This window comes from Salminus brasiliensis, chromosome 18, assembly GCF_030463535.1.
Source record: "Salminus brasiliensis chromosome 18, fSalBra1.hap2, whole genome shotgun sequence".
In the NCBI taxonomy this organism is placed as follows: Eukaryota; Metazoa; Chordata; class Actinopteri; order Characiformes; family Bryconidae; genus Salminus; species Salminus brasiliensis.
In genome coordinates, this window is record NC_132895.1 from 35,817,172 (window position 1) to 36,105,529 (window position 288,358).

The window sequence follows — 288,358 nt, forward strand, 5'->3', positions numbered from 1 at the left end:
CCAGCTCCCATTTAACTATTTTCACTTCACTACCTTCTCGCTTAGTTCCCGCCTCATACTGCTTGATTTATTATATTTTATCATTTTTATACCACAGTTACACTTCACATCTGGTCAGGTCGTGTTCCATCTACAATCGCAAGTTATCCCACTTGTAAATTCGACCTCCCTCATAGATCGAATGTAATTTAAACTTCCTAAATACCGAAATATCCATTATTAAGAAGCCTATCAAAGTACAGTGACCAAACGGAGCGACAAAAGCTAACAAAAGACGCTATTTTTTTCCCAATTATTATTATTATGATTATTTTTACATATTACAATGTGTTTTACACCAAATATGAAACTGTAACTATTCCAGTAGCTTGGTATTGTGTGGTGTTTTGTTAAATATTTCTTGTTTTTCTTCTCCAGCTCCCATTTAACTATTTTCACTTCACTACCTTCTCGCTTAGTTCCCGCCTCATACTGCTTGATTTATTATATTTTATCATTTTTATACCACAGTTACACTTCACATCTGGTCAGGTCGTGTTCCATCTACAATCGCAAGTTATCCCACTTGTAAATTCGACCTCCCTCATAGATCGAATGTAATTTAAACTTCCTAAATACCGAAATATCCATTATTAAGAAGCCTATCAAAGTACGATGACCAAACGGAGCGACAAAAGCGTCTAAAAGACGTCATTGTTGTCCCAATTATTATTATTATTTTTTTAATATTCGAATGTGTTTTCCACCACATCTGAAACTTTAACTATTCCAGTAGCTTGGTTTTAGGTTGTTTTTGTTAATTACTCATTGTCCTTCTTCTCCAGGTCACTTTTAACTATTGACACTTCATTGCCTTCTCGTTGAGGTCCCGCCTCATTCTGCTTAATTTATTATATTTTCTCATGTTTATACCACAGTTACACTTCACATCTGGTCAAGTTGTGTTCCATCTACCATCCCAAGTATCCCCACTTATAAATTCGATCTCCCTGAGAGATCGAATGTAATTTAAACTTCCTAAATACCGACTTATCCATTATTAAGAAGCCTATCAAAGTACGATGACCAAACGGAGCGAAAAAGCATGTAAAAGATGCACTTTTTGTGCCAATTATTATTACTATTATTTTTTCATATTGCAATGTTTTTTACAACACATATGAAACTGTTTCTGTGCCAGTAGCTTGGTATTAGGTGGTGTTTTGTTAATTATTCCTTGTTTTTCTCCTCCAGTTCCCTTTTAACTATTTTCACTTCACTACCTTCTCGCTTAGTTCCCGCCTCATACTGCTTGATGTATGTATATTTTTTTCATTTTTATACCACAGTTACACTTCACATCTGGTCAAGTCCTGTTACATCTACATTCCCAAGTATCCCCACTTGTAAATATGACCCTCCTGACAGATCGAATGTAAATTAAACTTCGTTAATACCGAAATATCTATTATTTACAAGCTTATCAATGTACGATGACTAAACGGAGCGACAAAAGCGTATAAAAGACGCCATTTTTGGCACAGTTATTATTATAATTATTTTTTATTAATATTCGAATGTGTTATCCACCACATCTGAAACTGTAACTATTCCTGTAGCTTGGTTTTAGGTTGTGTTTTGTTAAATAATCCTTGTCTCTCTCCTCCAGGTCCCTTTCAACTATTTACACTTCACTACCTTCTTGCTGAGTTCCCGCCTCATTCTGCTTGATTTATTGTATTTTATCATTTTTATACCACAGTTACACTTCACATCTGATCAAGTCTTGTTCCATCTACATTCCCAAGTATCCCCACCTGTAAATATGACCTTTCTGACAGATCGAATGGAAATTAAACTTCCTAAATACCGAAATATCCATTATTAAGAAGCCTATCAAAGTACGATGACCAAACGGAGCGACAAAAGCATGTAAAAGACTCAATTTGTGTCCCAATTATTATTCTAATTATTTTATATTAATATGTGTTTTCCACCACATCTGAAACTGTAACTATTCCAGTAGCTTGGTTTTAGGTTGTGTTTTGTTTATTATGTCAGCCCTGCGGCGCCGCGCCCCCCCCCCAGGGGCGGCTCCGGGCCGCGGTCCACAGGCTCTTCGGAACTTTTCAGTCAATATTGGGTTAATTTCAATGTTCACGTACTTTCTGTTCCTCCCGTTGGTTTTCTCACTAAGGACTTTTATGTTGACAGCGGTCGCAGTAAGGCGCCATGTTTTCTGTTGACCAAACGGAGCGAAAAAGCATGTAAAAGACGCACTTTTTGTGGCTATTATTATTATTATTATTTTTTTTTTCATATTACAATGTGTTTTACACCACATATGAAACAGTAACTATTCCAGTAGCTTGGTATTAGGTTGTGTTTTGTTAATTACTCCTTGTCTTTTTTTCTCCAGGTCCCTTTTAACTATTTACACTTCTTTACCTTCTCGGTGAGTTCCCGCCTCATTCTGCTTGATGTATGTATATTTTTTTCATTTTTATACTACAGTTGCACTTCACATCTGGTCTAGTCTTGTTCCATCTACATTCCCAAGTATCCCCACTTGTAAATTCGATCTCCCTGAAAGATCGAATGTAATTTGAACTTCCTTATTAACGACAAATTCATTATTAGGAAGCCTATCAAAGTACGATGATCAATCGGAGCGACAAAAGCGTATAAAAGACGCCATTTTGTCCCAATTTTTATTATTATGATTACTTTTGCATATTACAATGTGTTTTACACCAAATATGAAACTGTAACTATTCCAGTAGCTTGGTATTAGGTGGTGGTTTGTTAATTACTCCTTGTCTTTCTACTCTAGTTCTCTTTTAACTATTTACACTTCTTTACCTTCTCGCTGGGGTCCCGCCTCATTCTGCTTGATTTATTATATTTTCTCATGTTTATACCACAGTTACACTTCACATCTGGTCAAGTCGTGTTCCATCTACATTCCCAAGTATCCCCACTTGTAAATACGACCCTACTGACAGATCGAATGTAAATTAAACTTCGTAAATACCGACATATCCATTATTAAGAAGCCTATCAAAGTACGATGACCAAACGGAGCGACAAAAGCGTATAAAAGATGCCATTCTTGTCCCAATTATTATTATTATAATTTTTTTTTTATTAACATTCGAATGTGTTTTCCACCACATCTGAAACTGTAACTATTCCAGTAGCTTGGTATTGGGTGGTGGTTTGTTAATTACTCCTTGTCTTTCTACTCTAGTTCCCTTTTAACTATTTACACTTCTTTACCTTCTCGCTGAGTTCCCGCCTCATTCTGCTTGATGTATGTATATTTTTTTCATTTTTATACTACAGTTACACTTCATATCTGGTTATGTCGTGTTCCATCTACTATCCCAAGTATCCCCACTTGTAAATATGACCCTACTGACAGATCTAATGTAAATTAAAATTCGTTAATATCGAAATGTCCATTATTAAGAAGCCTATCAAAGTACGATGACCAAACGGAGCGACAAAAGCGTGTAAAAGACGCCATTTTTATCCCTATTATTATTCTAATTATTTTTTATTAATATTCGAATGTGTTGTCCACCACATCTGAAACTGTAACTATGCCAGTAGCTTGGTTTTAGGTTGTGTTTTGTAAATTACTCCTTGTCTTTCTACTCCAGGTCGCTTTTAACTATTTACACTTCATTTCCTTCTCGCTGAGTTCCCGCCTCATTCTGTTTGATTTATTGTATTTTATCATTTTTATACCACAGTAACGCTTCACATCTGGTCAAGTCTTATTCCATCTACATTCCCAAGTATCCCCACTTGTAAATATGACCTTCCTGACAGATCGAATGTAAATTAAACTTCGTAAATAATGAAATATCCATTATTAAGAAGCCCATCAAAGTACGATGACCAATTGGAGCGACAAAAGCGTATAAAAGACGCCATTTTTTTATCCCAATTATTATTATAATTATTTTTTATTAATATTCAAATGTGTTTTCCACCACATCTGAAACTGTAACTATTCTTGTAGCTTGGTTTTATGTTCTGTTTTGTAAATTACTCCTTGTCTTTCTACTCCAGGTCGCTTTTAACTATTTACACTTCATTTCCTTCTCGCTGAGTTCCCGCCTCATTCTGCTTGATTTATTATATTTTATCATTTTAATACCACAGTTACACTTCACATCTGGTCAAGTCTTGTTACATCTACATTCCCAAGTATCCCCACTTGTAAATATGACCCTCCTGACAGATCGAATGTAAATTAAACTTCGTTAATACCGAAATATCCATTATTAACAAGCTTATCAATGTACGATGACTAAATGGAGCGACAAAAGCGTATAAAAGACGCACTTTTTGTCCCAATTATTATTATTATGATTATTTTTCATATTACAATGTGTTTTACACCAAATATGAAACTGTAACTGTTCCAGTAGCTTGGTATTAGGTGGTGTTTTGTTAAATATTCCTTGTTTTTCTTCTCCAGCTCCCATTTAACTATTTTCACTTCACTACCTTCTCGCTTAGTTCCCGCCTCATACTGCTTGATTTATTATATTTTATCATTTTTATACCACAGTTACACTTCACATCTGGTCAGGTCGTGTTCCATCTACAATCGCAAGTTATTCCACTTGTAAATTCGACCTCCCTCATAGATCGAATGTAATTTAAACTTCCTAAATACCGAAACATCCACTACTTAGAAGCCTATCAAAGTACGATGACCAAACGGAGCGACAAATTCTAATAAAAGACGCTGTTTTTTCCAAATTATTATTCGAATTATTTTTTTTATTAATATTCGAATGTGTTTTACACCACATCTGAAACTGTTACTATTCCAGTAGCTTGGTTTTAGGTTGTGTTTGTTTAGTACTACTTGTCTCTCTCCTTCAGGTCCCTTTTAACTATTTACACTTCACTACCTTCTCGCTCAGTTCTCGCTTCATTCTGCTTGATTTATTATATTTTCTCATTTTTATTCCACAGTTACACTTCACATCTGGTCAAGTCTTGTTCCATCTACATTCCCAAGTATCCCCACTTGTAAATATGACCTTCCTGACAGATCGAATGTAAATTAAACTTCGTAAATACCGAAATATCCATTATTAAGAAGCCTATCAACGTACGATGACCAAACGGAGCGACAAAATCATATAAAAGACGCCATTTTTGTCCCATTTATTATTATAATTATTTTTTATTAATATTCGAATGTGTTTTCCACCACATCTGAAACTGTAAATATTCCAGTAGCTTGGTATTAGGTGGTGTTTTGTTAAATATTCCTTGTTTTTCTTCTCCAGCTCCCATTTAACTATTTTCACTTCACTACCTTCTCGCTTAGTTCCCGTCTCATACTGCTTGATTTATTATATTTTATCATTTTTATACCACAGTTACACTTCACATCTGGTTAGGTCGTGTTCCATCTACAATCGCAAGTTATCCCTCTTGTAAATTCGACCTCCCTCATAGATCGAATGTAATTTTAACTTCCTAAATACCGAAATATCCATTATTAAGAAGCCTATCAAAGTACGATGACCAAACGGAGCGACAAAAGCTAACAAAAGACGCTATTTTTTTCCCCAATTATTATTATTATGATTATTTTTGCATATTACAATGTGTTTTACACCAAATATGAAACTGTAACTATTCCAGTAGCTTGGTATTGTGTGGTGTTTTGTTAAATATTCCTTGTTTTTCTTCTCCAGCTCCCATTTAACTATTTTCACTTCACTACCTTCTCGCTTAGTTCCCGCCTGATACTGCTTGATTTATTATATTTTATCATTTTTATACCACAGTTACACTTCACATCTGGTTAAGTCGTGTTACATCTACATTCCCAAGTATCCCCACTTGTAAATATGACCCTCCTGACAGATCGAATGTAAATTAAACTTCGTTAATACCGAAATATCCATTATTAACAAGCTTATCAATGTACGATGAATAAACGGAGCGACAAAAGCGTATAAAAGACGCACTTTTTGTCCCAATTATTATTATTATGATTATTTTTCATATTACAATATGTATTACACCAAATATGAAACTAACTATTCCAGTAGCTTGGTATTAGGTAGTGTTTTGTTAAATATTCCTTGTTTTTCTCCTCCAGTTCCCTTTTAACTATTTTCACTTCACTACCTTCTCGCTTAGTTCCCGCCTCATACTGCTTGATTTATTATATTTTATCATTTTTATACCACAGTTACACTTCACATCTGGTCAGGTCGTGTTCCATCTACAATCGCAAGTTTTCCCACTTGTAAATTCGACCTTTCTCATAGATCGAATGTAATTTAAACTTCTTAAATACCGAAACATCCACTATTTAGAAGCCTATCAAAGTACGATGACCAAACGGAGCGACAAATGCTAATAAAAGACGGTGTTTTTTCCAAATTATTATTCGAATTATTTTTTTATTAATATTCGAATGTGTTTTCCACCACATCTGAAACTGTTACTATTCCAGTAGCTTGGTTTTAGGTTGTGTTTGTTTAGTACTACTTGTCTCCCTCCTCCAGGTCCCTTTTAATTATTTACACTTCACTACCTTCTCGCTTAGTTCTCGCTTCATTCTGCTTGATTTATTATATTTTCTCATTTTTATTCCATAGTTACACTTTACATCTGGTCAAGTCTTGTTCCATCTACATTCCCAAGTATCCCCACTTGTAAATATGACCTTCCTGACAGATCTAATGTAAATTAAACTTCCTAAATACCGAAATATCCATTATTAAGAACCCTATCAACGTATGATGACCAAACGGAGCGACAAAAGCGTATAAAAGACGCCATTCTTGTCCCAATTATTGGGAGTATTGGGTTGTGTTTTTGTTAATTATTCCTTGTTTTAATTCTCCAGGTCCCTTTTAACTATTTACACTTCTTTACCTTCTCGGTGAGTTCCCGCCTCATTCTGCTTGATTTATTATATTTTATCATTTTTATACCACAGTTACACTTCACATCTGGTCAAGTCGTGTTCCATCTAAAATCGCAAGTTGTCCCACTTGTAAATTCGACCTCCCTGACAGATCGAGTGTAATTTGAACTTCCTAAATACAGACTTATCCATTTATAGGAAGCCTATCAAATTATTCTAATTATATTTTAGTAATATTCGAATGTGTTTTCCACCACATCTGAAACTGTAACTATTCCAGTAGCTTGGTTTTAGGTTGTGTTTTGTTAATTACTCCTTGTCTTTCTCCTCCAGGTCCCTTGCAAATATTTACACTTCAATACCTTCTTGTTGAAATCCCGCCTCATTCTGCTTGATGTATGTATATTTTTCTTTTGTTTTTATACCACCGTTACACTTCACATATGGTCAAGTCGTGTTCCATCTACAATCCCAAGTATCCCCACTTGCAAATTCGACCTCCCTGACAGATCGAATATAAATTAAACTTCCTAAATACCGAAATATCCATTATTAAGAAGCCTATCAAAGTACGATCACCAAGCGGAGCGACGAAATCGCATAAAAGACGCCATTTTTGTCCCAATTATTATTCTTATTATTTTTTTATTAATATTCGAATGTGTTTTCCAACACATCTGAAACTGTAACTATTCCTGTAGCTTGGTATTGGGTGGTGGTTTGTTAATTACTCCTTGTCTTTCTACTCTAGTTCCCTTTTAACTATTTACACTTCTTTACCTTCTCTCTGAGTTCCCGCCTCATTCTGCTTGATTTATTATATTTTCTCATGTTTATACCACAGTTACACTTCACATCTGGTCAAGTCGTGTTCCATCTACATTCCCAAGTATCCCCACTTGTAAATACGACCCTCCTGACAGATCGAATGTAAATTAAACTTCGTAAATACCGACATATCCATTATTAAGAAGCAAAGAACGATGACCAAACGGAGCGAAAAAGCATGTTAAAGATGCACTTTTTGTGCCAATTATTATTACTATTATTTTTTCATATTACAATGTTTTTTACAACACATATGAAACTGTTTCTGTGCCAGTAGCTTGGTATTAGGTGGTGTTTTGTTAATTATTCCTTGTTTTTCTCCTCCAGTTCCCTTTTAACTATTTTCACTTCAATACCTTCTTGCTGAAATCCCACCTCATTCTGCTTGATGTATGTATATTTTTTTCATTTTTATACCACAGTTACACTTCACATCTGGTCAAGTCGTGTTCCATCTACATTCCCAAGTATCCCCACTTGTAAATATGACCCTCCTGACAGATCGAATGTAAATTAAACTTCGTTAATACCGAAATATCTATTATTTACAAGCTTATCAATGTACGATGACTAAACGGTGCGACAAAAGCGCATAAAAGACGCCATTTTTGGCACAGTTATTATTATAATTATTTTTTATTAATATTCGAATGTGTTTTCCACCACATCTGAAACTGTAACTATTCCTGTAGCTTGGTTTTAGGTTGTGTTTGTTTAGTACTACTTGTCTCTCTCCTTCAGGTCCCTTTTAACTATTTACACTTCACTACCTTCTCGCTTAGTTCTCGCTTCATTCTGCTTGATTTATTATATTTTCTCATTTTTATTCCACAGTTACACTTCACATCTGATCAAGTCTTGTTCCATCTACATTCCCAATTATCCCCACCTGTAAATATGACCTTTCTGACAGATCGAATGGAAATTAAACTTCCTAAATACCGAAATATCCATTATTAAGAAGCCTATCAAAGTACGATGACCAAACGGAGCGACAAAAGCGTATAAAAGACGCCATTTGTGTCCCAATTATTATTATTATTTTTTATTAATATTCGAATGTGTTTTCCACCACATCTGAAACTGTAACTATTCCAGTAGCTTGGTTTTAGGTTGTGTTTTGTTAATTACTCCTTGTCTTTCTCCTCCAGGTCCCTTGCAAATATTTACACTTCAATACCTTCTTGTTGAAATCCCGCCTCATTCTGCTTGATGTATGTATATTTTTCTTTTGTTTTTATACCACCGTTACACTTCACATATGGTCAAGTCGTGTTCCATCTACAATCCCAAGTATCCCCACTTGCAAATTCGACCTCCCTGACGGATCGAATATAAATTAAACTTCCTAAATACCGAAATATCCATTATTAAGAAGCCTATCAAAGTACGATCACCAAGCGGAGCGACGAAATCGCATAAAAGACGCCATTTTTGTCCCAATTATTATTCTTATTATTTTTTTATTAATATTCGAATGTGTTTTCCAACACATCTGAAACTGTAACTATTCCTGTAGCTTGGTATTGGGTGGTGGTTTGTTAATTACTCCTTGTCTTTCTACTCTAGTTCCCTTTTAACTATTTACACTTCTTTACCTTCTCTCTGAGTTCCCGCCTCATTCTGCTTGATTTATTATATTTTCTCATGTTTATACCACAGTTACACTTCACATCTGGTCAAGTCGTGTTCCATCTACATTCCCAAGTATCCCCACTTGTAAATACGACCCTCCTGACAGATCGAATGTAAATTAAACTTCGTAAATACCGACATATCCATTATTAAGAAGCCTATCAAAGTACGATGACCAAACGGAGCGAAAAAGCATGTTAAAGATGCACTTTGTGCCAATTATTATTACTATTATTTTTTCATATTACAATGTTTTTTACAACACATATGAAACTGTTTCTGTGCCAGTAGCTTGGTATTAGGTGGTGTTTTGTTAATTATTCCTTGTTTTTCTCCTCCAGTTCCCTTTTAACTATTTTCACTTCAATACCTTCTTGCTGAAATCCCACCTCATTCTGCTTGATGTATGTATATTTTTTTCATTTTTATACCACAGTTACACTTCACATCTGGTCAAGTCGTGTTCCATCTACATTCCCAAGTATCCCCACTTGTAAATATGACCTTCCTGACAGATCGAATGTAAATTAAACTTCGTTAATACCGAAATATCTATTATTTACAAGCTTATCAATGTACGATGACTAAACGGTGCGACAAAAGCGCATAAAAGACGCCATTTTTGGCACAGTTATTATTATAATTATTTTTTATTAATATTCGAATGTGTTTTCCACCACATCTGAAACTGTAACTATTCCTGTAGCTTGGTTTTAGGTTGTGTTTTTTTAGTACTACTTGTCTCTCTCCTTCAGGTCCCTTTTAACTATTTACACTTCACTACCTTCTCGCTTAGTTCTCGCTTCATTCTGCTTGATTTATTATATTTTCTCATTTTTATTCCACAGTTACACTTCACATCTGATCAAGTCTTGTTCCATCTACATTCCCAAGTATCCCCACCTGTAAATATGACCTTTCTGACAGATCGAATGGAAATTAAACTTCCTAAATACCGAAATATCCATTATTAAGAAGCCTATCAAAGTACGATGACCAAACGGAGCGACAAAAGCGTATAAAAGACGCCATTTGTGTCCCAATTATTATTATTATTTTTTATTAATATTCGAATGTGTTTTCCACCACATCTGAAACTGTAACTATTCCAGTAGCTTGGTTTTAGGTTGTTTTTGTTAATTACTCATTGTCCTTCTTCTCCAGGTCACTTTTAACTATTGACACTTCATTGCCTTCTCTTTGAGGTCCCGCCTCATTCTGCTTGATTTTTTATAATTTCTCATGTTTATACCACAGTTACACTTCACATCTGGTCAAGTTGTGTTCCATCTACCATCCCAAGTATCCCCACTTATAAATTCGATCTCCCTGACAGATCGAATGTAATTTAAACTTCCTAAATACCGACTTATCCATTATTAAGAAGCCTATCAAAGTACGATGACCAAACGGAGCGAAAAAGCATGTAAAAGATGCACTTTTTGTGCCAATTATTATTACTATTATTTTTTCATATTACAATTTTTTATACAACACATATGAAATTGTTTCTGTGCAAGTAGCTTGGTATTAGGTGGTGTTTTGTTAATTATTCCTTGTTTTTCTCCTCCAGTTCCCTTTTAACTATTTACACTTCTTTATCTTCTCGGTGAGTTCCCGCCTCATTCTGCTTGATGTATGTATATTTTTTTCATTTTTATACTACAGTTGCACTTCACATCTGGTCTAGTCTTGTTCCATCTACATTCCCAAGTATCTCCACTTGTAAATTCGATCTCCCTGAAAGATCGAATGTAATTTGAACTTCCTTATTAACGACAAATTCATTATTAGGAAGCCTATCAAAGTACGATGACCAATCGGAGCGACAAAAGCGTATAAAAGACGCCATTTTTGTCCCAATTTTTATTATTATGATTACTTTTGCATATTACAATGTGTTTTACACCAAATATGAAACTGTAACTATTCCAGTCGCTTGGTATTGGGTGGTGGTTTGTTAATTACTCCTTGTCTTTCTGCTCCAGCTCCCTTTTAACTATTTACACTTCATTAAGTTCTCGCTGAGTTCCCGCCTCAATCTGCTTGAGTTATTATATATTATCATTTTTATACCACAGTTACACTTCACATCTGGTCAAGTTGTGTTCCATCTACAATCCCAAGTATCCCCACTTGTAAATTCGACCTCCCTGACAGATCGAATGTAATTTAAAATTTCTAAATGAAGACAAATCCATTATTAGGAAGCCTATCAAAGTACGATGACCAAACGGAGCGACAAAAGCGTGTAAAAGACGCACTTTTTGTGGCAATTATCATTATTATTATTATTTTCATATTACAATGTGTTTTACACCACATATGAAACAGTAACTATTCCAGTAGCTTGGTATTGGGTTGTGTTTTGTTAATTATTCCTTGTTTTTATTCTCCAGGTCCCTTTTAACTATTTACACTTCTTTATCTTCTCGGTGAGTTCCCGCCTCATTCTGCTTGATGTATGTATATTTTTTTCATTTTTATACTACAGTTGCACTTCACATCTGGTCAAGTCTTGTTCCATCTACATTCCCAAGTATCCCCACTTGTAAACATGACCTTCCTGACAGATCGAATGTAAATTCCGAAATATCCATTATTAAGAAGCCTATCAAAGTACGATGACCAAACGGAGCGACAAAAGCGTGTAAAAGACTCAATTTGTGTTCCAATTATTATTCTAATTATTTTATATTAATATGCGAATGTGTTTTCCACCACATTTGAAACTGTAACTATTCCAGTAGCTTGGTTTTAGGTTGTGTTTTGTTTATTATGTCAGCCCTGCGGCGCCGCGCCCCTCCCAGGGGCGGCTCCGGGCCGTGGTCCACAGGCTCTTCGGAACTTTTCAGTCAATGTTGGTTTAATTTCAATGTTCACGTACTTTTTGTTCCTCCCGTTGGTTTTCTCACTAAGGACTTTTATGTTGACAGCGGTCGCAGTAAGGCGCCATGTTTTCTGTTGACCAAACGGAGCGAAAAAGCATGTAAAAGTGCCAATTATTATTATTATTATTATTATTATTCTAATTTTTTTTTCACATTACAATGTGTTTTCCAACACATCTGAAACTGTAACTATTCCAGTAGCTTGTTATTAGGTGGTGTTTTTTTAATTTATCCTTGTTTTTATCCTCCAGCTCCCTTTTAACTATTTACACTTATTTATCTTCTTGCTGATTTTCCGCCTCATTCTGCTTGATTTCTTATATTTTATCATTTTTCTACCACAGTTACACTTCACGACTGGTCAAGTTGTGTTCCATCTACTATCCCAAGTATCCCCACTTGTAAATTCGACCTCCCTGACAGATCGAATGTAATTTAAATTTCCTAAATAAGACAAATCCATTATTAAGAAGCCTATCAAAGTGCGATGACCAAACGGAGCGAAAAAGCATGTAAAAGACGCACTTTTTGTGCAAATTATTAATATTATTATTATGATTATTTTTTTCATTTTACAATGTGTTTTACACCACATATGAAAATGTAAATATTCCAGTAGCTTGGTATTAGGTGGTGTTTTGTTAATTATTCCTTGTATTTGTTCTCCAATTCCCTTTTAACAATTTACACTTCACTACCTTCTTGCTGAAATCCCGCCTCATTCTGCTTGATTTATCATATTTGATCATTTTTATACCACAGTTACACTTCACATCTGGTCAAGTCGTGTTCCATCTACTATCCCAAGTATCCCGACTTGTAAATTCGACCTCCCTGACAGATCGAATATAAATTAAACTTCCTAAATACCGAAATATCCATTATTAAGAAGCCTATCAAAGTACGATCAACAAGCGGAGCGACGAAATCGCATAAAAGACGCCATTTTTGTCCCAATTATTATTATTATTATTTTTTAATTAATATTCGAATGTGTTTTCCAACACATCTGAAACTGTAACTATTTCAGTAGCTTGGTTCTAGGTTGTGTTTTGTAAATTCCTCCTTGTCTTTCTGCTCCAGGTCCCTTTTAACTATTTACACTTCATTACCTTCTCGCTGAGTTCCCGCCTCATTCTGCTTGATTTATTATATTTTCTCATGTTTATACCACAGTTACACTTCACATCTGGTCAAGTTGTGTTCCATCTCCCATCCCAAGTATCCCCACTTATAAATTCGTTCTCCCTGACAGATCGAATGTATTTTAAACTTCCTAAATACCGACTTATCCATTATTAAGAAGTCTATCAAAGTACTAAGACCAAACGGAGCGACAAAAGCGTTTTTTACTATTCCAGTAGCTTGGTTTTAGGTTGTGTTTGTTTAGTACTACTTGTCTCTCTTCTCCAGGTCCCTTTTAACTATTTACACTTCACTACCTTCTCGCTTAGTTCTCGCTTTATTCTGCTTGATTTATTATATTTTCTCATTTTTATTCCACAGTTACACTTCACATCTGGTCAAGTCTTGTTCCATCTACATTTCCAAGTATCCCCACTTGTAAAAATGACCTTCCTGGCAGACCTATTAAAGTACGATGACCAATCGGAGCGACAAAAGCGTGTAAAAGACTCAATTTGTGTCCCAATTATTATTCTAATTATTTTTTATTAATATTCGAATGTGTTTCCCACCACATCTGAAACTGTAACTATTCCAGTAGCTTGGTTTTAGGTTGTGTTTTTTGTTTATTATGTCAGCCCTGCGGCGCCGCGTCCCCCACAGGGGCGGCTCCGGGTCGTGGTCCACAGGCTCCTCGGAACTTTTCAGTCAATGTTGGGTTAATTTCAGTGTTCACGTACTTTCTGTTCCTCCCGTTGGTTTTCTCACTAAGGACTTTTATGTTGACAGCGGTCGCAGTAAGGCGCCATGTTTTCTGTTTACGTCTGATTTGTTTCACCTGTGTGCTGGGGTACAAAGGGAGCAAACGCAGATGCCTCGGCGCCAAGAATTACTCTTGTGATGCCAAGCTGTAAGGTTGGCTTCAGGTTCTGGAGACTTCTAGGGAGGTCTACAAGTTCAAGTAGTATATGCTCTATCGGAGCGGTTTCACATTCAGGAGTTCGCTGTTTGGTTCACCGGTTGGTTGCCAGGGTGATTTGGCGTCCGGTTCCCTTGCACCTGAGTCGAGTAAGTTCATCGGCGCCTGACGAGCGCGGTTTTGGGGTGAGGTTTTTGGTTGTTAGTTTCGTTGGTTCTGTTGCGTTCTAGCCTTCCTCCCCCCGTTTGATTTTTCCCCTTTCGCTTTGCTCCCGGACTGCTTTCCAGACTCAGGTGGTTTTCCAGGTTTATCCCCGTTTCAGTTGTCACCTGTTTGTTTTCTGTTTCTGTTTATTGGACCCTGTACTTTGCTGCCTCGTTTTGTTTGTGTTTGTTCATTTTGGTTTTGTCATTAAAGACTGTTTCTCTGCATTGCTCTGTCCCTGCGAGTGTTCCTTTGTCTCGCCTAGCCAGCATGACATATTACTCCTTGTCTTTTTTCTCCAGGTCCCTTTTAACTATTTACACTTAACTACCTTCTCGCTGAGTTCCCGCCTCATTCTGCTTGATTTATTATATTTTATCATATTTATACCACAGTTACACTCAAGTAGTGTTCCATCTACAATCCCAAGTATCCCCACTTGTAAATTCGATCTCCCTGAAAGATCGAATGTAATTTGAACTTCCTTATTAACGACAAATTCATTATTATGAAGCCTATCAAAGTACAGTGACCAATCGGAGCGACAAAAGCGTATAAAAGACGCCATTTTTGTCCCAATTTTTATTATTATGATTACTTTTGCATATTACAATGTGTTTTACACCAAATAGGAAACTGTAACTATTCCATTAGCTTGGTATTGGGTGGTTGTTTGTAAATTACTCCTTGTCTTTCTACTCTAGTTCCCTTTTAACTGTTTACACTTCTTTACCTTCTCGCTGAGGTCCCGCCTCATTCTGCTTGATTTATTATATTTTCTCATGTTTATACCACAGTTACACTTCACATCTGGTTAAGTCGTGTTCCATCTACATTCCCAAGTATCCCCACTTGTAAATACGACCCTCCTGACAGATCGAATGTAAATTAAACTTCGTAAATACCGACATATCCATTATTAAGAAGCCTATCAAAGTACGATGACCAAACGGAGCGACAGAAGCATGTAAAAGACGCACTTTTTGTGGCTATTATTATTATTATTATTATTTTTTTTTTTTATATTACAATGTGTTTTACACCACATATGAAACAGTAACTATTCCAGTAGCTTGGTATTGGATTGTGTTTTGTTAATTATTCCTTGTTTTAATTCTCCAGGTCCCTTTTAACTATTTACACTTCTTTACCTTCTCGGTGAGTTCCCGCTTCATTCTGTTTGATGTATGTATATATTTTTTTTAATTTTTATACCACAGTTACATTTCACGTCTGGTCAAGTCGTGTTCCATCTACATTCTTACGTATCCCCACTTGTAAATACGACCCTCCTGACAGATCGAATGTAAATTAAACTTCGTAAATACCGACATATCCATTATTAAGAAGCCTATCAAAGTACGATCACCAAACGGAGCGACAAAAGCGTATAAAAGACGCCATTTTTGTCCCAATTATTATTCGAATTATTTTTTTATTAATATTCGAATGTGTTTTCCACCACATCTGAAACTGTATCTATTCCAGTAGCTTGTTTTAGGTTATCTTTTGTAAATTACTCCTTGTCTTTCTGCTCCAGGTCCCTTTTAACTATTTAGACTTCATTACCTTCTCTCTGAGTTCCCGCCTCATTCTGCTTGATTTATTATATTTTATCATTTTTATACCACAGTTACACTTCACATCTTGTCAAGTCCCGTTGCATCTACAATCCCAAGTACTTGTAAATACGACCTTACTGACAGATCGAATGTAATTTAAACTTCCTAAAAACGCAATATCCATTATTAAGAAGCCTAGCAAAATGCGATGACCAACCAGAGCGAAAATGGCTCGTAAAACATGCCATTAACCTACCTACCTTCTTATTCTGCTTGATTTATGTAACTTTTTCTCTGTTTTCTACCACAGCAACTTCACATCTGGTCAAGTCGTGTTCCATCTACCATCCCAAGTATCCCCACTTGTAAGTACCATCTCACTGACAGATCGAATGTAATTCGACGATGAGTATCTGTCCCCATAGTAATAACCAACCATCAGAGTTAAACCTTGCTCTAAAATAGTCAGAGCTCTGAAGCTCATATGATCTCAGTCTGGGTTGGATCAATTTGATTTATTCTTTAGGCAGGGGAGATTCAGAAGAGAGACTTTCTGTACGGCATGACTTCTTCTTTTTCATCTGACAGAAAAAGAGTCTTGGGGCTTTCCCAAATGAACCAAACCTTGTTATCTGCCCAGCATGCGTAGGGCTGAGGGTCATATGTGGTTTACTGAGGGCACCAGGCCAAACGGAAAATGAATTGCTCAGAAAACCCACACCATCTGATCTTCTAGAATAAGGAATGGGAGAGCATGGATGATTAAGTGGAGGCTTTGCGTTAAGGGAAGAAGCTCAGATAAATGAGTCCTCACGCTGACCTTCCAGACTGGTCTCTTCAGTGCAGATGAAGATCCAGAAGCCCAGATCCAGCTGAAAACCAGGTTCCTGAAACTGCAGTGTTTGAAGATCTCAAACACCAAGCCATTATTCATGATCTTTGTGCTGTGATATATTGATGTAGAACATTTCAGCAGTTGTAGACACAATTCCCACTTTAGTCCAAATTTGGTTATTTATATAGCACTTTATTACTGTGAACTGAGACTTTGCTGGCTTTATAGAGAACCCCCCCCCCCAGTGGAAAAGTAGGGAGCTATCAAAGTAGGCTACATGAAGGGTTAGCGCTCCTGCTGGCAGTTCAGTTTTACATGCTAACAAACAGAAAAGTGTGCTGTAGCTTTGCCCATATCAAACTAATAAAATATATCAGCTAAGGGTAGCCTGTCTTAGTCTGAGGTAACAATATTAGTCGTATGAGAATCATATGAGCAATTTGATTGTGTGTGTGTGACATAAAACTGCTCATATGAGCAAACAACCACACACATTTATTAAAAAAAATAATAAAGTATAGCATAAGAATAATGGACATGAATAAACTTCTGGTGCAGTAGATCCATATTCCCGCATGGTTACATACTTTCAATAATGCTAATGAGCTACACTATATGGACAAAAATTATTTGGGCACCTGCACATTCATTATTTATTCTACAATCAAGGATATTGAAAAAGAGCATATCCTGCCTTTGTTGGAGTAACTGTTTCTACTGTCCAAGGAAGATGGCTTTTTGCTAGATTCTGGTGCAGGATGTTGGATTACCACCCCACCTCATCATCCTCAAATCCCCAACTCATCCGAAAAGTATTAGATGGAGAACCATCATTCCAGAGAACACAATTCCACTGTTCCACAGCTCAATGCTGGGGGGCTTTATACCCTTTGATGCCATTCCACAATGCTAGCATTAGATGTATAGGGTCTCCAGTTAGACAACTTATCCCAAAGCTACTTAATTGGATTAGCTATTGAGAAGTGGTGTCCACAAACTTTAAAACATATAGTGCAAATGTATCTTTAGTGTGTTTCCGGCAGTGTACAATTCCAAAAATTCTGGGTTGTTTTTTTTTTCTGATATTCCATATCTCAGACTCAGTGTATCTCAGTTACCGTCATTGTGAAAACTAGTCTCACAATGTACAGTCTTAACGTAATCAAGTCTAGACTAGTTAAATGTATGTTCTTGTTTTCTATCAAATAAGGATTGCTATTCTTAACACTGATGATAATTTTCTAAGAATTAGAAGCATCTACCATGAACTGAAAGATAAGCACTGAGCTACTTATAACTTCAGAAAGCAGCAAACCTGTGAATGTGTTTCTGGTTGTGTGATGTGGGTTGGGCTTTACACACAGAACTGACCCACATTTTAGTTATTGCTAGCTGTGATTAAAACACATGAAACAATGAGATAATTATCAGAGTAGAACAGGATGCCTACCTGTCCCTTTAGTGACAAACAGAGCTGACCGCCTTCCCCTCAATCTTAACCTGACTTTACGTTGATGGTAAGACAGATAATTAGCATATTTCCACCACACCCAATCTTTCAGGCTTTCTTTCTTCTCCCACACATAGGGGAGGTGCAGTTGGGCTGATCCAGAAAAAAAAAAAACTCCAAGCTCATTCTCTGTCCTTTTTGGGCAGGGTTTTTCTGGTCCTGTGTGGGTCAGAGAGAAAGAATGAGATGCTCCTAGAGTCAGGGGCACTACATGGTCTCTGGCTGAAAGGGCGACAAACACAAACCCCGCTCTATCAGATCTTTAGATAAAAGAAAAAAAATCTCCTTTTTCCGAAAGTTTTAAGCAGGTTTTATGTTCTGATGCTAAGACTTGGTTTGCTGCTCCAGTCTTCTCTATTGAGAACACCATTTACATCACGCACCTTTTAAAGACTCATCATAATTGCTATGTCCGATTGGCTGCTTGCTCATTAAACAGGAAAATATATTCCAAAAAGGTGGGAGAATGTGGATAAAGTAGTGAATGCTTTGCATTGTGGGAAGTAATCACAAAAGCACTGTGGGCTGACAGAAACTCAGATAAATGATCCTTCGGGCTGATCTTCTAGACTGGACTGTTTGGAGCAGATGAAGATCTCAGAGCCCATATCCAGCTGACAACCAGGTTACCAGAAAAGAAAAAAAACTGCAGTATTAGAATCATCAAAGCTGCTTGAAAGAATGAAGATGTCCATCATCAGACACTCTCCTTATGGATTTTGTGCTGGGATATATTTATCTAGGACTTTTCTTTAGTTCTAGACACAATACCAACTTGATTACTGAGATGCTGCTGTTCACTTACTGTCAGTCAGCAGATGAATGAGCTGAAGTCATTCTCTGAGTTATGTTGATGTTCCAGCATCAGCGAATAGGAAGAAACACAATCTGCAGAAAAGAATTAACTATTAACTAAGAATTGGCTCACTATTAATAGGCGTGTCATGTTGGAAAAGTTCATCACTAATTAAACACCTTTCGCTGCAAGACACAACGCTGAGTTTAAAGTCTAAAGACTAAAGCAGGACTTCCATGATTGCTGGTTAGCATGAGGTTTGGAAGGTGTTAGTGTTGAATGAGTTTGGAATCCAGAGTGGAGAAACACTGCAGGTAGAAGAGCTTTAGTTTTCATGGTTTGGTTAAAACTTTTAATTAATGAATCATAAATAAGGACATTGCTTGCAGTCAGGAAACATTAAAGCGTACACTGCTGAAATCATGCTGAAGATAAATTTGCACTATATGTTGAAAAGTTTTTACACACCCCTTTCTCAACCCCTTCCTAATGATTTCCCTCATGGGCCACTTTTTTTTTAAAAACACAGCCTTGTGCTTCCCCCTACTGGCCACTTTAGTAAACTTTTTTCCACATACAGGACTAAATGAAATGGGGAGGAAGCAGTCAGGATTGCCACACTTCACACTCCAATCTCCATTGGAGATCATTATTATGTTTTATATTATAATTATTATGTTTTTTTTTGTTAGTTTTTTTGTTTGTTTGTTTTTTTTCTGTTCTTCCAGACATCAGATTGTTTATCTTAGTAACCATCACTGTGAAAACTAGTCTTACGCTTATATCCTTAACATAATCTAGTTTGAAGAGGTTCATGTTCTTATTTTTCTCTCAAGTAAGCTTATTAGCTCTTAAGTGCTCCTTAATAAACACCATAGCTCTTGTTTTATAGAAGTTATCCATGTTTTAAAAAATTCCATCATATTTCCACCTCACCCAATCAGGTTAAAAAGAGCAAAAGTAACCATCAGTGTGAAACCCTGATTTAAAATAGTAACCGTTCGGAGTCTTATGAACAATATACATTTGAGTTGGCCCAGTTTGTCTTAACCTCCACTTAGTGTCAGTGTGTTCAAGTCCCACTCAAGATTGGGGTTGGCCTGCCTTTGTCTTCCACTCAGAAAAGCGGAGCAGTTGGGTTGGCCCAATCAATGCAATCTTGTTCTTAGCCCACTTTGGGTAAGGGCTCCTTGGTCCTCGGTGGATCGGAGAGTGCCCCAGGCCAAATGGAGAATAAAATGCTATAGGTGGAAGGAAAAAAAAAAACTCAGTTTTAAGCACCTTTTTTCATTCCAATGCTGAGACTTAGTCTACGGCTCCAGTCTTCTCAATCATGGTGGAACAATCTCAGATTTTGTACTTTTTCTTGTCTCCACCGCGATGGAGAACACCGGTCACATCACATGCCTTTTAAAGACTCATATTAATTGCAATTGGTTGTTTGCTCATTAAATATACTAATATAAAAAGCTCATGAAAGCTGCTGAAAAGAATGAAGCTCTCAAAATTTCCTCACAATCTTTGGGCTGGGAAATTTTTTTTTTTAGAATCTATCTAGAACATTTCAGTAGTTCTAGACGCAATTCCCCAATTGCTGTTCACTTACTGTCACTTATTGTCAAACTTACTGGGGTCTGCTCAGCTAACCTTCTTTTCAATTAAAAAGTGGGGTGGCCATCTTTGTTTACACTTTGTCTTAGAACATCCAGTGGAACAGCAGATGTACTGTAGTGTAATATGCTCAGTTTGAGGGTCTTGCAGTAACTGGAGGAAGAGGAGAATTTTGCTTGAAAAGCAGCATTATGAACAGAACACATAAAGATTGGCGTGCTGTAGGATGCCAAATAACTATCCAACACCTTCAATGACGAACATTAGTGAAGTCAGTATATGTTGGATGAGCACCACTCCACCTCATGCCAAAAGTTCTAGAGAAGACAGTTACACTGCTCCACAGCTCAATGCTCAAAGCTCTTTATATCCAGGTGACTCATGCCGGACACCGGAACACGCTCCCCCCCCCGATTCGCGTGTCAAACAGGTTTGCCCCGCTCAGCGAAACACCCGCTGAGGAGCCTGTTCAGAGAACTCTGGTAATAGGAGACTCTATTGTTCGACACGTGAAGATAACTAGTCCTTTAGGGGCTCCAGCAGTGACCGTTAGCTGTTTACCGGGAGCCAGAGCGCCGGACATTAGCGGCAACCTTAAGCGGCTAGCAAACAGGAGATATTCGAGGATAGTGATTCATGTAGGGGCCAATGATATTCGTCTGCGGCAGTCAGAAATAACTAAGGATAATATTAAAGAGGTGGTTAAACTGGCCCAGACGATGTCCGATGCCGTAATTTGCTCTGGTCCCATCCCAATGAGGCGCGGCGCTGAGTCCTACAGCCGACTCACAGCGCTGAACCGCTGGATGTCCAAGTGGTGTTCCGAAAATCATGTGGGCTTCATAGATAATTGGTTAAAGTTTGAGGGCAAGCCTGGTTTTTTAGGTAGGGATGGTGTCCACCCCACGCGGGAGGGTGCTGCCTTACTTTCGTGCAGCATAGCTCATAGTCTGCTAGTTAGTCGGCAGAGGAGTGTAAAGGACTGCTGACAATCCAGAGCCGAGACCAGGCCGCAGACAGACAGGCTAAACCGACCGTCTGCGAGCTGCTTTGAGGCGTCACCCAGGTTTCACCGTATTGAGACTGTGTCTGTGCCCCGAATTAAAGCCAAACAGAGAACATCTAGATCAGCTCGTTTTAATCATTTAATCAGTGTTAAAATCTCTCATTTCAACGATAACAGCAGCACCTCAGACCTAAAGCTCGGTCTACTTAACATTAGATCACTATCCTCAAAAGCAGTGATCGTAAATGAAATGATATGTGATCAGAAACTAGATGTTTTCTGCCTAACCGAAACCTGGATTAGACCTGATCAATATATAGGTCTAAATGAAGCCACCCCCGCAGGCTATAAATATGTACATAGCCCTAGATTATCAGGCAGAGGAGGTGGAGTATGTATATTCTATCAGAATACACTAGAGATTATTCAAAAACACTAACACCTTCACTTCTTTTGAGCTTATCTACATTAATATATCAAATCCGGCCACAAATAAAAATGTTTTCTCACTGATTAATATTTATAGGCCTCCAGGGCCCTACTCTGAATTTTTAAAAGAATTCAGTAATTTTTCTGCAGACTTGGCAGTGTGCAGCAACAAAGTTAATAGTAGGAGATTTTAATATTCACTTTGAAAAAGCAGACGATCCATTAACAAAGGCGTTTGTATCAACTTTAGATTCTGTTGGCATTATACAAAACATAACTGGACCCACACATTACTGTAATCATACCCTAGATTTAGTCCTGACCCTGGGTGTTAGCATTGATCAGCTAAATATTCTACCTCAAAGCTCAGTAATATCAGACCATTATCTAATCTCCTTTGAGCTACATCTAAGGCAAAATGTAAATTCTTCTCCCCAACACTGCCTAAAGCGCACAATAACACCAATGACAGCTGTACAGTTTACTAAAAATCTCCCACCCCTTTCGACCTTAGCTTACACTCCGTCAGACCAAACGGAGCTAGTTAAATAACAAACGATCTAGAGAATACCCTTCGATCAACCTTAGACAAAGTAGCACTGTTCAAAAATAAAATGATGAGGCAAAAAAGGCTCGCACCGTGGTACAGTGATCAAACTCGTACCTTAAAACAAACAGTGCGGAAACTAGAGCGTAAATGGCGGACGACCAAACTAGAGGTGTTCCACTCTGCGTGGAAGGACAGCCTTAGTCAATATAGAAAGGCACTCATTAAAGCTCGCTCAGTGTATCTGGCCTCGCTGATCGAGAAAAACAATCCCAGAATTCTTTTTAATGAGATCTCTAAACTTACTAAAAGCCAGGCAGATACTTAACCCCAGATCCCAACATCTTTAACCAGTCATGTTTTTATGGACTATTTTAATAATAAAATAGAAAATATTAGACAACAAATCCAACCCTGCTTATTAAATCAAACATGGCCGTCACCTGATGTAGTTGCTTTAGAACATAACTTGGTTGTAGAACAAAGGCTGGAAGCCTTCTACCCACTTCCACAGCCTGAACTAGAAAAAATTATATCCTCAGCTAATTGTACAACATGTACACTCGACCCGATTCCCTCTAAATTGCTAAATGAAATTCTCCCAATTATAATTGGACCTCTTTTAACAATTGTAAATTCATCCCTTAGCCTTGGGCATGTACCCCAAACCCTTAAAATAGCAGTTATAAAACCTTTAATCAAGAAACCAAATCTTGATCCTAGCGTATTATCTAATTATAGACCCATCTCAAACTTAACCTTCGTATCTAAGATATTAGAAAAAGCTGTGGCCCAACAACTCTGCTTATACCTGAGTAAAAATGACATGTATGAGAAATTCCAGTCTGGATTTAGACTCAATCACAGCACAGAGACAGCCCTAGTGAAGATTACGAATGATCTCCTTCTTGCCTCTGATCAAGGCTACGTATCTTTATTAGTCCTACTAGACCTTTGTGCAGCCTTTGATACAATAGATCATTCTATATTACTAGAAAGATTAGAGAAAATGGTTGGAATCACAGGGACAGCCCTATCATGGTTCCAATCATATCTAACTGGACGCTTCCAATTTGTAAAGATAAATGATTTATCTTCAAACTACGCAGAAGTAAGATATGGCAAGATATAAGCAAAATGCTGCAGCCAGGGTCCTTACTAAAACTAGAAAATTTGACCATATCAGTCCAGTTCTATCAGCACTTCATTGGCTCCCAGTTAAATTCCGTATTGAATACAAAATTCTTTTATTAACATATAAAGCCCTACATGGCCTCGCTCCTGAGTACCTGCAGGATCTTATAGTATATTATGAACCATCAAGACTACTTAGATCTCAGGGTGCTGGCCTCTTACGCGTTCCCAAAATTCAGAAAACCTCAGCAGGGGGAAGAGCCTTTTCCTATAAAGCCCCCCAGCTCTGGAATAACCTTCCAGATAATGTTCGGGACTCAGACACAGTCTCAATCTTTAAATCTAAGCTGAAAACTTATGTTTAGTTTAGCTTTTGGTAATTAATGTTTCTTAGATAAGGGCTGCAGGTCCAGGGGTTCGCGGACCCAGGGAATTGTAGTACACTGAGATGCTGGAGCTGTCGTCTCGCTGCTTACACGCGATCACTCAGGTTTGTTGAAGGTGGAGCAGATAGATGCTGGTGTTCTCAGGGTACACCCGTGTCCGTGTTACCTTCTGGCTCTCTACTTTTAATTATGCTGTGATAATCAGACCTGCCGGAGTCATCAGACATACCCAGATGCTGATTCTCAACATTCTCTGCACTCCATAAAATTCCTCTTAGAACTAACTTTTCTCTCTTTACCTTCTTCGAGTAAATGGCCACCCAGCCCGATCTGCTGGAAGATTGCCCGCTGAGGTCCCCTCTACCTGCATCTAACCAGCTGCCACCTACCGGTCCGGCCAGCGGGTCCCCCCAACCCGCCACCACCCATGGCTCACCCGCCTGCCGCTGCTGCCTGTTTGGTGGCCGTGCTGAAACCTAGATGGACTCGTGCCTGTCTGACACTATTAATATCACCACTATTAACTTTCTGTTGTATCTGCTTTGGTAATTTTTATCATTAATGTTTAAAACAGTCTGGCCAGAGGAGGATGGGTCCCCCTTGTGAGTCTTGGTTCCTCCCAAGGTTTCTTCCTCCAGCTCTGAGGGAGTTTTTCCTTGCCACTGTCGCCGTTGGCTTGCTCACGGGGGTCTTTGACGCTTCATGTTATTCCTTCTTTCTTCTCTGTCTCTGTTCTTTATTAAGTACTAATTATGTAAAGCTGTGACGACAACAGTTGTAAAAAGCGCTATACAAATAAATTTGACTTGACTTGACAATTTGTATTACGTTCGAACCTTAACGAGAGGAGCTCTGCGGAACGACGGAAAGACACACCTGCTAAACCCTTGATTCATCTATAATTTATAGATGTTATCCCCGTGTAAATACGACATCACTGACTGATGTAGTGTAATTTAACAATTCTTACAAAGGTACATTTCCCTTCATTGAACTGCCAAGCAACGTGCCATGACCCGATTGAGCGGAAAAGTGTATGAAAGGTGTGATTGTTGCCAGTTAATATTATGATGAATTTTATTATTATTATTATTACTATTATTAGAAAGTGTTTTCGGCCACAGGTGAAACTGTTAGTACTCCAACAGTTCGATTTTAGCTGTTTTTTTCTATTTACATCTTGTCCTTCTTGTCAGGTCCGCGTCGCCGTGCCCGCCCCGGGGGCGGTCCCGAACCGCGCTCCACAGGCTTCAAGTTCAAGGACTTTTATGTTCACAGCCATTTATGTACAACGCCATGTTTGTTCAAGTGTGTCATTAACGTTCATTTCATGTTTTGAGTTAGGTCACTTGAGAGCTGGGTTCTGAAGGGAGCTAACACGGACATTCTCGTTGCCGAGAATTGTACTTGTTACTCCAAGCTGTATGTTGGCTTCGCTGTTCCAGAGATTCTAGGTCTGTTTATGGTGTTCTCTAGTGTACGCTCTGTAAGAGCCGATTCACCTTCAGGAGGAGTTCGCTTCTTGGTTGACAGGTTGGTTGTCTGGAGGATTCGGCAACCGATTCCCTAGTGTTCGAGTCAAGTAAGTTTAGTTGCGCCTGACGAGCGCGGTGTCCCGTTTTAGTTTCACTGGTCCTGCCGGTGACGTTTGGGTCTAGCATTATCTTCCCTATCTCGCCTGGCTACCAACCAGCCTCGGGTGGCTTTCAAGTTTGCCCATGTTGCGTTGTCACGTTTATTCTGCTTAGTCAGTACCCCATGCGTTATTGCTGCACTCTTGTGTTTTCCCCTGTTTTGTTTGAATAAATCTTGCATCGCACCGTCCCTGCGAGTGTTCACCCGTCATTGTCTAGCCTAGCCAGCATGACACTTCTCCTCCAGCTTCCTGATTATTCTTTTATTCATTCTCGCATCATTCTGCTTCATGTATGCATATTTTCTCATTTTGATATCACAATTACACATTACATCTGGTAAAGTCGTGTTTCATCTTTAATCCAGGGTTTCCCGCTTGTTACTAGGACCTTATTGGTTGATCGAATATTATTTACAATTGATTTAAACGACATATTCGATCACCTTTTTAAACATCCTAGCTATGTCCCATGACCCAACGGAGCGGAAACAGCGTGTAAAAGGTGAGATTGTCTTCAGTTATTATTATGATTATTTTTATTATTATTAAAATGTGTTTTTGAACACAGGTTGAAATGAACCAACTGCAATAGCTCAATTTTAGGTATATTTATTTACATCTTGACCACCTCCTCCAGCTAACTCTTTAATATGTTATTCTTTGATGCCTTCTCTGAGTTTACCGCTAATTCTGCATGATATATGTGTGTGTGTGTGTATATATATATATATATATATATATATATATATATATATATATATATATATATATATATATATATATATATATATATATATATATATATATAAATTTTTATACCACAATTATACATTACATCAAAGATTTCGAGTTTCCCACTAGTACATACGACCTCACTCGCTGATCGAATGCAGTTTGTAATGGTCATTCTGCTTGATGTATGTATATTTTATCATTTTTATACCACAGTTACACTTCACATCTGGTCAATTTGTGTTCCATCTACATTCCCAAGTATCTCCACTTGTAAATATGACCCTACTGACAGATCTAATGTAAATTAAAATTCGTTAATATCGAAATATCCGTTATTAAGAAGCCTATCAAAGTACGATGACTAAACGGAGCGACAAAAGCGTATAAAAGACGCCATTTTTGGCCCAATTATTATTATAATTATTTTTTATTAATATTCGAATGTGTTTTCCACCACATCTGAAACTGTAACTATTCCTGTAGCTTGGTTTTAGGTTGTGTTTTGTTAAATACTCCTTGTCTCTCTCCTCCAGGTCCCTTTCAACTATTTACACTTCACTACCTTCTTGCTGAAATCCCGCCTCATTCTGCTTGATTTATCATATTTTATAATTTTTATACCAAAGTTACACTTCACATCTGGTCAAGTTGTGTTCCATCTACTATCCCAAGTATCCCCACTTATAAATTCGATCTCCCTGACAGATCGAATGTAATTTACACTTCCTAAATACCGACTTATCCATTATTAAGAAGCCTATCAAAGTACGATGACCAAACGGAGCGAAAAAGCATGTAAAAGACGCACTTTTTGTCCCAATTATTATTATTATGATTATTTTTGCATATTACAATGTGTTTTACACCAAATATGAAACTGTAACTATTCCAGTAGCTTGGTATTAGGTGGTGTTTTGTTAAATATTCTTTGTTTTTCTTTTCCAGCTCCCATTTAACTATTTTCACTTCACTACCTTCTTGCTTAGTTCCCGCCTCATACTGCTTGATTTATTATATTTTTTCATTTTTATACCACAGTTACACTTCACATCTGGTCAAGTAGTGTTCCATCTACAATCCCAAGTATCCCCACTTGTAAATTCGATCTCCCTGAAAGATCGAATGTAATTTGAACTTCCTTATTAACGACAAATTCATTATTAGGAAGCCTATCAAAGTACGATGACCAATCGGAGCGACAAAAGCGTATAAAAGACGCCATTTTTGTCCCAATTTTTATTATTATGATTACTTTTGCATATTACAATGTGTTTTACACCAAATATGAAACTGTAACTATTCCAGTAGCTTGGTATTGGGTGGTGGTTTGTTAATTACTCCTTTTCTTTCTACTCTAGTTCCCTTTTAACTATTTACAATTCTTTACCTTCTCGCTGAGTTCCCGTCTCATTCTGCTTGATTTATTATATTTTCTCATGTTTATACCACAGTTACACTTAACATCTGGTCAAGTCGTGTTCCATCTACATTCCCAAGTATCCCCACTTGTAAATACGACCCTCCTGACAGATCGAATGTAAATTAAACTTCGTAAATACCGACATATCCATTATTAAGAAGCCTATCAAAGTACGATGACCAAACGGAGCGACAAAAGCGTATAAAAGACGCCATTCTTGTCCCAATTATTATTATTATTATTATTATTATTATAATTATTTTTTATTAATATTCGAATGTGTTTTCCACCACATCTGAAACTGTAACTATTCCAGTAGCTTGGTTTTAGGTTTGTTTTTTGTAAATTATTCCTTGTTTTTATTCTCCAGGTCCCTTTTAACTATTTACACTTCTTTACCTTCTCGCTGACTTCCCGCCTCAATCTGCTTGATTTATTATATATTATCATTTTTATACCACAGTTACACTTCACATCTGGTCAAGTTGTGTTCCGTCTACAATCCCAAGTATCCCAACTTGTAAATTCGACCTCCCTGACAGATCGAATGTAATTTAAAATTTCTAAATTAAGACAAATCCATTATTAGGAAGCCTATCAAAGTACGATGACAAAACGGAGCGACAAAAGCCTATAAAAGACGCCATTTTCCCCCCAATTATTATTATTTTGATTATTTTTGCATATTACAATGTGTCTTACACCAAATATGAAACTGTATCTATTCCAGTAGCTTGGTATTAGGTTGTGTTTTGTTAATTATTCCTTGTTTTTATTCTCCAGGTCCCTTTTAACTATTTACACTTCTTTACCTTCTCGGTGAGTTCCCGCCTCATTCTGCTTGATGTATGTATATTTTTCATTTTTATACTACAGTTGCACTTCACATCTGGTCAAGTCTTGTTCCATCTACATTCCCAAGTATCCCCACTTGTAAACATGACCTTACTGACAGATCGAATGTAAATTAAACTTCGTAAATACCGAAATATCCATTATTAAGAAGCCTATCAAAGTACGATGACCAAACGGAGCGACAAAAGCGTCTAAAAGACGTCATTTTTGTCCCAATTATTATTATTATTTTTTTAATATTCGAATGTGTTTTCCACCACATCTGAAACTTTAACTATTCCAGTAGCTTGGTTTTAGGTTGTTTTTGTTAATTACTCATTGTCCTTCTTCTCCAGGTCACTTTTAACTATTGACACTTCATTGCCTTCTCGTTGAGGTCCCGCCTCATTCTGCTTAATTTATTATATTTTCTCATGTTTATACCACAGTTACACTTCACATCTGGTCAAGTTGTGTTCCATCTACCATCCCAAGTATCCCCACTTATAAATTCGATCTCCCTGACAGATCGAATGTAAATTAAACTTCGTTAATACCGAAATATCCATTATTAACAAGCTTATCAATGTACGGTGACTAAACGGAGCGACAAAAGCGTATAAAAGACGCACTTTTTGTCCCAATTATTATTATTATGATTATTTTTGCATATTACAATGTGTTTTACACCAAATATGAAACTGTAACTATTCCAGTAGCTTGGTATTAGGTGGTGTTTTGTTAAATATTCCTTGTTTTTCTTCTCCAGCTCCCATTTAACTATTTTCACTTCACTACCTTCTCGCTTAGTTCCCGCCTCATACTGCTTGATTTATTATATTTTATCATTTTTATACCACAGTTACACTTCACAACTGGTCAAGTCGTGTTCCATCTACATTCTCCAGTATCCCCACTTCTAAATATGACCCTCCTGACAGATCGAATGTAAATTAAATTTCCTAAATACCGAAATATCCATTATTAAGAAGCCTATCAAAGTAAGATGACCAAGCGGAGCGACAAAAACGTGTGAAAGACGCCATTTTTGTCCCAATTATTATTCTAATTTTTTTTTTTTTATTAATTTTCCAATGTGTTTTACACCACATCTGAAACTGTAGCTATTCCTGTAGCTTGGTTTTATGTTCTGTTTTGTAAATTCCTCCTTGTCTTTCTGCTCCAGGTCCCTTTCAACTATTTACACTTCACTACCTTCTTGCTGAAATCCCGCCTCATTCTGCTTGATTTATTATATTTTATAATTTTTATACCAAAGTTACACTTCACATCTGGTCAAGTCGTGTTCCATCTACATTCCCAAGTATCCCCACTTGTAAATACGACCCTCCTGACAGATCGAATGTAAATTAAACTTCGTAAATACCGACATATCCATTATTAAGAAGCCTATCAAAGTACGATGACCAAGCGGAGCGACAAATGGTAATAAAAGACGCTGTTTTTTCCAAATTATTATTCGAATTATTTTTTTATTAATATTCGAATGTGTTTTCCACCATATCTGAAACTGTTACTATTCCAGTAGCTTGGTTTTAGGTTGTGTTTGTTTAGTACTACTTGTCTCTCTCTTCCAGGTCCCTTTTAACTATTTACACTTCACTACCTTCTCGCTTAGTTCTCGCTTCATTCTGCTTGATTTAGTATATATTTTCTCATTTTTATTCCACAGTTACACTTCACATCTGGTCAAGTCTTGTTCCATCTACATTCCCAAGTATTCCCACTTGTAAATATGACCTTCCTGACAGATCGAATGTAAATTAAACTTCGTAAATACCGAAATATCCATTATTAAGAAGCATATCAACATACGATGAGCAAACGGAGCGAGAAAATCGTATATAAAAGACGCCAGTTTTGTCCCAGCTATTATTATAATTTTTTTTTATTAATATTCGAATGTGTTTTCCACCACATCTGAAACTGTAACTATTCCAGTAGCTTGGTTTTAGGTTGAGTTTTGTTTAGTACTCCTTGTCTTTTTTTCTCCAGGTCCGTTTTAACTATTTACACTTCAATACCTTCTCGCTGAGTTCCCGCCTCATTCTGCTTGATTTATTATATTTTATCATTTTTATACCACAGTTACACTTCATATCTGGTCAAGTAGTGTTCCATCTACAATCCCAAGTATCCCCACTTGTAAATTCGATCTCCCTGAAAGATCGAATGTAATTTGAACTTCCTTATTAACGACAAATTCATTATTAGGAAGCTTATCAAAGTACGATGACCAATCGGAGCGACAAAAGCGCATAAAAGACGCCATTTTTGTCACAATTTTTATTATTATGATTACTTTTGCATATTACAATGTGTTTTACACCAAATATGAAACTGTAACTATTCCATTAGCTTGGTATTGCGTGGTGGTTTGTTAATTACTCCTTGTCTTTCTACTCTAGTTCCCTTTTAACTGTTTAAACTTCTTTACCTTCTCTCTGAGTTCCCGCCTCATTCTGCTTGATTTATTATATTTTCTCATGTTTATACCACAGTTACACTTCACATCTGGTCAAGTCGTGTTCCATCTACATTCCCAAGTATCCCCACTTGTAAATACGACCCTCCTGACAGATCGAATGTAAATTAAACTTCGTAAATACCGACATATCCATTATTAAGAAGCCTATCAAAGTACGATGACCAAACGGAGCGACAAAAGCGTATAAAAGACGCCATTTTTGGCCCAATTATTATTATAATAATTTTTTATTAATATTCGAATGTGTTTTCCACCACATCTGAAACTTTAACTATTCCAGTAGCTTGGTTTTAGGTTGTTTTTGTTAATTACTCATTGTCCTTCTTCTCCAGGTCACTTTTAACTATTGACACTTCATTGCCTTCTCGTTGAGGTCCCGCCTCATTCTGCTTGATTTTTTATATTTTCTCATGTTTAAACCACAGTTACACTTCACATCTGGTCAAGTTGTGTTCCATCTACCATCCCAAGTATCCCCACTTATAAATTCGATCTCCCTGACAGATCGAATGTAATTTAAACTTCCTAAATACCGACTTATCCATTATTAAGAAGCCTATCAAAGTACGATGACCAAACGGAGCGAAAAAGCATGTAAAAGATGCACTTTTTGTGCCAATTATTATTACTATTATTTTTTCATATTACAATGTTTTTTACAACACATATGAAACTGTTTCTGTGCCAGTAGCTTGGTATTAGGTGGTGTTTTGTTAATTATTCCTTGTTTTTCTCCTCCAGTTCCCTTTTAACTATTTTCACTTCAATACCTTCTTGCTGAAATCCCACCTCATTCTGCTTGATGTATGTATATTTTTTTCATTTTTATACCACAGTTACACTTCACAACTGGTCAAGTAGTGTTCCATCTACATTCCCTAGTATCCCCACTTCTAAATATTACCCTCCTGACAGATCGAATGTAAATTAAATTTCCTAAATACCGAAATATCCATTATTAAGAAGCCTATCAAAGTACGATGACCAAGCGGAGCGACAAAAACGTGTGAAAGACGCCATTTTCGTCCCAATTATTATTATAATTATTTTTTATTAATATTCGAATGTGTTTTCCACCACATCTGAAACTGTAACTATTCCAGTAGCTTGGTTTTAGGTTGAGTTTTGTTTAGTACTCCTTGTCTTTTTTTCTCCAGGTCCCTTTTAACTATTTACACTTCAATACCTTCTCGCTGAGTTCCCGCCTCATTCTGCTTGATTTATTATATTTTATCATTTTTATACCACAGTTACACTTCATATCTGGTCAAGTAGTGTTCCATCTACAATCCCAAGTATCCCCACTTGTAAATTCGATCTCCCTGAAAGATCGAATGTAATTTGAACTTCCTTATTAACGACAAATTCATTATTAGGAAGCCTATCAAAGTACGATGACCAATCGGAGCGACAAAAGCGTATAAAAGACGCCATTTTTGTCCCAATTTTTATTATTATGATTACTTTTGCATATTACAATGTTTTACACCAAATATGAAACTGTAACTATTCCAGTAGCTTGGTATTGGGTGATGGTTTTTAAATTACTCCTTGTCTTTCTACTCTAGTTCCCTTTTAACTATTTACACTTCACTACCTTCTTGCTGAAATCCCGCCTCATTCTGCTTGATTTATCATATTTGATCATTTTTATACCACAGTTACACTTCACATCTGGTCATGTCGTGTTCCATCTACTATCCCAAGTATCCCGACTTGTAAATTATTCCTCCCTGACAGATCGAATATAAATTAAACTTCCTAAATACCGAAATATCCATTTTTAAGAAGCCTATCAAAGTACGATCAACAAGCGGAGCGACGAAATCGCATAAAAGAGGCCGTTTTTGTCCCAATTATTATTCTTATTATTTTTTAATTAATATTCGAATGTGTTTTCCAACACATCTGAAACTGTAACTATTTCAGTAGCTTGGTTCTAGGTTGTGTTTTGTAAATTCCTCCTTGTCTTTCTGCTCCAGGTCCCTTTTAACTATTTACACTTCATTACCTTCTCGCTGAGTTCCCGCCTCATTCTGCTTGATTTATTATATTTTCTCATGTTTATACCACAGTTACACTTCACATCTGGTCAAGTTGTGTTCCATCTACCATCCCAAGTATCCCCACTTATAAATTCGATCTCCCTTACAGATCGAATGTATTTTAAACTTCCTAAATACCGATTTATCCATTATTAAGAAGCCTATCAAAGTACGACGACCAAACGGAGCGAAAAAGCATGTAAAAGATGCACTTTTTGTGCCAATTATTATAACTATTATTTTTTCATATTACAATTTTTTTACAACACATATGAAACTGTTTCTGTGCCAGTGGCTTGGTATTAGGTGGTGTTTTGTTAATTATTCCTTGTTTTTCTCCTCCAGTTCCCTTTTAACTATTTTCACTTCAATACCTTCTTGCTGAAATCCCACCTCATTCTGCTTGATGTATGTATATTTTTTTCATTTTTATACCACAGTTACACTTCACAACTGGTCAAGTCGTGTTCCATCTACATTCCCAAGTATCCCCACTTGTAAATTCGACCTCCCTGACAGATCGAGTGTAATTTGAACTTCCTAAATACCGACTTATCCATTATTAGGAAGCCTATCAAATTATTCTAATTATATTTTATTAATATTCGAATGTGTTTTCCACCACATCTGAAACTGTAACTATTCCAGTAGCTTGGTTTTAGGTTGTGTTTTGTTAATTACTCCGTATCTTTCTTCTCCAGGTCCCTTTTACCTATTTACACTTCATTTCCTTCTCGCTGAGTTCCCGCCTCATTCTGCTTGATTTATTGTATTTTATCATTTTTATACCACAGTTACACTTCACATCTGGTCAGGTCGTGTTCCATCTACAATCACAAGTTATCCCACTTGTAAATTCGACCTCGCTCATAGATCGAATGTAATTTAAACTTCCTAAATACCGAAACATCCACTATTTAGAAGCCTATCAAAGTAGGATTACCAAACTGAGCGACAAATGCTAATAAAAGACGCTGTTTTTTCCAAATTATTATTCGAATTATTTTTTTATTAATATTCGTATGTTTTTTCCGCCACATCTGAAACTGTTACTATTCCAGTAGCTTGGTTTTAGGTTGTGTTTGTTTAGTACTACTTGTCTCTCTCCTCCAGGTCCCTTTTAACTATTTACACTTCACTACCTTCTCGCTTAGTTCTCGCTTCATTCTGCTTGATTTATTATATTTTCTCATTTTTATTCCACAGTTACACTTCACATCTGGTCAAGTCTTGTTCCATCTACATTCCCAAGTATCCCCACTTGTAAAAATGACCTTCCTGACAGATCGAATGTAAATTAAACTTCGTAAATACCGAAATATTCATTATTAAGAAGCCTATCAACGTACGATGACCAAACGGAGCGACAAAATCATATAAAAGACGCCATTTTTGTCCCAATTATTATTATTATTATTATTTTTTATTAATATTCGAATGTGTTTTCCACCACATCTGAAACTGTAAATATTCCAGTAGCTTGGTTTTAGGTTGTGTTTTGTAAATTCCTCCTTGTCTTTCTGCTCCAGGTCCCTTTCAACTATTTACACTTCAATACCTTCTTGCTGAAATCCCGCCTCATTCTGCTTGATGTATGTATATTTTTTTCATTTTTATACTACAGTTGCACTTCACATCTGGTCAAGTCTTGTTCCATCTACATTCCCAAGTATCCCCACTTGTAAATATGACCTTCCTGACAGATCGAATGTAAATGAAACTTCCTAAATTCCGAAATATCCATTATTAAGAAGCCTATCAAAGTACGATGACCAATCGGAGCGACAAAAGCGTGTAAAAGACTCAATTTGTGTCCCAATTATTATTCTAATTATTTTTTATTAATATTCGAATGTGTTTCCCACCACATCTGAAACTGTAACTATTCCAGTAGCTTGGTTTTAGGTTACATCTACATTCCCAAGTATCCCCACTTGTAAATACGACCCTCCTGACAGATCGAATGTAAATTAAACTTCGTAAATACCGACATATCCATTATTAAGAAGCCTATCAAAGTACGATGACCAAACGGAGCGACAAAAGCGTATAAAAGACGCCATTTGTGACCCAATTATTATTATTATTTTTTATTAATATTCGAATGTGTTTTCCACCACATCTGAAACTTTAACTATTCCAGTAGCTTGGTTTTAGGTTGTTTTTGTTAATTACTCATTGTCCTTCTTCTCCAGGTCACTTTTAACTATTTACACTTCATTGCCTTCTCGTTGAGGTCCCGCCTCATTCTGCTTGATTTTTTATATTTTCTCATGTTTATACCACAGTTACACTTCACATCTGGTCAAGTTGTGTTCCATCTACCATCCCAAGTATCCCCACTTATAAATTCGGTCTCCCTGACAGATCGAATGTAATTTAAACTTCCTAAATACCGACTTATCCATTTGTAAGAAGCCTATCAAAGTACGATGACCAAACGGAGCGACAAAGCATGTAAAAGATGCACTTTTTGTGCCAATTATTATTACTATTATTTTTTCATATTACAATGTTTTTTACAACACATATGAAACTGTTTCTGTGCCAGTAGCTTGGTATTAGGTGGTGTTTTGTTAATTATTCCTTGTTTTTCTCCTCCAGTTCCCTTTTAACTATTTTCACTTCAATACCTTCTTGCTGAAATCCCACCTCATTCTGCTTGATGTATGTATATTTTTTTTCATTTTTATACCACAGTTACACTTCACAACTGGTCAAGTCGTGTTCCATCTACATTCACAAGTATCCCCACTTCTAAATATGACCCTCCTGACAGATGGAATGTAAATTAAATTTCCTAAATACCGAAATATCCATTATTAAGAAGCCTATCAAAGTACGATGACCAAGCGGAGCGACAAAAACGTGTGAAAGACGCCATTTTTGTCCCAATTATTATTATAATTATTTTTTATTAATATTCGAATGTGTTTTCCACCACATCTGAAACTGTAACTATTCCAGTAGCTTGGTTTTAGGTTGAGTTTTGTTTAGTACTCCTTGTCTTTTTTTCTCCAGGTCCCTTTTAACTATTTACACTTCAATACCTTCTCGCTGAGTTCCCGCCTCATTCTGCTTGATTTATTATATTTTATCATTTTTATACCACAGTTACACTTCATATCTGGTCAAGAAATGTTCCATCTACAATCCCAAGTATCCCCACTTGTAAATTCGATCTCCCTGAAAGATCGAATGTAATTTGAACTTCCTTATTAACGACAAATTCATTATTAGGAAGCCTATCAAAGTACGATGACCAATCGGAGCGACAAAAGCGTATAAAAGACGCCATTTTTGTCCCAATTTTTATTATTATGATTACTTTTGCATATTACAATGTGTTTTACACCAAATATGAAACTGTAACTATTCCAGTAGCTTGGTATTGGGTGGTGGTTTGTAAATTACTCCTTGTCTTTCTACTCTAGTTCCCTTTTAACTATTTACACTTCTTTACCTTCTCGCTGAGGTCCCGCCTCATTCTGCTTGATTTATTATATTTTCTCATGTTTATACCACAGTTACACTTCAGATCTGGTCAAGTCGTGTTCCATCTACATTCCCAAGTATCCCCACTTGTAAATACGACCCTCCTGACAGATCGAATGTAAATTAAACTTCGTAAATACCGACATATCCATTATTAAGAAGCCTATCAAAGTACGATGACCAAACGGAGCGACAAAAGCGTATAAAAGACGCCATTCTTGTCCCAATTATTATTATTATTATTATAATTATTTTTTATTAATATTCGAATGTGTTTTCCACCACATCTGAAACTGTAACTATTCCAGTAGCTTGGTTTTAGGTTTGTTTTTTGTAAATTACTCCTTGTCTTTCTGCTCCAGCTCCCTTTTAACTATTTACACTTCATTAAGTTCTCGCTGAGTTCCCGCCTCAATCTGCTTGATTTATTATATATTATCATTTTCATACCACAGTTACACTTCACATCTGTTCAAGTTGTGTTCCATCTACAATCCCAAGTATCCCCACTTGTAAATTCGACCTCCCTGACAGATCGAATATAAATTAAACTTCCTAAATACCGAAATATCCATTATTAAGAAGCCTATCAAAGTACGATGACCAAGCGGAGCGACAAAAACGTGTGAAAGACGCCATTTTTGTCCCAATTATTATTATAATTATTTTTTATTAATATTCGAATGTGTTTTCCACCACATCTGAAACTGTAACTATTCCAGTAGCTTGGTTTTAGGTTGAGTTTTGTTTAGTACTCCTTGTCTTTTTTTCTCCAGGTCCCTTTTAACTATTTACACTTCAATACCTTCTCGCTGAGTTCCCGCCTCATTCTGCTTGATTTATTATATTTTATCATATTTATACCACAGTTACACTCAAGTAGTGTTCCATCTACAATCCCAAGTATCCCCACTTGTAAATTCGATCTCCCTGACAGATCGAATGTAAATTAAACTTCGTAAATACCGACATATCCATTATTAAGAAGCCTATCAAAGTACGATGACCAAACGGAGCGACAAAAGCTTATAAAAGACACCATTCTTGTCCCAATTATTATTATTATTTATTATTATTTTTTTTTATTAATATTCGAATGTGTTTTCCACCACATCTGAAACTGTAACTATTCCAGTAGCTTGGTTTTAGGTTTGTTTTTTGTAAATTACTCCTTGTCTTTCTGCTCCAGCTCCCTTTTAACTATTTACACTTCATTAAGTTCTCGCTGAGTTCCCGCCTCAATCTGCTTGATTTATTATATATTATCATTTTTATACCACAGTTACACTTCACATCTGGCCAAGTTGTGTTCCATCTACAATCCCAAGTATCCCCACTTGTAAATTCGACCTCCCTGACAGATCGGATATAAATTAAACTTCCTAAATACCGAAATATCCATTATTAAGAAGCCTATCAAAGTACGATGACCAAGCGGAGCGACAAAAACGTGTGAAAGACGTCATTTTTGTCCCAATTATTATTATTATTATTTTTTTAATATTCGAATGTGTTTTCCAGGTCACTTTTAACTATTGACACTTCATTGCCTTCTCGTTGAGGTCCCGCCTCATTCTGCTTAATTTATTATATTTTCTCATGTTTATACCACAGTTACACTTCACATCTGGTCAAGTTGTGTTACATCTACCATCCCAAGTATCCCCACTTATAAATTCGATCTCCCTGACAGATCGAATGTAATTTAAACTTCCTAAATACCGACTTATCCATTATTAAGAAGCCTATCAAAGTACGATGACCAAACGGAGCGAAAAAGCATGTAAAAGATGCACTTTTTGTGCCAATTATTATTACTATTATTTTTTCATATTACAATGTTTTTTACAACACATATGAAACTGTTTCTTTGCCAGTAGCTTGGTATTAGGTGGTGTTTTGTTAATTATTCCTTGTTTTTCTCCTCCAGTTCCCTTTTAACTATTTTCACTTCAATACCTTCTTGCTGAAATCCCACCTCATTCTGCTTGATGTATGTATATTTTTTTCATTTTTATACCACAGTTACACTTCACATCTGGTCAAGTTGTGTTCCATCTACAATCCCAAGTATCCCAACTTGTAAATTCGACCTCCCTGACAGATCGAATGTAATTTAAAATTTCTAAATTAAGACAAATACATTATTAGGAAGCCTATCAAAGTACGATGACCAAACGGAGCGACAAAAGCGTATAAAAGACGACATTTTTCCCCCATTTATTATTATTTTGATTATTTTTGCATATTACAATGTGTCTTACACCAAATATGAAACTGTATCTATTCCAGTAGTTTGGTATTAGGTTGTGTTTTGTTAATTATTCCTTGTTTTTATTCTCCAGGTCCCTTTTAACTATTTACACTTCTTTACCTTCTCGGTGAGTTCCCGCCTCATTCTGCTTGATGTATGTATATTTTTCATTTTAATACTACAGTTGCACTTCACATCTGGTAAAGTCTTGTTCCATCTACATCCCCAAGTATCCCCACTTCTAAATATGACCCTCCTGACAGATCGAATGTAAATTAAACTTTGTTAATACCGAAATATCCATTATTAACAAGCTTATCAATGTACGATGACTAAACGGAGCGACAAAAGCGTATAAAAGACGCACTTTTTGTCCCAATTATTATTATTATTATGATTATTTTTGCATATTACAATGTGTTTTACACCAAATATGAAACTGTAACTATTCCAGTAGCTTGGTATTAGGTGGTGTTTTGTTAAATATTCCTTGTTTTTCTTCTCCTGCTCCCATTTAACTATTTTCACTTCACTACCTTCTCGCTTAGTTCCCGCCTCATACTGCTTGATTTATTATATTTTATCATTTTTATACCACAGTTACACTTCACATCTGGTCAGGTCGTGTTCCATCTACAATCGCAAGTTATCCCACTTGTAAATTCGACCTCCCTCATAGATCGAATGTAATTTAAACTTCCTAAATACCGAAACATCCACTATTTAGAAGCCTATCAAAGTACGATGACCAAACGGAGCGACAAATGCTAATAAAAGACGCTGTTTTTTTCCAAATTATTATTCGAATTATTTTTTTATTAATATTCGAATGTGTTTTCCACCACATCTGAAACTGTTACTATTCCAGTAGCTTGATTTTAGGTTGTGTTTGTTTAGTACTACTTGTCTCTCTTCTCCAGGTCCCTTTTAACTATTTACACTTCACTACCTTCTCGCTTAGTTCTCGCTTCATTCTGCTTGATTTATTATATTTTCTCATTTTTATTCCACAGTTACACTTCACATCTGGTCAAGTCTTGTTCCATCTACATTCCCAAGTATCCCCACTTGTAAAAATGACCTTCCTGACAGATCGAATGTAAATTAAACTTCGTAAATACCGAAATATCCATTATTAAGAAGCCTATCAACGTACAATGACCAAACGGAGCGACAAAATCATATCAAAGACGCCATTTTGTCCAAATTATTATTATTATTATTATTTTTTATTAATTTTCGAATGTGTTTTCCACCACATCTGAAACTGTAAATATTCCAGTAGCTTGGTTTTAGGTTGTGTTTTGTAAATTCCTCCTTGTCTTTCTGCTCCAGGTCCCTTTCAACTATTTACACTTCAATACCTTCTTGCTAAAATCCCGCCTCATTCTGCTTGATGTATGTATATTTTTTTCATTTTTATACTAGAGTTGCACTTCACATCTGGTCAAGTCTTGTTCCATCTACATTCCCAAGTATCCCCACTTGTAAATATGACCTTCCTGACAGATCGAATGTAAATTAAACTTCCTAAATTCCGAAATATTCGTTATTAAGAAGCCTATTAAAGTACGATGACCAATCGGAGCGACAAAAGCGTGTAAAAGACTCAATTTGTGTCCCAATTATTATTCTAATTATTTTTTATTAATATTCGAATGTGTTTCCCACCACATCTGAAACTGTAACTATTCCAGTAGCTTGGTTTTAGGTTGTGTTTTATGTTTATTATGTCAGCCCTGCGGCGCCGCGTCCCCCACAGGGGCGGCTCCGGGTCGTGGTCCACAGGCTCCTCGGAACTTTTCAGTCAATGTTGGGTTAATTTCAGTGTTCACGTACTTTCTGTTCCTCCCGTTGGTTTTCTCACTAAGGACTTTTATGTTGACAGCGGTCGCAGTAAGGCGCCATGTTTTCTGTTTACGTCTGATTTGTTTCACCTGTGTGCTGGGGTACAAAGGGAGCAAACGCAGATGCCTCGGCGCCAAGAATTACTCTTGTGATGCCAAGCTGTAAGGTTGGCTTCAGGTTCTGGAGACTTCTAGGGAGGTCTACAAGTTCAAGTAGTATATGCTCTATCGGAGCGGTTTCACATTCAGGAGTTCGCTGTCTGGTTCACCGGTTGGTTGCCAGGGTGATTTGGCGTCCGGTTCCCTTGCACCTGAGTCGAGTAAGTTCATCGGCGCCTGACGAGCGCGGTTTTGGGGTGAGGTTTTTGGTTGTTAGTTTCGTTGGTTCTGTTGCGTTCTAGCCTTCCTCCCCCCGTTTGATTTTTCCCCTTTCGCTTTGCTCCCGGACTGCTTTCCAGACTCAGGTGGTTTTCCAGGTTTATCCCCGTTTCAGTTGTCACCTGTTTGTTTTCTGTTTCTGTTTATTGGACCCTGTACTTTGCTGCCTCGTTTTGTTTGTGTTTGTTCATTTTGGTTTTGTCATTAAAGACTGTTTCTCTGCATTGCTCTGTCCCTGCGAGTGTTCCCTTGTCTCGCCTAGCCAGCATGACATATTACTCCTTGTCTTTTTTCTCCAGGTCCCTTTTAACTATTTACACTTAACTACCTTCTCGCTGACTTCCCGCCTCATTCTGCTTGATTTATTTTATCAGTTTTATACCACAGTTACACTTCACATCTGGTCAATTTGAGTTACATCTACATTCCCAAGTATCCCCACTTGTACATATTATCTTCCTGACAGATCGAATGTAAGTTAAACTTCGTAAATACCGAAATATCCATTATTAAGAAGCCAATCAAAGTACGATGACCAAACGGAGCGACAAAAGCGTATAAAAGACTCCATTTGTGTCCCAATTATTATTCTAAATATTTTATATTAATATTCGAATGTATTTTCCACCACATCTGAAACTGTAACTATTCCAGTAGCTTGGTATTGGGTGGTGGTTTGTTAATTACTCCTTGTCTTTCTACTCCAGGTCGCTTTTAACTATTTACACTTCTTTACGTTCTCACTGAGTTCCCGCCTCATTCTGCTTGATTTTTTTTATGTTTTCTCATGTTTATACCACAGTTACACTTCACATCTGGTCAAGTTGTGTTCCATCTACAATCCCAAGTATCCCCACTTGTAAATTCGACATCCCTGACAGATCGAATGTAATTTAAAATTTCTAAATGAAGACAAATCCATTATTAGGAAGCCTATCAAAGTACGATGACCAAACGGAGCGATAAAAGCGTATAAAAGACGCCATTTTCCCCCCAATTATTATTATTTTGATTATTTTTGCATATTACAATGTGTCTTACACCAAATATGAAACTGTATCTATTCCAGTAGCTTGGCATTAGGTTGTGTTTTGTTAATTATTTCTTGTTTTTATTCTCCAGGTCCCTTTTAACTATTTACACTTCTTTGCCTTCTCGCTGAGGTCCCGCCTCATTTTGCTTGATTTATTATATTTTATCATTTTTATACCAGCGTTACACTTCACATATGGTCAAGTCGTGTTCCATCTGCAATCCCAAGTATCCCCACTTGTAAATTCGATCTCCCTGACAGATCGAATGTAATTTAAACTTCCTAAATACCCACTTATCCATTATTAAGAAGCCTATCAAAGTACGATGACCAAACGGAGCGAAAAAAGCGTGTAAAAGACGCACTTTTTGTGGCAATTATTATTATTATTATTATTATTATTATTTTCATATTACAATGTGTTTTACACCACATATGAAACAGTAACTATTCCAGTAGCTTGGTATTAGGTTGTGTTTTGTTAATTATTCCTTGTTTTTATTCTCCAGGTCCCGTTTAACTATTTACACTTCTTTACCTTCTCGTTGAGTTCCCGCCTCATTCTGCTTGATGTATGTATATTTTTTTCATTTTTATACTACAGTTGCACTTCACATCTGGTCAAGTCTTGTTCCATCTACATTCCCAAGTATCCCCACTTGTAAACATGACCTTCCTGACAGATCAAATGTAAATTCCGAAATATCCATTATTAAGAAGCCTATGAAAGTACGGTGACCAAACGGAGCGACAAAAGCGTGTAAAAGACTCAATTTGTGTCCCAATTATTATTCTAATTATTTTATATTAATATGCGAATGTGTTTTCCACCACATCTGAAACTGTAACTATTCCAGTAGCTTGGTTTTAGGTTGTGTTTTGTTAATTACTCCTTGTCTTTCTACTCCAGGTCGCTTTCAAGTATTTACACTTTAATAGCTTCTTGCTGAAATCCCGCCTCATTCTGCTTGATGTATGTATATTTTTTTCATTTTTATACTACAGTTACAATTCACATCTGGACAAGTCATGATCCATCTACGATGTCAAGTTATGCCACTTGTAAATTCGACCTCCCTGACAGATCGAATGTAATTTAAACTTCCTAAATACCGAAATATCCATTATTAGGAAGCCTATCAAAGTACGATGACCAATCGGAGCGACAAAAGCGTATAAAAGACCCCATTTTTGGCCCAATTATTATTATAATAATTTTTTATTAATATTCGAATGTGTTTTCCACCACATCTGAAACTATATCTATTCCTGTAGCTTGGTTTTAGGTTGTATTTTGTTAAATACTCCTTGTCTCTCTCCTCCAGGTCCCTTTCAACTATTTACACTTCACTACCTTCTTGCTGAGTTCCTGCCTCATTCTGCTTGATTTATTGTATTTTATCATTTTTCTACCACAGTTACACTTCACATCTGGTCAAGTCGTGTTCCATCTACATTCCCAAGTATCCCCACTTGTAAATACGACCCTCCTGACAGATCGAATGTAAATTAAACTTCGTAAATACCCACATATCCATTATTAAGAAGCCTATCAAAGTACGATGACCAAACGGAGCGACAAAAGCGTATAAAAGACGCCATTCTTGTCCCAATTATTATTATTATTATTATAATTATTTTTTATTAATATTCGAATGTGTTTTCCACCACATCTGAAACTGTAACTATTCCAGTAGCTTGGTTTTAGGCTTGTTTTTTGTAAATTACTCTCTTTCTGCTCCAGCTCCCTTTTAACTATTTACACTTCATTAAGTTCTCGCTGAGTTCCCGCCTCAATCTGCTTGATTTATTATATATTATCATTTTTATACCACAGTTACACTTCACATCTGGTCAAGTTGTGTTCCATCTACAATCCCAAGTATCCCCACTTGTAAATTCGACCTCCCTGACAGATCGAATATAAATTAATCTTCCTAAATACCGAAATATCCATTATTAAGAAGCCTATCAACATACGATGACCAAACGGAGCGAGAAAAGCGTAAATAAAAGACGCCATTTTTGTCCCAGCTATTATTATAAATATTTTATATTAATATTCGAATGTATTTTCCACCACATCTGAAACTGTAACTATTCCAGTAGCTTGGTATTAGGTGGTGGTTTGTTAATTACTCCTTGTCTTTCTACTCATGGTCACATTTAACTATTTACACTTCACTTCCTTCTCGGTGAGTTCCCGCCTCATTCTGCTTGATTTATTATATTTTCTCATGTTTATACCACAGTTACACTTCATATCTGGTAAAGTTGTGTTCCATCTACAATCCCAAGTATCCCCACTTTTAAGTTCGACCTCCCTGACAGATCGAATGTAATTTAAACTTTCTAAATGAAGACAAATCCACTATTAGGAAGCCTATTAAAGTCCGATGACCAAACGGAGCGACAAAAGCATGTAAAAGAAGCACTTTTTGTGGCTATTATTATTATTTTTTTTTTTTCATATTACAATGTTTTTTACACCACATATGAAACAGTAACTATTCCAGTAGCTTGGTATTGGGTTGTGTTTTGTTAATTATTCCTTGTTTTAATTCTCCAGGTCCCTTTTAACTATTTACACTTCTTTACCTTCTCGGTGAGTTCCCGCCTCATTCTGCTTGATTTATTATATTTTATCATTTTTATACCACAGTTACACTTCACATCTGGTCAAGTCGTGTTCCATCTAAAATCGCAAGTTGTCCCACTTGTAAATTCGACCTCCCTGACAGATCGAGTGTAATTTGAACTTCCTAAATACCGACTTATCCATTTATAGGAAGCCTATCAAATTATTCAAAGTATATTTTAGTAATATTCGAATGTGTTTTCCACCACATCTGAAACTGTTACTATTCCAGTAGCTTGGTTTTAGGTTGTGTTTTGTTAATTACTCCGTATCTTAATTCGCCAGGTCCCTTTTACCTACTTACACTTCATTTTCTTCTCGCTGAGTTCCCGCCTCATTCTGCTTGATTTATTTTATTATTTTTATACCACAGTTACACTTCACATCTGGTCAAGTTGAGTTCCATGTACATTCCCAAGTATCCCCACTTGTAAATTCGACCTCCCTCACAGATCGAATGTAATTTAAACATCCTAAATAACGACAAATTCATTATTAGGAAGCTTATCAAAGTACGATGAAAAAACGGAGCGAAAAAAGCGAAGAAAAGACGACATTTTTGTCCCAATTATTATTATAATTATTTTTTATTAATATTCGAATGTGTTTTCCACCACATCTGAAACTGTATCTATTCCAGTAGCTTGTTTTAGGTTATCTTTTGTAAATTACTCCTTGTCTTTCTGCTCCAGGTCCCTTTTAACTATTTAGACTTCATTTCCTTCTCTCTGAGTTCCCGCCTCATTCTGCTTGATTTATTATATTTTCTCATTTTTATTCCACCGTTACACTTCACATCTGGTCAAGTCTTGATCCATCTACATTCCCAATTATCCCCACTTGTAAATATGACCTTCGTGACAGATCGAATGTAAATTAAACTTGCTAAATACCGACTTATCCATTATTAAGAAGCCTATCAAAGTGCGATGACCAAACGGAGCGAAAAAGCATGTAAAAGACGCACTTTTTGTGCCAATTATTAATATTATTATTATGATTGATTTTTTCATTTTACAATGTGTTTTACACCACATATGAAAATGTAAATATTCCAGTAGCTTGGTATTAGGTGGTGTTTTGTTAATTATTCCTTGTATTTGTTCTCCAATTCCCTTTTAACAATTTACACTTCACTACCTTCTTGCTGAAATCCCGCCTCATTTTGCTTGATTTATCATATTTGATCATTTTTATACCACAGTTACACTTCACATCTGGTCATGTCGTGTTCCATCTACTATCCCAAGTATCCCGACTTGTAAATTCGACCTCCCTGACAGATCGAATATAAATTAAACTTCCTAAATTCCGAAATATCCATTATTAAGAAGCCTATCAAAGTAGGATCAACAAGCGGAGCGACGAAATCGCATAAAAGACGCCATTTTTGTCCCAATTATTATTCTTATTATTTTTTAATTAATATTAGAATGTGTTTTCCAACACATCTGAAACTGTAACTATTTCAGTAGCTTGGTTCTAGGTTGTGTTTTGTAAATTCCTCCTTTTCTTTCTGCTCCAGGTCCCTTTTAACTATTTACACTTCATTACCTTCTCGCTGAGTTCCCGCCTCATTCTGCTTGATTTATTATATTTTCTCATGTTTATACCACAGTTACACTTCACATCTGGTCAAGTCGTGTTACATCTACATTCCCAAGTATCCCCACTTGTAAATATGACCCTCCTGACAGATCGAATGTAAATTAAACTTCGTTAATACCGAAATATCCATTATTAACAAGCTTATCAATGTACGATGACTAAACGGAGCGCCAAAAGCGTATAAAAGACGCACTTTTTGTCCCAATTATGATTATTATGATTATTTTTGCATATTACAATGTGTTTTACACCAAATATTAAACTGTAACTATTCCAGTAGCTTGGTATTGTGTGGTGTTTTGTTAAATATTCCTTGTTTTTCTTCTCCAGCTCCCATTTAACTATTTTCACTTCACTACCTTCTCGCTTAGTTCCCGCCTCATACTGCTTGATTTATTATATTTTATCATTTTTATACCACAGTTACACTTCACATCTGGTCAGGTCGTGTTCCATCTACAATCGCAAGTTATCCCACTTGTAAATTCGACCTCCCTCATAGATCGAATGTAATTTAAACTTCCTAAATACCGAAACATCCACTATTTAGAAGCCTATCAAAGTACGATGACCAAACGGAGCGACAAATGCTAATAAAAGACGCTGTTTTTTTCCAAATTATTATTCGAATTATTTTTTTATTAATATTCGAATGTGTTTTCCACCACATCTGAAACTGTTACTATTCCAGTAGCTTGATTTTAGGTTGTGTTTTTTTAGTACTACTTGTCTCTCTTCTCCAGGTCCCTTTTAATTATTTACACTTCACTACCTTCTCGCTTAGTTCTCGCTTCATTCTGCTTGATTTATTATATTTTCTCATTTTTATTCCACAGTTACACTTCACATCTGGTCAAGTCTTGTTCCATCTACATTCCCAAGTATCCCCACTTGTAAAAATGACCTTCCTGACAGATCGAATGTAAATTAAACTTCGTAAATACCGAAATATCCATTATTAAGAAGCCTATCAACGTACAATGACCAAACGGAGCGACAAAATCATATAAAAGACGCCATTTTTGTCCCAATTATTATTATTATTATTATTTTTTATTAATTTTCGAATGTGTTTTCCACCACATCTGAAACTGTAAATATTCCAGTAGCTTGGTTTTAGGTTGTGTTTTGTAAATTCCTCCTTGTCTTTCTGCTCCAGGTCCCTTTCAACTATTTACACTTCAATACCTTCTTGCTAAAATCCCGCCTCATTCTGCTTGATGTATGTATATTTTTTTCATTTTTATACTAGAGTTGCACTTCACATCTGGTCAAGTCTTGTTCCATCTACATTCCCAAGTATCCCCACTTGTAAATATGACCTTCCTGACAGATCGAATGTAAATTAAACTTCCTAAATTCCGAAATATTCGTTATTAAGAAGCCTATTAAAGTACGATGACCAATCGGAGCGACAAAAGCGTGTAAAAGACTCAATTTGTGTCCCAATTATTATTCTAATTATTTTTTATTAATATTCGAATGTGTTTCCCACCACATCTGAAACTGTAACTATTCCAGTAGCTTGGTTTTAGGTTGTGTTTTTTGTTTATTATGTCAGCCCTGCGGCGCCGCGTCCCCCACAGGGGCGGCTCCGGGTCGTGGTCCACAGGCTCCTCGGAACTTTTCAGTCAATGTTGGGTTAATTTCAGTGTTCACGTACTTTTCTGTTCCTCCCGTTGGTTTTCTCACTAAGGACTTTTATGTTGACAGCGGTCGCAGTAAGGCGCCATGTTTTCTGTTTACGTCTGATTTGTTTCACCTGTGTGCTGGGGTACAAAGGGAGCAAACGCAGATGCCTCGGCGCCAAGAATTACTCTTGTGATGCCAAGCTGTAAGGTTGGCTTCAGGTTCTGGAGACTTCTAGGGAGGTCTACAAGTTCAAGTAGTATATGCTCTATCGGAGCGGTTTCACGTTCAGGAGTTCGCTGTCTGGTTCACCGGTTGGTTGCCAGGGTGATTTGGCGTCCGGTTCCCTTGCACCTGAGTCGAGTAAGTTCATCGGCGCCTGACGAGCGCGGTTTTGGGGTGAGGTTTTTGGTTGTTAGTTTCGTTGGTTCTGTTGCGTTCTAGCCTTCCTCCCCCCGTTTGATTTTTCCCCTTTCGCTTTGCTCCCGGACTGCTTTCCAGACTCAGGTGGTTTTCCAGGTTTATCCCCGTTTCAGTTGTCACCTGTTTGTTTTCTGTTTCTGTTTATTGGACCCTGTACTTTGCTGCCTCGTTTTGTTTGTGTTTGTTCATTTTGGTTTTGTCATTAAAGACTGTTTCTCTGCATTGCTCTGTCCCTGCGAGTGTTCCCTTGTCTCGCCTAGCCAGCATGACATATTACTCCTTGTCTTTTTTCTCCAGGTCCCTTTTAACTATTTACACTTAACTACCTTCTCGCTGACTTCCCGCCTCATTCTGCTTGATTTATTTTATCAGTTTTATACCACAGTTACACTTCACATCTGGTCAATTTGAGTTACATCTACATTCCCAAGTATCCCCACTTGTACATATAACCTTCCTGACAGATCGAATGTAAGTTAAACTTCGTAAATACCGAAATATCCATTATTAAGAAGCCAATCAAAGTACGATGACCAAACGGAGCGACAAAAGCGTATAAAAGACTCCATTTGTGTCCCAATTATTATTCTAAATATTTTATATTAATATTCGAATGTATTTTCCACCACATCTGAAACTGTAACTATTCCAGTAGCTTGGTATGGGGTGGTGGTTTGTTAATTACTCCTTGTCTTTCTACTCCAGGTCGCTTTTAACTATTTACACTTCTTTACGTTCTCACTGAGTTCCCGCCTCATTCTGCTTGATTTTTTTATGTTTTCTCATGTTTATACCACAGTTACACTTCACATCTGGTCAAGTTGTGTTCCATCTACAATCCCAAGTATCCCCACTTGTAAATTCGACATCCCTGACAGATCGAATGTAATTTAAAATTTCTAAATGAAGACAAATCCATTATTAGGAAGCCTATCAAAGTACGATGACCAAACGGAGCGATAAAAGCGTATAAAAGACGCCATTTTCCCCCCAATTATTATTATTTTGATTATTTTTGCATATTACAATGTGTCTTACACCAAATATGAAACTGTATCTATTCCAGTAGCTTGGCATTAGGTTGTGTTTTGTTAATTATTTCTTGTTTTTATTCTCCAGGTCCCTTTTAACTATTTACACTTCTTTGCCTTCTCGCTGAGGTCCCGCCTCATTTTGCTTGATTTATTATATTTTATCATTTTTATACCAGCGTTACACTTCACATATGGTCAAGTCGTGTTCCATCTGCAATCCCAAGTATCCCCACTTGTAAATTCTATCTCCCTGACAGATCGAATGTAATTTAAACTTCCTAAATACCCACTTATCCATTATTAAGAAGCCTATCAAAGTACGATGACCAAACGGAGCGAAAAAAGCGTGTAAAAGACGCACTTTTTGTGGCAATTATTATTATTATTATTATTATTATTATTATTATTTTCATATTACAATGTGTTTTACACCACATATGAAACAGTAACTATTCCAGTAGCTTGGTATTAGGTTGTGTTTTGTTAATTATTCCTTGTTTTTATTCTCCAGGTCCCGTTTAACTATTTACACTTCTTTACCTTCTCGTTGAGTTCCCGCCTCATTCTGCTTGATGTATGTATATTTTTTTCATTTTTATACTACAGTTGCACTTCACATCTGGTCAAGTCTTGTTCCATCTACATTCCCAAGTATCCCCACTTGTAAACATGACCTTCCTGACAGATCAAATGTAAATTCCGAAATATCCATTATTAAGAAGCCTATGAAAGTACGGTGACCAAACGGAGCGACAAAAGCGTGTAAAAGACTCAATTTGTGTCCCAATTATTATTCTAATTATTTTATATTAATATGCGAATGTGTTTTCCACCACATCTGAAACTGTAACTATTCCAGTAGCTTGGTTTTAGGTTGTGTTTTGTTAATTACTCCTTGTCTTTCTACTCCAGGTCGCTTTCAAGTATTTACACTTTAATAGCTTCTTGCTGAAATCCCGCCTCATTCTGCTTGATTTATGTATATTTTTTTCATTTTTATACTACAGTTACAATTCACATCTGGACAAGTCATGATCCATCTACGATGTCAAGTTATGCCACTTGTAAATTCGACCTCCCTGACAGATCGAATGTAATTTAAACTTCCTAAATACCGAAATATCCATTATTAGGAAGCCTATCAAAGTACGATGACCAATCGGAGCGACAAAAGCGTATAAAAGACCCCATTTTTGGCCCAATTATTATTATAATAATTTTTTATTAATATTCGAATGTGTTTTCCACCACATCTGAAACTATATCTATTCCTGTAGCTTGGTTTTAGGTTGTATTTTGTTAAATACTCCTTGTCTCTCTCCTCCAGGTCCCTTTCAACTATTTACACTTCACTACCTTCTTGCTGAGTTCCTGCCTCATTCTGCTTGATTTATTGTATTTTATCATTTTTCTACCACAGTTACACTTCACATCTGGTCAAGTCGTGTTCCATCTACATTCCCAAGTATCCCCACTTGTAAATACGACCCTCCTGACAGATCGAATGTAAATTAAACTTCGTAAATACCCACATATCCATTATTAAGAAGCCTATCAAAGTACGATGACCAAACGGAGCGACAAAAGCGTATAAAAGACGCCATTCTTGTCCCAATTATTATTATTATTATTATTATAATTATTTTTTATTAATATTCGAATGTGTTTTCCACCACATCTGAAACTGTAACTATTCCAGTAGCTTGGTTTTAGGCTTGTTTTTTGTAAATTACTCTCTTTCTGCTCCAGCTCCCTTTTAACTATTTACACTTCATTAAGTTCTCGCTGAGTTCCCGCCTCAATCTGCTTGATTTATTATATATTATCATTTTTATACCACAGTTACACTTCACATCTGGTCAAGTTGTGTTCCATCTACAATCCCAAGTATCCCCACTTGTAAATTCGACCTCCCTGACAGATCGAATATAAATTAATCTTCCTAAATACCGAAATATCCATTATTAAGAAGCCTATCAACATACGATGACCAAACGGAGCGAGAAAAGCGTAAATAAAAGACGCCATTTTTGTCCCAGCTATTATTATAAATATTTTATATTAATATTCGAATGTATTTTCCACCACATCTGAAACTGTAACTATTCCAGTAGCTTGGTATTAGGTGGTGGTTTGTTAATTACTCCTTGTCTTTCTACTCATGGTCACATTTAACTATTTACACTTCACTTCCTTCTCGGTGAGTTCCCGCCTCATTCTGCTTGATTTATTATATTTTCTCATGTTTATACCACAGTTACACTTCATATCTGGTAAAGTTGTGTTCCATCTACAATCCCAAGTATCCCCACTTTTAAGTTCGACCTCCCTGACAGATCGAATGTAATTTAAACTTTCTAAATGAAGACAAATCCACTATTAGGAAGCCTATTAAAGTCCGATGACCAAACGGAGCGACAAAAGCATGTAAAAGAAGCACTTTTTGTGGCTATTATTATTATTTTTTTTTTTTCATATTACAATGTTTTTTACACCACATATGAAACAGTAACTATTCCAGTAGCTTGGTATTGGGTTGTGTTTTGTTAATTATTCCTTGTTTTAATTCTCCAGGTCCCTTTTAACTATTTACACTTCTTTACCTTCTCGGTGAGTTCCCGCCTCATTCTGCTTGATTTATTATATTTTATCATTTTTATACCACAGTTACACTTCACATCTGGTCAAGTCGTGTTCCATCTAAAATCGCAAGTTGTCCCACTTGTAAATTCGACCTCCCTGACAGATCGAGTGTAATTTGAACTTCCTAAATACCGACTTATCCATTTATAGGAAGCCTATCAAATTATTCAAAGTATATTTTAGTAATATTCGAATGTGTTTTCCACCACATCTGAAACTGTTACTATTCCAGTAGCTTGGTTTTAGGTTGTGTTTTGTTAATTACTCCGTATCTTTCTTCGCCAGGTCCCTTTTACCTACTTACACTTCATTTTCTTCTCGCTGAGTTCCCGCCTCATTCTGCTTGATTTATTTTATTATTTTTATACCACAGTTACACTTCACATCTGGTCAAGTTGAGTTCCATGTACATTCCCAAGTATCCCCACTTGTAAATTCGACCTCCCTCACAGATCGAATGTAATTTAAACATCCTAAATAACGACAAATTCATTATTAGGAAGCTTATCAAAGTACGATGAAAAAACGGAGCGAAAAAAGCGAAGAAAAGACGACATTTTTGTCCCAATTATTATTATAATTATTTTTTATTAATATTCGAATGTGTTTTCCACCACATCTGAAACTGTATCTATTCCAGTAGCTTGTTTTAGGTTATCTTTTGTAAATTACTCCTTGTCTTTCTGCTCCAGGTCCCTTTTAACTATTTAGACTTCATTTCCTTCTCTCTGAGTTCCCGCCTCATTCTGCTTGATTTATTATATTTTCTCATTTTTATTCCACCGTTACACTTCACATCTGGTCAAGTCTTGATCCATCTACATTCCCAATTATCCCCACTTGTAAATATGACCTTCGTGACAGATCGAATGTAAATTAAACTTGCTAAATACCGACTTATCCATTATTAAGAAGCCTATCAAAGTGCGATGACCAAACGGAGCGAAAAAGCATGTAAAAGACGCACTTTTTGTGCCAATTATTAATATTATTATTATGATTATTTTTTTCATTTTACAATGTGTTTTACACCACATATGAAAATGTAAATATTCCAGTAGCTTGGTATTAGGTGGTGTTTTGTAAATTCCTCCTTTTCTTTCTGCTCCAGGTCCCTTTTAACTATTTACACTTCATTACCTTCTCGCTGAGTTCCCGCCTCATTCTGCTTGATTTATTATATTTTCTCATGTTTATACCACAGTTACACTTCACATCTGGTCAAGTCGTGTTACATCTACATTCCCAAGTATCCCCACTTGTAAATATGACCCTCCTGACAGATCGAATGTAAATTAAACTTCGTTAATACCGAAATATCCATTATTAACAAGCTTATCAATGTACGATGACTAAACGGAGCGCCAAAAGCGTATAAAAGACGAACTTTTTGTCCCAATTATGATTATTATGATTATTTTTGCATATTACAATGTGTTTTACACCAAATATTAAACTGTAACTATTCCAGTAGCTTGGTATTGTGTGGTGTTTTGTTAAATATTCCTTGTTTTTCTTCTCCAGCTCCCATTTAACTATTTTCACTTCACTACCTTCTCGCTTAGTTCCCGCCTCATACTGCTTGATTTATTGTATTTTATCATTTTTATACCACAGTTACACTTCACATCTGGTCAGGTCGTGTTCCATCTACAATCGCAAGTTATCCCACTTGTAAATTCGACCTCCCTCATAGATCGAATGTAATTTAAACTTCCTAAATACCGAAACATCCACTATTTAGAAGCCTATCAAAGTAGGATGACCAAACGGAGCGACAAATGCTAATAAAAGACGCTGTTTTTTTTCCAAATTATTATTCGAATTATTTTTTTATTAATATTCGAATGTGTTTTCCACCACATCTGAAACTGTAAATATTCCAGTAGCTTGGTTTTAGGTTGTGTTTTGTAAATTCCTCCTTGTCTTTCTCCTCCAGGTCCCTTTCAACTATTTACACTTCTTTACCTTCTCGCTGAGTTCCCGCCTCATTTTGCTTGATTTATTATATATTATCATTTTTATACCACAGTTACACTTCATATCTGGTCAAGTTGTGTTCCATCTACAATCCCAAGTATCCCCACTTGTAAGTTCGACCTCCCTGACAGATCGAATGTAATTTAAACTTTCTAAATGAAGACAAATCCATTATTAGGAAGCCTATCAAAGTACGATGACCAAACGGAGCGACAAAAGCGTATAAAAGACGCCATTTTCCCCCCAATTATTATTATTTTGATTATTTTTGCATATTACAATGTGTCTTACACCAAATATGAAACTGTATCTGTTCCAGTATTTTGTTATTAGGTTCTGTTTTATTAATTATTCCTTGTTTTTATTCTCCAGGTCCCTTTTAACTATTTACACTTCTTTGCCTTCTCGCTGAGTTCCCGCCTCATTTTGCTTGATTTATTATATTTTATCATTTTTATACCACCGTTACACTTCACATATGGTCAAGTCGTGTTCCATCTGCAATCCCAAGTATCCCCACTTGTAAATTCGATCTCCCTGACAGATCGAATGTAATTTAAACTTCCTAAATACCCACTTATCCATTATTAGGAAGCCTATCAAAGTACTGTGACAAAACGGAGCGAAAAAGTATGTAACAGTCCCACTTTTTGTGCCAATTATTATTATTCTGATTATTTTTTCAAATTACAATGTGTTTTACAACACATCTGAAACTGTAACTATTCCAGTAGCTTGGTATTAGGTTGTGTTTTGTTAATTACTCCTTGTCTTTCTCCTCCAGGTCCCTTTCAACTATTTAGACTTCACTTCCTTCTTGCTGAAATCCCGCCTCATTCTGCTTGATGTATGTATATATTTTTCATTTTTATACCACAGTTACACTTCACATCTAGTCAAGTCTTGTTACATCTACAATCGCAAGTATCCCCACTTGTAAATTCGACCTCACTGACAAATCGAATGTAATTTAAACTTCCTAAATACCAAAATATCCATTATTACGATGCCTATCAAATGTACGATGACCAAACGGAGCGACAAAAGCATGTTAAAGAGGCAATTTGTGTGCCAATATTATTATGGTTAAGTTTTTCCTATTACATTCTGTTTTACACCACATCTAAAACTGTAACTGTTTCAGTAGCTTGGTTTTGGGTGTTGCTTTGTTAAATATGTCTTGTCCTTCTCCTCCAGCTGCCTTTGAACTTTTTCACTGAACCAACTTCTCGCTGAGTTCCCGCCTCATTCTGCTTGATTCATAATATTTTCTCATTTTAAAACCACAGTTAGACATCACTTCTGGTTAAATCGTGTTCCATCTGCAATCCCAAGTATCCCCACTTGTAAATTCGACCTCCCTGACAGATCGAATGTAATTTAAACTTCTTAAATAACGACACATCCATTATTAAGAAGCCTATCAAAGTACGATGACCAATCGGAGCGACAAAAGCGTATAAAAGACGCCATTTTTGTCCCAATTTTTATTATTATGATTACTTTTGCATATTACAATGTGTTTTACACCAAATATGAAACTGTAACTATTCCAGTAGCTTGGTATTGGGTGGTGGTTTGTTAATTACTCCTTGTCTTTCTACTCTAGTTCCCTTTTAACTATTTACACTTCTTTACCTTCTCGCTGAGGTCCCGCCTCATTCTGCTTGATTTATTATATTTTCTCATGTTTATACCACAGTTACACTTCACATCTGGTCGAGTCGTGTTCCATCTACATTCCCAAGTATCCCCACTTGTAAATACGACCCTCCTGACAGATCGAATGTAAATTAAACTTCGAAAATACCGACATATCCATTATTAAGAAGCCTATCAAAGTACGATGACCAAACGGAGCGACAAAAGCGTATAAAAGACGCCATTCTTGTCCCAATTATTATTATTATTATTATTATTTTTTTTTTTTTTTTTTTTTTTATTAATATTCGAATGTGTTTTCCACCACATCTGAAACTGTTACTATTCCAGTAGCTTGGTTTTAGGTTGAGTTTTGTTTAGTACTCCTTGTCTTTTTTTCTCCAGGTCCCTTTTAACTATTTACACTTCAATACCTTCTCGCTGAGTTCCCGCCTCATTCTGCTTGATTTATTATATTTTATCATTTTTATACCACAGTTACACTCAAGTAGTGTTCCATCTACAATCCCAAGTATCCCCACTTGTAAATTCGATCTCCCTGAAAGATCGAATGTAATTTGAACTTCCTTATTAACGACAAATTCATTATTAAGAAGCCTATCAACATACGATGACCAAACGGAGCGAGAAAAGCGTAAATAAAAGACGCCATTTTTGTCCCAGCTATTATTATAAATATTTTATATTAATATTCGAATGTATTTTCCACCACATCTGAAACTGTAACTATTCCAGTAGCTTGGTATTAGGTGGTGGTTTGTTAATTACTCCTTGTCTTTCTACTCATGGTCGCATTTAACTATTTACACTTCACTTCCTTCTCGGTGAGTTCCCGCCTCATTCTGCTTGATTTATTATATTTTCTCATGTTTATACCACAGTTACACTTCATATTTGGTCAAGTTGTGTTCCATCTACAATCCCAAGTATCCCCACTTGTAAGTTCGACCTCCCTGACAGATCGAATGTAATTTAAACTTTCTAAATGAAGACAAATCCATTATTAGGAAGCCTATTTAAGTCCGATGACCAAACGGAGCGACAAAAGCATGTAAAAGATGCACTTTTTGTGGCTATTATTATTATTATTATTATTTTTTTCATATTACAATGTGTTTTACACCACATATGAAACAGTAACTATTCCAGTAGCTTGGTATTAGGTTGTGTTTTGTTAATTATTCCTTGTTTTAATTCTCCAGGTCCCTTTTAACTATTTACACTTCAATACCTTCTCGGTGAGTTCCCGCCTCATTCTGCTTGATTTATTATATTTTATCATTTTTATACCACAGTTACACTTCACATCTGGTCAAGTCGTGTTCCATCTAAAATCGCAAGTTGTCCCACTCGTAAATTCGACCTCCCTGACAGATCGAGTGTAATTTGAACTTCCTAAATACCGACTTATCCATTATTAGGAAGCCTATCAAATTATTCTAATTATATTTTAGTAATATTCGAATGTGTTTTCCACCACATCTGAAACTGTAACTATTCCAGTAGCTTGGTTTTAGGTTGTGTTTTGTTAATTACTCCGTATCTTTCTTCTCCAGGTCCCTTTTACCTATTTACACTTCATTTCCTTCTCGCTGAGTTCCCGCCTCATTCTGCTTGATTTATTTTATTATTTTTATACCACAGTTACACTTCACATCTGGTCAAGTTGAGTTCCATGTACATTCCCAAGTATCCCCACTTGTAAATTCGACCTCCCCCACAGATCGAATGTAATTTAAACATCCTGAATAACGACAAATTCATTATTAGGAAGCTTATCAAAGTACGATGAAAAAACGGAGCGAAAAAAGCGAAGAAAAGACGACATTTTTGTCCCAATTATTATTATAATTATTTTTTATTAATATTCGAATGTGTTTTCCACCACATCTGAAACTGTAACTATTCCAGTAGGTTGTGTTTTAGGTTGTGTTTTGTTAATTACTCCTTGTCTTTCTCCTCCAGGTCCCTTTCAACTATTTACACTTCAATACCTTCTTTCTGAAATCCCGCCTCATTCTGCTTGATGTATGTATATATTTTTTTTCATTTTTATACCACAGTTACATTTCACGTCTGGTCAAGTCGTGTTCCATCTACATTCTTAAGTATCCCCACTTGTAAATATGACCCTCCTGACAGATCGAATGTAAATTAAACTTCGTAAATACCGAAATATCCATTATTAAGAAGCCTATCAAAGTACGATCACCAAACGGAGCGACATAAGCGTATAAAAGACGCCATTTTTGTCCCAATTATTATTATTATTATTATTATTATTATTCTGATTTTTTTTTCATATTACAATGTGTTTTCCAACACATCTGAAACTGTAACTATTCCAGTAGCTTGGTATTAGGTGGTGTTTTTTTAATTATTCCTTGTTTTTATCCTCCAGCTCCCTTTTAACTATTTACACTTATTTATCTTCTTGCTGATTTTCCGCCTCATTCTGCTTGATTTCTTATATTTTATCATTTTTCTACCACAGTTACACTTCACGACTGGTCAAGTTGTGTTCCATCTACATTCCCAAGTATCCCAACTTGTAAATTCGACCTCACTGACAGATCGAATGTAATTTAAAATTTCTAAATTAAGACAAATCCATTATTAGGAAGCCTATCAAAGTACGATGACCAAACGGAGCGACAAAAGCGTATAAAATACGCCATTTTCCCCCCAATTATTATTATTTTGATTATTTTTGCATATTACAATGTGTCTTACACCAAATATGAAACTGTATCTATTCCAGTAGCTTGGTATTAGGTTGTGTTTTGTTAATTATTCCTTGTTTTTATTCTCCAGGTCCCATTTAACTATTTTCACTTCACTACCTTCTCGCTTAGTTCCCGCCTCATACTGCTTGATTTATTATATTTTATCATTTTTATACCACCGTTACACTTCACATATGGTCAAGTCGTGTTCCATCTGCAATCCCAAGTATCCCCACTTGTAAATTCGATCTCCCTGACAGATCGAATGTAATTTAAACTTCCTTAATACCCACTTATCCATTATTAGGAAGCCTATCAAAGTACTGTGACAAAACGGAGCGAAAAAGTATGTAAAAGTCCCACTTTTTGTGCCAATTATTATTATTCTGATTATTTTTTCAAATTACAATGTGTTTTACAACACATCTGAAACTGTAACTATTCCAGTAGCTTGGTATTAGGTGGTATTTTGTTAATTACTCCTTGTCTTTCTCCTCCAGGTCCCTTTCAACTATTTAGACTTCACTTCCTTCTTGCTGAAATCCCGCCTCATTCTGCTTGATGTAAGTATATATTTTTCATTTTTATAACAGTTACACTTCACATCTAGTCAAGTCTTGTTACATCTACAATCGCAAGTATCCCCACTTGTAAATTCGACCTCACTGACAAATCGAATGTAATTTAAACTTCCTAAATACCAAAATATCCATTATTACGATGCCTATCAAATGTACGATGACCAAAGGGAGCGACAAAAGCATGTTAAAGAGGCAATTTGTGTGCCAATATTATTATTGGTAAGTTTTTCCTATTACATTCTGTTTTACACCACATCTAAAACTGTAACTGTTTCAGTAGCTTGGTTTTGGGTGTTGCTTTGTTAAATATGTCTTGTCCTTCTCCTCCAGCTGCCTTTGAACTTTTTCACTGAACCAACTTCTCGCTGAGTTCCCGCCTCATTCTGCTTGATTCATAATATTTTCTCATTTTAAAACCACAGTTAGACATCACTTCTGGTTAAATCGTGTTCCATCTGCAATCCCAAGTATCCCCACTTGTAAATTCGACCTCCCTGACAGATCGAATGTAATTTAAACTTCTTATATAACGACACATCCATTATTAAGAAGCCTATCAAAGTACGATGACCAAACGAAGCAACAAAAGCGTATAAAAGACGCCATTTTTGTCCCAATTATTATTATAATTATTTTTTATTAATATATGAATGTGTTTTCCACCACATCTGAAACTGTTACTATTCCAGTAGCTTGGTTTTAGGTTGTGTTTGTTTAGTACTACTTGTCTCTCTCCTCCAGGTCCCTTTTAACTATTTACACTTCACTACCTTCTCGCTTAGTTCTCGCTTCATTCTGCTTGATTTATTATATTTTCTCATTTTTATTACACAGTTACACTTCACATCTGGTAAAGTCTTGTTCCATCTACATTCCCAAGTATCCCCACTTGTAAAAATGACCTTCCTGACAGATCGAATGTAAATTAAACTTCGTAAATACCGAAATATTCATTATTAAGAAGCCTATCAACGTACGATGACCAAACGAAGCAACAAAAGCGTATAAAAGACGCCATTTTTGTCCCAATTATTATTATAATTATTTTTTAATAATATATGAATGTGTTTCCCACCACATCTGAAACTGTAACAAAACACCATATAAAACCAAGCTAATGGAATAGTTAATTATTCATTGTCCTTCTCCTCCAGCTCCCTTTTAACTATTTACACTTCACTACCTTATTGCTGAAATCCCGCCTTATTCTGCTTAATTTATTTATATTTTCTTATTTTTATACCACCGTTACAATTAACGTCTGGTCAAGTCGTGTTCCATCTACAATCTCAAGTATCCCCACTTGTAAATTCGACCTCACTGACAGAACGAATGTCATTTATACTTCGTAAATACCGAAATATCTATTATTAAGAAGCCTATCGAAGTACGATGACCAAACGCAGCAAAAACAGCGTGTTAAATATGCCATTTTTGTGCCAGTTATTTTTGTTATGATTACGGTTTTCATATTACAATGTGTTTTACACCACATCTGAAACTGTAACTATTTTAGTAGCTTGGTTTTGGGTGTTGCTTTGTTAATTATTTCTTGTCCTTCTCCTCCAGCTCCCTTTTAACTATTTAAATTTCACAAGCATTTCGCGGAGTTTCCGCCTCATTGTCCTTCATTTATGTACATTTTTTTTATTTTTATACCACAGTTACACTTCACATCTTGTCAAGTCCCGTTGCATCTACAATCCCAAGTACTTGTAAATACGACCTTACTGACAGATCGAATGTAATTTAAACTTCCTAAAAACGCAATATCCATTATTAAGAAGCCTAGCAAAATGCGATGACCAACCAGAGCGAAAATGGCTCGTAAAACATGCCATTAACCTACCTTCTTCTTATTCTGCTTGATTTATGTAACTTTTTCTCTGTTTTCTACCACAGCAACTTCACATCTGGTCAAGTCGTGTTCCATCTACCATCCCAAGTATCCCCACTTGTAAGTACCATCTCACTGACAGATCGAATGTAATTCGACGATGACTATCTGTCCCCATAGTAATAACCAACCATCAGAGTTAAACCTTGCTCTAAAATAGTCAGAGCTCTGAAGCTCATATGATCTCAGTCTGGGTTGGATCAATTTGATTTATTCTTTAGGCAGGGGAGATTCAGAAGAGAGACTTTCTGTACGGCATGACTTCTTTTTCATCTGACAGAAAAAGAGTCTTGGGGCTTTCCCAAATGAACCAAACCTTGTTATCTGCCCAGCATGCGTAGGGCTGAGGGTCATATGTGGTTTACTGAGGGCACCAGGCCAAACGGAAAATGAATTGCTCAGAAAACCCACACCATCTGATCTTCTAGAATAAGGAATGGGAGAGCATGGATGATGAAGTGGAGGCTTTGCGTTAAGGGAAGAAGCTCAGATAAATGAGTCCTCACGCTGACCTTCCAGACTGGTCTCTTCAGTGCAGATGAAGATCCAGAAGCCCAGATCCAGCTGAAAACCAGGTTCCTGAAACAGAACTGCAGTGTTTGAAGATCTCAAACACCAAGCCATTATTCATGATCTTTGTGCTGTGATATATTGATGTAGAACATTTCAGCAGTTGTAGACACAATTCCCACTTTAATCCAAATTTGGTTATTTATATAGCACTTTATTACTGTGAACTGAGACTTTGCTGGCTTTATAGAGAACCCCCCCAGTGTATTTTAATGTTGACATGTCCTTTTAGGATTTAACGAGGCTCTCAGAATCTTCACAGTTGACAGTGGAAAAGTAGGGAGCTATCAAAGTAGGCTACATGAAGGGTTAGCGCTCCTGCTGGCAGTTCAGTTTTACATGCAGTTTTACAACAAACAGAAAAGTGTGCTGTAGCTTTGCCCATATCAAACTAATAAAATATATCAGCTAAGGGTAGCCTGTCTTAGTCTGAGGTAACAATGTTAGTCGTCTGAGAATCATATGAGCAATTTGATTGTGTGTGTGTGACATAAAACTGCTCATATGAGCAAACAACCACACACATTTATAATAAAAATAATAAAGTATAGAATAAGAATAATGGACATGAATAAACTTCTGGTGCAGTAGATCCATATTCCCGCATGGTTACATACTTTCAATAATGCTAATGAGCTACACTATATGGACAAAAATTATTTGGACACCTGCACATTCATTATTTATTCTACAATCAAGGATATTGAAAAAGAGCATATCCTGCCTTTGTTGGAGTAACTGTTTCTACTGTCCAAGGAAGATGGCTTTTTGCTAGATTCTGGTGCAGGATGTTGGATTACCACCCCACCTCATCATCCTCAAATCCCCAACTCATCCGAAAAGTATTAGATGGAGAACCATCATTCCAGAGAACACAATTCCACTGTTCCACAGCTCAATGCTGGGGGGCTTTATACCCTTTGATGCCATTCCACAATGCTAGCATTAGATGTATAGGGTCTCCAGTTAGACAACTTATCCCAAAGCTACTTAATTGGATTAGCTATTGAGAAGTGGTGTCCACAAACTTTAAAACATATAGTGCAAATTTATCTTTAGTGTGGGTCCGGCAGTGTACAATTCCAAAAATTCTGGGTTGTTTTTTTTTTCCTGATATTCCATATCTCAGACTCAGTGTATCTCAGTTACCGTCATTGTGAAAACTAGTCTCACAATGTACAGTCTTAACGTAATCAAGTCTAGACTAGTTAAATGTATGTTCTTGTTTTTCTATCAAATAAGGATTGCTATTCTTAACACTGATGATAATTTTCTAGGAATTAGAAGCATCTACCATGAACTGAAAGATAAGCACTGAGCTACTTATAACTTCAGAAAGCAGCAAACCTGTGAATGTGTTTCTGGGTGTGTGATGTGGGTTGGGCTTTACACACAGAACTGACCCACATTTTAGTTATTGCTAGCTGTGATTAAAACACATGAAACAATGAGATAAGTATCAGAGTAGAACAGGATGCCTACCTGTCCCTTTAGTGACAAACAGAGCTGACCGCCTTCCCCTCAATCTTAACCTGACTTTACGTTGATGGTAAGACAGATAATTAGCATATTTCCACCACACCCAATCTTTCAGACTTTCTTTCTTCTCCCACACATAGGGGAGGTGCAGTTAGGCTGATCCAGAAAAGAAAAACTCCAAGCTCATTCTCTGTCCATTTTGGGCAGGGTTTTCCTGGTCCTGTGTGGGTCAGAGAGAAAGAATGAGATGCTCCTAGAGTCAGGGGCACTACATGGTCTCTGGCTGAAAGGGCGACAAACACAAACCCCGCTCTATCAGATCTTTAGATAAAAGAAAAAAAATCTCCTTTTTCCAAAAGTTTTAAGCAGGTTTTCTGTTCTGATGCTAAGACTTGGTTTGCTGCTCCAGTCTTCTCTATTGAGAACACCATTTACATCACGCACCTTTCAAAGACTCATCATAATTGCTATGTCCGATTGGCTGCTTGCTCATTAAACAGGAAAATATATTCCAAAAAGGTGGGAGAATGTGGATAAAGTAGTGAATGCTTTGCATTGTGGGAAGTAATCACAAAAGCACTGTGGGCTGACGGAAACTCAGATAAATGATCCTTCGGGCTGATCTTCTAGACTGGACTGTTTGGAGCAGATGAAGATCTTAGAGCCCATGTCCAGCTGACAACCAGGTTACCAGAAAAAAAAAAAAACTGCAGTATTAGAATCATCAAAGCTGCTTGAAAGAATGAAGATGTCGATCATCAGACACTCTCCTTATGGATTTTGTGCTGGGATATATTTATTGACTTTTCTTTAGTTCTAGACACAATACCAACTTGATTACTGAGCTGCTGCTGTTCACTTACTGTCAGTCAGCAGATGAATGAGCTGAAGTCATTCTCTGAGTTATGTTGATGTTCCAGCATCAGCGAATAGGAAGGAACACAATCTGCAGAAAAGAATTAACTATTAACTAAGAATTGGCTCACTATTAATAGGCGTATCATGTTGGAAAAGTTCATCACTAATTAAACACCTTTCGCTGCAAGACACAACGCTGAGTTTAAAGTCTAAAGACTAAAGCAGGACTTCCATGATTGCTGGTTAGCATGAGGTTTGGAAGGTGTTGGTGTTGAATGAGTTTGGAATCCAGAGTGGAGAAACACTGCAGGTAGAAGAGCTTTAGTTTTCATGGTTTGGTTAAAACTTTTAATTAATGAATCATAAATAAGGACATTGCTTGCAGTCAGGAAACATTAAAGCGTACACTGCTGAAATCATGCTGAAGATAAATTTGCACTATATGTTGAAAAGTTTTTACACACCCCTTTCTCAACCCCTTCCTAATGCTTTCCCTCATGGGCCACTTTTTTTAAAAAACACAGCCTTGTGCTTCCCCCTACTGGCCACTTTAGTAAACTTTTTTCCACATACAGGACTAAATGAAATGGGGAGGAAGCAGTCAGGATTGCCACACTTCACACTCCAATCTCCATTGGAGATCATTATTATGTTTTATATTATTATTATTATGTTTTTTTGTTAGTTTTTGTTTGTTTGTTTGTTTTTCTGTTCTTCCAGACATCAGATTGTTTATCTTAGTTACCATCACTGTGAAAACTAGTCTTACGCTTATATCCTTAACATAATCTAGTTTGAAGAGGTTCATGTTCTTATTTTTCTCTCAAGTAAGCTTATTAGCTCTTAAGTGCTCCTTAATAAACACCATAGCTCTTGTTTTATAGACGATATCCATGTTTAAAAAAATTCCATCATATTTCCACCTCACCCAATCAGGTTAAAAAGAGCAAAAGTAACCATCAGTGTGAAACCTTGATTTAAAATAGTAACTGTTCGGAGTCTTATGAACAATATACATTTGAGTTGGCCCAGTTTGTCTTGACCTCCACTTAGTGTCAGTGTGTTCAAGTCCCACTCAAGAATGGGGTTGGCCTGCCTTCGTCTTCCACTCAGAAAAGCGGAGCAGTTGGGTTGGCCCAATCAATGCAATCTTGTTCTTAGCCCACTTTGGGTAAGGGCTCCTTGGTCCTCGGTGGATCGGAGAGTGCCCCAGGCCAAATGGAGAATAAAATGCTTCTAGAGCCAGAGACGCTATAGGTGGAAGGAAAAAAAAAACTCAGTTTTAAGCACCTTTTTTCATTCCAATGCTGAGACTTAGTCTACGGCTCCAGTCTTCTCAATCATGGTGGAACAATCTCAGATTTTGCACTTTTTCTTGTCTCCACCGCGATGGAGAACACCGGTCACATCACATGCCTTTTAAAGACTCATATTAATTGCAATTGGTTGTTTGCTCATTAAATATACTAATATAAAAAGCTCATGAAAGCTGCTGAAAAGAATGAAGCTCTCAAAATTTCCTCACAATCTTTGGGCTGGGATATATTTTATTAGAATCTATCTAGAACATTTCAGCAGTTCTAGACACAATTCCCACTTTATTACTGACAACTGAGACAATGCTGTTCACTTACTGTCACTTATTGTCAAACTTACTGGGGTCTGCTCAGCTAACCTTCTTTTCAATTAAAAAGTGGGGTGGCCATCTTTGTTTACACTTTGTCTTAGAACATCCAGTGGAACAGCAGATGTACTGTAGTGTAATATGCTCAGTTTGAGGGTCTTGCAGTAACTGGAGGAAGAGAAGAATTTTGCTTGAAAAGCAGCATTATGAACAGAACACATAAAGATTGGCGTGCTGTAGGATGCCAAATTACTATCCAACACCTTCAGTGACGAACATTAGTGAAGTCAGTATGTTGGATGAACACCACTCCACCTCATCCCAAAAGTTCTAGAGAAGACAGTTACACTGCTCCACAGCTCAATGGTGGGGGGCTTTATATCCAGGTGACTCATGCCGGACATTGGGCATGGTGCCAGTAAGTTCATGTTTTTCTGCTCCAGAGAGTCCAATCTTATCCTAGTCCTCTTCTACCAGGGGGCGCTGCTTACAATCAATGGCGTGTGGTGTTGGAGACGTCAGAAGCAGCAGGTGAGGTAGGACAGATGCTGCTGAGCTTCCACGGGTGCCTCAGGTGGAACACAGACAGTTCTCTGTATCTACAACACCAACACTACAGACTTTAAAAAGGATCTGTCTTGAGCTACGAACCCACAGGAGTCAGAGCTGGATGTCCTGATGGACCTGAACCTTTTACTGAGAATCTATAAAGGGTTCAATTTACGGAGTTGATCTGTCCTAGCCAGCTAGCCGGGAAGCTAATGCAAACACTGTTAGCATGTATGCTAGCAACTCCAGTGCTGTTCTGCTCCTGTTCTCCACACTAACATTTAAACCGTGAACAGTTTCTCCTCCATAGGTTTAGAGGTGAAGCTGGGAGAGTCTCTGGACGTGCTGAAGATCCTGTCCTTGTTCTGATCTTTACACTTTCCATCGTTTATAAAGTTGGAGTAGCCTACCTGACTGTGGAGGCCTTCTTCTTCCTGTCCTTTACAGACACTCTCCCTCCAACAACTTACCTGGTTGGCTGATTGGCCAATTACTGATGTAGTACAGCTAGTAAGCATGGTGATGAGATGGTGTGAGTATTGAACGGTCTGGAGTATAGAGTGGAGAAACACAGGATTTGACCTCATTGATACTCCCACTAAAGGTTGAATGCAATCAACTTTTTCAAAATTCATTTTACAGCAGTAAATGAGGACAAACTCCTGGCTACCGCTCTCGATTTTGGACGTTGCATGAGCAGGTGTCCACATACTTTTGTCAACACAGTGTATATAAATGTAATTTGTTGTAACGTGATTAAACTGTGTGACTCTGGATTTGTGCACGCGCTGGTAAGACATACAGGTTACATTCATTTAAATTTGCTACATTTGAGTATGCAAATATATTTATATATAGATTATAATATATGCAAATATCTGCACAAACATTTGTCTTAAATGGGTTAAATAGGATCTATTATGGCAGCATTTGGGATCTAACAGTCAGAGTAGCACTGGAGCATCTACTGTAGATCAGAAGACCACGCACTAAACCAATCACAGCCTGGGGGTGGCGCTGTGGTGCAGATGGCTGTTTTACTGTAGGATGAATGAAGGCTGGATGTTGAATGCTCCTCATGCTTTATAGGTCCTTACAGATCAGGTAAGCTGGGATATGATCAAAAGTTACCATGAAGGTGAAGACTAGTACTGAAGTACCTGCCAGTGGAGTTTTTTTTTTATTTTTTTTTATTTTTATTTTTTTTTTTTTTTTTATAGCAGAGCCTGTTTGACTAACATGAGGAAAAACTCAGATTTCGAGAGATCCAGACTTCAGGCTTCCTCAGAAAATGACCATTTCACCTAGACGACCTGACCAATTCTGACCGTCAGTGTGAAAGTCAGTAAACACAGGAAGTAAAGTTCTCCAGTTAAACTGATCAGAGAATATTCTGAAAAGCTGTCTGTAATCAGCTTAGAGTCAACGGCACTTACCCTGAACCTGAAAACCAGCACTGAACTACCTAGAACCTCATAGAGAGAAAAGAACAGCTGCAGATGTGGGTCAGCCTGTACTAGCACATGGGTGCAGTGTGGGAAGAGTTTATCACACCTACTGCAGTTTTTTGATTACAGAGAGTAAACCCTCCTGAATCTACCCTCAAACAGAGGTCACTGCTTCTCCCGTCCATCTTAGCTTGATGCTCCAGATTTCACGTTGATGGTAACTCAGTTAATCAGCATATTTCCACGTTATCCAATCAGGAACTGACCAATGGTCACCATCATTGTGAACCCCAGTTGTAAATGTCTTATCTGTAGTGTAACATACAGAGAGTTATAAGTCTGGGTGGGGCCTTTCTATCACTTTCTAGCGCTTTTCCTCGTAACTGCTTTTAGATTGTGTTTACAGTCCACAGGTTTATTTAAAAGCGGAGTACCCCACAACAACCTTATTTCGGTGCCTAAATCAGCTGAAAGCGGTAAGTTTGTATTTTATTATGGCTGTTGCTGGACTTTTTGAGTGTGAGAAGTGTGGCATGTTTAGTCTAGACCCTTTTCCCACCGCTAGTGATAATGATAGTGTTTGCACTAAATGTGTGTTAGTTAGCTCTCTGGTGGAAAAGGTGGAGCAGTTAGAGGTGTGCATCATGGGGTTACTGAAGGATAGAGAGCAAGAGTTGCCCCCCGTTGCCTCAGGGAGAGCTAGCACTAGCTTCTAGATGTTTTCTGCCTAACCGAAACCTGGATTAGACCTGATCAATATATAGGTCTAAATGAAGCCACCCCCGCAGGCTATAAATATGTACATAGCCCTAGATTATCAGGCAGAGGAGGTGGAGTATGTATAATCTATCAGAATACACTAGAGATTATTCAAAAACACTGTAACACCTTCACTTCTTTTGAGCTTATCTACATTAATATATCAAATCCGGCCACAAATAAAAATGTTTTCTCACTGATTAATATGTATAGGCCTCCAGGGCCCTACTCTGAATTTTTAAAAGAATTCAGTAATTTTTCTGCAGACTTGGCAGTGTGCAGCAACAAAGTTAATAGTAGGAGATTTTAATATTCACTTTGAAAAAGCAGACGATCCATTAACAAAGGCGTTTGTATCAACTTTAGATTCTGTTGGCATTATACAAAACATAACTGGACCCACACATTACTGTAATCATACCCTAGATTTAGTCCTGACCCTGGGTGTTAGCATTGATCAGCTAAATATTCTACCTCAAAGCTCAGTAATTTCAGACCATTATCTAATCTCCTTTGAGCTACATCTAAGGCAAAATGTAAATTCTTCTCCCCAACACTGCCTAAAGCGCACAATAACACCAATGACAGCTGTACAGTTTACTAAAAATCTCCCACCCCTTTCGACCTTAGCTTACACTCCGTCAGACCAAACGGAGCTAGTTAAATTAGCAAACGATCTAGAGAATACCCTTCGATCAACCTTAGACAAAGTAGCACTGTTCAAAAATAAAATGATGAGTCAAGAAAGGCTTGCACCGTGGTACAGTTATCAAACTCGTACCTTAAAACAAACAGTGCGGAAACTAGAGCGTAAATGGCGGACGACCAAACTAGAGGTGTTCCACTCTGCGTGGAAGGACAGCCTTAGTCAATATAGAAAGGCACTCATTAAAGCTCTCTCAGTGTATCTGGCCTCGCTGATCGAGAAAAACAAAAACAATCCCAGAATTCTTTTTAATGAGATCTCTAAACTTATTAAAAGCCAGGCAGATACTTAACCCCAGATCCCAACATCTTTAACCAGTCATGTTTTTATGGACTATTTTAATAATAAAATAGAAAATATTAGACAACAAATCCAACCCTGCTTATTAAATCAAACATGGCCGTCACCTGATGTAGTTGCTTTAGAACATAACTTGGTTGTAGAACAAAGGCTGGAAGCCTTCTACCCACTTCCACAGCCTGAACTAGGAAAAATTATATCCTCAGCTAATTGTACAACATGTACACTCGACCCGATTCCCTCTAAATTGCTAAATGAAATTCTCCCAATTATAATCGGACCTCTTTTAACAATTGTAAATTCATCCCTTAGCCTTGGGCATGTACCCCAAACCCTTAAAATAGCAGTTATAAAACCTTTAATCAAGAAACCAAATCTTGATTCTAGCGTATTATCTAATTATAGACCCATCTCAAACTTAACCTTCGTATCTAAGATATTAGAAAAAGCTGTGGCCCAACAACTCTGCTTATACCTGAGTAAATGACATGTATGAGAAATTCCAGTCTGGATTTAGACTCAATCACAGCACAGAGACAGCCCTAGTGAAGATTACGAATGATCTCCTTCTTGCCTCTGATCAAGGCTACGTATCTTTATTAGTCCTACTAGACCTTTGTGCAGCCTTTGATACAATAGATCATTCTATATTACTAGAAAGATTAGAGAAAATGGTTGGAATCACAGGGACAGCCCTATCATGGTTCCAATCATATCTAACTGGACGCTTCCAATTTGTAAAGATAAATGATTTATCTTCAAACTACGCAGAAGTAAGATATGGCAAGATATAAGCAAAATGCTGCAGCCAGGGTCCTTACTAAAGCTAGAAAATTTGACCATATCAGTCCAGTTCTATCAGCACTTCATTGGCTCCCAGTTAAATTCCGTATTGAATACAAAATTCTTTTATTAACATATAAAGCCCTACATGGCCTCGCTCCTGAGTACCTGCAGGATCTTATAGTATATTACGAACCGTCAAGACTACTTAGATCTCAGGGTGCTGGCCTCTTACGCGTTCCCAAAATTCAGAAAACCTCAGAAGGGGGAAGAGCCCCCCAGCTCTGGAATAACCTTCCAGATAATGTTCGGGACTCAGACACAGTCTCAATCTTTAAATCTAAGCTGAAAACTTATATGTTTAGTTTAGCTTTTGGTAATTAATGTTTCTTAGATAAGGGCTGCAGGTCCAGGGGTTCGCGGACCCAGGGAATTGTAGTACACTGAGATGCTGGAGCTGTCGTCTCGCTGCTTACACGCGATCACTCAGGTTTGTTGACGGTGGAGCAGATAGATGCTGGTGTTCTCAGGGTACACCCGTGTCCGTGTTACCTTCTGGCTCTCTACTTTTAATTATGCTGTGATAATCAGACCTGCCGGAGTCATCAGACATACCCAGATGCTGATTCTCAACATTCTCTGCACTAGATAAACTTCCTCTTAGAACTAACTTCTCTCTCTTTACCTTCCCCGAGTAAATGGCCACCCAGCCCGATCTGCAGGAAGATTGCCCGCTGAGGTCCCCTCTACCTGCATTTAACCAGCTGCCACCTATCAGTCCGGCCAGCGGGTCCACCCTCAACCCGCCACCACCCATGGCTCACCCGCCAGCCGCTGCTGCCTGTTTGGTGGCCGTGCTGAAACCTAGATGGACTCGTGCCTGTCTGACACTATTAATATCACCACTATTAACTTTCTGTTGTATCTGCTTTGGTAATTTTTATCATTAATGTTTAAAACAGTCTGGCCAGAGGAGGATGGGTCCCCCTTGTGAGTCTTGGTTCCTCCCAAGGTTTCTTCCTCCAGCTCTGAGGGAGTTTTTCCTTGCCACTGTCGCCGTTGGCTTGCTCACGGGGGTCTTTGACGCTTCATGTTATTCCTTCTTTCTTCTCTGTCTCTGTTCTTTATTAAGTACTAATTATGTAAAGCTGTGACGACAACAGTTGTAAAAAGCGCTATACAAATAAATTTGACTTGACTTGACTTGACAATTTGTATTACGTTCGAACCTTAACGAGAGGAGCTCTGCGGAACGACGGAAAGACACCTGCTAAACCCTTGATTCATCTATAATTTATAGATGTTATCCCCGTGTAAATACGACATCACTGACTGATGGAGTGTAATTTAACAATTCTTACAAAGGTACATTTCCCTTCATTGAACTGCCAAGCAACGTGCCATGACCCGATTGAGCGGAAAAGTGTATGAAAGGTGTGATTGTTGCCAGTTAATATTATGATTATTTTTATTATTATTATTATTATTATTAGAAAGTGTTTTCGACCACAGGTGAAACTGTTAGTACTCCAACAGTTCGATTTTAGCTGTTTTTTTCTATTTACATCTTGTCCTTCTTGTCAGGTCCGCGTCGCCGTGCCCGCCCCGGGGGCGGTCCCGAACCGCGCTCCACAGGCTTCAAGTTCAAGGACTTTTATGTTCACAGCCATTTATGTACAACGCCATGTTTGTTCAAGTGTGTCATTTACGTTCATTTCATGTTTTGAGTTAGGTCACTTGAGAGCTGGGTTCTAAAGGGAGCTAACACGGACATTCTCGTTGCCGAGAATTGTACTTGCTACGCCAAGCTGTATGTTGGCTTCGCTGTTCCAGAGATTCTAGGTCTGTTTATGGTGTTCTCTAGAGTACGCTCTGTAAGAGCCGATTCACCTTCAGGAGGAGTTCGCTTTTTGGTTGACAGGTTGGTTGCCTGGAGGATTCGGCGACCGATTCCCTAGTGTTCGAGTCAAGTAAGTTTAGTTGCGCCTGACGAGCGCGGTGTCCCGTTTTAGTTTCACTGGTCCTGCCGGTGACGTTTGGGTCTAGCATTATCTTCCCTATCTCGCCAGCTACCAACCAGCCTCGGGTGGCTTTCAAGTTTGCTCATGTTGCGTTGTCACGTTTGTTCTGCTTAGTCAGTACCCAATGCGTTATTGCTGCACTCTTGTGTTTTCCCCTGTTTTGTTTGAATAAATCTTGCATCGCAACGTCCCTGCGAGTGTTCACCCGTCATTGTCCAGCCTAGCCAGCATGACACTTCTCCTCCAGCTTCCTGATTATTCTTTTATTCATTCTCGCTGAGTTCCCGCATCATTCTGCTTCATATATGCATATTTTCTCATTTTGATATCACAATTACACATTACATCTGGTAAAGTCGTGTTTCACCTTTAATCCAGGGTTTCCCACTTGTTACTAGGACCTTATTGGTTGATCGAATATTATTTACAATTGATTTAAACGACATATTCGATCCCCTTTTTAAACATCCTAGCCATGTCCCATGACCCAACGGAGCGGAAACAGCGTGTAAAAGGTGAGATTGTCTTCAGTTATTATTATGATTATTTTTATTATTATTAAAATGTGTTTTTGAACACAGGTTGAAATGAACCAACTGCAATAGCTCAATTTTAGGTGTTATTTATTTACATCTTGACCACCTCCTCCAGCTAACTCTTTATTATGTTATTCTTTGATGCCTTCTCTGAGTTTACCGCTAATTCTGCATGATATATGTGTGTGTATATATATATATATATATATATATATATATATATATATATATATATATATATATATATATATATATATATATAAATTTTTATACCACAATTATACATTACATCAAAGATTTTGAGTTTCCCACTAGTACATACGACCTCACTCGCTGATCGAATGCAGTTTCTAATGGTCATTCTGCTTGATGTATGTATATTTTATCATTTTTATACCACAGTTACACTTCACATCTGGTCAAGTCGTGTTCCATCTACATTCCCAAGTATCTCCACTTGTAAATATGACCCTACTGACAGATCTAATGTAAATTAAAATTCGTTAATATCGAAATATCCATTATTAAGAAGCCTATCAAAGTACGATGACCAATCGCAGCGACAAAAGCGTATAAAAGACGCCATTTTTTATCCCAATTATTATTATAATTATTTTTTTATTAATATTCTAATGTGTTTTCCACCACATCTGAAACTGTAACTATGCCAGTAGCTTGGTTTTAGGTTGTGTTTCGTTAATTACTCCTTGTCTTTCTACTCCAGGTCGCTTTCAAGTATTTACACTTTAATAGCTTCTTGCTGAAATCCCGCCTCATTCTGCTTGATGTATGTATATTTTTTTCATTTTTATACTACACTTACACTTCACATCTGGACAAGTCGTGATCCATCTACGATGTCAAGTTATCCCACTTGTAAATTCGACCTCCCTGACAGATCGAATGTAATTTATACTTCCTAAATACCGACTTATCCATTATTAGGAAGCCTATCAAAGTACGATGACCAAACGGAGCGACAAAAGCGTATAAAAGACGCCATTTGTGTCCCAATTATTATTATTATTATTTTTTATTAATATTCGAATGTGTTTTCCACCACATCTGAAACTTTAACTATTCCAGTAGCTTGGTTTTAGGTTGTTTTTGTTAATTACTCATTGTCCTTCTTCTCCAGGTCACTTTTAACTATTGACACTTCATTGCCTTCTCGTTGAGGTCCCGCCTCATTCTGCTTGATTTTTTATATTTTCTCATGTTTATACCACAGTTACACTTCACATCTGGTCAAGTTGTGTTCCATCTACCATCCCAAGTATCCCCACTTATAAATTCGATCTCCCTGACAGATCGAATGTAATTTAAACTTCCTAAATACCGACTTATCCATTATTAAGAAGCCTATCAAAGTACGATGACCAAACGGAGCGAAAAAGCATGTAAAAGATGCACTTTTTGTGCCAATTATTATTACTATTATTTTTTCATATTACAATGTTTTATACAACACATATGAAACTGTTTCTGTGCCAGTAGCTTGGTATTAGGTGGTGTTTTGTTAATTATTCCTTGTCTTTCTGCTCCAGCTTCCTTTTAACTATTTACACTTCATTAAGTTCTCGCTGAGTTCCCGCCTCAATCTGCTTGATTTATTATATATTATCATTTTTATACCACAGTTACACTTCACATCTGGTCAAGTTGTGTTCCATCTACAATCCCAAGTATCCCCACTTGTAAATTCGACCTCCCTGACAGATCGAATATAAATTAAACTTCGTTAATACCGAAATATCTATTATTTACAAGCTTATCAATGTACGATGACCAAACGGAGCGACAAAAACGTGTGAAAGACGCCATTTTTGTCCCAATTATTATTATAATTATTTTTTATTAATATTCGAATGTGTTTTCCACCACATCTGAAACTGTAACTATTCCAGTAGCTTGGTTTTAGGTTGAGTTTTGTTTAGTACTCCTTGTCTTTTTTTCTCCAGGTCCCTTTTAACTATTTACACTTTAATACCTTCTCGCTGAGTTCCCGCCTCATTCTGCTTGATTTATTATATTTTATCATTTTTATACCACAGTTACACTCAAGTAGTGTTCCATCTACAATCCCAAGTATCCCCACTTGTAAATTCGATCTCCCTGAAAGATCGAATGTAATTTGAACTTCCTTAATAACGACAAATTCATTATTAGGAAGCCTATCAAAGTACGATGACCAATCGGAGCGACAAAAGCGTATAAAAGACGCCATTTTTGTCCCAATTTTTATTATTATGATTACTTTTGCATATTACAATGTGTTTTACACCAAATATGAAACTGTAACTATTCCAGTAGCTTGGTATTGGGTGGTGGTTTGTTAATTACTCCTTGTCTTTCTACTCTAGTTCCCTTTTAACTATTTACACTTCTTTACCTTCTCGCTGAGGTCCCGCCTCATTCTGCTTGATTTATTATATTTTCTCATGTTTATATCACAGTTACACTTCACATCTGGTCAAGTCGTGTTCCATCTACATTCCCAAGTATCCCCACCTGTAAATATGACCTTTCTGACAGATCGAATGGAAATTAAACTTCCTAAATTCCGAAATATCCATTAAGAAGCCTATGAAAGTTTTAGGTTGTTTTTGTAAATTACTCCTTGTCTTTCTGCTCCAGCTCCCTTTTAACTATTTACACTTCATTAAGTTCTCGCACTTCATATCTGGTCAAGTTGTGTTCCATCTACAATCCCAAGTATCCCCACTTGTAAATTCGACCTCCCTGATAGATCGAATGTAATTTAAACTTTCTAAATGAAGACAAATCCATTATTAGGAAGCCTATTAAAGTCCGATGACCAAACGGAGCGACAAAAGCATGTAAAAGACGCACTTTTTGTGGCTATTATTATTATTATTATTTTTTTCATATTACAATGTGTTTTACACCACATATGAAACAGTAACTATTGCAGTAGCTTGGTATTGGGTTGTGTTTTGTTAATTATTCCTTGTTTTAATTCTCCAGGTCCCTTTTAACTATTTACACTTCTTTACCTTCTCGGTGAGTTCCCGCCTCATTCTGCTTGATTTATTATATTTTATCATTTTTATACCACAGTTACACTTCACATCTGGTCAAGTCGTGTTCCATCTAAAATCGCAAGTTGTCCCACTTGTAAATTCGACCTCCCTGACAGATCGAGTGTAATTTGAACTTCCTAAATACCGACTTATCCATTATTAGGAAGCCTATCAAATTATTCTAATTATATTTTATTAATATTCGAATGTGTTTTCCACCACATCTGAAACTGTAACTATTCCAGTAGCTTGGTTTTAGGTTGTGTTTTGTTAATTACTCCGTATCTTTCTTCTCCAGGTCCCTTTTACCTATTTACACTTCATTTCCTTCTCGCTGAGTTCCCGCCTCATTCTGCTTGATTTATTTTATTATTTTTATACCACAGTTACACTTCACATCTGGTCAAGCTGAGTTCCATGTACATTCCCAAGTATCCCCACTTGTAAATTCGACCTCCCTCACAGATCGAATGTAATTTAAACATCCTAAATAACGACAAATTCATTATTAGGAAGCTTATCAAAGTACGCTGAAAAAACGGAGCGAAAAAAGGGAAGAAAAGACGACATTTTTGTCCCAATTATTATTATAATTATTTTTTATTAATATTCGAATGTGTTTTCCACCACATCTGAAACTGTAACTATTCCAGTAGCTTGTTTTAGGTTATCTTTTGTAAATTACTCCTTGTCTTTCTCCTCCAGGTCCCTTTCAACTATTTACACTTCAATACCTTCTTTCTGAAATCCCGCCTCATTCTGCTTGATGTATGTATATATTTTTTTTCATTTTTATTCCACCGTTACACTTCACATCTGGTCAAGTCTTGTTCCATCTACATTCCCAATTATCCCCACTTGTAAATATGACCTTCGTGACAGATCGAATGTAAATTAAACTTGCTAAATACCGACTTATCCATTATTAAGAAGCCTATCAAAGTGCGATGACCAAACGGAGCGAAAAGCATATAAAAGACGCACGTTTTTTGTGCCAATTATTATTATTGTTATTATTATTATTATTATTATTGTTGTTATTATTATTATTATTCTAATTTTTTTTCACATTACAATGTGTTTTCCAACACATCTGAAACTGTAACTATTCCAGTAGCTTGGTATTAGGTGGTGTTTTTTTAATTATTCCTTGTTTTTATCCTCCAGTTCCCTTTTAACTATTTACACTTATTTATCTTCTTGCTGATTTTCCGCCTCATTCTGCTTGATTTCTTATATTTTATTATTTTTCTACCACAGTTACACTTCACGACTGGTCAAGTTGTGTTCCATCTACTATCCCAAGTATCCCCACTTGTAAATTCGACCTCCCTGACAGATCGAATGTAATTTAAATTTCCTAAATAAGAGAAATCCATTATTAAGAAGCCTATCAAAGTGCGATGACCAAACGGAGAGAAAAAGCATGTAAAAGACGCACTTTTTGTGCCAATTATTAATATTATTATTATGATAATTTTTTTCATTTTACAATGTGTTTTACACCACATATGAAAATGTAAATATTCCAGTAGCTTGGTATTAGGTGGTGTTTTGTTAATTATTCCTTGTATTTGTTCTCCAATTCCCTTTTAACAATTTACACTTCACTACCTTCTTGCTGAAATCCCGCCTCATTCTGCTTGATTTATCATATTTGATCATTTTTATACCACAGTTACACTTCACATCTGGTCATGTCGTGTTCCATCTACTATCCCAAGTATCCCGACTTGTAAATTCGAACTCCCTGACAGATCGAATATAAATTAAACTTCCTAAATACCGAAATATCCATTATTAAGAAGCCTATCAAAGTACGATCAACAAGCGGAGCGACGAAATCGTATAAAAGACGCCATTTTTGTCCCAATTATTATTCTTATTATTTTTTAATTAATATTCGAATGTGTTTTCCAACACATCTGAAACTGTAACTATTTCAGTAGCTTGGTTCTAGGTTGTGTTTTGTAAATTCCTCCTTGTCTTTCTGCTCCAGGTCCCTTTTAACTATTTACACTTCATTACCTTCTCGCTGAGTTCCCGCCTCATTCTGCTTGATTTATTATATTTTCTCATGTTTATACCACAGTTACACTTCACATCTGGTCAAGTTGTGTTCCATCTACCATCCCAAGTATCCCAACTTGTAAATTCGACCTCCCTGACAGATCGAATGTAATTTAAAATTTCTAAATTAAGACAAATCCATTATTAGGAAGCCTATCAAAGTACGATGACCAAACGGAGCGACAAAAGCGTATAAAAGACGCACTTCTTGTCCCAATTATTATTATTATGATTATTTTTGCATATTACAATGTGTTTTACACCAAATATGAAACTGTAACTATTCCAGTAGCTTCGTATTAGGTGGTGTTTTGTTAAATATTCCTTGTTTTTCTTCTCCAGCTCCCATTTAACTATTTTCACTTCACTACCTTTTCGCTTAGTTCCCGCCTCATACTGCTTGATTTATTATATTTTATAATTTTTATACCACAGTTACACTTCACATCTGGTCAGGTCGTGTTCCATCTACAATCGCAAGTTATCCCACTTGTAAATTCGACCTCCCTCATAGATTGAATGTAATTTAAACTTCCTAAATACCGAAATATCCATTATTAAGAAGCCTATCAAAGTACGATGACCAAACGGAGCGACAAAAGCGTCTAAAAGACGTCATTTTTGTCCCAATTATTATTATTATTTTTTTAATATTCGAATGTGTTTTCCACCACATCTGAAACTTTAACTATTCCAGTAGCTTGGTTTTAGGTTGTTTTTGTTAATTACTCATTGTCCTTCTTCTCCAGGTCACTTTTAACTATTGACACTTCATTGCCTTCTCGTTGAGGTCCCGCCTCATTCTTCTTAATTTATTATATTTTCTCATGTTTATACCACAGTTACACTTCTCATCTGGTCAAGTTGTGTTCCATCTACCATCCCAAGTATCCCCACTTATAAATTCGATCTCCCTGAGAGATCGAATGTAATTTAAACTTCCTAAATACCGACTTATCCATTATTAAGAAGCCTATCAAAGTACGATGACCAAACGGAGCGAAAAAGCATGTAAAAGATGCACTTTTTGTGCCAATTATTATTACTATTATTTTTTCATATTACAATGTTTTTTACAACACATATGAAACTGTTTCTGTTCCAGTAGCTTGGTATTAGGTGGTGTTTTGTTAATTATTCCTTGTTTTTCTCCTCCAGTTCCCTTTTAACTATTTTCACTTCAATACCTTCTTGCTGAAATCCCACCTCATTCTGCTTGATGTATGTATATTTTTTTCATTTTTATACCACAGTTACACTTCACAACTGGTCAAGTCGTGTTCCATCTACATTCCCAAGTATCCCCACTTCTAAATATGACCCTCCTGACAGATCTAATGTAAATTAAACTTCGTTAATACCGAAATATCCATTATTAACAAGCTTATCAATGTACGATGACTAAACGGAGCGACAAAAGCGTATAAAAGACGCACTTTTTGTCCCAATTATTATTATTATGATTATTTTTGCATATTACAATGTGTTTTACACCAAATATGAAACTGTAACTATTCCAGTAGCTTCGTATTAGGTGGTGTTTTGTTAAATATTCCTTGTTTTTCTTCTCCAGCTCCCATTTAACTATTTTCACTTCACTACCTTCTCGCTTAGTTCCCGCCTCATACTGCTTGATTTATTATATTTTATCATTTTTATACCACAGTTACACTTCACATCTGGTCAGGTCGTGTTCCATCTACAATCGCAAGTTATCCCACTTGTAAATTCGACCTCCCTCATAGATCGAATGTAATTTAAACTTCCTAAATACCGAAATATCCATTATTAAAAAGCCTATCAAAGTACAGTGACTAAACGGAGCTACAAAAGCTAACAAAAGACGCTATTTTTTTTCCCAATTATTATTATTATGATGATTTTTACATATTACAATGTGTTTTACACCAAATATGAAACTGTAACTATTCCAGTAGCTTGGTATTGTGTGGTGTTTTGTTAAATATTCCTTGTTTTTCTTCTCCAGCTCCCATTTAACTATTTTCACTTCACTACCTTCTCGCTTAGTTCCCGCCTCATACTGCTTGATTTATTATATTTTATCATTTTTATACCACAGTTACACTTCACATCTGGTCAGGTCGTGTTCCATCTACAATCGCAAGTTATCCCACTTGTAAATTCGACCTCCCTCATAGATCGAATGTAATTTAAACTGCCTAAATACCGAAATATCCATTATTAAGAAGCCTATCAAAGTACGATGACCAAACGGAGCGACAAAAGCGTCTAAAAGACGTCATTTTTGTCCCAATTATTATTATTATTTTTTTAATATTCGAATGTGTTTTCCACCACATCTGAAACTTTAACTATTCCAGTAGCTTGGTTTTAGGTTGTTTTTGTTAATTACTCATTGTCCTTCTTCTCCAGGTCACTTTTAACTATTGACACTTCATTGCCTTCTCGTTGAGGTCCCGCCTCATTCTGCTTAATTTATTATATTTTCTCATGTTTATACCACAGTTACACTTCACATCTGGTCAAGTTGTGTTCCATCTACCATTCCAAGTATCCCCACTTATAAATTCGATCTCCCTGAGAGATCGAATGTAATTTAAACTTCCTAAATACCGACTTATCCATTATTAAGAAGCCTATCAAAGTACGATGACCAAACGGAGCGAAAAAGCATGTAAAAGATGCACTTTTTGTGCCAATTATTATTACTATTATTTTTTCATATTGCAATGTTTTTTACAACACATACGAAACTGTTTCTGTGCCAGTAGCTTGGTATTAGGTGGTGTTTTGTTAATTATTCCTTGTTTTTCTCCTCCAGTTCCCTTTTAACTATTTTCACTTCACTACCTTCTCGCTTAGTTCCCGCCTCATACTGCTTGATTTATTATATTTTCTCATTTTTATTCCACAGTTACACTTCACATCTGGTCAATTCTTGTTCCATCTACATTCCCAAGTATCCCCACTTGTAAATATGACCTTCCTGACAGATCGAATGTAAATTAAACTTCGTTAATACCGAAATATCCATTATTAAGAAGCCTATCAATGTACGATGACCAAACCGAGCGACAAAATCATATAAAAGACGCCATTTTTGTCCCATTTATTATTATAATTATTTTTTATTAATATTCGAATGTGTTTTCCACCACATCTGAAACTGTAACTATTCCAGTAGCTTGGTATTAGGTGGTGGTTTGTTAATTACTCCTTGTCTTTCTACTCATGGTCGCATTTAACTATTTACACTTCACTTCCTTCTCGCTGAGTTCCCGCCTCATTCTGCTTGATTTATTATATTTTCTCATGTTTATACCACAGTTACACTTCATATCTGGTCAAGTTGTGTTCCATCTACAATCCCAAGTATCCCCACTTGTAAGTTCGACCTCCCTGACAGATCGAATGTAATTTAAACTTTCTAAATGAAGACAAATCCATTATTAGGAAGCCTATCAAAGTCCGATGACCAAACGGAGCGACAAAAGCATGTAAAAGACGCACTTTTTGTGGCAATTATTATTATTATTATTATTATTTTTTTTTTTTTTCATATTACAATGTGTTTTACACCACATATGAAACTGTAACTATTCCAGTAGCTTGGTATTAGGTTGTGTTTTGTTAATTATTCCTTGTTTTAATTCTCCAGGTCCCGTTTAACTATTTACACTTCTTTACCTTCTCGGTGAGTTCCCGCCTCATTCTGCTTGATTTATTATATTTTATCATTTTTATACCACAGTTACACTTCACATCTGGTCAAGTCGTGTTACATCTACATTCCCAAGTATCCCCACCTGTAAATATGACCTTTCTGACAGATCGAATGTAAATTAAACTTCGTAAATACCGAAATATCCATTATTAAGAAGCCTATCAAAGTATGATGACCAAACGGAGCGACAAAAGCGTATAAAAGACGCCATTTGTGTCCCAATTATTATTATTATTTTTTATTAATATTCGAATGTGTTTTCCACCACATCTGAAACTTTAACTATTCCAGTAGCTTGGTTTTAGGTTGTTTTTGTTAATTACTCATTGTCCTTCTTCTCCAGGTCACTTTTAACTATTGACACTTCATTGCCTTCTCGTTGAGGTCCCGCCTCATTCTGCTTGATTTTTTATATTTTCTCATGTTTATACCACAGTTACACTTCACATCTGGTCAAGTTGTGTTCCATCTACCATCCCAAGTATCCCCACTTATAAATTCGATCTCCCTGACAGATCGAATGGAAATTAAACTTCCTAAATACCGACTTATCCATTATTAAGAAGCCTATCAAAGTACGACGACCAAACGGAGCGAAAAAGCATGTAAAAGATGCACTTTTTGTGCCAATTATTATTACTATTATTTTTTCATATTACAATGTTTTTTACAACACATATGAAACTGTTTCTGTGCCAGTAGCTTGGTATTAGGTGGTGTTTTGTTAATTATCCCTTGTTTTTCTCCTCCAGTTCCCTTTTAACTATTTTCACTTCAATACCTTCTTGCTGAAATCCCACCTCATTCTGCTTGATGTATGTAAATTTTTTTCATTTTTATACCACAGTTACAATTCACAACTGGTCAAGTCGTGTTCCATCTACATTCCCAAGTATCCCCACTTCTAAATATGACCCTCCTGACAGATCGAATGTAAATTAAATTTCCTAAATACCGAAATATCCATTATTAAGAAGCCTATCAAAGTACGATGACCAAACGGAGCGACAAAAGCGTGTGAAAGACGTCATTTTTGTCCCAATTATTATTCTAATTATTTTATATTAATATGTGTTTTCCACCACATCTGAAACTGAAACTATTCCAGTAGCTTGGTTTTAGGTTGTGTTTTGTTTATTATGTCAGCCCTGCGGCGCCGCGCCCCCCCCAGGGGCGGCTCCGGGCCGCGGTCCACAGGCTCTTCGGAACTTTTCAGTCAATATTGGGTTAATTTCAATGTTCACGTACTTTCTGTTCCTCCCGTTGGTTTTCTCACTAAGGACTTTTATGTTGACAGCGGTCGCAGTAAGGCGCCATGTTTTCTGTTGACCAAACGGAGCGACAAAGCATGTAAAAGAAGCACTTTTTGTGGCTATTATTATTATTTTTATTTTTTTTTCATATTACAATGTGTTTTACACCACATATGAAACAGTAACTGTTCCAGTAGCTTGGTATTAGGTTGTGTTTTGTTAATTACTCCTTGTCTTTTTTTCTCCAGGTCCCTTTTAACTATTTACACTTCTTTACCTTCTCTGTGAGTTCCCGCCTCATTCTGCTTGATGTATGTATATTTTTTTCATTTTTATACTACAGTTGCACTTCACATCTGGTCTAGTCTTGTTCCATCTACATTCCCAAGTATCCCCACTTGTAAATTCGATCTCCCTGAAAGATCGAATGTAATTTGAACTTCCTTATTAACGACAAATTCATTATTAGGAAGCCTATCAAAGTACGATGACCAATCGGAGCGACAAAAGCGTATAAAAGACGCCATTTTTGTCCCAATTTTTATTATTATGATTACTTTTGCATATTACAATGTGTTTTACACCAAATATGAAACTGTAACTATTCCAATAGCTTGGTATTGGGTGGTGGTTTGTTAATTACTCCTTGTCTTTCTACTCTAGTTCCCTTTTAACTATTTACACTTCTTTACCTTCTCGCTGAGGTCCCGCCTCATTCTGCTTGATTTATTATATTTTCTCATGTTTATACCACAGTTACACTTCACATCTGGTCAAGTCGTGTTCCATCTACATTCCCAAGTATCCCCACTTGTAAATACGACCCTCCTGATAGATCGAATGTAAATTAAACTTCGTAAATACCGACATATCCATTATTAAGAAGCCTATCAAAGTACGATGACCAAACTGAGCGACAACAGCGTATAAAAGACGCCATTCTTGTCCCAATTATTATTATTATTATTATTATTATTATTATTATTTTTTTTTTTTTTTATTAATATTCGAATGTGTTTTCCACCACATCTGAAACTGTAACTATTCCAGTAGCTTGGTTTTAGGTTTGTTTTTTGTAAATTACTCCTTGTCTTTCTGCTCCAGCTCCCTTTTAACTATTTACACTTCATTAAGTTCTCGCTGAGTTCCCGCCTCAATCTGCTTGAGTTGTTATATATTATCATTTTTATACCAAAGTTACACTTCACATCTGGTCAAGTTGTGTTCCATCTACAATCCCAGGTATCCCCACTTGTAAATTCGACCTCCCTGACAGATCGAATGTAATTTAAAATTTCTAAATGAAGACAAATCCATTATTAGGAAGCCTATCAAAGTACGATGACCAAACGGAGCGACAAAAGCGTGTAGAAGACGCACTTTTTGTGGCAATTATCATTATTATTATTATTTTCATATTACAATGTGTTTTACACCACATATGAAACAGTAACTATTCCAGTAGCTTGGTATTGGGTTGTGTTTTGTTAATTATTCCTTGTTTTTATTCTCCAGGTCCCTTTTAACTATTTACACTTCTTTATCTTCTCGGTGAGTTCCCGCCTCATTCTGCTTGATGTATATATATTTTTTTCATTTTTATACTACAGTTGCACTATACATCTGGTCAAGTCTTGTTCCGTCTACATTCCCAAGTATCCCCACTTGTAAACATGACCTTCCTGACAGATCGAATGTAAATTCCGAAATATCCATTATTAAGAAGCCTATCAAAGTACGATGACCAAACCGAGCGACAAAAGCGTGTAAAAGACTCAATTTGTGTCCCAATTATTATTCTAATTATTTTATATTAATATGCGAATGTGTTTTCCACCACATCTGAAACTGTAACTATTCCAGTAGCTTGGTTTTAGGTTGTGTTTTGTTTATTATGTCAGCCCTGCGGCTCCGCGCCCCCCCCAGGGGCGGCTCCGGGCCGCGGTCCACAGGCTCATCGGAACTTTTCAGTCAATGTTGGGTTAATTTCAATGTTCACGTACTTTCTGTTCCTCCCGTTGGTTTTCTCACTAAGGACTTTTATGTTGACAGCGGTCGCAGTAAGGCGCCATGTTTTCTGTTGACCAAACGGAGCGAAAAAGCATGTAAAAGTGCCAATTATTATTATTATTATTATTATTATTATTATTCTAATTTTTTTTTCACATTACAATGTGTTTTCCAACACATCTGAAACTGTAACTATTCCAGTAGCTTGTTATTAGGTGGTGTTTTTTTAATTATTCCTTGTTTTTATCCTCCAGCTCCCTTTTAACTATTTACACTTATTTATCTTCTTGCTGATTTTCCGCCTCATTCTGCTTGATTTCTTATATTTTATCATTTTTCTACCACAGTTACACTTCACGACTGGTCAAGTCGTGTTCCATCTACTAACCCAAGTATCCCCACTTGTAAATTCGACCTCCCTGACAGATCGAATGTCATTTAAATTTCCTAAATAAGACAAATCCATTATTAAGAAGCCTATCAAAGTGCGATGACCAAACAGAGCGAAAAAGCATGTAAAAGACGCACTTTTTGTGAAAATTATTAATATTATTATTATGATTATTTTTTTCATTTTACAATGTGTTTTACACCACATATGAAAATGTAAATATTCCAGTAGCTTGGTATTAGGTGGTGTTTTGTTAATTATTCCTTGTATTTGTTCTCCAATTCCCTTTTAACAATTTACACTTCACTACCTTCTTGCTGAAATCCCGCCTCATTCTGCTTGATTTATCATATTTGATCATTTTTATACCACAGTTACACTTCACATCTGGTCAAGTCGTGTTCCATCTACTATCCCAAGTATCCCGACTTGTAAATTCGACCTCCCTGACAGATCGAATATAAATTAAACTTCCTAAATACCGACTTATCCATTATTAAGAAGCCTATCAAAGTAAGATGACCAAACGGAGCGAAAAAGCATGTAAAAGATGCACTTTTTGTGCCAATTATTATAACTATTATTTTTTCATATTACAATGTTTTTTACAACACATATGAAACTGTTTCTGTGCCAGTGGCTTTGTATTAGGTGGTGTTTTGTTAATTATTCCTTGTTTTTCTCCTCCAGTTCCCTTTTAACTATTTTTACTTCAATACCTTCTTGCAGAAATCCCACCTCATTCTGCTTGATGTATGTATATTTTTTTCATTTTTATACCACAGTTACACTTCACAACTGGTCAATTCGTGTTCCATCTACATTCCCAAGTATCCCCACTTCTAAATATGACCCTCCTGACAGATCGAATGTAAATTAAATTTCCTAAATACCGAAATATCCATTATTGAGAAGCCTATCAAAGTACGATGACCAAACGGAGCGACAAAAACGTGTGAAAGACGTCATTTTTGTCCCAATTATTATTCTTATTATTATTTTTAATTAATATTCCAATGTGTTTTACACCACATCTGAAACTTTAACTATACCAGAAGCTTGGTTTTATGTTCTGTTTTGTTAATTCCTCCTTGTCTTTCTGCTCCAGGTCCCTTTAAAATATTTACATTTCAATACCTTCTCGCTGAGTTCCCTCCTCATTCTGCTTGATTTATTATATTTTATCATTTTTATACCACAGTTACACTTCACATCTGGTCAAGTCGTGTTACATCTACATTCCCAAGTATCCCCACTTGTAAATATGACCCTCCTGACAGATCGAATGTAAATTAAACTTCGTTAATACCGAAATATCCATTATTAACAAGCTTATCAATGTACGATGACTAAACGGAGCGCCAAAAGCGTATAAAAGACGCACTTTTTGTCCCAAATATTATTATTATGATTATTCTTGCATATTACAATGTGTTTTACACCAAATATGAAACTGTAACTATTCCAGTAGCTTGGTATTAGGTGGTGTTTTGTTAAATATTCCTTGTTTTTCTTCTCCAGCTCCCATTTAACTATTTTCACTTCACTACCTTCTCGCTTAGTTCCCGCCTCATACTGCTTGATTTATTATATTTTATCATTTTTATACCACAGTTACACTTCACATCTGGTCAGGTCGCGTTCCATCTACAATCGCAAGTTATCCCACTTGTAAATTCGACCTCCCTCATAGATCGAATGTAATTTAAACTTCCTAAATACCGAAACATCCACTATTTAGAAGCCTATCAAAGTAGGATGACCAAACGGAGCGACAAATGCTGATAAAAGACGCTGTTTTTTTCCAAATTATTATTCGAATTATTTTTTTATTAATATTCGAATGTGTTTTCTACCACATCTGAAACTGTTACTATTCCAGTAGCTTGGTTTTAGATTGTGTTTGTTTAGTACTACTTGTCTCTCTTCTCCAGGTCCCTTTTAACTATTTACACTTCACTACCTTCTCGCTTAGTTCTCGCTTTATTCTGCTTGATTTATTATATTTTCTCATTTTTATTCCACAGTTACACTTCACATCTGGTCAAGTCTTGTTCCATCTACATTCCCAAGTTATTCCACTTGTAAATAAGACCTCCCTGACAGATCGAATGTAAATTAAACTTCGTAAATACCGAAATATCCATTATTAAGAAGCCTATCAAAGTACGATGACCAAACGGAGCGACAAAAGCGTATAAAAGACGCCATTTGTGTCCCAATTATTATTATTATTTTTTATTAATATTCGAATGTGTTTTCCACCACATCTGAAACTTTAACTATTCCAGTAGCTTGGTTTTAGGTTGTTTTTGTTAATTACTCATTGTCCTTCTTCTCCAGGTCACTTTTAACTATTGACACTTCATTGCCTTCTCGTTGAGGTCCCGCCTCATTCTGCTTGATTTTTTATATTTTCTCATGTTTATACCACAGTTACACTTCACATCTGGTCAAGTTGTGTTCCATCTACCATCCCAAGTATCCCCACTTATAAATTCGATCTCCCTGACAGATCGAATGGAAATTAAACTTCCTAAATACCGACTTATCCATTATTAAGAAGCCTATCAAAGTACGACGACCAAACGGAGCGAAAAAGCATGTAAAAGATGCACTTTTTGTGCCAATTATTATTACTATTATTTTTTCATATTACAATGTTTTTTACAACACATATGAAACTGTTTCTGTGCCAGTAGCTTGGTATTAGGTGGTGTTTTGTTAATTATCCCTTGTTTTTCTCCTCCAGTTCCCTTTTAACTATTTTCACTTCAATACCTTCTTGCTGAAATCCCACCTCATTCTGCTTGATGTATGTAAATTTTTTTCATTTTTATACCACAGTTACAATTCACAACTGGTCAAGTCGTGTTCCATCTACATTCCCAAGTATCCCCACTTCTAAATATGACCCTCCTGACAGATCGAATGTAAATTAAATTTCCTAAATACCGAAATATCCATTATTAAGAAGCCTATCAAAGTACGATGACCAAACGGAGCGACAAAAGCGTGTGAAAGACGTCATTTTTGTCCCAATTATTATTCTTATTATTATTTTTAATTAATATTCCAATGTGTTTTACACCACATCTGAAACTTTAACTATACCAGAAGCTTGGTTTTATGTTCTGTTTTGTTAATTCCTCCTTGTCTTTCTGCTCCAGGTCCCTTTAAAATATTTACATTTCAATACCTTCTCGCTGAGTTCCCTCCTCATTCTGCTTGATTTATTATATTTTATCATTTTTATACCACAGTTACACTTCACATCTGGTCAAGTCGTGTTACATCTACATTCCCAAGTATCCCCACTTGTAAATATGACCCTCCTGACAGATCGAATGTAAATTAAACTTCGTTAATACCGAAATATCCATTATTAACAAGCTTATCAATGTACGATGACTAAACGGAGCGCCAAAAGCGTATAAAAGACGCACTTTTTGTCCCAAATATTATTATTATGATTATTCTTGCATATTACAATGTGTTTTACACCAAATATGAAACTGTAACTATTCCAGTAGCTTGGTATTAGGTGGTGTTTTGTTAAATATTCCTTGTTTTTCTTCTCCAGCTCCCATTTAACTATTTTCACTTCACTACCTTCTCGCTTAGTTCCCGCCTCATACTGCTTGATTTATTATATTTTATCATTTTTATACCACAGTTACACTTCACATCTGGTCAGGTCGCGTTCCATCTACAATCGCAAGTTATCCCACTTGTAAATTCGACCTCCCTCATAGATCGAATGTAATTTAAACTTCCTAAATACCGAAACATCCACTATTTAGAAGCCTATCAAAGTAGGATGACCAAACGGAGCGAAAAAGCATGTAAAAGATGCACTTTTTGTGCCAATTATTATTACTATTATTTTTTCATATTACAATGTTTTTTACAACACATATGAAACTGTTTCTGTGCCAGTAGCTTGGTATTAGGTGGTGTTTTGTTAATTATCCCTTGTTTTTCTCCTCCAGTTCCCTTTTAACTATTTTCACTTCAATACCTTCTTGCTGAAATCCCACCTCATTCTGCTTGATGTATGTAAATTTTTTTCATTTTTATACCACAGTTACAATTCACAACTGGTCAAGTCGTGTTCCATCTACATTAAAAATTAAAATTAAATTTCCTAAATACCGAAATATCCATTATTAAGAAGCCTATCAAAGTACGATGACCAAACGGAGCGACAAAAGCGTGTGAAAGACGTCATTTTTGTCCCAATTATTATTCTAATTATTTTATATTAATATGTGTTTTCCACCACATCTGAAACTGTAACTATTCCAGTAGCTTGGTTTTAGGTTGTGTTTTGTTTATTATGTCAGCCCTGCGGCGCCGCGCCCCCCCCAGGGGCGGCTCCGGGCCGCGGTCCACAGGCTCTTCGGAACTTTTCAGTCAATATTGGGTTAATTTCAATGTTCACGTACTTTCTGTTCCTCCCGTTGGTTTTCTCACTAAGGACTTTTATGTTGACAGCGGTCGCAGTAAGGCGCCATGTTTTCTGTTGACCAAACGGAGCGAAAAAGCATGTAAAAGAAGCACTTTTTGTGGCTATTATTATTATTTTTATTTTTTTTTCATATTACAATGTGTTTTACACCACATATGAAACAGTAACTGTTCCAGTAGCTTGGTATTAGGTTGTGTTTTGTGAATTACTCCTTGTCTTTTTTTCTCCAGGTCCCTTTTAACTATTTACACTTCTTTACCTTCTCTGTGAGTTCCCGCCTCATTCTGCTTGATGTATGTATATTTTTTTCATTTTTATACTACAGTTGCACTTCACATCTGGTCTAGTCTTGTTCCATCTACATTCCCAAGTATCCCCACTTGTAAATTCGATCTCCCTGAAAGATCGAATGTAATTTGAACTTCCTTATTAACGACAAATTCATTATTAGGAAGCCTATCAAAGTACGATGACCAATCGGAGCGACAAAAGCGTATAAAAGACGCCATTTTTGTCCCAATTTTTATTATTATGATTACTTTTGCATATTACAATGTGTTTTACACCAAATATGAAACTGTAACTATTCCAATAGCTTGGTATTGGGTGGTGGTTTGTTAATTACTCCTTGTCTTTCTACTCTAGTTCCCTTTTAACTATTTACACTTCTTTACCTTCTCGCTGAGGTCCCGCCTCATTCTGCTTGATTTATTATATTTTCTCATGTTTATACCACAGTTACACTTCACATCTGGTCTAGTCTTGTTCCATCTACATTCCCAAGTATCCCCACTTGTAAATTCGATCTCCCTGAAAGATCGAATGTAATTTGAACTTCCTTATTAACGACAAATTCATTATTAGGAAGCCTATCAAAGTACGATGACCAATCGGAGCGACAAAAGCGTATAAAAGACGCCATTTTTGTCCCAATTTTTATTATTATGATTACTTTTGCATATTACAATGTGTTTTACACCAAATATGAAACTGTAACTATTCCAATAGCTTGGTATTGGGTGGTGGTTTGTTAATTACTCCTTGTCTTTCTACTCTAGTTCCCTTTTAACTATTTACACTTCTTTACCTTCTCGCTGAGGTCCCGCCTCATTCTGCTTGATTTATTATATTTTCTCATGTTTATACCACAGTTACACTTCACATCTGGTCAAGTCGTGTTCCATCTACATTCCCAAGTATCCCCACTTGTAAATACGACCCTCCTGATAGATCGAATGTAAATTAAACTTCGTAAATACCGACATATCCATTATTAAGAAGCCTATCAAAGTACGATGACCAAACTGAGCGACAAAAGCGTATAAAAGACGCCATTCTTGTCCCAATTATTATTATTATTATTATTATTTTTTTTATTTTTATTTTATTTTTATTAATATTCGAATGTGTTTTCCACCACATCTGAAACTGTAACTATTCCAGTAGCTTGGTTTTAGGTTTGTTTTTTGTAAATTACTCCTTGTCTTTCTGCTCCAGCTCCCTTTTAACTATTTACACTTCATTAAGTTCTCGCTGAGTTCCCGCCTCAATCTGCTTGAGTTGTTATATATTATCATTTTTATACCAAAGTTACACTTCACATCTGGTCAAGTTGTGTTCCATCTACAATCCCAGGTATCCCCACTTGTAAATTCGACCTCCCTGACAGATCGAATGTAATTTAAAATTTCTAAATGAAGACAAATCCATTATTAGGAAGCCTATCAAAGTACGATGACCAAACGGAGCGACAAAAGCGTGTAGAAGACGCACTTTTTGTGGCAATTATCATTATTATTATTATTTTCATATTACAATGTGTTTTACACCACATATGAAACAGTAACTATTCCAGTAGCTTGGTATTGGGTTGTGTTTTGTTAATTATTCCTTGTTTTTATTCTCCAGGTCCCTTTTAACTATTTACACTTCTTTATCTTCTCGGTGAGTTCCCGCCTCATTCTGCTTGATGTATATATATTTTTTTCATTTTTATACTACAGTTGCACTATACATCTGGTCAAGTCTTGTTCCGTCTACATTCCCAAGTATCCCCACTTGTAAACATGACCTTCCTGACAGATCGAATGTAAATTCCGAAATATCCATTATTAAGAAGCCTATCAAAGTACGATGACCAAACCGAGCGACAAAAGCGTGTAAAAGACTCAATTTGTGTCCCAATTATTATTCTAATTATTTTATATTAATATGCGAATGTGTTTTCCACCACATCTGAAACTGTAACTATTCCAGTAGCTTGGTTTTAGGTTGTGTTTTGTTTATTATGTCAGCCCTGCGGCTCCGCGCCCCCCCCCAGGGGCGGCTCCGGGCCGCGGTCCACAGGCTCATCGGAACTTTTCAGTCAATGTTGGGTTAATTTCAATGTTCACGTACTTTCTGTTCCTCCCGTTGGTTTTCTCACTAAGGACTTTTATGTTGACAGCGGTCGCAGTAAGGCGCCATGTTTTCTGTTGACCAAACGGAGCGAAAAAGCATGTAAAAGTGCCAATTATTATTATTATTATTATTATTATTCTAATTTTTTTTTCACATTACAATGTGTTTTCCAACACATCTGAAACTGTAACTATTCCAGTAGCTTGTTATTAGGTGGTGTTTTTTTAATTATTCCTTGTTTTTATCCTCCAGCTCCCTTTTAACTATTTACACTTATTTATCTTCTTGCTGATTTTCCGCCTCATTCTGCTTGATTTCTTATATTTTATCATTTTTCTACCACAGTTACACTTCACGACTGGTCAAGTCGTGTTCCATCTACTATCCCAAGTATCCCCACTTGTAAATTCGACCTCCCTGACAGATCGAATGTCATTTAAATTTCCTAAATAAGACAAATCCATTATTAAGAAGCCTATCAAAGTGCGATGACCAAACAGAGCGAAAAAGCATGTAAAAGACGCACTTTTTGTGAAAATTATTAATATTATTATTATGATTATTTTTTTCATTTTACAATGTGTTTTACACCACATATGAAAATGTAAATATTCCAGTAGCTTGGTATTAGGTGGTGTTTTGTTAATTATTCCTTGTATTTGTTCTCCAATTCCCTTTTAACAATTTACACTTCACTACCTTCTTGCTGAAATCCCGCCTCATTCTGCTTGATTTATCATATTTGATCATTTTTATACCACAGTTACACTTCACATCTGGTCAAGTCGTGTTCCATCTACTATCCCAAGTATCCCGACTTGTAAATTCGACCTCCCTGACAGATCGAATATAAATTAAACTTCCTAAATACCGACTTATCCATTATTAAGAAGCCTATCAAAGTAAGATGACCAAACGGAGCGAAAAAGCATGTAAAAGATGCACTTTTTGTGCCAATTATTATAACTATTATTTTTTCATATTACAATGTTTTTTACAACACATATGAAACTGTTTCTGTGCCAGTGGCTTTGTATTAGGTGGTGTTTTGTTAATTATTCCTTGTTTTTCTCCTCCAGTTCCCTTTTAACTATTTTTACTTCAATACCTTCTTGCTGAAATCCCACCTCATTCTGCTTGATGTATGTATATTTTTTTCATTTTTATACCACAGTTACACTTCACAACTGGTCAATTCGTGTTCCATCTACATTCCCAAGTATCCCCACTTCTAAATATGACCCTCCTGACAGATCGAATGTAAATTAAATTTCCTAAATACCGAAATATCCATTATTGAGAAGCCTATCAAAGTACGATGACCAAACGGAGCGACAAAAACGTGTGAAAGACGTCATTTTTGTCCCAATTATTATTCTTATTATTATTTTTAATTAATATTCCAATGTGTTTTACACCACATCTGAAACTTTAACTATACCAGAAGCTTGGTTTTATGTTCTGTTTTGTTAATTCCTCCTTGTCTTTCTGCTCCAGGTCCCTTTAAAATATTTACATTTCAATACCTTCTCGCTGAGTTCCCTCCTCATTCTGCTTGATTTATTATATTTTATCATTTTTATACCACAGTTACACTTCACATCTGGTCAAGTCGTGTTACATCTACATTCCCAAGTATCCCCACTTGTAAATATGACCCTCCTGACAGATCGAATGTAAATTAAACTTCGTTAATACCGAAATATCCATTATTAACAAGCTTATCAATGTACGATGACTAAACGGAGCGCCAAAAGCGTATAAAAGACGCACTTTTTGTCCCAATTATTATTATTATGATTATTCTTGCATATTACAATGTGTTTTACACCAAATATGAAACTGTAACTATTCCAGTAGCTTGGTATTAGGTGGTGTTTTGTTAAATATTCCTTGTTTTTCTTCTCCAGCTCCCATTTAACTATTTTCACTTCACTACCTTCTCGCTTAGTTCCCGCCTCATACTGCTTGATTTATTATATTTTATCATTTTTATACCACAGTTACACTTCACATCTGGTCAGGTCGCGTTCCATCTACAATCGCAAGTTATCCCACTTGTAAATTCGACCTCCCTCATAGATCGAATGTAATTTAAACTTCCTAAATACCGAAACATCCACTATTTAGAAGCCTATCAAAGTAGGATGACCAAACGGAGCGACAAATGCTGATAAAAGACGCTGTTTTTTTCCAAATTATTATTCGAATTATTTTTTTATTAATATTCGAATGTGTTTTCTACCACATCTGAAACTGTTACTATTCCAGTAGCTTGGTTTTAGATTGTGTTTGTTTAGTACTACTTGTCTCTCTTCTCCAGGTCCCTTTTAACTATTTACACTTCACTACCTTCTCGCTTAGTTCTCGCTTTATTCTGCTTGATTTATTATATTTTCTCATTTTTATTCCACAGTTACACTTCACATCTGGTCAAGTCTTGTTCCATCTACATTCCCAAGTTATTCCACTTGTAAATAAGACCTCCCTGACAGATCGAATGTAAATTAAACTTCGTAAATACCGAAATATCCATTATTAAGAAGCCTATCAAAGTACGATGACCAAACGGAGCGACAAAAGCGTATAAAAGACGCCATTCTTGTCCCAATTATTATTATTATTATTATTTTTTTTTTTATTAATATTCGAATGTGTTTTCCACCACATCTGAAACTGTAAATATTCCAGTAGCTTGGTTTTAGGTTGAGTTTTGTTTAGTACTCCTTGTCTTTTTTCTCCAGGTCCCTTTTAACTATTTACACTTCAATACCTTCTCGCTGAGTTCCCGCCTCAATCTGCTTTATTTATTATATTTTATCATTTTTATACCACAGTTACACTTCCTATCTGGTCAAGTAGTGTTCCATCTACAATCCCAAATATCCCCACTTGTAAATTCGATCTCCCTGAAAGATCGAATGTAATTTGAACTTCCTTATTAACGACAAATTCATTATTAGGAAGCCTATCAAAGTACGATGACCAATCGGAGCGACAAAAGCGTATAAAAGACCCCATTTTTGTCCCAATTTTTATTATTATGATTACTTTTGCATATTACAATGTGTTTTACACCAAATATGAAACTGTAACTATTCCAGTAGCTTGGTATTAGGTGGTGGTTTGTTAATTACTCCTTGTCTTTCTACTCTAGTTCCCTTTTAACTATTTACACTTCTTTACCTTCTCGCTGAGTTCCCGCCTCATTCTGCTTGATTTATTATATTTTCTCATGTTTATACCACAGTTACACTTCACATCTGGTCAAGTCGTGTTCCATCTACATTCCCAAGTATCCCCATTTGTAAATACGACCCTCCTGACAGATCGAATGTAAATTAAACTTCGTAAATACCGACATATCCATTATTAAGAAGCCTATCAAAGTACGATGACCAAACGGAGCGACAAAAGCGTATAAAAGACGCCATTCTTGTCCCAATTATTATTATTATTATTATTATTATTATTATTATAATTATTTTTTATTAATATTCGAATGTGTTTTCCTTCACATCTGAAACTGTAACTATTCCAGTAGCTTGGTTTTAGGTCTGTTTTTTGTAAATTATTCCTTGTTTTTATTCTCCAGGTCCCTTTTAACTATTTACACTTCTTTACCTTCTCGCTGAGTTCCCGCCTCAATCTGCTTGATTTATTATATTTTATCATTTTTATACCACAGTTACACTTCACATCTGGTCAAGTTGTGTTCCATCTACAATCCCAAGTATCCCAACTTGTAAATTCGACCTCCCTGACAGATCGAATGTAATTTAAAATTTCTAAATTAAGACAAATCCATTATTAGGAAGCCTATCAAAGTACGATGACCAAACGGAGCGACAAAAGCGTATAAAAGACGCCATTTTCCCCCCAATTATTATTATTATTTTGATTATTTTTGCATATTACAATGTGTCTTACACCAAATATGAAACTGTATCTATTCCAGTAGCTTGGTATTAGGTTGTGTTTTGTTAATTATTCCTTGTTTTTATTCTCCAGGTCCCTTTTAACTATTTACACTTCTTTACCTTCTCGCTGAGTTCCCGCCTCATTCTGCTTGATTTATTTTATCAGTTTTATACCACAGTTACACTTCACATCTGGTCAAGTCGTGTTCCATCTACATTCCCAAGTATCCCCACTTGTAAATACGACCCTCCTGACAGATCGAATGTAAATTAAACTTCGTAAATACCGACATATCCAATATTAAGAAGCCTATCAAAGTACGATGACCAAACGGAGCGACAAAAGCGTATAAAAGATGCCATTCTTGTCCCAATTATTATTATTATTATTATTTTTTTATTAACATTCGAATGTGTTTTCCACCACATCTGAAACTGTAACTATTCCAGTAGCTTGGTATTAGGTGGTGTTTTGTTAATTATGCCTTGTCTTTCTCCTCCAGGTCCCTTTTAACTATTTACACTTCAATACCTTCTCACTGAGTTCCCGCCTCATTCTGCTTGATTTATTTATATTTTATCATTTTTATACCACAGTTACACTTCATATCTGGTTATGTCGTGTTCCATCTACTATCCCAAGTATCCCCACTTGTAAATTCGACCTCCCTGACAGATCGAATATAAATTAAAGTTCCTAAATACCGAAATATCCATTATTAAGAAGCCTATCAAAGTACGATGACCAAACGGAGCGACAAAAGCGTGTAAAAGACGCCATTTTTTTATCCCAATTATTATTATAATTATTTTTTATTAATATTCGAATGTGTTGTCCACCACATCTGAAACTGTAACTATGCCAGTAACTTGGTTTTAGGTTGTGTTTTGTAAATTACTCCTTGTCTTTCTACTCCAAGTCGTTTTTAACTATTTACACTTCATTTCCTTCTCGCTGAGTTCCCGCCTCATTCTGTTTGATTTATTGTATTTTATCATTTTTATACCACAGTAACGCTTCACATCTGGTCAAGTCTTATTCCATCTACATTCCCAAGTATCCCCACTTGTAAATATGACCTTCCTGACAGATCGAATGTAAATTAAACTTCGTAAATAATGAAATATCCATTATTAAGAAGCCCATCAAAGTACGATGACCAATTGGAGCGACAAAAGCGTATAAAAGACGCCATTTTTTTATCCCAATTATTATTATAATTATTTTTTATTAATATTCAAATGTGTTTTCCACCACATCTGAAACTGTAACTATTCTTGTAGCTTGGTTTTATGTTCTGTTTTGTAAATTACTCCTTGTCTTTCTACTCCAGGTCGCTTTTAACTATTTACACTTCATTTCCTTCTCGCTGAGTTCCCGCCTCATTCTGCTTGATTTATTATATTTTATCATTTTTATACCACAGTTACACTTCACATCTGGTCAAGTCGTGTTACATCTACATTCTCAAGTATCCCCACTTGTAAATATGACCCTCCTGACAGATCGAATGTAAATTAAACTTCGTTAATACCGATATATCCATTATTAACAAGCTTATCAATGTACGATGACTAAATGGAGCGACAAAAGCGTATAAAAGACGCACTTTTTGTCCCAATTATTATTATTATGATTATTTTTCATATTACAATATGTTTTACACCAAATATGAAACTGTAACTATTCCAGTAGCTTGGTATTAGGTGGTGTTTTGTTAAATATTCCTTGTTTTTCTCCTCCAGTTCCCTTTTAACTATTTTCACTTCACTACCTTCTCGCTTAGTTCCCGCCTCATACTGCTTGATTTATTATATTTTATCATTTTTATACCCCAGTTACACTTCACATCTGGTCAGGTCGTGTTCCATCTACAATCGCAAGTTATCCCACTTGTAAATTCGACCTTCCTCATAGATCGAATGTAATTTAAACTTCCTAAATACCGAAACATCCACTATTTAGAAGCCTATCAAAGTACGATGACCAAACGGAGCGACAAATGCTAATAAAAGACGCTGTTTTTTCCAAATTATTATTCGAATTATTTTTTTATTAATATTCGAATGTGTTTTCCACCACATCTGAAACTGTTACTATTCCAGTAGCTTGGTTTTAGGTTGTGTTTGTTTAGTACTACTTGTCTCCCTCCTCCAGGTCCCTTTTAATTATTTACACTTCACTACCTTCTCGCTTAGTTCTCGCTTCATTCTGCTTGATTTATTATATTTTCTCATTTTTATTCCACAGTTACACTTCACATCTGGTCAAGTCTTGTTCCATCTACATTCCCAAGTATCCCCACTTGTAAATATGACCTTCCTGACAGATCGAATGTAAATTAAACTTCCTAAATACCGAAATATCCATTATTAAGAACCCTATCAACGTATGATGACCAAACGGAGCGACAAAAGCGTATAAAAGACGCCATTCTTGTCCCAATTATTATTATTATTATTATTATAATTATTTTTTATTAATATTCGAATGTGTTTTCCACCACATCTGAAACTGTAAATATTCCAGTAGCTTGGTTTTAGGTTGTGTTTTGTAAATTCCTCCTTGTCTTTCTGCTCCAGGTCCCTTTCAACTATTTACACTTCAATACCTTCTTGCTGAAATCCCGCCTCATTCTGCTTGATGTATGTATATATTTTTCATTTTTATACCACAGTTACACTTCACATCTGGTCAAGTCTTGTTCCATCTACAATCGCAAGTATCCCCACTTGTAAATTCGACCTCACTGACAAATCGAATGTAATTTAAACTTCCTAAATACCAAAATATCCATTATTACGATGCCTATCAAATGTACGATGACCAAACGGAGCGACAAAAGCATGTTAAAGAGGCTATTTGTGTGCCAATATTATTATGGTTAAGTTTTTCCTATTACATTCTGTTTTACACCACATCTAAAACTGTAACTATTTCAGTAGCTTGGTTTTGGGTGTTGCTTTGTTAAATATGTCTTGTCCTTCTCCTCCAGCTCCATTTGAACTTTTTCACTGAACCAACTTCTCGCTGAGTTCCCGCCTCATTCTGCTTGATTCATAATATTTTCTCATTTTAAAACCACAGTTACACATCACTTCTGGTTAAATCGTGTTCCATCTGCAATCCCAAGTATCCCCACTTGTAAATTCGACCTCCCTGACAGATCGAATGTAATTTAAACTTCTTAAATAGCGACACATCCATTATTAAGAAGCCTATCAAAGTACGATGACCAAACGAAGCAACAAAAGCGTATAAAAGACGCCATTTTTGTCCCAATTATTATTCTAATTATTTTTTAATAATATTTGAATGTGTTTTCCACCACATCTGAAACTGTAACAAAACACCATATAAAACCAAGCTAATGTAATAGTTAATTATTCATTGTCCTTCTCCTCCAGCTCCCTTTTAACTATTTACACTTCACTACCTTATTGCTGACTTTCCGCCTTATTCTGCTTGATTTATTTATATTTTCTTATTTTTATACCACCGTTACAATTAACGTCTGGTCAAGCCGTGTTCCATCTTTAATCCATAGTTTCCCACTTGTAACTAGGACCTTATTGGTTTATCCAATATTATTCACAATTGTATTAAACGTCTTAATTCCCCTTTTTAAACATCCTAGCCACGTACAATGACCTAACGGAGCGGATTACAGCGTGGTAAGTTTGTGGAAGGAATGGTTGGTGATCCTATGCCGCAGTTAAACAGAGCACCCACACAGGGGCGCTGGTGTAACACAAATGCAAGAGGCAGGACTGCTCAGAGCAGTAGCCAGTAGTCCAGTAGGCTGTGACAGCTGTGAGTGTACCCAATGGCTTTACCATTTTACAATGTAGGTACCCTTACCCACCAGTAGGTGACAGCACCACCAGAAATGCCCAAAAAGTTTAACATCAGAAGAAGAAAAGGGGTGTGGCTACACAGGTGATAAAAACCGTACAAGTAAAGAATCTTTCTCGCTAGCTCAGATCATCTTTAGACAGTTTAGAATTTCAGCCAGACGTCTGATCAACGTTTTCCACACAGGTTTTTTTTCAAGTCAAGCTTGCAACGGGGTTCACGACCTAAACGAGAGTCAAGCGAACATTTCCTTTACTTGTAACTGTGAACAAATTTACCTGGGTGCTACGTCATAAGTCTCCACTCTTCAAGGAGTGGTGAATATTCCCTCATTGGATGAGGCGACAACCACTGGATGTTTCAGAAAATATCCATCACGTGAGACTGAACTTTAACATTTGGGCATAATTTTGATGAACACTTTGTCTTAAAATGTAAAGCTTTTTTAAATGATTTTGTATGTGTTTTTCTTTCTGAAATAACCAGCAAACAACTGTTAGACCCTTCAGACTCTGGTCTCTCTCTCTCTCTCTCTCTCTCTCTCTCTCGCTCTCTCTTCATCAGACACCGTGAAAACTAGAACATAAAAACCTTGTTCAAGACATGCATTGTATAACACACAATTATACCGTGTGTAGGATGAGATTGTTTTAAGGGTTGCACGTTTATGCCGCCACATTAGTTCTGACACAATCCCATGCCAGTTACATGACCCTATACGGACCCATAAAATAATGTTGCACAAAATCCTATATTTTAAATAAATACCTTTCAAAGTTTTATTTCTGTTTTTTAAACACCCTTTTAGTTACTGTAATGCCCTTAAGGCATTTAGTTAATCTTTTCATTTTTTTTTCTTTCTAGTATTTAAAGATTTGTTGTTGCTTATTAGATTAAAGTTAAAAAGTTAATAGATAAGTTTAAGCCTTTCTTTGTCAAATTAATTTAGGTGCCTCATGTGCGGTGAGGTCACTTTCTGTTTGGACTTCCGCGGTTTCCGGGGGTTTTGCGGCCAAACAAAACGAGGCAGACATGTGAATGTTCTGGAACTTATCTCCTAGTATCTGGAAGCGTCAAAGAGGCAATATCGTAGGTTCATCTAGCGTTAAAACATATTACAGTTCATATATTAGCAGTTGTGATATTAAAACTATTTTTGTTAAGTTAGGTAATAAAAAAGATTAACTTTTGTTTTCAGTTGTGTATCAGCTAATGTATATTAGCAGCCATGGTAACTTCTACCTACTGTTCAGAACAGCAAATGTTTACAACTAAGCACAATGTATAATTGTTTATTTACAGTTTTCACCTGCATGCTAATGAGGAAGAGTGACAGTAAATGGTCAACCTTACTATGTCTTCATTGGATGGTTTAGCTTGTTGTTTAGTCAATTTCCACACACTGCACGAGAACACTACAGTAACTGTGTGAACTGAAACTACTTTTAATTTATGAATCAACACCCAACATATAGAATTGAGAGTTTGTATTTTTTTTATATCCTCATTGTCAGGAGCCATCATCAGATCCAAAACATGCATTTAAATCTGATGCAGGCAGCTACAGGAAGCCAGTGAAGAGAACGCAGCAGTGGAGTGACATGGCTGAATTTAGGAACGTTGAAGACGACCCGTGCAGTGGCATTCTGGATAAGTTGCAGAGGCCTGATGGTGCGTAAAGGGAGACCAGCCAGTCTCTAGAGAGGAAGGGTCAGATTTCCCGGATGTTGTACAGGAGAAATCTGCATGATCGAGTTACGTTTGCAACATGACTTGAGAACGATAACTGACCATCCATGACCATGACCCAACGGGGCGGAAACAGCGTGTAAAAGGTGAGATTGTTTTCAGTTATTATTATGATTATTTTGATTATTTTTAAAATGTGTTTTCGATCACATTTTAAAAAGAAACCAACGCCAATAGCTCATTTTTAGGTGTTTTTTCTTTCTATTTACAACTTGTTCTTCTCCTCCAGCTTCCTGATTATTCTTTCATTCATTTCTACCTTCTAGCAGAGTTCCCGCATCATTCTGCTTCATATATGCATATTTTCTCATTTTTATACAACACTCCAGCGAACTTCACAGCGTGAGTTCAGAGACTGCTGTGCTTTAGTCTTTGTGGAATCGTGGCTTAGCGACAACATTCCAGACAGCGCCCTTCAGCTAGACGGGCTAGCCTCGTTCAGTCCGGGAAGACCCGCGGTGGAGGCGTGTGTGTTTACATCAACGCTGTGACTGTCGCTAAGCACTGCTCTCCGCTGGTGGAGTTCATCATAGTCAAGTGCAGACCTTTTATTTAGTACGGGAGTTCTCCGCCGTGCTGATAGCCGCCGTGTACATACCACCTAGCGCTAGTGCTAATGCTAAGGAGGCACTATGGAAACTCCACAGGGCCATCAGCGATCTGCAGACCAAACATCCAGACAGACTGTTCATTGTCGCCGCAGATTTCAACCACGCTAATCTCCAGTCAGTTCCATCAACATGTGGACTTTGTGTAAACAAGGTCCAGCGCGTTCGCTGCTCTCGTTGCAAACATCCCCAGCGTGTACCGGACGGAGCCCCCGCCCCCACCTCGCGTTCTCGGTACACATGTCTGTGTGGCTGACTCCAGCATACACACCTCTCATCAGACGCTCCAGACTAGTTCAGAAGCAGGTTAAAACCTGGCCGGCAGGAGCCATCTCTGCCCTTCAGGACTGTTTTGAGTGCACTGCATGGGACAGGTTCAGGGAGGCTGCGACTGAAGGCGACTCTGTTAACTTGGAGGAGTACACAGCATCAGTGTATTGTGTATTGATGGTCTTGGAGACAGTGACATCATCACCACACGCCCAATCCAGAAGCCGTGGATGACTTCTAAGGTGCGTGCGCTACTGAGGACCCGCGACTCGCCCTTCAGAGTGGGTGACAAGGCGGCCCTGAGGAAAGCAAGAGCCAGATTGTCACGAGCCACCCGAGAGGCAAAGCACACACACGCCCAGAGAATCCACAGCCACTTCAAGGACACGGGTGACACGTGGCGCATGTGGCAGGGCATCCAGGCAATCACAAACTACAGGACAATGCCACCGTCCTGTGACAGTGATGCCTTCCTCCCCGATGCCCTGAACGACTTTTATGCACGGTTTGAGGCACAAAACAACATGTCTGTGCAGAGTCAACCCACGGAAAGCTGCAGGACCAGACAACATCCCCGGCAGAGTGCTCAGAGAGTTGACAGATGTTCTCACCCACATCTTCAACGTCTCTCTGTGCAGCTCCACTGTCCCAACGTGCCTCAAGACCACCACTGTCGTCCACGTGCCGAAGAAGTCCACAGTGTCCTCCCTCAATGACTACCGTCCTGTTCCTCCCATGCCCATCATCATGAAATGCTTCGAGAGGCTAGTCATGAGGAACATCAAGACCCAACTGCCCTCTTCATTGGACCCCCTGCAATTTGCATATCGTCCCAAGCGCTCCACGGACGATGCCATCACCACCACCCTTCATCTTTCCCTTACCCACCTGGAGAAGAAGGACACCTACGTTAGAATGCTGTTCATAGACTTCAGTTCAACACCATCATCCCACAGAATCTCACCAGGAAGTTAAGTTTGCTGGGCCTCAACACCCCCCTCTGCAACTGGATCCTGGACTTCCTGACGGGGAGGTCCCAGTTAGTCCGGTTCGGGGACAGCATCTCCAGCACCTTTACAATGATCACTGGGGCACCCCAGGGCAGTGTTCTGAGTCCTCTGCTGTTTACCCTGCTGACTCATGACTGTGTTGCGAAACACAGTTCTAACAGCATCATAAAGTTTGCCGGTGAATCAGAATCTCTTTATTTCACCAAGTACGTTACACATACAATGAATTTGTCTTGGTGAGAGCAACACGTATGACAAGTAACAAAAACACAGAACACAGATTATTTACAGTATTAGACTAAAGAAAAAATTACACTAAACAATAAATAGGATAGGGGATCAATTAAAAAAGTAAAAAATATACAACTGATAGAACTGTATACACAGTGATACAACTGTGCTGGGTCTCATCAGCAAAGGATACGAGTCAGCATACAGAGAGGAGGTGCAGCAGCTGACAGACTGGTGTACAGTCAACAACCTTCCCTGTAATGTAGACAAGACCAAGGAAATGGTTGTTGACTTCAGGAAAACAAGACACGCCCACTCTCCGCTCAGCATCAACGGCTCCTCTGTGGAGATCGTAAAGAGCACCAAGTTCCTTGGTGTCCACTTAGCGGAGAATCTCACCTGGTCCCTGAACACCAGCTCTACAGCCAAGAAAGCCCAGCAGCGTCTCTACTTCCTCCGGAAGCTGAGAGAGGCCTGTCTCCCTCCACCCATCCTCACCCTCCTCTATTAAGGGACTATAGAGAGCATCCTGAGCAGCTGCATCACTGCCTGGTTTGGGACCTGCACAGCCTCTGACCGCAAGACCCTCCAACGCATTGTGAGGACAGCTGAGAGGATCATCGGAGTCTCTCTCCTCTCCCTCATGGACATTTACACTGCCCGCTGCATCCGCAAAGCAACCAGTATTGTGGATGACACCACCCACCCTTCACACAGACTGTTTTCCCCCCTGCCATCAGGAAGAAGGTACTGCAGCATCCGCTCCAACACGACCAGACTCTGCAATAGACTTCTCAACTCAACTTCTGAACTGATGTCTTTTCTGTTACAAGCACACACTCTCTCTCTCTCCAACCATTTACCCCAGATAAAATGGGAAGCATTTTTGCACAAAGCATTTGCACAAATAACTTTACTACCTCACTGGACTCAATATTTATTACACATTGCATAATTTGCACACTACCACCAATTATTTATTATTCTCTGTCTGTACTGTGTTGTGTTGTCTGTCCGCACTTGTGTTGCCCTTGTGTTATGTATTCACTGTGTCTATGTTGCACCATGGTCCTGGAGGAACGTTGTTTTGTTTCACTGTGTACTCTGTATGTAGTTGAAATGACATTAAAACCCACTTGACTTGAATTACACATTACATCTGGTAAAGAGTTTCCCACTTGTAACTAGGACCTCAGTGGTTGATCAAATATTATTTACAATTGTTTTAAACGACATATTTTCTCTTTTTAAACACCCTAGCCACGTAACATGACCTAACAGAGCGGAAACAGCGGGTAAAAGGTGAGATTGTTTTCAGTTATTTTTATGATTATTTTTATTATTACTAAAATGTGTTTTCGACCCCAGGTTGAAATAAACCAACTGCAATAGCTAGGTTTTAGGTGTTATTTATTTACATCTTAACCTTCTCCTCCAGCTCCCTCTTTAATGTGTTATTGTTGGACTTCTCTATGAGTTTACCGCTAATTCTGTATGATGTATGTATATTTATTCATTTTTATACCACAATCACACATCACATCTAGAAAATCTTGTTTACCACTAGTAATTATGACCTCACTCGCTGATCGAATGCAGTTTACAGTGGTTTAAACCGAAATGATCCAATTTTTATTACGTTCGAACCTTAACGAGAGGAGTTTCACGTAACGATGCAAAGACACACCTGCTAAACCCTTGATTCATCTATAATTCCGAGTTATCCCCGTGTAAATACGACATCACTGACTGATGGAGTGTAATTTAACAATTCTTACAAAGGTATAATTCCCTTCTTTGAACTGCCAAGCAACGTGCCATGACCCGATGGAGCGGAAAAGTGTATGAAAGGTGTGATTGTTGCCAGTTAATATTATGATTATTTTGATTATTATTATTATTATTAGAAAGTGTTTTCGACCACAGGTGAAACTGTAAGTACTCCAACAGTTCGGTTTTGGTTTTTTCATTTAAAACTTGTCCTTCTTTTCCAGCTTCCTGATTATCCTTTTATCATTTCTACCTTCTCGCTGAGTTCCCGCATCATTCTGCTTCATATATGCATATTTTCTCATTTGTATACCACAATTACGCATTACATCTGGTAAAGTCGTGTTTCATCTTTAATCCAGAGTTTCCCACTTGTAACTAGGACCTTATTGGTTGATCGAATATTATTTACAATTGTTTTAAACGACATATTTTTTAACATCCTAGCCACGTCCCATGACCCAACGGAGCGGAAACAGCTTGTAAAAGGTGATATTGTTTTAATTTATTATTATGATTATTTTTATTATTATTAAAATGTGTTTTCGACCACATGTTGAAATGAACCAACTGCAATAGCTCAATTTTAGGTGATATTTATTTACATCTTGATCTTCTCCTCCAGCTCCCTCTTTAATGTGTTATTCTTTGATGCCTTCTCTATGAGTTTACCGCTAATTCTGCATGATTTATGTATGTGTGTATATATATATATATATATTCATTTTTATACCACAATTACACATCACATCTAGAATATCGAGTTTCCCACTAGTACATACGACCTCACTCGCTGATCGAAAGAAGTTTACAATGGTTTAAAACGAAATATTCCAATTTTTATTACGTTCGAACCGAGCCGCGGTCCACAGGCTTCTAGTTCAAGGACTTTTATGTTCACAGCCATTTATGTACAACGCCATGTTTGTTCAAGTGTGTTATTTACGTTCATTGCATGTTTTGAGTTAGGTCACTTGAGAGCTGGGTTCTAAAGGGAGCTAAAACGGACATTCTCGTTGCCGAGAATTGTACTTGTTACTCCAAGCTGTATGTTGGCGTCGCTGTTCCAGAGATTCTAGGTCTATTTATGGTGTTCTCTAGAGTACGCTCTGTAAGAGCCGATTCACCTTCAGGAGGAGTTCGCTTTTTGGTTGACAGGTTGGTTGCCTGGAGGATTCGGCGACCGATTTCCTAGTGTTCGAGTCAAGTAAGTTTAGTTGCGCCTGACGAGCGCGGTGTCCCGTTTTAGTTTCACTGGCCCTGCCGGTGACGTTTGGGTCTAGCATTATCTTCCCTATCTCGCCAGCTACCAACCAGCCTCGGGTGGCTTTCAAGTTTGCCCATGTTGCGTTGTCACGTTTGTTCTGCTTAGTCAGTACCCCATGCGTTATTGCTGCACTCTTGTGTTTTCCCCTGTTTTGTTTGAATAAATCTTACATCGCACCGTCCCTGCGAGTGTTCACCCGTCATTGTCTAGCCTAGCCAGCATGACACTTATCCTCCAGCTTCCTGATTATTCTTTTACTCATTCTCGCATCATTCTGCTTCATGTATGCATATTTTCTCATTTTGATATCACAATTACACATTACATCTGGTAAAGTCGTGTTTCACCTTTAATCCAGGGTTTCCCACTTGTTACTAGGACCTTATTGGTTGATCGAATATTATTTACAATTGATTTAAACGACATATTTCCCCTTTTTAAACATCCTAGCCATGTCCCATGACCCAACGGAGCGGAAACAGCGTGTAAAAGGTGAGATTGTTTTCAGTTATTATTATGATTATTTTTATTATTATTAAAATGTGTTTTTGAACACAGGTTGAAATGAACCAACTGCAATAGCTCAATTTTAGGTGTTATTTATTTACATCTTGACCACCTCCTCCAGCTAACTCTTTAATATGTTATTCTTTGATGTCTTCTCTGAGTTTACCGCTAATTCTGCATGATATATATATATAAATTTTTATACCACAATTATACATTACATCAAAGATTTCGAGTTTCCCACTAGTACATACGACCTCACTCGCTGATCGAATGCAGTTTGTAATGGTCATTCTGCTTGATGTATGTATATTTTATCATTTTTATACCACAGTTACACTTCACATCTGGTCTAGTCGTGTTTCATCTACATTCCCAAGTATCTCCACTTGTAAATATGACCCTACTGACAGATCTAATGTAAATTAAAATTCGTTAATATCGAAATATCCATTATTAAGAAGCCTATCAAAGTACGATGACCAATCGGAGCGACAAAAGCGTATAAAAGACGCCATTTTTTATCCCAATTATTATTATTATAATTATTTTTTTATTAATATTCTAATGTGTTTTCCACCACATCTGAAACTGTAACTATGCCAGTAGCTTGGTTTTAGGTTGTGTTTTGTTAATTACTCCTTGTCTTTCTACTCCAGGTCGCTTTCAAGTATTTACACTTTAATAGCTTCTTGCTGAAATCCCGCCTCATTCTGCTTGATGTATGTATATTTTTTTCATTTTTATACTACACTTACACTTCACATCTGGACAAGTCTTGATCCATCTACGATGTCAAGTTATCCTACTTGTAAATTCGACCTCCCTGACAGATCGAATGTAATTTAAACTTCCTAAATACCGACTTATCCATTATTAGGAAGCCTATGAAAGTACGATGACCAAACGGAGCGACAAAAGCTAATTAAAGACGCTATTTTTCACCAAATTATTATTCTAATTAGTTTTATATCAATATTCAAATGTGTTTTCCACCACATCTGAAACTGTAACTATTACAGTAGCTTGGCTTTAGGTTGTGTTTTGTTAATTACTTCTTGTCTTTCTCCTCCAGTTCCCTTTTAACTATTTACACTTCAGTACCTTCTCACTGAGTTCCCGCCTCATTCTGCTTGATTTTTTATATTTTCTCATGTTTATACCACAGTTACACTTCATATCTGGTCAAGTTGTGTTCCATCTACTATCCCAAGTATCCCCACTTATAAATTCGATCTCCCTGACAGATCGAATGTAATTTAAACTTCCTAAATACCGACTTATCCATTATTAAGAAGCCTATCAAAGTACGATGACCAAACGGAGCGAAAAAGCATGTAAAAGATGCACTTTTTGTGCCAATTATTATTACTATTATTTTTTCATATTACAATGTTTTTTACAACACATTTGAAACTGTTTCTGTGCCAGTAGCTTGGTATTAGGTGGTGTTTTTTTAATTATTCCTTGTTTTTCTCCTCCAGTTCCCTTTTAACTATTTTCACTTCAATACCTTCTTGCTGAAATCCCACCTCATTCTGCTTGATGTATGTATATTTTTTTCATTTTTATACCACAGTTACACTTCACATCTGGTCAAGTCGTGTTACATCTACATTCCCAAGTATCCCCACTTGTAAATATGACCCTCCTGACAGATCGAATGTAAATTGAACTTCGTTAATACCGAAATATCTATTATTTACAAGGTTATCAATGTACGATGACTAAACGGTGCGACAAAAGCGTATAAAAGACGCCATTTTTGGCACAGTTATTATTATAATTATTTTATATTAATATGCGAATGTGTTTTCCACCACATCTGAAACTGTAACTATTCCAGTAGCTTGGTTTTAGGTTGTGTTTTGTTTATTATGTCAGCCCTGCGGCGCCGCGCCCCCCCCAGGGGCGGCTCCGGGCCGCGGTCCACAGGCTCTTCGGAACTTTTCAGTCAATATTGGGTTAATTTCAATGTTCACGTACTTTCTGTTCCTCCCGTTGGTTTTCTCACTAAGGACTTTTATGTTGACAGCGGTCGCAGTAAGGCGCCATGTTTTCTGTTGACCAAACGGAGATAAAAAGCATGTAAAAGACGCACTTTTTGTGGCAATTATTATTATTATTATTTTTTTTCATATTACAATGTGTTTTACACCACATATGAAACAGTAACTATTCCAGTAGCTTGGTATTAGGTTGCGTTTTGTTAATTACTCCTTGTCTTTTTTTCTCCAGGTCCCTTTTAACTATTTACACTTCTTTACCTTCTTTATCATTTTTCTACCACAGTTACACTTCACGACTGGTCAAGTTGTGTTCCATTTACTATCCGAAGTATCCCCACTTGTAAATTCGACCTCCCTGACAGATCGAATGTAATTTAAATTTCCTAAATAAGACAAATCCATTATTAAGAAGCCTATCAAAGTGCGATGACCAAACGGAGCGAAAAAGCATGTAAAAGACGCACTTTTTGTGCCAATTATTAATATTATTATTATGATTATTTTTTTCATTTTACAATGTGTTTTACACCACATATGAAAATGTAAATATCCCGCCTCATTCTGCTTGATTTATCATATTTGATCATTTTTATACCAAAGTTACACTTCACATCTGGTCAAGTCGTGTTCCATCTACTATCCCAAGTATCCCAACTTGTAATTTCGACCTCCCTGACAGATCGAATATAAATGAAACTTCCTAAATACCGAAATATCCATTATTAAGAAGCCTATCAAAGTACGATCAACAAGCGGAGCGACGAAATCGCATAAAAGACGCCATTTTTGTCCCAATTATTATTCTTATTATTTTTTAATTAATATTCGAATGTGTTTTCCAACACATCTGAAACTGTAACTATGCCAGTAGCTTGGTTTTAGGTTGTGTTTTGTTAATTACTCCTTGTCTTTCTACTCCAGGTCGCTTTCAAGTATTTACACTTTAATAGCTTCTTGCTGAAATCCCGCCTCATTCTGCTTGATGTATGTATGTTTTTTTCATTTTTGTACCACAGTTACACTTCACAACTGGTCAAGTCGTGTTCCATCTACATTCCCAAGTATCCCCACTTCTAAATATGACCCTCCTGACAGATCGAATGTAAATTAAATTTCCTAAATACCGAAATATCCATTATTAAGAAGCCTATCAAAGTAAGATGACCAAGCGGAGCGACAAAAACGTGTGAAAGACGCCATTTTTGTCCCAATTATTATTCTAATTTTTTTTTTTAATTAATTTTCCAATGTGTTTTACACCACATCTGAAACTGTAACTATTCCTGTAGCTTGGTTTTATGTTCTGTTTTGTAAATTCCTCCTTGTCTTTCTGCTCCAGGTCCCTTTAAAATATTTACATTTCAATACCTTCTCGCTGAGTTCCCGCCTCATTCTGCTTGATTTATTATATTTTATCATTTTTATACCACAGTTACACTTCACATCTGGTCAAGTCGTGTTACATCTACATTCCCAAGTATCCCCACTTGTAAATATGACCCTTCTGACAGATCGAATGTAAATTAAACTTCGTTAATACCGACTTATCCATTATTTAGAAGCCTATCAAAGTACGATGACCAAACGGAGCGAAAAAGCATGTAAAAGACGCACTTTTTGTCCCAATTATTATTATTATTTTTATTTTTGCATATTACAATGTGTTTTATACCAAATATGAAACTGTAACTATTCCAGTAGCTTGGTATTAGGTGGTGTTTTGTTAAATATTCCTTGTTTTTCTTCTCCAGCTCCCATTTAACTATTTTCACTTCACTACCTTCTTGCTTAGTTCCCGCCTCATACTGCATGATTTATTATATTTTATCATTTTTATACCACAGTTACACTTCACATCTGGTCAGGTCGTGTTCCATCTACAATCGCAAGTTATCCCACATGTAAATTCGACCTCCCTGATAGATCGAATGTAATTTAAACTTCCTAAATACCGAAACATCCACTATTTAGAAGCCTATCAAAGTACGATGACCAAGCGGAGCGACAAATGCTAATAAAAGACGCTGTTTTTTCCCAATATTATTCGAATTATTTTTTTATTAATATTCGAATGTGTTTTCCACCATATCTGAAACTGTTACTATTCCAGTAGCTTGGTTTTAGGTTGTGTTTGTTTAGTACTACTTGTCTCTCTCCTCCAGGTCCCTTTTAACTATTTACACTTCACTACCTTCTCGCTTAGTTCTCGCATCATTCTGCTTGATTTAGTATATATTTTCTCATTTTTATTCCACAGTTACACTTCACATCTGGTCAAGTCTTGTTCCATCTACATTCCCAAGTATTCCCACTTGTAAATATGACCTTCCTGACAGATCGAATGTAAATTAAACTTCCTAAATACCGAAATATCCATTATTAAGAAGCATATCAACATACGATGACCAAACGGAGCGAGAAAAGCGTATATAAAAGACGCCAGTTTTGTCCCAGCTATTATTATAAATATTTTTTATTAATATTCGAATGTTTTTTCCACCACATCTGAAACTGTAACTATTCCAGTAGCTTGGTTTTAGGTTGAGTTTTGTTTAGTACTCCTTGTCTTTTTTTCTCCAGGTCCCTTTTAACTCTTTACACTTCAATACCTTCTCGCTGAGTTCCCGCCTCATTCTGCTTGATTTATTAATATTTTATCATTTTTATACCACAGTTACACTTCATATCTGGTCAAGTAGTGTTCCATCTACAATCCCAAGTATCCCCACTTGTAAATTCGATCTCCCTGAAAGATCGAATGTAATTTGAACTTCCTTATTAACGACAAATTCATTATTAGGAAGCTTATCAAAGTACGATGACCAATCGGAGCGACAAAAGCGTATAAAAGACGCCATTTTTGTCCCAATTTTTATTATTATGATTACTTTTGCATATTACAATGTGTTTTACACCAAATATGAAACTGTAACTATTCCATTAGCTTGGTATTGGGTGGTGGTTTGTTAATTACTCCTTGTCTTTCTACTCTAGTTCCCTTTTAACTGTTTACACTTCTTTACCTTCTCGCTGAGTTCCCGCCTCATTCTGCTTGATTTATTATATTTTCTCATGTTTATACCACAGTTACACTTCACATCTGGTCAAGTCGTGTTCCATCTACATTCCCAAGTATCCCCACTTGTAAATACGACCCTCCTGACAGATCGAATGTAAATTAAACTTCGTAAATACCGACATATCCATTATTAAGAAGCCTATCAAAGTACGATGACCAAACGGAGCGACAAAAGCGTATAAAAGACGCCATTCTTGTCCCAATTATTATTATTATTATTATAATTAATTTTTATTAATATTCGAATGTGTTTTCCACCACATCTGAAACTGTAACTATTCCAGTAGCTTGGTTTTAGGTTTGTTTTTTGTAAATTACTCCTTGTCTTTCTGCTCCAGCTCCCTTTTAACTATTTACACTTCATTAAGTTCTCGCTGAGTTCCCGCCTCAATCTGCTTGATTTATTATATATTATCATTTTTATACCATGATATGATATATACCATATGACCAAACGGAGCGACAAAAGCGTATAAAAGACGCCATTTTCCCCCCAATTATTATTATTTTGATTATTTTTGCATATTACAATGTGTCTTACACCAAATATGAAACTGTATCTATTCCAGTAGCTTAGCATTAGGTTGTGTTTTGTTAATTATCCTGACAGATCGAATGTAAATTAAACTTCCTAAATTCCGAAATATCCATTATTAAGAAGCCTATCAAAGTACGATGACCAAACGGAGCGACAAAAGCGTGTAAAAGACTCAATTTGTGTCCCAATTATTATTCTAATTATTTTATATTAATATGCGAATGTGTTTTCCACCACATCTGAAACTGTAACTATTCCAGTAGCTTGGTTTTATGTTGTATTTTGTTTATTACGACAGCCCTGCGGCGGTAGCTTGGTATTAGGTGGTGTTTTTTTAATTATTCCTTGTTTTTATCCTCCAGCTCCCTTTTAACTATTTACACTTATTTACCTTCTTGCTGATTTTCCGCCTCATTCTGCTTGATTTCTTATATTTTATCATTTTTCTACCACAGTTACACTTCACGACTGGTCAAGTTGTGTTCCATCTACTATCCCAAGTATCCCCACTTGTAAATTCGATCTCCCTGACAGATCGAATGTAAATTACACTTCCTAAATACCGACTTCTCCATTATTAAGAAGCCTATCAAAGTACGATGACCAAACGGAGCGAAAAAGCATGTAAAAGACGCACTTTTTGTCCCAATTATTATTATTATGATTATTTTTGCATATTACAATGTGTTTTACACCAAATATGAAACTGTAACTATTCCAGTAGCTTGGTATTAGGTGGTGTTTTGTTAAATATTCCTTGTTTTTCTTCTCCAGCTCCCATTTAACTATTTTCACTTCAATACCTTCTCGCTGAGTTCCCGCCTCATTCTGCTTGATTTATTAATTTTTTATCATTTTTATACCACAGTTACACTTCACATCTGGTCAAGTCGTGTTCCATCTAAAATCGCAAGTTATCCCACTTGTAAATTCGACCTCCCTGATAGATCGAATGTAATTTAAACTTCCTAAATACCGAAACATCCACTATTTAGAAGCCTATCAAAGTACGATGACCAAACGGAGCGACAAATGCTAATAAAAGACGCTGTTTTTTCCAAATTATTATTCGAATTATTTTTTTATTAATACTCGAATGTGTTTTCCACCACATCTGAAACTGTAACTATTCCAGTAGCTTGGTTTAGGTTGTGTTTGTTTAGTACTTCTTGTCTCTCTCCTCCAGGTCCCTTTTAACTATTTACACTTCATTAAGTTCTCGCTGAGTTCCCGCCTCAATCTGCTTGATTTATTATATATTATCATTTTTATACCACAGTTACACTTCATATCTGGTCAAGTTGTGTTCCATCTACAATCCCAAGTATCCCCACTTGTAAATTCGACCTCCCTGACAGATCGAATGTAATTTAAAATTTCTAAATGAAGACAAATCCATTATTAGGAAGCCTATCAAAGTACGATGACCAAACGGAGCGACAAAAGCGTATAAAAGACGCCATTCTTGTCCCAACTATTATTATTATTATAAATATTTTTTATTAATATTCGAATATGTTTTCCACCACATCTGAAACTGTAACTATTCCAGTAGCTTGGTTTTAGGTTGTGTTTTGTTAATTACTCCTTGTCTTTCTCCTCCAGGTCCCTTGCAAATATTTACACTTCAATACCTTCTTGTTGAAATCCCGCCTCATTCTGCTTGATGTATGTATATATTTCTTTTGTTTTTATACCACAGTTACACTTCACGACTGGTCAAGTTGTGTTCCATCTACTATCCCAAGTATCCCCACTTGTTAATTCGATCTCCCTGACAGATCGAATGTAAATTACACTTCCTAAATACCGACTTCTCCATTATTAAGAAGCCTATCAAAGTACGATGACCAAACGGAGCGAAAAAGCATGTAAAAGACGCACTTTTTGTCCCAATTATTATTATTATGATTATTTTTGCATATTACAATGTGTTTTACACCAAATATGAAACTGTAACTATTCCAGTAGCTTGGTATTAGGTGGTGTTTTGTTAAATATTCCTTGTTTTTCTTCTCCAGCTCCCATTTAACTATTTTCACTTCACTACCTTCTCGCTTAGTTCCCGCCTCATTCTGCTTGATTTATAATATTTTATCATTTTTATACCACAGTTACACTTCACATCTGGTCAAGTCGTGTTCCATCTAAAATCGCAAGTTATCCCACTTGTAAATTCGACCTCCCTGATAGATCGAATGTAATTTAAACTTCCTAAATACCGAAACATCCACTATTTAGAAGCCTATCAAAGTACGATGACCAAACGGAGCGACAAATGCTAATAAAAGACGCTGTTTTTCCAAATTATTATTCGAATTATTTTTTTATTAATACTCGAATGTGTTTTCCACCACATCTGAAACTGTAACTATTCCAGTAGCTTGGTTTAGGTTGTGTTTGTTTAGTACTTCTTGTCTCTCTCCTCCAGGTCCCTTTTAACTATTTACACTTCATTAAGTTCTCGCTGAGTTCCCGCCTCAATCTGCTTGATTTATTATATATTATCATTTTTATACCACAGTTACACTTCATATCTGGTCAAGTTGTGTTCCATCTACAATCCCAAGTATCCCCACTTGTAAATTCGACCTCCCTGACAGATCGAATGTAATTTAAAATTTCTAAATGAAGACAAATCCATTATTAGGAAGCCTATCAAAGTACGATGACCAAACGGAGCGACAAAAGCGTATAAAAGACGCCATTCTTGTCCCAACTATTATTATTATTATAAATATTTTTTATTAATATTCGAATATGTTTTCCACCACATCTGAAACTGTAACTATTCCAGTAGCTTGGTTTTAGGTTGTGTTTTGTTAATTACTCCTTGTCTTTCTCCTCCAGGTCCCTTGCAAATATTTACACTTCAATACCTTCTTGTTGAAATCCCGCCTCATTCTGCTTGATGTATGTATATATTTCTTTTGTTTTTATACCACAGTTACACTTCATATCTGGTCAAGTCGTGTTCCATCTGCAATCCCAAGTATCCCCACTTGTAAATTCGATCTCCCTGACAGATCGAATGTAATTTAAACTTCCTAAATACCCACTTATCCATTATTAAGAAGCCTATCAACGTACGATGACAAAACGCAGCGACAAAAGCGTGTAAAAGACTCCATTTGTGTCCCAATTATTATTCTAAATATTTTATATTAATATTCGAATGTATTTTCCACCACATCTGAAACTGTAACTATTCCAGTAGCTTGGTATTAGGTGGTGGTTTGTTAATTACTCCTTGTCTTTCTACTCATGGTCGCATTTAACTATTTACACTTCACTTCCTTCTCGCTGAGTTCCCGCCTCATTCTGCTTGATTTATTATATTTTCTCATGTTTATACCACAGTTACACTTCATATCTGGTCAAGTTGTGTTCCATCTACAATCCCAAGTATCCCCACTTGTAAGTTCGACCTCCCTGACAGATCGAATGTAATTTAAACTTTCTAAATGAAGACAAATCCATTATTAGGAAGCCTATCAAAGTCCGATGACCAAACGGAGCGACAAAAGCATGTAAAAGACGCACTTTTTGTGGCTATTATAATTATTATTATTATTATTTTCATATTACAATGTGTTTTACACCACATATGAAACAGTAACTATTCCAGTAGCTTGGTATTAGGTTGTGTTTTGTTAATTATTCCTTGTTTTAATTCTCCAGGTCCCTTTTAACTATTTACACTTCTTTACCTTCTCGGTGAGTTCCCGCCTCATTTTGCTTGATTTATTATATTTTATCATTTTTATACCACAGTTACACTTCACATCTGGTCAAGTCGTGTTCCATCTACATTCCTAAGTATCTCCACTTGTAAATATGACCCTACTGACAGATCTAATGTAAATTAAAATTCGTTAATATCGAAATATCCATTATTAAGAAGCCTATCAAAGTACGATGACCAAACGGAGCGAAAAGCATATAAAAGACGCACGTTTTTTGTGCCAATTATTACTATTGTTGTTGTTATTATTATTATTATTATTATTCTAATTTTTTTTTCACATTACAATGTGTTTTCCAACACATCTGAAACTGTAACTATTCCAGTAGCTTGGTATTAGGTGGTGTTTTTTTTAATTATTCCTTGTTTTTATCCTCCAGCTCCCTTTTAACTATTTACACTTATTTACCTTCTTGCTGATTTTCCGCCTCATTCTGTTTGATTTCTTATATTTTATCATTTTTCTACCACAGTTACACTTCACGACTGGTCAAGTTGTGTTCCATCTACTATCCCAAGTATCCCCACTTGTAAATTCGACCTCCCTGACAGATCGAATGTAATTTAAATTTCCTAAAAAAGACAAATCCATTATTAAGAAGCCTATCAAAGTGCGATGACCAAACGGAGCGAAAAAGCATGTAAAAGACGCACTTTTTGTGCCAATTATTAATATTATTATTATGATTATTTTTTTCATTTTACAATGTGTTTTACACCACATATGAAAATGTAAATATTCCAGTAGCTTGGTATTAGGTGGTGTTTTGTTAATTATTCCTTGTATTTGTTCTCCAATTCCCTTTTAACAATTTACACTTCACTACCTTCTTGCTGAAATCCCGCCTCATTCTGCTTGATTTATCATATTTGATCATTTTTATACCACAGTTACACTTCACATCTGGTCATGTCGTGTTCCATCTACTATCCCAAGTATCCCGACTTGTAAATTCGACCTCCCTGACAGATCGAATATAAATTAAACTTCCTAAATACCGAAATATCCATTATTAAGAAGCCTATCAAAGTACGATCAACAAGCGGAGCGACGAAATTGCATAAAAGACGTCATTTTTGTCCCAATTATTATTCTTATTATTTTTTTATTAATATTCGAATGTGTTTTCCAACACATCTGAAACTGTAACTATTTCAGTAGCGTGGTTCTAGGTTGTGTTTTGTAAATTCCTCCTTGTCTTTCTGCTCCAGGTCCCTTTTAACTATTTACACTTCTTTACCTTCTCGCTGAGTTCCCGCCTCATTCTGCTTGATTCATAATATTTTCTCATTTTAAAACCACAGTTAGACATCACTTCTGGTTAAATCGTGTTCCATCTGCAATCCCAAGTATCCCCACTTTTAAATTCGACCTCCCTGACAGATCGAATGTAATTTAAACTTCTTAAATAACGACACATCCATTATTAAGAAGCCTATCAAAGTACGATGACCAAACGAAGCAACAAAAGCGTATAAAAGACGCCATTTTTGTCCCAATTATTATTCTAATTATTTTTTATAATATTTGAATGTGTTTTCCACCACATCTGAAACTGTAACAAAACACCATATAAAACCAAGCTAATGGAATAGTTAATTATTCATTGTCCTTCTCCTCCAGCTCCCTTTTAACTATTTACACTTCACTACCTTATTGCTGACTTTCCGCCTTATTCTGCTTGATTTATTTATATTTTCTTTTTTTTATACCACCGTTACAATTAACGTCTGGTCAAGTCGTGTTCCATCTACAATCTCAAGTATCCCCACTTGTAAATTCGACCTCACTGACAGAACGAATGTAATTTAAACTTCGTAAATACCGAAATATCCATTATTAAGAAGCCTATCGAAGTACGATGACCAAACGCAGCAAAAACAGCGTGTTAAATATGCCATTTTTGTGCCAGTTATTGTTATTATGATTACGGTTTTCATATTACAATGTGTTTTACACCACATCTGAAACTGTAACTATTTTAGTAGCTTGGTTTTGGGTGTTGCTTTAATTATTTCTTGTCCTTCTCCTCCAGCTCCCTTTTAACTATTTAAATTTCACAAGCATTTCGCGGAGTTTCCGCCTCATTGTCCTTCATTTATGTACATTTTTTTTATTTTTATACCACAGTTACACTTCACATCTTGTCAAGTCCCGTTGCATCTACAATCCCAAGTACTTGTAAATACGACCTTACTGACAGATCGAATGTAATTTAAACTTCCTAAAAACGCAATATCCATTATTAAGAAGCCTAGCAAAATGCGATGACCAACCAGAGCGAAAATGGCTCGTAAAACATGCCATTAACCTACCTTCTTCTTATTCTGCTTGATTTATGTAACTTCTTCTCTGTTTTCTACCACAGCAACTTCACATCTGGTCAAGTCGTGTTCCATCTACATTCCCAAGTATCTCCACTTGTAAATATGACCCTACTAACAGATCTAATGTAAATTAAAATTCGTTAATATCCAAATATCCATTATTAAGAAGCCTATCAAAGTACGATGACTAAACGGAGCGACAAAAGCGTATAAAAGACGCCATTTTTGGCCCAATTATTATTATAATTATTTTTTATTAATATTCGAATGTGTTTTCCACCACATCTGAAACTGTAACTATTCCTGTAGCTTGGTTTTAGGTTGTGTTTTGTTAAATACTCCTTGTCTCTCTCCTCCAGGTCCCTTTCAACTATTTACACTTCACTACCTTCTTGCTGAAATCCCGCCTCATTCTGCTTGATTTATCATATTTTATCATTTTTATACCAAAGTTACACTTCACATCTGGTCAAGTTGTGTTCCATCTACTATCCCAAATATCCCCACTTGTAAATTCGATCTCCCTGACAGATCGAATGTAATTTACACTTCCTAAATTCCGACTTATCCATTATTAAGAAGCCTATCAAAGTACGATGACCAAACGGAGCAAAAAAGCATGTAAAAGACGCCATTTTTGTCCCAATTTTTATTATTATGATTACTTTTGCATATTACAATGTGTTTTACACCAAATATGAAACTGTAACTATTCCAGTAGCTTCGTATTGGGTGGTGGTTTGTTAATTACTCCTTGTCTTTCTACTCTAGTTCCCTTTTAACTATTTACACTTCTTTACCTTCTCGCTGAGTTCCCGCCTCATTCTGCTTGATTTATTATATTTTCTCATGTTTATACCACAGTTACACTTCACATCTGGTCAAGTCGTGTTCCATCTACATTCCCAAGTATCCCCACTTGTAAATACGACCCTCCTGACAGATCGAATGTAAATTAAACTTCGTAAATACCGACATATCCATTATTAAGAAGCCTATCAAAGTACGATGACCAAACGGAGCGACAAAAGCGTATGAAAGACGCCATTCTTGTCCCAATTATTATTATTATTATTATTATTATTATAATTATTTTTTATTAATATTCGAATGTGTTTTACACCAAATATGACACTGTAACTATTCCAGTAGCTTGGTATTAGGTGGTGTTTTGTTAAATATTCCTTGTTTTTCTTCTCCAGCTCCCATTTAACTATTTTCACTTCACTACCTTCTCGCTTAGTTCCCGCCTCATACTGCTTGATTTATTATATTTTATCATTTTTATACCACAGTTACACTTCACATCTGGTCAGGTCGTGTTCCATCTACAATCGCAAGTTATCCCACTTGTAAATTCGACCTCCCTCATAGATCGAATGTAATTTAAACTTCCTAAATACCGAAATATCCATTATTAAGAAGCCTATCAAAGTACGATGACCAAACGGAGCGAAAAAGCATGTAAAAGATGCACTTTTTGTGCCAATTATTATTACTATTATTTTTTCATATTACAATGTTTTTTACAACACATATGAAACTGTTTCTGTGCCAGTGGCTTGGTATTAGGTGGTGTTTTGTTAATTATTCCTTGTTTTTCTCCTCCAGTTCCCTTTTAACTATTTTCACTTCAATACCTTCTTGCTGAAATCCCACCTCATTCTGCTTGATGTATGTATATTTTTTTCATTTTTATACCACAGTTACACTTCACAACTGGTCAAGTCGTGTTCCATCTACATTCCCAAGTATCCCCACTTGTAAATATGACCCTCCTGACAGATCGAATGTAAATTACACTTCCTAAATACCGACTTCTCCATTATTAAGAAGCCTATCAAAGTACGATGACCAAACGGAGCGAAAAGCATATAAAAGACGCACGTTTTTTGTGCCAATTATTACTATTGTTGTTGTTATTATTATTATTATTATTATTATTATTATTCTAAATTTTTTTTCACATTACAATGTGTTTTCCAACACATCTGAAACTTTAACTATTCCAGTAGCTTGGTTTTAGGTTGTTTTTGTTAATTACTCATTGTCCTTCTTCTCCAGGTCACTTTTAACTATTGACACTTCATTGCCTTCTCGCTGAGGTCCCGCCTCATTCTGCTTGATTTATTATATTTTCTCATGTTTATACCACAGTTACACTTCACATCTGGTCAAGTCGTGTTCCATCTACATTCCCAAGTATCCCCACTTGTAAATACGACCCTCCTGACAGATCGAATGTAAATTAAACTTCGTAAATACCGACATATCCATTATTAAGAAGCCTATCAAAGTACGATGACAAAACGGAGCGACAAAAGCGTATAAAAGACGCCATTCTTGTCCCAATTATTATTATTATTATTTTTTATTAATATTCGAATGTGTTTTCCACCACATCTGAAACTGTAACTATTCCAGTAGCTTGGTTTTAGGTTGTGTTTTGTTTGTCAGCCCTGCGGCGCCGCGCCCCCCCCCCCCCATGGGCGGCTCCGGGCCGCGGTCCACAGGCTCGTCGGAACTTTTCAGTCAATGTTGGGTTAATTTCAATGTTCACGTACTTTCTGTTCCTCCCGTTGGTTTTCTCACTAAGGACTTTTATGTTGACAGCGGTCGCAGTAAGGCGCCATGTTTTCTGTTGACCAAACGGAGCGATAAAGCATGTAAAAGTGCCAATTATTATTATTATTATTATTATTATTCTAATTTTTTTTTCACATTACAATGTGTTTTCCAACACATCTGAAACTGTAACTATTCCAGTAGCTTGGTATTAGGTGGTGGTTTGTTAATTACTCCTTGTCTTTCTACTCTAGTTCCCTTTTAACTATTTACACTTCTTTACCTTCTCGCTGAGTTCCCGCCTCATTCTGCTTCATTTATTATATTTTCTCATGTTTATACCACAGTTACACTTCACATCTGGTCAAGTCGTGTTCCATCTACATTCCCAAGTACCCCCACTTGTAAATACGACCCTCCTGACAGACCAAATGTAAATTAAACTTCGTAAATACCGAAATATCCATTATTAAGAAGCCTATCAAAGTACGATGACCAAACGGAGCGACAAAAGCGTATAAAAGATGCCATTCTTGTCCCAATTATTATTATTATTATTATTATTATTATTATTTTATTATTAATATTCGAATGTGTTTTCCACCACATCTGAAACTGTAACTATTCCAATAGCTTGGTTTTAGGTTGTTTTTGTTAATTACTCATTGTCCTTCTTCTCCAGGTCACTTTTAACTATTGACACTTCATTGCCTTCTAGTTGAGGTCCCGCCTCATTCTGCTTGATTTATTATATTTTCTCATTTTTATACCACAGTTACACTTCACATCTGGTCAAGTCTTGTTCCATCTACATTCCCAAGTATCCCCACTTGTAAATATGACCTTCCTGACAGATCGAATGTAAATTAAACTTCGTAAATACCGAAATATCGGTATTTACGAATACCGAGTATTAAGAAGCCTATCAACGTACGATGACCAAACGGAGCGACAAAAGCGTATAAAAGACGCAATTTTTGTCCCTATTATTATTATTATTATTATTATTATTTTTTATTAATATTCAAATGTGTTTTCCACCACATCTGAAACTGTAACTATTCCAGTAGCTTGGTATTGGGTGGTGGTTTGTTAATTACTCCTTGTCTTTCTACTCTAGTTCCCTTTTAACTATTTACACTTCTTTACCTTCTCGCTGAGTTCCCGCCTCATTCTGCTTGATGTATGTATATTTTTTTCATTTTTATACTACAGTTACACTTCATATCTGGTTATGTCGTGTTCCATCTACTATCCCAAGTATCCCCACTTGTAAATATGACCCTACTGACAGACCTAATGTAAATTAAAATTCGTTAATATCGAAATGTCCATTATTAAGAAGCCTATCAAAGTACGATGACCAAACGGAGGGAAAAAGGCGTATAAAAGACGCCATTTTTGTCCCAGCTATTATTATAAATATTTTTTATAATTATTCGAATGTGTTTTCCACCACATCTGAAACTGTAACTATTCCAGTAGCTTGGTATTAGGTGGTGTTTTGTTAATTATGCCTTGTCTTTCTCCTCCAGGTCCCTTTTAACTATTTACACTTCAATACCTTCTCACTGAGTTCCCGCCTCATTCTGCTTGATTTATTTATATTTTATCATTTTTATACCACAGTTACACTTCATATCTGGTTATGTCGTGTTCCATCTACTATCCCAAGTATCCCCACTTGTAAATTCGACCTCCCTGACAGATCGAATATAAATTAAAGTTCCTAAATACCGAAATATCCATTATTAAGAAGCCTATCAAATTACGATGACCAAACGGAGCGACAAAAGCGTATAAAAGACGACATTTTTTATCCCAATTATTATTATAATTATTTTTTATTAATATTCAAATGTGTTTTCCACCACATCTGAAACTGTAACTATTCTTGTAGCTTGGTTTTGTGTTCTTTTTTGTAAATTACTCCTTGTCTTTCTACTCCAGGTCGCTTTTAAGTATTTACACTTCATTTCCTTCTCGCTGAGTTCCCGCCTCATTCTGCTTGATTTATTATATTTTATCATTTTTATACCACAGTTGCACTTCACATCTGGTCAAGTCTTGTTCCATCTACATTCCCAAGTATCCCCACTTGTAAACATGACCTTCCTGACAGATCAAATGTAAATTCCGAAATATCCATTATTAAGAAGCCTATGAAAGTACGGTGACCAAACGGAGCGACAAAAGCGTATAAAAGACCCCATTTTTGGCCCAATTATTATTATAATAATTTTTTATTAATATTCGAATGTGTTTTCCACCACATCTGAAACTGTATCTATTCCTGTAGCTTGGTTTTAGGTTGTATTTTGTTAAATACTCCTTGTCTCTCTCCTCCAGGTCCCTTTCAACTATTTACACTTCACTACCTTCTTGCTGAGTTCCCGCCTCATTCTGCTTGATTTATTGTATTTTATAATTTTTATACCACAGTTACACTTCACATCTGGTCAAGTTGTGTTCCATCTACCATCCCAAGTATCCCCACTTATAAATTCGATCTCCCTGACAGATCGAGTGTAATTTGAACTTCCTAAATACCGACTTATCCATTATTAGGAAGCCTATCAAATTATTCTAATTATATTTTATTAATATTCGAATGTGTTTTCCACCACATCTGAAACTGTAACTATTCCGGTAGCTTGGTTTTAGGTTTGTTTTTTGTAAATTACTCCTTGTCTTTCTGCTCCAGCTCCCTTTTAACTATTTACACTTCATTAAGTTCTCGCTGAGTTCCCGCCTCAATCTGCTTGATTTATTATATATTATCATTTTTATACCACAGTTACACTTCACATCTGGTCAGGTTGTGTTCCATCTACAATCCCAAGTATCCCCACTTGTAAATTAGACCTCCCTGACAGATCGAATGTAATTTAAAATTTCTAAATGAAGACAAATCCATTATTAGGAAGCCTATCAAAGTATGATGACCAAACGGAGCGATAAAAGCGTATAAAAGACGCCATTTTTCCCCCACTTATTATCATTTTGATTATTTTTGCATATTACAATGTGTATTACACCAAATATGAAACTGTATCTATTCCAGTAGCTTGGCATTAGGTTGTGTTTTGTTAATTATTTCTTGTTTTTATTCTCCATGTCCCTTTTAACTATTTACACTTCTTTACCTTCTCGGTGAGTTCCCGCCTCATTCTGCTTGATGTATGTATATTTTTTTCATTTTTATACTACAGTTGCACTTCACATCTGGTCAAGTCTTGTTCCATCTACATTCCCAAGTATCCCCACTTGTAAACATGACCTTCCTGACAGATCAAATGTAAATTTTGAAATATCCATTATTAAGAAGCCTATGAAAGTACGGTGACCAAACGGAGCGACAAAAGCGTATAAAAGACGCCATTTGTGTCCCAATTATTATTCTAATTATTTTATAATAATATGCGAATGTGTTTTCCACCACATCTGAAACTGTAACTATTTCAGTAGCTTGGTTTTAGGTTGTGTTTTGTTAATTACTCCTTGTCTTTCTACTCCAGGTCGCTTTCAAGTATTTACACTTTAATAGCTTCTTGCTGAAATCCCGCCTCATTCTGCTTGATGTATGTATATTTTTTTCATTTTTATACTACAGTTACACTTCACATCTGGACAAGTCATGATCCATCTACGATGTCAAGTTATGCCACTTGTAAATTCGACCTCCCTGACAGATCGAATGTAATTTAAACTTCCTAAATACCGACTTATCCATTATTAGGAAGCCTATCAAAGTACGATGACCAAACGGAGCGACAAAAGCTAATTAAAGACGCTATTTTTCACCTATTTATTATTCTAATTAGTTTTATATTAATATTCAAATGTGTTTTCCACCACATCTGAAACTGTAACTATGCCAGTAGCTTGGTTTTAGGTTGTGATTTGTAAATTACTCCTTGTCTTTCTGCTCCAGCTCCCTTTTAACTATTTACACTTCATTAAGTTCTCGCTGAGTTCCCGCCTCAATCTGCTTGATTTATTATATATTATCATTTTTATACCACAGTTACACTTCACATCTGGTCAAGTTGTGTTCCATCTACAATCCCAAGTATCCCCACTTGTAAATTCGACCTCCCTGACAGATCGAATATAAATTAAACTTCCTAAATACCGAAATATCCATTATTAAGAAGCCTATCAAAGTACGATGACCAAGCGGAGCGACAAAAACGTGTGAAAGACGCCATTTTTGTCCCAATTATTTTTATAATTACTTTTTATTAATATTCGAATGTGTTTTCCACCACATCTGAAACTGTAACTATTCCAGTAGCTTGGTTTTAGGTTGAGTTTTGTTTAGTACTCCTTGTCTTTTTTTCTCCAGGTCCCTTTTAACTATTTACACTTCAATACCTTCTCCCTGAGTTCCCGCCTCATTCTGCTTGATTTATTATATTTTATCATTTTTATACCACAGTTACACTCAAGTAGTGTTCCATCTACAATCCCAAGTATCCCCACTTGTAAATTCGATCTCCCTGAAAGATCGAATGTAATTTGAACTTCCTTATTAACGACAAATTCATTATTAGGAAGCCTATCAAAGTACGATGACCAATCGGAGCGACAAAAGCGTATAAAAGACGCCATTTTTGTCCCAATTTTTATTATTATGATTACTTTTGCATATTACAATGTGTTTTACACCAAATTTGAAACTGTAACTATTCCAGTAGCTTGGTATTGGGTGGTGGTTTGTTAATTACTCCTTGTCTTTCTACTCTAGTTCCCTTTTAACTATTTACACTTCTTTACCTTCTCGCTGAGGTCCCGCCTCATTCTGCTTGATTTATTATATTTTCTCATGTTTATACCACAGTTACACTTCACATCTGGTAAAGTCGTGTTCCATCTACATTCCCAAGTATCCCCACTTGTAAATACGACCCTCCTGACAGATCGAATGTAAATTAAACTTCGTAAATACCGACATATCCATTATTAAGAAGCCTATCAAAGTACGATGACCAATCGGAGCGACAAAAGCGTATAAAAGACGCCATTCTTGTCCCAATTATTATTATTATTATTATAATTATTTTTTATTAATATTCGAATGTGTTTTCCACCACATCTGAAACTGTAACTATTCCAGTAGCTTGGTTTTAGGTTTGTTTTTTGTAAATTACTCCTTGTATTTCTGCTCCAGCTCCCTTTTAACTATTTACACTTCATTAAGTTCTCGCTGAGTTCCCGCCTCAATCTGCTTGATTTATTATATATTATCATTTTTATACCACAGTTACACTTCACATCTGGTCAAGTCTTGTTCCATCTACATTCCCAAGTATCCCCACTTGTAAATATGACCTTCCTGACAGATCGAATGTAAATTAAACTTCCTAAATTCCGAAATATCCATTATTAAGAAGCCTATCAAAGTACGATGACCAATTGGAGCGACAAAAGCGTGTAAAAGACTCAATTTGTGTCCCAATTATTATTCTAATTATTTTTTATTAATATTCGAATGTGTTTCCCACCACATCTGAAACTGTAACTATTCCAGTAGCTTGGTTTTAGGTTGTGTTTTTTGTTTATTATGTCAGCCCTGCGGCGCCGCGCCATCCCCCAGGGGCGGCTCCGGGTCGCGGTCCACAGGCTCCTCGGAACTTTTCAGTCAATGTTGGGTTAATTTCAGTGTTCACGTACTTTCTGTTCCTCCCGTTGGTTTTCTCACTAAGGACTTTTATGTTGACAGCGGTCGCAGTAAGGCGCCATGTTTTCTGTTTACGTCTGATTTGTTTCACCTGTGTTCTGGGGTACAAAAGGAGCAAACGCCGATGCCTCGGCGCCAAGAATTACTCTTGTGATGCCAAGCTGTAAGGTTGGCTTCAGGTTCTGGAGACTTCTAGGGAGGTCTACAAGTTCAAGTAGTATATGCTCTATTGGAGCGGTTTCACGTTCAGGAGTTCGCTGTCTGGTTCACCGGTTGGTTGCCAGGGTGATTTGGCGTCCGGTTCCCTTGCACCTGAGTCGAGTAAGTTCATCGGCGCCTGACGAGCGCGGTTTTGGGGTGAGGTTTTTGGTTGTTAGTTTCGTTGGTTCTGTTGCGTTCTAGCCTTCCTCCCCCCGTTTGATTTGTCCCCTTTCGCTTTGCTCCCGGACTGCTTTCCAGACTCAGGTGGTTTTCCAGGTTTATCCCCGTTTCAGTTGTCACCTGTTTGTTTTCTGTTTCTGTTTATTGGACCCTGTACTTTGCTGCCTCGTTTTGTTTGTGTTTGTTCATTTTGGTTTTGTCATTAAAGACTGTTTCTCTGCATTGCTCTGTCCCTGCGAGTGTTCCCTTGTCTCGCCTAGCCAGCATGACATATTACTCCTTGTCTTTTTTCTCCAGGTCCCTTTTAACTATTTACACTTAACTACCTTCTCGCTGAGCTCCCGCCTCATTCTGCTTGATTTATTTTATCATTTTTATACCATAGTTACACTTCACATCTGGTCAATTTGAGTTACATCTACATTCCCAAGTATCCCCACTTGTACATATAACCTTCCTGACGGATCGAATGTAAGTTAAACTTCGTAAATACCGAAATATCCATTATTAAGAACCCTATCAACGTACGATGACCAAACGGAGCGACAAAAGCGTATAAAAGACTCCATTTGTGTCCCAATTATTATTCTAAATATTTTATATTAATATTCGAATGTATTTTCCACCACATCTGAAACTGTAACTATTCCAGTAGCTTGGTATTAGGTGGTGGTTTGTTAATTACTCCTTGTCTTTCTACTCTAGTTCCCTTTTAACTATTTACACTTCTTTACCTTCTCGCTGAGTTCCCGCCTCATTCTGCTTGATTTATTATATTTTCTCATGTTTATACCACAGTTACACTTCATATCTGGTCAAGTTGTGTTCCATCTACAATCCCAAGTATCCCCACTTGTAAGTTCGACCTCCCTGACAGATCGAATGTAATTTAAACTTTCTAAATACCGACTTATCCATTATTAAGAAGCCTATCAAAGTACGATGACCAAACGGAGCGACAAAAACGTATAAAAGACGCCATTTTCCCCCCAATTATTATTATTTTGATTTTTTTTGCATATTACAATGTGTCTTACACCAAATATGAAACTGTATCTGTTCCAGTATTTTATTAGGTTTTGTTAATTATTCCTTGTTTTTATTCTCCAGGTCCCTTTTAACTATTTACACTTCTTTGCCTTCTCGCTGAGTTCCCGCCTCATTTTGCTTGATTTATTATATTTTATCATTTTTATACCACCGTTACACTTCACATATGGTCAAGTCGTGTTCCATCTGCAATCCCAAGTATCCCCACTTGTAAATTCGATCTCCCTGACAGATGGAATGTAATTTAAACTTCCTAAATACCCACTTATCCATTATTAGGAAGCCTATCAAAGTACTGTGACAAAACGTATGTAAAAGTCCCACTTTTTGTGCCAATTATTATTATTCTGATTATTTTTTCAAATTACAATGTGTTTTACAACACATCTGAAACTGTAACTATTCCAGTAGCTTTGTATTAGGTGGTGTTTTGTTAATTACTCCTTGTCTTTCTCCTCCAGGTCCCTTTCAACTATTTAGACTTCACTTCCTTCTTGCTGAAATCCCGCCTCATTCTGCTTGATGTATGTATATATTTTTCATTTTTATACCACAGTTACACTTCACATCTAGTCAAGTCTTGTTACATCTACAATCGCAAGTATCCCCACTTGTAAATTCGACCTCACTGACAAATCGAATGTAATTTAAACTTCCTAAATACCAAAATATCCATTATTACGATGCCTATCAAATGTACGATGACCAAAGGGAGCGACAAAAGCATGTTAAAGAGGCAATTTGTGTGCCAATATTATTATGGTTATTATTATTATTATAGATTATAGATTATTATAGATATTATTATTATTATTATGGTATTAAAGTTTTTCCTATTACATTCTGTTTTACACCACATCTAAAACTGTAACTGTTTCAGTAGCTTGGTTTTGGGTGTTGCTTTGTTAAATATGTCTTGTCCTTCTCCTCCAGCTGCCTTTGAACTTTTTCACTGAACCAACTTCTCGCTGAGTTCCCGCCTCATTCTGCTTGATTCATAATATTTTCTCATTTTAAAACCACAGTTAGACATCACTTCTGGTTAAATCGTGTTCCATCTGCAATCCCAAGTATCCCCACTTGTAAATTCGACCTCCCTGACATCGAATGTAATTTAAACTTCTTAAATAACGACACATCCATTATTAAGAAGCCTATCAAAGTACGATGACCAAACGAAGCAACAAAAGCGTATAAAAGACGCCATTTTTGTCCCAATTATTATTATAATTATTTTTTAATAATATATGAATGTGTTTCCCACCACATCTGAAACTGTAACAAAACACCATATAAAACCAAGCTAATGGAATAGTTAATTATTCATTGTCCTTCTCCTCCAGCTCCCTTTTAACTATTTACACTTCACTACCTTATTGCTGAAATCCCGCCTTATTCTGCTTAATTTATTTATATTTTCTTATTTTTATACCACCGTTACAATTAACGTCTGGTCAAGTCGTGTTCCATCTACAATCTCAAGTATCCCCACTTGTAAATTCGACCTCACTGACAGAACGAATGTAATTTATACTTCGTAAATACCGAAATATCTATTATTAAGAAGCCTATCGAAGTACGATGACCAAACGCAGCAAAAACAGCGTGTTAAATATGCCATTTTTGTGCCAGTTATTTTTGTTATGATTACGGTTTTCATATTACAATGTGTTTTACACCACATCTGAAACTGTAACTATTTTAGTAGCTTGGTTTTGGGTGTTGCTTTGTTAATTATTTCTTGTCCTTCTCCTCCAGCTCCCTTTTAACTATTTAAATTTCACAAGCATTTCGCGGAGTTTCCGCCTCATTGTCCTTCATTTATGTAAATTTTTTTTATTTTTATACCACAGTTACACTTCACATCTTGTCAAGTCCCGTTGCATCTACAATCCCAAGTACTTGTAAATACGACCTTACTGACAGATCGAATGTAATTTAAACTTCCTAAAAACGCAATATCCATTATTAAGAAGCCTAGCAAAATGCGATGACCAACCAGAGCGAAAATGGCTCGTAAAACATGCCATTAACCTACCTTCTTCTTATTCTGCTTGATTTATGTAACTTTTTCTCTGTTTTCTACCACAGCAACTTCACATCTGGTCAAGTCGTGTTCCATCTACCATCCCAAGTATCCCCACTTGTAAGTACCATCTCACTGACAGATCGAATGTAATTCGACGATGACTATCTGTCCCCATAGTAATAACCAACCATCAGAGTTAAACCTTGCTCTAAAATAGTCAGAGCTCTGAAGCTCATATGATCTCAGTCTGGGTTGGATCAATTTGATTTATTCTTTAGGCAGGGGAGATTCAGAAGAGAGACTTTCTGTACGGCATGACTTCTTCTTTTTCATCTGACAGAAAGAGAGTCTTGGGGCTTTCCCAAATGAACCAAACCTTGTTATCTGCCCAGCATGCGTAGGGCTGAGGGTCATATGTGGTTTGCTGAGGGCACCAGGCCAAACGGAAAATGAATTGCTCAGAAAACCCACACCATCTGATCTTCTAGAATAAGGAATGGGAGAGCATGGATGATGAAGTGGAGGCTTTGCGTTAAGGGAAGAAGCTCAGATAAATGAGTCCTCACGCTGACCTTCCAGACTGGTCTCTTCAGTGCAGATGAAGATCCAGAAGCCCAGATCCAGCTGAAAACCAGGTTCCTGAAACAGAACTGCAGTGTTTGAAGATCTCAAACACCAAGCCATTATTCATGATCTTTGTGCTGTGATATATTGATGTAGAACATTTCAGCAGTTCTAGACACAATTCCCACTTTAATCCAAATTTGGTTATTTATATAGCACTTTATTAGTGTGAACTGAGACTTTGCTGGCTTTATAGAGAACCCCCCCAGTGTATTTTAATGTTGACATGTCCTTTTAGGATTTAACGAGGCTCTCAGAATCTTCACAGTTGACAGTGGAAAAGTAGGGAGCTATCAAAGTAGGCTACATGAAGGGTTAGCGCTCCTGCTGGCAGTTCAGTTTTACATGCTAACAAACAGAAAAGTGTGCTGTAGCTTTGCCCATATCAAACTAATAAAATATATCAGCTAAGGGTAGCCTGTCTTAGTCTGAGGTAACAATGTTAGTCGTCTGAGAATCATATGAGCAATTTGATTGTGTGTGTGTGACATAAAACTGCTCATATGAGCAAACAACCACACACATTTATAATAAAAATAATAAAGTATAGAATAAGAATAATGGACATGAATAAACTTCTGGTGCAGTAGATCCATATTCCCGCATGGTTACATACTTTCAATAATGCTAATGAGCTACACTATATGGACAAAAATTATTTGGACACCTGCACATTCATTATTTATTCTACAATCAAGGATATTGAAAAAGAGCATATCCTGCCTTTGTTGGAGTAACTGTTTCTACTGTCCAAGGAAGATGGCTTTTTGCTAGATTCTGGTGCAGGATGTTGGATTACCACCCCACCTCATCATCCTCAAATCCCCAACTCATCCGAAAAGTATTAGATGGAGAACCATCATTCCAGAGAACACAATTCCACTGTTCCACAGCTCAATGCTGGGGGGCTTTATACCCTTTGATGCCATTCCACAATGCTAGCATTAGATGTATAGGGTCTCCAGTTAGACAACTTATCCCAAAGCTACTTAATTGGATTAGCTATTGAGAAGTGGTGTCCACAAACTTTAAAACATATAGTGCAAATTTATCTTTAGTGTGGGTCCGGCAGTGTACAATTCCAAAAATTCTGGGTTGTTTTTTTTTCCTGATATTCCATATCTCAGACTCAGTGTATCTCAGTTACCGTCATTGTGAAAACTAGTCTCACAATGTACAGTCTTAACGTAATCAAGTCTAGACTAGTTAAATGTATGTTCTTGTTTTTCTATCAAATAAGGATTGCTATTCTTAACACTGATGATAATTTTCTAGGAATTAGAAGCATCTACCATGAACTGAAAGATAAGCACTGAGCTACTTATAACTTCAGAAAGCAGCAAACCTGTGAATGTGTTTCTGGGTGTGTGATGTGGGTTGGGCTTTACACACAGAACTGACCCACATTTTAGTTATTGCTAGCTGTGATTAAAACACATGAAACAATGAGATAATTATCAGAGTAGAACAGGATGCCTACCTGTCCCTTTAGTGACAAACAGAGCTGACCGCCTTCCCCTCAATCTTAACCTGACTTTACGTTGATGGTAAGACAGATAATTAGCATATTTCCACCACACCCAATCTTTCAGACTTTCTTTCTTCTCCCACACATAGGGGAGGTGCAGTTAGGCTGATCCAGAAAAGAAAAACTCCAAGCTCATTCTCTGTCCATTTTGGGCAGGGTTTTCCTGGTCCTGTGTGGGTCAGAGAGAAAGAATGAGATGCTACTAGAGTCAGGGGCACTACATGGTCTCTGGCTGAAAGGGCGACAAACACAAACCCCGCTCTATCAGATCTTTAGATAAAAGAAAAAAAATCTCCTTTTTCCAAAAGTTTTAAGCAGGTTTTCTGTTCTGATGCTAAGACTTGGTTTGCTGCTCCAGTCTTCTCTATTGAGAACACCATTTACATCACGCACCTTTCAAAGACTCATCATAATTGCTATGTCCGATTGGCTGCTTGCTCATTAAACAGGAAAATATATTCCAAAAAGGTGGGAGAATGTGGATAAAGTAGTGAATGCTTTGCATTGTGGGAAGTAATCACAAAAGCACTGTGGGCTGACAGAAACTCAGATAAATGATCCTTCGGGCTGATCTTCTAGACTGGACTGTTTGGAGCAGATGAAGATCTTAGAGCCCATGTCCAGCTGACAACCAGGTTACCAGAAAAAAAAAAACTGCAGTATTAGAATCATCAAAGCTGCTTGAAAGAATGAAGATGTCGATCATCAGACACTCTCCTTATGGATTTTGTGCTGGGATATATTTATTGACTTTTCTTTAGTTCTAGACACAATACCAACTTGATTACTGAGCTGCTGCTGTTCACTTACTGTCAGTCAGCAGATGAATGAGCTGAAGTCATTCTCTGAGTTATGTTGATGTTCCAGCATCAGCGAATAGGAAGGAACACAATCTGCAGAAAAGAATTAACTATTAACTAAGAATTGGCTCACTATTAATAGGCGTGTCATGTTGGAAAAGTTCATCACTAATTAAACACCTTTCGCTGCAAGACACAACGCTGAGTTTAAAGTCTAAAGACTAAAGCAGGACTTCCATGATTGCTGGTTAGCATGAGGTTTGGAAGGTGTTAGTGTTGAATGAGTTTGGAATCCAGAGTGGAGAAACACTGCAGGTAGAAGAGCTTTAGTTTTCATGGTTTGGTTAAAACTTTTAATTAATGAATCATAAATAAGGACATTGCTTGCAGTCAGGAAACATTAAAGCGTACACTGCTGAAATCATGCTGAAGATAAATTTGCACTATATGTTGAAAAGTTTTTACACACCCCTTTCTCAACCCCTTCCTAATGCTTTCCCTCATGGGCCACTTTTTTTTAAAAACACAGCCTTGTGCTTCCCCCTACTGGCCACTTTAGTAAACTTTTTTCCACATACAGGACTAAATAAAATGGGGAGGAAGCAGTCAGGATTGCCACACTTCACACTCCAATCTCCATTGGAGATCATTATTATGTTTTATGTTTTATATTATAATTATTATGTTTTTTTTTGTTAGTTTTTTTGTTTGTTTGTTTTTTTTCTGTTCTTCCAGACATCAGATTGTTTATCTTAGTAACCATCACTGTGAAAACTAGTCTTACGCTTATATCCTTAACATAATCTAGTTTGAAGAGGTTCATGTTCTTATTTTTCTCTCAAGTAAGCTTATTAGCTCTTAAGTGCTCCTTAATAAACACCATAGCTCTTGTTTTATAGAAGATATCCATGTTTTAAAAAATTCCATCATATTTCCACCTCACCCAATCAGGTTAAAAAGAGCAAAAGTAACCATCAGTGTGAAACCCTGATTTAAAATAGTAACCGTTCGGAGTCTTATGAACAATATACATTTGAGTTGGCCCAGTTTGTCTTAACCTCCACTTAGTGTCAGTGTGTTAAAGTCCCACTCAAGATTGGGGTTGGCCTGCCTTTGTCTTCTACTCAGAAAAGCGGAGCAGTTGGGTTGGCCCAATCAATGCAATCTTGTTCTTAGCCCACTTTGGGTAAGGGCTCCTTGGTCCTCGGTGGATCGGAGAGTGCCCCAGGCCAAATGGAGAATAAAATGCTTCTAGAGCCAGAGACGCTATAGGTGGAAGGAAAAAAACCTCAGTTTTAAGCACCTTTTTTCATTCCAATGCTGAGACTTAGTCTACGGCTCCAGTCTTCTCAATCATGGTGGAACAATCTCAGATTTTGCACTTTTTCTTGTATCCACCGCGATGGAGAACACCGGTCACATCACATGCCTTTTAAAGACTCATATTAATTGCAATTGGTTGTTTGCTCATTAAATATACTAATATAAAAAGCTCATGAAAGCTGCTGAAAAGAATGAAGCTCTCAAAATTTCCTCACAATCTTTGGGCTGTGAAATTTTTTTTTTAGAATCTATCTAGAACATTTCAGCAGTTCTAGACACAATTCCCCCTTTATTACTGACAACTGAGACAATGCTGTTCACTTACTGTCACTTATTGTCAAACTTACTGGGGTCTGCTCAGCTAACCTTCTTTTCAATTAAAAAGTGGGGTGGCCATCTTTGTTTACACTTTGTCTTAGAACATCCAGTGGAACAGCAGATGTACTGTAGTGTAATATGCTCAGTTTGAGGGTCTTGCAGTAACTGGAGGAAGAGGAGAATTTTGCTTGAAAAGCAGCATTATGAACAGAACACATAAAGATTGGCGTGCTGTAGGATGCCAAATAACTATCCAACACCTTCAATGACGAACATTAGTGAAGTCAGTATGTTGGATGAGCACCACTCCACCTCATGCCAAAAGTTCTAGAGAAGACAGTTACACTGCTCCACAGCTCAATGGTGGGGGGCTTTATATCCAGGTGACTCATGCCGGACATTGGGCATGGTGCCAGTAAGTTCATGTTTTTCTGCTCCAGAGAGTCCAATCTTATCCTAGTCCTCTTCTACCAGGGGGCGCTGCTTACAATCAATGGCGTGTGGTGTTAGAGACGTCAGAAGCAGCAGGTGAGGTAGGACAGATGCTGCTGAGTTAGGGTTAGGGTTAGCTAAGGCTAATGCTAGCGCAAAGGCCGAAGCTAGCCCACCGGAACACCACGCTCTCCCCCCGATTCGCGTGTCAAACAGGTTTGCCCCGCTCAGCGAAACACCCGCTGAGGAGCCTGTTCAGAGAACTCTGGTAATAGGAGACTCTATTGTTCGACACGTGAAGATAACTAGTCCTTTAGGGGCTCCAGCAGTGACCGTTAGCTGTTTACCGGGAGCCAGAGCGCCGGACATTAGCGGCAACCTTAAGCGGCTAGCAAACAGGAGATATTCGAGGATAGTGATTCATGTAGGGGCCAATGATATTCGTCTGCGGCAGTCAGAAATAACTAAGGATAATATTAAAGAGGTGGTTAAACTGGCCCAGACGATGTCCGATGCCGTAATTTGCTCTGGTCCCATCCCAATGAGGCGCGGCGCTGAGTCCTACAGCCGACTCACAGCGCTGAACCGCTGGATGTCCAAGTGGTGTTCCGAAAATCATGTGGGCTTCATAGATAATTGGTTAAAGTTTGAGGGCAAGCCTGGTTTTTTAGGTAGGGATGGTGTCCACCCCACGCGGGAGGGTGCTGCATTACTTTCGTGCAGCATAGCGCATAGTCTGCTAGTTAGTCGGCAGAGGAGTGTAAAGGACTGCTGACAATCCAGAGCCGAGACCAGGCCGCAGACAGACAGGCTAAACCGACCGTCTGCGAGCTGCTTTGAGGCGTCACCCAGGTTTCACCGTATTGAGACTGTGTCTGTGCCCCGAATTAAAGCCAAACAGAGAACATCTAGATCAGCTCGTTTTAATCATTTAATCAGTGTTAAAATCTCTCATTTCAACGATAACAGCAGCACCTCAGACCTAAAGCTCGGTCTACTTAACATTAGATCACTATCCTCAAAAGCACTGATCGTAAATGAAATATGTGATCAGAAACTAGATGTTTTCTGCCTAACCGAAACCTGGATTAGACCTGATCAATATATAGCTCTAAATGAAGCCACCCCCGCAGGCTATAAATATGTACATAGCCCTAGATTATCAGGCAGAGGAGGTGGAGTATGTATATTCTATCAGAATACACTAGAGATTATTCAAAAACACTAACACCTTCACTTCTTTTGAGCTTATCTACATTAATATATCAAATCCGGCCACAAATAAAAATGTTTTCTCACTGATTAATATTTATAGGCCTCCAGGGCCCTACTCTGAATTTTTAAAAGAATTCAGTATTTTTTCTGCAGACTTGGCAGTGTGCAGCAACAAAGTTAATAGTAGGAGATTTTAATATTCACTTTGAAAAAGCAGACGATCCATTAACAAAGGCGTTTGTATCAACTTTAGATTCTGTTGGCATTATACAAAACATAACTGGACCCACACATTACTGTAATCATACCCTAGATTTAGTCCTGACCCTGGGTGTTAGCATTGATCAGCTAAATATTCTACCTCAAAGCTCAGTAATATCAGACCATTATCTAATCTCCTTTGAGCTACATCTAAGGCAAAATGTAAATTCTTCTCCCCAACACTGCCTAAAGCGCACAATAACACCAATGACAGCTGTACAGTTTACTCCCACCCCTTTCGACCTTAGCTTACACTCCGTCAGACCAAACGGAGCTAGTTAAATAACAAACGATCTAGAGAATACCCTTCGATCAACCTTAGACAAAGTAGCACTGTTCAAAAATAAAATGATGAGGCAAAAAAGGCTCGCACCGTGGTACAGTGATCAAACTCGTACCTTAAAACAAACAGTGCGGAAACTAGAGCGTAAATGGCAGACGACCAAACTAGAGGTGTTCCACTCTGCGTGGAAGGACAGCCTTAGTCAATATAGAAAGGCACTCATTAAAGCTCGCTCAGTGTATCTGGCCTCGCTGATCGAGAAAAACAATCCCAGAATTCTTTTTAATGAGATCTCTAAACTTACTAAAAGCCAGGCAGATACTTAACCCCAGATCCCAACATCTTTAACCAGTCATGTTTTTATGGACTATTTTAATAATAAAATAGAAAATATTAGACAACAAATCCAACCCTGCTTATTAAATCAAACATGGCCGTCACCTGATGTAGTTGCTTTAGAACATAACTTGGTTGTAGAACAAAGGCTGGAAGCCTTCTACCCACTTCCACAGCCTGAACTAGAAAAAATTATATCCTCAGCTAATTGTACAACATGTACACTCGACCCGATTCCCTCTAAATTGCTAAAAGAAATTCTCCCAATTATAATCGGACCTCTTTTAACAATTGTAAATTCATCCCTTAGCCTTGGGCATGTACCCCAAACCCTTAAAATAGCAGTTATAAAACCTTTAATCAAGAAACCAAATCTTGATCCTAGCGTATTATCTAATTATAGACCCATCTCAAACTTAACCTTCGTATCTAAGATATTAGAAAAAGCTGTGGCCCAACAACTCTGCTTATACCTGAGTAAAAATGACATGTATGAGAAATTCCAGTCTGGATTTAGACTCAATCACAGCACAGAGACGGCCCTAGTGAAGATTACGAATGATCTCCTTCTTGCCTCTGATCAAGGCTACGTATCTTTATTAGTCCTACTAGACCTTTGTGCAGCCTTTGATACAATAGATCATTCTATATTACTAGAAAGATTAGAGAAAATGGTTGGAATCACAGGGACAGCCCTATCATGGTTCCAATCATATCTAACTGGACGCTTCCAATTTGTAAAGATAAATTATTTATCTTCAAACTACGCAGAAGTAAGATATGGCAAGATATAAGCAAAATGCTGCAGCCAGGGTCCTTACTAAAACTAGAAAATTTTACCATATCAGTCCAGTTCTATCAGCACTTCATTGGCTCCCAGTTAAATTCCGTATTGAATACAAAATTCTTTTATTAACATATAAAGCCCTACATGGCCTCGCTCCTGAGTACCTGCAGGATCTTATAGTATATCATGAACCATCAAGACTACTTAGATCTCAGGGTGCTGGCCTCTTACGCGTTCCCAAAATTCAGAAAACCTCAGCAGGGGGAAGAGCCTTTTCCTATAAAGCCCCCCAGCTCTGGAATAACCTTCCAGATAATGTTCGGGACTCAGACACAGTCTCAATCTTTAAATCTAAGCTGAAAACTTATGTTTAGTTTAGCTTTTGGTAATTAATGTTTCTTAGATAAGGGCTGCAGGTCCAGGGGTTCGCGGACCCAGGGAATTGTAGTACACTGAGATGCTGGAGCTGTCGTCTCGCTGCTTACACGCGATCACTCAGGTTTGTTGAAGGTGGAGCAGATAGATGCTGGTGTTCTCAGGGTACACCCGTGTCCGTGTTACCTTCTGGCTCTCTACTTTTAATTATGCTGTGATAATCAGACCTGCCGGAGTCATCAGACATACCCAGATGCTGATTCTCAACATTCTCTGCACTCCATAAAATTCCTCTTAGAACTAACTTTTCTCTCTTTACCTTCTTCGAGTAAATGGCCACCCAGCCCGATCTGCTGGAAGATTGCCCGCTGAGGTCCCCTCTACCTGCATCTAACCAGCTGCCACCTACCGGTCCGGCCAGCGGGTCCCCCCAACCCGCCACCACCCATGGCTCACCCGCCTGCCGCTGCTGCCTGTTTGGTGGCCGTGCTGAAACCTAGATGGACTCGTGCCTGTCTGACACTATTAATATCACCACTATTAACTTTCTGTTGTATCTGCTTTGGTAATTTTTATCATTAATGTTTAAAACAGTCTGGCCAGAGGAGGATGGGTCCCCCTTGTGAGTCTTGGTTCCTCCCAAGGTTTCTTCCTCCAGCTCTGAGGGAGTTTTTCCTTGCCACTGTCGCCGTTGGCTTGCTCACGGGGGTCTTTGACGCTTCATGTTATTCCTTCTTTCTTCTCTGTCTCTGTTCTTTATTAAGTACTAATTATGTAAAGCTGTGACGACAACAGTTGTAAAAAGCGCTATACAAATAAATTTGACTTGACTTGACAATTTGTATTACGTTCGAACCTTAACGAGAGGAGCTCTGCGGAACGACGGAAAGACACACCTGCTAAACCCTTGATTCATCTATAATTTATAGATGTTATCCCCGTGTAAATACGACATCACTGACTGATGTAGTGTAATTTAACAATTCTTACAAAGGTACATTTCCCTTCATTGAACTGCCAAGCAACGTGCCATGACCCGATTGAGCGGAAAAGTGTATGAAAGGTGTGATTGTTGCCAGTTAATATTATGATGAATTTTATTATTATTATTATTACTATTATTAGAAAGTGTTTTCGGCCACAGGTGAAACTGTTAGTACTCCAACAGTTCGATTTTAGCTGTTTTTTTCTATTTACATCTTGTCCTTCTTGTCAGGTCCGCGTCGCCGTGCCCGCCCCGGGGGCGGTCCCGAACCGCGCTCCACAGGCTTCAAGTTCAAGGACTTTTATGTTCACAGCCATTTATGTACAACGCCATGTTTGTTCAAGTGTGTCATTAACGTTCATTTCATGTTTTGAGTTAGGTCACTTGAGAGCTGGGTTCTGAAGGGAGCTAACACGGACATTCTCGTTGCCGAGAATTGTACTTGTTACTCCAAGCTGTATGTTGGCTTCGCTGTTCCAGAGATTCTAGGTCTGTTTATGGTGTTCTCTAGTGTACGCTCTGTAAGAGCCGATTCACCTTCAGGAGGAGTTCGCTTCTTGGTTGACAGGTTGGTTGTCTGGAGGATTCGGCAACCGATTCCCTAGTGTTCGAGTCAAGTAAGTTTAGTTGCGCCTGACGAGCGCGGTGTCCCGTTTTAGTTTCACTGGTCCTGCCGGTGACGTTTGGGTCTAGCATTATCTTCCCTATCTCGCCTGGCTACCAACCAGCCTCGTGTGGCTTTCAAGTTTGCCCATGTTGCGTTGTCACGTTTATTCTGCTTAGTCAGTACCCCATGCGTTATTGCTGCACTCTTGTGTTTTCCCCTGTTTTGTTTGAATAAATCTTGCATCGCACCGTCCCTGCGAGTGTTCACCCGTCATTGTCTAGCCTAGCCAGCATGACACTTCTCCTCCAGCTTCCTGATTATTCTTTTATTCATTCTCGCATCATTCTGCTTCATGTATGCATATTTTCTCATTTTGATATCACAATTACACATTACATCTGGTAAAGTCGTGTTTCATCTTTAATCCAGGGTTTCCCGCTTGTTACTAGGACCTTATTGGTTGGTCGAATATTATTTACAATTGATTTAAACGACATATTCGATCACCTTTTTAAACATCCTAGCTATGTCCCATGACCCAACGGAGCGGAAACAGCGTGTAAAAGGTGAGATTGTCTTCAGTTATTATTATGATTATTTTTATTATTATTAAAATGTGTTTTTGAACACAGGTTGAAATGAACCAACTGCAATAGCTCAATTTTAGGTATATTTATTTACATCTTGACCACCTCCTCCAGCTAACTCTTTAATATGTTATTCTTTGATGCCTTCTCTGAGTTTACCGCTAATTCTGCATGATATATGTGTGTGTGTGTGTATGTGTATATATATATATATATATATATATATATATATATATATATATATATATATATATATATATATATATATATAAATTTTTATACCACAATTATACATTACATCAAAGATTTCGAGTTTCCCACTAGTACATACGACCTCACTCGCTGATCGAATGCAGTTTGTAATGGTCATTCTGCTTGATGTATGTATATTTTATCATTTTTATACCACAGTTACACTTCACATCTGGTCAATTTGTGTTCCATCTACATTCCCAAGTATCTCCACTTGTAAATATGACCCTACTGACAGATCTAATGTAAATTAAAATTCGTTAATATCGAAATATCCGTTATTAAGAAGCCTATCAAAGTACGATGACTAAACGGAGCGACAAAAGCGTATAAAAGACGCCATTTTTGGCCCAATTATTATTATAATTATTTTTTATTAATATTCGAATGTGTTTTCCACCACATCTGAAACTGTAACTATTCCTGTAGCTTGGTTTTAGGTTGTGTTTTGTTAAATACTCCTTGTCTCTCTCCTCCAGGTCCCTTTCAACTATTTACACTTCACTACCTTCTTGCTGAAATCCCGCCTCATTCTGCTTGATTTATCATATTTTATAATTTTTATACCAAAGTTACACTTCACATCTGGTCAAGTTGTGTTCCATCTACTATCCCAAGTATCCCCACTTATAAATTCGATCTCCCTGACAGATCGAATGTAATTTACACTTCCTAAATACCCACTTATCCATTATTAAGAAGCCTATCAAAGTACGATGACCAAACGGAGCGAAAAAGCATGTAAAAGACGCACTTTTTGTCCCAATTATTATTATTATGATTATTTTTGCATATTACAATGTGTTTTACACCAAATATGAAACTGTAACTATTCCAGTAGCTTGGTATTAGGTGGTGTTTTGTTAAATATTCTTTGTTTTTCTTTTCCAGCTCCCATTTAACTATTTACACTTCTTTGCCTTCTCGCTGAGGTCCCGCCTCATTTTGCTTGATTTATTATATTTTATCATTTTTATACCAGCGTTACACTTCACATATGGTCAAGTCGTGTTCCATCTGCAATCCCAAGTATCCCCACTTGTAAATTCTATCTCCCTGACAGATCGAATGTAATTTAAACTTCCTAAATACCCACTTATCCATTATTAAGAAGCCTATCAAAGTACGATGACCAAACGGAGCGAAAAAAGCGTGTAAAAGACGCACTTTTTGTGGCAATTATTATTATTATTATTATTATTATTATTATTATTTTCATATTACAATGTGTTTTACACCACATATGAAACAGTAACTATTCCAGTAGCTTGGTATTAGGTTGTGTTTTGTTAATTATTCCTTGTTTTTATTCTCCAGGTCCCGTTTAACTATTTACACTTCTTTACCTTCTCGTTGAGTTCCCGCCTCATTCTGCTTGATGTATGTATATTTTTTTCATTTTTATACTACAGTTGCACTTCACATCTGGTCAAGTCTTGTTCCATCTACATTCCCAAGTATCCCCACTTGTAAACATGACCTTCCTGACAGATCAAATGTAAATTCCGAAATATCCATTATTAAGAAGCCTATGAAAGTACGGTGACCAAACGGAGCGACAAAAGCGTGTAAAAGACTCAATTTGTGTCCCAATTATTATTCTAATTATTTTATATTAATATGCGAATGTGTTTTCCACCACATCTGAAACTGTAACTATTCCAGTAGCTTGGTTTTAGGTTGTGTTTTGTTAATTACTCCTTGTCTTTCTACTCCAGGTCGCTTTCAAGTATTTACACTTTAATAGCTTCTTGCTGAAATCCCGCCTCATTCTGCTTGATGTATGTATATTTTTTTCATTTTTATACTACAGTTACAATTCACATCTGGACAAGTCATGATCCATCTACGATGTCAAGTTATGCCACTTGTAAATTCGACCTCCCTGACAGATCGAATGTAATTTAAACTTCCTAAATACCGAAATATCCATTATTAGGAAGCCTATCAAAGTACGATGACCAATCGGAGCGACAAAAGCGTATAAAAGACCCCATTTTTGGCCCAATTATTATTATAATAATTTTTTATTAATATTCGAATGTGTTTTCCACCACATCTGAAACTATATCTATTCCTGTAGCTTGGTTTTAGGTTGTATTTTGTTAAATACTCCTTGTCTCTCTCCTCCAGGTCCCTTTCAACTATTTACACTTCACTACCTTCTTGCTGAGTTCCTGCCTCATTCTGCTTGATTTATTGTATTTTATCATTTTTCTACCACAGTTACACTTCACATCTGGTCAAGTCGTGTTCCATCTACATTCCCAAGTATCCCCACTTGTAAATACGACCCTCCTGACAGATCGAATGTAAATTAAACTTCGTAAATACCCACATATCCATTATTAAGAAGCCTATCAAAGTACGATGACCAAACGGAGCGACAAAAGCGTATAAAAGACGCCATTCTTGTCCCAATTATTATTATTATTATTATAATTATTTTTTATTAATATTCGAATGTGTTTTCCACCACATCTGAAACTGTAACTATTCCAGTAGCTTGGTTTTAGGCTTGTTTTTTGTAAATTACTCTCTTTCTGCTCCAGCTCCCTTTTAACTATTTACACTTCATTAAGTTCTCGCTGAGTTCCCGCCTCAATCTGCTTGATTTATTATATATTATCATTTTTATACCACAGTTACACTTCACATCTGGTCAAGTTGTGTTCCATCTACAATCCCAAGTATCCCCACTTGTAAATTCGACCTCCCTGACAGATCGAATATAAATTAATCTTCCTAAATACCGAAATATCCATTATTAAGAAGCCTATCAACATACGATGACCAAACGGAGCGAGAAAAGCGTAAATAAAAGACGCCATTTTTGTCCCAGCTATTATTATAAATATTTTATATTAATATTCGAATGTATTTTCCACCACATCTGAAACTGTAACTATTCCAGTAGCTTGGTATTAGGTGGTGGTTTGTTAATTACTCCTTGTCTTTCTACTCATGGTCACATTTAACTATTTACACTTCACTTCCTTCTCGGTGAGTTCCCGCCTCATTCTGCTTGATTTATTATATTTTCTCATGTTTATACCACAGTTACACTTCATATCTGGTAAAGTTGTGTTCCATCTACAATCCCAAGTATCCCCACTTTTAAGTTCGACCTCCCTGACAGATCGAATGTAATTTAAACTTTCTAAATGAAGACAAATCCACTATTAGGAAGCCTATTAAAGTCCGATGACCAAACGGAGCGACAAAAGCATGTAAAAGAAGCACTTTTTGTGGCTATTATTATTATTATTTTTTTTTCATATTACAATGTTTTTTACACCACATATGAAACAGTAACTATTCCAGTAGCTTGGTATTGGGTTGTGTTTTGTTAATTATTCCTTGTTTTAATTCTCCAGGTCCCTTTTAACTATTTACACTTCTTTACCTTCTCGGTGAGTTCCCGCCTCATTCTGCTTGATTTATTATATTTTATCATTTTTATACCACAGTTACACTTCACATCTGGTCAAGTCGTGTTCCATCTAAAATCGCAAGTTGTCCCACTTGTAAATTCGACCTCCCTGACAGATCGAGTGTAATTTGAACTTCCTAAATACCGACTTATCCATTTATAGGAAGCCTATCAAATTATTCAAAGTATATTTTAGTAATATTCGAATGTGTTTTCCACCACATCTGAAACTGTTACTATTCCAGTAGCTTGGTTTTAGGTTGTGTTTTGTTAATTACTCCGTATCTTTCTTCGCCAGGTCCCTTTTACCTACTTACACTTCATTTTCTTCTCGCTGAGTTCCCGCCTCATTCTGCTTGATTTATTTTATTATTTTTATACCACAGTTACACTTCACATCTGGTCAAGTTGAGTTCCATGTACATTCCCAAGTATCCCCACTTGTAAATTCGACCTCCCTCACAGATCGAATGTAATTTAAACATCCTAAATAACGACAAATTCATTATTAGGAAGCTTATCAAAGTACGATGAAAAAACGGAGCGAAAAAAGCGAAGAAAAGACGACATTTTTGTCCCAATTATTATTATAATTATTTTTTATTAATATTCGAATGTGTTTTCCACCACATCTGAAACTGTATCTATTCCAGTAGCTTGTTTTAGGTTATCTTTTGTAAATTACTCCTTGTCTTTCTGCTCCAGGTCCCTTTTAACTATTTAGACTTCATTTCCTTCTCTCTGAGTTCCCGCCTCATTCTGCTTGATTTATTATATTTTCTCATTTTTATTCCACCGTTACACTTCACATCTGGTCAAGTCTTGATCCATCTACATTCCCAATTATCCCCACTTGTAAATATGACCTTCGTGACAGATCGAATGTAAATTAAACTTGCTAAATACCGACTTATCCATTATTAAGAAGCCTATCAAAGTGCGATGACCAAACGGAGCGAAAAAGCATGTAAAAGACGCACTTTTTGTGCCAATTATTAATATTATTATTATGATTATTTTTTTCATTTTACAATGTGTTTTACACCACATATGAAAATGTAAATATTCCAGTAGCTTGGTATTAGGTGGTGTTTTGTAAATTCCTCCTTTTCTTTCTGCTCCAGGTCCCTTTTAACTATTTACACTTCATTACCTTCTCGCTGAGTTCCCGCCTCATTCTGCTTGATTTATTATATTTTCTCATGTTTATACCACAGTTACACTTCACATCTGGTCAAGTCGTGTTACATCTACATTCCCAAGTATCCCCACTTGTAAATATGACCCTCCTGACAGATCGAATGTAAATTAAACTTCGTTAATACCGAAATATCCATTATTAACAAGCTTATCAATGTACGATGACTAAACGGAGCGCCAAAAGCGTATAAAAGACGCACTTTTTGTCCCAATTATGATTATTATGATTATTTTTGCATATTACAATGTGTTTTACACCAAATATTAAACTGTAACTATTCCAGTAGCTTGGTATTGTGTGGTGTTTTGTTAAATATTCCTTGTTTTTCTTCTCCAGCTCCCATTTAACTATTTTCACTTCACTACCTTCTCGCTTAGTTCCCGCCTCATACTGCTTGATTTATTGTATTTTATCATTTTTATACCACAGTTACACTTCACATCTGGTCAGGTCGTGTTCCATCTACAATCGCAAGTTATCCCACTTGTAAATTCGACCTCCCTCATAGATCGAATGTAATTTAAACTTCCTAAATACCGAAACATCCACTATTTAGAAGCCTATCAAAGTAGGATGACCAAACGGAGCGACAAATGCTAATAAAAGACGCTGTTTTTTTTCCAAATTATTATTCGAATTATTTTTTTATTAATATTCGAATGTGTTTTCCACCACATCTGAAACTGTAAATATTCCAGTAGCTTGGTTTTAGGTTGTGTTTTGTAAATTCCTCCTTGTCTTTCTCCTCCAGGTCCCTTTCAACTATTTACACTTCTTTACCTTCTCGCTGAGTTCCCGCCTCATTTTGCTTGATTTATTATATATTATCATTTTTATACCACAGTTACACTTCATATCTGGTCAAGTTGTGTTCCATCTACAATCCCAAGTATCCCCACTTGTAAGTTCGACCTCCCTGACAGATCGAATGTAATTTAAACTTTCTAAATGAAGACAAATCCATTATTAGGAAGCCTATCAAAGTACGATGACCAAACGGAGCGACAAAAGCGTATAAAAGACGCCATTTTCCCCCCAATTATTATTATTTTGATTATTTTTGCATATTACAATGTGTCTTACACCAAATATGAAACTGTATCTGTTCCAGTATTTTGTTATTAGGTTCTGTTTTGTTAATTATTCCTTGTTTTTATTCTCCAGGTCCCTTTTAACTATTTACACTTCTTTGCCTTCTCGCTGAGTTCCCGCCTCATTTTGCTTGATTTATTATATTTTATCATTTTTATACCACCGTTACACTTCACATATGGTCAAGTCGTGTTCCATCTGCAATCCCAAGTATCCCCACTTGTAAATTCGATCTCCCTGACAGATCGAATGTAATTTAAACTTCCTAAATACCCACTTATCCATTATTAGGAAGCCTATCAAAGTACTGTGACAAAACGGAGCGAAAAAGTATGTAACAGTCCCACTTTTTGTGCCAATTATTATTATTCTGATTATTTTTTCAAATTACAATGTGTTTTACAACACATCTGAAACTGTAACTATTCCAGTAGCTTGGTATTAGGTTGTGTTTTGTTAATTACTCCTTGTCTTTCTCCTCCAGGTCCCTTTCAACTATTTAGACTTCACTTCCTTCTTGCTGAAATCCCGCCTCATTCTGCTTGATGTATGTATATATTTTTCATTTTTATACCACAGTTACACTTCACATCTAGTCAAGTCTTGTTACATCTACAATCGCAAGTATCCCCACTTGTAAATTCGACCTCACTGACAAATCGAATGTAATTTAAACTTCCTAAATACCAAAATATCCATTATTACGATGCCTATCAAATGTACGATGACCAAACGGAGCGACAAAAGCATGTTAAAGAGGCAATTTGTGTGCCAATATTATTATGGTTAAGTTTTTCCTATTACATTCTGTTTTACACCACATCTAAAACTGTAACTGTTTCAGTAGCTTGGTTTTGGGTGTTGCTTTGTTAAATATGTCTTGTCCTTCTCCTCCAGCTGCCTTTGAACTTTTTCACTGAACCAACTTCTCGCTGAGTTCCCGCCTCATTCTGCTTGATTCATAATATTTTCTCATTTTAAAACCACAGTTAGACATCACTTCTGGTTAAATCGTGTTCCATCTGCAATCCCAAGTATCCCCACTTGTAAATTCGACCTCCCTGACAGATCGAATGTAATTTAAACTTCTTAAATAACGACACATCCATTATTAAGAAGCCTATCAAAGTACGATGACCAATCGGAGCGACAAAAGCGTATAAAAGACGCCATTTTTGTCCCAATTTTTATTATTATGATTACTTTTGCATATTACAATGTGTTTTACACCAAATATGAAACTGTAACTATTCCAGTAGCTTGGTATTGGGTGGTGGTTTGTTAATTACTCCTTGTCTTTCTACTCTAGTTCCCTTTTAACTATTTACACTTCTTTACCTTCTCGCTGAGGTCCCGCCTCATTCTGCTTGATTTATTATATTTTCTCATGTTTATACCACAGTTACACTTCACATCTGGTCGAGTCGTGTTCCATCTACATTCCCAAGTATCCCCACTTGTAAATACGACCCTCCTGACAGATCGAATGTAAATTAAACTTCGAAAATACCGACATATCCATTATTAAGAAGCCTATCAAAGTACGATGACCAAACGGAGCGACAAAAGCGTATAAAAGACGCCATTCTTGTCCCAATTATTATTATTATTATTATTATTATTATTATTATTATTTTTTTTATTAATATTCGAATGTGTTTTCCACCACATCTGAAACTGTTACTATTCCAGTAGCTTGGTTTTAGGTTGAGTTTTGTTTAGTACTCCTTGTCTTTTTTTCTCCAGGTCCCTTTTAACTATTTACACTTCAATACCTTCTCGCTGAGTTCCCGCCTCATTCTGCTTGATTTATTATATTTTATCATTTTTATACCACAGTTACACTCAAGTAGTGTTCCATCTACAATCCCAAGTATCCCCACTTGTAAATTCGATCTCCCTGAAAGATCGAATGTAATTTGAACTTCCTTATTAACGACAAATTCATTATTAAGAAGCCTATCAACATACGATGACCAAACGGAGCGAGAAAAGCGTAAATAAAAGACGCCATTTTTGTCCCAGCTATTATTATAAATATTTTATATTAATATTCGAATGTATTTTCCACCACATCTGAAACTGTAACTATTCCAGTAGCTTGGTATTAGGTGGTGGTTTGTTAATTACTCCTTGTCTTTCTACTCATGGTCGCATTTAACTATTTACACTTCACTTCCTTCTCGGTGAGTTCCCGCCTCATTCTGCTTGATTTATTATATTTTCTCATGTTTATACCACAGTTACACTTCATATTTGGTCAAGTTGTGTTCCATCTACAATCCCAAGTATCCCCACTTGTAAGTTCGACCTCCCTGACAGATCGAATGTAATTTAAACTTTCTAAATGAAGACAAATCCATTATTAGGAAGCCTATTTAAGTCCGATGACCAAACGGAGCGACAAAAGCATGTAAAAGATGCACTTTTTGTGGCTATTATTATTATTATTATTATTTTTTTCATATTACAATGTGTTTTACACCACATATGAAACAGTAACTATTCCAGTAGCTTGGTATTAGGTTGTGTTTTGTTAATTATTCCTTGTTTTAATTCTCCAGGTCCCTTTTAACTATTTACACTTCAATACCTTCTCGGTGAGTTCCCGCCTCATTCTGCTTGATTTATTATATTTTATCATTTTTATACCACAGTTACACTTCACATCTGGTCAAGTCGTGTTCCATCTAAAATCGCAAGTTGTCCCACTCGTAAATTCGACCTCCCTGACAGATCGAGTGTAATTTGAACTTCCTAAATACCGACTTATCCATTATTAGGAAGCCTATCAAATTATTCTAATTATATTTTAGTAATATTCGAATGTGTTTTCCACCACATCTGAAACTGTAACTATTCCAGTAGCTTGGTTTTAGGTTGTGTTTTGTTAATTACTCCGTATCTTTCTTCTCCAGGTCCCTTTTACCTATTTACACTTCATTTCCTTCTCGCTGAGTTCCCGCCTCATTCTGCTTGATTTATTTTATTATTTTTATACCACAGTTACACTTCACATCTGGTCAAGTTGAGTTCCATGTACATTCCCAAGTATCCCCACTTGTAAATTCGACCTCCCCCACAGATCGAATGTAATTTAAACATCCTGAATAACGACAAATTCATTATTAGGAAGCTTATCAAAGTACGATGAAAAAACGGAGCGAAAAAAGCGAAGAAAAGACGACATTTTTGTCCCAATTATTATTATAATTATTTTTTATTAATATTCGAATGTGTTTTCCACCACATCTGAAACTGTAACTATTCCAGTAGGTTGTGTTTTAGGTTGTGTTTTGTTAATTACTCCTTGTCTTTCTCCTCCAGGTCCCTTTCAACTATTTACACTTCAATACCTTCTTTCTGAAATCCCGCCTCATTCTGCTTGATGTATGTATATATTTTTTTTTCATTTTTATACCACAGTTACATTTCACGTCTGGTCAAGTCGTGTTCCATCTACATTCTTAAGTATCCCCACTTGTAAATATGACCCTCCTGACAGATCGAATGTAAATTAAACTTCGTAAATACCGAAATATCCATTATTAAGAAGCCTATCAAAGTACGATCACCAAACGGAGCGACATAAGCGTATAAAAGACGCCATTTTTGTCCCAATTATTATTATTATTATTATTATTATTCTGATTTTTTTTTCATATTACAATGTGTTTTCCAACACATCTGAAACTGTAACTATTCCAGTAGCTTGGTATTAGGTGGTGTTTTTTTAATTATTCCTTGTTTTTATCCTCCAGCTCCCTTTTAACTATTTACACTTATTTATCTTCTTGCTGATTTTCCGCCTCATTCTGCTTGATTTCTTATATTTTATCATTTTTCTACCACAGTTACACTTCACGACTGGTCAAGTTGTGTTCCATCTACATTCCCAAGTATCCCAACTTGTAAATTCGACCTCACTGACAGATCGAATGTAATTTAAAATTTCTAAATTAAGACAAATCCATTATTAGGAAGCCTATCAAAGTACGATGACCAAACGGAGCGACAAAAGCGTATAAAAGACGCCATTTTCCCCCCAATTATTATTATTTTGATTATTTTTGCATATTACAATGTGTCTTACACCAAATATGAAACTGTATCTATTCCAGTAGCTTGGTATTAGGTTGTGTTTTGTTAATTATTCCTTGTTTTTATTCTCCAGGTCCCATTTAACTATTTTCACTTCACTACCTTCTCGCTTAGTTCCCGCCTCATACTGCTTGATTTATTATATTTTATCATTTTTATACCACCGTTACACTTCACATATGGTCAAGTCGTGTTCCATCTGCAATCCCAAGTATCCCCACTTGTAAATTCGATCTCCCTGACAGATCGAATGTAATTTAAACTTCCTTAATACCCACTTATCCATTATTAGGAAGCCTATCAAAGTACTGTGACAAAACGGAGCGAAAAAGTATGTAAAAGTCCCACTTTTTGTGCCAATTATTATTATTCTGATTATTTTTTCAAATTACAATGTGTTTTACAACACATCTGAAACTGTAACTATTCCAGTAGCTTGGTATTAGGTGGTATTTTGTTAATTACTCCTTGTCTTTCTCCTCCAGGTCCCTTTCAACTATTTAGACTTCACTTCCTTCTTGCTGAAATCCCGCCTCATTCTGCTTGATGTAAGTATATATTTTTCATTTTTATAACAGTTACACTTCACATCTAGTCAAGTCTTGTTACATCTACAATCGCAAGTATCCCCACTTGTAAATTCGACCTCACTGACAAATCGAATGTAATTTAAACTTCCTAAATACCAAAATATCCATTATTACGATGCCTATCAAATGTACGATGACCAAAGGGAGCGACAAAAGCATGTTAAAGAGGCAATTTGTGTGCCAATATTATTATTGGTAAGTTTTTCCTATTACATTCTGTTTTACACCACATCTAAAACTGTAACTGTTTCAGTAGCTTGGTTTTGGGTGTTGCTTTGTTAAATATGTCTTGTCCTTCTCCTCCAGCTGCCTTTGAACTTTTTCACTGAACCAACTTCTCGCTGAGTTCCCGCCTCATTCTGCTTGATTCATAATATTTTCTCATTTTAAAACCACAGTTAGACATCACTTCTGGTTAAATCGTGTTCCATCTGCAATCCCAAGTATCCCCACTTGTAAATTCGACCTCCCTGACAGATCGAATGTAATTTAAACTTCTTATATAACGACACATCCATTATTAAGAAGCCTATCAAAGTACGATGACCAAACGAAGCAACAAAAGCGTATAAAAGACGCCATTTTTGTCCCAATTATTATTATAATTATTTTTTATTAATATATGAATGTGTTTTCCACCACATCTGAAACTGTTACTATTCCAGTAGCTTGGTTTTAGGTTGTGTTTGTTTAGTACTACTTGTCTCTCTCCTCCAGGTCCCTTTTAACTATTTACACTTCACTACCTTCTCGCTTAGTTCTCGCTTCATTCTGCTTGATTTATTATATTTTCTCATTTTTATTACACAGTTACACTTCACATCTGGTAAAGTCTTGTTCCATCTACATTCCCAAGTATCCCCACTTGTAAAAATGACCTTCCTGACAGATCGAATGTAAATTAAACTTCGTAAATACCGAAATATTCATTATTAAGAAGCCTATCAACGTACGATGACCAAACGAAGCAACAAAAGCGTATAAAAGACGCCATTTTTGTCCCAATTATTATTATAATTATTTTTTAATAATATATGAATGTGTTTCCCACCACATCTGAAACTGTAACAAAACACCATATAAAACCAAGCTAATGGAATAGTTAATTATTCATTGTCCTTCTCCTCCAGCTCCCTTTTAACTATTTACACTTCACTACCTTATTGCTGAAATCCCGCCTTATTCTGCTTAATTTATTTATATTTTCTTATTTTTATACCACCGTTACAATTAACGTCTGGTCAAGTCGTGTTCCATCTACAATCTCAAGTATCCCCACTTGTAAATTCGACCTCACTGACAGAACGAATGTCATTTATACTTCGTAAATACCGAAATATCTATTATTAAGAAGCCTATCGAAGTACGATGACCAAACGCAGCAAAAACAGCGTGTTAAATATGCCATTTTTGTGCCAGTTATTTTTGTTATGATTACGGTTTTCATATTACAATGTGTTTTACACCACATCTGAAACTGTAACTATTTTAGTAGCTTGGTTTTGGGTGTTGCTTTGTTAATTATTTCTTGTCCTTCTCCTCCAGCTCCCTTTTAACTATTTAAATTTCACAAGCATTTCGCGGAGTTTCCGCCTCATTGTCCTTCATTTATGTACATTTTTTTTATTTTTATACCACAGTTACACTTCACATCTTGTCAAGTCCCGTTGCATCTACAATCCCAAGTACTTGTAAATACGACCTTACTGACAGATCGAATGTAATTTAAACTTCCTAAAAACGCAATATCCATTATTAAGAAGCCTAGCAAAATGCGATGACCAACCAGAGCGAAAATGGCTCGTAAAACATGCCATTAACCTACCTACCTTCTTATTCTGCTTGATTTATGTAACTTTTTCTCTGTTTTCTACCACAGCAACTTCACATCTGGTCAAGCCGTGTTCCATCTACCATCCCAAGTATCCCCACTTGTAAGTACCATCTCACTGACAGATCGAATGTAATTCGACGATGACTATCTGTCCCCATAGTAATAACCAACCATCAGAGTTAAACCTTGCTCTAAAATAGTCAGAGCTCTGAAGCTCATATGATCTCAGTCTGGGTTGGATCAATTTGATTTATTCTTTAGGCAGGGGAGATTCAGAAGAGAGACTTTCTGTACGGCATGACTTCTTTTTCATCTGACAGAAAGAGAGTCTTGGGGCTTTCCCAAATGAACCAAACCTTGTTATCTGCCCAGCATGCGTAGGGCTGAGGGTCATATGTGGTTTACTGAGGGCACCAGGCCAAACGGAAAATGAATTGCTCAGAAAACCCACACCATCTGATCTTCTAGAATAAGGAATGGGAGAGCATGGATGATGAAGTGGAGGCTTTGCGTTAAGGGAAGAAGCTCAGATAAATGAGTCCTCACGCTGACCTTCCAGACTGGTCTCTTCAGTGCAGATGAAGATCCAGAAGCCCAGATCCAGCTGAAAACCAGGTTCCTGAAACAGAACTGCAGTGTTTGAAGATCTCAAACACCAAGCCATTATTCATGATCTTTGTGCTGTGATATATTGATGTAGAACATTTCAGCAGTTGTAGACACAATTCCCACTTTAATCCAAATTTGGTTATTTATATAGCACTTTATTACTGTGAACTGAGACTTTGCTGGCTTTATAGAGAACCCCCCCAGTGTATTTTAATGTTGACATGTCCTTTTAGGATTTAACGAGGCTCTCAGAATCTTCACAGTTGACAGTGGAAAAGTAGGGAGCTATCAAAGTAGGCTACATGAAGGGTTAGCGCTCCTGCTGGCAGTTCAGTTTTACATGCAGTTTTACAACAAACAGAAAAGTGTGCTGTAGCTTTGCCCATATCAAACTAATAAAATATATCAGCTAAGGGTAGCCTGTCTTAGTCTGAGGTAACAATGTTAGTCGTCTGAGAATCATATGAGCAATTTGATTGTGTGTGTGTGACATAAAACTGCTCATATGAGCAAACAACCACACACATTTATAATAAAAATAATAAAGTATAGAATAAGAATAATGGACATGAATAAACTTCTGGTGCAGTAGATCCATATTCCCGCATGGTTACATACTTTCAATAATGCTAATGAGCTACACTATATGGACAAAAATTATTTGGACACCTGCACATTCATTATTTATTCTACAATCAAGGATATTGAAAAAGAGCATATCCTGCCTTTGTTGGAGTAACTGTTTCTACTGTCCAAGGAAGATGGCTTTTTGCTAGATTCTGGTGCAGGATGTTGGATTACCACCCCACCTCATCATCCTCAAATCCCCAACTCATCCGAAAAGTATTAGATGGAGAACCATCATTCCAGAGAACACAATTCCACTGTTCCACAGCTCAATGCTGGGGGGCTTTATACCCTTTGATGCCATTCCACAATGCTAGCATTAGATGTATAGGGTCTCCAGTTAGACAACTTATCCCAAAGCTACTTAATTGGATTAGCTATTGAGAAGTGGTGTCCACAAACTTTAAAACATATAGTGCAAATTTATCTTTAGTGTGGGTCCGGCAGTGTACAATTCCAAAAATTCTGGGTTGTTTTTTTTTTCCTGATATTCCATATCTCAGACTCAGTGTATCTCAGTTACCGTCATTGTGAAAACTAGTCTCACAATGTACAGTCTTAACGTAATCAAGTCTAGACTAGTTAAATGTATGTTCTTGTTTTTCTATCAAATAAGGATTGCTATTCTTAACACTGATGATAATTTTCTAGGAATTAGAAGCATCTACCATGAACTGAAAGATAAGCACTGAGCTACTTATAACTTCAGAAAGCAGCAAACCTGTGAATGTGTTTCTGGGTGTGTGATGTGGGTTGGGCTTTACACACAGAACTGACCCACATTTTAGTTATTGCTAGCTGTGATTAAAACACATGAAACAATGAGATAAGTATCAGAGTAGAACAGGATGCCTACCTGTCCCTTTAGTGACAAACAGAGCTGACCGCCTTCCCCTCAATCTTAACCTGACTTTACGTTGATGGTAAGACAGATAATTAGCATATTTCCACCACACCCAATCTTTCAGACTTTCTTTCTTCTCCCACACATAGGGGAGGTGCAGTTAGGCTGATCCAGAAAAGAAAAACTCCAAGCTCATTCTCTGTCCATTTTGGGCAGGGTTTTCCTGGTCCTGTGTGGGTCAGAGAGAAAGAATGAGATGCTCCTAGAGTCAGGGGCACTACATGGTCTCTGGCTGAAAGGGCGACAAACACAAACCCCGCTCTATCAGATCTTTAGATAAAAGAAAAAAAATCTCCTTTTTCCAAAAGTTTTAAGCAGGTTTTCTGTTCTGATGCTAAGACTTGGTTTGCTGCTCCAGTCTTCTCTATTGAGAACACCATTTACATCACGCACCTTTCAAAGACTCATCATAATTGCTATGTCCGATTGGCTGCTTGCCATTAAACAGGAAAATATATTCCAAAAAGGTGGGAGAATGTGGATAAAGTAGTGAATGCTTTGCATTGTGGGAAGTAATCACAAAAGCACTGTGGGCTGACGGAAACTCAGATAAATGATCCTTCGGGCTGATCTTCTAGACTGGACTGTTTGGAGCAGATGAAGATCTTAGAGCCCATGTCCAGCTGACAACCAGGTTACCAGAAAAAAAAAAAAACTGCAGTATTAGAATCATCAAAGCTGCTTGAAAGAATGAAGATGTCGATCATCAGACACTCTCCTTATGGATTTTGTGCTGGGATATATTTATTGACTTTTCTTTAGTTCTAGACACAATACCAACTTGATTACTGAGCTGCTGCTGTTCACTTACTGTCAGTCAGCAGATGAATGAGCTGAAGTCATTCTCTGAGTTATGTTGATGTTCCAGCATCAGCGAATAGGAAGGAACACAATCTGCAGAAAAGAATTAACTATTAACTAAGAATTGGCTCACTATTAATAGGCGTATCATGTTGGAAAAGTTCATCACTAATTAAACACCTTTCGCTGCAAGACACAACGCTGAGTTTAAAGTCTAAAGACTAAAGCAGGACTTCCATGATTGCTGGTTAGCATGAGGTTTGGAAGGTGTTGGTGTTGAATGAGTTTGGAATCCAGAGTGGAGAAACACTGCAGGTAGAAGAGCTTTAGTTTTCATGGTTTGGTTAAAACTTTTAATTAATGAATCATAAATAAGGACATTGCTTGCAGTCAGGAAACATTAAAGCGTACACTGCTGAAATCATGCTGAAGATAAATTTGCACTATATGTTGAAAAGTTTTTACACACCCCTTTCTCAACCCCTTCCTAATGCTTTCCCTCATGGGCCACTTTTTTTAAAAAACACAGCCTTGTGCTTCCCCCTACTGGCCACTTTAGTAAACTTTTTTCCACATACAGGACTAAATGAAATGGGGAGGAAGCAGTCAGGATTGCCACACTTCACACTCCAATCTCCATTGGAGATCATTATTATGTTTTATATTATTATTATTATGTTTTTTTGTTACTTTTTGTTTGTTTGTTTGTTTTTCTGTTCTTCCAGACATCAGATTGTTTATCTTAGTTACCATCACTGTGAAAACTAGTCTTACGCTTATATCCTTAACATAATCTAGTTTGAAGAGGTTCATGTTCTTATTTTTCTCTCAAGTAAGCTTATTAGCTCTTAAGTGCTCCTTAATAAACACCATAGCTCTTGTTTTATAGACGATATCCATGTTTAAAAAAATTCCATCATATTTCCACCTCACCCAATCAGGTTAAAAAGAGCAAAAGTAACCATCAGTGTGAAACCTTGATTTAAAATAGTAACTGTTCGGAGTCTTATGAACAATATACATTTGAGTTGGCCCAGTTTGTCTTGACCTCCACTTAGTGTCAGTGTGTTCAAGTCCCACTCAAGAATGGGGTTGGCCTGCCTTCGTCTTCCACTCAGAAAAGCGGAGCAGTTGGGTTGGCCCAATCAATGCAATCTTGTTCTTAGCCCACTTTGGGTAAGGGCTCCTTGGTCCTCGGTGGATCGGAGAGTGCCCCAGGCCAAATGGAGAATAAAATGCTTCTAGAGCCAGAGACGCTATAGGTGGAAGGAAAAAAAAAACTCAGTTTTAAGCACCTTTTTTCATTCCAATGCTGAGACTTAGTCTACGGCTCCAGTCTTCTCAATCATGGTGGAACAATCTCAGATTTTGCACTTTTTCTTGTCTCCACCGCGATGGAGAACACCGGTCACATCACATGCCTTTTAAAGACTCATATTAATTGCAATTGGTTGTTTGCTCATTAAATATACTAATATAAAAAGCTCATGAAAGCTGCTGAAAAGAATGAAGCTCTCAAAATTTCCTCACAATCTTTGGGCTGGGATATATTTTATTAGAATCTATCTAGAACATTTCAGCAGTTCTAGACACAATTCCCACTTTATTACTGACAACTGAGACAATGCTGTTCACTTACTGTCACTTATTGTCAAACTTACTGGGGTCTGCTCAGCTAACCTTCTTTTCAATTAAAAAGTGGGGTGGCCATCTTTGTTTACACTTTGTCTTAGAACATCCAGTGGAACAGCAGATGTACTGTAGTGTAATATGCTCAGTTTGAGGGTCTTGCAGTAACTGGAGGAAGAGAAGAATTTTGCTTGAAAAGCAGCATTATGAACAGAACACATAAAGATTGGCGTGCTGTAGGATGCCAAATTACTATCCAACACCTTCAGTGACGAACATTAGTGAAGTCAGTATGTTGGATGAACACCACTCCACCTCATCCCAAAAGTTCTAGAGAAGACAGTTACACTGCTCCACAGCTCAATGGTGGGGGGCTTTATATCCAGGTGACTCATGCCGGACATTGGGCATGGTGCCAGTAAGTTCATGTTTTTCTGCTCCAGAGAGTCCAATCTTATCCTAGTCCTCTTCTACCAGGGGGCGCTGCTTACAATCAATGGCGTGTGGTGTTGGAGACGTCAGAAGCAGCAGGTGAGGTAGGACAGATGCTGCTGAGCTTCCACGGGTGCCTCAGGTGGAACACAGACAGTTCTCTGTATCTACAACACCAACACTACAGACTTTAAAAAGGATCTGTCTTGAGCTACGAACCCACAGGAGTCAGAGCTGGATGTCCTGATGGACCTGAACCTTTTACTGAGAATCTATAAAAGGTTCAATTTACGGAGTTGATCTGTCCTAGCCAGCTAGCCGGGAAGCTAATGCAAACACTGTTAGCATGTATGCTAGCAACTCCAGTGCTGTTCTGCTCCTGTTCTCCACACTAACATTTAAACCGTGAACAGTTTCTCCTCCATAGGTTTAGAGGTGAAGCTGGGAGAGTCTCTGGACGTGCTGAAGATCCTGTCCTTGTTCTGATCTTTACACTTTCCATCGTTTATAAAGTTGGAGTAGCCTACCTGACTGTGGAGGCCTTCTTCTTCCTGTCCTTTACAGACACTCTCCCTCCAACAACTTACCTGGTTGGCTGATTGGCCAATTACTGATGTAGTACAGCTAGTAAGCATGGTGATGAGATGGTGTGAGTATTGAACGGTCTGGAGTATAGAGTGGAGAAACACTCTATATTTTGTATTCAATACAAAATACAGAAAAACATTGATACTCCCACTAAAGGTTGAATGCAATCAACTTTTTCAAAATTCATTTTACAGCAGTAAATGAGGACAAACTCCTGGCTACCGCTCTCGATTTTGGACGTTGCATGAGCAGGTGTCCACATACTTTTGTCAACACAGTGTATATAAATGTAATTTGTTGTAACGTGATTAAACTGTGTGACTCTGGATTTGTGCACGCGCTGGTAAGACATACAGGTTACATTCATTTAAATTTGCTACATTTGAGTATGCAAATATATTTATATATAGATTATAATATATGCAAATATCTGCACAAACATTTGTCTTAAATGGGTTAAATAGGATCTATTATGGCAGCATTTGGGATCTAACAGTCAGAGTAGCACTGGAGCATCTACTGTAGATCAGAAGACCACGCACTAAACCAATCACAGCCTGGGGGTGGCGCTGTGGTGCAGATGGCTGTTTTACTGTAGGATGAATGAAGGCTGGATGTTGAATGCTCCTCATGCTTTATAGGTCCTTACAGATCAGGTAAGCTGGGATATGATCAAAAGTTACCATGAAGGTGAAGACTAGTACTGAAGTACCTGCCAGTGGAGTTTTTTTTTTATTTTTTTTTATTTTTATTTTATTTTTTTTTTTTATAGCAGAGCCTGTTTGACTAACATGAGGAAAAACTCAGATTTCGAGAGATCCAGACTTCAGGCTTCCTCAGAAAATGACCATTTCACCTAGACGACCTGACCAATTCTGACCGTCAGTGTGAAAGTCAGTAAACACAGGAAGTAAAGTTCTCCAGTTAAACTGATCAGAGAATATTCTGAAAAGCTGTCTGTAATCAGCTTAGAGTCAACGGCACTTACCCTGAACCTGAAAACCAGCACTGAACTACCTAGAACCTCATAGAGAGAAAAGAACAGCTGCAGATGTGGGTCAGCCTGTACTAGCACATGGGTGCAGTGTGGGAAGAGTTTATCACACCTACTGCAGTTTTTTGATTACAGAGAGTAAACCCTCCTGAATCTACCCTCAAACAGAGGTCACTGCTTCTCCCGTCCATCTTAGCTTGATGCTCCAGATTTCACGTTGATGGTAACTCAGTTAATCAGCATATTTCCACGTTATCCAATCAGGAACTGACCAATGGTCACCATCATTGTGAACCCCAGTTGTAAATGTCTTATCTGTAGTGTAACATACAGAGAGTTATAAGTCTGGGTGGGGCCTTTCTATCACTTTCTAGCGCTTTTCCTCGTAACTGCTTTTAGATTGTGTTTACAGTCCACAGGTTTATTTAAAAGCGGAGTACCCCACAACAACCTTATTTCGGTGCCTAAATCAGCTGAAAGCGGTAAGTTTGTATTTTATTATGGCTGTTGCTGGACTTTTTGAGTGTGAGAAGTGTGGCATGTTTAGTCTAGACCCTTTTCCCACCGCTAGTGATAATGATAGTGTTTGCACTAAATGTGTGTTAGTTAGCTCTCTGGTGGAAAAGGTGGAGCAGTTAGAGGTGTGCATCATGGGGTTACTGAAGGATAGAGAGCAAGAGTTGCCCCCCGTTGCCTCAGGGAGAGCTAGCACTAGCTTCTAGATGTTTTCTGCCTAACCGAAACCTGGATTAGACCTGATCAATATATAGGTCTAAATGAAGCCACCCCCGCAGGCTATAAATATGTACATAGCCCTAGATTATCAGGCAGAGGAGGTGGAGTATGTATAATCTATCAGAATACACTAGAGATTATTCAAAAACACTGTAACACCTTCACTTCTTTTGAGCTTATCTACATTAATATATCAAATCCGGCCACAAATAAAAATGTTTTCTCACTGATTAATATGTATAGGCCTCCAGGGCCCTACTCTGAATTTTTAAAAGAATTCAGTAATTTTTCTGCAGACTTGGCAGTGTGCAGCAACAAAGTTAATAGTAGGAGATTTTAATATTCACTTTGAAAAAGCAGACGATCCATTAACAAAGGCGTTTGTATCAACTTTAGATTCTGTTGGCATTATACAAAACATAACTGGACCCACACATTACTGTAATCATACCCTAGATTTAGTCCTGACCCTGGGTGTTAGCATTGATCAGCTAAATATTCTACCTCAAAGCTCAGTAATTTCAGACCATTATCTAATCTCCTTTGAGCTACATCTAAGGCAAAATGTAAATTCTTCTCCCCAACACTGCCTAAAGCGCACAATAACACCAATGACAGCTGTACAGTTTACTAAAAATCTCCCACCCCTTTCGACCTTAGCTTACACTCCGTCAGACCAAACGGAGCTAGTTAAATTAGCAAACGATCTAGAGAATACCCTTCGATCAACCTTAGACAAAGTAGCACTGTTCAAAAATAAAATGATGAGTCAAGAAAGGCTTGCACCGTGGTACAGTTATCAAACTCGTACCTTAAAACAAACAGTGCGGAAACTAGAGCGTAAATGGCGGACGACCAAACTAGAGGTGTTCCACTCTGCGTGGAAGGACAGCCTTAGTCAATATAGAAAGGCACTCATTAAAGCTCTCTCAGTGTATCTGGCCTCGCTGATCGAGAAAAACAAAAACAATCCCAGAATTCTTTTTAATGAGATCTCTAAACTTATTAAAAGCCAGGCAGATACTTAACCCCAGATCCCAACATCTTTAACCAGTCATGTTTTTATGGACTATTTTAATAATAAAATAGAAAATATTAGACAACAAATCCAACCCTGCTTATTAAATCAAACATGGCCGTCACCTGATGTAGTTGCTTTAGAACATAACTTGGTTGTAGAACAAAGGCTGGAAGCCTTCTACCCACTTCCACAGCCTGAACTAGGAAAAATTATATCCTCAGCTAATTGTACAACATGTACACTCGACCCGATTCCCTCTAAATTGCTAAATGAAATTCTCCCAATTATAATCGGACCTCTTTTAACAATTGTAAATTCATCCCTTAGCCTTGGGCATGTACCCCAAACCCTTAAAATAGCAGTTATAAAACCTTTAATCAAGAAACCAAATCTTGATTCTAGCGTATTATCTAATTATAGACCCATCTCAAACTTAACCTTCGTATCTAAGATATTAGAAAAAGCTGTGGCCCAACAACTCTGCTTATACCTGAGTAAATGACATGTATGAGAAATTCCAGTCTGGATTTAGACTCAATCACAGCACAGAGACAGCCCTAGTGAAGATTACGAATGATCTCCTTCTTGCCTCTGATCAAGGCTACGTATCTTTATTAGTCCTACTAGACCTTTGTGCAGCCTTTGATACAATAGATCATTCTATATTACTAGAAAGATTAGAGAAAATGGTTGGAATCACAGGGACAGCCCTATCATGGTTCCAATCATATCTAACTGGACGCTTCCAATTTGTAAAGATAAATGATTTATCTTCAAACTACGCAGAAGTAAGATATGGCAAGATATAAGCAAAATGCTGCAGCCAGGGTCCTTACTAAAGCTAGAAAATTTGACCATATCAGTCCAGTTCTATCAGCACTTCATTGGCTCCCAGTTAAATTCCGTATTGAATACAAAATTCTTTTATTAACATATAAAGCCCTACATGGCCTCGCTCCTGAGTACCTGCAGGATCTTATAGTATATTACGAACCGTCAAGACTACTTAGATCTCAGGGTGCTGGCCTCTTACGCGTTCCCAAAATTCAGAAAACCTCAGAAGGGGGAAGAGCCCCCCAGCTCTGGAATAACCTTCCAGATAATGTTCGGGACTCAGACACAGTCTCAATCTTTAAATCTAAGCTGAAAACTTATATGTTTAGTTTAGCTTTTGGTAATTAATGTTTCTTAGATAAGGGCTGCAGGTCCAGGGGTTCGCGGACCCAGGGAATTGTAGTACACTGAGATGCTGGAGCTGTCGTCTCGCTGCTTACACGCGATCACTCAGGTTTGTTGACGGTGGAGCAGATAGATGCTGGTGTTCTCAGGGTACACCCGTGTCCGTGTTACCTTCTGGCTCTCTACTTTTAATTATGCTGTGATAATCAGACCTGCCGGAGTCATCAGACATACCCAGATGCTGATTCTCAACATTCTCTGCACTAGATAAACTTCCTCTTAGAACTAACTTCTCTCTCTTTACCTTCCCCGAGTAAATGGCCACCCAGCCCGATCTGCAGGAAGATTGCCCGCTGAGGTCCCCTCTACCTGCATTTAACCAGCTGCCACCTATCAGTCCGGCCAGCGGGTCCACCCTCAACCCGCCACCACCCATGGCTCACCCGCCAGCCGCTGCTGCCTGTTTGGTGGCCGTGCTGAAACCTAGATGGACTCGTGCCTGTCTGACACTATTAATATCACCACTATTAACTTTCTGTTCTGTATCTGCTTTCGTCATTTTTATCATTAATGTTTAAAACCGTCTGGCCAGAGGAGGATGGGTCCCCCTTGTGAGTCTTGGTTCCTCCCAAGGTTTCTTCCTCCAGCTCTGAGGGAGTTTTTCCTTGCCACTGTCGCCGTTGGCTTGCTCACGGGGGTCTTTGACGCTTCATGTTATTCCTTCTTTCTTCTCTGTCTCTGTTCTTTATTAAGTACTAATTATGTAAAGCTGTGACGACAACAGTTGTAAAAAGCGCTATACAAATAAATTTGACTTGACTTGACAATTTGTATTACGTTCGAACCTTAACGAGAGGAGCTCTGCGGAACGACGGAAAGACACACCTGCTAAACCCTTGATTCATCTATAATTTATAGATGTTATCCCCGTGTAAATACGACATCACTGACTGATGGAGTGTAATTTAACAATTCTTACAAAGGTACATTTCCCTTCATTGAACTGCCAAGCAACGTGCCATGACCCGATTGAGCGGAAAAGTGTATGAAAGGTGTGATTGTTGCCAGTTAATATTATGATTATTTTTATTATTATTATTATTATTATTAGAAAGTGTTTTCGACCACAGGTGAAACTGTTAGTACTCCAACAGTTCGATTTTAGCTGTTTTTTCTATTTACATCTTGTCCTTCTTGTCAGGTCCGCGTCGCCGTGCCCGCCCCGGGGGCGGTCCCGAACCGCGCTCCACAGGCTTCAAGTTCAAGGACTTTTATGTTCACAGCCATTTATGTACAACGCCATGTTTGTTCAAGTGTGTCATTTACGTTCATTTCATGTTTTGAGTTAGGTCACTTGAGAGCTGGGTTCTAAAGGGAGCTAACACGGACATTCTCGTTGCCGAGAATTGTACTTGCTACGCCAAGCTGTATGTTGGCTTCGCTGTTCCAGAGATTCTAGGTCTGTTTATGGTGTTCTCTAGTGTACGCTCTGTAAGAGCCGATTCACCTTCAGGAGGAGTTCGCTTTTTGGTTGACAGGTTGGTTGCCTGGAGGATTCGGCGACCGATTCCCTAGTGTTCGAGTCAAGTAAGTTTAGTTGCGCCTGACGAGCGCGGTGTCTCGTTTTAGTTTCAATGGCCCTGCCGGTGACGTTTGGGTCTAGCATTATCTTCCCTATCTCGCCAGCTACCAACCAGCCTCGGGTGGCTTTCAAGTTTGCCCATGTTGCGTTGTCACGTTTGTTCTGCTTAGTCAGTACCCCATGCGTTATTGCTGCACTCTTGTGTTTTCCCCTGTTTTGTTTGAATAAATCTTGCATCGCAACGTCCCTGCGAGTGTTTACCCGTCATTGTCTAGCCTAGCCAGCATGACACTTCTCCTCCAGCTTCCTGATTATTCTTTTATTCATTCTCGCTGAGTTCCCGCATCATTCTGCTTCATATATGCATATTTTCTCATTTTGATATCACAATTACACATTACATCTGGTAAAGTCGTGTTTCACCTTTAATCCAGGGTTTCCCACTTGTTACTAGGACCTTATTGGTTGATCGAATATTATTTACAATTGATTTAAACGACATATTCGATCCCCTTTTTAAACATCCTAGCCATGTCCCATGACCCAACGGAGCGGAAACAGCGTGTAAAAGGTGAGATTGTCTTCAGTTATTATTATGATTATTTTTATTATTATTAAAATGTGTTTTTGAACACAGGTTGAAATGAACCAACTGCAATAGCTCAATTTTAGGTGTTATTTATTTACATCTTGACCACCTCCTCCAGCTAACTCTTTAATATGTTATTCTTTGATGCCTTCTCTGAGTTTACCGCTAATTCTGCATGATATATGTGTATATATATATATATATATATATATATATATATATATATATATATATATATATATATATATATATATATATATATATAAATTTTTATACCACAATTATACATTACACTAAAGATTTCGAGTTTCCCACTAGTACATACGACCTCACTCGCTGATCGAATGCAGTTTGTAATGGTCATTCTGCTTGATGTATGTATATTTTATCATTTTTATACCACAGTTACACTTCACATCTGGTCAAGTCGTGTTCCATCTACATTCCCAAGTATCTCCACTTGTAAATATGACCCTACTGACAGATCTAATGTAAATTAAAATTCGTTAATATCGAAATATCCATTATTAAGAAGCCTATCAAAGTACGAGGACCAATTGGAGCGACAAAAGCGTATAAAAGACGCCATTTTTTATCCCAATTATTATTATAATTATTTTTTTATTAATATTCTAATGTGTTTTCCACCACATCTGAAACTGTAACTATTCCAGTAGCTTGGTTTTAGGTTTATTTTTTGTAAATTACTCCTCGTCTTTCTGCTCCAACTCCCTTTTAACTATTTACACTTCATTACCTTCTCGCTGAGTTCCCGCCTCATTCTGCCTGATTTATTATATTTTCTCATGTTTATACCACAGTTACACTTCACATCTGGTCAAGTTGTGTTCCATCTACCATCCCAAGTATCCCCACTTATAAATTCGATCTCCCTGACAGATCGAATGTATTTTAAACTTCCTAAATACCGACTTATCCATTATTAAGAAGCCTATCAAAGTACGACGACCAAACGGAGCGAAAAAGCATGTAAAAGATGCACTTTTTGTGCCAATTATTATTACTATTATTTTTTCATATTACAATGTTTTTTACAACACATATGAAACTGTTTCTGTGCCAGTGGCTTGGTATTAGGTGGTGTTTTTTTAATTATTCCTTGTTTTTCTCCTCCAGTTCCCTTTTAACTATTTTCACTTCAATACCTTCTTGCTGAAATCCCACCTCATTCTGCTTGATGTATGTATATTTTTTTATTTTTATACCACAGTTACACTTCACAACTGGTCAAGTCGTGTTCCATCTACATTCCCAAGTATCCCCACTTCTAAATATGACCCTCCTGACAGATCGAATGTAAATTAAATTTCCTAAATATCGAAATATCCATTATTGAGAAGCCTATCAAAGTACGATGACCAAACGGAGCGACAAAAACGTGTGAAAGACGTAATTTTTGTCCCAATTATTATTCTAATTATTTTTTTTAATTAATATTCCAATGTGTTTTACACCACATCTGAAACTTTAACTATACCAGAAGCTTGGTTTTATGTTTTGATTTGTTAATTCCTCCTTGTCTTTCTGCTCCAGGTCCCTTTAAAATATTTACATTTCAATACCTTCTCGCTGAGGTCCCTCCTCATTCTGCTTGATTTATTATATTTTATCATTTTTATACCACAGTTACACTTCACATCTGGTCAAGTCGTGTTACATCAACATTCCCAAGTATCCCCACTTGTAAATATGACCCTCCTGACAGATCGAATGTAAATTAAACTTCGTTAATACCGAAATATCCATTATTAACAAGCTTATCAATGTACGATGACCAAACGGAGCGACAAAAGCGTGTAAAAGACGCACTTTTTGTCCCAATTATTATGATTATGATTATTTTTGCATATTACAATGTGTTTTACACCAAATATGAAACTGTAACTATTCCAGTAGCTTGGTATTAGGTGGTGTTTTGTTAAATATTCCTTGTTTTTCTTCTCCAGCTCCCATTTAACTATTTTCACTTCACTACCTTCTCGCTTAGTTCCCGCCTCATACTGCTTGATTTATTATATTTTATCATTTTTATACCACAGTTACACTTCACATCTGGCCAAGTAGTGTTCCATCTACAATCGCAAGTTATCCCACTTGTAAATTCGACCTCCCTCATAGATCGAATGTAATTTAAACTTCCTAAATACCGAAATATCCATTATTAAGAAGCCTATCAAAGTACGATGACCAAACGGAGCGACAAAAGCTAACAAAAGACGCAATTTTTTCCCCCAATTATTATTATTATTATGATTATTTTTGCATATTACAATGTGTTTTACACCAAATATGAAACTGTAACTATTCCAGTATCTTGGTATTGTGTGGTGTTTTGTTAAATATTCCTTGTTTTTCTTCTCCAGCTCCCATTTAACTATTTTCACTTCACTACCTTCTCGCTTAGTTCCCGCCTCATACTGCTTGATTTATTGTATTTTATCATTTTTATACCACAGTTACACTTCACATCTGGTCAGGTCGTGTTCCATCTACAATCGCAAGTTATCCCACTTGTAAATTCGACCTCCCTCATAGATCGAATGTAATTTAAACTTCCTAAATACCGAAACATCCACTATTTAGAAGCCTATCAAAGTAGGATGACCAAACGGAGCGACAAATGCTAATAAAAGACGCTGATTTTTTCCAAATTATTATTCGAATTATTTTTTTATTAATATTCGAATGTGTTTTCCACCACATCTGAAACTGTTACTATTCCAGTAGCTTGGTTTTAGGTTGTGTTTGTTTAGTACTACTTGGCTCTCTCCTCCAGGTCCCTTTTAACTATTTACACTTCACTACCTTCTCGCTTAGTTCTCGCTTCATTCTGCTTGATTTATTATATTTTCTCATTTTTATTACACAGTTACACTTCACATCTGGTAAAGTCTTGTTCCATCTACATTCCCAAGTATCCCCACTTGTAAAAATGACCTTCCTGACAGATCGAATGTAAATTAAACTTCGTAAATACCGAAATATTCATTATTAAGAAGCCTATCAACGTACGATGACCAAACGGAGCGACAAAATCATATAAAAGACGCCATTTTTGTCCCAATTATTATTATTATTATTTTTTATTAATATTCGAATGTGTTTTCCACCACATCTGAAACTGTAAATATTCCAGTAGCTTGGTTTTAGGTTGTGTTTTGTAAATTCCTCCTTGTCTTTCTGCTCCAGGTCCCTTTCAACTATTTACACTTCAATACCTTCTTGCTGAAATCCCGCCTCATTCTGCTTGATGTATGTATATTTTTTTCATTTTTATACTACAGTTGCACTTCACATCTGGTCAAGTCTTGTTCCGTCTACATTCCCAAGTATCCCCACTTGTATATATGACCTTCCTGACAGATCGAACGTAAATGAAACTTCCTAAATTCCGAAATATCCATTATTAAGAAGCCTATCAAAGTACGATGACCAATCGGAGCGACAAAAGCGTGTAAAAGACTCAATTTGTGTCCCAATTATTATTCTAATTATTTTTTATTAATATTCGAATGTGTTTCCCACCACATCTGAAACTGTAACTATTTCAGTAGCTTGGTTTTAGGTTGTGTTTTGTAAATTCCTCCTTGTCTTTCTGCTCCAGGTCCCTTTTAACTATTTACACTTCATTACATTCTCGCTGAGTTCCCGCCTCATTCTGCTTGATTTCTTATATTTTCTCATGTTTATACCACAGTTACACTTCACATCTGGTCAAGTTGTGTTCAATCTACCATCCCAAGTATCCCTACTTATAAATTCGATCTCCCTGACAGATCGAATGTATTTTAATTTTCCTAAATACCGACTTATCCATTATTAAGAAGCCTATCAAAGTACGACGACCAAACGGAGCGAAAAAGCATGTAAAAGATGCACTTTTTGTGCCAATTATTATAACTATTATTTTTTCATATTACAATGTTTTTTACAACACATATGAAACTGTTTCTGTGCCAGTGGCTTGGTATTAGGTGGTGTTTTGTTAATTATTCCTTGTTTTTCTCCTCCAGTTCCCTTTTAACTATTTTCACTTCAATACCTTCTTGCTGAAATCCCACCTCATTCTGCTTGATATATGTATCTTTTTTTCATTTTTATACCACAGTTACACTTCACAACTGGTCAAGTCGTGTTCCATCTACATTCCCAAGTATCCCCACTTCTAAATATGTCCCTCCTGACAGATCGAATGTAAATTAAATTTCCTAAATATCGAAATATCCATTATTGAGAAGCCTATCAAAGTACGATGACCAAACGGAGCGACAAAAACGTGTGAAAGACGTAATTTTTGTCCCAATTATTATTCTAATTATTTTTTTTAATTAATATTCCAATGTGTTTTACACCACATCTGAAACTTTAACTATACCAGAAGCTTGGTTTTATGTTCTGTTTTGTTAATTCCTCCTTGTCTTTCTGCTCCAGGTCCCTTTAAAATATTTACATTTCAATACCTTCTCGCTGAGTTCCCTCCTCATTCTGCTTGATTTATTATATTTTATCATTTTTATACCACAGTTACACTTCACATCTGGTCAAGTCGTGTTACATCTACATTCCCAAGTATCCCCACTTGTAAATATGACCCTCCTGACAGATCGAATGTAAATTAAACTTCGTTAATACCGAAATATCCATTATTAACAAGCTTATCAATGTACGATGACTAAACGGAGCGCTAAAAGCGTATAAAAGACACACTTTTTGTCCCAATTATTATTATTATGATTATTTTTGCATATTACAATGTGTTTTACACCAAATATGAAACTGTAACTATTCCAGTAGCTTGGTATTAGGTGGTGTTTTGTTAAATATTCCTTGTTTTTCTTCTCCAGCTCCCATTTAACTATTTTCACTTCACTACCTTCTCGCTTAGTTCCCGCCTCATACTGCTTGATTTATTGTATTTTATCATTTTTATACCACAGTTACACTTCACATCTGGTCAGGTCGTGTTCCATCTACAATCGCAAGTTATCCCACTTGTAAATTCGACCTCCCTCATAGATCGAATGTAATTTAAACTTCCTAAATACCGAAACATCCACTATTTAGAAACCTATCAAAGTAGGATGACCAAACGGAGCGACAAATGCTAATAAAAGACGCAATTTTTTCCAAATTATTATTCGAATTATTTTTTTATTAATATTCGAATGTGTTTTCCACCACATCTGAAACTGTTACTATTCCAGTAGCTTGGTTTTAGGTTGTGTTTGTTTAGTACTACTTGTCTCTCTCCTCCAGGTCCCTTTTAACTATTTACACTTCACTACCTTCTCGCTTAGTTCTCGCTTCATTCTGCTTGATTTATTATATTTTCTCATTTTTATTCCACAGTTACACTTCACATCTGGCACATCTGATATTTCTGGTACCGAAATATCCATTATTAACAAGCTTATCAATGTACGAAGACTAAACGGAGCGACAAAATCATATAAAAGACGCCATTTTTGTCCCAATTATTATTATTTTTATTTTTTATTAATATTCGAATGTGTTTTCCACCACATCTGAAACTGTAAATATTCCAGTAGCTTGGTTTTAGGTTGTGTTTTGTAAATTCCTCCTTGTCTTTCTGCTCCAGGTCCCTTTCAACTATTTACACTTCAATACCTTTTTGCTGAAATCCCGCCTCATTCTTCTTGATGTATGTATATTTTTTTCATTTTTATACTACAGTTGCACTTCACATCTGGTCAAGTCTTGTTCCATCTACATTCCCAAGTATCCCCACTTGTAAATATGACCTTCCTGACAGATCGAATGTAAATTAAACTTCCTAAATTCCGAAATATCCATTATTAAGAAGCCTATCAAAGTACGATGACCAATCGGAGCGACAAAAGCGTGTAAAAGACTCAATTTGTGTCCCAATTATTATTCTAATTATTTTTTATTAATATTCGAATGTGTTTCCCACCACATCTGAAACTGTAACTATTCTAGTAGCTTGGTTTTAGGTTGTGTTTTTTGTTTATTATGTCAGCCCTGCGGCGCCGCGCCCCCCCCCCAGGGGCGGCTCCGGGCCGCGGTCCACAGGCTCCTCGGAACTTTTCAGTCAATGTTGGGTTAATTTCAGTGTTCACGTACTTTCTGTTCCTCCCGTTGGTTTTCTCACTAAGGACTTTTATGTTGACAGCGGTCGCAGTAAGGCGCCATGTTTTCTGTTTACGTCTGATTTGTTTCACCTGTGTGCTGGGGTACAAAGGGAGCAAACGCAGATGCCTCGGCGCCAAGAATTACTCTTGTGATGCCAAGCTGTAAGGTTGGCTTCAGGTTCTGGAGACTTCTAGGGATGTCTACAAGTTCAAGTAGTATATGCTCTATCGGAGCGGTTTCACGTTCAGGAGTTCGCTGTCTGGTTCACCGGTTGGTTGCCAGGGTGATTTGGCGTCCGGTTCCCTTGCACCTGAGTCGAGTAAGTTCATCGGCGCCTGACGAGCGCGGTTTTGGGGTGAGGTTTTTGGTTGTTAGTTTCGTTGGTTCTGTTGCGTTCTAGCCTTCCTCCCCCCGTTTGATTTGTCCCCTTTCGCTTTGCTCCCGGACTGCTTTCCAGACTCAGGTGGTTTTCCAGGTTTATCCCCGTTTCAGTTGTCACCTGTTTGTTTTCTGTTTCTGTTTATTGGACCCTGTACTTTGCTGCCTCGTTTTGTTTGTGTTTGTTCATTTTGGTTTTGTCATTAAAGACTGTTTCTCTGCATTGCTCTGTCCCTGCGAGTGTTCCCTTGTCTCGCCTAGCCAGCATGACATATTACTCCTTGTCTTTTTTCTCCAGGTCCCTTTTAACTATTTACACTTAACTACCTTCTCGCTGAGTTCCCGCCTCATTCTGCTTGATTTATTTTATCATTTTTATACCATAGTTACACTTCACATCTGGTCAATTTGAGTTACATCTACATTCCCAAGTATCCCCACTTGTACATATAACCTTCCTGACAGATCGAATGTAAGTTAAACTTCGTAAATACCGAAATATGCATTATTAAGAACCCTATCAACGTACGATGACCAAACGGAGCGACAAAAGCGTATAAAAGACTCCATTTGTGTCCCAATTATTATTCTAAATATTTTATATTAATATTCGAATGTATTTTCCACCACATCTGAAACTGTAAATATTCCAGTAGCTTGGTTTTAGGTTGTGTTTTGTTTAGTACTCCTTGTCTTTTTTCTCCAGGTCCCTTTTAACTATTTACACTTCAATACCTTCTCGCTGAGTTCCCGCCTCATTCTGCTTTATTTATTATATTTTATCATTTTTATACCACAGTTACACTTCATATCTGGTCAAGTAGTGTTCCATCTACAATCCCAAGTATCCCCACTTGTAAATTCGATCTCCCTGAAAGATCGAATGTAATTTGAACTTCCTTATTAACGACAAATCCATTATTAAGAAGCCTATCAAAGTACGATGACCAAATGGAGCGAAAAAGCATGTAAAAGACGCACTTTTTGTGCCAATTATTAATATTATTATTATTATGATTATTTTTGCATATTACAATGTGTTTTACACCAAATTTGAAACTAACTATTCCAGTAGCTTGGTATTAGGTTGTGTTTTGTTAATTACTCCTTGTCTTTCTCCTCCAGGTCCCTTTCAACTATTTAGACTTCACTTCCTTCTTGCTGAAATCCCGCCTCATTCTGCTTGATGTATGTATATATTTTTCATTTTTATACCACAGTTACACTTCACATCTAGTCAAGTCTTGTTCCATCTACAATCGCAAGTATCCCCACTTGTAAATTCGACCTCACTGACAAATCGAATGTAATTTAAACTTCCTAAATACCAAAATATCCATTATTACGATGCCTATCAAATGTACGATGACCAAACGGAGCGACAAAAGCATGTTAAAGAGACAATTTGTGTGCCAATATTATTATGGTTAAGTTTTTCCTATTACATTCTGTTTTACACCACATCTAAAACTGTAACTATTTCAGTAGCTTGGTTTTGGGTGTTGCTTTGTTAAATATGTCTTGTCCTTCTCCTCCAACTCCCTTTGAACGTTTTCACTGAACCAACTTCTCGCTGACTTCCCGCCTCATTTTGTTTGATTCATAATATTTTCTCATTTTAAAACCACAGTTAGACATAACTTCTGGTTAAATCGTGTTCCATCTGCAATCCCAAGTATCCCCACTTGTAAATTCGACCTTCCTGACAGATCGAATGTAATTTAAACTTCTTATATACAAAAATATCCATTATTAAGAAGCCTATCAAAGTACGATGACCAAACGAAGCAACAAAAGCGTATAAAAGACGCCATTTTTATCCCAATTATTGTTCTAATTACTTTTTTAATAATATTTGAATGCGTTTTCCACCACATCTGAAACTGTAACAAAACACCATATAAAACCAAGCTAATGGAATAGTTAATTATTCATTGTCCTTCTCCTCCAGCTCCCTTTAAACTATTTACACTTCACTACCTTATTACTGACTTTCCGCCTTATTCTGCTTGATTTATTTATATTTTCTTATTTTTATACCACCGTTACAATTAACGTCTGGTCAAGTCGTGTTCCATCTACAATCTCAAGTATCCCCACTTGTAAATTCGATCTCCCTGACAGAACGAATGTAATTTAAACTTCGTAAATACCGAAATATCCATTATTAAGAAGCCTATCGAAGTACGATGACCAAACGCAGCAAAAACAGCGTGTTATATATGCCATTTTTGTGCCAGTTATTGTTATTATGATCACGGTTTTCATATTACAATGTGTTTTACACCACATCTGAAACTGTAACTATTGTAGTAGCTTGGTTTTGGGTGTTGCTTTGTTAATTATTTCTTGTCCTTCTCCTCCAGCTCCCTTTTAACTATTTAAATTTCACAAGCATTTCGCGGAGTTTCCGCCTCATTGTCCTTCATTTATGTACATTTTTTTTATTTTTATACCACAGTTACACTTCACATCTTGTCAAGTCCCGTTGCATCTACAATCCCAAGTACTTGTAAATACGACCTTACAGTCAGATCGAATGTAATTTAAACGCAATATCTATTAAACTTCCTAAAAACGCAATATCCATTATTAAGAAGCCTAGCAAAATGCGATGACCAACCAGAGCGAAAATGGCTCGTAAAACATGCCATTAACCTACCTTCTTATTCTGCTTGATTTATGTAACTTTTTCTCTGTTTTCTACCACAGCAACTTCACATCTGGTCAAGTCGTGTTCCATCTACCATCCCAAGTATCCCCACTTGTAAGTACCATCTCACTGACAGATCGAATGTAATTCGACGATGACTATCTGTCCCCATAGTAATAACCAACCATCAGAGTTAAACCTTGCTCTAAAATAGTCAGAGCTCTGAAGCTCATATCATATCAGTCTGGGTTGGATCAATTTGATTTATTCTTTAGGCAGGGGAGATTCAGAAGAGAGACTTTCTGTATGGCATGACTTCTTCTTTTTCATCTGACAGAAAGAGAGTCTTGGGGCTTTCCCAAATGAACCAAACCTTGTTATCTGCCCAGCATGCGTAGGGCTGAGGGTCATATGTGGTTTACTGAGGGCACCAGGCCAAACGGAAAATGAATTGCTCAGAAAACCCACACCATCTGATCTTCTAGAATAAGGAATGGGAGAGCATGGATGATGAAGTGGAGGCTTTGCGTTAAGGGAAGAAGCTCAGATAAATGAGTCCTCACGCTGACCTTCCAGACTGGTCTCTTCAGTGCAGATGAAGATCCAGAAGCCCAGATCCAGCTGAAAACCAGGTTCCTGAAACAGAACTGCAGTGTTTGAAGATCTCAAACACCAAGCCATTATTCATGATCTTTGTGCTGTGATATATTGATGTAGAACATTTCAGCAGTTGTAGACACAATTCCCACTTTAATCCAAATTTGGTTATTTATATAGCACTTTATTAGTGTGAACTGAGACTTTGCTGGCTTTATAGAGAACCCCCCCCCCCCCCCCCTCCAGTGTATTTTAATGTTGACATGTCCTTTTAGGATTTAATGAGGCTCTCAGAATCTTCACAGTTGACAGTGGAAAAGTAGGGAGCTATCAAAGTAGGCTACATGAAGGGTTAGCGCTCCTGCTGGCAGTTCAGTTTTACATGCTAACAAACAGAAAAGTGTGCTGTAGCTTTGCCCATATCAAACTAATAAAATATATCAGCTAAGGGTAGCCTGTCTTAGTCTGAGGTAACAATATTAGTCGTCTGAGAATCATATGATCAATTTGATTGGTTGTTTGCTCATATGAGCAGTTTTATGTCACACACACACACACACACACACACACACACATTTATAATAAAAATAAGAAAGTATAGCATAAGAATAATGGACATGAATAAACTTCTGGTGCAGTAGATCCATATTCCCGCATGGTTACATACTTTCAATAATGCTAATGAGCTACACTATATGGACAAAAATTATTTGGACACCTGCACATTCATTATTTATTCTACAATCAAGGATATTGAAAAAGAGCATATCCTGCCTTTGTTGGAGTAACTGTTTCTACTGTCCAAGGAAGTTGGCTTTTTGCTAGATTCTGGTGCAGGATGTTGGATTACCACCCCACCTCATCATCCTCAAATCCCCAACTCATCCGAAAAGTATTAGATGGAGAACCATCATTCCAGAGAACACAATTCCACTGTTCCACAGCTCAATGCTGGGGGGCTTTATACCCTTTGATGCCATTCCACAATGCTAGCATTAGATGTATAGGGTCTCCAGTTAGACAACTTATCCCAAAGCTACTTAATTGGATTAGCTATTGAGAAGTGGTGTCCACAAACTTTAAAACATATAGTGCAAATGTATCTTTAGTGTGTTTCCGGCAGTGTACAATTCCAAAAATTCTGGGTTGTTTTTTTTTCCTGATATTCCATATCTCAGACTCAGTGTATCTCAGTTACCGTCATTGTGAAAACTAGTCTCACAATGTACAGTCTTAACGTAATCAAGTCTAGACTAGTTAAATGTATGTTCTTGTTTTTCTATCAAATAAGGATTGCTATTCTTAACACTGATGATAATTTTCTAGGAATTAGAAGCATCTACCATGAACTGAAAGATAAGCACTGAGCTACTTATAACTTCAGAAAGCAGCAAACCTGTGAATGTGTTTCTGGGTGTGTGATGTGGGTTGGGCTTTACACACAGAACTGACCCACATTTTAGTTATTGCTAGCTGTGATTAAAACACATGAAACAATGAGATAATTATCAGAGTAGAACAGGATGTCTACCTGTCCCTTTAGTGACAAACAGAGCTGACCGCCTTCCCCTCAATCTTAACCTGACTTTACGTTGATGGTAAGACAGATAATTAGCATATTTCCACCACACCCAATCTTTCAGACTTTCTTTCTTCTCCCACACATAGGGGAGGTGCAGTTAGGCTGATCCAGAAAAGAAAAACTCCAAGCTCATTCTCTGTCCATTTTGGGCAGGGTTTTCCTGGTCCTGTGTGGGTCAGAGAGAAAGAATGAGATGCTCCTAGACTCAGGGGCACTACATGGTCTCTGGCTGAAAGGGCGACAAACACAAACCCCGCTCTATCAGATCTTTAGATAAAAGAAAAAAAATCTCCTTTTTCCAAAAGTTTTAAGCAGGTTTTCTGTTCTGATGCTAAGACTTGGTTTGCTGCTCCAGTCTTCTCTATTGAGAACACCATTTACATCACGCACCTTTTAAAGACTCATCATAATTGCTATGTCCGATTGGCTGCTTGCTCATTAAACAGGAAAATATATTCCAAAAAGGTGGGAGAATGTGGATAAAGTAGTGAATGCTTTGCATTGTGGGAAGTAATCACAAAAGCACTGTGGGCTGACAGAAACTCAGATGAATGATCCTTCGGGCTGATCTTCTAGACTGGACTGTTTGGAGCAGATGAAGATCTCAGAGCCCATGTCCAGCTGACAACCAGGTTACCAGAAAAAAAAAATTGCAGTATTAGAATCATCAAAGCTGCTTGAAAAAATGAAGATGTCGATCATCAGACACTCTCCTTATGGATTTTGTGCTGGGATATATTTATCTAGGACTTTTCTTTAGTTCTAGACACAATACCAACTTGATTACTGAGATGCTGCTGTTCACTTACTGTCAGTCAGCAGATGAATGAGCTGAAGTCATTCTCTGAGTTATGTTGATGTTCCAGCATCAGTGAATAGGAAGGAACACAATCTGCAGAAAAGAATGAACTATTAACTAAGAATTGGCTCACTATTAATAGGCGTGTCATGTTGGAAAAGTTCATCACTAATTAAACACCTTTCGCTGCGAGACACAACGCTGAGTTTAAAGTCTAAAAACTAAAGCAGGACTTCCATGATTGCTGGTTAGCATGAGGTTTGGAAGGTGTTAGTGTTGAATGAGTTTGGAATCCAGAGTGGAGAAACACTGCAGGTAGAAGAGCTTTAGTTTTCATGGTTTGGTTAAAACTTTTAATTAATGAATCATAAATAAGGACATTGCTTGCAGTCAGGAAACATTAAAGCGTACACTGCTGAAATCATGCTGAAGATAAATTTGCACTATATGTTGAAAAGTTTTTACACACCCCTTTCTCAACCCCTTCCTAATGCTTTCCCTCATGGGCCACTTTTTTTAAAAACACAGCCTTGTGCTTCCCCCTACTGGCCACTTTAGTAAACTTTTTTCCACATACAGGACTAAATGAAATTGGGAGGAAGCAGTCAGGATTGCCACACTTCACACTCCAATCTCCACTGGAGATCATTATTATGTTTTATGTTTTATATTATTATTATTATGTTTTTTTTGTTAGTTTTTTTGTTTGTTTGTTTGTTTTCTGTTCTTCCAGACATCAGATTGTTTATCTTAGTTACCATCACTGTGAAAACTAGTCTTATGCTTATATCCTTAACATAATCTAGTTTGAAGAGGTTCATGTTCTTATTTTTCTCTCAAGTAAGCTTATTAGCTCTTAAGTGGTCCTTAATAAACACCATAGCTCTTGTTTTATAGAAGATATCCATGTTTAAAAAAATTCCATCATATTTCCACCTCACCCAATCAGGTTAAAAAGAGCAAAAGTAACCATCAGTGTGAAACCCTGATTTAAAATAGTAACTGTTCGGAGTCTTATGAACAATATACATTTGAATTGGCCCAGTTTGTCTTGACCTCCACTTAGTGTCAGTGTGTTAAATTCCCACTCAAGAATGGGGTTGGCCTGCCTTCGTCTTCCACTCAGAAAAGCGGAGCAGTTGGGTTGGTCAATGCAATCAATGCAATCAATGCAATCTTGTTCTTAGCCCACTTTGGGTAAGGGCTCCTTGGTCCTCGGTGGATCGGAGAGTGCCCCAGGCCAAATGGAGAATAAAATGCTTCTAGAGCCAGAGACTCAGTTTTAAACACCTTTTTTCATTTCAATGCTGAGACTTAGTCTACGGCTCCAGTCTTCTCAATCATGGTGGAACAATCTCAGATTTTGCACTTTTTCTTGTCTCCACCGCGATGGAGAACACCGGTCACATCACATGCCTTTTAAAGACTCATATTAATTGCAATTGGTTGTTTGCTCATTAAATATACTAATATAAAAAGCTCATGAAAGCTGCTGAAAAGAATGAAGCTCTCAAAATTTCCTCACAATCTTTGGGCTGGGATATATTATATTAGAATCTATCTAGAACATTTCAGCAGTTCTAGACACAATTCCCACTTTATTACTGACAACTGAGACAATGCTGTTCACTTACTGTCACTTATTGTCAAACTTACTGGGGTCTGCTCAGCTAACCTTCTTTTCAATTAAAAAGTGGGGTGGCCATCTTTGTTTACACTTTGTCTTAGAACATCCAGTGGAACAGCAGATGTACTGTAGTGTAATATGCTCAGTTTGAGGGTCTTGCAGTAACTGGAGGAAGAGGAGAATTTTGCTTGAAAAGCAGCATTATGAACAGAACACATAAAGATTGGCGTGCTGTAGGATGCCAAATAACTATCCAACACCTTCAATGACGAACATTAGTGAAGTCAGTATGTTGGATGAGCACCACTCCACCTCATGCCAAAAGTTCTAGAGAAGACAGTTACTCTGCTCCACAGCTCAATGGTGGGGGGCTTTATATCCAGGTGACTCATGCCGGACATTGGGCATGGTGCCAGTAAGTTCATGTTTTTCTGCTCCAGAGAGTCCAATCTTATCCTAGTCCTCTTCTACCAGGGGGCGCTGCTTACAATCAATGGCGTGTGGTGTTGGAGACGTCAGAAGCAGCAGGTGAGGTAGGACAGATGCTGCTGAGTTAGGGTTAGGGTTAGCTAAGGCTAATGCTAGCGCAAAGGCCGAAGCTAGCCCACCGGAACACCACGCTCCCCCCCCGATTCGCGTGTCAAACAGGTTTGCCCCGCTCAGCGAAACACCCGCTGAGGAGCCTGTTCAGAGAACTCTGGTAATAGGAGACTCTATTGTTCGACACGTGAAGATAACTAGTCCTTTAGGGGCTCCAGCAGTGACCGTTAGCTGTTTACCGGGAGCCAGAGCGCCGGACATTAGCGGCAACCTTAAGCGGCTAGCAAACAGGAGATATTCGAGGATAGTGATTCATGTAGGGGCCAATGATATTCGTCTGCGGCAGTCAGAAATAACTAAGGATAATATTAAAGAGGTGGTTAAACTGGCCCAGACGATGTCCGATGCCGTAATTTGCTCTGGTCCCATCCCAATGAGGCGCGGCGCTGAGTCCTACAGCTGACTCACAGCGCTGAACCGCTGGATGTCCAAGTGGTGTTCCGAAAATCATGTGGGCTTCATAGATAATTGGTTAAAGTTTGAGGGCAAGCCTCATTTTTTTAGGTAGGGATGGTGTCCACCCCACGCGGGAGGGTGCTGCCTTACTTTCGTGCAGCATAGCGCATAGTCTGCTAGTTAGTCTGCTGAGGAGTGTAAAGGACTGCTGACAATCCAGAGCCGAGACCAGGCCGCAGACAGACAGGCTAAACCGACCGTCTGCGAGCTGCTTTGAGGCGTCACCCAGGTTTCACCGTATTGAGACTGTATCTGTGCCCCGAATTAAAGCCAAACAAAGAACATCTAGATCAGCTCGTTTTAATCATTTAATCAGTGTTAAAATCTCTCATTTCAACGATAACAGCAGCACCTCAGACCTAAATCTCGGTCTACTTAACATTAGATCACTATCCTCAAAAGCAGTGATCGTAAATGAAATATGTGATCAGAAACTAGATGTTTTCTGCCTAACCGAAACCTGGATTAGACCTGATCAATATATAGGTCTAAATGAAGCCACCCCCGCAGGCTATAAATATGTACATAGCCCTAGATTATCAGGCAGAGGAGGTGGAGTATGTATATTCTATCAGAATACACTAGAGATTATTCAAAATCACTAACACCTTCACTTCTTTTGAGCTTATCTACATTAATATATCGAATCCGGCCACAAATAAAAATGTTTTCTCACTGATTAATATTTATAGGCCTCCAGGGCCCTACTCTGAATTTTTAAAAGAATTCAGTAATTTTTCTGCAGACTTGGCAGTGTGCAGTAACAAAGTTATAATAGTAGGAGATTTTAATATTCACTTTGAAAAAGCAGACGATCCATTAACAAAGGCGTTTGTATCAATCTTAGATTCTGTTGACATTATACAAAACATAACTGGACCCACACATTACTGTAATCATACCCTAGATTTAGTCCTGACCCTGGGTGTTAGCATTGATCAGCTAAATATTCTACCTCAGAGCTCAGTAATATCAGACCATTATCTAATCTCCTTTGAGCTACATCTAAGGCAAAATGTAAATTCTTCTCCCCAACACTGCCTAAAGCGCACAATAACACCAATGACAGCTGTACAGTTTACTAAAAATCTTCCACCCCTATCGACCTTAGCTTACACTCCGTCAGACCAAACGGAGCTAGTTAAATAACAAACGATGTAGAGAATACCCTTCGATCAACCTTAGACAAAGTAGCACCGTTCAAAAATAAAATGATGAGGCAAAAAAGGCTCGCACCGTGGTACAGTGATCAAACTCGTACCTTAAAACAAACAGTGCGGAAACTAGAGCGTAAATGGCGGACGACCAAACTAGAGGTGTTCCACTCTGCGGGGAAGGACAGCCTTAGTCAATATAAAAAGGCACTCATTAAAGCTCGCTCAGTGCATCTGGCCTCGCTGATCGAGAAAAACAAAAACAATCCCAGAATTCTTTTTAATGAGATCTCTAAACTTACTAAAAGCCAGGCAGATACTTAACCCCAGATCCCAACATCTTTAACCAGTCATGTTTTTATGGACTATTTTAATAATAAAATAGAAAATATTAGACAACAAATCCAACCCTGCTTATTAAATCAAACATGGCCGTCACCTGATGTAGTTGCTTTAGAACATAACTTGGTTGTAGAACAAAGGCTGGAAGCCTTCTACCCACTTCCACAGCCTGAACTAGAAAAAATTATATCCTCAGCTAATTGTACAACATGTACACTCGACCCGATTCCCTCTAAATTGCTAAAATAAATTCTCCCAATTATAATCGGACCTCTTTTAACAATTGTAAATTCATCCCTTAGCCTTGGGCATGTACCCCAAACCCTTAAAATAGCAGTTATAAAACCTTTAATCAAGAAACCAAATCTTGATCCTAGCGTATTATCTAATTATAGACCCATCTCAAACTTAACATTTGTATCTAAGATATTAGAAAAAGCTGTGGCCCAACAACTCTGCTTATACCTGAGTAAAAATGACATGAGAAATTCCAGTCTGGATTTAGACTCAATCACAGCACAGAGACAGCCCTAGTGAAGATTACGAATGATCTCCTTCTTGCCTCTGATCAAGGCTACGTATCTTTATTAGTCCTACTAGACCTTTGTGCAGCCTTTGATACAATAGATCATTCTATATTACTAGAAAGATTAGAGAAAATGGTTGGAATCACAGGGACAGCCCTATCATGGTTCCAATCATATCTAACTGGACGCTTCCAATTTGTAAAGATAAATGATTTATCTTCAAACTACGCAGAAGTAAGATATGGCAAGATATAAGCAAAATGCTGCAGCCAGGGTCCTTACTAAAACTAGAAAATTTGACCACATCAGTCCAGTTCCATCAGCACTTCATTGGCTCCCAGTTAAATTCCGTATTGAATACAAAATTCTTTTATTAACATATAAAGCCCTACATGGCCTCGCTCCTGAGTACCTGCAGGATCTTATAGTATATTACGAACCATCAAGACTACTTAGATCTCAGGGTGCTGGCCTCTTACGCGTTCCCAAAATTCAGAAAACCTCAGCAGGGGGAAGAGCCTTTTCCTATAAAGCCCCCCAGCTCTGGAATAACCTTCCAGATAATGTTCGGGACTCAGACACAGTCTCAATCTTTAAATCTAAGCTGAAAACTTATATGTTTAGTTCAGCTTTTGGTAATTAATGTTTCTTAGATAAGGGCTGCAGGTCCAGGGGTTCGCGGACCCAGGGAATTGTAGTACACTGAGATGCTGGAGCTGTCGTCTCGCTGCTTACACGCGATCACTCAGGTTTGTTGACGGTGGAGCAGATAGATGCTGGTGTTCTCAGGGTACACCCGTGTCCGTGTTACCTTCTGCCTCTCTACTTTTAATTATGCTGTGATAATCAGACCTGCCGGAGTCATCAGACATACCCAGATGCTGATTCTCAACATTCTCTGCACTACATAAAATTCCTCTTAGAACTAACTTTTCTCTCTTTACCTACCCCGAGTAAATGGCCACCCAGCCCGATCTGCAGGAAGATTGCCCGCTGAGGTCCGCTCTACCTGCATTTAACCAGCTGCCACCTATCAGTCCGGCCAGCGGGTCCACCCTCAACCCGCCACCACCCATGGCTCACCCGCCAGCCGCGGCTGCCTGTTTGGTGGCCGTGCTGAAACCTAGATGGACTCGTGCCTGTCTGACACTATTAATATCACCACTATTAACTTTCTGTTGTATCTGCTTTGGTAATTTTTATCATTAATGTTTAAAACAGTCTGGCCAGAGGAGGATGGGTCCCCCTTGTGAGTCTTGGTTCCTCCCAAGGTTTCTTCCTCCAGCTCTGAGGGAGTTTTTCCTTGCCACTGTCGCCGTTGGCTTGCTCACGGGGGTCTTTGACGCTTCATGTTATTCCTTCTTTCTTCTCTGTCTCTGTTCTTTATTAAGTACTAATTATGTAAAGCTGTGACGACAACAGTTGTAAAAAGCGCTATACAAATAAATTTGACTTGACTTGACTTGACAATTTGTATTACGTTCGAACCTTAACGAGAGGAGCTCTGCGGAACGACGGAAAGACACACCTGCTAAACCCTTGATTCATCTATAATTTATAGATGTTATCCCCGTGTAAATACGACATCACTGACTGATGGAGTGTAATTTAACAATTCTTACAAAGGTACATTTCCCTTCATTGAACTGCCAAGCAACGTGCCATGACCCGATTGAGCGGAAAAGTGTATGAAAGGTGTGATTGTTGCCAGTTAATATTATGATTATTATTATTATTATTATTATTATTATTAGAAAGTGTTTTCGACCACAGGTGAAACTGTTAGTACTCCAACAGTTCGATTTTAGCTGTTTTTTCTATTTACATCTTGTCCTTCTTGTCAGGTCCGCGTCGCCGTGCCCGCCCCGGGGGCGGTCCCGAACCGCGCTCCACAGGCTTCAAGTTCAAGGACTTTTATGTTCACAGCCATTTATGTACAACGCCATGTTTGTTCAAGTGTGTCATTTACGTTCATTTCATGTTTTGAGTTAGGTCACTTGAGAGCTGGGTTCTAAAGGGAGCTAACACGGACATTCTCGTTGCCGAGAATTGTACTTGCTACGCCAAGCTGTATGTTGGCTTCGCTGTTCCAGAGATTCTAGGTCTGTTTATGGTGTTCTCTAGTGTACGCTCTGTAAGAGCCGATTCACCTTCAGGAGGAGTTCGCTTTTTGGTTGACAGGTTGGTTGCCTGGAGGATTCGGCGACCGATTCCCTAGTGTTCGAGTCAAGTAAGTTTAGTTGCGCCTGACGAGCGCGGTGTCTCGTTTTAGTTTCAATGGCCCTGCCGGTGACGTTTGGGTCTTGCATTCGCTTCCCTATATCGCCAGCTACCAACCAGCCTCGGGTGGCTTTCAAGTTTGCCCACGTTTGTTCTGCTTAGTCAGTACCCCATGCGTTATTGCTGCACTCTTGTGTTTTCCCCTGTTTTGTTTGAATAAATCTTGCATCGCAACGTCCCTGCGAGTGTTCACCCGTCATTGTCTAGCCTAGCCAGCATGACACTTCTCCTCCAGCTTCCTGATTATTCTTTTATTCATTCTCGCTGAGTTCCCGCATCATTCTGCTTCATATATACATATTTTCTCATTTTGATATCACAATTACACATTACATCTGGTAAAGTCGTGTTTCACCTTTAATCCAGGGTTTCCCACTTGTTACTAGTACCTTATTGGTTGATCGAATATTATTTACAATTGATTTAAACGACATATTCGATCCCCTTTTTAAACATCCTAGCCATGTCCCATGACCCAACGGAGCGGAAACAGCGTGTAAAAGGTGAGATTGTCTTCAGTTATTATTATGATTATTTTTATTATTATTAAAATGTGTTTTTGAACACAGGTTGAAATGAACCAACTGCAATAGCTCAATTTTAGGTGTTATTTATTTACATCTTGACCACCTCCTCCAGCTAACTCTTTAATGTTATTCTTTGATTTTGATATTCTCTGAGTTTACCGGTAATTCTGCATGATATATATATATATATATATATATATATATATATATATATATATATATATATATATATATATATATATATAATTTTTATACCACAATTATACATTACATCAAAGATTTCGAGTTTCCCACTAGTACATACGACCTCACTCGCTGATCGAATGCAGTTTGTAATGGTCATTCTGCTTGATGTATGTATATTTTATCATTTTTATACCACAGTTACACTTCACATCTGGTCAAGTCGTGTTACATCTACATTCCCAAGTATCCCCACTTGTAAATATGACCCTCCTGACAGATCGAATGTATTTTAAACTTCCTAAATACCGACTTATCCATTATTAAGAAGCCTATCAAAGTACGATGACCAAACGGAGCGAAAAAGCATGTAAAAGATGCACTTTTTGTGCCAATTATTATAACTATTATTTTTTCATATTACAATGTTTTTTACAACACATATGAAACTGTAACTATTCCAGTAGCTTGGTATTGTGTGGTGTTTTGTTAAATATTCCTTGTTTTTCTTCTCCAGCTCCCATTTAACTATTTTCACTTCACTACCTTCTCGCTTAGTTCCCGCCTCATACTGCTTGATTTATTGTATTTTATCATTTTTATACCACAGTTACACTTCACATCTGGTCAGGTCGTGTTCCATCTACAATCGCAAGTTATCCCACTTGTAAATTCGACCTCCCTCATAGATCGAATGTAATTTAAACTTCCTAAATACCGAAACATCCACTATTTAGAAGCCTATCAAAGTAGGATGACCAAACGGAGCGACAAATGCTAATAAAAGACGCTGTTTTTTTCCAAATTATTATTCGAATTATTTTTTTATTAATATTCGATTGTGTTTTCCACCACATCTGAAACTGTTACTATTCCAGTAGCTTGGTTTTAGGTTGAGTTTTGTTTACTACTCCTTGTCTTTTTTTCTCCAGGTCCCTTTTAACTATTTACACTTCAATACCTTCTCGCTGAGTTCCCGCCTCATTCTGCTTGATTTATTATATTTTATCATTTTTATACCACAGTTACACTTCATATCTGGTCAAGTAGTGTTCCATCTACCATCCCAAGTATCCCCACTTATAAATTCGATCTCCCTGACAGATCGAATGTAAATTAAACTTCGTAAATACCGACATATCCATTATTAAGAAGCCTATCAAAGTACGATGACCAAACGGAGCGACAATAGCGTATAAAAGACCCCATTCTTGTCCCAATTAGTATTATTATTATTATAATTATTTTTTATTAATATTCGAATGTGTTTTCCACCACATCTGAAACTGTAACTATTCCAGTAGCTTGGTTTTAGGTTTGTTTTTTGTAAATTACTCCTTGTCTTTCTGCTCCAGCTTCCTTTTAACTATTTTCACTTAATTAAGTTCTCGCTGAGTTCCCGCCTCAATCTGCATGATTTATTATATATTATCATTTTTATACCACAGTTACACTTCACAGCTGGTCAAGTTGTGTTCCATCTACAATCCCAAGTATCCCCACTTGTAATTTCGACCTCCCTGACAGATCGAATATAAATTAAACTTCCTAAATACCGAAATATCCATTATTAGGAAGCCTATCAAAGTACGATGACCAAGCGGAGCGACAAAAACGTGTGAAAGACGCCATTTTTGTCCCAATTATTATTATAATTATTTTTTATTAATATTCGAATGTGTTTTCCAGTAGCTTGGTTTTAGGTTGAGTTTTGTTTAGTACTCCTTGTCCTTTTTTCTCCAGGTCCCTTTTAACTATTTACACTTCAATACCTTCTCGCTGAGTTCCCGCCTCATTCTGCTTGATTTATTATATTTTATCATTTTTATACCACAGTTACACTCAAGTAGTGTTCCATCTACAATCCCAAGTATCCCCACTTGTAAATTCGATCTCCCTGAAAGATCGAATGTAATTTGAACTTCCTTATTAACGACAAATTCATTATTAGGAAGCCTATCAAAGTACGATGACCAATCGGAGCGACAAAAGCGTATAAAAGACGCCATTTTTGTCCCAATTTTTATTATTATGATTACTTTTGCATATTACAATGTGTTTTACACCAAATATGAAACTGTAACTATTCCAGTAGCTTGGTATTGGGTGGTGGTTTGTTAATTACTCCTTGTCTTTCTACTCTAGTTCCCTTTTAACTATTTACACTTCTTTACCTTCTCGCTGAGGTCCCGCCTCATTCTGCTTGATTTATTATATTTTCTCATGTTTATACCACAGTTACACTTCACATCTGGTCAAGTCGTGTTCCATCTACATTCCCAAGTATCCCCACTTGTAAATACGACCCTCCTGACAGATCGAATGTAAATTAAACTTCGTAAATACCTACATATCCATTATTAAGAAGCCTATCAAAGTACGATGACCAAACGGAGCGACAAAAGCGTATAAAAGACGCCATTCTTGTCCCAATTATTATTATTATTATTATAATTATTTTATTCGAATGTGTTTTCCACCACATCTGAAACTGTAACTATTCCAGTAGCTTGGTTTTAGGTTGAGTTTTGTTTAGTACTCCTTGTCCTTTTTTCTCCAGGTCCCTTTTAACTGTTTACACTTCAATACCTTCTCGCTGAGTTCCCGCCTCATACTGCTTGATTTATTATATTTTATCATTTTTATACCACAGTTACACTTCACATCTGGTCAGGTCGTGTTCCATCTACAATCGCAAGTTATCCCACTTGTAAATTCGACCTCCCTCATAGATCGAATGTAATTTAAACTTCCTAAATACCGAAACATCCACTATTTAGAAGCCTATCAAAGTAGGATGACCAAACGGAGCGACAAATGCTAATAAAAGACGCTGTTTTTTTCCAAATTATTATTCGAATTATTTTTTTATTAATATTCGATTGTGTTTTCCACCACATCTGAAACTGTTACTATTCCAGTAGCTTGGTTTTAGGTTCCATCTACATTCCCAAGTATCCCCACTTGTAAATACGACCCTCCTGACAGATCGAATGTAAATTAAACTTCGTAAATACCGACATATCCATTATTAAGAAGCCTATCAAAGTACGATGACCAAATGGAGCGACAAAAGCGTATAAAAGACGCCATTTGTGTCCCAATTATTATTATTATTTTTTATTAATATTCGAATGTGTTTTCCACCACATCTGAAACTTTAACTATTCCAGTAGCTTGGTTTTAGGTTGTTTTTGTTAATTACTCATTGTCCTTCTTCTCCAGGTCACTTTTAACTATTTTCACTTCAATACCTTCTTGCTGAAATCCCACCTCATTCTGCTTGATGTATGTATATTTTTTTTCATTTCTATACCACAGTTACACTTCACAACTGGTCAAGTTGTTTTCCATCTACATTCCCAAGTATCCCCACTTCTAAATATGACCCTCCTGACAGATCGAATGTAAATTAAATTTCCTAAATACCGAAATATCCATTATTAAGAAGCCTATCAAAGTACGATGACCAAGCGGAGCGACAAAAACGTGTGAAAGACGCCATTTTTGTCCCAATTATTATTATAATTATTTTTTATTAATATTCGAATGTGTTTTCCACCACATCTGAAACTGTAACTATTCCAGTAGCTTGGTTTTAGGTTGAGTTTTGTTTACTACTCCTTGTCTTTTTTTCTCCAGGTCCCTTTTAACTATTTACACTTCAATACCTTCTCGCTGAGTTCCCGCCTCATTCTGCTTGATTTATTATATTTTATCATTTTTATACCACAGTTACACTTCATATCTGGTCAAGTAGTGTTCCATCTACAATCCCAAGTATCCCCACTTGTAAATTCGATCTCCCTGAAAGATCGAATGTAATTTGAACTTCCTTATTAACGGCAAATTCATTATTAGGAAGCCTATCAAAGTACGATGACCAATCGGAGCGACAAAATCGTATAAAAGACGCCATTTTTGTCCCAATTTTTATTATTATGATTACTTTTGCATATTACAATGTGTTTTACACCAAATATGAAACTGTAACTATTCCAGTAGCTTGGTATTGGGTGGTGGTTTGTTAATTACTCCTTGTCTTTCTACTCTAGTTCCCTTTTAACTATTTACACTTCTTTACCTTCTCGCTGAGTTCCCGCCTCATTCTGCTTGATTTATTATAATTTCTCATGTTTATACCACAGTTACACTTAACATCTGGTCAAGTCGTGTTCCATCTACATTCCCAAGTATCCCCACTTGTAAATACGACCCTCCTGACAGATCGAATGTAAATTAAACTTCGTAAATACCGACATATCCATTATTAAGAAGCCTATCAAAGTACGATGACCAAACGGAGCGACAATAGCGTATAAAAGACCCCATTCTTGTCCCAATTAGTATTATTATTATTATAATTATTTTTTATTAATATTCGAATGTGTTTTCCACCACATCTGAAACTGTAACTATTCCAGTAGCTTGGTTTTAGGTTTGTTTTTTGTAAATTACTCCTTGTCTTTCTGCTCCAGCTTCCTTTTAACTATTTACACTTAATTAAGTTCTCGCTGAGTTCCCGCCTCAATCTGCATGATTTATTATATATTATCATTTTTATACCACAGTTACACTTCACATCTGGTCAAGTTGTGTTCCATCTACAATCCCAAGTATCCCCACTTGTAAATTCGACCTCCCTGACAGATCGAATATAAATTAAACTTCCTAAATACCGAAATATCCATTATTAGGAAGCCTATCAAAGTACGATGACCAAGCGGAGCGACAAAAACGTGTGAAAGACGCCATTTTTGTCCCAATTATTATTATAATTATTTTTTATTAATATTCGAATGTGTTTTCCAGTAGCTTGGTTTTAGGTTGAGTTTTGTTTAGTACTCCTTGTCCTTTTTTCTCCAGGTCCCTTTTAACTATTTACACTTCAATACCTTCTCGCTGAGTTCCCGCCTCATTCTGCTTGATTTATTATATTTTATCATTTTTATACCACAGTTACACTCAAGTAGTGTTCCATCTACAATCCCAAGTATCCCCACTTGTAAATTCGATCTCCCTGAAAGATCGAATGTAATTTGAACTTCCTTATTAACGACAAATTCATTATTAGGAAGCCTATCAAAGTACGATGACCAATCGGAGCGACAAAAGCGTATAAAAGACGCCATTTTTGTCCCAATTTTTATTATTATGATTACTTTTGCATATTACAATGTGTTTTACACCAAATATGAAACTGTAACTATTCCAGTAGCTTGGTATTGGGTGGTGGTTTGTTAATTACTCCTTGTCTTTCTACTCTAGTTCCCTTTTAACTATTTACACTTCTTTACCTTCTCGCTGAGGTCCCGCCTCATTCTGCTTGATTTATTATATTTTCTCATGTTTATACCACAGTTACACTTCACATCTGGTCAAGTCGTGTTCCATCTACATTCCCAAGTATCCCCACTTGTAAATACGACCCTCCTGACAGATCGAATGTAAATTAAACTTCGTAAATACCGACATATTCATTATTAAGAAGCCTATCAAAGTACGATGACCAAACGGAGCGACAAAAGCGTATAAAAGACGCCATTCTTGTCCCAATTATTATTATTATAATTATTTTATTCGAATGTGTTTTCCACCACATCTGAAACTGTAACTATTCCAGTAGCTTGGTTTTAGGTTGAGTTTTGTTTAGTACTCCTTGTCCTTTTTTCTCCAGGTCCCTTTTAACTGTTTACACTTCAATACCTTCTCGCTGAGTTCCCGCCTCAATCTGCTTTATTTATTATATTTTATCATTTTTATACCACAGTTACACTTCATATCTGGTCAAGTAGTGTTCCATCTACAATCCCAAATATCCCCACTTGTAAATTCGATCTCCCTGAAAGATCGAATGTAATTTGAACTTCCTTATTAACGACAAATTCATTATTAGGAAGCCTATCAAAGTACGATGACCAAACGGAGCGACAAAAGCGTATAAAAGACGCCATTCTTATCCCAATTATTATTATTATTATTATAATTATTTTTTATTAATATTCGAATGTGTTTTCCACCACATCTGAAACTGTAACTATTCCAGTAGCTTGGTTTTAGGTTGAGTTTTGTTTAGTACTCCTTGTCCTTTTTTCTCCAGGTCCCTTTTAACTATTTACACTTCAATACCTTCTCGCTGAGTTCCCGCCTCATTCTGCTTGATTTATTATATTTTATCATTTTTATACCACAGTTACACTCAAGTAGTGTTCCATCTACAATCCCAAGTATCCCCACTTGTAAATTCGATCTCCCTGACAGATCGAATGTAAATTAAACTTCGTAAATACCGACATATCCATTATTAAGAAGCCTATCAAAGTACGATGACCAATCGGAGCGGCAAAAGCGTGTAAAAGACTCAATTTGTGTCCCAATTATTATTCTAATTATTTTTTATTAATATTCGAATGTGTTTCCCACCACATCTGAAACTGTAACTATTCCAGTAGCTTGGTTTTAGGTTGTGTTTTTTGTTTATTATGTCAGCCCTGCGGCGCCGCGCCCCCTCCCCAGGGGCGGCTCCGGGCCGCGGTCCACAGGCTCCTCGGAACTTTTCAGTCAATGTTGGGTTAATTTCAGTGTTCACGTACTTTCTGTTCCTCCCGTTGGTTTTCTCACTAAGGACTTTTATGTTGACAGCGGTCGCAGTAAGGCGCCATGTTTTCTGTTTACGTCTGATTTGTTTCACCTGTGTTCTGGGGTACAAAGGGAGCAAACGCAGATGCCTCGGCGCCAAGAATTACTCTTGTGATGCCAAGCTGTAAGGTTGGCTTCAGGTTCTGGAGACTTCTAGGGATGTCTACAAGTTCAAGTAGTATATGCTCTATTGGAGCGGTTTCACGTTCAGGAGTTCGCTGTCTGGTTCACCGGTTGGTTGCCAGGGTGATTTGGCGTCCGGTTCCCTTGCACCTGAGTCGAGTAAGTTCATCGGCGCCTGACGAGCGCGGTTTTGGGGTGAGGTTTTTGGTTGTTAGTTTCGTTGGTTCTGTTGCGTTCTAGCCTTCCTCCCCCCGTTTGATTTGTCCCCTTTCGCTTTGCTCCCGGACTGCTTTCCAGACTCAGGTGGTTTTCCAGGTTTATCCCCGTTTCAGTTGTCACCTGTTTGTTTTCTGTTTCTGTTTATTGGACCCTGTACTTTGCTGCCTCGTTTTGTTTGTGTTTGTTCATTTTGGTTTTGTCATTAAAGACTGTTTCTCTGCATTGCTCTGTCCCTGCGAGTGTTCCCTTGTCTCGCCCAGCCAGCATGACATATTACTCCTTGTCTTTTTTCTCCAGGTCCCTTTTAACTATTTACACTTAACTACCTTCTCGCTGAGCTCCCGCCTCATTCTGCTTGATTTATTTTATCATTTTTATACCATAGTTACACTTCACATCTGGTCAATTTGAGTTACATCTACATTCCCAAGTATCCCCACTTGTACATATAACCTTCCTGACAGATCGAATGTAAGTTAAACTTCGTAAATACCGAAATATCCATTATTAAGAACCCTATCAACGTATGATGACCAAACGGAGCGACAAAAGCGTATAAAAGACTCCATTTGTGTCCCAATTATTATTCTAAATATTTTATATTAATATTCGAATGTATTTTCCACCACATCTGAAACTGTAACTATTCCAGTAGCTTGGTATTAGGTGGTGGTTTGTTAATTACTCCTTGTCTTTCTACTCTAGTTCCCTTTTAACTATTTACACTTCTTTACCTTCTCGCTGAGTTCCCGCCTCATTCTGCTTGATTTATTATATTTTCTCATGTTTATTCCACAGTTACACTTCATATCTGGTCAAGTTGTGTTCCATCTACAATCGCAAGTATCCCCACTTGTAAATTCGACCTCACTGACAAATCGAATGTAATTTAAACTTCCTAAATACCAAAATATCCATTATTACGATGCCTATCAAATGTACGATGACCAAAGGGAGCGACAAAAGCATGTTAAAGAGGCAATTTGTGTGCCAATATTATTATGGTTAAGTTTTTCCTATTACATTCTGTTTTACACCACATCTAAAACTGTAACTGTTTCAGTAGCTTGGTTTTGGGTGTTGCTTTGTTAAATATGTCTTGTCCTTCTCCTCCAGCTGCCTTTGAACTTTTTCACTGAACCAACTTCTCGCTGAGTTCGCGCCTCATTTTGTTTGATTCATAATATTTTCTCATTTTAAAACCACAGTTAGACATCACTTCTGGTTAAATCGTGTTCCATCTGCAATCCCAAGTATCCCCACTTGTAAATTCGACCTCCCTGACAGATCGAATGTAATTTAAACTTCTTAAATAACGACACATCCATTATTAAGAAGCCTATCAAAGTACGATGACCAAACGAAGCAACAAAAGCGTATAAAAGACGCCATTTTTTTCCCAATTATTATTATTATTTTTTTTTAAATAATATATGAATGTGTTTTCCACCACATCTGAAACTGTAACAAAACACCATATAAAACCAAGCTAATGGAATAGTTAATTATTCATTGTCCTTCTCCTCCAGCTCCCTTTTAACTATTTACACTTCACTACCTTATTGCTGAAATCCCGCCTTATTCTGCTTAATTTATTTATATTTTCTTATTTTTATACCACCGTTACAATTAACGTCTGGTCAAGTCGTGTTCCATCTATAATCTCAAGTATCCCCACTTGTAAATTCGACCTCACTGACAGAACAAATGTAATTTATACTTCGTAAATACCGAAATATCTATTATTAAGAAGCCTATCGAAGTACGATGACCAAACGCAGCAAAAACAGCGTGTTAAATATGCCATTTTTGTGCCAGTTATTTTTGTTATGATTACGGTTTTCATATTACAATGTGTTTTACACCACATCTGAAACTGTAACTATTTTAGTAGCTTGGTTTTGGGTGTTGCTTTGTTAATTATTTCTTGTCCTTCTCCTCCAGCTCCCTTTTAACTATTTAAATTTCACAAGCATTTCGCGGAGTTTCCGCCTCATTGTCCTTCATTTATGTACATTTTTTTTATTTTTATACCACAGTTACACTTCACATCTTGTCAAGTCCCGTTGCATCTACAATCCCAAGTACTTGTAAATACGACCTTACTGACACATCGAATGTAATTTAAACTTCCTAAAAACGCAATATCCATTATTAAGAAGCCTAGCAAAATGCGATGACCAACCAGAGCGAAAATGGCTCGTAAAACATGCCATTAACCTACCTTCTTCTTATTCTGCTTGATTTATGTAACTTTTTCTCTGTTTTCTACCACAGCAACTTCACATCTGGTCAAGTCGTGTTCCATCTACCATCCCAAGTATCCCCCTTGTAAGTACCATCTCACTGACAGATCGAATGTAATTCGACGATGACTATCTGTCCCCATAGTAATAACCAACCATCAGAGTTAAACCTTGCTCTAAAATAGTCAGAGCTCTGAAGCTCATATGATCTCAGTCTGGGTTGGATCAATTTGATTTATTCTTTAGGCAGGGGAGATTCAGAAGAGAGACTTTCTGTACGGCATGACTTCTTCTTTTTCATCTGACAGAAAAAGAGTCTTGGGGCTTTCCCAAATGAACCAAACCTTGTTATCTGCCCAGCATGCGTAGGGCTGAGGGTCATATGTGGTTTGCTGAGGGCACCAGGCCAAACGGAAAATGAATTGCTCAGAAAACCCACACCATCTGATCTTCTAGAATAAGGAATGGGAGAGCATGGATGATGAAGTGGAGGCTTTGCGTTAAGGGAAGAAGCTCAGATAAATGAGTCCTCACGCTGACCTTCCAGACTGGTCTCTTCAGTGCAGATGAAGATCCAGAAGCCCAGATCCAGCTGAAAACCAGGTTCCTGAAACAGAACTGCAGTGTTTGAAGATCTCAAACACCAAGCCATTATTCATGATCTTTGTGCTGTGATATATTGATGTAGAACATTTCAGCAGTTCTAGACACAATTCCCACTTTAATCCAAATTTGGTTATTTATATAGCACTTTATTACTGTGAACTGAGATTTTGCTGGCTTTATAGAGAACCCCCCCAGTGTATTTTAATGTTGACATGTCCTTTTAGGATTTAACGAGGCTCTCAGAATCTTCACAGTTGACAGTGGAAAAGTAGGGAGCTATCAAAGTAGGCTACATGAAGGGTTAGCGCTCCTGCTGGCAGTTCAGTTTTACATGCTAACAAACAGAAAAGTGTGCTGTAGCTTTGCCCATATCAAACTAATAAAATATATCAGCTAAGGGTAGCCTGTCTTAGTCTGAGGTAACAATGTTAGTCGTCTGAGAATCATATGAGCAATTTGATTGTGTGTGTGTGACATAAAACTGCTCATATGAGCAAACAACCACACACATTTATAATAAAAATAATAAAGTATAGAATAAGAATAATGGACATGAATAAACTTCTGGTGCAGTAGATCCATATTCCCGCATGGTTACATACTTTCAATAATGCTAATGAGCTACACTATATGGACAAAAATTATTTGGACACCTGCACATTCATTATTTATTCTACAATCAAGGATATTGAAAAAGAGCATATCCTGCCTTTGTTGGAGTAACTGTTTCTACTGTCCAAGGAAGATGGCTTTTTGCTAGATTCTGGTGCAGGATGTTGGATTACCACCCCACCTCATCATCCTCAAATCCCCAACTCATCCGAAAAGTATTAGATGGAGAACCATCATTCCAGAGAACACAATTCCACTGTTCCACAGCTCAATGCTGGGGGGCTTTATACCCTTTGATGCCATTCCACAATGCTAGCATTAGATGTATAGGGTCTCCAGTTAGACAACTTATCCCAAAGCTACTTAATTGGATTAGCTATTGAGAAGTGGTGTCCACAAACTTTAAAACATATAGTGCAAATTTATCTTTAGTGTGTTTCCGGCAGTGTACAATTCCAAAAATTCTGGGTTGTTTTTTTTTCCTGATATTCCATATCTCAGACTCAGTGTATCTCAGTTACCGTCATTGTGAAAACTAGTCTCACAATGTACAGTCTTAACGTAATCAAGTCTAGACTAGTTAAATGTATGTTCTTGTTTTTCTATCAAATAAGGATTGCTATTCTTAACACTGATGATAATTTTCTAGGAATTAGAAGCATCTACCATGAACTGAAAGATAAGCACTGAGCTACTTATAACTTCAGAAAGCAGCAAACCTGTGAATGTGTTTCTGGGTGTGTGATGTGGGTTGGGCTTTACACACAGAACTGACCCACATTTTAGTTATTGCTAGCTGTGATTAAAACACATGAAACAATGAGATAATTATCAGAGTAGAACAGGATGCCTACCTGTCCCTTTAGTGACAAACAGAGCTGACCGCCTTCCCCTCAATCTTAACCTGACTTTACGTTGATGGTAAGACAGATAATTAGCATATTTCCACCACACCCAATCTTTCAGACTTTCTTTCTTCTCCCACACATAGGGGAGGTGCAGTTAGGCTGATCCAGAAAAGAAAAACTCCAAGCTCATTCTCTGTCCATTTTGGGCAGGGTTTTCCTGGTCCTGTGTGGGTCAGAGAGAAAGAATGAGATGCTCCTAGAGTCAGGGGCACTACATGGTCTCTGGCTGAAAGGGCGACAAACACAAACCCCGCTCTATCAGATCTTTAGATAAAAGAAAAAAAATCTCCTTTTTCCAAAAGTTTTAAGCAGGTTTTCTGTTCTGATGCCAAGACTTGGTTTGCTGCTCCAGTCTTCTCTATTGAGAACACCATTTACATCACGCACCTTTCAAAGACTCATCATAATTGCTATGTCCGATTGGCTGCTTGCTCATTAAACAGGAAAATATATTCCAAAAAGGTGGGAGAATGTGGATAAAGTAGTGAATGCTTTGCATTGTGGGAAGTAATCACAAAAGCACTGTGGGCTGACGGAAACTCAGATAAATGATCCTTCGGGCTGATCTTCTAGACTGGACTGTTTGGAGCAGATGAAGATCTTAGAGCCCATGTCCAGCTGACAACCAGGTTACCAGAAAAAAAAAAAAACTGCAGTATTAGAATCATCAAAGCTGCTTGAAAGAATGAAGATGTCGATCATCAGACACTCTCCTTATGGATTTTGTGCTGGGATATATTTATTGACTTTTCTTTAGTTCTAGACACAATACCAACTTGATTACTGAGCTGCTGCTGTTCACTTACTGTCAGTCAGCAGATGAATGAGCTGAAGTCATTCTCTGAGTTATGTTGATGTTCCAGCATCAGCGAATAGGAAGGAACACAATCTGCAGAAAAGAATTAACTATTAACTAAGAATTGGCTCACTATTAATAGGCGTATCATGTTGGAAAAGTTCATCACTAATTAAACACCTTTCGCTGCAAGACACAACGCTGAGTTTAAAGTCTCAAGACTAAAGCAGGACTTCCATGATTGCTGGTTAGCATGAGGTTTGGAAGGTGTTGGTGTTGAATGAGTTTGGAATCCAGAGTGGAGAAACACTGCAGGTAGAAGAGCTTTAGTTTTCATGGTTCGGTTAAAACTTTTAATTAATGAATCATAAATAAGGACATTGCTTGCAGTCAGGAAACATTAAAGCGTACACTGCTGAAATCATGCTGAAGATAAATTTGCACTATATGTTGAAAAGTTTTTACACACCCCTTTCTCAACCCCTTCCTAATGCTTTTCCTCATGGGCCACTTTTTTTAAAAACACAGCCTTGTGCTTCCCCCTACTGGCCACTTTAGTAAACTTTTTTCCACATACAGGACTAAATGAAATGGGGAGGAAGCAGTCAGGATTGCCACACTTCACACTCCAATCTCCATTGGAGATCATTATTATGTTTTATATTATTATTATTATGTTTTTTTTGTTAGTTTTTTTGTTTGTTTGTTTGTTTTTCTGTTCTTCCAGACATCAGATTGTTTATCTTAGTTACCATCACTGTGAAAACTAGTCTTACGCTTATATCCTTAACATAATCTAGTTTGAAGAGGTTCATGTTCTTATTTTTCTCTCAAGTAAGCTTATTAGCTCTTAAGTGCTCCTTAATAAACACCATAGCTCTTGTTTTATAGAAGATATCCATGTTTAAAAAAATTCCATCATATTTCCACCTCACCCAATCAGGTTAAAAAGAGCAAAAGTAACCATCAGTGTGAAACCCTGATTTAAAATAGTAACCGTTCGGAGTCTTATGAACAATATACATTTGAGTTGGCCCAGTTTGTCTTAACCTCCACTTAGTGTCAGTGTGTTCAAGTCCCACTCAAGATTGGGGTTGGCCTGCCTTTGTCTTCCTCTCAGAAAAGCGGAGCAGTTGGGTTGGCCCAATCAATGCAATCTTGTTCTTAGCCCACTTTGGGTAAGGGCTCCTTGGTCCTCGGTGGATCGGAGAGTGCCCCAGGCCAAATGGAGAATAAAATGCTTCTAGAGCCAAAGACCCTATAGGTGGAAGGAAAAAAAAAACTCAGTTTTAAGCACCTTTTTTCATTCCAATGCTGAGACTTAGTCTACGGCTCCAGTCTTCTCAATCATGGTGGAACAATCTCAGATTTTGCACTTTTTCTTGTCTCCACCGCGATGGAGAACACCGGTCACATCACATGCCTTTCAAAGACTCATATTAATTGCAATTGGTTGTTTGCTCATTAAATATACTAGTATAAAAAGCTCAGATAAATGAGTCCTCAGCCTGATCCTCTAGACTGGAATCTTGGGTGCGGATGAGATCCAGCTGACAACCAGGTTCCTGGAACGGTGTTAGAATCATGAAAGCTGCTGAAAAGAATGAAGCTCTCAAAATTTCCTCACAATCTTTGGGCTGGGATATATTTTATTAGAATCTATCTAGAACATTTCAGCAGTTCTAGACACAATTCCCACTTTATTACTGACAACTGAGACAATGCTGTTCACTTACTGTCACTTATTGTCAAACTTACTGGGGTCTGCTCAGCTAACCTTCTTTTCAATTAAAAAGTGGGGTGGCCATCTTTGTTTACACTTTGAATTTTGCTTGAAAAGCAGCATTATGAACAGAACACAAAGATTGGCGTGCTGTAGGATGCCAAATTACTATCCAACACCTTCAATGACGAACATTAGTGAAGTCAGTATGTTGGATGAGCACCACTCCACCTCATGCCAAAAGTTCTAGAGAAGACAGTTACACTGCTCCACAGCTCAATGGTGGGGGGCTTTATATCCAGGTGACTCATGCCGGACATTGGGCATGGTGCCAGTAAGTTCATGTTTTTCTGCTCCAGAGAGTCCAATCTTATCCTAGTCCTCTTCTACCAGGGGGCGCTGCTTACAATCAATGGCGTGTGGTGTTGGAGACGTCAGAAGCAGCAGGTGAGGTAGGACAGATGCTGCTGGGTTAGGGTTAGGGTTAGCTAAGGCTAATGCTAGCGCAAAGGCCGAAGCTAGCCCACCGGAACACCACGCTCTCCCCCCGATTCGCGTGTCAAACAGGTTTGCCCCGCTCAGCGAAACACCCGCTGAGGAGCCTGTTCAGAGAACTCTGGTAATAGGAGACTCTATTGTTCGACACGTGAAGATAACTAGTCCTTTAGGGGCTCCAGCAGTGACCGTTAGCTGTTTACCGGGAGCCAGAGCGCCGGACATTAGCGGCAACCTTAAGCGGCTAGCAAACAGGAGATATTCGAGGATAGTGATTCATGTAGGGGCCAATGATATTCGTCTGCGGCAGTCAGAAATAACTAAGGATAATATTAAAGAGGTGGTTAAACTGGCCCAGACGATGTCCGATGCCGTAATTTGCTCTGGTCCCATCCCAATGAGGCGCGGCGCTGAGTCCTACAGCTGACTCACAGCGCTGAACCGCTGGATGTCCAAGTGGTGTTCCGAAAATCATGTGGGCTTCATAGATAATTGGTCAAAGTTTGAGGGCAAGCCTGGTTTTTTAGGTAGGGATGGTGTCCACCCCACGCGGGAGGGTGCTGCCTTACTTTCGTGCCGCATAGCGCATAGTCTGCTAGTTAGTCGGCAGAGGAGTGTAAAGGACTGCTGACAATCCAGAGCCGAGACCAGGCCGCAGACAGACAGGCTAAACCGACCGTCTGCGAGCTGCTTTGAGGCGTCACCCAGGTTTCACCGTATTGAGACTGTGTCTGTGCCCCGAATTAAAGCCAAACAAAGAACATCTAGATCAGCTCGTTTTAATCATTTAATCAGTGTTAAAATCTCTCATTTCAACGATAACAGCAGCACCTCAGACCTAAAGCTCGGTCTACTTAACATTAGATCACTATCCTCAAAAGCAGTGATCGTAAATGAAATGATATGTGATCAGAAACTAGATGTTTTCTGCCTAACCGAAACCTGGATTAGACCTGATCAATATATAGCTCTAAATGAAGCCACCCCCGCAGGCTATAAATATGTACATAGCCCTAGATTATCAGGCAGAGGAGGTGGAGTATGTATATTCTATCAGAATACACTAGAGATTATTCAAAAACACTGTAACACCTTCACTTCTTTTGAGCTTATCTACATTAATATATCAAATCCGGCCACAAATAAAAATGTTTTCTCACTGATTAATATTTATAGGCCTCCATGGCCCTACTCTGAATTTTTAAAAGAATTCAGTAATTTTTCTGCAGACTTGGCAGTGTGCAGCAACAAAGTTAATAGTAGGAGATTTTAATATTCACTTTGAAAAAGCAGACGATCCATTAACAAAGGCGTTTGTATTAACTTTAGATTCTGTTGGCATTATACAAAACATAACTGGACCCACACATTACTGTAATCATACCCTAGATTTAGTCCTGACCCTGGGTGTTAGCATTGATCAGCTAAATATTCTACCTCAAAGCTCAGTAATATCAGACCATTATCTAATCTCCTTTGAGCTACATCTAAGGCAAAATGTAAATTCTTCTCCCCAACACTGCCTAAAGCGCACAATAACACCAATGACAGCTGTACAGTTTACTAAAAATCTCCCACCCCTATCGACCTTAGCTTACACTCAGTCAGACCAAACGGAGCTAGTTAAATAACAAACGATCTAGAGAATACCCTTCGATCAACCTTAGACAAAGTAGCACCGTTCAAAAATAAAATGATGAGGCAAAAAAGGCTCGCACCGTGGTACAGTGATCAAACTCGTACCTTAAAACAAACAGTGCGGAAACTAGAGCGTAAATGGCAGACGACCAAACTAGAGGTGTTCCACTCTGCGTGGAAGGACAGCCTTAGTCAATATAGAAAGGCACTCATTAAAGCTCGCTCAGTGTATCTGGCCTCGCTGATCGAGAAAAACAAAAACAATCCCAGAGTTCTTTTTAATGAGATCTCTAAACTTACTAAAAAAAAGGCAGATACTTAACCCCAGATCTTTAACCAGTCATGTTTTTATGGACTATTTTAATAATAAAATAGAAAATATTAGACAACAAATCCAACCCTGCTTATTAAATCAAACATGGCCGTCACCTGATGTAGTTGCTTTAGAACATAACTTGGTTGTAGAACAAAGGCTGGAAGCCTTCTACCCACTTCCACAGCCTGAACTAGAAAAAATTATATCCTCAGCTAATTTTACAACATGTACACTCGACCCGATTCCCTCTAAATTGCTAAATGAAATTCTCCCAATTATAATCGGACCTCTTTTAACAATTGTAAATTCATCCCTTAGCCTTGGGCATGTACCCCAAACCCTTAAAATAGCAGTTATAAAACCTTTAATCAAGAAACCAAATCTTGATCCTAGCGTATTATCTAATTATAGACCCATCTCAAACTTAACCTTCGTATCTAAGATATTAGAAAAAGCTGTGGCCCAACAACTCTGCTTATACCTGAGTAAAAATGACATGTATGAGAAATTCCAGTCTGGATTTAGACTCAATCACAGCACAGAGACAGCCCTAGTGAAGATTACGAATGATCTCCTTCTTGCCTCTGATCAAGGCTACGTATCTTTATTAGTCCTACTAGACCTTAGTGCAGCCTTTGATACAATAGATCATTCTATATTACTATCAAGATTAGAGAAAATGGTTGGAATCACAGGGACAGCCCTATCATGGTTCCAATCATATCTAACGGGACGCTTCCAATTTGTAAAGATAAAAGATTTATCTTCAAACTACGCAGAAGTAAGATATGGAGTTCCGCAAGGCACAATTTTAGGACCACTATTATTTACATTATACATGTTACCACTGGGCTCAGTTATAAACAGACATGGCGTTAATTTCCATTTCTATGCAGATGACACACAGCTCTATATATCAGCCAAACCTGACGATAAATTTAGATTACAGAAAATGGAGGACTGTGTAAAGGATATAAAACTCTGGATGTCACATAACTTCCTTCTCCTCAACAGTGACAAAACCGAAGTTCTCCTTTTAGGTCCAAAAGACTCTAGAAATAAACTATCAGACTTAATGTTAGACTTGGCTGATTCTTCCATCATTCCTGGTTTAGCAGCTAAAAATCTTGGCGTCACATTCGACTCAGATTTATCATTTGAGCAACATCTAGCTAATATTAGTAGAACAGCCTTTATGCAGCTTAGGAACATCTCCAAACTAAGAAACTCCTTATCACTACAAGACACAGAAAAGCTAGTACATGCTTTTATTACCTCAAGGCTAGATTATTGTAACGCATTACTGTCAGGTTGTTCCAGCAGGAACCTCAATAAACTTCAGCTGGTGCAAAATGCTGCAGCCAGGGTCCTTACTAAAACTAGAAAATTTGACCACATCAGTCCAGTTCCATCAGCACTTCATTGGCTCCCAGTTAAATTCCGTATTGAATACAAAATTCTTTTATTAACATATAAAGCCCTACATGGCCTCGCTCCTGAGTACCTGCAGGATCTTATAGTATATTACGAACCATCAAGACTACTTAGATCTCAGGGTGCTGGCCTCTTACGCGTTCCCAAAATTCAGAAAACCTCAGCAGGGGGAAGAGCCTTTTCCTATAAAGCCCCCCAGCTCTGGAATAACCTTCCAGATAATGTTCGGGACTCAGACACAGTCTCAATCTTAAAATCTAAGCTGAAAACTTATGTTTAGTTTAGCTTTTGGTAATTAATGTTTCTTAGATAAGGGCTGCAGGTCCAGGGGTTCGCGGACCCAGGGAATTGTATGTACACTGAGATGCTGGAGCTGTCGTCTCGCTGCTTACACGCGATCACTCGGGTTTGTTGACGGTGGAGCAGATAGATGCTGGTGTTTTCAGGGTACGCCCGTGTCCGTGTTACCTTCTGGCTCTCTCCTTTTAATTATGCTGTGATAATCAGACCTGTCGGAGTCGTCAGACATACCCAGATGCTGATTCTCAACATTCTCTGCACTCCATAAAATTCCTCTTAGAACTAACTTTTCTCTCTTTACCTTCTTCGAGTAAATGGCCACCCAGCCTGATCTGCTGGAAGATTGCCCGCTGAGGTCCCCTCTACCTGCATCTAACCAGCTGCCACCTACCAGTCCGGCCAGCGGGTCCCCCCCAACCCGCCACCACCCATGGCTCACCCGCCTGCCGCTGCTGCCTGTTTGGTGGCCGTGCTGAAACCTAGATGGACTCGTGCCTGTCTGACACTATTAATATCACCACCATCAACTTTCTGTTGTATCTGCTTTGGTCATTTTTATCATTAATGTTTAAAACAGTCTGGCCAGAGGAGGATGGGTCCCCCTTGTGAGTCTTGGTTCCTCCCAAGGTTTCTTCCTCCAGCTCTGAGGGAGTTTTTCCTTGCCACTGTCGCCGTTGGCTTGCTCACGGGGGTCTTTGACGCTTCATGTTATTCCTTCTTTCTTCTCTGTCTCTGTTCTTTATTAAGTACTAATTATGTAAAGCTGTGACGACAACAGTTGTAAAAAGCGCTATACAAATAAATTTGACTTGACTTGACAATTTGTATTACGTTCGAACCTTAACGAGAGGAGCTCTGCGGAACGACGGAAAGACACACCTGCTAAACCCTTGATTCCTCTATAATTTATAGATGTTATCCCCGTTATCCCCGTGTAAATACGACATCACTGACTGATGTAGTGTAATTTAACAATTCTTACAAAGGTACATTTCCCTTCATTGAACTGCCAAGCAACGTGCCATGACCCGATTGAGCGGAAAAGTGTATGAAAAGTGTGATTGTTGCCAGTTAATATTATGATTAATTTTATTATTATTATTATTATTATTAGAAAGTGTTTTCGGCCACAGGTGAAACTGTTAGTACTCCAACAGTTCGATTTTAGCTGTTTTTTTCTATTTACATCTTGTCCTTCTTGTCAGGTCCGCGTCGCCGTGCCAGCCCCGGGGGCGGTCCCGACCCGCGCTCCACAGGCTTCAAGTTCAAGGACTTTTATGTTCACAGCCATTTATGTACAACGCCATGTTTGTTCAAGTGTGTCATTTACGTTCATTTCATGTTTTGAGTTAGGTCACTTGAGAGCTGGGTTCTAAAGGGAGCTAACACGGACATTCTCGTTGCCGAGAATTGTACTTGCTACGCCAAACTGTATGTTGGCTTCGCTGTTCCAGAGATTCTAGGTCTGTTTATGGTGTTCTCTAGAGTACGCTCTGTAAGAGCCGATTCACCTTCAGGAGGAGTTCGCTTTTTGGTTGACAGGTTGGTTGCTTGGAGGATTCGGCGACCGATTCCCTAGTGTTCGAGTCAAGTAAGTTTAGTTGCGCCTGACGAGCGCGGTGTCTCGTTTTAGTTTCACTGGCCCTGCCGGTGACGTTTGGGTCTAGCATTATCTTCCCTATCTCGCCAGCTACCAACCAGCCTCGTGTGGCTTTCAAGTTTGCCCATGTTGCGTTGTCACGTTTGTTCTGCTTAGTCAGTACCCCATGCGTTATTGCTGCACTCTTGTGTTTTCCCGTTTTGTTTGAATAAATCTTACATCGCAACGTCCCTGCGAGTGTTCACCCGTCATTGTCTAGCCTAGCCAGCATGACACTTATCCTCCAGCTTCCTGATTATTCTTTTATTCATTCTCGCTGAGTTCCCGCATCATTCTGCTTCATATATGCATATTTTCTCATTTTGATATCACAATTACACATTACATCTGGTAAAGTCGTGTTTCATCTTTAATCCAGGGTTTCCCACTTGTTACTAGGACCTTATTGGTTGATCGAATATTATTTACAATTGATTTAAACGATATATTCGATCACCTTTTTAAACATCCTAGCCATGTCCCATGACCCAACGGAGCGGAAACAGCGTGTAAAAGGTGAGATTGTCTTCAGTTATTATTATGATTATTTTTTTTATTACTAAAATGTGTTTTTGAACACAGGTTAAAATGAACCAACTGCAATAGCTCAATTTTAGTTATTTATTTACATCTTGACCACCTCCTCCAGCTAACCCTTTAATATGTTATTCTTTGATGCCTTCTCTGAGTTTACCGCTAATTCTGCATGATATATATAAATTTTTATACCACAATTATACATTACATCAAAGATTTCGAGTTTCCCACTAGTACATACGACCTCACTCGCTGATCGAATGCAGTTTGTAATGGTCATTCTGCTTGATATATGTATATTTTATCATTTTTATACCACAGTTACACTTCACATCTGGTCAAGTCATGTTCCATCTACATTCCCAAGTATCTCCACTTGTAACTTCGATCTCCCTGACAGATCGAATGTAATTTACACTTCCTAAATACCGAAATATCCATTATTAAGAAGCCTATCAAAGTACGATGACCAAACGGAGCGAAAAAGCATGTAAAAGACGCACTTTTTGTCCCAATTATTATTATTATGATTATTTTTGCATATTACAATGTGTTTTACACCAAATATGAAACTGTAACTATTCCAGTTGCTTGGTATTAGGTGGTGTTTTGTTAAATATTCCTTGTTTTTCTTCTCCAGCTCCCATTTAACTATTTTCACTTCACTACCTTCTTGCTTAGTTCCCGCCTCATACTGCTTGATTTATTATATTTTATCATTTTTATACCACAGTTACACTTCACATCTGGTCAAGTAGTGTTCCATCTACATTCCCAAGTATCTCCACTTGTAACTTCGATCTCCCTGACAGATCGAATGTAATTTACACTTCCTAAATACCGAAATATCCATTATTAAGAAGCCTATCAAAGTACGATGACCAAACGGAGCGAAAAAGCATGTAAAAGACGCACTTTTTGTCCCAATTATTATTATTATGATTATTTTTGCATATTACAATGTGTCTTACACCAAATATGAAACTGTATCTATTCCAGTAGCTTGGCATTAGGTTGTGTTTTGTTAATTATTCCTTGTTTTTATTCTCCAGGTCCCTTTTAACTATTTACACTTCTTTACCTTCTCGGTGAGTTCCCGCCTCATTCTGCTTGATGTATGTATATTTTTTTCATTTTTATACTACAGTTGCACTTCACATCTGGTCAAGTCTTGTTCCATCTACATTCCCAAGTATCCCCACTTGTAAACATGACCTTCCTGACAGATCGAATGTAAATTAAACTTCGTAAATACCGAAATATCTATTATTAAGAAGCCTATCAAAGTACGATCACCAAACGGAGCGACAAAAGCGTAGAAAAGACGCCATTCTTGTCCCAATTATTATTATTATTTTTTTAATATTCGAATGTGTTTTCCACCACATCTGAAACTTTAACTATTCCAGTAGCTTGGTTTTAGGTTGTTTTTGTTAATTACTTATTGTCCTTCTTCTCCAGGTCACTTTTAACTATTGACACTTCATTGCCTTCTCGTTGAGGTCCCGCCTCATTCTGCTTAATTTATTATATTTTCTCATGTTTATACCACAGTTACACTTCACATCTGGTCAAGTTGTGTTCCATCTACAATCCCAAGTATCCCAACTTGTAAATTCGACCTCCCTGACAGATCGAATGTAATTTAAAATTTCTAAATTAAGACAAATCCATTATTAGGAAGCCTATCAAAGTACGATGACCAAACGGAGCGACAAAAGCGTATAAAAGATGCACTTTTTGTCCCAATTATTCTTATTATGATTATTTTTGCATATTACAATGTGTTTTACACCAAATATGAAACTGTAACTATTCCAGTAGCTTCGTATTAGGTGGTGTTTTGTTAAATATTCCTTGTTTTTCTTCTCCAGCTCCCTTTTAACAATTTTCACTTCACTAACTTTTCGCTTAGTTCCCGCCTCATACTGCTTGATTTATTATATTTTATCATTTTTATACCACAGTTACACTTCACATCTGGTCAGGTCGTGTTCCATCTACAATCGCAAGTTATCCCACTTGTAAATTCGACCTCCCTCATAGATCGAATGTAATTTAAACTTCCTAAATACCGAAATATCCATTATTAAGAAGCCTATCAAAGTACAGTGACCAAACGGAGCGACAAAAGCTAGCAAAAGACGCTATTTTTTTTCCCAATTATTATTATTATGATTATTTTTACATATTACAATGTGTTTTACACCAAATATGAAACTGTAACTATTCCAGTAGCTTGGTATTGTGTGGTGTTTTGTTAAATATTCCTTGTTTTTCTTCTCCAGCTCCCATTTAACTATTTTCACTTCAATACCTTCTTGCTGAAATCCCACCTCATTCTGCTTGATGTATGTATATTTTTTTCATTTTTATACCACAGTTACACTTCACAACTGGTCAAGTCGTGTTCCATCTACATTCCCAAGTATCCCCACTTCTAAATATGACCCTCCTGACAGATCGAATGTAAATTAAACTTCGTTAATACCGAAATATCCATTATTAACAAGCTTATCAATGTACGATGACTAAACGGAGCGACAAAAGCGTATGAAAGACGCACTTTTTGTCCCAATTATTATTATGATGATTATTTTTGCATATTACAATGTGTTTTACACCAAATATGAAACTGTAACTATTCCAGTAGCTTCGTATTAGGTGGTGTTTTGTTAATTATTCCTTGATTTTCTCCTCCAGTTCCCTTTTAACTATTTTCACTTCACTACCTTCTCGCTTAGTTCCCGCCTCATACTGCTTGATTTATTATATTTTATCATTTTTATACCACAGTTACACTTCACATCTGGTCAGGTCGTGTTCCATCTACAATCACAAGTTATCCCACTTGTAAATTCGACCTCCCTCATAGATCGAATGTAATTTAAACTTCCTAAATACCGAAATATCCATTATTAAGAAGCCTATCAAAGTACGATGACCAAACGGAGCGACAAAAGCGTCTAAAAGACGTCATTTTTGTCCCAATTATTATTATTATTTTTTTAATATTCGAATGTGTTTTCCACCACATCTGAAACTTTAACTATTCCAGTAGCTTGGTTTTAGGTTGTTTTTGTTAATTACTCATTGTCCTTCTTCTCCAGGTCACTTTTAACTATTGACACTTCATTGCCTTCTCGTTGAGGTCCCGCCTCATTCTGCTTAATTTATTATATTTTCTCATGTTTATACCACAGTTACACTTCACATCTGGTCAAGTTGTGTTCCATCTACCATCCCAAGTATCCCCACTTATAAATTCGATCTCCCTGACAGATCGAATGTAATTTAAACTTCCTAAATACCGACTTATCCATTATTAAGAAGCCTATCAAAGTACGATGACCAAACGGAGCGAAAAAGCATGTAAAAGACGCACTTTTTGTCCCAATTATTATTATTATGATTATTTTTGCATATTACAATGTGTTTTACACCAAATATGAAACTGTAACTATTCCAGTAGCTTGGTATTAGGTGGTGTTTTGTTAAATATTCCTTGTTTTTCTTCTCCACCTCCCATTTAACTATTTTCACTTCACTACCTTCTCGCTTAGTTCCCGCCTCATTCTGCTTGATTTATAATATTTTATCATTTTTATACCACAGTTACACTTCACATCTGGTCAAGTCGTGTTCCATCTAAAATCGCAAGTTATCCCACTTGTAAATTCGACCTCCCTGATAGATCGAATGTAATTTAAACTTCCTAAATACCGAAACATCCACTATTTAGAAGCCTATCAAAGTACGATGACCAAACGGAGCGACAAATGCTAATAAAAGACGCTGTTTTTTCCAAATTATTATTCGAATTATTTTTTTATTAATACTCGAATGTGTTTTCCACCACATCTGAAACTGTAACTATTCCAGTAGCTTGGTTTAGGTTGTGTTTGTTTAGTACTACTTGTCTCTCTCCTCCAGGTCCCTTTTAACTATTTACACTTCATTAAGTTCTCGCTGAGTTCCCGCCTCAATCTGCTTGATTTATTATATATTATAATTTTTATACCACAGTTACACTTCACATCTGGTCAAGTTGTGTTCCATCTACAATCCCAAGTATCCCCACTTGTAAATTCGACCTCCCTGACAGATCGAATGTAATTTAAAATTTCTAAATGAAGACAAATCCATTATTAGGAAGCCTATCAAAGTACGATGACCAAACGGAGCGACAAAAGCGTATAAAAGACGCCATTCTTGTCCCAACTATTATTATTATTATAAATATTTTTTATTAATATTCGAATATGTTTTCCACCACATCTGAAACTGTAACTATTCCAGTAGCTTGGTTTTAGGTTGTGTTTTGTTAATTACTCCTTGTCTTTCTCCTCCAGGTCCCTTGCAAATATTTACACTTCAATACCTTCTTGTTGAAATCCCGCCTCATTCTGCTTGATGTATGTATATATTTCTTTTGTTTTTATACCACAGTTACACTTCATATCTGGTCAAGTCGTGTTCCATTTGCAATCCCAAGTATCCCCACTTGTAAATTCGATCTCCCTGACAGATCGAATGTAATTTAAACTTCCTAAATACCCACTTATCCATTATTAAGAAGCCTATCAACGTACGATGACCAAACGCAGCGACAAAAGCGTATAAAAGACTCCATTTGTGTCCCAATTATTATTCTAAATATTTTATATTAATATTCGAATGTATTTTCCACCACATCTGAAACTGTAACTATTCCAGTAGCTTAGTATTAGGTGGTGGTTTGTTAATTACTCCTTGTCTTTCTACTCATGGTCGCATTTAACTATTTACACTTCACTTCCTTCTCGCTGAGTTCCCGCCTCATTCTGCTTGATTTATTATATTTTCTCATGTTTATACCACAGTTACACTTCATATCTGGTCAAGTTGTGTTCCATCTACAATCCCAAGTATCCCCACTCATAAATTCGATCTCCCTGACAGATCGAATGTAATTTAAACTTCCTAAATACCGACTTATCCATTATTAAGAAGCCTATCAAAGTACGATGACCAACCGGAGCGAAAAAGCATGTAAAAGATGCACTTTTTGTGCCAATTATTATCACTATTATTTTTTCATATTGCAATGTTTTTTACAACACATATGAAACTGTTTCTGTGCCAGTAGCTTGGTATTAGGTGGTGTTTTGTTAATTATTCCTTGTTTTTCTCCTCCAGTTCCCTTTTAACTATTTTCACTTAAATACCTTCTTGCTGAAATCCCACCTCATTCTGCTTGATGTATGTGTATTTTTTTCATTTTTATACCACAGTTACACTTCACAACTAGTCAAGTCGTGTTCCATCTACATTCCCAAGTATCCCCACTTCTAAATTTGACCATCCTGACAGATCGAATGTAAATTAAATTTCCTAAATACCGAAATATCCATTATTAAGAAGCCTATCAAAGTATGATGACCAAGCGGAGCGACAAAAACGTGTGAAAGACGCCATTTTTGTCCCAATTATTATTAAAATTATTTTTTATTAATATTCGAATGTGTTTTCCACCACATCTGAAACTGTAACTATTCCAGTAGCTTGGTTTTAGGTTGAGTTTTGTATAGTACTCCTTGTCTTTTTTTCTCCAGGTCCCTTTTAACTATTTACACTTCAATACCTTCTCGCTGAGTTCCCGCCTCATTCTGCTTGATTTATTATATTTTATCATTTTTATACCACAGTTACACTCAAGTAGTGTTCCATCTACAATCCCAAGTATCACCACTTGTAAATTCGATCTCCCTGAAAGATCGAATGTAATTTGAACTTCCTTATTAACGACAAATTCATTATTAGGAAGCCTATCAAAGTACGATGACCAATCGGAGCGAAAAAAGCGTATAAAAGACGCCATTTTTGTCCCAATTTTTATTATTATGATTACTTTTGCATATTACAATGTGTTTTACACCAAATATGAAACTGTAACTATTCCAGTAGCTTGGTATTGGGTGGTGGTTTGTTAATTACTCCTTGTCTTTCTACTCTAGTTCCCTTTTAACTATTTACACTTCTTTACCTTCTCGCTGAGGTCCCGCCTCATTCTGCTTGATTTATTATATTTTCTCATGTTTATACCACAGTTACACTTCACATCTGGTCAAGTCGTGTTCCATCTGCAATCCCAAGTATCCCCACTTGTAAGTTCGACCTCCCTGACAGATCGAATGTAATTTAAACTTTCTAAATGAAGACAAATCCATTATTAGGAAGCCTATTAAAGTCCGATGACCAAACGGAGCGACAAAAGCATGTAAAAGACGCACTTTTTGTGGCTATTATTATTATTTTTTGTTTTTCATATTACAATGTGTTTTACACCACATATGAAACAGTAACTATTCCAGTAGCTTGGTATTGGGTTGTGTTTTGTTAATTATTCCTTGTTTTAATTCTCCAGGTCCCTTTTAACTATTTACACTACTTTATCTTCTCGGTGAGTTCCCGCCTCATTCATCTTGATTTATTATATTTTATCATTTTTGTACCACAGTTACACTTCACATCTGGTCAAGTCGTGTTCCATCTGAAATCGCAAGTTGTCCCACTTATAAATTCGACCTCCCTGACAGATCGAGTGTAATTTGAACTTCCTAAATACCGACTTAATCATTTATAGGAAGCCTATCAAATTATTCTAATTATATTTTAGTAATATTCGAATGTGTTTTCCACCACATCTGAAACTGTAACTATTCCAGTAGCTTGGTTTTAGGTTGTGTTTTGTTAATTACTCCGTATCTTTCTTCTCCAGGTCCCTTTTACCTATTTACACTTCATTTCCTTCTCGCTGAGTTCCCGCCTCATTCTGCTTGATTTATTTTATTATTTTTATACCACAGTTACACTTCACATCTGGTCAAGTTGAGTTCCATGTACATTCCCAAGTATCCCCACTTGTAAATTCGACCTCCCTCACAGATCGAATGTAATTTAAACATCCTAAATAACGACAAATTCATTATTAGGAAGCTTATCAACGTACGATGAAAAAACGGAGCGAAAAAAAGCGAAGAAAAGACGAAATTTTTGTCCCAATTATTATTATAATTATTTTTTATTAATATTCGAATGTGTTTTCCACCACATCTGAAACTGTAACTATTCCAGTAGCTTGTTTTAGGTTGTGTTTTGTTAATTACTCCTTGTCTTTCTACTCTAGTTCCCTTTTAACTATTTACACATATTTACCTTCTCGCTGAGTTCCCGCCTCATTCTGCTTGATTTATTTTATTATTTTTATACCACAGTTACATTTCACGTCTGGTCAAGTCGTGTTCCATCTACATTCTTAAGTATCCCCACTTGTAAATATGACCCTCCTGACAGATCGAATGTAAATTAAACTTCGTAAATACCGAAATATCCATTATTAAGAAGCCTATCAAAGTACGATCACCAAACGGAGCGACAAAAGCGTATAAAAGACGCCATTTTTGTCCCAATTATTATTCGAATTATTTTTTATTAATATTCGAATGTGTTTTCCACCACATCTGAAACTGTATCTATTCCAGTAGCTTGTTTTAGGTTATCTTTTGTAAATTACTCCTTGTCTTTCTGCTCCAGGTCCCTTTTAACTATTTAGACTTCATTACCTTCTCTCTGAGTTCCCGCCTCATTCTGCTTGATTTATTATATTTTCTCATTTTTATTCCACCGTTACATTTCACATCTGGTCAAGTCTTGTTCCATCTACATTCCCAATTATCCCCACTTGTAAATATGACCTTCGTGACAGATCGAATGTAAATTAAACTTCCTTATTAACGACAAATTCATTATTAGGAAGCCTATCAAAGTACGATGACCAATCGGAGCGAAAAAAGCGTATAAAAGACGCCATTTTTGTCCCAATTTTTATTATTATGATTACTTTTGCATATTACAATGTGTTTTACACCAAATATGAAACTGTAACTATTCCAGTAGCTTGGTATTGGGTGGTGGTTTGTTAATTACTCCTTGTCTTTCTACTCTAGTTCCCTTTTAACTATTTACACTTCTTTACCTTCTCGCTGAGGTCCCGCCTCATTCTGCTTGATTTATTATATTTTCTCATGTTTATACCACAGTTACACTTCACATCTGGTCAAGTCGTGTTCCATCTACATTCCCAAGTATCCCCACTTGTAAATACGACCCTCCTGACAGATCGAATGTAAATTAAACTTCGTTAATACCGAAATATCCATTATTAACAAGCTTATCAATGTACGATGACTAAACGGAGCGCCAAAAGCGTATAAAAGACGCACTTTTTGTCCCAATTATTATTATTATGACTATTTTTGCATATTACAATGTGTTTTACACCAAATATGAAACTGTAACTAATCCAGTAGCTTGGTATTAGGTGGTGTTTTGTTAAATATTCCTTGTTTTTCTTCTCCAGCTCCCATTTAACTATTTTCACTTCACTACCTTCTCGCTTAGTTCCCGCCTCATACTGCTTGATTTATTATATTTTATCATTTTTATACCACAGTTACACTTCACATCTGGTCAGTTCGTGTTCCATCTACAATCGCAAGTTATCCCACTTGTAAATTCGACCTCCCTCATAGATCGAATGTAATTTAAACTTCCCAAATACCGAAATATCCATTATTAAGAAGCCTATCAAAGTACGATGACCAAACGGAGCGACAAAAGCTAACAAAAGACGCTATTTTTTTCCCCAATTATTATTATTATTATGATTATTTTTGCATATTACAATGTGTTTTACACCAAATATGAAACTGTAACTATTCCAGTAGCTTGGTATTGTGTGGTGTTTTGTTAAATATTCCTTGTTTTTCTTCTCCAGTTCCCTTTTAACTATTTTCGCTTCAATACCTTCTTGCTGAAATCCCACCTCATTCTGCTTGATGTATGTATATTTTTTTCATTTTTATACCACAGTTACACTTCACAACTGGTCAAGTCGGGGTCCATCTACATTCCCAAGTATCCCCACTTCTAAATATGACCCTCCTGACAGATCGAATGTAAATTAAATTTCCTAAATACCGAAATATCCATTATTAAGAAGCCTATCAAAGTACGATGACCAAGCGGAGCGACAAAAACGTGTGAAAGACGCCATTTTTGTCCCAATTATTATTATAATTATTTTTTATTAATATTCGAATGTGTTTTCCACCACATCTGAAACTGTAACTATTCCAGTAGCTTGGTTTTAGGTTGAGTTTTGTTTAGTACTCCTTGTCTTTTTTTTCTCCAGGTCCCTTTTAACTATTTACACTTCAATACCTTCTCGCTGAGTTCCCACCTCATTCTGCTTGATTTATTATATTTTATCATTTTTATACCACAGTTACACTTCATATCTGGTCAAGTAGTGTTCCATCTACAATCCCAAGTATCCCCACTTGTAAATTCGATCTCCCTGAAAGATCGAACGTATTTGAACTTCCTTATTAACGACAAATTCATTATTAGGAAGCCTATCAAAGTACGATGACCAATCGGAGCGACAAAATCGTATAAAAGACGCCATTTTTGTCCCAATTTTTATTATTATGATTACTTTTGCATATTACAATGTGTTTTACACCAAATATGAAACTGTAACTATTCCAGTAGCTTGGTATTGGGTGGTGGTTTGTTAATTACTCCTTGTCTTTCTACTCTAGTTCCCTTTTAACTATTTACACTTCTTTACCTTCTCGCTGAGTTCCCGCCTCATTCTGCTTGATTTATTATAATTTCTCATGTTTATACCACAGTTACACTTCACATCTGGTCAAGTCGTGTTCCATCTACATTCCCAAGTATCCCCACTTGTAAATACGACCCTCCTGACAGATCGAATGTAAATTAAACTTCGTAAATACCGACATATCCATTATTAAGAAGCCTATCAAAGTACGATGACCAAGCGGAGCGACAAAAACGTGTGAAAGACGCCATTTTTGTCCCAATTATTATTATAATTATTTTTTATTAATATTCGAATGTGTTTTCCATCACATCTGAAACTTTAAGTATTCCAGTAGCTTGGTTTTAGGTTGTGTTTTCTTAATTACTCCTTGTCTTTCTCCTCCAATTCCCTTTTAACAATTTACACTTCACTACCTTCTTGCTGAAATCCCGCCTCATTCTGCTTGATTTATCATATTTGATCATTTTTATACCACAGTTACACTTCACATCTGGTCATGTCGTGTTCCATCTACTATCCCAAGTATCCCGACTTGTAAATTCGACCTCCCTGACAGATCGAATATAAATTAAACTTCCTAAATACCGAAATATCCATTATTAAGAAGCCTATCAAAGTACGATCAACAAGCGGAGCGACGAAATCGTATAAAAGACGCCATTTTTGTCCCAATTATTATTCTTATTATTTTTTAATTAATATTCGAATGTGTTTTCCAACACATCAGAAACTGTAACTATTTCAGTAGCTTGGTTCTAGGTTGTGTTTTGTAAATTCCTCCTTGTCTTTCTGCTCCAGGTCCCTTTTAACTATTTACACTTCATTACCTTCTCGCTGAGTTCCCGCCTCATTCTGCTTGATTTATTATATTTTCTCATGTTTATACCACAGTTACACTTCACATCTGGTCAAGTTGTGTTCCATCTACCATCCCAAGTATCCCCACTTATAAATTCGATCTCCCTGACAGATCGAATGTATTTTAAACTTCCTAAATACTGATTTATCCATTATTAAGAAGCCTATCAAAGTACGATGACCAAACGGAGCGAAAAAGCATGTAAAAGATGCACTTTTTGTGCCAATTATTATAACTATTATTTTTTCATATTACAATGTTTTTTACAACACATAAACTGTTTCTGTGCCAGTGGCTTGGTATTAGGTGGTGTTTTGTTAATTTTTCCTTGTTTTTCTCCTCCAGTTCCCTTTTAACTTTTTTCACTTCAATACCTTCTTGCTGAAATCCCACCTCATTCTGCTTGATGTATGTATATTTTTTTCATTTTTATACCACAGTTACACTTCACAACTGGTCAAGTCGTGTTCCATCTACATTCCCAAGTATCCCCACTTCTAAATATGACCCTCCTGACAGATCGAATGTAAATTAAATTTCCTAAATACCGAAATATCCATTATTGAGAAGCCTATCAAAGTACGATGACCAAGCGGAGCGACAAAGACGTGTGACAGACGTCATTTTTGTCCCAATTATTATTCTAATTATTTTTTTAAATTAATATTCCAATGTGTTTTACACCACATCTGAAACTTTAACTATACCAGAAGCTTGGTTTTATGTTCTGTTTTGTTAATTCCTCCTTGTCTTTCTGCTCCAGGTCCCTTTAAAATATTTACATTTCAATACCTTCTCGCTGAGTTCCCTCCTCATTCTGCTTGATTTATTATATTTTATCATTTTTATACCACAGTTACACTTCACATCTGGTCAAGTAGTGTTCCATCTAAAATCGCAAGTTATCCCACTTGTAAATTCGACCTCCCTCATAAATCGAATGTAATTTAAACTTCCTAAATACCGAAATATCCATTATTAAGAAGCCTATCAAAGTACGATGACCAAGCGGAGCGACAAAAACGTGTGAAAGACGCCATTTTTGTCCCAATTATTATTATAATTATTTTTTATTAATATTCGAATGTGTTTTCCATCACATCTGAAACTTTAAGTATTCCAGTAGCTTGGTTTTAGGTTGAGTTTTCTTAATTACTCCTTGTCTTTCTCCTCCAGTTTCCTTTCAACTATTTACACTTCATTTCCTTCTCGCTGAGTTCCCGCCTCATTCTGCTTGATTTATTGTATTTTATCATTTTTGTACCACAGTTACACTTCACATCTGGTCAAGTCTTGTTCCATCTACATTCCCAAGTATCCCCACCTGTAAATATGACCTTTCTGACAGATCGAATGTAAATTAAACTTCCTAAATTCCGAAATATCCATTATTAAGAAGCCTATCAAGGTACGATGACCAAACGGAGCGACAAAAGCGTATAAAAGACGCCATACTTGTCCCAATTATTATTATTATTTTTTTTTATTAATATTCGAATGTGTTTTCCAACACATCTGAAACTGTAACTATTTCAGTAGCTTGGTTCTAGGTTGTGTTTTGTAAATTCCTCCTTGTCTTTCTGCTCCAGGTCCCTTTTAACTATTTACACTTCATTACCTTCTCGCTGAGTTCCCGCCTCATTCTGCTTGATTTATTATATTTTCTCATGTTTATACCACAGTTACACTTCACATCTGGTCAAGTTGTGTTCCATCTACCATCCCAAGTATCCCCACTTATAAATTCGATCTCCCTGACAGATCGAATGTATTTTAAACTTCCTAAATACCGAAATATCCATTATTAAGAAGCCTATCAAAGTACGATGACCAAACGGAGCGAAAAAGCATGTAAAAGATGCACTTTTTGTGATAATTATTATAACTATTATTTTTTCATATTACAATGTTTTTTACAAAACATATGAAACTGTTTCTGTGCCAGTGGCTTGGTATTAGGTGGTGTTTTGTTAATTATTCCTTGTTTTTCTCCTCCAGTTACCTTTTAACTATTTTCACTTCAATACCTTCTTGCTGAAATCCCACCTCATTCTGCTTGATGTATGTATATTTTTTTCATTTTTATACCACAGTTACACTTCACAACTGGTCAAGTCGTGTTCCATCTACATTCCCAAGTATCCCCACTTCTAAATATGACCCTCCTGACAGATCGAATGTAAATTAAATTTCCTAAATACCGAAATATCCATTATTGAGAAGCCTATCAAAGTACGATGACCAAGCGGAGCGACAAAAACGTGTGAAAGACGTCATTTTTGTCCCAATTATTATTCTAATTATTTTTTTAAATTAATATTCCAATGTGTTTTACACCACATCTGAAACCTTAACTATACCAGAAGCTTGGTTTTATGTTCTGTTTTGTTAATTCCTCCTTGTCTTTCTGCTCCAGGTCCCTTTAAAATATTTACATTTAAATACCTTCTCGCTGAGTTCCCTCCTCATTCTGCTTGATTTATTATATTTCATCATTTTTATACCACAGTTACACTTCACATCTGGTCAAGTAGTGTTCCATCTACAATCGCAAGTTATCCCACTTGTAAATTCGACCTCCCTCATAGATCGAATGTAATTTAAACTTCCTAAATACCGAAATATCCATTATTAAGAAGCCTATCAAAGTACGATGACCAAACGGAGCGACAAAAGCTAACAAAAGACGCTGTTTTTTTCCCCAATTATTATTATTATTATGATTATTTTTGCATATTACAATGTGTTTTACACCAAATATGAAACTGTAACTATTCCAGTAGCTTGGTATTGTGTGGTGTTTTGTTAAATATTCCTTGTTTTTCTTCTCCAGCTCCCATTTAACTATTTTCACTTCACTACCTTCTCGCTTAGTTCCCGCCTCATACTGCTTGATTTATTGTATTTTATCATTTTTATACCACAGTTACACTTCACATCTGGTCAAGTAGTGTTCCATCTACAATCGCAAGTTATCCCACTTGTAAATTCGACCTCCCTCATAGATCGAATGTAATTTAAACTTCCTAAATTTCGAAACATCCACTATTTAGAAGCCTATCAAAGTAGGATGACCAAACGGAGCGACAAATGCTGATAAAAGACGCTGTTTTTTTCCAAATTATTATTCGAATTATTTTTTTATTAATATTCGATTGTGTTTTCCACCACATCTGAAACTGTTACTATTCCAGTAGCTTGGTTTTAGGTTGTGTTTGTTTAGTACTACTTGTCTCTCTCCTCCAGGTCCCTTTTAACTATTTACACTTCACTACCTTCTCGCTTAGTTCTCGCTTCATTCTGCTTGATTTATTACATTTTCTCATTTTTATTCCACAGTTACACTTCACATCTGGTCAAGTCTTGTTCCATCTACATTCCCAAGTATCCCCACTTGTAAAAATGACCTTCCTGACAGATCGAATGTAAATTAAACTTCGTAAATACCGAAATATTCATTATTAAGAAGCCTATCAACGTACGATGACCAAACGGAGCGACAAAATCATATAAAAGACGCCATTGTTGTCCCAATTATTATTATTATTATTTTTTATTAATATTCGAATGTGTTTTCCACCACATCTGAAACTGTAAATATTCCAGTAGCTTGGTTTTAGGTTGTGTTTTGTAAATTCCTCCTTGTCTTTCTCCTCCAGGTCCCTTTCAACTATTTACACTTCAATACCTTCTTGCTGAAATCCCGCCTCATTCTGCTTGATGTATGTATATTTTTTTCATTTTTATACTACAGTTGCACTTCACATCTGGTCAAGTCTTGTTCCATCTACATTCCCAAGTATCCCCACTTGTAAATATGACCTTCCTGACAGATCGAATGTAAATGAAACTTCCTAAATTCCGAAATATCCATTATTAAGAAGCCTATCAAAGTACGATGACCAATCGGAGCGACAAAAGCGTGTAAAAGACTCAATTTGTGTCCCAATTATTATTCTAATTATTTTTTATTAATATTCGAATGTGTTTCCCACCACATCTGAAACTGTAACTATTCCAGTAGCTTGGTTTTAGGTTCCATCTACATTCCCAAGTATCCCCACTTGTAAATACGACCCTCCTGACAGATCGAATGTAAATTAAACTTCGTAAATACCGACATATCCATTATTAAGAAGCCTATCAAAGTACGATGACCAAACGGAGCGACAAAAGCGTATAAAAGACGCCATTCTTGTCCCAATTATTATTATTATTATTATAATTATTTTTTATTAATATTCGAATGTGTTTTCCACCACATCTGAAATTGTAACTATTCCAGTAGCTTGGTATTGGGTGGTGGTTTGTTAATTACTCCTTGTCTTTCTACTCTAGTTCCCTTTTAACAATTTACACTTCTTTACCTTCTTGCTGAGTTCCCGCCTCATTCTGCTTGATTTATTGTATTTTATCATTTTTATACCACAGTTACACTTCACATCTGATCAAGTCTTGTTCCATCTACATTCCCAAGTATCCCCACCTGTAAATATGACCTTTCTGACAGATCGAATGGAAATTAAACTTCCTAAATACCGAAATATCCATTATTAAGAAGCCTATCAAAGTACGATGACCAAACGGAGCGACAAAAGCGTATAAAAGACGCCATTTGTGTCCCAATTATTATTATTATTTTTTATTAAAATTCGAATGTGTTTTCCACCACATCTGAAACTTTAACTATTCCAGTAGCTTGGTTTTAGGTTGTTTTTGTTAATTACTCATTGACCTTCTTCTCCAGGTCACTTTTAACTATTTACACTTCATTGCCTTCTCGTTGAGGTCCCGCCTCATTCTGCTTGATTTTTTATATTTTCTCATGTTTATACCACAGTTACACTTCACATCTGGTCAAGTTGTGTTCCATCTACCATCCCAAGTATCCCCACTTATAAATTCGATCTCCCTGACAGATCGAATGTAATTTAAACTTCCTAAATACCGACTTATCCATATTTAAGAAGCCTATCAAAGTAGGATGACCAACCGGAGCGAGAAAGCATGTAAAAGATGCAATTTTTGTGCCAATTATTATTACTATTATTTTTTCATATTACAATGTTTTTTACAACACACATGAAACTGTTTCTGTGCCAGTAGCTTGGTATTAGGTGGTGTTTTGTTAATTCCTCCTTGTCTTTCTGCTCCAGGTCCCTTTAAAATATTTACATTTCAATACCTTCTCGCTGAGTTCCCTCCTCATTCTGCTTGATTTATTATATTTTATCATTTTTATACCACAGTTACACTTCACATCTGGTCAAGTCGTGTTACATCTACATTCCCAAGTATCCCCACTTGTAAATATGACCCTCCTGACAGATCGAATGTAAATTAAACTTCGTTAATACCGAAATATCCATTATTAACAAGCTTATCAATGTACGATGACTAAACGGAGCGCCAAAAGCGTATAAAAGACGCACTTTTTGTCCCAATTATTATTATTATGATTATTTTTGCATATTACAATGTGTTTTACACCAAATATGAAACTGTAACTATTCCAGTAGCTTGGTATTAGGTGGTGTTTTGTTAAATATTCCTTGTTTTTCTTCTCCAGCTCCCATTTAACTATTTTCACTTCACTACCTTCTCGCTTAGTTCCCGCCTCATACTGCTTGATTTATTATATTTTATCATTTTTATACCACAGTTACACTTCACAACTGGTCAAGTCGTGTTCCATCTACAATCGCAAGTTATCCCACTTGTAAATTCGACCTCCCTCATAGATCGAATGTAATTTAAACTTCCTAAATACCGAAATATCCATTATTAAGAAGCCTATCAAAGTACGATGACCAAACGGAGCGACAAAAGCTAACAAAAAGACACTATTTTTTTCCCCAATTATTATTATTATTATGATTATTTTTGCATATTACAATGTGTTTTACACCAAATATGAAACTGTAACTATTCCAGTAGCTTGGTATTGTGTGGTGTTTTGTTAAATATTCCTTGTTTTTCTTCTCCAGCTCCCATTTAACTATTTTCACTTCACTACCTTCTCGCTTAGTTTCCGCCTCATACTGCTTGATTTATTGTATTTTATCATTTTTATACCACAGTTACACTTCACATCTGGTCAGGTCGTGTTCCATCTACATTCCCAATTATCCCCACTTGTAAATATGACCTTCGTGACAGATCGAATGTAAATTAAACTTGCTAAATACCGACTTATCCATTATTAAGAAGCCTATCAAAGTACGATGACCAAACGGAGAGAAAAGCATATAAAAGACGCACGTTTTTTGTGCCAATTATTATTATTTTTGTTATTATTATTATTCTAATTTTTTTTTCACATTACAATGTGTTTTCCAACACATCTGAAACTGTAACTATTCCAGTAGCTTGGTATTAGGTGGTGTTTTTTTAATTATTCCTTGTTTTTATCCTCCAGCTCCCTTTTAACTATTTACACTTATTTATCTTCTTGCTGATTTTCCGCCTCATTCTGCTTGATTTCTTATATTTTATCATTTTTCTACCACAGTTACACTTCACGACTGGTCAAGTTGTGTTCCATCTACTATCCCAAGTATCCCCACTTGTAAATTAGACCTCCCTGACAGATCGAATGTAATTTAAATTTCCTAAATAAGACAAATCCATTATTAAGAAGCCTATCAAAGTGCGATGACCAAACGGAGCGAAAAAGCATGTAAAAGACGCACTTTTTGTGCCAATTATTAATATTATTATTATGATTATTTTTTTCATTTTACAATGTGTTTTACACCACATATGAAAATGTAAATATTCCAGTAGCTTGGTATTAGGTGGTGTTTTGTTAATTATTCCTTGTATTTGTTCTCCAATTCCCTTTTAACAATTTACACTTCACTACCTTCTTGCTGAAATCCCGCCTCATTCTGCTTAATTTATTATATTTGATCATTTTTATACCACAGTTACACTTCACATCTGGTCATGTCGTGTTCCATCTACTATCCCAAGTATCCCGACTTGTAAATTCGACCTCCCTGACAGATCGAATATAAATTAAACTTCCTAAATAACGAAATATCCATTATTAAGAAGCCTATCAAAGTACGATCAACAAGCGGAGCGACGAAATCGCATAAAAGACGCCATTTTTGTCCCAATTATTATTCTTATTATTTTTTAATTAATATTCGAATGTGTTTTCCAACACATCTGAAACTGTAACTATTTCAGTAGCTTGGTTCTAGGTTGTGTTTTGTAAATTCCTCCTTGTCTTTCTGCTCCAGGTCCCTTTTAACTATTTACACTTCATTACCTTCTCTCTCAGTTACCGCCTCATTCTGCTTGATTTATTATATTTTCTCATGTTTATACCACAGTTACACTTCACATCTGGTCAAGTTGTGTTCCATCTACCATCCCAAGTATCCCCACTTATAAATTCGATCTCTCTGACAGATCGAATGTATTTTAAACTTCCTAAATACCGACTTATCCATTATTAAGAAGCCTATCAAAGTACGATGACCAAACGGAGCGAAAAAGCATGTAAAAGATGTACTTTTTGTGCCAATTATTATAACTATTATTTTTTCATATTACAATGTTTTTTACAACACATATGAAACTGTTTCTGTGCCAGTGGCTTGGTATTAGGTGGTGTTTTGTTAATTATTCCTTGTTTTTCTCCTCCAGTTCCCTTTTAACTATTTTCGATTCAATACCTTCTTGCTGAAATCCCACCTCATTCTGCTTGATGTATGTATATTTTTTTCATTTTTATACCACAGTTACACTTCACAACTGGTCAAGTCGGGGTCCATCTACATTCCCAAGTATCCCCACTTCTAAATATGACCCTCCTGACTGATCGAATGTAAATTAAATTTCCTAAATACCGAAATATCCATTATTAAGAAGCCTATCAAAGTACGATGACCAAGCGGAGCGACAAAAACGTGTGAAAGACGCCATTTTTGTCCCAATTATTATTATTATTATTTTTTATTAATATTCGAATGTGTTTTCCACCACATCTGAAACTGTAAATATTCCAGTAGCTTGGTTTTAGGTTGTGTTTTGTAAATTCCTCCTTGTCTTTCTCCTGCAGGTCCCTTTCAACTATTTACACTTCAATACCTTCTTGCTGAAATCCCGCCTCATTCTGCTTGATGTATGTATATTTTTTTCATTTTTATACTACAGTTGCACTTCACATCTGGTCAAGTCTTGTTCCATCTACATTCCCAAGTATCCCCACTTGTAAATATGACCTTCCTGACAGATCGAATGTAAATGAAACTTCCTAAATTCCGAAATATCCATTATTAAGAAGCCTATCAAAGTACGATGACCAAGCGGAGCGACAAAAACGTGTGAAAGACGCCATTTTTGTCCCAATTATTATTATAATTACTTTTTATTAATATTCGAATGTGTTTTCCACCACATCTGAAACTGTAACTATTCCAGTAGCTTGGTTTTAGGTTGAGTTTTGTTTAGTACTCCTTTTCTTTTTTTCTCCAGGTCCCTTTTAACTATTTACACTTCAATACCTTCTTCCTGAGTTCCCGCCTCATTCTGCTTGATTTATTATATTTTATCATTTTTATACCACAGTTACACTCAAGTAGTGTTCCATCTACAATCCCAAGTATCCCCACTTGTAAATTCGATCTCCCTGAAAGATCGAATGTAATTTGAACTTCCTTATTAACGCCAAATTCATTATTAGGAAGCCTATCAAAGTACGATGACCAATCGGAGCGACAAAAGCGTATAAAAGACGCCATTTTTGTTCCAATTTTTATTATTATGATTACTTTTGCATATTACAATGTGTTTTACACCAAATTTGAAACTGTAACTATTCCAGTAGCTTGGTATTGGGTGGTGGTTTGTTAATTACTCCTTGTCTTTCTACTCTAGTTCCCTTTTAACTATTTACACTTCTTTACCTTCTCGCTGAGGTCCCGCCTCATTCTGCTTGATTTATTATATTTTCTCATGTTTATACCACAGTTACACTTCACATCTGGTCAAGTCGTGTTCCATCTACATTCTCAAGTATCCCCACTTGTAAATACGACCCTCCTGACAGATCGAATGTAAATTAAACTTTGTAAATACCGACATATCCATTATTAAGAAGCCTATCAAAGTACGATGACCAAACGGAGCGACAAAAGCGTATAAAAGACGCCATTCTTGTCCCAATTATTATTATTATTATTATAATTATTTTTTATTAATATTCGAATGTGTTTTCCACCACATCTGAAACTGTAACTATTCCAGTAGCTTGGTTTTAGGTTTGTTTTTTGTAAATTACTCCTTGTCTTTCTGCTCCAGCTCCCTTTTAACTATTTACACTTCATTAAGTTCTCGCTGAGTTCCCGCCTCAATCTGCTTGATTTATTATATATTATCATTTTTATACCACAGTTACACTTCACATCTGGTCAAGTTGTGTTCCATCTACAATCCCAAGTATCCCCACTTGTAAATTCGACCTCCTTGACAGATCGAATATAAATTAAACTTCCTAAATACCGAAATAACCATTATTAAGAAGCCTATCAAAGTACGATGACCAAGCGGAGCGACAAAAACGTGTGAAAGACGCCATTTTTGTCGCAATTATTATTATAATTATTTTTTATTAATATTCGAATGTGTTTTCCACCACATCTGAAACTGTAACTATTCCAGTAGCTTGGTTTTAGGTTGAGTTTTGTTTAGTACTCCTTGTCTTTTTTTCTCCAGGTCCCTTTTAACTATTTACACTTCAATACCTTCTCGCTGAGTTCCCGCCTCATTCTGCTTGATTTATTATATTTTATCATTTTTATACCACAGTTACACTTCATATCTGGTCAAGTAGTGTTCCATCTACATTCCCAAGTATCCCCACTTGTAAACATGACCTTCCTGACAGATCGAATGTAAATTAAACTTCCTAAATTCCGAAATATCCATTATTAAGAAGCCTATCAAAGTACGATGACCAATCGGAGCGACAAAAGCGTGTAAAAGACTCAATTTGTGTCCCAATTATTATTCTAATTATTTTTTATTAATATTCGAATGTGTTTCCCACCACATATGAAACTGTAACTATTCCAGTAGCTTGGTATTAGGTTGTGTTTTTTGTTTATTATGTCAGCCCTGCGGCGCCGCGCCCCCCCCCAGGGGCGGCTCCGGGCCGCGGTCCACAGGCTCCTCGGAACTTTTCAGTCAATGTTGGGTTAATTTCAGTGTTCACGTACTTTCTGTTCCTCCCGTTGGTTTTCTCACTAAGGACTTTTATGTTGACAGCGGTCGCAGTAAGGCGCCATGTTTTCTGTATACGTCTGATTTGTTTCACCTGTGTGCTGGGGTACAAAGGGAGCAAACGCAGATGCCTCGGCGCCAAGAATTACTCTTGTGATGCCAAGCTGTAAGGTTGGCTTCCGGTTCTGGAGACTTCTAGGGAGGTCTACAAGTTCAAGTAGTATATGCTCTATTGGAGCGGTTTCACGTTCAGGAGTTCGCTGTCTGGTTCACCGGTTGGTTGCCAGGGTGATTTGGTGTCCGGTTCCCTTGCACCTGAGTCGAGTAAGTTCATCGGCGCCTGACGAGCGCGGTTTTGGGGTGAGGTTTTTGGTTGTTAGTTTCGTTGGTTCTGTTGCGTTCTAGCCTTCCTCCCCCCGTTTGATTTGTCCCCTTTCGCTTTGCTCCCGGACTGCTTTCCAGACTCAGGTGGTTTTCCAGGTTTATCCCCGTTTCAGTTGTCACCTGTTTGTTTTCTGTTTCTGTTTATTGGACCCTGTACTTTGCTGCCTCGTTTTGTTTGTTTGTTCATTTTGGTTTTGTCATTAAAGACTGTTTCTCTGCATTGCTCTGTCCCTGCGAGTGTTCCCTTGTCTCGCCTAGCCAGCATGACATTACTCCTTGTCTTTTTTCTCCAGGTCCCTTTTAACTATTTACACTTAACTACCTTCTCGCTGAGCTCCCGCCTCATTCTGCTTGATTTATTTTATCATTTTTATACCATAGTTACACTTCACATCTGGTCAATTTGAGTTACATCTACATTCCCAAGTATCCCCACTTGTACATATAACCTTCCTGACAGATCGAATGTAAGTTAAACTTCGTAAATACCGAAATATCCATTATTAAGAACCCTATCAACGTACGATGACCAAACGGAGCGACAAAAGCGTATAAAAGACTCCATTTGTGTCCCAATTATTATTCTAAATATTTTATATTAATATTCGAATGTATTTTCCACCACATCTGAAACTGTAACTATTCCAGTAGCTTGGTATTAGGTGGTGGTTTGTTAATTACTCCTTGTCTTTCTACTCTAGTTCCCTTTTAACTATTTACACTTCTTTACCTTCTCGCTGAGTTCCCGCCTCATTCTGCTTGATTTATTATATTTTCTCATGTTTATACCACAGTTACACTTCACATCTGGTCAAGTTGTGTTCCATCTACAATCCCAAGTATCCCCACTTGTAAGTTCGACCTCCCTGACAGATCGAATGTAATTTAAACTTTCTAAATACCGACTTATCCATTATTAGGAAGCCTATCAAAGTACGATGACCAAACGGAGCGACAAAAGCGTATAAAAGACGCCATTTTCCCCCCAATTATTATTATTTTGATTATTTTTGCATATTACAATGTGTCTTACACCAAATATGAAACTGTATCTGTTCCAGTATTTTGTTATTAGGTTCTGTTTTGTTAATTATTCCTTGTTTTTATTCTCCAGGTCCCTTTTAACTATTTACACTTCTTTGCCTTCTCGCTGAGTTCCCGCCTCATTTTGCTTGATTTATTATATTTTATCATTTTTATACCACCGTTACACTTCACATATGGTCAAGTCGTGTTCCATCTGCAATCCCAAGTATCCCCACTTGTAAATTCGACCTCCCTGACAGATCGAATGTAATTTAAACTTCCTAAATACCCACTTATCCATTATTAGGAAGCCTATCAAAGTACTGTGACAAAACGGAGCGAAAAAGTATGTAAAAGTCCCACTTTTTGTGCCAATTATTATTATTCTGATTATTTTTTCAAATTACAATGTGTTTTACAACACATCTGAAACTGCAACTATTCCAGTAGCTTGGTATTAGGTGGTGTTTTGTTAATTACTCCTTGTCTTTCTCCTCCAGGTCCCTTTCAACTATTTAGACTTCACTTCCTTCTTGCTGAAATCCCGCCTCATTCTGCTTGATGTATGTATATATTTTTCATTTTTATAACACAGTTACACTTCACATCTAGTCAAGTCTTGTTACATCTACAATCACAAGTATCCCCACTTGTAAATTCGACCTCACTGACAAATCGAATGTAATTTAAACTTCCTAAATACCAAAATATCCATTATTACGATGCCTATCAAATGTACGATGTCCAAAGGGAGCGACAAAAGCATGTTAAAGAGGCAATTTGTGTGCCAATATTATTATGGTTAAGTTTTTCCTATTACATTCTGTTTTACACCACATCTAAAACTGTAACTGTTTCAGTAGCTTGGTTTTGGGTGTTGCTTTGTTAAATATGTCTTGTCCTTCTCCTCCAGCTGCCTTTGAACTTTTTCACTGAACCAACTTCTCGCTGAGTTCCCGCCTCATTCTGCTTGATTCATAATATTTTCTCATTTTAAAACCACAGTTAGACATCACTTCTGGTTAAATCGTGTTCCATCTGCAATCCCAAGTATCCCCACTTGTAAATTCGACCTCCCTGACAGATCGAATGTAATTTAAACTTCTTAAATAACGACACATCCATTATTAAGAAGCCTATCAAAGTACCATGACCAAACGAAGCAACAAAAGCGTATAAAAGACGCCATTTTTGTCCCAATTATTATTATAATTATTTTTTAATAATATATGAATGTGTTTTCCACCACATCTGAAACTGTAACAAAACACCATATAAAACCAAGCTAATGGAATAGTTAATTATTCATTGTCCTTCTCCTCCAGCTCCCTTTTAACTATTTACACTACCTTATTGCTGAAATCCCGCCTTATTCTGCTTAATTTATTTATATTTTCTTATTTTTATACCACCGTTACAATTAACGTCTGGTCAAGTCGTGTTCCATCTACAATCTCAAGTATCCCCACTTGTAAATTTGACCTCACTGACAGAACGAATGTAATTTATACTTCGTAAATACCGAAATATCTATTATTAAGAAGCCTATCGAAGTACGATGACCAAACGCAGCAAAAACAGCGTGTTAAATATGCCATTTTTGTGCCAGTTATTTTTGTTATGATTACGGTTTTCATATTACAATGTGTTTTACACCACATCTGAAACTGTAACTATTTTAGTAGCTTGGTTATGGGTGTTGCTTTGTTAATTATTTCTTGTCCTTCTCCTCCAGCTCCCTTTTAACTATTTAAATTTCACAAGCATTTCGCGGAGTTTCCGCCTCATTGTCCTTCATTTATGTACATTTTTTTTTATTTTTATACCACAGTTACACTTCACAACTTGTCAAGTCCCGTTGCATCTACAATCCCAAGTACTTGTAAATACGACCTTACTGACAGATCGAATGTAATTTAAACTTCCTAAAAACGCAATATCCATTATTAAGAAGCCTAGCAAAATGCGATGACCAACCAGAGCGAAAATGGCTCGTAAAACATGCCATTAACCTACCTTCTTCTTATTCTGCTTGATTTATGTAACTTTTTCTCTGTTTTCTACCACAGCAACTTCACATCTGGTCAAGTCGTGTTCCATCTACCATCCCAAGTATCCCCACTTGTAAGTACCATCTCACTGACAGATCGAATGTAATTCGACGATGACTATCTGTCCCCATAGTAATAACCAACCATCAGAGTTAAACCTTGCTCTAAAATAGTCAGAGCTCTGAAGCTCATATGATCTCAGTCTGGGTTGGATCAATTTGATTTATTCTTTAGGCAGGGGAGATTCAGAAGAGAGACTTTCTGTACGGCATGACTTCTTCTTTTTCATCTGACAGAAAAAGAGTCTTGGGGCTTTCCCAAATGAACCAAACCTTGTTATCTGCCCAGCATGCGTAGGGCTGAGGGTCATATGTGGTTTACTGAGGGCACCAGGCCAAACGGAAAATGAATTGCTCAGAAAACCCACACCATCTGATCTTCTAGAATAAGGAATGGGAGAGCATGGATGATGAAGTGGAGGCTTTGCGTTAAGGGAAGAAGCTCAGATAAATGAGTCCTCACGCTGACCTTCCAGACTGGTCTCTTCAGTGCAGATGAAGATCCAGAAGCCCAGATCCAGCTGAAAACCAGGTTCCTGAAACAGAACTGCAGTGTTTGAAGATCTCAAACACCAAGCCATTATTCATGATCTTTGTGCTGTGATATATTGATGTAGAACATTTCAGCAGTTCTAGACACAATTCCCACTTTAATCCAAATTTGGTTATTTATATAGCACTTTATTACTGTGAACTGAGACTTTGCTGGCTTTATAGAGAACCCCCCCCCCCCCCCCCCAGTGTATTTTAATGTTGACATGTCCTTTTAGGATTTAACGAGGCTCTCAGAATCTTCACAGTTGACAGTGGAAAAGTAGGGAGCTATCAAAGTAGGCTACATGAAGGGTTAGCGCTCCTGCTGGCAGTTCAGTTTTACATGCTAACAAACAGAAAAGTGTGCTGTAGCTTTGCCCATATCAAACTAATAAAATATATCAGCTAAGGGTAGCCTGTCTTAGTCTGAGGTAACAATGTTAGTCGTCTGAGAATCATATGAGCAATTTGATTGTGTGTGTGTGACATAAAACTGCTCATATGAGCAAACAACCACACACATTTATAATAAAAATAATAAAGTATAGAATAAGAATAATGGACATGAATAAACTTCTGGTGCAGTAGATCCATATTCCCGCATGGTTACATACTTTCAATAATGCTAATGAGCTACACTATATGGACAAAAATTATTTGGACACCTGCACATTCATTATTTATTCTACAATCAAGGATATTGAAAAAGAGCATATCCTGCCTTTGTTGGAGTAACTGTTTCTACTGTCCAAGGAAGATGGCTTTTTGCTAGATTCTGGTGCAGGATGTTGGATTACCACCCCACCTCATCATCCTCAAATCCCCAACTCATCCGAAAAGTATTAGATGGAGAACCATCATTCCAGAGAACACAATTCCACTGTTCCACAGCTCAATGCTGGGGGGCTTTATACCCTTTGATGCCATTCCACAATGCTAGCATTAGATGTATAGGGTCTCCAGTTAGACAACTTATCCCAAAGCTACTTAATTGGATTAGCTATTGAGAAGTGGTGTCCACAAACTTTAAAACATATAGTGCAAATTTATCTTTAGTGTGGGTCCGGCAGTGTACAATTCCAAAAATTCTGGGTTGTTTTTTTTTCCTGATATTCCATATCTCAGACTCAGTGTATCTCAGTTACCGTCATTGTGAAAACTAGTCTCACAATGTACAGTCTTAACGTAATCAAGTCTAGACTAGTTAAATGTATGTTCTTGTTTTTCTATCAAATAAGGATTGCTATTCTTAACACTGATGATAATTTTCTAGGAATTAGAAGCATCTACCATGAACTGAAAGATAAGCACTGAGCTACTTATAACTTCAGAAAGCAGCAAACCTGTGAATGTGTTTCTGGGTGTGTGATGTGGGTTGGGCTTTACACACAGAACTGACCCACATTTTAGTTATTGCTAGCTGTGATTAAAACACATGAAACAATGAGATAATTATCAGAGTAGAACAGGATGCCTACCTGTCCCTTTAGTGACAAACAGAGCTGACCGCCTTCCCCTCAATCTTAACCTGACTTTACGTTGATGGTAAGACAGATAATTAGCATATTTCCACCACACCCAATCTTTCAGACTTTCTTTCTTCTCCCACACATAGGGGAGGTGCAGTTAGGCTGATCCAGAAAAGAAAAACTCCAAGCTCATTCTCTGTCCATTTTGGGCAGGGTTTTCCTGGTCCTGTGTGGGTCAGAGAGAAAGAATGAGATGCTACTAGAGTCAGGGGCACTACATGGTCTCTGGCTGAAAGGGCGACAAACACAAACCCCGCTCTATCAGATCTTTAGATAAAAGAAAAAAAATCTCCTTTTTCCAAAAGTTTTAAGCAGGTTTTCTGTTCTGATGCTAAGACTTGGTTTGCTGCTCCAGTCTTCTCTATTGAGAACACCATTTACATCACGCACCTTTCAAAGACTCATCATAATTGCTATGTCCGATTGGCTGCTTGCTCATTAAACAGGAAAATATATTCCAAAAAGGTGGGAGAATGTGGATAAAGTAGTGAATGCTTTGCATTGTGGGAAGTAATCACAAAAGCACTGTGGGCTGACAGAAACTCAGATAAATGATCCTTCGGGCTGATCTTCTAGACTGGACTGTTTGGAGCAGATGAAGATCTTAGAGCCCATGTCCAGCTGACAACCAGGTTACCAGAAAAAAAAAAACTGCAGTATTAGAATCATCAAAGCTGCTTGAAAGAATGAAGATGTCGATCATCAGACACTCTCCTTATGGATTTTGTGCTGGGATATATTTATTGACTTTTCTTTAGTTCTAGACACAATACCAACTTGATTACTGAGCTGCTGCTGTTCACTTACTGTCAGTCAGCAGATGAATGAGCTGAAGTCATTCTCTGAGTTATGTTGATGTTCCAGCATCAGCGAATAGGAAGGAACACAATCTGCAGAAAAGAATTAACTATTAACTAAGAATTGGCTCACTATTAATAGGCGTATCATGTTGGAAAAGTTCATCACTAATTAAACACCTTTCGCTGCAAGACACAACGCTGAGTTTAAAGTCTAAAGACTAAAGCAGGACTTCCATGATTGCTGGTTAGCATGAGGTTTGGAAGGTGTTGGTGTTGAATGAGTTTGGAATCCAGAGTGGAGAAACACTGCAGGTAGAAGAGCTTTAGTTTTCATGGTTTGGTTAAAACTTTTAATTAATGAATCATAAATAAGGACATTGCTTGCAGTCAGGAAACATTAAAGCGTACACTGCTGAAATCATGCTGAAGATAAATTTGCACTATATGTTGAAAAGTTTTTACACACCCCTTTCTCAACCCCTTCCTAATGCTTTCCCTCATGGGCCACTTTTTTTTAAAAAAACACAGCCTTGTTCTTCCCCCTACTGGCCACTTTAGTAAACTTTTTTCCACATACAGGACTAAATGAAATGGGGAGGAAGCAGTCAGGATTGCCACACTTCACACTCCAATCTCCATTGGAGATCATTATTATGTTTTATATTATTATTATTATTATGTTTTTTTTGTTAGTTTTTGCTTGTTTGTTTGTTTTTCTGTTCTTCCAGACATCAGATTGTTTATCTTAGTTACCATCACTGTGAAAACTAGTCTTACGCTTATATCCTTAACATAATCTAGTTTGAAGAGGTTCATGTTCTTATTTTTCTCTCAAGTAAGCTTATTAGCTCTTAAGTGCTCCTTAATAAACACCATAGCTCTTGTTTTATAGACGATATCCATGTTTAAAAAAATTCCATCATATTTCCACCTCACCCAATCAGGTTAAAAAGAGCAAAAGTAACCATCAGTGTGAAACCTTGATTTAAAATAGTAACTGAACAATATACATTTGAGTTGCCCCAGTTTGTCTTGACCTCCACTTAGTGTCAGTGTGTTCAAGTCCCACTCAAGAATGGGGTTGGCCTGCCTTCGTCTTCCACTCAGAAAAGCGGAGCAGTTGGGTTGGCCCAATCAATGCAATCTTGTTCTTAGCCCACTTTGGGTAAGGGCTCCTTGGTCCTCGGTGGATCGGAGAGTGCCCCAGGCCAAATGGAGAATAAAATGCTTCTAGAGCCAGAGACGCTATAGGTGGAAGGAAAAAAAAAACTCAGTTTTAAGCACCTTTTTTCATTCCAATGCTGAGACTTAGTCTACGGCTCCAGTCTTCTCAATCATGGTGGAACAATCTCAGATTTTGCACTTTTTCTTGTCTCCACCGCGATGGAGAACACCGGTCACATCACATGCCTTTTAAAGACTCATATTAATTGCAATTGGTTGTTTGCTCATTAAATATACTAATATAAAAAGCTCATGAAAGCTGCTGAAAAGAATGAAGCTCTCAAAATTTCCTCACAATCTTTGGGCTGGGATATATTTTATTAGAATCTATCTAGAACATTTCAGCAGTTCTAGACACAATTCCCACTTTATTACTGACAACTGAGACAATGCTGTTCACTTACTGTCACTTATTGTCAAACTTACTGGGGTCTGCTCAGCTAACCTTCTTTTCAATTAAAAAGTGGGGTGGCCATCTTTGTTTACACTTTGTCTTAGAACATCCAGTGGAACAGCAGATGTACTGTAGTGTAATATGCTCAGTTTGAGGGTCTTGCAGTAACTGGAGGAAGAGAAGAATTTTGCTTGAAAAGCAGCATTATGAACAGAACACATAAAGATTGGCGTGCTGTAGGATGCCAAATTACTATCCAACACCTTCAATGACGAACATTAGTGAAGTCAGTATGTTGGATGAGCACCACTCCACCTCATCCCAAAAGTTCTAGAGAAGACAGTTACACTGCTCCACAGCTCAATGGTGGGGGGCTTTATATCCAGGTGACTCATGCCGGACATTGGGCATGGTGCCAGTAAGTTCATGTTTTTCTGCTCCAGAGAGTCCAATCTTATCCTAGTCCTCTTCTACCAGGGGGCGCTGCTTACAATCAATGGCGTGTGGTGTTGGAGACGTCAGAAGCAGCAGGTGAGGTAGGACAGATGCTGCTGAGCTTCCACGGGTGCCTCAGGTGGAACACAGACAGTTCTCTGTATCTACAACACCAACACTACAGACTTTAAAAAGGATCTGTCTTGAGCTACGAACCCACAGGAGTCAGAGCTGGATGTCCTGATGGACCTGAACCTTTTACTGAGAATCTATAAAAGGTTCAATTTACGGAGTTGATCTGTCCTAGCCAGCTAGCCGGGAAGCTAATGCAAACACTGTTAGCATGTATGCTAGCAACTCCAGTGCTGTTCTGCTCCTGTTCTCCACACTAACATTTAAACCGTGAACAGTTTCTCCTCCATAGGTTTAGAGGTGAAGCTGGGAGAGTCTCTGGACGTGCTGAAGATCCTGTCCTTGTTCTGATCTTTACACTTTCCATCGTTTATAAAGTTGGAGTAGCCTACCTGACTGTGGAGGCCTTCTTCTTCCTGTCCTTTACAGACACTCTCCCTCCAACAACTTACCTGGTTGGCTGATTGGCCAATTACTGATGTAGTACAGCTAGTAAGCATGGTGATGAGATGGTGTGAGTATTGAACGGTCTGGAGTATAGAGTGGAGAAACACAGGATTTGACCTCATTGATACTCCCACTAAAGGTTGAATGCAATCAACTTTTTCAAAATTCATTTTACAGCAGTAAATGAGGACAAACTCCTGGCTACCGCTCTCGATTTTGGACGTTGCATGAGCAGGTGTCCACATACTTTTGTCAACACAGTGTATATAAATGTAATTTGTTGTAACGTGATTAAACTGTGTGACTCTGGATTTGTGCACACGCTGGTAAGACATACAGGTTACATTCATTTAAATTTGCTACATTTGTTTGAGTATGCAAATATATTTATATATAGATTATAATATATGCAAATATCTGCACAAACATTTGTCTTAAATGGGTTAAATAGGATCTATTATGGCAGCATTTGGGATCTAACAGTCAGAGTAGCACTGGAGCATCTACTGTAGATCAGAAGACCACGCACTAAACCAATCACAGCCTGGGGGTGGCGCTGTGGTGCAGATGGCTGTTTTACTGTAGGATGAATGAAGGCTGGATGTTGAATGCTCCTCATGCTTTATAGGTCCTTACAGATCAGGTAAGCTGGGATATGATCAAAAGTTACCATGAAGGTGAAGACTAGTACTGAAGTACCTGCCAGTGGAGTTTTTTTTTTATTTTTTTTTATTTTTATTTTATTTTATTTTTTTATAGCAGAGCCTGTTTGACTAACATGAGGAAAAACTCAGATTTCGAGAGATCCAGACTTCAGGCTTCCTCAGAAAATGACCATTTCACCTAGACGACCTGACCAATGCTGACCGTCAGTGTGAAAGTCAGTAAACACAGGAAGTAAAGTTCTCCAGTTAAACTGATCAGAGAATATTCTGAACAGCTGTCTGTAATCAGCTTAGAGTCAACGGCACTTACCCTGAACCTGAAAACCAGCACTGAACTACCTAGAACCTCATAGAGAGAAAAGAACAGCTGCAGATGTGGGTCAGCCTGTACTAGCACATGGGTGCAGTGTGGGAAGAGTATCACACCTACTGCAGTTTTTTGATTACAGAGAGTAAACCCTCCTGAATCTACCCTCAAACAGAGGTCACTGCTTCTCCCGTCCATCTTAGCTTGATGCTCCAGATTTCACGTTGATGGTAACTCAGTTAATCAGCATATTTCCACGTTATCCAATCAGGAACTGACCAATGGTCACCATCATTGTGAACCCCAGTTGTAAATGTCTTATCTGCAGTGTAACATACAGAGAGTTATAAGTCTGGGTGGGGCCAGTTTTCCTTCCTCTCCACTCAGGGTGGGTTTGAAATGAACCCAACACTGGTGTGCTGCAAGCCCTGCCTACTTAATCCCTTAATCCAGGGTTTCCCACTTGTTACTAGGACCTTATTGGTTGATCGAATATTATTTACAATTGATTTAAACGACATATTCGATCCCCTTTTTAAACATCCTAGCCATGTCCCATGACCCAACAGAGCGGAAACAGCGTGTAAAAGGTGAGATTGTTTTCAGTTATTATTATGATTATTTTTATTATTATTAAAATGTGTTTTTAAACACAGGTTGAAATGAACCAACTGCAATAGCTCAATTTTAGGTGTTATTTATTCACATCTTGATCACCTCCTCCAGCTCCCTCTTTAATGTGTTATTCTTTGATGCCTTCTGAGTTTACCGCTAATTCTGCATGATATATGTGTGTGTGTGTGTATATATATATATATATACACACACACTTTTATACCACAATTATACATTACATCAAAGATTTCGAGTTTCCCACTAGTACATACGACCTCACTCGCTGATCGAATGCAGTTTGTAATGGTCATTCTGCTTGATGTATGTATATTTTATCATTTTTATACCACAGTTACACTTCACATCTGGTCAAGTCGTGTTCCATCTACATTCCCAAGTATCTCCACTTGTAAATATGACCCTACTGACAGATCTAATGTAAATTAAAATTCGTTAATATCGAAATATCCATTATTAAGAAGCCTATCAAAGTACGATGACCAATCGCAGCGACAAAAGCGTATAAAAGACGCCATTTTTTATCCCAATTATTATTATAATTATTTTTTTATTAATATTCTAATGTGTTTTCCACCACATCTGAAACTGTAACTATGCCAGTAGCTTGGTTTTAGGTTGTGTTTTGTTAATTACTCCTTGTCTTTCTACTCCAGGTCGCTTTCAAGTATTTACACTTTAATAGCTTCTTGCTGAAATCCCGCCTCATTCTGCTTGATGTATGTATATTTTTTTCATTTTTATACTACACTTACACTTCACATCTTGACAAGTCGTGATCCATCTAGGATGTCAAGTTATCCCACTTGTAAATTCGACCTCCCTGACAGATCGAATGTAATTTAAACTTCTTAAATACCGACTTATCCATTATTAGGAAGCCTATCAAAGTACGATGACCAAACGGAGCGACAAAAGCGTATAAAAGACGCCATTTGTGTCCCAATTATTATTATTATTTTTTATTAATATTCGAATGTGTTTTCCACCACATCTGAAACTTTAACTATTCCAGTAGCTTGGTTTTAGGTTGTTTTTGTTAATTACTCATTGTCCTTCTTCTCCAGGTCACTTTTAACTATTGACACTTCATTGCCTTCTCGTTGAGGTCCCGCCTCATTCTGCTTGTTTTTTTATATTTTCTCATGTTTATACCACAGTTACACTTCACATCTGGTCAAGTTGTGTTCCATCTACCATCCCAAGTATCCCCACTTATAAATTCGATCTCCCTGACAGATCGAATGTAATTTAAACTTCCTAAATACCGACTTATCCATTATTAAGAAGCCTATCAAAGTACGATGACCAAACGGAGCGAAAAAGCATGTAAAAGATGCACTTTTTGTGCCAATTATTATTACTATTATTTTTTCATATTACAATGTTTTATACAACACATATGAAACTGTTTCTGTGCCAGTAGCTTGGTATTAGGTGGTGTTTTGTTAATTATTCCTTGTTTTTCTCCTCCATTTCCCTTTTAACTATTTTCACTTCAATACCTTCTTACTCAAATCCCACCTCATTCTGCTTGATGTATGTATATTTTTTTCATTTTTATACCACAGTTACACTTCACAACTGGTCAAGTCGTGTTCCATCTACATTCCCAAGTATCCCCACTTGTAAGTTCGACCTCCCTGACAGATCGAATGTAATTTAAACTTTCTAAATACCGACTTATCCATTATTAAGAAGCCTATCAAAGTACGATGACCAAACGGAGCAACAAAAGCGTATAAAAGACGCCATTTTTCCCCCAATTATTATTATTTTGATTTTTTTTGCATATTACAATGTGTCTTACACCAAATATGAAACTGTATCTGTTCCAGTATTTTGTTATTAGGTTCTGTTTTGCTAATTATTCCTTGTTTTTATTCTCCAGGTCCCTTTTAACTATTTACACTTAAATACCTTCTCGCTGAGTTCCCGCCTCATTCTGCTTGATTTATTATATTTTATCATTTTTATACCACAGTTACACTCAAGTAGTGTTCCATCTACAATCCCAAGTATCCCCACTTGTAAATTCGATCTCCCTGAAAGATCGAATGTAATTTGCAATTCCTTATTAACGACAAATTCATTATTAGGAAGCCTATCAAAGTACGATGACCAATCGGAGCGACAAAAGCGTATAAAAGACGCCATTTTTGTCCCAATTTTTATTATTATGATTACTTTTGCATATTACAATGTGTTTTACACTAAATATGAAACTGTAACTATTCCAGTAGCTTGATATTGGGTGGTGGTTTGTTAATTACTCCTTGTCTTTCTTCTCTAGTTCCCTTTTAACTATTTACACTTCTTTACCTTCTCGCTGAGGTCCCGCCTCATTCTGCTTGATTTATTATATTTTCTCATGTTCATACCACAGTTACACTTCACATTTGGTCAAGTCGTGTTCCATCTACATTCCCAAGTATCCCCACTTGTAAATACGACCCTCCTGACAAATCGAATGTAAATTAAACTTCGTAAATACCGACATATCCATTATTAAGAAGCCTATCAAAGTACGATGACCAAACGGAGCGGCAAAAGCGTATAAAAGACGCACTTTTTGTCCCAATTATTATTATTATTATTATTATTATTATTATTTTTACATATTACAATGTGTTTTACACCAAATATGAAACTGTAACTATTCCAGTAGCTTGGTATTAGGTGGTGTTTTGTTAAATATTCTTTGTTTTTCTTCTCCAGCTCCCATTTAACTATTTTCACTTCACTACCTTCTTGCTTAGTTCCCGCCTCATACTGCTTGATTTATTATATTTTATCATTTTTATACCACAGTTACACTTCACATCTGGTCAAGTAGTGTTCCATCTACAATCCCAAGTATCCCCACTTGTAAATTCGATCTCCCTGAAAGATCGAATGTAATTTGAACTTCCTTATTAACGACAAATTCATTATTAGGAAGCCTATCAAAGTACGATGACCAATCGGAGCGACAAAAGCGTATAAAAGACGCCATTTTTGTCCCAATTTTTATTATTATGATTACTTTTGCATATTACAATGTGTTTTACACCAAATATGAAACTGTAACTATTCCAGTAGTTTGGTATTGGGTGGTGGTTTGTTAATTACTCCTTGTCTTTCTACTCTAGTTCCCTTTTAACTATTTACACTTCTTTACCTTCTCGCTGAGTTCCCGTCTCATTCTGCTTGATTTATTATATTTTCTCATGTTTATACCACAGTTACACTTCACATCTGGTCAAGTCGTGTTCCTTCTACATTCCCAAGTATCCCCACTTGTAAATACGACCCTCCTGACAGATCGAATGTAAATTAAACTTCGTAAATACCGACATATCCATTATTAAGAAGCCTATCAAAGTACGATGACCAAACGGAGCGACAAAAGCGTATAAAAGACGCCATTTTTTATCCCAATTATTATTATAATTATTTTTTTATTAATATTCTAATGTGTTTTCCACCACATCTGAAACTGTAACTATGCCAGTACCTTGGTTTTAGGTTGTGTTTTGTTAATTACTCCTTGTCTTTCTACTCCAGGTCGCTTTCTAGTATTTACACTTTAATAGCTTCTTGCTGAAATCCCGCCTCTTTCTGCTTGATGTATGTATATTTTTTTTCATTTTTATACTACACTTACACTTCACATCTGGACAAGTCGTGATCCATCTACGATGTCAAGTTATCCTACTTGTAAATTCGACCTCCCTGACAGATCGAATGTAATTTAAACTTCCTAAATACCGACTTATCCATTATTAGGAAGCCTATCAAAGTACGATGACCAAACGGAGCGACAAAAGCTAATTAAAGACGCTATTTTTCACCAAATTATTATTCTAATTAGTTTTATATTAATATTCAAATGTGTTTTCCACCACATCTGAAACTGTAACTATTCCTGTAGCTTGGTTTTAGGTTGTGTTTTGTTAAATACTCCTTGTCTCTCTCCTCCAGGTCCCTTTCAACTATTTACACTTCACTACCTTCTTGCTGAGTTCCCGCCTCATTCTGCTTGATTTATTGTATTTTATCATTTTTATACCACAGTTACACTTCACATCTGATCAAGTCTTGTTCCATCTACATTCCCAAGTATCCCCACCTGTAAATATGACCTTTCTGACAGATCGAATGGAAATTAAACTTCCTAAATACCGAAATATCCATTATTAAGAAGCCTATCAAAGTACGATGACCAAACGGAGCGACAAAAGCGTATAAAAGACGCCATTTGTGTCCCAATTATTATTATTTTTTTTTTATAATATTCGAATGTGTTTTCCACCACATCTGAAACTTTAACTATTCCAGTAGCTTGGTTTTAGGTTGTTTTTGTTAATTACTCATTGTCCTTCTTCTCCAGGTCACTTTTAACTATTGACACTTCATTGCCTTCTCGTTGAGGTCCCGCCTGATTCTGCTTGATTTATTATATTTTCTCATGTTTATACCACAGTTACACTTCACATCTGGTCAAGTTGTGTTCCATCTACCATCCCAAGTATCCCCACTTATAAATTCGATCTTCCTGACAGATCGAATGTAATTTAAACTTCCTAAATACCGACTTATCCATTATTAAGAAGCCTATCAAAGTACGATGACCAAACGGAGCGAAAAAGCATGTAAAAGATGCACTTTTTGTGCCAATTATTATTACTATTATTTTTTCATATTACAATGTTTTATACAACACATATGAAACTGTTTCTGTGCCAGTAGCCTGGTATTAGGTGGTGTTTTGTTAAATACTCATTGTCTCTCTCCTCCAGGTCACTTTTAACTATTTACACTTCACTACCTTCTTGCTGAAATCCCGCCTCATTCTGCTTGATTTATCATATTTTATCATTTTTATACCACAGTTACACTTCACATCTGGTCAGGTCGTGTTCCATCTACAATCGCAAGTTATCCCACTTGTAAATTCGACCTCTCTCATAGATCGAATGTAATTTAAACTTCCTAAATACCGAAATATCCATTATTAAGAAGCCTATCAAAGTACAATGACCAAACGGAGCGACAAAAGCTAACAAAAGACGCTACTTTTTCCCCAATTATTATTATTATGATTATTTTTGCATATTACAATGTGTTTTACACCAAATATGAAACTGTAACTATTCCAGTAGCTTGGTATTAGGTGGTGTTTTGTTAAATATTCTTTGTTTTTCTTCTCCAGCTCCCATTTAACTATTTTCACTTCACTACCTTCTTGCTTAGTTCCCGCCTCATACTGCTTGATTTATTATATTTTATCATTTTTATACCACAGTTACACTTCACATCTGGTCAAGTAGTGTTCCATCTACAATCCCAAGTATCCCCACTTGTAAATTCGATCTCCCTGAAAGATCGAATATAATTTGAACTTCCTTATTAACGACAAATTCATTATTAGGAAGCCTATCAAAGTACGATGACCAATCGGAGCGACAAAAGCGTATAAAAGACGCCATTTTTGTCCCAATTTTTATTATTATGATTACTTTTGCATATTACAATGTGTTTTACACCAAATATGAAACTGTAACTATTCCAGAAGCTTGGTATTGGGTGGTGGTTTGTTAATTACTCCTTGTCTTTCTACTCTAGTTCCCTTTTAACTATTTACACTTCTTTACCCTCTCGCTGAGTACCCGTCTCATTCTGCTTGATTTATTATATTTTCTCATGTTTATTCCACAGTTACACTTCACATCTGATCAAGTCGTGTTCCATCTACATTCCCAAGTATCCCCACTTGTAAATACGACCCTCCTGACAGATCGAATGTAAATTAAACTTCGTAAATACCGACATATCCATTATTAAGAAGCCTTTCAAAGTACGATGACTAAACGGAGCGACAAAAGCGTATAAAAGACGCCATTCTTGTCCCAATTATTATTATTATTATTATTTTTTTATTTATTTTTTTTTTATTAATATTCGAATGTGTTTTCCACCACATCTGAAACTGTAACTATTCCAGTAGCTTGGTTTTAGGTTTGTTTTTTGTAAATTATTCCTTGTTTTTATTCTCCAGGTCCCTTTTAACTATTTACACTTCTTTACCTTCTCGCTGAGTTCCCGCCTCAATCTGCTTGATTTATTATATATTATCATGTTTATACCACAGTTACACTTCACATCTGGTCAAGTTGTGTTCCATCTACAATCCCAAGTATCCCAACTTGTAAATTCGACCTCCCTGACAGATCGAATGTAATTTAAAATTTCTAAATTAAGACAAATCCATTATTAGGAAGCCTATCAAAGTACGATGACCAAACGGAGCGACAAAAGCGTCTAAAAGACGTCATTTTTGTCCCAATTATTATTATTATTTTTTTAATATTCGAATGTGTTTTCCACCACATCTGAAACTTTAACTATTCCAGTAGCTTGGTTTTAGGTTGTTTTTGTTAATTACTCATTGTCCTTCTTCTCCAGGTCACTTTTAACTATTGACACTTCATTGCCTTCTCGTTGAGGTCCCGCCTCATTCTGCTTAATTTATTATATTTTCTCATGTTTATACCACAGTTACACTTCACATCTGGTCAAGTTGTGTTCCATCTACCATCCCAAGTATCCCCACTTATAAATTCGATCTCCCTGACAGATCGAATGTAATTTGAACTTCCTAAATACCGACTTATCCATTATTAAGAAGCCTATCAAAGTACGATGACCAAACGGAGCGAAAAAGTATGTAAATGATGCCCTTTTTGTGCCAATTATTATTACTATTATTTTTTCATATTACAATGTTTTTTACAACACATATGAAACTGTTTCTGTGCCAGTAGCTTGGTATTAGGTGGTGTTTTGTTAATTATTCCTTGTTTTTCTCCTCCAGTTCCCTTTTAACTATTTTCACTTCAATACCTTCTTGCTGAAATCCCACCTCATTCTGCTTGATGTATGTATATTTTTTTCATTTTTATACCACAGTTACACTTCACAACTGGTCAAGTCGTGTTCCATCTACATTCCCAAGTATCCCCACTTCTAAATATGACCCTCCTGACAGATCGAATGTAAATTAAACTTCGTTAATACCGAAATATCCATTATTAACAAGCTTATCAATGTACGATGACTAAACGGAGCGACAAAAGCGTATAAAAGACGCACTTTTTGTCCCAGTTATTATTATTATGATTATTTTTGCATATTACAATGTGTTTTACACCAAATATGAAACTGTAACTATTCCAGTAGCTTGGTATTAGGTGGTGTTTTGTTAAATATTCCTTGTTTTTCTTCTCCAGCTCCCATTTAACTATTTTCACTTCACTACCTTCTCGCTTAGTTCCCGCCTCATACTGCTTGATTTATTATATTTTCTCATGTTTATACCACAGTTACACTTCATATCTGGTCAAGTTGTGTTCCATCTACAATCCCAAGTATCCCCACTTGTAAGTTCGATCTCCCTGACAGATCGAATGTAATTTAAACTTTCTACATACCGACTTATCCATTTTTAGGAAGCCTATCAAAGTCCGATGACCAAACGGAGCGACAAAAGCATGTAAAAGATGCACTTTTTGTGCCAATTATTATTACTATTATTTTTTCATATTACAATGTTTTATACAACACATATGAAACTGTTTCTGTGCCAGTAGCTTGGTATTAGGTGGTGTTTTGTTATTTATTCCTTGTTTTTCTCCTCCAGTTCCCTTTTAACTATTTTCACTTCAATACCTTCTTGCTGAAATCCCTCCTCATTCTGCTTGATGTATGTATATTTTTTTCATTTTTGTACCACAGTTACACTTCACAACTGGTCAAGTCGTGTTCCATCTACATTCCCAAGTCTCCCCACTTCTAAATATGACCCTCCTGACAGATCGAATGTAAATTAAATTTCCTAAATACCGAAATATCCATTATTAAGAAGCCTATCAAAGTAAGATGACCAAGCGGAGCGACAAAAACGTGTGAAAGATGCCTTTTTTGTCCCAATTATTATTCTAATTATTTTTTTTTATTAATTTTCCAATGTGTTTTACACCACATCTGAAACTGTAACTATTCCTGTAGCTTGGTTTTATGTTCTGTTTTGTAAATTCCTCCTTGTCTTTCTGCTCCAGGTCCCTTTAAAATATTTACATTTCAATACCTTCTCGCTGAGTTCCCGCCTCATTCTGCTTGATTTATTATATTTTATCATTTTTATACCACAGTTACACTTCACATCTGGTCAAGTCGTGTTACATCTACATTCCCAAGTATCCCCACTTGTAAATATGACCCTACTGACAGATCGAATGTAAATTAAACTTTGTTAATACCGAAATATCTATTATTTACAAGCTTATCAATGTACGATGACTAAACGGAGCGACAAAAGCGTATAAAAGACGCCATTGTTTGCCCAATTATTATTATAATTATTTTTTATTAATATTCGAATGTGTTTTCCACCACATCTGAAACTGTAACTATTCCTGTAGCTTGGTTTTAGGTTGTGTTTTGTTAAATACTCCTTGTCTCTCTCCTCCAGGTCCCTTTCAACTATTTACACTTCACTACCTTCTTGCTGAAATCCCGCCTCATTCTGCTTGATTTATCATATTTTATCATTTTTATACCAAAGTTACACTTCACATCTGGTCAAGTTGTGTTCCATCTACTATCCCAAGTATCCCCACTTGTAAATTCGATCTCCCTGACAGATCGAATGTAATTTACACTTCCTAAATACCGACTTATCCATTATTAAGAAGCCTATCAAAGTACGATGACCAAACGGAGCGAAAAAGCATGTAAAAGACGCACTTTTTGTCCCAATTATTATTATTATGATTATTTTTTGCATATTACAATGTGTTTTATACCAAATATGAAACTTTAACTATTCCAGTAGCTTGGTATTAGGTGGTGTTTTATTAAATATTCCTTGTTTTTCTTCTCCAGCTCCCATTTAACTATTTTCACTTCACTACCTTCTTGCTTAGTTCCCGCCTCATACTGCTTGATTTATTATATTTTATCATTTTTATACCACAGTTACACTTCACATCTGGTCAAGTTGTGTTCCATCTACAATCCCAAGTATCCCCACTTGTAAATTCGATCTCCCTGAAAGATCGAATGTAATTTGAATTTCCTTATTAACGACAAATTCATTATTAGGAAGCCTATCAAAGTACGATGACCAATCGGAGCGACAAAAGCGTATAAAAGACGCCATTTTTGTCCCAATTTTTATTATTATGATTACTTTTGCATATTACAATGTGTTTTACACCAAATATGAAACTGTAACTATTCCAGAAGCTTGGTATTGGGTGGTGGTTTGTTAATTACTCCTTGTCTTTCTACTCTAGTTCCCTTTTAACTATTTACACTTCTTTACCTTCTCGCTGAGTTCCCGTCTCATTCTGCTTGATTTATTATATTTTCTCATGTTTATACCACAGTTACACTTCACATCTGGTCAAGTCGTGTTCCATCTACATTCCCAAGTATCCCCACTTGTAAATACGACCCTCCTGACAGATCGAATGTAAATTAAACTTCGTAAATACCGACATATCCATTATTAAGAAGCCTATCAAAGTACGATGACTAAACGGAGCGACAAAAGCGTATAAAAGACGCCATTCTTGTCCCAATTATTATTATTATTATTATTTTTTTTTTTTTATTTATTTTTTTATTAATATTCGAATGTGTTTTCCACCACATCTGAAACTGTAACTATTCCAGTAGCTTGGTTTTAGGTTTGTTTTTTGTAAATTATTCCTTGTTTTTATTCTCCAGGTCCCTTTTAACTATTTACACTTCTTTACCTTCTCGCTGAGTTCCCGCCTCAATCTGCTTGATTTATTATATATTATCATGTTTATACCACAGTTACACTTCACATCTGGTCAAGTTGTGTTCCATCTACAATCCCAAGTATCCCAACTTGTAAATTCGACCTCCCTGACAGATCGAATGTAATTTAAAATTTCTAAATTAAGACAAATCCATTATTAGGAAGCCTATCAAAGTACGATGACCAAAAGGAGCGACAAAAGCGTCTAAAAGACGTCATTTTTGTCCCAATTATTATTATTATTTTTTTAATATTCGAATGTGTTTTCCACCACATCTGAAACTGTAACTATTCCAGTAGCTTGGTTTTAGGTTGTTTTTGTTAATTACTCATTGTCCTTCTTCTCCAGGTCACTTTTAACTATTGACACTTCATTGCCTTCTCGTTGAGGTCCCGCCTCATTCTGCTTAATTTATTATATTTTCTCATGTTTATACCACAGTTACACTTCACATCTGGTCAAGTTGTGTTCCATCTACCATCCCAAGTATCCCCACTTATAAATTCGATCTCCCTGACAGATCGAATGTAATTTGAACTTCCTAAATACCGACTTATCCATTATTAAGAAGCCTATCAAAGTACGATTACCAAACGGAGCGAAAAAGTATGTAAAAGATGCACTTTTTGTGCCAATTATTATTACTATTATTTTTTCATATTACAATGTTTTTTACAACACATATGAAACTGTTTCTGTGCCAGTAGCTTGGTATTAGGTGGTGTTTTGTTAATTATTCCTTGTTTTTCTCCTCCAGTTCCCTTTTAACTATTTTCACTTCAATACCTTCTTGCTGAAATCCCACCTCATTCTGCTTGATGTATGTATATTTTTTTCATTTTTATACCACAGTTACACTTCACAACTGGTCAAGTCGTGTTCCATCTACATTCCCAAGTATCCCCACTTCTAAATATGACCCTCCTGACAGATCGAATGTAAATTAAACTTCGTTAATACCGAAATATCCATTATTAACAAGCTTATCAATGTACGATGACTAAACGGAGCGACAAAAGCGTATAAAAGACGCACTTTTTGTCCCAATTATTATTATTATGATTATTTTTGCATATTACAATGTGTTTTACACCAAATATGAAACTGTAACTATTCCAGTAGCTTGGTATTAGGTGGTGTTTTGTTAAATATTCCTTGTTTTTCTTCTCCAGCTCCCATTTAACTATTTTCACTTCACTACCTTCTCGCTTAGTTCCCGCCTCATACTGCTTGATTTATTATATTTTCTCATGTTTATACCACAGTTACACTTCACAACTGGTCAAGTCGTGTTCCATCTACATTCCCCAGTATCCCCACTTCTAAATATGACCCTCCTGACAGATCGAATGTAAATTAAATTTCCTAAATACCGAAATATCCATTATTAAGAAGCCTATCAAAGTAAGATGACCAAGCGGAGCGACAAAAACGTGTGAAAGATGCCTTTTTTGTCCCAATTATTATTCTAATTATTTTTTTTTATTAATTTTCCAATGTGTTTTACACCACATCTGAAACTGTAACTATTCCTGTAGCTTGGTTTTATGTTCTGTTTTGTAAATTCCTCCTTGTCTTTCTGCTCCAGGTCCCTTTAAAATATTTACATTTCAATACCTTCTCGCTGAGTTCTCTCCTCATTCTGCTTGATTTATTATATTTTATCATTTTTATACCACAGTTACACTTCACATCTGGTCAAGTCGTGTTACATCTACATTCCCAAGTATCCCCACTTGTAAATATGACCCTACTGACAGATCGAATGTAAATTAAACTTTGTTAATACCGAAATATCTATTATTTACAAGCTTATCAATGTACGATGACTAAACGGAGCGACAAAGCGTATAAAAGACGCCATTGTTTGCCCAATTATTATTATAATTATTTTTTATTAATATTCGAATGTGTTTTCCACCACATCTGAAACTGTAACTATTCCTGTAGCTTGGTTTTAGGTTGTGTTTTGTTAAATACTCCTTGTCTCTCTCCTCCAGGTCCCTTTCAACTATTTACACTTCACTACCTTCTTGCTGAAATCCCGCCTCATTCTGCTTGATTTATCATATTTTATCATTTTTATACCAAAGTTACACTTCACATCTGGTCAAGTTGTGTTCCATCTACTATCCCAAGTATCCCCACTTGTAAATTCGATCTCCCTGACAGATCGAATGTAATTTACACTTCCTAAATACCGACTTATCCATTATTAAGAAGCCTATCAAAGTACGATGACCAAACGGAGCGAAAAAGCATGTAAAAGACGCACTTTTTGTCCCAATTATTATTATTATGATTATTTTTGCATATTACAATGTGTTTTATACCAAATATGAAACTGTAACTATTCCAGTAGCTTGGTATTAGGTGGTGTTTTGTTAAATATTCCTTGTTTTTCTTCTCCAGCTCCCATTTAACTATTTTCACTTCACTACCTTCTTGCTTAGTTCCCGCCTCATACTGCTTGATTTATTATATTTTATCATTTTTATACCACAGTTACACTTCACATCTGGTCAGGTCGTGTTCCATCTACAATCGCAAGTTATCCCACATGTAAATTCGACCTCCCTGATAGATCGAATGTAATTTAATCTTCCTAAATACCGAAACATCCACTATTTAGAAGCCTATCAAAGTAAGATGACCAAGCGGAGCGACAAATGCTAATAAAAGACGCTGTTCTTTCCAAATTATTATTCGAATTTTTTTTTTATTAATATTCGAATGTTTTTTCCACCATATCTGAAACTGTTACTATTCCAGTAGCTTGGTTTTAGGTTGTGTTTGTTTAGTACTACTTGTCTCTCTCCTCCAGGTCCCTTTTAACTATTTACACTTCACTACCTTCTCGCTTAGTTCTCGCTTCATTCTACTTGATTTAGTATATTTTCTCATTTTTATTCCACAGTTTACTTCACATCTGGTCAAGTCTTGTTCCATCTACATTCCCAAGTATTCCCACTTGTAAATATGACCTTCCTGACAGATCGAATGTAAATTAAACTTCCTAAATTCCGAAATATCCATTATTAAGAAGCCTATCAAAGTAAGATGACCAAGCGGAGCGAGAAAATCGTATATAAAAGACGCCAGTTTTGTCCCAGCTATTATTATAAATATTTTTTATTAATATTCGAATGTGTTTTCCACCACATCTGAAACTGTAACTATTCCAGTAGCTTGGTTTTAGGTTGAGTTTTGTTTAGTACTCCTTGTCTTTTTTTCTCCAGGTCCCTTTTAACTATTTACACTTCAATACCTTCTCGCTGAGTTCCCGCCTCATTCTGCTTGATTTATTATATTTTATCATTTTTATACCACAGTTACACTTCATATCTGGTCAAGTAGTGTTCCATCTACAATCCCAAGTATCCCCACTTGTAAATTCGATCTCCCTGAAAGATCGAATGTAATTTGAACTTCCTTATTAACGACAAATTCATTATTAGGAAGCTTATCAAAGTACGATGACCAATCGGAGCGACAAAAGCGTATAAAAGACGCCATTTTGTCCCAATTTTTATTATTATGATTACTTTTGCATATTACAATGTGTTTGACACCAAATATGAAACTGTAACTATTCCATTAGCTTGGTATTGGGTGGTGGTTTGTTAATTACTCCTTGTCTTTCTACTCTAGTTCCCTTTTAACTGTTTACACTTCTTTACCTTCTCGCTGAGTTCCCGCCTCATTCTGCTTGATTTATTATATTTTCTCATGTTTATACCACAGTTACACTTCACATCTGGTCAAGTCGTGTTCCATCTACATTCCCAAGTATCCCCACTTGTAAATACGACCCTCCTGACAGATCGAATGTAAATTAAACTTCGTAAATACCGACATATCCATTATTAAGAAGCCTATCAAAGTACGATGACCAAACGGAGCGACAAAAGCGTATAAAAGACGCCATTCTTGTCCCAATTATTATTATTATTATTATTATTATAATTAATTTTTATTAATATTCGAATGTGTTTTCCACAACATCTGAAACTGTAACTATTCCAGTAGCTTGGTTTTAGGTTTGTTTTTTGTAAATTACTCCTTGTCTTTCTGCTCCAGCTCCCTTTTAACTATTTACACTTCATTAAGTTCTCGCTGAGTTCCCGCCTCAATCTGCTTGATTTATTATATATTATCATTTTTATACCACAGTTACACTTCACATCTGGTCAAGTTGTGTTCCATCTACAATCCCAAGTATCCCCACTTGTAAATTCGACCTCCCTGACAGATCGAATGTAATTTAAAATTTCTAAATGAAGACAAATCCATTATTAGGAAGCTTATCAAAGTAGGATGACCAAACGGAGCGACAAAAGCGTATAAAAGACGCCATTTTCCCCCCAATTATTATTATTTTGATTATTTTTGCATATTACAATGTGTCTTACACCAAATATGAAACTGTATCTATTCCAGTAGCTTGGCATTAGGTTGTGTTTTGTTAATTAATCCTTGTTTTTATTCTCCAGGTCCCTTTTAACTATTTACACTTCTTTACCTTCTCGGTGAGTTCCCGCCTCATTCTGCTTCATGTATGTATATCTTTTTCATTTTTATAATACAGTTGCACTTCACATCTGGTCAAGTCTTGTTCCATCTACATTCCCAAGTATCCCCACTTGTAAACATGACCTTCCTGACAGATCGAATGTAAATTAAACTTTCTAAATTCCGAAATATCCATTATTAAGAAGCCTATCAAAGTGCGATGACCAAACGGAGCGACAAAAGCGTGTAAAAGACTCAATTTGTGTCCCAATTATTATTCTAATTATTTTATATTAATATGCGAATATGTTTTCCACCACATCTGAAACTGTAACTATTCCAGTAGCTTGGTTTTATGTTGTGTTTTGTTTATTATGTCAGCCCTGCGGCGCCGCCCCCCCCCCCCCCCCCCACACTTGTAAATATGACCTTCCTGACAGATCGAATGTAAATTAAACTTCCTAAATTCCGAAATATCCATTATTAAGAAGCCTATCAAAGTAAGATGACCAAGCGGAGCGAGAAAATCGTATATAAAAGACGCCAGTTTTGTCCCAGCTATTATTATAAATATTTTTTATTAATATTCGAATGTGTTTTCCACCACATCTGAAACTGTAACTATTCCAGTAGCTTGGTTTTAGGTTGAGTTTTGTTTAGTACTCCTTGTCTTTTTTTCTCCAGGTCCCTTTTAACTATTTACACTTCAATACCTTCTCGCTGAGTTCCCGCCTCATTCTGCTTGATTTATTATATTTTATCATTTTTATACCACAGTTACACTTCATATCTGATCAAGTTGTGTTCCATCTACTATCCCAAGTATCCCCACTTGTAAATTCGATCTCCCTGACAGATCGAATGTAATTTACACTTCCTAAATACCGACTTATCCATTATTAAGAAGCCTATCAAAGTACGATGAGCAAACGGAGCGAAAAAGCATGTAAAAGACGCACTTTTTGTCCCAATTATTATTATTATTATTATTATTATTATTTTTGCATATTACAATGTGTTTTACACCAAATATGAAACTGTAACTATTCCAGTAGTTTGGTATTGGGTGGTGGTTTGTTAATTACTCCTTGTCTTTCTACTCTAGTTCCCTTTTAACTATTTACACTTCTTTACCTTCTCGCTGAGTTCCCGTCTCATTCTGCTTGATTTATTATATTTTCTCATGTTTATACCACAGTTACACTTCACATCTGGTCAAGTCGTGTTCCATCTACATTCCCAAGTATCCCCACTTATAAATTCGATCTCCCTGACAGATCGAATGTAATTTGAACTTCCTAAATACCGACTTATCCTTTATTAAGAAGCCTATCAAAGTACGATGACCAAACGGAGCGAAAAAGCATGTAAAAGATGCACTTTTTGTGCCAATTATTATTACTATTATTTTTTCATATTACAATGTTTTTTACAACACATATGAAACTGTTTCTGTGCCAGTAGCTTGGTATTAGGTGGTGTTTTGTTAATTATTCCTTGTTTTTCTCCTCCAGTTCCCTTTTAACTATTTTCACTTCAATACCTTCTTGCTGAAATCCCACCTCATTCTGCTTGATGTATGTATATTTTTTTCATTTTTATACCACAGTTACACTTCACAACTGGTCAAGTCGTGTTCCATCTACATTCCCAAGTATCCCCACTTCTAAATATAACCCTCCTGTCAGATCGAATGTAAATTAAACTTCGTTAATACCGAAATATCCATTATTAACAAGCTTATCAATGTACGGTGACTAAACGGAGCGCCAAAAGCGTATAAAAGACGCACTTTTTGTCCCAATTATTATTATTATGATTATTTTTGCATATTACAATGTGTTTTACACCAAATATGAAACTGTAACTATTCCAGTAGCTTGGTATTAGGTGGTGTTTTGTTAAATATTCCGTGTTTTTCTTCTCCAGCTCCCATTTAACTATTTTCACTTCACTACCTTCTCGCTTAGTTCCCGCCTCATACTGCTTGATTTATTATATTTTATCATTTTTATACCACCGTTACACTTCACATCTGGTCAGGTCGTGTTCCATCTACAATCGCAAGTTATCCCACTTGTAAATTCGACCTCCCTCATAGATCGAATGTAATTTAAACTTCCTAAATACCTTAACATCCACTATTTAGAAGCCTATCAAAGTACGATGACCAAACGGAGCGACAAATGCTAATAAAAGACGCTGTTTTTTCCAAATTATTATTCGAATTATTTTTTTATTAATATTCGAATGTGTTTTCCACCACATCTGAAACTGTTACTATTCCAGTAGCTTGGTTTTAGGTTGTGTTTGTTTAGTACTACTTGTCTCTCTCCTCCAGGTCCCTTTTAACTATTTACACTTCACTACTTTCTCGCTTAGTCCTCGCTTCATTCTGCTTGATTTATTATATTTTCTCATTTTTATTCCACAGTTACACTTCACATCTGGTCAAGTCTTGTTCCGTCTACATTCCCAAGTATCCCCACTTGTAAATATGACCTTCCTGACACATCGAATGTAAATTAAACTTCGTAAATACCGAAATATCTATTATTAAGAAGCCTATCAATGTACGATGACCAAACGGAGCGACAAAATCATATAAAAGACGCCATTTTTGTCCCATTTATTATTATAATTATTTTTTATTAATATTCGAATGTGTTTTCCACCACATCTGAAACTGTAAATATTCCAGTAGCTTGGTTTTAGGTTGTGTTTTGTAAATTCCTCCTTGTCTTTCTGCTCCAGGTCCCTTTCAACTATTTACACTTCACTACCTTCTTGCTGAAATCCCGCCTCATTCTGCTTGATTTATCATATTTTATCATTTTTATACCAAAGTTACACTTCACATCTGGTCAAGTTGTGTTCGATCTACTATCCCAAGTATCCCCACTTGTAAATTCGATCTCCCTGACAGATCGAATGTAATTTACACTTCCTAAATACCGACTTATCCATTATTAAGAAGCCTATCAAAGTACGATGACCAAACGGAGCGAAAAAGCATGTAAAAGACGCACTTTTTATCCCAATTATTATTATTATTATTATTATTATTATTATTATTATTATTATTGCATATTACAATGTGTTTTACACCAAATATGAAACTGTAACTATTCCAGTAGCTTGGTATTGGGTGGTGGTTTGTTAATTACTCCTTGTCTTTCTACTCTAGTTCCCTTTTAACTATTTACACTTCTTTACCTTCTCGCTGAGTTCCCGTCTCATTCTGCTTGATTTATTATATTTTCTCATGTTTATACCACAGTTACACTTCACATCTGGTCAAGTCGTGTTCCATCTACATTCCCAAGTATCCCCACTTGTAAATACGACCCTCCTGACAGATCGAATGTAAATTAAACTTCGTAAATACCGACATATCCATTATTAAGAAACCTATCAAAGTACAATGACCAAACGGAGCGACAAAAGCGTATAAAAGACGCCATTCTTGTCCCAATTATTATTATTATTATTATTTTTTTTTTTATTTATTAATATTCGAATGTGTTTTCCACCACATCTGAAACTGTAACTATTCCAGTAGCTTGGTTTTAAGTTTGTTTTTGTAAATTACTCCTTGTCTTTCTGCTCCAGCTCCCTTTTAACTATTTACACTTCTTTACCTTCTCGGTGAGTTCCCGCCTCATTCTGCTTGATTTATTATATTTTATCATTTTTATACCACAGTTACACTTCACATCTGGTCAAGTCGTGTTCCATCTAAAATCGCAGGTATCCCCACTTGTAAATTCGACCTCCCTCACAGATCGAATGTAATTTAAACATCCTAAATAACGACAAATTCATTATTAGGAAGCTTATCAAAGTACGATGAAAAAAGCGGAGCGAAAAAAGCGAAGAAAAGACGACATTTTTGTCCCAATTATTATTATAATTGTTTTTTATTAATATTCGAATGTGTTTTCCACCACATCTGAAACTGTAACTATTCCAGTAGCTTGTTTTAGGTTGTGTTTTGTTAATTACTCCTTGTCTTTCTCCTCCAGGTCCCTTTCAACTATTTACACTTCAATACCTTCTTTCTGAAATCCCGCCTCATTCTGCTTGATGTATGTATATATATTTTTTTCATTTTTATACCACAGTTACATTTCACGTCTGGTCAAGTCGTGTTCCATCTACATTCTTAAGTATCCCCACTTGTAAATATGACCCTCCTGACAGATCGAATGTAAATTAAACTTCGTAAATACCGAAATATCCATTATTAAGAAGCCTATCAAAGTACGATCACCAAACGGAGCGACAAAAGCGTATAAAAGACGCCATTTTTGTCCCAATTATTATTCGAATTATTTTTTATTAATATTCGAATGTGTTTTCCACCACATCTGAAACTGTATCTATTCCAGTAGCTTGTTTTAGGTTATCTTTTGTAAATTACTCCTTGTCTTTCTGCTCCAGGTCCCTTTTAACTATTTAGACTTCATTACCTTCTCTCTGAGTTCCCGCCTCATTCTGCTTGATTTATTATATTTTCTCATTTTTATTCCACCGTTACACTTCACATCTGGTCAAGTCTTGTTCCATCTACATTCCCAATTATCCCCACTTGTAAATATGACCTTCGTGACAGATCGAATGTAAATTAAACTTGCTAAATACCGACTTATCCATTATTAAGAAGCCTATCAAAGTACGATGACCAAACGGAGCGAAAAGCATATAAAAGACGCAAGTTTTTTGTGCCAATTATTATTATTGTTGTTATTATTATTATTATTATTATTATTATTGTTATTATTATTATTATTCTAATTTTTTTTTCACATTACAATGTGTTTTCCAGCACATCTGAAACTGTAACTATTCCAGGAGCTTGTTCTTAGGTGGTGTTTTTTTAATTATTCCTTGTTTTTATCCTCCAGTTCCCTTTTAACTATTTACACTTATTTATCTTCTTGCTGATTTTCCGTCTCATTCTACTTGATTTCTTATATTTTATCATTTTTCTAGGACAGTTACACTTCACGACTGGTCAAGTTGTGTTCCATCTACTATCCCAAGTATCCCCACTTGTAAATTCGACCTCCCTGACAGAACGAATGTAATTTAAATTTCCTAAATAAGACAAATCCATTATTAAGAAGCCTATCAAAGTGCGATGACCAAACGGAGCGAAAAAGCATGTAAAAGGCGCACTTTTTGTGCCAATTATTAATATTATTATTATGATTATTTTTTTCATTTTACAATGTGTTTTACACCACATATGAAAATGTAAATATTCCAGTAGCTTGGTATTAGGTGGTGTTTTGTTAATTATTCCTTGTATTTGTTCTCCAATTCCCCTTTAACAATTTACACTTCACTACCTTCTTGCTGAAATCCCGCCTCATTCTGCTTGATTTATCATATTTGATCATTTTTATACCACAGTTACACTTCACATCTGGTCATGTCGTGTTCCATCTACTATCCCAAGTATCCCGACTTGTAAATTCGACCTCCCTGACAGATCAAATATTAATTAAACTTCCTAAATACCGAAATATCCATTATTAAGAAGCCTATCAAAGTACGATCAACAAGCGGAGCGACGAAATCACATAAAAGACGCCGTTTTTGTCCCAATTATTATTCTTATTATTTTTTAATTAATATTCGAATTTGTTTTCCAACACATCTGAAACTGTAACTATTTCAGTAGCTTGGTTCTAGGTTGTGTTTTGTAAATTCCTCCTTGTCTTTCTGCTCCAGGTCCCTTTTAACTATTTACACTTCATTACCTTCCCGCCTCATTCTGCTTGATTTATTATATTTTCTCATGTTTATACCACAGTTACACTTCACATCTGGTCAAGTTGTGTTCCATTTACCATCCCAAGTATCCCCACTTATAAATTCGATCTCCCTGACAGATCGAATGTATTTTAAACTTCCTAAATACCGACTTATTCATTATTAAGAAGCCTGTCAAAGTACGACGACCAAACGGAGCGAAAAAGCATGTAAAAGATGCACTTTTTGTGCCAATTATTATAACTATTATTTTTTCATATTACAATGTTTTTTACAACACATATGAAACTGTTTCTGTGCCAGTGGCTTGGTATTAGGTGGTGTTTTGTTAATTATTCCTTGTTTTTCTCCTCCAGTTCCCTTTTAACTATTTTCACTTCAATACCTTCTTGCTGAAATCCCACCTCATTCTGCTTGATGTATGTATATTTTTTTCATTTTTATACCACAGTTACACTTCACATCTGGTCAAGTCTTGTTCCGTCTACATTCCCAAGTATCCCCACTTGTAAATATGACCTTCCTGACACATCGAATGTAAATTAAACTTCGTAAATACCGAAATATCTATTATTAAGAAGCCTATCAATGTACGATGACCAAACGGAGCGACAAAATCATATAAAAGACGCCATTTTTGTCCCATTTATTATTATAATTATTTTTTATTAATATTCGAATGTGTTTTCCACCACATCTGAAACTGTAAATATTCCAGTAGCTTGGTTTTAGGTTGTGTTTTGTAAATTCCTCCTTGTCTTTCTGCTCCAGGTCCCTTTCAACTATTTACACTTCACTACCTTCTTGCTGAAATCCCGCCTCATTCTGCTTGATTTATCATATTTTATCATTTTTATACCAAAGTTACACTTCACATCTGGTCAAGTTGTGTTCGATCTACTATCCCAAGTATCCCCACTTGTAAATTCGATCTCCCTGACAGATCGAATGTAATTTACACTTCCTAAATACCGACTTATCCATTATTAAGAAGCCTATCAAAGTACGATGACCAAACGGAGCGAAAAAGCATGTAAAAGACGCACTTTTTATCCCAATTATTATTATTATTATTATTATTATTATTATTATTATTATTATTGCATATTACAATGTGTTTTACACCAAATATGAAACTGTAACTATTCCAGTAGCTTGGTATTGGGTGGTGGTTTGTTAATTACTCCTTGTCTTTCTACTCTAGTTCCCTTTTAACTATTTACACTTCTTTACCTTCTCGCTGAGTTCCCGTCTCATTCTGCTTGATTTATTATATTTTCTCATGTTTATACCACAGTTACACTTCACATCTGGTCAAGTCGTGTTCCATCTACATTCCCAAGTATCCCCACTTGTAAATACGACCCTCCTGACAGATCGAATGTAAATTAAACTTCGTAAATACCGACATATCCATTATTAAGAAACCTATCAAAGTACAATGACCAAACGGAGCGACAAAAGCGTATAAAAGACGCCATTCTTGTCCCAATTATTATTATTATTATTATTATTTTTTTTATTTATTAATATTCGAATGTGTTTTCCACCACATCTGAAACTGTAACTATTCCAGTAGCTTGGTTTTAAGTTTGTTTTTGTAAATTACTCCTTGTCTTTCTGCTCCAGCTCCCTTTTAACTATTTACACTTCTTTACCTTCTCGGTGAGTTCCCGCCTCATTCTGCTTGATTTATTATATTTTATCATTTTTATACCACAGTTACACTTCACATCTGGTCAAGTCGTGTTCCATCTAAAATCGCAGGTATCCCCACTTGTAAATTCGACCTCCCTCACAGATCGAATGTAATTTAAACATCCTAAATAACGACAAATTCATTATTAGGAAGCTTATCAAAGTACGATGAAAAAAGCGGAGCGAAAAAAGCGAAGAAAAGACGACATTTTTGTCCCAATTATTATTATAATTGTTTTTTATTAATATTCGAATGTGTTTTCCACCACATCTGAAACTGTAACTATTCCAGTAGCTTGTTTTAGGTTGTGTTTTGTTAATTACTCCTTGTCTTTCTCCTCCAGGTCCCTTTCAACTATTTACACTTCAATACCTTCTTTCTGAAATCCCGCCTCATTCTGCTTGATGTATGTATATATATTTTTTTCATTTTTATACCACAGTTACATTTCACGTCTGGTCAAGTCGTGTTCCATCTACATTCTTAAGTATCCCCACTTGTAAATATGACCCTCCTGACAGATCGAATGTAAATTAAACTTCGTAAATACCGAAATATCCATTATTAAGAAGCCTATCAAAGTACGATCACCAAACGGAGCGACAAAAGCGTATAAAAGACGCCATTTTTGTCCCAATTATTATTCGAATTATTTTTTATTAATATTCGAATGTGTTTTCCACCACATCTGAAACTGTATCTATTCCAGTAGCTTGTTTTAGGTTATCTTTTGTAAATTACTCCTTGTCTTTCTGCTCCAGGTCCCTTTTAACTATTTAGACTTCATTACCTTCTCTCTGAGTTCCCGCCTCATTCTGCTTGATTTATTATATTTTCTCATTTTTATTCCACCGTTACACTTCACATCTGGTCAAGTCTTGTTCCATCTACATTCCCAATTATCCCCACTTGTAAATATGACCTTCGTGACAGATCGAATGTAAATTAAACTTGCTAAATACCGACTTATCCATTATTAAGAAGCCTATCAAAGTACGATGACCAAACGGAGCGAAAAGCATATAAAAGACGCAAGTTTTTTGTGCCAATTATTATTATTGTTGTTATTATTATTATTATTATTATTATTATTATTGTTATTATTATTATTATTCTAATTTTTTTTTCACATTACAATGTGTTTTCCAGCACATCTGAAACTGTAACTATTCCAGGAGCTTGTTCTTAGGTGGTGTTTTTTTAATTATTCCTTGTTTTTATCCTCCAGTTCCCTTTTAACTATTTACACTTATTTATCTTCTTGCTGATTTTCCGTCTCATTCTACTTGATTTCTTATATTTTATCATTTTTCTAGGACAGTTACACTTCACGACTGGTCAAGTTGTGTTCCATCTACTATCCCAAGTATCCCCACTTGTAAATTCGACCTCCCTGACAGAACGAATGTAATTTAAATTTCCTAAATAAGACAAATCCATTATTAAGAAGCCTATCAAAGTGCGATGACCAAACGGAGCGAAAAAGCATGTAAAAGGCGCACTTTTTGTGCCAATTATTAATATTATTATTATGATTATTTTTTTCATTTTACAATGTGTTTTACACCACATATGAAAATGTAAATATTCCAGTAGCTTGGTATTAGGTGGTGTTTTGTTAATTATTCCTTGTATTTGTTCTCCAATTCCCCTTTAACAATTTACACTTCACTACCTTCTTGCTGAAATCCCGCCTCATTCTGCTTGATTTATCATATTTGATCATTTTTATACCACAGTTACACTTCACATCTGGTCATGTCGTGTTCCATCTACTATCCCAAGTATCCCGACTTGTAAATTCGACCTCCCTGACAGATCAAATATTAATTAAACTTCCTAAATACCGAAATATCCATTATTAAGAAGCCTATCAAAGTACGATCAACAAGCGGAGCGACGAAATCGCATAAAAGACGCCGTTTTTGTCCCAATTATTATTCTTATTATTTTTTAATTAATATTCGAATTTGTTTTCCAACACATCTGAAACTGTAACTATTTCAGTAGCTTGGTTCTAGGTTGTGTTTTGTAAATTCCTCCTTGTCTTTCTGCTCCAGGTCCCTTTTAACTATTTACACTTCATTACCTTCCCGCCTCATTCTGCTTGATTTATTATATTTTCTCATGTTTATACCACAGTTACACTTCACATCTGGTCAAGTTGTGTTCCATTTACCATCCCAAGTATCCCCACTTATAAATTCGATCTCCCTGACAGATCGAATGTATTTTAAACTTCCTAAATACCGACTTATTCATTATTAAGAAGCCTGTCAAAGTACGACGACCAAACGGAGCGAAAAAGCATGTAAAAGATGCACTTTTTGTGCCAATTATTATAACTATTATTTTTTCATATTACAATGTTTTTTACAACACATATGAAACTGTTTCTGTGCCAGTGGCTTGGTATTAGGTGGTGTTTTGTTAATTATTCCTTGTTTTTCTCCTCCAGTTCCCTTTTAACTATTTTCACTTCAATACCTTCTTGCTGAAATCCCACCTCATTCTGCTTGATGTATGTATATTTTTTTCATTTTTATACCACAGTTACACTTCACAACTGGTCAAGTCGTGTTCCATCTACATTCCCAAGTATCCCCACTTCTAAATATGACCCTCCTGACAGATCGAATGTAAATTAAATTTCCTAAATACCGAAATATCCATTATTGAGAAGCCTATCAAAGTACGATGACCAAACGGAGCGACAAAAACGTGTGAAAGACTTCATTTTTGTCCCAATTATTATTCTAATTATTTTTTTTAATTAATATTCCAATGTGTTTTACACCACATCTGAAACTTTATCTATACCAGAAGCTTGGTTTTATGTTCTGTTTTGTTAATTCCTCCTTGTCTTTCTGCTCCAGGTCCCTTTAAAATATTTACATTTCAATACCTTCTCGCTGAGTTCCCTCCTCATTCTGCTTGATTTATTATATTTTATCATTTTTATACCACAGTTACACTAAACATCTGGTCAAGTCGTGTTACATCTACATTCCCAAGTATCCCCACTTGTAAATATGACCCTCCTGACAGATCGAATGTAAATTAAACTTCGTTAATACCGAAATATCCATTATTAACAAGCTTATCAATGTACGGTGACTAAACGGAGCGCCAAAAGCGTATAAAAGACGCACTTTTTGTCCCAATTATTATTATTATGATTATTTTTGCATATTACAATGTGTTTTACACCAAATATGAAACTGTAACTATTCCAGTAGCTTGGTATTAGGTGGTGTTTTGTTAAATATTCCTTGTTTTTCTTCTCCAGCTCCCATTTAACTATTTTCACTTCACTACCTTCTCGCTTAGTTCCCGCCTCATACTGCTTGATTTATTGTATTTTATCATTTTTATACCACAGTTACACTTCACATCTGGTCAGGTCGTGTTCCATCTACAATCGCAAGTTATCCCACTTGTAAATTCGACCTCCCTCATAGATCGAATGTAATTTAAACTTCCTAAATACCGACTTATCCATTATTATGAAGCCTATCAAAGTACGATGACCAAACGGAGCGAAAAAGCATGTAAAAGATGCACTTTTTGTGCCAATTATTATTACTATTATTTTTTCATATTACAATGTTTTTTACAACACATATGAAACTGTTTCTGTGCCAGTAGCTTGGTATTAGGTGGTGTTTTGTTAATTATTCCTTGTTTTTTCTCCTCCAGTTCCCTTTGAACTATTTTCACTTCAATGCCTTCTTGCTGAAATCCCACCTCATTCTGCTTGATGTATGTATATTTTTTTCATTTTTATACCACAGTTACACTTCACATCTGGTCAGGTCGTGTTCCATCTACAATCGCAAGTTATCCCACTTGTAAATTCGACCTCCCTCATAGATCGAATGTAATTTAAACTTCCTAAATACCGAAATATCCATTATTAAGAAGCCTATCAAAGTACGATGACCAAACGGAGCGACAAAAGCTAACAAAAGACGCAATTTTTTTCCCCAATTATTATTATTATTATGATTATTTTTGCATATTACAATGTGTTTTACACCAAATATGAAACTGTAACTATTCCAGTAGCTTGGTATTGGGTTGTGTTTTGTTAATTATTCCTTGTTTTTATTCTCCAGGTCCCTTTTAACTATTTACACTTCTTTATCTTCTCGGTGAGTTCCCGCCTCATTCTGCTTGATGTATGTATATGTTTTTCATTTTTATACTACAGTTGCACTTCACATCTGGTCAAGTCTTGTTCCATCTACATTCCCAAGTATCCCCACTTGTAAACATGACTTTCCTGACAGATCGAATGTAAATTCCGAAATATCCATTATTAAGAAGCCTATCAAAGTACGATGACCAAACGGAGCGACAAAAGCGTGTAAAAGACTCAATTTGTGTCCCAATTATTATTCTAATTATTTTATATTAATATGCGAATGTGTTTTCCACCACATCTGAAACTGTAACTGTTCCAGTAGCTTGGTTTTAGGTTGTGTTTTGTTTATTTTGTCAGCCCTGCGGCGCCGCGCCCCCCCCCCAGGGGCGGCTCCGGGCCGCGGTCCACAGGCTCTTCGGAACTTTTCAGTCAATGTTGGGTTAATTTCAGTGTTCACGTACTTTCTGTTCCTCCCGTTGGTTTTCTCACTAAGGACTTTTATGTTGACAGCGGTCGCAGTAAGGCGCCATGTTTTCTGTTTACGTCTGATTTGTTTCACCTGTGTGCTGGGGTACAAAGGGAGCAAACGCAGATGCCTCGGCGCCAAGAATTACTCTTGTGATGCCAAGCTGTAAGGTTGGCTTCAGGTTCTGGAGACTTCTAGGGAGGTCTACAAGTTCAAGTAGTATATGCTCTATTGGAGCGGTTTCACGTTCAGGAGTTCGCTGTCTGGTTCACCGGTTGGTTGCCAGGGTGATTTGGTGTCCGGTTCCCTTGCACCTGAGTCGAGTAAGTTCATCGGCGCCTGACGAGCGCGGTTTTGGGGTGAGGTTTTTGGTTGTTAGTTTCGTTGGTTCTGTTGCGTTCTAGCCTTCCTCCCCCCGTTTGATTTGTCCCCTTTCGCTTTGCTCCCGGACTGCTTTCCAGACTCAGGTGGTTTTCCAGGTTTATCCCCGTTTCAGTTGTCACCTGTTTGTTTTCTGTTTCTGTTTATTGGACCCTGTACTTTGCTGCCTCGTTTTGTTTGTGTTTGTTCATTTTGGTTTTGTCATTAAAGACTGTTTCTCTGCACTGCTCTGTCCCTGCGAGTGTTCCCTTGTCTCGCCTAGCCAGCATGACATATTACTCCTTGTCTTTTTTCTCCAGGTCCCTTTTAACTATTTACACTTAACTACCTTCTCGCTGAGTTCCCGCCTCATTCTGCTTGATTTATTTTATCATTTTTATACCATAGTTACACTTCACATCTGGTCAATTTGAGTTACATCTACATTCCCAAGTATCCCCACTTGTACATATAACCTTCCTGACAGATCGAATGTAAGTTAAACTTCGTAAATACCGAAATATCCATTATTAAGAACCCTATCAACGTACGATGACCAAACGGAGCGACAAAAGCGTATGAAAGACTCCATTTGTTTCCCAATTATTATTCTAAATATTTTATATTAATATTCGAATGTATTTTCCACCACATCTGAAACTGTAAATATTCCAGTAGCTTGGTTTTAGGTTGAGTTTTGTTTAGTACTCCTTGTCTTTTTTCTCCAGGTCCCTTTTAACTATTTACACTTCAATACCTTCTCGCTGAGTTCCCGCCTCATAGTGCTTTATTTATTATATTTTATCATTTTTATACCACAGTTACACTTCACATCTGGTCAAGTCTTGTTCCATCTACAATCGCAAGTATCCCCACTTGTAAATTCGACCTCACTGACAAATCGAATGTAATTTAAACTTCCTAAATACCAAAATATCCATTATTACGATGCCTATCAAATGTACGATGACCAAACGGAGCGACAAAAGCATGTTAAAGAGGCAATTTGTGTGCCAATATTATTATGGTTAAGTTTTTCGTATTACATTCTGTTTTACACCACATCTAAAACTGTAACTATTTCAGTAGCTTGGTTTTGGGTGTTGCTTTGTTAAATATGTCTTGTCCTTCTTCTCCAGCTGCCTTTGAACTTTTTCACTGAACCAACTTCTCGCTGACTTCGCGCCTCATTTTGTTTGATTCATAATATTTTCTCATTTTAAAACCACAGTTAGACATAACTTCTGGTTAAATCGTGTTCCATCTGCAATCCCAAGTATCCACACTTGTAAATTCGACCTTCCTGACAGATCGAATGTAATTTAAACTTCTTATATACAAAAATATCCATTATTAAGAAGTCTATCAAAGTACGATGACCAAACGAAGCAACAAAAGCGTATAAAAGACGCCATTTTTGTCCCAATTATTATTCTAATTATTTTTTAATAATATTTGAATGTGTTTTCCACCACATCTGAAACTGTAACAAAACACCATATAAAACCAAGCTAATGGAATAGTTAATTATTCATTGTCCTTCTCCTCCAGCTCCCTTTTAACTATTTACACTTCACTACTTTATTGCTGACTTTCCGCCTTATTCTGCTTAATTTATTTATATTTTCTTATTTTTATACCACCGTTACAATTAACGTCTGGTCAAGTCGTGTTCCATCTACAATCTCAAGTATCCCCACTTGTAAATTCGACCTCACTGACAGAACGAATGTAATTTAAACTTCGTAAATACCGAAATATCCATTATTAAGAAGCCTATCGAAGTACGATGACCAAATGCAGCAAAAACAGCGTGTTAAATATGCCATTTTTGTGCCAGTTATTGTTATGATTACGGTTTTCATATTACAATGTGTTTTACACCACATCTGAAACTGTAACTATTTTAGTAGCTTGGTTTTGGGTGTTGCTTTGTTAATTATTTCTTGTCCTTCTCCTCCAGCTCCCTTTTAACTATTTAAATTTCACAAGCATTTCGCGGAGTTTCCGCCTCATTGTCCTTCATTTATGTACATTTTTTTTTTTTTTATACCACAGTTACACTTCACATCTTGTCACGTCCCGTTGCATCTACAATCCCAAGTACTTGTAAATACGACCTTACTGACAGATCGAATGTAATTTAAACTTCCTAAAAACGCAATATCCATTATTAAGAAACCTAGCAAAATGCGATGACCAACCAGAGCGAAAATGGCTCGTAAAACATGCCATTAACCTACCTTCTTCTTATTCTGCTTGATTTATGTAACTTTTTATCTGTTTTCTACCACAGCAACTTCACATCTGGTCAAGTCGTGTTCCATCTACCATCCCAAGTATCCCCACTTGTAAGTACCATCTCACTGACAGATCGAATGTAATTCGACGATGACTATCTGTCCCCATAGTAATAACCAACCATCAGAGTTAAACCTTGCTCTAAAATAGTCAGAGCTCTGAAGCTCATATGATCTCAGTCTGGGTTGGATCAATTTGATTTATTCTTTAGGCAGGGGAGATTCAGAAGAGAGACTTTCTGTACGGCATGACTTCTTCTTTTTCATCTGACAGAAAAAGAGTCTTGGGGCTTTCCCAAATGAACCAAACCTTGTTATCTGCCCAGCATGCATAGGGCTGAGGGTCATATGTGGTTTACTGAGGGCACCAGGCCAAACGGAAAATGAATTGCTCAGAAAACCCACACCATCTGATCTTCTAGAATAAGGAATGGGAGAGCATGGATGATGAAGTGGAGGCTTTGCGTTAAGGGAAGAAGCTCAGATAAATGAGTCCTCACGCTGACCTTCCAGACTGGTCTCTTCAGTGCAGATGAAGATCCAGAAGCCCAGATCCAGCTGAAAACCAGGTTCCTGAAACAGAACTGCAGTGTTTGAAGGTCTCAAACACCAAGCCATTATTCATGATCTTTGTGCTATGATATATTGATGTAGAACATTTCAGCAGTTCTAGACACAATTCCCACTTTAATCCAAATTTGGTTATTTATATAGCACTTTATTACTGTGAACTGAGATTTTGCTGGCTTTATAGAGAACCCCCCCAGTGTATTTTAATGTTGACATGTCCTTTTAGGATTTAACGAGGCTCTCAGAATCTTCACAGTTGACAGTGGAAAAGAAGGGAGCTATCAAAGTAGGCTACATGAAGGGTTAGCGCTCCTGCTGGCAGTTCAGTTTTACATGCTAACAAACAGAAAAGTGTGCTGTAGCTTTGCCCATATCAAACTAATAAAATATATCAGCTAAGGGTAGCCTGTCTTAGTCTGAGGTAACAATATTAGTCGTCTGAGAATCATATGAGCAATTTGATTGTGTGTGTGTGTGACATAAAACTGCTCATATGAGCAAACAACCACACACATTTATAATAAAAATAAAGTATAGCATAAGAATAATGGACATGAATAAACTTCTGGTGCAGTAGATCCATATTCCTGCATGGTTACATACTTTCAATAATGCTAATGAGCTACACTATATGGACAAAAATTATTTGGACACCTGCACATTCATTATTTATTCTACAATCAAGGATATTGAAAAAGAGCATATCCTGCCTTTGTTGGAGTAACTGTTTTTACTGTCCAAGGAAGATGGCTTTTTGCTAGATTCTGGTGCAGGATGTTGGATTACCACCCCACCTCATCATCCTCAAATCCCCAACTCATCCGAAAAGTATTAGATGGAGAACCATCATTCCAGAGAACACAATTCCACTGTTCCACAGCTCAATGCTGGGGGGCTTTATACCCTTTGATGCCATTCCACAATGCTAGCATTAGATGTATAGGGTCTCCAGTTAGACAACTTATCCCAAAGCTACTTAATTGGATTAGCTATTGAGAAGTGGTGTCCACAAACTTTAAAACATATAGTGCAAATGTATCTTTAGTGTGTTTCCGGCAGTGTACAATTCCAAAAATTCTGGGTTGTTTTTTTTTCCTGATATTCCATATCTCAGACTCAGTGTATCTCAGTTACCGTCATTGTGAAAACTAGTCTCACAATGTACAGTCTTAACGTAATCAAGTCTAGACTAGTTAAATGTATGTTCTTGTTTTTCTATCAAATAAGGATTGCTATTCTTAACACTGATGATAATTTTCTAGGAATTAGAAGCATCTACCATGAACTGAAAGATAAGCACTGAGCTACTTATAACTTCAGAAAGCAGCAAACCTGTGAATGTGTTTCTGGGTGTGTGATGTGGGTTGGGCTTTACACACAGAACTGACCCACATTTTAGTTATTGCTAGCTGTGATTAAAACACATGAAACAATGAGATAATTATCAGAGTAGAACAGGATGTCTACCTGTCCCTTTAGTGACAAACAGAGCTGACCGCCTTCCCCTCAATCTTAACCTGACTTTACGTTGATGGTAAGACAGATAATTAGCATATTTCCACCACACCCAATCTTTCAGACTTTCTTTCTTCTCCCACACATAGGGGAGGTGCAGTTAGGCTGATCCAGAAAAAAAAAACTCCAAGCTCATTCTCTGTCCATTTTGGGCAGGGTTTTCCTGGTCCTGTGTGGGTCAGAGAGAAAGAATGAGATGCTCCTAGAGTCAGGGGCACTACATGGTCTCTGGCTGAAAGGGCGACAAACACAAACCCCGCTCTATCAGATCTTTAGATAAAAGAAAAAAAATCTCCTTTTTCCAAAAGTTTTAAGCAGGTTTTATGTTCTGATGCTAAGACTTGGTTTGCTGCTCCAGTCTTCTCTATTGAGAACACCATTTACATCACGCACCTTTTAAAGACTCATCCTAATTGCTATGTCCGATTGGCTGCTTGCTCATTAAACAGGAAAATATATTCCAAAAAGGTGGGAGAATGTGGATAAAGTAGTGAATGCTTTGCATTGTGGGAAGTAATCACAAAAGCACTGTGGGCTGACAGAAACTCAGATAAAGGGTCCTTCGGGCTGATCTTCTAGACTGGACTGTTTGGAGCAGATGAAGATCTCAGAGCCCATGTCCAGCTGACAACCAGGTTACCAGAAAAAAAAAACTGCAGTATTAGAATCATCAAAGCTGCTTGAAAAAATGAAGATGTTGATCATCAGACACTCTCCTTATGGATTTTGTGCTGGGATATATTTATCTAGGACTTTTCTTTAGTTCTAGACACAATACCAACTTGATTACTGAGCTGCTGCTGTTCACTTACTGTCAGTCAGCAGATGAATGAGCTGAAGTCATTCTCTGAGTTATGTTGATGTTCCAGCATCAGCGAATAGGAAGGAACACAATCTGCAGAAAAGAATTAACTATTAACTAAGAATTGGCTCACTATTAATAGGCGTGTCATGTCAGAAAAGTTCATCACTAATTAAACACCTTTCGCTGCAAGACACAACGCTGAGTTTAAAGTCTAAAGACTAAAGCAGGACTTCCATGATTGCTGGTTAGCATGAGGTTTGGAAGGTGTTGGTGTTGAATGAGTTTGGAATCCAGAGTGGAGAAACACTGCAGGTAGAAGAGCTTTAGTTTTCATGGTTTGGTTAAAACTTTTAATTAATGAATCATAAATAAGGACATTGCTTTCAGTCAGGAAACATTAAAGCGTACACTGCTGAAATCATGCTGAAGATAAATTTGCACTATATGTTAATGTTTTTACACACCCCTTTCTCAACCCCTTCCTAATGCTTTCCCTCATGGGCCACTTTTTTTTAAAACACAGCCTTGTGCTTCCCACTACTGGCCACTTTAGTAAACTTTTTTCCACATACAGGACTAAATGAAATGGGGAGGAAGCAGTCAGGATTGCCACACTTCACACTCCAATCTCCACTGGAGATCATTATTATGTTTTATATTATTATTATTATGTTTTTTTTGTTAGTTTTTTTGTTTGTTTGTTTGTTTTTCTTGTTTTCCAGACATCAGATTGTTTATCTTAGTTACCATCACTGTGAAAACTAGTCTTACGCTTATATCCTTAACATAATCTAGTTTGAAGAGGTTCATGTTCTTATTTTTCTCTCAAGTAAGCTTATTAGCTCTTAAGTGCTCCTTAATAAACACCATAGCTCTTGTTTTATAGAAGATATCCATGTTTAAAAAAATTCCATCATATTTCCACCTCACCCAATCAGGTTAAAAAGAGCAAAAGTAACCATCAGTGTGAAACCCTGATTTAAAATAGTAACCGTTCGGAGTCTTATGAACAATATACATTTGAGTTGGCCCAGTTTGTCTTAACCTCCACTTAGTGTCAGTGTGTTCAAGTCCCACTCAAGATTGGGGTTGGCTTGCCTTTGTCTTCCACTCAGAAAAGCGGAGCAGTTGGGTTGGCCCAATCAATGCAATCTTGTTCTTAGCCCACTTTGGGTAAGGGCTCCTTGGTCCTCGGTGGATCGGAGAGTGCCCCAGGCCAAATGGAGAATAAAATGCTTCTAGAGCCAGAGACGCTATAGGTGGAAGGAAAAAAAAAAACTCAGTTTTAAGCACCTTTTTTCATTCCAATGCTGAGACTTAGTCTACGGCTCCAGTCTTCTCAATCATGGTGGAACAATCTCAGATTTTGTACTTTTTCTTGTCTCCACCGCGATGGAGAACACCGGTCACATCACATGCCTTTTAAAGACTCATATTAATTGCAATTGGTTGTTTGCTCATTAAATATACTAATATAAAAAGCTCATGAAAGCTGCTGAAAAGAATGAAGCTCTCAAAATTTCCTCACAATCTTTGGGCTGGGATATATTTTATTAGAATCTATCTAGAACATTTCAGCAGTTCTAGACACAATTCCCACTTTATTACTGACAACTGAGACAATGCTGTTCACTTACTGTCACTTATTGTCAAACTTACTGGGGTCTGCTCAGCTAACCTTCTTTTCAATTAAAAAGTGGGGTGGCCATCTTTGTTTACACTTTGTCTTAGAACATCCAGTGGAACAGCAGATGTACTGTAGTGTAATATGCTCAGTTTGAGGGTCTTGCAGTAACTGGAGGAAGAGAAGAATTTTGCTTGAAAAGCAGCATTATGAACAGAACACATAAAGATTGGCGTGCTGTAGGATGCCAAATAACTATCCAACACCTTCAATGACGAACATTAGTGAAGTCAGTATGTTGGATGAGCACCACTCCACCTCATCCCAAAAGTTCTAGAGAAGACAGTTACACTGCTCCACAGCTCAATGGTGGGGGGCTTTATATCCAGGTGACTCATGCCGGACATTGGGCATGGTGCCAGTAAGTTCATGTTTTTCTGCTCCAGAGAGTCCAATCTTATCCTAGTCCTCTTCTACCAGGGGGCGCTGCTTACAATCAATGGCGTGTGGTGTTGGAGACGTCAGAAGCAGCAGGTGAGGTAGGACAGATGCTGCTGGGTTAGGGTTAGCTAAGGCTAATGCTAGCGCAAAGGCCGAAGCTAGCCCACCGGAACACCACGCTCTCCCCCCGATTCGCGTGTCAAACAGGTTTGCCCCGCTCAGCGAAACACCCGCTGAGGAGCCTGTTCAGAGAACTCTGGTAATAGGAGACTCTATTGTTCGACACGTGAAGATAACTAGTCCTTTAGGGGCTCCAGCAGTGACCGTTAGCTGTTTACCGGGAGCCAGAGCGCCGGACATTAGCGGCAACCTTAAGCGGCTAGCAAACAGGAGATATTCGAGGATAGTGATTCATGTAGGGGCCAATGATATTCGTCTGCGGCAGTCAGAAATAACTAAGGATAATATTAAAGAGGTGGTTAAACTGGCCCAGACGATGTCCGATGCCGTAATTTGCTCTGGTCCCATCCCAATGAGGCGCGGCGCTGAGTCCTACAGCCGACTCACAGCGCTGAACCGCTGGATGTCCAAGTGGTGTTCCGAAAATCATGTGGGCTTCATAGATAATTGGTTAAAGTTTGAGGGCAAGCCTGGTTTTTTAGGTAGGGATGGTGTCCACCCCACGCGGGAGGGTGCTGCATTACTTTCGTGCAGCATAGCGCATAGTCTGCTAGTTAGTCGGCAGAGGAGTGTAAAGGACTGCTGACAATCCAGAGCCGAGACCAGGCCGCAGACAGACAGGCTAAACCGACCGTCTGCGAGCTGCTTTGAGGCGTCACCCAGGTTTCACCGTATTGAGACTGTGTCTGTGCCCCGAATTAAAGCCAAACAGAGAACATCTAGATCAGCTCGTTTTAATCATTTAATCAGTGTTAAAATCTCTCATTTCAACGATAACAGCAGCACCTCAGACCTAAAGCTCGGTCTACTTAACATTAGATCACTATCCTCAAAAGCAGTGATCGTAAATGAAATGATATGTGATCAGAAACTAGATGTTTTCTGCCTAACCGAAACCTGGATTAGACCTGATCAATATATAGCTCTAAATGAAGCCACCCCCGCAGGCTATAAATATGTACATAGCCCTAGATTATCAGGCAGAGGAGGTGGAGTATGTATATTCTATCAGAATACACTAGAGATTATTCAAAAACACTAACACCTTCACTTCTTTTGAGCTTATCTACATTAATATATCAAATCCGGCCACAAATAAAAATGTTTTCTCACTGATTAATATTTATAGGCCTCCAGGGCCCTACTCTGAATTTTTAAAAGAATTCAGTAATTTTTCTGCAGACTTGGCAGTGTGCAGCAACAAAGTTAATAGTAGGAGATTTTAATATTCACTTTGAAAAAGCAGACGATCCATTAACAAAGGCGTTTGTATCAACTTTAGATTCTGTTGGCATTATACAAAACATAACTGGACCCACACATTACTGTAATCATACCCTAGATTTAGTCCTGACCCTGGGTGTTAGCATTGATCAGCTAAATATTCTACCTCAAAGCTCAGTAATATCAGACCATTATCTAATCTCCTTTGAGCTACATCTAAGGCAAAATGTAAATTCTTCTCCCCAACACTGCCTAAAGCGCACAATAACACCAATGACAGCTGTACAGTTTACTAAAAATCTCCCACCCCTTTCGACCTTAGCTTACACTCCGTCAGACCAAACGGAGCTAGTTAAATAACAAACGATCTAGAGAATACCCTTCGATCAACCTTAGACAAAGTAGCACTGTTCAAAAATAAAATGATGAGGCAAAAAAGGCTCGCACCGTGGTACAGTGATCAAACTCGTACCTTAAAACAAACAGTGCGGAAACTAGAGCGTAAATGGCAGACGACCAAACTAGAGGTGTTCCACTCTGCGTGGAAGGACAGCCTTAGTCAATATAGAAAGGCACTCATTAAAGCTCGCTCAGTGTATCTGGCCTCGCTGATCGAGAAAAACAATCCCAGAATTCTTTTTAATGAGATCTCTAAACTTACTAAAAGCCAGGCAGATACTTAACCCCAGATCCCAACATCTTTAACCAGTCATGTTTTTATGGACTATTTTAATAATAAAATAGAAAATATTAGACAACAAATCCAACCCTGCTTATTAAATCAAACATGGCCGTCACCTGATGTAGTTGCTTTAGAACATAACTTGGTTGTAGAACAAAGGCTGGAAGCCTTCTACCCACTTCCACAGCCTGAACTAGAAAAAATTATATCCTCAGCTAATTGTACAACATGTACACTCGACCCGATTCCCTCTAAATTGCTAAATGAAATTCTCCCAATTATAATCGGACCTCTTTTAACAATTGTAAATTCATCCCTTAGCCTTGGGCATGTACCCCAAACCCTTAAAATAGCAGTTATAAAACCTTTAATCAAGAAACCAAATCTTGATCCTAGCGTATTATCTAATTATAGACCCATCTCAAACTTAACCTTCGTATCTAAGATATTAGAAAAAGCTGTGGCCCAACAACTCTGCTTATACCTGAGTAAAAATGACATGTATGAGAAATTCCAGTCTGGATTTAGACTCAATCACAGCACAGAGACAGCCCTAGTGAAGATTACGAATGATCTCCTTCTTGCCTCTGATCAAGGCTACGTATCTTTATTAGTCCTACTAGACCTTTGTGCAGCCTTTGATACAATAGATCATTCTATATTACTAGAAAGATTAGAGAAAATGGTTGGAATCACAGGGACAGCCCTATCATGGTTCCAATCATATCTAACTGGACGCTTCCAATTTGTAAAGATAAATGATTTATCTTCAAACTACGCAGAAGTAAGATATGGCAAGATATAAGCAAAATGCTGCAGCCAGGGTCCTTACTAAAACTAGAAAATTTGACCATATCAGTCCAGTTCTATCAGCACTTCATTGGCTCCCAGTTAAATTCCGTATTGAATACAAAATTCTTTTATTAACATATAAAGCCCTACATGGCCTCGCTCCTGAGTACCTGCAGGATCTTATAGTATATTACGAACCATCAAGACTACTTAGATCTCAGGGTGCTGGCCTCTTACGCGTTCCCAAAATTCAGAAAACCTCAGCAGGGGGAAGAGCCTTTTCCTATAAAGCCCCCCAGCTCTGGAATAACCTTCCAGATAATGTTCGGGACTCAGACACAGTCTCAATCTTTAAATCTAAGCTGAAAACTTATATGTTTAGTTTAGCTTTTGGTAATTAATGTTTCTTAGATAAGGGCTGCAGGTCCAGGGGTTCGCGGACCCAGGGAATTGTAGTACACTGAGATGCTGGAGCTGTCGTCTCGCTGCTTACACGCGATCACTCAGGTTTGTTGAAGGTGGAGCAGATAGATGCTGGTGTTCTCAGGGTACACCCGTGTCCGTGTTACCTTCTGGCTCTATACTTTTAATTATGCTGTGATAATCAGACCTGCCGGAGTCATCAGACATACCCAGATGCTGATTCTCAACATTCTCTGCACTCCATAAAATTCCTCTTAGAACTAACTTCTCTCTCTTTACCTTCCCTGAGTAAATGGCCACCCAGCCCGATCTGCTGGAAGATTGCCCGCTGAGGTCCCCTCTACCTGCATTTAACCAGCTGCCACCTACCAGTCCAGCCAGCGGGTCCCCCCCAACCCGCCACCACCCATGGCTCACCCGCCTGCCGCTGCTGCCTGTTTGGTGGCCGTGCTGAAACCTAGATGGACTCGTGCCTGTCTGACACTATTAATATCACCACTATTAACTTTCTGTTGTATCTGCTTTGGTAATTTTTATCATTAATGTTTAAAACAGTCTGGCCAGAGGAGGATGGGTCCCCCTTGTGAGTCTTGGTTCCTCCCAAGGTTTCTTCCTCCAGCTCTGAGGGAGTTTTTCCTTGCCACTGTCGCCGTTGGCTTGCTCACGGGGGTCTTTGACGCTTCATGTTATTCCTTCTTTCTTCTCTGTCTCTGTTCTTTATTAAGTACTAATTATGTAAAGCTGTGACGACAACAGTTGTAAAAAGCGCTATACAAGTAAATTTGACTTGACTTGACTTGACAATTTGTATTACGTTCGAACCTTAACGAGAGGAGCTCTGCGGAACGACGGAAAGACACACCTGCTAAACCCTTGATTCATCTATAATTTATAGATGTTATCCCCGTGTAAATACGACATCACTGACTGATGTAGTGTAATTTAACAATTCTTACAAAGGTACATTTCCCTTCATTGAACTGCCAAGCAACGTGCCATGACCCGATTGAGCGGAAAAGTGTATGAAAGGTGTGATTGTTGCCAGTTAATATTATGATGAATTTTATTATTATTATTATTATTATTATTAGAAAGTGTTTTCGGCCACAGGTGAAACTGTTAGTACTCCAACAGTTCGATTTTAGCTGTTTTTTTCTATTTACATCTTGTCCTTCTTGTCAGGTCCGCGTTGCCGTGCCCGCCCCGGGGGCGGTCCCGACCCGCGCTCCACAGGCTTCAAGTTCAAGGACTTTTATGTTCACAGCCATTTATGTACAACGCCATGTTTGTTCAAGTGTGTCATTAACGTTCATTTCATGTTTTGAGTTAGGTCACTTGAGAGCTGGGTTCTAAAGGGAGCTAACACGGACATTCTCGTTGCCGAGAATTGTACTTGCTACGCCAAGCTGTATGTTGGCTTCGCTGTTCCAGAGATTCTAGGTCTGTTTATGGTGTTCTCTAGTGTACGCTCTGTAAGAGCCGATTCACGTTCAGGTGGAGTTCGCTTTTTGGTTGACAGGTTGGTTGCTTGGAGGATTCGGCGACCGATTCCCTAGTGTTCGAGTCAAGTAAGTTTAGTTGCGCCTGACGAGCGCGGTGTCCCGTTTTAGTTTCACTGGTCCTGCCGGTGACGTTTGGGTCTAGCATTATCTTCCCTATCTCGCCTGGCTACCAACCAGCCTCGTGTGGCTTTCAAGTTTGCCCATGTTGCGTTGTCACGTTTGTTCTGCTTAGTCAGTACCCCATGCGTTATTTTCCCGTTTTGTTTGAATAAATCTTGCATCGCAACGTCCCTGCGAGTGTTCACCCGTCATTGTCTAGCCTAGCCAGCATGACACTTCTCCTCCAGCTTCCTGATTATTCTTTTATTCATTCTCGCATCATTCTGCTTCATGTATGCATATTTTCTCATTTTGATATCACAATTACACATTACATCTGGTAAAGTCGTGTTTCATCTTTAATCCAGGGTTTCCCGCTTGTTACTAGGACCTTATTGGTTGATCGAATATTATTTACAATTGATTTAAACGACATATTCGATCACCTTTTTAAACATCCTAGCCATGTCCCATGACCCAACGGAGCGGAAACAGCGTGTAAAAGGTGAGATTGTCTTCAGTTATTATTATGATTATTTTTATTATTATTAAAATGTGTTTTTGAACACAGGTTGAAATGAACCAACTGCAATAGCTCAATTTTAGGTGTTATTTATTTACATCTTGACCACCTCCTCCAGCTAACTCTTTAATATGTTATTCTTTGATGCCTTCTCTGAGTTTACCGCTAATTCTGCATGATATATGTGTATATATATATATGTGTATATATATATATATATATATATATATATATATATATATATATATATATATATATATATATATATATATAAATTTTTATACCACAATTATACATTACATCAAAGATTTCGAGTTTCCCACTAGTACATACGACCTCACTCGCTGATCGAATGCAGTTTGTAATGGTCATTCTGCTTGATGTATGTATATTTTATCATTTTTATACCACAGTTACACTTCACATCTGGTCAAGTCGTGTTCCATCTACATTCCCAAGTATCTCCACTTGTAAATATGACCCTACTGACAGATCTAATGTAAATTAAAATTCGTTAATATCGAAATATCCATTATTAAGAAGCCTATCAAAGTACGATGACCAAACGGAGCGAAAAAGCATGTAAAAGATGCACTTTTTGTGCCAATTATTATTACTATTATTTTTTCATATTACAATGTTTTATACAACACATATGAAACTGTTTCTGTGCCAGTAGCTTGGTATTAGGTGGTGTTTTGTTAATTATTCCTTGTTTTTCTCCTCCAGTTCCCTTTTAACTATTTTCACTTCAATACCTTCTTGCTGAAATCCCACCTCATTCTGCTTGATGTATGTATATTTTTTTCATTTTTATACCACAGTTACACTTCACAACTGGTCAAGTCGTGTTCCATCTACATTCCCAAGTATTCCCACTTGTAAATATGACCCTCCTGACAGATCGAATGTAAATTAAACTTCGTTAATACCGAAATATCTATTATTTACAAGTTTATCAATGTACGATGACTAAACGGAGCGACAAAAGCGTATAAAAGACGCCATTTTTGGCCCAATTATTATTATAATTATTTTTTATTAATATTCGATTGTGTTTTCCACCACATCTGAAACTGTAACTATTCCTATAGCTTGGTTTTAGGTTGTGTTTTGTTAAATACTCCTTGTCTCTCTCCTCCAGGTCCCTTTCAACTATTTACACTTCACTACCTTCTTGCTGAAATCCCGCCTCATTCTGCTTGATTTATCATATTTTATCATTTTTATACCAAAGTTACGCTTCACATCTGGTCAAGTTGTGTTCCATCTACTATCCCAAGTATCCCCACTTGTAAATTCGATCTCCCTGACAGATCGAATGTAATTTACACTTCCTAAATAAGACAAATCCATTATTAAGAAGCCTATCAAAGTGCGATGACCAAACGGAGCGAAAAAGCATGTAAAAGACGCACTTTTTGTGCCAATTATTAATATTATTATTATGATTATTTTTTTCATTTTACAATGTGTTTTACACCACATATGAAAATGTAAATATTCCAGTAGCTTGGTATTAGGTGGTGTTTTGTTAATTATTCCTTGTATTTGTTCTCCAATTCCCTTTTAACAATTTACACTTCACTACCTTCTTGCTGAAATCCCGCCTCATTCTGCTTGATTTATCATATTTGATCATTTTTATACCACAGTTACACATCACATCTGGTCAAGTCGTGTTCCATCTACTATCCCAAGTATCCCGACTTGTAAATTCGACCTCCCTGACAGATCGAATATAAATTAAACTTCCTAAATACCGAAATATCCATTATTAAGAAGCCTATCAAACCACGATCAACAAGCGGAGCGACGAAATCGCATAAAAGACGCCATTTTTGTCCCAATTATTATTCTTATTATTTTTTAATTAATATTCGAATGTGTTTTCCAACACATCTGAAACTGTAACTATTTCAGTAGCTTGGTTCTAGGTTGTGTTTTGTAAATTCCTCCTTGTCTTTCTGCTCCAGGTCCCTTTTAACTATTTACACTTCATTACCTTCTCGCTGAGTTCCCGCCTCATTCTGCTTGATTAATTATATTTTCTCATGTTTATACCACAGTTACACTTCACATCTGGTCAAGTTGTGTTCCATCTACCATCCCAAGTATCCCCACTTATAAATTCGATCTCCCTGACAGATCGAATATATTTTAAACTTCCTAAATACCGACTTATCCATTATTAAGAAGCCTATCAATGTACGACGACCAAACGGAGCGAAAAAGCATGTAAAAGATGCACTTTTTGTGCCAATTATTATAACTATTATTTTTTCATATTACAATGTTTTTTACAACACATATGAAACTGTTTCTGTGCCAGTGACTTGGTATTAGGTGGTGTTTTGTTAATTATTCCTTGTTTTTCTCCTCCAGTTCCCTTTTAACTATTTTCACTTCAATACCTTCTTGCTGAAATCCCACCTCATTCTGCTTGATATATGTATATATTTTTTCATTTTTATACCACAGTTACACTTCACATCTGGTCAAGTCGTGTTACATCTACATTCCCAAGTATCTCCACTTGTAAATATGACCCTCCTGACAGATCGAATGTAAATTAAACTTCGTTAATACCGAAATATCCATTATTAACAAGCTTATCAATGTACGATGACTAAACGGAGCGACAAAAGCGTATAAAAGACGCACTTTTTGTCCCAATTATTATTATTATTATGATTATTTTTCATATTTCAATGTGTTTTACACCAAATATGAAACTGTAACTATTCCAGTAGCTTGGTATTAGGTGGTGTTTTGTTAAATATTCCTTGTTTTTCTTCTCCAGCTCCCATTGAACTATTTTCACTTCACTACCTTCTCGCTTAGTTCTCGCTTCATTCTGCTTGATTTATTATATTTTCTCATTTTTATACCACAGTTACACTTCACATCTGGTCAAGTCTTGTTCCATCTACATTCCCAAGTATCCTCACTTGTAAATATGACCTTCCTGACAGATCGAATGTAAATTAAACTTCCTAAATACCGAAATATCCATTATTAAGAAGCCTATCAACATACGATGACCAAACGGAGCGAAAAAAGCGTATAAAAGACGCCATTTTTGTCCCAGCTATTATTATAAATATTTTTTATTAATATTCGAATGTGTTTTCCACCACATCTGAAACTGTAACTATTCCAGTAGCTTGGTTTTGGGTTGTGTTTTGTTAATTACTCCTTGTCTTTCTCCTCCAGGTCCCTTACAAATATTTACACTTCAATACCTTCTTGTTGAAATCCCGCCTCATTCTGCTTGATGTATGTATATTTTTCTTTTGTTTTTATACCACAGTTACACTTCACATCTGGTCAAGTCGTGTTCCATCTACAATCGCAAGTTATCCCACTTGTAAATTCGACCTCCCTGACAGATCGAATGTAAATTAAACTTCGTAAATACCGAAATATCCATTATTAAGAAGCCTATCAACGAACGATGACCGAAAGGAGCGACAAAATCATTTAAAAGACGCCATTTTTGTCCCATTTATTATTATAATTATTTTTTATTAATATTCGAATGTGTTTTCCACCACATCTGAAACTGTAAATATTCCAGTAGCTTGGTTTTAGGTTGTTTTTTGTAAATTCCTCCTTGTCTTTTTGCTCCAGGTCCCTTTCAACTATTTACACTTCAATACCTTCTTGCTGAAATCCCGCCTCATTCTGCTTGATGTATGTATATTTTTATCATTTTTATACCACAGTTACACTTCACATCTGGTCAAGTCCTGTTACATCTACATTCCCAAGTATCCCCACTTGTACATATGACCCTCCTGACAGATCGAATGTAAATTAAACTTCGTTAATACCGAAATATTCATTATTAACAAGCTTATCAATGTACGATGACTAAACGGAGCGGCAAAAGCGTATAAAAGACGCCATTTTTGGCCCAATTATTATTATAATTATTTTTTATTAATATTCGAATGTGTTTTCCACCACATCTGAAACTGTAACTATTCCTGTAGCTTGGTTTTAGGTTGTGTTTTGTAAATTACTCCTTGTCTTTCTACTCATGGTCGCTTTTAACTATTTACACTTGATTTCCTTCTCGCTGAGTTCCCGCCTCATTCTGCTTGATTTATTGTATTTTATCATTTTTATACCACAGTTACACTTCACATCTGGTCAAGTCTTGTTCCATCTACATTCCCAAGTATCCCCACTTGTAAATACGACCCTCCTGACAGATCGAATGTAAATTAAACTTCGTAAATACCCACTTATCCATTATTAAGAAGCCTATCAAAGTACGATGACCAATCGGTGCGACAAAAACATATAAAAGACGCACTTTTTGTCCCATTTATTATTATTATGATTATTTTTCATATTACAATGTGTTTTACACCAAATATGAAACTGTAACTAGTCCAGTAGCTTGGTATTATGTGGTGTTTTGTAAAATATTCCTTGTTTTTCTTCTCCAGCTCCCATTTAACTATTTTCACTTCACTAAGTTCTCGCTTAGTTCCCGCCTCATACCGCTTGATTTATTCTATTTTATCATTTTTATACCACCGATACACTTCACATCTGGTCAAGTCGTGTTCCATCTGCAATCCCAAGTATCCCCACTTGTAAATTCGATCTCCCTGACAGATCGAATGTAATTTAAACTTCCTAAATACCCACTTATCCATTATTAAGAAGCCTATCAAAGTACTATGACCAAACGGAGCGACAAAAGCGTATAAAAGACACCATTTTCCCCCAATTATTATTATTTTGATTATTTTTGCATATTACAATGTGTCTTACACCAAATATGAAACTGTATTTCAGTAGCTTGTAATTAGGTTGTGTTTTGTTAATTATACCTTGTCTTTCTCCTCCAGGTCCCTTTTAACTATTTACCCTTCTTTACCTTCTCGCTGAGGTCCCGCCTCATTCTGCTTGATTTATTATATTTTATCATTTTTATACCACCGTTACACTTCACATCTGGTCAAGTCGTGTTCCATCTGCAATCCCAAGTATCCCCACTTGTAAATTCGATCTCCCTGACAGATCGAATGTAATTTAAACGTCCTAAATACCCACTTATCCATTATTAAGAAGCCTATCAAAGTACGATGACCAAACGGAGCGACCAAAGCGTGTAAAAGACGCACTTTTTGTGGCAATTATTATTATTATTATTATTTTTTCCATATTACAATGTGTTTTACACCACATATGAAACAGTAACTATTCCAGTAGCTTGGTATTAGGTTGTGTTTTGTTAATTATTCCTTGTTTTTATTCTCCAGGTCCCTTTTAACTATTTACACTTCTTTACCTTCTCGGTGAGTTCCCGCCTCATTCTGCTTGATTTATTATATTTTATCATTTTTATACCACAGTTACACTTCACATCTGGTCAAGTCGTGTTCCATCTAAAATCGCAAGTTGTCCCACTTGTAAATTCGACCTCCCTGACAGATCGAGTGTAATTTGAACTTCCTAAATACAGACTTATCCATTATTAGGAAGCCTATCAAATTATTCTAATTACATTTTAGTAATATTCGAATGTGTTTTCCACCACATCTGAAACTGTAACTATTCCAGTAGCTTGGTTTTAGGTTGTGTTTTGTTAATTACTCCTTATCTTTCTTCTCCAGGTCCCTTTTACCTATTTACACCTCATTTCCTTCTCGCTGAGTTCCCGCCTCATTCTGCTTGATTTATTTTATTATTTTTATACCACAGTTACACTTCACATCTGGTCAAGTTGTGTTCCATCTACCATCCCAAGTATCCCCACTTATAAATTCGATCTCCCTGACAGATCGAATGTAAGTTAAACTTCCTAAATACCGACTTATCCATTATTAAGAAGCCTATCAAAGTACGATGACCAAACGGAGCGAAAAAGCATGTAAAAGATGCACTTTTTGTGCCAATTATTATTACTATTATTTTTTCATATTACAATGTTTTTTACAACACATATGAAACTGTTTCTGTGCCAGTAGCTTGGTATTAGGTGGTGTTTTGTTAATTATCCCTTGTTTTTCTCCTCCAGTTCCCTTTTAACTATTTTCACTTCAATACCTTCTTGCTGAAATCCCACCTCATTCTGCTTGATGTATGTATATTTTTTTCATTTTTATACCACAGTTACACTTCACATCTGGTCAAGTCGTGTTCCATCTACATTCCCAAGTATCCCCACTTCTAAATATGACCCTCCTGACAGATCGAATGTAAATTAAATTTCCTAAATACCGAAATATCCATTATTAAGAAGCCTATCAAAGTACGATGACCAAACGGAGCGACAAAAGCGTGTAAAAGACTCAATTTGTGTCCCAATTATTATTCTAATTATTTTATATTAATATGCGAATGTGTTTTCCACCACATCTGAAACTGTAACTATTCCAGTAGCTTGGTTTTAGGTTGTGTTTTGTTTATTATGTCAGCCCTGCGGCGCCGCGCCCCCCCCCCAGGGGCGGCTCCGGGCCGCGGTCCACAGGCTCTTCGGAACTTTTCAGTCAATATTGGGTTAATTTCAATGTTCACGTACTTTATGTTCCTCCCGTTGGTTTTCTCACTAAGGACTTTTATGTTGACAGCGGTCGCTGTAAGGCGCCATGTTTTCTGTTGACCAAACGGAGCGAAAAAGCATGTAAAAGACGCACTTTTTGTGGCAATTATTATTATTATTTTTTTTTTCATATTACAATGTGTTTTACACCACATATGAAACAGTAACTATTCCAGTAGCTTGGTATTAGGTTGTGTTTTGTTAATTACTCCTTGTCTTTTTTTCTCCAGGTCCCTTTTAACTATTTACACTTCTTTACCTTCTCGGTGAATTCCCGCCTCATTCTGCTTGATGTATGTATATTTTTTTTCATTTTTATAGTACAGTTGCACTTCACATCTGGTCAAGTCTTGTTCCATCTACATTCCCAAGTATCCCCACTTGTAAACATGACCTTCCTGACAGATCGAATGTAAATTCCGAAATATCCATTATTAAGAAGCCTATCAAAGTACGATGACCAAACGGAGCGACAAAAGCGTGTAAAAGACTCAATTTGTGTCCCAATTATTATTCTAATTATTTTATATTAATATGCGAATGTGTTTTCCACCACATCTGAAACTGTAACTATTCCAGTAGCTTGGTTTTAGGTTGTGTTTTGTTTATTATGTCAGCCCTGCGGCGCCACGCCCCCCCCCAGGGGCGGCTCCGGGCTGCGGTCCACAGGCTCTTCGGAACTTTTCAGTCAATGTTGGGTTAATTTCAATGTTCACGTACTTTCTGTTCCTCCCGTTGGTTTTCTCACTAAGGACTTTTATGTTGACAGCGGTCGCAGTAAGGCGCCATGTTTTCTATTGACCAAACGGAGCGAAAAAGCATGTAAAAGTGCCAATTATTATTATTGTTATTATTATTATTATTATTATTTATTTATTTTTATTTTTTATTTTTTTTCACATTACAATGTGTTTTCCAACACATCTGAAACTGTAACTATTCCAGTAGCTTGTTATTAGGTGGTGTTTTTTTAATTATTCCTTGTTTTTATCCTCCAGCTCCCTTTTAACTATTTACACTTATTTATCTTCTTGCTGATTTTCCGCCTCATTCTGCTTGATTTCTTATATTTTATCATTTTTCTACCACAGTTACACTTCACGACTGGTCAAGTTGTGTTCCATCTACTATCCCAAGTATCCCCACTTGTAAATTCGACCTCCCTGACAGATCGAATGTAATTTAAATTTCCTAAATAAGACAAATCCATTATTAAGAAGCCTATCAAAGTGCGATGACCAAACGGAGCGAAAAAGCATGTAAAAGACGCACTTTTTGTGCCAATTATTAATATTATTATTATGATTTTATTTTTCATTTTACAATGTGTTTTACACCACATATGAAAATGTAAATATTCCAGTAGCTTGGTATTAGGTGGTGTTTTGTTAATTATTCCTTGTATTTGTTTTCCAATTCCCTTTTAACAATTTACACTTCACTACCTTCTTGCTGAAATCCCGCCTCATTCTGCTTGATTTATCATATTTGATCATTTTTATACCACAGTTACACATCACATCTGGTCAAGTCGTGTTCCATCTACCATCCCAAGTATCCCGACTTGTAAATTCGACCTACCTGACAGATCGAATATAAATTAAACTTCCTAAATACCGAAATATCCATTATTAAGAAGCCTATCAAACCACGATCAACAAGCGGAGCGACGAAATCGCATAAAAGACGCCATTTTTGTCCCAATTATTATTCTTATTATTTTTTAATTAATATTCGAATGTGTTTTCCAACACATCTGAAACTGTAACTATTTCAGTAGCTTGGTTCTAGGTTGTGTTTTGTAAATTCCTCCTTGTCTTTCTGCTCCAGGTCCCTTTTAACTATGTACACTTCATTACCTTCTCGCTGAGTTCCCGCCTCATTCTGCTTGATTAATTATATTTTCTCATGTTTATACCACAGTTACACTTCACATCTGGTCAAGTTGTGTTCCATCTACCATCCCAAGTATCCCCACTTATAAATTCGATCTCCCTGACAGATCGAATATATTTTAAACTTCCTAAATACCGACTTATCCATTATTAAGAAGCCTATCAATGTACGACGACCAAACGGAGCGAAAAAGCATGTAAAAGATGCACTTTTTGTGCCAATTATTATAACTATTATTTTTTCATATTACAATGTTTTTTACAACACATATGAAACTGTTTCTGTGCCAGTGACTTGGTATTAGGTGGTGTTTTGTAAATTATTCCTTGTTTTTCTCCTCCAGTTCCCTTTTAACTATTTTCACTTCAATACCTTCTTGCTGAAATCCCACCTCATTCTGCTTGATATATGTATATTTTTTTCATTTTTATACCACAGTTACACTTCACATCTGGTCAAGTCGTGTTACATCTACATTCCCAAGTATCTCCACTTGTAAATATGACCCTCCTGACAGATCGAATGTAAATTAAACTTCGTTAATACCGAAATATCCATTATTAACAAGCTTATCAATGTACGATGACTAAACGGAGCGACAAAAGCGTATAAAAGACGCCATTTTTGTCCCAGCTATTATTATAAATATTTTTTATTAATATTCGAATGTGTTTTCCACCACATCTGAAACTGTAACTATTCCAGTAGCTTGGTTTTGGGTTGTGTTTTGTTAATTACTCCTTGTCTTTCTCCTCCAGGTCCCTTACAAATATTTACACTTCAATACCTTCTTGTTGAAATCCCGCCTCATTCTGCTTGATGTATGTATATTTTTCTTTTGTTTTTATACCACAGTTACACTTCACATCTGGTCAAGTCGTGTTCCATCTACAATCGCAAGTTATCCCACTTGTAAATTCGACCTCCCTGACAGATCGAATGTAAATTAAACTTCGTAAATACCGAAATATCCATTATTAAGAAGCCTATCAACGAACGATGACCGAAAGGAGCGACAAAATCATTTAAAAGACGCCATTTTTGTCCCATTTATTATTATAATTATTTTTTATTAATATTCGAATGTGTTTTCCACCACATCTGAAACTGTAAATATTCCAGTAGCTTGGTTTTAGGTTGTTTTTTGTAAATTCCTCCTTGTCTTTTTGCTCCAGGTCCCTTTCAACTATTTACACTTCAATACCTTCTTGCTGAAATCCCGCCTCATTCTGCTTGATGTATGTATATTTTTATCATTTTTATACCACAGTTACACTTCACATCTGGTCAAGTCCTGTTACATCTACATTCCCAAGTATCCCCACTTGTACATATGACCCTCCTGACAGATCGAATGTAAATTAAACTTCGTTAATACCGAAATATTCATTATTAACAAGCTTATCAATGTACGATGACTAAACGGAGCGGCAAAAGCGTATAAAAGACGCCATTTTTGGCCCAATTATTATTATAATTATTTTTTATTAATATTCGAATGTGTTTTCCACCACATCTGAAACTGTAACTATTCCTGTAGCTTGGTTTTAGGTTGTGTTTTGTAAATTACTCCTTGTCTTTCTACTCATGGTCGCTTTTAACTATTTACACTTGATTTCCTTCTCGCTGAGTTCCCGCCTCATTCTGCTTGATTTATTGTATTTTATCATTTTTATACCACAGTTACACTTCACATCTGGTCAAGTCTTGTTCCATCTACATTCCCAAGTATCCCCACTTGTAAATACGACCCTCCTGACAGATCGAATGTAAATTAAACTTCGTAAATACCCACTTATCCATTATTAAGAAGCCTATCAAAGTACGATGACCAATCGGAGCGACAAAAACATATAAAAGACGCACTTTTTGTCCCATTTATTATTATTATGATTATTTTTCATATTACAATGTGTTTTACACCAAATATGAAACTGTAACTAGTCCAGTAGCTTGGTATTATGTGGTGTTTTGTAAAATATTCCTTGTTTTTCTTCTCCAGCTCCCATTTAACTATTTTCACTTCACTAAGTTCTCGCTTAGTTCCCGCCTCATACCGCTTGATTTATTCTATTTTATCATTTTTATACCACCGATACACTTCACATCTGGTCAAGTCGTGTTCCATCTGCAATCCCAAGTATCCCCACTTGTAAATTCGATCTCCCTGACAGATCGAATGTAATTTAAACTTCCTAAATACCCACTTATCCATTATTAAGAAGCCTATCAAAGTACTATGACCAAACGGAGCGACAAAAGCGTATAAAAGACACCATTTTCCCCCAATTATTATTATTTTGATTATTTTTGCATATTACAATGTGTCTTACACCAAATATGAAACTGTATTTCAGTAGCTTGTAATTAGGTTGTGTTTTGTTAATTATACCTTGTCTTTCTCCTCCAGGTCCCTTTTAACTATTTACCCTTCTTTACCTTCTCGCTGAGGTCCCGCCTCATTCTGCTTGATTTATTATATTTTATCATTTTTATACCACCGTTACACTTCACATCTGGTCAAGTCGTGTTCCATCTGCAATCCCAAGTATCCCCACTTGTAAATTCGATCTCCCTGACAGATCGAATGTAATTTAAACGTCCTAAATACCCACTTATCCATTATTAAGAAGCCTATCAAAGTACGATGACCAAACGGAGCGACCAAAGCGTGTAAAAGACGCACTTTTTGTGGCAATTATTATTATTATTATTATTTTTTCCATATTACAATGTGTTTTACACCACATATGAAACAGTAACTATTCCAGTAGCTTGGTATTAGGTTGTGTTTTGTTAATTATTCCTTGTTTTTATTCTCCAGGTCCCTTTTAACTATTTACACTTCTTTACCTTCTCGGTGAGTTCCCGCCTCATTCTGCTTGATTTATTATATTTTATCATTTTTATACCACAGTTACACTTCACATCTGGTCAAGTCGTGTTCCATCTAAAATCGCAAGTTGTCCCACTTGTAAATTCGACCTCCCTGACAGATCGAGTGTAATTTGAACTTCCTAAATACCGACTTATCCATTATTAGGAAGCCTATCAAATTATTCTAATTACATTTTAGTAATATTCGAATGTGTTTTCCACCACATCTGAAACTGTAACTATTCCAGTAGCTTGGTTTTAGGTTGTGTTTTGTTAATTACTCCTTATCTTTCTTCTCCAGGTCCCTTTTACCTATTTACACCTCATTTCCTTCTCGCTGAGTTCCCGCCTCATTCTGCTTGATTTATTTTATTATTTTTATACCACAGTTACACTTCACATCTGGTCAAGTTGTGTTCCATCTACCATCCCAAGTATCCCCACTTATAAATTCGATCTCCCTGACAGATCGAATGTAAGTTAAACTTCCTAAATACCGACTTATCCATTATTAAGAAGCCTATCAAAGT